Below are 288,358 nucleotides of genomic sequence, written 5' to 3' on the forward strand. Positions count from 1 at the left end.
GGGGCGGTGCAGGGAGAGAGAGAGAGGCTGGGACGAGGAGGGGGGGGCGGAGACCTGTCCTTTTATACTGTCTCTTGCAAGTGCACGATTGCAGAGCTGTGAAATAAAGGTGCAGGTCCAGAGTGACCTTGACTTCACTACATGCCTCGTGTGAATCTGTACTGAGGGGACAGGACTTTACACCCACACAGCCTCTTTTCCTTCTCTTCCCCCACCCCCCCACCCTCAGCCTCTAATCCTTCTCCCCCCATGCTCTCTCTTCCCCCCCGATGCTCTCTCTGGACCCCCACCCCCCCGCCGCCAGCCTCTCTCTTCTCTTCTCCCACAGCCTCTAACTTCCCCCCTCCACCAGCCTCTCTTTCCCCCCCTCCCCCTCCCCCTCCCCAGCACATCTCTCTCCCCGCCGTCCCAGCCTCTCTCTCTCGCCCCACCTGCCAGCCTCTCTCCCACCCCCACCCTCCTGCCTCACTCTCTCTTCCCCGCCAGCCTCTCTCTCTTCCCCCCCAGCCTCTCTCTCTTCCCCCCCAGCCTCTCTTCCCCCTCCCCCAGCAACTCTTTCTTCCACCCCCCCTCCCCCGTCAGCCTCTCTCTCTCCCCACCAGCCTCTCTCTCTCACCCCCCTGCCTCACTCTCTCACCCCCCAGCCTCACTCTCTCACCCCCAGCCTCTATTTCCCCCCCTGCAACCTCTCTCCCCCTCCCCCCCCAGCTTCTGTCTCCCCCCAGCCTCTCTATCCCTCCACCCCCTAGCCTACCTCTCCCCCTCATTCCCTGTAACCACCCCACCAGCCTCCCTCTCCCCCTCAGCCTTCCTTTAAACCCACCCCCTCCCCAGCCTCCCTCTCCACCCGCCTCCCCCACCACCTCCCTCTCCGTCTCCTCCCCCCCAGCCTCTCTCTTTCTCCCTCTCCCCCACCCAGCCTCTCTCTCTCTCTCTCCCCACCCCGCCTCTCTCTCTCCCCCCCCCCATCCAGCCTTTCTCTCTTAATCCCAACCCTCCCCACACAGCCTCTTTTCCTTCTCTCCCGCCCCCCCCAGCCTCTATTCCTTCTCCCCCCACACACTCTCTTCCCCCCCCCCACACCCCAGCCTCTCTCTCCCCCCCCCCCACACCCCAGCCTCTCTCTTCCCCCCCCCCCCACACCCCAGCCTCTCTCTTCCCCCCCCCCCACACCCCAGCCTCTCTCTTCCCCCCCCCCACACCCCAGCCTCTCTCTTCCCCCCCCACACCCCAGCCTCTCTCTTCCCCCCCCCCCACACCCCAGCCTCTCTCTCCCCCCCCCCACACCCCAGCCCCCCCCCACACCCCAGCCTCTCTCTTCCCACCCCCAGCCTCTCACTTCCCCCGCCCAGCCTCTCTCTTCCCCTCCCAGTCTCTCTCTTCCCCCCCCATCTCTCTCTTCCCCCCCAGCCTCTCTCTTCCCCCCACCCTCTCTCTTCCCCCCAGCCTCTCTCTCCCCCCCCCCCCAGACTCTCTCTTCCCACCCCAGCCTCTCTCTTCCACCCCGCAGCCTCTCACTTTCTCACTTGCCCCCTCCACCAGCCTCTCTCCCGCATCTCCTGCCACCAGCCTCTCTCCCGCCCCCCACCCCCCCAGCACATCTCTCTCCCCCGCCCCAGCACATCTCTCTCCCCCAGCCAGCACATCTCCCTCCCTCCGCCAGCACATCTCTCCGCCCCCGTACCAGCCTCTCTCTCTCTCTCCGCCCCCCCAAGCCTCTCTCTCCCCGCACCCCCCAAGCCTCTCTCTCTCTCCCCCCGAGTCTCTCTCTCTCCCCCCAGCCTCTATTCCCTCCCCCAGCCTCTCTCTTCCCCCCCACCCCCCAGTCTCTCCCTTCCCCCCCCCCAGCCTCTCCCTTCACCCCCCCAGCGCTCTCTCTTCACCCCCCCAGCCTCTCTCTTCACCCCCCCAGCCTCTCTCTGCCCCCCCACCCCCAGCCTCTCTCTCTCCCCCACCTTCCAGCCCCTCACTTTCTCACTTGCCCTCTCCAGCAGCCTCACCCCCACCCCCCGTCCCAGCCTCTCTCTCTCCCTGCACCCCCCCCCCCAGCCTCTCTCTCTCCCCCCCCAGCCTCTGTCTCTCCCCCCCAGCCACTCTCTTCCCCCCCAGCCTCTCTCTGCCCCCCCACCCCCAGCCTCTCTCTGCCCCCCCACCCCCAGCCTCTCTCTCTCCCCCACCTCCCAGCCCCTCACTTTCTCACTTGCCCTCTCCAGCAGCCTCACCCCCACCCCCCCACCCAGCCTCTCTCTTCACCCCCCCACCAGCCTCTCTCTTCACCCCCCCAGCCTCTCTCTTCCCCCCCCCAGCCTCTCTCTTCCCCCCCAGCCTCTCTCTTCCCCTCGCCCCAGCCTCTCTCTTCACCCCCCCACTCAGCCTCTCTCTTCACCCCCCCACCAGCCTCTCTCTTCACCCCCCCAGCCTCTCTCTTGCCCCCCCAGCCTCTCTCTTCCCCCCCAGCCTCTCCCCCCCCAGCCTCTCTCTTCTCCTCGCCCCAGCCTCTCTCTTCCCCTCGCCCCAGCCTCTCCCCCACCCCCAGCCTCTCTCTCTCCCCCACCTCCCAGCCTCTCACTTTCTCACTTGCCCCCTCCACCAACCTCTCTCCCCCCAGCCCCCAGCACATCTCTCTTCCCCCCCCCCCCCCGCCAGCACATCTTGTAATGTATCTTACATTATTATATATAACTGTATCCTAACATGCTATACATGACTGTAATAAGATATGACCTGTAACCACCAGCATACCTTACCACCAGGGGTGCACTTGCAAGAGACAGGTATATAAGGACAGGTCTCAGGCAAATGCAGCATTCCAGAGCTGTGAAATAAAGGTGCATGTCCAGAGTGACCTTGACTTCACTACATGCCTCGTGTGAATCTGTACTGAGGGGACAGGACTTTACAGTGGCGACGAGTTACGGGATTACAGAATCCACAGAATGGCGAACAACGGATCCGATGAAAAGTACAATGCGGGAGACAATTGTGAGGACTTAAAAGAAAGGCTCCAGCAAAGCTTTGTAACCAAAGACTGGTTAGGCGACGATAAGGCAGACAAGAGAAGAGCCCATCTCTTGACCAGCTGTGGCTCGAAAACATACGCTTTAATGAAGGATCTGTTGGCACCCGAGAAACCAGCAAGCAAGTCGTTTGAAGAATTGAGCACACCGGTAAGAGACCACCTGAAGCCAGTGAGCAGCCTACACATGGCCAGACACAGGTTCTACAACTACAGACACTGTGTGGGCCAGAGCATACCTGACTTCGTGGCGGAACTTCGGAGGTTGGCTAGTTTATGTGAGTTCTCCGATGAACTGAGGAGAGAAATGCTGAGAGACTTTTTCATTGAAGGAATAGGCCATGCAGGCATATTCTGAAAGCTCATAGAGACCAAGAACCTGACCTTAGAGGCAGCAGCACTGGTTGCACAGACATATTTGGTAGGGGAAGAAGAAACGAGGTTGATTTACAATGTAGGTACGACAACTAACGAAATATCGGAACAAGGAGTTCACAGCACTAAACAAGCTGCTACCCCACATACAGACAAAACCGGGAGAACAGGCTCTCAACAGCAGGCAGAAGCCATCAAGCTGCTACCCCCACACACAGACAAAACCGGGAGAACAGACTCTTGACAGCAGGCAGAAGCCATCAAGGGCCACAGGAACGGCCGTTCACACCTCATCAACCCACAATGCGAGCAATCAACTACAAACTGAGAGAAGCTCAAGAGAAATCAGCCAGATGCAGCTCATTCTTTGGGAACACTTTGAACAATGGAACAGGTCTGTGTTGGAGGTGTAGGGGTGGGCACTCGTCAAGGGGATGTCGATTTCAGCAGGCTGTTTGCAGAAATTGTGAATATAAGGGCATTTGGCCCGCACATGCAAAAAAACGGCAGCTCGGCCTGTATACGAATCGGATGGGTCAGAAAGCGGACCAGAAGACGGTGGGGACAGTACCCGGGACACCGAGGTACAGCGGTCAACACGATCAATAGCCGCTGCTCCTGCAACAGGAGGCCTCCTGTAATGATGAGGGTCCTACTCAACGGGATATCTGTCAACATGGAGCTGGATACGGGAGCGAGTCAATCTCTCAGGGCGCTCAACAATTTGAACAACTGTGGCCGCATAAAAGAGACTGATCAAAACTCACAAGGGTCGACACCACACTAAGGACCTATACCAAAGAAATCGTACCAGTGCTCAGCAGCGCCATGCTCTCTGTCACACACAAAGGGACAGTGAACCGACTTCCCTTGTGGATTGTCCCTGGAGACCCCCCAGCACTGCTGTGGAGAAGCTGGCTGGCAAAACTAAACTGGAAATGGGATGATGTCCATGCCATGTCATTAGAGGAACGGACCTCCTGCTCAACAGTTATAAAGCGATTTGAACATCTCTTTCAGCCCGGTGTGGATACTTTCAAAGGGGCCAAAGTCAAAATCTACATCACACAAGATGCTAGACCAGTCCATCACAAGGCCAGAGCTGTACCCTATGGGATGAGGGAAAAGATTGAACACGAGCTAGACAGGCTTCTGCGGGAAGGCATTATATCACCTGTGGAATTTAGTGACTGGGCAAGTCCCATCATCCCAGTCATGAAGCCTGATGGATCCGTACGAATCTGTGGGGACTACAAATCTACCATAAGCAGAGTCTCCCTACAGGACCAGTACCCGCTGCCCAGAGTGGAGGACTTATTTGCCATATTGGGTGGAGGTAAACTTTTCTCAAAATTAGACCTCACATTTGCGTATATGATGCAAGAATTGACCGAGGAATCCAAACTACTCACCACCATCAACACACATCGAGGCCTTTTCATGTACAATCGATGCCCATTCGGCATCAGGTTGGCAGCTGCCATATTCCAGCGCAATATGGAGAGTCTGCTCAAGTCCATCCCGGGGACGGTTGTATTTCAAGATGACATACTTATCATGGGCAGGGACACCAACTCCCACCTCCGTAATTTGGAGGAAGTACTAAAGCGGTTGGATCAGGTAGGCCTCCGAGTCAAGAAATACAAGTGCCTGGTTCTCGCACCCGAGGTTGAATTTTTGGGCAGAAGGATTGCCGCTGATGGAATCCGCCCAACAGAGTCCAAAACAGAAGCAATTCGCCTGGCACCCAGGCCCCGGAATGTCTCAGAACTGCGCGCCTTTCTCGGGCTACTCAATTACTTTGGGAACTTTATGCAGAACTTAAGCACGCTGCTGGAGCCTCTCCATGTGCTACTCGGGAAGGGGTGCGATCGGTTTTAGGGAGACGCCCAGGAACACGCCTTCAATAAGGCATGCAACCTTCTGTGTTCCAACAGTGTTTTGACTTTCTTTGACCAAGGTAAAAAGCTAGTTCTCACATGCAATGCGTCAGTGTATGGGATCGGGTGCGTTTTGCAACATGTCAATAGTGCGGGCAAATTACAACCGATAGCTTATGCCTCCAGGTCACTTTCGCGGGCGGAGCGCGGGTACGGAATGGTAGAGAAGGAGGCGCTCGCGTGCGTGTACGGTGTCAAAAAGATGCACCAATACATTTTTGGGGCCAAGTTCGCATTAGAAACTGACCACAAGCCCCTCGCGTCCCTCCTATCCGAGAGCAAGGCAATAACTGCCAACGCCTCGGCGCGAATTCAACGGTGGGCACTCATGCTGGCATCCTACGACTACACAATAAGGCACAGACCAGGCACAGACAACTGTGCCGACGCGCTCAGCAGGCTACCCGTGGCGACCACGGAAGGCTCTGATGAACAGGACTGTGAGATAGTCATGGCAATCAATGCCTTTGAGTCCACAGGTTCGCCCATGACGGCTCGCCAAATCAGAGCCTGGACGGCCAGTGACCCCACGTTATCCTTAGTAAAAAGATGTGTCCTAACCGGTGACTGGGCAGAGGCTCGTGATGCCTGCCCCGAGGAATTAAAACCCTTTCACAGGGGCATGCATGAGCTATCACTACAAGCAGACTGCCTGATGTGGGGCAGCCGAGTAGTCATTCCTCTGCGAGGCAGAGAGGCATTTGTCCGGGAGCTCTACCGCGAGCACCCGGGGATCGTTCTCATGAAGGCCATAGCCAGATCCCACGTCTGGTGGCCTGGTATTGACGCGGACTTGGAGCTCTGCGTCCGAAGGTGCACCATTTGTGCCCAACTCAGCAATGCCCCCAGGGAGGCTCCACTGACCCCCTGGCCCTGGCCTACCAAACCGTGGTCGCGGGTGCACGTAGACTATGCAGGCCCATTCATGGGCAAAATGTTCCTCGTAATTGTAGATGCATTTTCAAAGTGGATCGAATGCACCATTTTAAACTCGAGCACAACCTCCACTACTGTGGAGAACCTCGCAACCATGTTTGCAACGCACGGAATCCCTGACATATTGGTCAGTGACAATGGTCCGTGCTTCACTAGTGCAGAATTCCAAGATTTTGTATTTGACCACGGCATAAATCACGTTAAGATGGCACTGTTCAAGCCGGCCTCCAACGGCCAGGCAGAGAGAGCAGTGCAAATCATTAAACAAGGCATACTTAAAATCCAAGGTCCCACGCTGCAGGGTCACTTGTCGCGACTGCTGCTGGCATACAGATCTCGTCCGCACTCATTGACTGGGATCCCCCCCCCCCCCCCCACCGCGCAACTGTTGATGAAAAGGACTTTAAAAACAAGGCTCTCATTAATCCTCCCAGACATGCATGAAATCGTTGAGGCAAAGCGCCGTAAGCTGACTGAGTACCATGTCAGAAATTCGAGGGGGAGATGGAATGAGTTAGGGGACAAAGTGTTTGTACTAAACTATGGCAAGGGTCCCAAATGGCTTGCAGTGACAGTAACGGGCAAGGAAGGAAACAGGCTACTGGTAGAACAAATGGACAATGGCAAAACCTGCCGGAGGCATGTAGACCAAGCCAAAAGCAGATTTACCAACAACACTGCGGAACCAGAGGCAGACTACAATGTGGAACTTGCACCACACCTGGTGGACAGACAGATGGAACAACCTGAGGAAAGGGCAATCCCAACAGACAGCCCAGGCGAGTCAACAACAATCACACCAATTGAAACAGACAGCCCAGGCGAGATACCAGCAACCACACCTAAAGAAAAACAGATACCAAGGCAAACAACTGAACCACAACTCAGACGCTCCACGCGAGAGCGTAGACCACCTGAGAGACTGAACCTATAAAGACAATAAGACCTTGGGGGAGGGTGATGTCATGTATCTTACATTATTATATATAACTGTATCATAACATGCTATACATGACTGTAATAAGATATGATCTGTAACCACCAGCATACCTTACCACCTGGGGTGCACTTACAAGAGACAGGTATATAAGGACAGGTCTCGGGCAAGTGCAGCATTCCATAGCTGTGAAATAAAGGTGCAGGTCCAGAGTGACCTTGACTTCACTACATGCCTCGTGTGAATCTGTACTGAGGGGACAGGACTTTACACATCTCTCTTCCCCCCCCCCCCGAGCCTCTCTCTCTCCCCCCCGAGCCTCTCTCTCTCCCCCCCCTGAGCCTCTCTCTCTCCCCCCCCAGCCTCTCCCTCCCCCCCAGCCTCTCTCTCTCACCCCCAGCCTCCATTCCCTCCCCCGCCCCCCTGCAGCCCCTCTCTCTACCCCCCAGCCTCTGTCTTCCCCTCCTCCTCGCCCCCCAGCCTATGTCCCCCTCCCGCAGCCTCTGTCCCCCTCGCCCCAGCCTCTCTATCTCCCCTCCCCCCAGCCTCTCTCTCCCTTCCCCCCCCCCTCCAGCCTCCCACTCCCTTTCCAGACTCCCTCTCCCCCTCCCCACCCTACCTCTACCACTCAGTCTCCCTCTAACCACCCCACCAGCCTCCCTCTCCCCCCTCAGCCTTCCTCTAACCCCACGCCTCCCAGCCTCCCTCTCCACTCGCCTTCCCCGCCACCTCCCTCTCCGCCTCCTCCCCCCCAGCCTCTCTCTCTCCCCGGCACCACCCAGCCTCTCTCTCTCTCCCCGCCCCCCAGGACATCTCTCTTCCCCACCATCCCACCCTCTCTCTCTCGCCCCCCCCACTACCAGCCTCTCTCCCACCCCATCCCCCAGCCTCACTCTCTCTCTTCCCCCCCCCAGCCCCTCTCTTTCCCCCCCTGCCTCTCTCTCTTCCCCCTCCCCTGTCAGCCACTCTCTCTTCCCCCCCGGTCAGCCTCTCTCTCTACCCCCGCCCCCACCCAGCCTCTCTCTCTTCCCCCCCACCCTCTCTCTCTTCCCTCCCTGTAAAATCCTGACCCTGCAGTACAGACTTACACAAGGCACATGCTGAAGTCAAGGTCACTCTGGACCTGCACCATTATTTCACAGCTCTCAAGTGCCACACTTGCCTGAGACCTGCCTTTATATACCTGTATGGAACAGGTATGCAGTGTCTCCTGCAAGTGCACACCTGGTGGTAAAGTATGCTTGTGGTTACAGGTCATATCTAGTTACAGTCATGTATAGCATGGTAAGATACAGTTATATACAGTAGTGTGAGATACATGACATCATCCTCCCCCAAGGTCTTATTGTCTTTATAGATTCAGTCTCTCGGGTGGTCTATGCTCTCGCGTGGAGCGTCTTAGTTGTGGTTCAGTTTGCCTTGGTGCTTGTTTTTCTTTTGGTGTGATTGCTGGTATCTCGCCTGGGCTGTCTATTTCGTTCAGTATGATTGCTGGTATCTCGCCTGGGCTGTCTGTTGAGACTGTTGTTTCCTCAGGTTGTTCCCTCTGTCTGTCCACCAGGTGTGGTGTGAGTTCCACATTGTAGTCTGCCTCTGCTCGCAGCCTTCCGCGAGAGGTGGGCACCGGAGGGACTGGAGTGCATTGTCACCCCCGGCAACCAAATTTTAATTTGATTTTACATGTTTTAAAGTTTAATTTGTTTTAATTGCCGGGTTTTTAGTGTCCCCCTCCCCTTTTATAGGGGGCACTTGTAATATATATATAATTTTAATGCCCCCCAAAAAAATTTTTTTTTAAAAACACAAAAACTCCCCAAAAATATGAAAAAAGAGGGCAATTAAATGTGTCTGGAATGTCCCCCAGATCGGGGGGCACTCGATCTAATGTTTATTTTGTACCCCCAAAAGAGTTGTAGTCTGCCTCTGATTCTGCAGTGTTGTTGGTGAATCTAATTTTTACTTGGTCTACATGCCTCTGGCAGGTTTGGGATTGTCCATTTGTACAACCAGTAGCCTGTTTCCTTCCTTGCCTGTTACTGTCCCTGCAAGTCATTTGGGACCCCTGCCATAGTTTAGCACAAACACTTTGTCCCCTATCTCATTCCACCTCCCCCTCAAATTTCGGTCATGGTACTCAGTTTCCGGCGCTTTGCCTCAACATTTTCATGCATGTCTGGGAGGATTAACGAGAGCCAAGTCTTTAAGGTCCGTTTCATCAATAGTTGCGCGTGGGGGAACCCCAGTCAATGAATGCGGATGAGATCTGTATGCCAGCAGCAGTCGCGACAGGCGGCTCTGCAGCGTGGGACCTTGGATTTTTAGCATGCTTTGTTTAACGATTTGCACTGCTCGCTCCGCCTGGCCATTGGAGGCCGGCTTGAACGGTGCTGTCTTAACGTGATTTATGCCGTGGTCAACTATAAAATCTTGAAATTCTGCGCTGGTGAAGCACGGACCATTATCACTGACCAATATGTCAGGAATTCCGTGCGTTGCAAACATGGTTTTAAGGCTCTCCACAGTGGTGGAGGTGGTGCTCGAGTTTAAAATAGTGCACTCGATCCACTTTGAAAATGCATCGACGACTACGAGGAACATTTTGCCCATGAATGGGCCCGCATAATCTACATGCACCGCGACCACGGTTTGGTGGGCAAGGGCCAGGGGCTTAGGGGGGCCTCCCTGGGGGCATTACTGAGTTGGGCACAAATGGTGCACCGCCGGATGCAGAGCTTCAAGTCCACGTCAATGCCAGGCCACCAGACATGGGATCTGGCTATGGCCTTTATAAGGACGATCCCCGTGTGCTCCCGGACAAACGCCTCTCTGCCTCGCAAGGGCATAACTATTCGACTGCCCCACATCAGGCACTCTGCCTGTAGTGATAGTTCATGCATGCGCCTATGGAAAGGTTTGATCTCCTCGGCGCAGGCATCGCGGCCTCTGCCCAGTCACCAGTTAAAACACATCTTTTGATTAAGGATAATGTGGGGTCGCTGGTCGTCCAGGCTCTGATTTGGCGAGCTGTCATGGGCGAACCTGTGGATTCAAAGGCATTGATTGCCATGACCATCTCACAGTCCTGTTCGTCAGACCCTTCCGTGGTCACCAGGGGTAGCCTGCTAAGCGCGTCGGCACAGTTGTCTGTGCCTGGTCTGTGCCTTATTGTGTAGTCGTAAGACACCAGCAAGAGTGCTCACCGCTGAATGTGCGCCGAGGTGTTGCCGTTTATTGCCTTGCACTCGGATAGCAGGGACGTGAGGGGTTTGTGGTCGGTTTCTAATGCGAACTTGGCCCCGAAAAGGTATTGGTGCATCTTTTTGACACCGTACACACATGCGAGTGCCTCCTTCTCAACCATACCGTACCCACGCTCCGCCCGCGAAAGTGACCTGGAGGCATAAGCAATGGGTTGTAATTTACCCGCATCATTGACATGCTGTAAAACGCATCCAACCCCGTACTCTGACGCATCACATGTAAGAACTAGCTTTTTACCTTGGTCAAAAAAGGCTAAAACACTTTTGGAACATAGAAGGTTGCGTGCCTTATTGAAGGCATGTTCTTGGGCATCCCCCCAAAACCAATCGCACTCTTTTCTGAGTAGCACGTGGAGAGGCTCCAGCAGTGTGCTCAAGTTCTGCATAAAGTTCCCAAAGTAATTGGGTAGCCCGAGAAAGGCGCGCAGTTCCGAGACATTCCGGGGCCTGGGTGCCAGACGAATTCTGTTGGGCGGATTCCATCAGTGGCAATCCTTCTGTCCAAAAATTCAACCTCGGGCGCGAGAAACAGACACTTGGATTTCTTAACTCTTAGGCCTACCCGATCCAATCGACTTGGTACTTCCTCCAAATTGCGGAGATGGGAGTCGGTGTCCCTGCCCGTGATGAGTATGTCATCTTGAAACACAACCGTCCCCGGGATGGACTTGAGTAGACTTTCCATGTTGCGCTGGAATATAGCAGCTGCCGACCTGATGCAGAATGGGCATCGATTGTACATAAAAAGGCCTCGATGTGTGTTGATGGCGGTGAGTAGCTTAGACTCTTCGGTCAGTCCTTGCATCATATACACAGATGTGAGATCTAGTTCTGAGAAAAGTTCTCCTCCAGCCAATGTGGCAAATAGGGCCTCCGCTCTGGGCAGTGGGTATTGGTCCTGTAGGGAGACTCTGTTTATGGTAGACTTGTAATCCCCACAGATTCGTACGGATCCATCAGGCTTCATGACTGGGACGATGGGACTTGCCCAGCCGCTAAATTCCATGGGTGAGATAATGCCTTCCCGTAGAAGCCGGTCCAGTTCGTGTTCAATCTTTTCCCTCATCACATAAGGCACAGCTCTAGTCTTGTGATGGACCGGTCTGGCATCCTGTGTGATGTAGATTTTGACTCTAGCCCCTTTGAAGGTGCCCACACCTGGCTGAAAGAGATGTTCAAAACGACTTAGAACTGTTGAGCAGGAGGTCCGTTCCTCTGACGACATGGCGTGAACATCATCCCATTTCCAGTTTAGTTTTGCCAGCCAGCTTCTCCCCAACAGTGCTGGGAGATCTCCGGGGACAATCCACATGGGAAGTCAGTTCACCGTCCCTTTGTGTGTGACTGAGAGCATGGCGCTGCCAAGGACTGGGACAATTTCTTTGGTCTCGGTCCTTAGTTTGGTGTCGATCCTTGTGAGTTTTGGTCTGTTGCTTTTGTGCGGCCACAGCTGTTCAAATTGTTGGACGCTCATGAGAGATTGACTAGCTTCCGTGTCCAGTTCCATGTTGACGGGTATCCCGTTGAGTAGGACCCTCATTGGAGGCGTCTAATTGTAATTGATCGTATTGACCCACTGTACCCCGGCGTCCCGGGCACTGTCCCTATCATCTTCTGGTCCGCTTTCCGATCCTTTCGATTCGTATACCAGCCGAGCTGCTGTTTTTCTGCACATGCGAGCCAGATGCCCTGTATAGTTGCAGTTTCTGCAAACAGCATGCTGAAATTGACACCCCCTTGTTGAGTGCCTTCCCCCACATCTCCAGCACAGACCGCTTCCATTGTTTCCGAAGGATGAGCTGCGTCTGGCTGATCTCTCTTGAGCTTCTCTCAGTCTGTAGTTGATTGCTCGCATTGTGGGTTGATGAGGTGTGAACGGCCGTTCATGTGGCCCTTGATGGCTTCTGGCGCCACTGCCTGCTGTTGAAGGCCTGCTCTCCTGCCTTTGTCTGTGTGTGGGGGTAGCGGCTCGTTTCACGCTGTGAACCCCTTGTTCCGATGTTTCGTTAGTTGTCATACCTGCAGTATAGATCAACCTCGTTTCTTCTTCTCCTGCCAAGAATATCTGTGCGACCAGTGCTGCTGCCTCTAGGGTCAAGTTCTTGGTCTCTATAAGCTTTCGGAATAAGCCTGCATGGCCTATTCCTTCAATAAAAAAGTCTCTCAGTACTTCTCTCCTTAGTTCATCGGAGAACTCACATAAACGAGCCAGCCTCCGAAGTTCCGCCACAAAGTCGGGTATGCTCTGGCCCACACAGCGTCTGTAGTTGTAGAACCTGTGTCTGGCCATGTGTAGGCTGCTCACTGGCTTCAGGTAGTCTCTCACCAGTGTGCTCAACTCCTCAAACGACTTGCTTGCTGGTTTCTCGGGTGCCAGCAGGTCCTTCATTAAGGTGTATGTTTTCGAGCAACAGCTGGTCAAGAGATGGGCTCTTCTCTTGTCTGCCTTATCGTCGCCCAACCAGTCTTTGGTTACAAAGCTTTGCTGGAGCCTTTCTATAAAGTCTTCCCAATTGTCTCCAGCATTGTATTTCTCATCTGAGCCGTTGGTAGCCATCCTGTGGATTCTGTGATCCCGTAACTCGTCGCCATTGTAAAGTCCTGACCCTGCAGTACAGACTTAAACGAGGCCACTCTGGTCCTGCACCTTTATTTCACAGCTTTCAAGTGCCACACTTGCCTGAGACCTGCCTTTATATACCTGTGTGGAACAGGTATGCAGTGTCTCCTGCAAGTGCACCCCTGATGGTTAAGTATGCTTGTGGTTACAGGTCATATCTAGTTACAGTCATGTATAGCAAGGTAAGATACAGTTATATACAGTAGTGTGATATACATGACACTCCCAGCCTCTCTCTTTCCCCCATCCCCCGCCCCCAGCCTCTCTTCCACCCACCCCCCCTTCGTCAGCCTCTCTCTCTTCAACCCCCCTTCCCCATTAGCCTCTCTCTCTTTCCCCCCACACCCGTCAGCCTCTCTTTCCCCCGCCCCCGCAACCTCTCTATCCCGCCTCCCCCCCAGCCTCTCTATCCCCCACCCTCCCTACCTCTCCCCCTCCCGCCCAGCCTACCTCTCTCCCTCTAGCCACCCCACCAGCCTCCCTCTCCCCACTCAGCCTCCCCCTCTCCATCTCCTCCTCCCCAGCCTCTCTCCCCAGCCTTTCTCTCTCTCCCCCCACCCCGCCTCTTTCTCTCCCCCCCATCCAGCCTCTCTCTCTCCCCCCCATCCAGCCTCTCTTTCCCCTCCCCATCCAGCCTCTCTCTTAACTCCCACAGCCTCTTTTCCTTCTCTCCCCCCCACCCACCCAGCCTCTATTCCTTCTCCCGCCGCGCTCTCTCTTCCCTCCCCCCAGCCTCTCTCTTCCCCCCCACCCCAGCCTCTCTCTTCCCCCCCCAGCCTCTCTCTTTCCCCCCCCGCCCGACTCTCTCTTCCTCCCCCAGCCTCTCTTCCCCTCCCGAGGCTCTCTCCAACCACCCCCCCAGCCTCTCTTCCCCCCCCCAGCCTCTCTCTTCCCCCCCCCAGTCTCTCTCTTTCCCCCCCCAGCCTCTCTCTTTCCCCCCCCAGCCTCTCTCTTCCCCCCCCAGCCTCTCTCTTTCCCCCCCAGCCTCTCTTCCCCTCCCCCCAGCCTCTCTCTTCCCCCCCCCCAGCTTCTCTCTTCCCCCCCCCAGTCTCTCTCTTTCCCCCCCCAGCCTCTCTCTTTCCCCCCCCCAGCCTCTCTCTTCCCCCCCCAGCCTCTCTCTTTCCCCCCCAGCCTCTCTTCCCCTCCCCCCAGCCTCACTCTTCCCCCTCCAGCCTCTCTCTCCCCCTCCCAGCCTCTCTCTCTCCCCCACCTCCCAGCCTCTCTCTCTCCCTCACCTCCCAGTCTCTCACTTTCCCACTTGCCCCCCCCCCCCAGCACATCACTCTCCCCCCGCCCCCAACACATCTCTTGCCCCCCATCTCAGCCTCTCTCTCTCGCCCCCCTACCAGCCGCTCTCCCTCTCCCCCTCAGCCTCCCTCTCCACTTGCCCCTCAAGCCTCTCTCTCTGCCTTCTCCCCTCCCCAGCCTTTGTCTCTCTTACCTCCCCCCCCCCCCCCAGCCTCTGGCTCTCTTACCCCCCCCCCCCCCGCAGCCTCTGTCTCTCTCCCCCCACCTCCCCTGTCTCTTACCCCCCCAGACTCTGTCTCTCTCCCCCCACCTCCCCTGTCTCTCTTACCCCCCCAGACTCTCTCTCTTACCTCCGCCCCCAGCCCCTCTCTCCCCCCCCCCAGCCTCTCTATCCCCCCTCTCCCTCGTCCCTCACTCCCCCTCCCCCCGCCAGCCTCCCACTCCCTTTGCCTACCCAGCCTCCCTCTCTCCCCCCCCCCCAGCTCCCTCTCACCCGAGCCTCCCTCTAACCACCCGACCAGTCTTCCTCTCCCCCGCCAGCCTTCCTTCCACCCGCCCACACCCCACCTCCCTCTCCTCTCACCCCCAGCCTCTCTCTCTCGTTCCTCCCCAGCCTCTCTTCCTCCGCACCACCCCCCTCTCTTCCCCCCCCCTGCAAACTCTCTCTCATCCCCTCCCCCCCCAGCCTCTCCCTTCCCCCCCCCGAGCCTCTCCCCTCCCCCCGAGCCTCTCCCTTCCCTCCCCCCTCAGCCTCTTTCTCTCTCCCCTGCCCCATCCAGCCTCTCTCTCTTCCCCCCCCCGCCCCGCCGCTCTTCCCTCCTCCCCAGCCCCTCACTCTCCACCACCCTCCCAGCCTCTCTCTTCTCGCCCCAGCCTCTCTCGCTCCCCCACCCCCCAGACTCTCTCTCCCCACACCCCCAGCCTCTGTTCCCCCCCCAGCCTCTGTGTCTCTTTCCCCCCCCCCCGCCAGCCTCTCTCTCTCACCCCCAGCCTCTCTTTCTCCCCCCCCCACAGCCCCTCTCTCTTCCCCTAAAGCCTCTTCCCCCCCCCAGTCTCTCTTCCCCCTCCCGCCCGAGCCTCTCTATTCCCCCTTCCGCCCGAGCCTCTCTCTCCCCCCTCCCGCCCGAGCCTCTCTCTCCCCCCTCCCGCCCGAGCCTCTCTCTCCCCCCTACCCCCCCAGTCTCTTTCTCTCGTGCCCCCCCTCACTCCCCCTCCCCCCCGCCAGCCTCCCACTCACCCCTCTCCCTGCCCCCAGCCCCTCTCTCTCCCTGCCCCCAGCCTTTCTCTCCCCGCCCTCTCCACCTGCACCCCCCCCCCCAGCCTCTCTCTCCGCCGGCTCCCCTCCCCAGCCTCTCTTCCCCCCCCCCCTCTCTTCCCCGCCTCCCCCTGCCTCTCTCCCCTCCCTCTCCCCCAGCCTCTCTTCCCCCCCCCCTCTCCCCCAGCCTCTCGCTCTTCCCCCCCCCTTTCCCAGCCTCTCTCTTCCCCCCCCCCGCCCCTCTCTCAGTACGGGCAGGGCGGGGGGTGGACAAATGACTCTCTGTTTAAAACAAAGTGCAGTACAAATAGTTACATTGCACATTTTATCCTACGTAAACTAGAGGTAATCCAAAACTCGGCTGCCAATGTTCGAACTCACCAAGTCCCCTGTGCTCGCTGGTTTGCAGTTATGCAACACCTCGATTTCAAAATTCTCATGCTTGTTTCAAATCCTTCCATGGCCTTGCCCCACCCTATCTCTGTAATCTCCTCTAGACCCACAACTCCCTGAGATATCTGCGCTCCTCTAATTCTGCCCTCTTGAGCATCCCTGATTATAATCGCTCAACCGTGCCTTCTGTTGCCTTGGCCCTAAGTTCTGGAATTCCCTGCCTGAACCTCTCCACCTCTCTTTCCTCCTTTGAGATGCTCCTTAAAACCGACCTCTTTGGCCAAGCTTTTGGTCATCTGCCCTAATTTCTTCTTGTCTAGCTCGGTGTCAAATGTTTTGTCTTACAATACTCCTGTGAAGCACCTTGGAACATTTGACTATGTTAAAGGTGCGACAAATACAAGTTGTTGTTGTTGTTGTTGTAAGGATATTAAGGAATATGGCGAAAAGGCTGGAAATTGAGATTAAAAAGGTAGATTGACCATAGCTTAAAAGAAAATTCTGCAGCTGCTTCAATGAGCTGAATGGATAATTTATGTTCTTGTATCTATGATAAAGGTGAGATATGTTCTCCTGTTTTGTGCAACTTTTAATAAATATTTATATGTTACAATTGCCATTTTTACAGAAATTCATCTTGGGTATTGGACAAAATAGAAAAGAAATTCAAGCGATAAATAATGGCCCAGAAATTGCAGTCGGAGGCTTCCGGTGGGCGGATGCCTCTGACTGCAAAATAAATGACGAAAGTACCTGGTGGTCCTGGAAGCACAGCCCAATGCAGAGGCCCACGTATCCCATCAGTGTAGGCGCGTCACTGGGCTCACCTGGGCTGGACAACCAATGAACGTGGAGTATTCTCATTGATAGTAATGCTGAGTTCCGTTTGTGTGGAGCTCCCATTACTACGAATGGGAATACCCCCAAAACACAAACACAATACATAAATTTTAAAAAGACCTAATTTAAAATTAATTGAACTTGTATTAAATGTTTTAGAAAAAATATAATTTTTGATTTTTTTTAAATATGTTTTAATAGGGTTAAAAATAAACTTGCCTCAATGAACAGGGTTTTTAATATAAAAATTAGTGATGACATTTAATTTTTCTATCTTTTAAAACTCTTATGTTGGTAAAAGCAGCCCTTACGCCTGCTTTTACCGTGTTCCAGCCTTGGGTGCAAGATCGCGTTTTGCGATTTCCATACTTGGTACTTGTCTGTGTATCTCCACCTCCCTATCCTCCTCTAAGGCCTTACTTAAAACCTATTTCTTTGACCAAGTTTTTGGTTACTGCTCCTAATATCTCCTTGTTTGGCATCTATTTTTCCTTATGACTCTCTGGAGTACCTTGAATCTTTATGTTCTTACATTAAAGATGCTATATGCAAGTTGTTTTTGTTGTTGGGTTGAATATTTCAATGGAATGAAAATTGGCTAGATTACTGCCCAAGCAATGAAGATGAAATTCTACTCTTCTAGATCTCACTGGTTTTAGGCAAGTACCAACCCTAAAAGGAATGGCCTTTTCTCATTCCATGTTTTCTTATGCTCTTTCCACCCCCGCCCCTTTCCTGTCTTCTTTGTTCATCATCTCTTCACACCCCTAGGGACTTACTTTATATTGACAATTACATACAATTTATAACAGAATCAGATCATTTGACCCAACAGGTCTCTACCAGTGTTTATACTCCACAAGCTGCCTTCCCCTCTAATTCCCCATCTGCCACATATCCCTCATATGTACAAGTCTTAAATACATCAATGCTATCTGGCAGTGAGTTCCACATTGTAACCACTCTCTATGTAAATAAATTCCTCCTAAATTCTTAAGTCTGTTGGTGGCTTTTTTTATATTTATGGCTCCTTGTTTTGGAACCACCCTCATGTGGAAACATTTTCACCACATCCACCCTACCTAGAGGATTGCCATATTCCTGGAGGCTTTATCAAGTGACACCTGATCACTGGGCATCTGATCATGAGACCACCCTCCCCTTCTCTCCTTGCCCCATGGGTCAATAATATTAGCCAGCTATTATATTTAATTGCAAACAAAAAACAGCTATCATTTCAAATGCATTTCTCTTTTTTTTTCTATCAATAGAAGGTGGGCTGGTTAACTGAACCTGATAGCTATTTTAAAGAGCTATCTCAAAGTGCTGAAGATATCGAATGTTCCCAGTATTAATGATTTCTGCTGAGTCTCAGCCTTACAGAAAATAATACTGAGATGATAAAATAACACTAAAAATCCATTAGCTATGCATCCTTTTTTTAGTTTAAAAGCATAACCTTGTGTTACTGCTTACTATTTCCTGTACTATATTGCACACAAAAATGTGTGCAATTCAACAATTTCATTGTGAAGCCATCCCTAAGTAAGAAAACTTGGGATTTTTTGAATATAAAAATGGGGTGGGCGGACAGTGAGAAGGAAGAAATTGTTGAGTTCACCTCACAAATCTAACTTAAATATTCTTTGGGAATGTGGCTATTCTGATCCTTACAAAAGCCTTTGCCACTGTTAACCGCGAGGGACTATCAATCTCTGATTTAAAATTAACAATTGATCTGGCATCAATTTCCGTTTGCAGGTCAGAGTTCCTGGTCAAATACCGCCCTAAGTAGAGGAAGAACATCCGGGACGGCGCTGAGCACCTCGAGTCTCGTCGCCGAAAGCATGCAGAAAACCCAGCGCAGGCAACGGAAGGAGCTTGTGGCAAACCAGACTCACCATACACCCTTTCTTCCAACGACTGTCTGTTCCACCTGTGATTCCCATATTGGACTTTTCAGTCACCTGAGAACTCACTTTTAGAGTGGAAGCAAGTCTTCCTCGATTTCGAGGGACTGCTTCTGATGCTGCATCTAGTGCTGGCAGCACCAGCCCTAACATTGTAGCAGGATAATAAAAGAAACGACGTGCAATCCAGGACTTGCCAAAGGAATTGCTTTTTGTAGCATTTGTTGAGGCAGAGCCAACATATGGTAATAAAACCATTGGTGTATGCGGTGGATGGGTGCAAGACTGTAACTGATACATAGGGAACATAGGAATAGGAGTAGGAGTAGGCCATTCAGCCCCTCGCGCCTGCTCCGTCATTCAGTGAGATCATGGCTGATCTGCAACCTAACTTTGGCCTTTGGCCCATATCCCTTAATACGTTTGATTAACAGAAAGCTACCAATCTCCGATTTAAAATTAAGAATTGATGTGGCATCAATTTCCGTTTGCAGGACAGAGTTCCAAACTTCTGCCATCCTTTGTGTGTAGAAGTGTTTCCTAATTTCACTCCTCAATGGTCTGGCTCTAATTTTTAGACTACGCCCCATAGTCCTGGACTCACTACCCAGCGGAAATAGTTTCTCTCTTATCTGCCCTATCTGTTCCCCTTAATATCTTGTACCGGCCACGAGGCTGTGTGGGCCCCAAAGTACTTTCCTCTCGGGTTGCCAGCAGCAGCAGCGCCCGGGAGATCTATCGTCAATTCCGGGACAAACCGAGAGGGTTGGCAAACCCATCACATCCCGCTCACTTTTCAAGATCTGTGTGTGTCAGGTCTTTAGTTTTACAGAGGAGGAAAAAGGCCCCAACCCGCTCAATCTAATGACATCCTCTCAATTTCGAGATCTTATTTCTGCACTTGTTCCAGTATCTTTTGTTTAAATGGAAGGTCGGCGATTAATCCGATTGTCATTGAGCCGCATATCCCGAGTGACCGATTTTTAAAATCCCGCACAATGATGGCCGACCGTTGCCGTACGACATGGTTTCTTTTTTGCCCCGCACAATGATGGCCGCCTGTGGCGGCGCGTCCATTTTCCTTTGTGCCCTGCACAATGATGGCGGTATTTCCGGTGTCGGGCGACGCGCCTCCGGTCCGTTGTGAGGGAGGTTAGTTTGGGGGTGGGGGGAGACTGTGATTAAATATGGCGGTGCGTAACGAGGAGAAACACGGTGGCTGCTGCCGCTGCCGCTGCCGCTTCCTGCTGGCTGTCCTGTTCACCGCTTTAAGGACCGCTTTGGCCACCACGCACTGGATTGTGACCGAGGACGGGAAGATTCAGCAGCAGGTATGGGGGTGGTGGGTTTGGGGTGTCCGGGATTGGGGAGGACGGCACGGGTTGGCCGCTCAAACTGTGATTTGTGGCCGGCTGTGCAGTGATGACAGAGTCGGTGTAAAAGTTTGCGGGCGGGCGGAGTGAGTGTCGCTAGGCCTGCGGTTGGGAGTTCTGACTGAGCTTCGGGCACGGGAGGGGAGCCATTCCGTAATGTAACCTGTGACGAGAGAGGCAGGGAGTTATCAGTCCTTTCTGTTTCCCAATGGGCGGCTTTCAGTTCCTGATCGATACGAGTGTACAGCGCCAGCATCCTTTTATTTTTGAACAATAACTTTCGAGTTTCAGCGATTGGATCGGTTTCTGCAGCGAGTAGCTTTCCCTTTGTCGTTCCCCCCCCGCCCCGTGTCAATTTTTTAAAATCTCATAATACTTCTGTGAAGCGCCTTGGGACGTTTCACTACGTTAAAGGCGAGAAATAAATGCAAGTTGTGGATGTCTTCAAGTTGTGACAGGAGGAGCGGAATCGCCGCTGTCCCCAATGTTCAGGTTCTGGACGGTTATTTGAGTTCAATGCTAAGACTGAGAAATGCCACCCGATTCTTCGTGTGCCTCTGTCGGGAAGTTTGGCCATACTTGAAAAATGTTTTATTTTTGTGTGATATGTATATATCGGTTTGTCAATAAGACTTTTGTGATTTATGTTTAGGCAAGTCTTAAAAGTGAGACAGTTGGTGAGGACCAACCTGTCTCGCTCGCCTGCCTAATCTTTCGGGTGCACACGCTCGCTCTTTGGGACAATTCTGAAACGAGCAATATCGTAGCTGACCAGTATAACTACTGAAATGAACAACGCCTTAATGCGTGTGTGTATGTCCAAATAACGTGTCATATTATAGCTAGAAATCTAATTGTTTGAAACTGTTCAATGATTCACATTAAAATAGACAATTCACGCTTGGGAACGTATACGGGACAGGCAAAAAGGACACTTATAGAAACATAGAAAATAGGTGCAGGAGTAAGCCATTCGGCCCTTCGAGCCTGCACTGCCATTCAATGAGTTCATGGCTGAACATACAACTTCAGTACCCATTCCTGCTTTCTCGCCATACCCCTTGATCCCCCTGGTAGTAAGGACTACATCTAACTCCTTTTTGAATATATTTAGTGAAATGGCCTCAACAACTTTCTGTGGTAGAGAATTCCACAGGTTCACCACTCTCTGGGTGAAGAAGTTTCTCCTCATCTCGGTCCTAAATGGCTTACCCCTTATCCTTAGACTGTGAACCCTGGTTCTGGACTTCTCCAACATTCATAAGAACATAAGAATTAGGAACAGGAGTAGGCCATCTAGCCCCTCGAGCCTGCTCCGCCACCCAACAAGATCACGGCTGATCTGGCCGTGGACTCAGCTCCACTTACCCGCCCGCTCCCCATAACCCTTAATTCCCTTATTGGTTAAAAATCTATCTATCTGTGATTTGAATATATTCAATGAGCTAGCCTCAACTGCTTCCTTGGGCAGAGAATTCCACAGATTCACAACCCTCTGGGAGAAGAAATTCCTTCTCAACTCGGTTTTAAATTGGCTCCCCTGTATTTTGAGGCTGTGCCCCCTAGTTCTAGTCTCCCCGACCAGTGGAAACAACCTCTCTGCCTCTATCTTGTCTATCGCTTTCATTATTTTAAATGTTTCTATAAGATCACCCCTCATCCTTCTGAACTCCAACGAGTAAAGACCCAGTCTACTCAATCTATCATCATCTCAGGAATCAGCCTAGTGAATCGTCTCTGTACCCCTTCCAAAGCTAGTATATCCTTCCTTAAGTAAGGTGACCAAAACTGCACGCAGTACTCCAGGTGCGGCCTTACCAATACCCTATACAGTTGCAGCAGGACCTCCCTGCTTTTGTACTCCATCCCTCTCGCAATGAAGGCCAACATTCCATTCGCCTTCCTGATTACCTGCTGCAACTGCAAACTAACTTTTTGGGATTCATGTTTTAAAGTTTAATTTGTTTTAATTGCCGGTGCTTTTAGTGTCCCCTTCCCTTTTATAGGGGGCACTGGAAAAATGTGATTTTAGCGCCCAAAAAAAAACCAAAAAAAAAATGAAAAACACAAAAAAAAAAACGAAAAAAGGAAAAAAGGGCCTTGTAAATGTCTGGTGTGTCACCCAGGTCGGGTGGCACGGTTTAATGTTTTATGTTTTTGCAGGTGAACTCCAAAAAGAGTTTCATGCACCAGGACCCCCAGGTCCCTCTGCACTGCAGCATGTTGTAGTTTCTCCCCATTCAAATAATATTCCCTTTTACTGTTTTTTTTTTTCCCAAGGTGGATGACCTCACATTTTCCGACATATTGTATTCCATCTGCCAAACCTTAGCTCATTCACTTAACCTATCTAAATCTCTTTGCAGCCTCTCTGTGTCCTCTACACAACCTGCTTTCCCACTAATCTTTGTGTCATCTGCAAATTTTGTTACATTACACTCTGTCCCCTCTTCCAGGTCATCTATGTATATTGTAAACAGTTGTGGTCACAGTACCGATCTCTGTGGCACACCACTAACCACCGATTTCCAACCCAAAAAGGACCCATTTATCCCAACTCTCTGCTTTCTGTTAGCCAGCCAATTCTCGATCCATGCTAATACATTTCCTCTGACTGCACGTACCTTTATCTTCTGCAGTAACCGTTTTTGTGTGGCACCTTATCGAAATTTTAATTAAAATTAAAAAAAAAACTTAATTTGGATTGGGTTGTCTTCCAGATGGTGACTGAATCTCGGGATTCTGCTGATCAAAAATCGCTCAAGTTTGAGCTTCTAGTTTCAGAAAGCCAGAATGAAATTATATTTCTCAACTGTCTCTATTCATATACTGCATAACACTCACCAACACCTCCAGAAAGCTGTTGTGTAACATTAAATGCTGCATTTATGTGTAGTTTGTTTAACAGGACAGATCAGATTATATATGCAAATATAAAATCCGGAAGGGAACTGCAATCATGCATTTATACAGCCGAGCCATGCATAATTTGTGGCAGTCACAAGAATATGCTCAATTAACGTTTCAAATATCTGCTTTGCACACAACACTGACTGACTCTCAAACTAAATTTCTATATTTATTCTTTAACTTAATTTTATTTCAATATTTAACTCTGTTCCACCTAGTATATTTTATGTACCTTACTTAAAATATTAAAGCAGTGTGGACTGACCTTAATCTGATCTACAATTGTATTGTTAAAAATTGAATTATTGAGTTGTCGCGTGTAAATGTTTTGCAAGTCATTTGACGTTTTAATACTGTGGAATTTGGGGTTTCTGTGACAAGCTGACCTCAATTAGAGTTGTAAATAGATATCTAACAGCAGAAAAATGCACTGGAGCATTTCAGTTTATTTCCTAGGTCCCGATGCATTTCCATAGAGAGCTGTTGTAGAACAAAGGAATGATTCAAATGTCCCACATCCATTACAAAAGTGGAATTTTTGATTTTGTATGAGGATATCTAGATTGGGAGAATGTTTTTGTACAGTACTGATCAAGAAATTAGTACTAGTGGTTTTCACTCCATCTTTTAAGACCAAATGGTAGTCTCATAAATTAAGTAAATCTCTTAAACGTTTAAAAAAAACCTGCTGAGTTGCACCAGACAAATAGTATATTTGGACAGGTACAGCTACTCAGATTTGATTGGTATGGAGTATTTTCAGGCATTGTCCCTGTTTTTATATTTTTATATATATATTATATATATAAAAATCTAGGTTTGGTGATAAAATCACAGATTTCAGCAGGCTGAAAATTGAAGCCTTTTTATTGTCGCGGTCTAGCCTCAACAAATAAAGTATAATGGTTTCTCCTGTTATTATAGTTGATGGTGTGAAAGGGAACACATTTTGGTTAGGGTCTCCTCTTCAGAATAATGTCTGCGACGGGTAACCTTGAAAATTTGATGAAAGTAGACTGCGCTTTGGTATAACTTAAACTCTATGGGGGAGAAATTGGCCAGCCTTGCGCACATTTTTTCGGCGATATTTTGTTTTTTTTGCCGGTAATAGGTATTCACCTAAATTGGCCAAAGTTACCGAATGGCGGTTTTGCAATATTGCCGAAAAGCTGATCGACCACATGCAACGCCAGAAAAAAATCGCACCGCTTAAAATTGGCCCTTCGGCGAACCCATACTTGAGGTGAAAAAAAAATGCCTGAAAAAAGCCTGCGTTGAAGTCTCAAACAGCGATAGGTATGAAGAAGACCTACTAAAAAGGTAAGTTGAAGTTTTTATTTTTTTAATTCTTTTTCAGCAATTCATTAGTTAAGTCTATAGTGAATGTTTTCTGATTTAAATTTTTTTTTTGTTTCGACCGTGAATCCTCGTGCAATGTCGATTTTTACTGTCTGGTGCAATTTTTGCCAATTTTACCCCCTTAAAAAAATGGTAAAGTTTTCAGTGGTATTTTTTCCGTAAACTAACGGAACAAAAACAATATCGCCAAAAACTGAATTTCTAGCCCATAGAGAGTAATTTTCACCTTCACCTTCATCTACGCGTTGTAGAATCCACCTGCTTTTCATTCCACAATGGGATGAAAATCAAGCTGATTCTACAATTGGGGAGCTGTCTGTTTTGTCAGATTACCACCCAGGCTGTGAAGGGAAAAATTACCCTCTGTGCCTATCCTTTCTAGCCCTTATTCACAACTGCTCTGTATCTTAATTTTAAGAACTGTCTGAAGTTGGAAGAAATCAATAACATTTTGTCTACATCTTTGAGTAGTTGTGATGTACTGGTTGATTTTACAGTTAAAAGGATTAAAAAGACTCTCTTCCACATGCCAACTCATTTTACATGATCAGCAAATGATTAGATCAATTTTATTTGTACTTTTACGTCTGATCTTTTCTTGCAGCCTTCACTCAGTGTAAAATTTCTACTTTAACAGAATTATCCATAACTTCAGTTTTTCAACCAGTTTTTCAACCAGTATCACTTAATGCTGAATTCTGATTACTTTCACGAAATGTGCACTCCATATTTATAGTGCATGTCCAGCTAAGTTTAACTGTAAGACTTGTTTAAGATCACATTGTCGGGAATTCTCGATTTTTAAAAATTTCGGTATTGCACAGCACCGTTGTGACGAGCAGATATTTATATTAATCTAATGTTAGCTCAGAATTAAATTTTATAAACGCATATCCTTAAAAAGTTAGTCAGAAAAAGTATCGTAAATAATAAATGGGATTCAAATACAGAGCTTCATGTGCCTCAAATGAGTATTCACAAAAGTCATGCAAATGCTATAGATTCTGATAGCACCTGCAGTCTCCAGATCACCAACCTATTTGCTAGGTTTCTCTGGAACCCTGACTTGATTTCAACATAGTTGCTGCTGATTTTTAAATTCACTATCCAATCTGGTGATAAATATGATTTAAGTACATGAATGTGGCTGAAATGTTCATAACTTAAAATCACATTTTATCATTAACTATCATTTAAGGAAGAAATAGCGGTACATCTAGATAGGAATAGTGCAATCAAGCAGACGCAGCATGGATTCATGAAGGGGAAATCATGATTAACTAATTTACTGGAATTCTTTGAGGATATAACGAGCATGGTGGATAGAGGTGTACCGATGGATGTGGTGTATTTAGATTTTCAAAAGGCATTCGATAAGGTGCCACACAAAAGGTTACTGCAGAAGATAAAGGTACACGGAGTCAGAGGAAATGTATTAGCATGGATCGAGAATTGGCTGGCTAACAGAAAGCAGAGAGTCGGGATAAATGAGTCCTTTTCGGGTTGGAAATCGGTGGTTAGTGGTGTGCCACAGGGATCGGTGCTGGGACCACAACTGTTTACAATATACATAGATGACCTGGAAGAGGGGACAGAGTGTAGTGTAACAAAATTTGCAGATGACACAAAGATTACTGGGAAAGCGGGTTGTGTAGAGGACACAGAGAGGTTGCAAAGAGATTTAGATAGGTTAAGCGAATGGGCTAAGGTTTGGCAGATGGAATACAATTTCGGAAAGTGTGACGTCATCCACCTTGGAGGAAAAAAAACAGTAAAAGGGAATATTATTTGAATGGGGAGAAATTACAACATGCTGCAGTGCAGAGGGACCTGGGGGTCCTTGTACATGAATCCCAAAAAGTTAGTTTGCAGGTGCAGCAGGTAATCAGGAAGGTGAATGGAATGTTGGTCTTCATTGTGAGAGGGATGGAGTACAAAAGCAGGGAGGTCCTTCTGCAACTGTATAGGGTATTGGTGAGGCCGCACCTGGAGTACTGCGTGCAATTTTGGTCACCTTACTTAAGGAAGGATATACTAGCTTTGGAGGGGGTACAGAGATGATTCACTAGGCTGATTCCCGAGATGAGGGGGTTACCTTATGATAGATTGAGTAGACTGGGTCTTTACTCGTTGGAGTTCAGAAGGATGAGGGGTGATCTTATAGAAACATTTAAAATAATGAAAGCGATAGACAAGATGGAGGCAGAGAGGTTGTTTCCACTAGTCGGGGAGACTAGAACTAGGGGGCACAGCCTCAAAATACGGGGGAGCCAATTTAAAACCGAGTTGAGAAGGAATTTCTTCTCCCAGAGGGTTGTGAATCTGTGGAATTATCTGCCCAAGGAAGCAGTTGAGGCTAGCTCATTGAATATATTCAAATCACAGATCGATAGATTTTTAACCAATAAGGGAATTAAGGGCTACGGGGAGTGGGCGGGTAAGTGGAGCTGAGTCCACGGCCAGATCAGCCATGATCTTGTTGAATGGCGGAGCAGGCTCGAGCGGCTAGATGGCCTACTCCTGTTCCTAATTCTTATGTTCTTATCTGCAAGATCAGGGGCATGAATTTTTTTTTAACAGTAGCTTCTCGTTTCAGATGATGACTTGAGTTTCCAGCTGTGTCTGTATACACATCTTAATTAAGAAAAAACAGTTCATCATGAAATGAATGTTTTAGTCTATCTAACTGAACTACCTAGATTTGTTTTGCATAACAGGATAACTATTCACTTCTTAACCTGCCAAATAATTAAAGTAAGAGTGTTATCATGATGCTAAATTAAAGCCATGTAACTTCTCTGTGTATCCGAGCTGTTTTAAAAACTTAATTTTGTATTTTGCATTCTGAAAACTAGCATTTTGATGAGAGAGAGAGAGAACAGAAACAGTGGCACGTTCAATGCTATCAGTTGCTTTTGGAGGCCATTGTGGAATCTGATGATCAGGAACAGTGCACGCTGGTATGGCGAAAAATCATGATTTAATTAAAAAAATTAAAGTATAGTGAGACCAAAGATGTATTATTTTGTGTTTTCCAGTGCTACCTGTTCAAAATCTCTTGAAGACCAGGGGCCTGAAATTCATCATATTACTGCCCACTTACCGCCCAAAAATGCGAATTTGATCAAAAAAATCAATCACTGCCTACTTACCGCCCACATTCCCGCTGGTGGGAAATTTATCAGATATTTACTGCCGGCGGTAGTCCATGCTGCCCGTCCATCGCGAAGGCCCAAAAATGCAGATTTGATCACTAAGATCCATTTAATGCTCGCCCTAAATACCGTCCTAAGTAAGGTCTTGCCTAATATCTTGGCCGATCTTAAGCGGATGGTAGTAGTGTGCCATGGCAGCAGCGCCCTCCCCCGACACCAGCTTTGTCTGCCCACTGTATGGAACCCACATGACTGTTGCCCTTCATTTTCTAAAAGTACAAGAGTGGTCAAATTCAATAAAAAGATTTATATAAAATTGTGAAACATTCAATACACTTAAAACTTGGGAAAACTTTCAAAAATGTCTTCATCCCTTACGATTGTCCCCACTGTGGGCAAGGCCTCCTCAGTTTCCTTCCAGATCTGCTGGTACTAGACCAGGGGTGGCTTTCCATGATAAAGCCCCGATACCTTGCCTCCACCGCAGAAACAGTGCGTCCAGTTCCTTGTTCGTAACCCATGGTGCCCTCAGCCTCTGCCCATCTTTGACTTTTTTCAGGGTGGTCTTCTCACTCATGATTTTATTTAAGATCGTTAATAAATCTTGCTCAGTTATTTTTTTTTTCCACACTCTTCCCACCTATCTATCTATAAACTGACATTTCCTGCTTTGTCCTTTGTCTTTGGTACTTTCTGTTTCTCCCTCTCCCTCTCCCTCTCTTCTGTCTTCTGTCTTTCGAAGTCGCTGTCCCTCCCAAGCTGTTCCGCGCATGTGCGGGCAACCCCCAATCACGTCAAAAACGACATCGACATAAAAGAAAAATCGCGCATGCGCAGAACTTGGCCTCCGATTTTTGCCAAGTCTAATGGCCTGCACCAACATCCGATATTCCCTGCTCCCGCTGCCGCCCGCTACATTACCATGAAATTTGTGCTGGAGAATCTCCGCGGCAGCGGGCTGTAAAAACAATGAAGGGCCACCCGAATACCGTCAAGAAACGGGTGGCAGTGGGACATCATCAATTTCAGGTCCCAGAAAAATATTTCTGTGTAATATACCAGTCATTAAGATTAAAGCACAATACTTGATTACATTTTTACATTTGCTCGAATGCTGTTATAAGAGCAACAGCTTACATTTATTCAGCGCCGCTAATATAGAAATAAAACCAGAAACACAATGTTTTTATAAAAAACAAATGGATGCCTAGCTAAAAAAGGAGATATTGGGGCTGACCAAAAGCCTAGAAGTTTATTGAAGAATGCAAGGGGGGTGCAGGGCATTCGAGATGGAATTCTAGGCGGCTGATAGCACAACCACCAAAAGTAGGGCTAAGGGGTGAGGTTGGGGTGGATGCACAAGAGGCCACAGTTACAGGAAAGTAGGATTCAACGAGTTGCAGGGCTGTAAGAGGCTACAGAGTTAGGGGTGGGTGAGACCATGAAGAGATTTAAAGGCAAGGGCGAGTTTCTTGTGTACGTCAAGGGTGAGTGGGACTTGGGTAGTGAAACAGTTTTGCATGAGCTTGGACGGAGGCTAATGTAGTCCCTATTTTTTTTAAAAAGTGACAAGTCAAACCCAGGTAACTATAGGCCCTTCAGTTTAACCTGTAACAGGCAAGATGCTTGAAAGAATCATAAGAGATGCTTGGATAGGAAGGAACATATTGAGGACCCCCAACATGGCTTCATAAAACAAAGAGGTCATGTCTCTCAAATCTAATTGTACTTTTTGAAGAAGTTACAAAGTTGGTGGATGAGGGAAGCCCAGTAGACATTGTCTACTTAGATCTCCAAAAAGCTTTTGACAAGGTACCGCACAAGAGGCTTCTCTATAAGATTGGAACCTCTGGTATTAGTGGAAATATATTGAGCTGGATACAGAACTGGCTGGCAGGATGCACGCAAAGAGTAGTTGTAGATGGATTTGGATCTGTTTGGAGAGCGGTCACCAGTGGTGTCACACGGATCAGTGTTGGAACCATTGCTTTTTACACTTTTTATTAATGATCTGGATTCAGGGGTTGGCGGCACAATTTACAAATGATACCAAGATCTGTGCGAGTTCTAGAACTGTAGAAGAGGCTCGTCTGATTCAGGCAGATCTTTAATGTTTTGGAAGGCTGGGTTTATGATTGGAAACTGATGTATAACTTAGATAAGTTTAGTGTTATGCATGCGGGCAGGGCAAATGCTCACCTTTCCCTGGAGGGTGTATGAATGTTATTAAAGATGGTGGAGTTAGAAAAAGATTTGGGCATTCTAGTGCATACATCCTTAAAAGGTACATGAGCAATGCCGTGCAGCAATAGTTAGAGCACATATGATATTGGGGTTTATCCATAGGACAATTGAGTATAAGATGAGGTGTACTGTTTTGTCCGTGTACAAGACCTTAGTCAGGCTGCACTTGGAATACTGTGTCCAGTTTTGGTGGTCTCACATGGTGGGTGATATTGAGGCTCTGGAAAGGATGCAGAAGAGGGCCACTAGATTAATTTCAAGCCGAAAGCATCTTAGTTATCAAGATAGATTAGAACAGTTGGGACTCTTTTACCTTAGCGCAGTGTAGACTTATGGGGGATATGATTGAGGTTTAGAAGATAATGAAGGGAATAAACAGTGTTCCAACTGACCGTTTATTTCAATTGAATAGGTTAAGCAGGATCAGGGGGCACTCATTTAAGTTGTATATGAGGTTAGATGTCAGGAAGTTGGTTCTTTTCACAGAATAGTAGACCTCTGGAACAAGCTGCCCCTTCATGTTGTGGATGCAGACTCACTGAATTCCTTCAAGCAAAAGCTGGATTTGTTTCTGGCTGCGGTGGAGATTAACTGTTACAGAAGGTAGGTACTGCAGGGAATTTAATGGCCAGAGTGATCTCCTGGACTAGTTTTGACCACCTAGATGGCTTGGAGAGGAATATCCCAGATTTTTTTCTCCCAAATTGGCCTGGGTTTTTTAAATCTTTTTTTTTGCCTCTCCCAGGAGATCACATGGTTTCGGGTGGGGTGGAGTGTATATGTTGTGATACACAAGGTATTGCAATTGTGTGGGACAGGCTTGATGGACCAGATGGTCTTTACCTGTCTGTCATTTTTCGTATGTTTCTGTGAGCAGGAATTTAGGGAGGGGAGAGGAGGACAGTTAGGAGAATAGTGGCATGTTTGACTCTGGAGATAATAGAGGCATGGGCGAGGGTCTCAGCAGCAGCTGGATTAAGGTGTAATGGAGAGGGTCTGTGATCAGAAGCTCAGTGCGGGGCCCAGACTGCAATCATTCTGGTTCGACCTGAAACCATGGCCAGGGAGGAGTATGGAATCGGTGGAAAGGATAGGCACTCTGGTGGAGGCTGAAGACAATGGTGTCAATCTTCCAACAAAGTGACAGCTGCCAACGAACCAGAAGCTGCGCAGAAGCGTTCTGACTAAAATCTGTGGTGGTTTAAGTATGAATGTATAATATCATATCGCATGTCTCAATCTATGGAGCTGTGGGTTGTTTTAATAATGTATAATACATTTAAGTATTAGTGCAACAGGGGAGGATTGTGGAGATTTATTTGCGCAGTGTGCAAGCTCCGTGTGCAGGAAAAGGAGAAGAAAATTAATAAAAATGGACATTTACTGTATTTTGCTGGCGCAGCTTTTCTTTTTTCCTGATGCAGCTTTGTTCAACAGTAGCAATCTCTTCATGACCCCTTGACCTCTTTTCTCTCTGGAAGTGATTTCTTTGTAATGGCAACAATATTTTCTTTTCAGTTAGATAACAACCAAAAAAACACAAACTGCGCATGCGCAATACTTCGACTTTGTTGGCAGCTGTTGCGTCCATCTTCCAATATATAACTGGAGGAAATAGTGGTTCATCCAAAACTGGATGTTGGACAAAATGACTCTCAAAAGCATTTTGATTATGATGAGGTTAAGTTCATTTTTTTTTTTACTTAAAAAAAAAATTGAATTATTAGCAGTCCTTTTAAAATGTAACAAATAATGGCATATAGTGTTTAGTAATACTGAATATTTACATCAGTCAATTTTATTGGCAAATGCGTGTTACTCTCCTATTCTCAGTGAACTGTTGAACATGAATCTGTTACACTCTTCAATTTGGAATAACAGTTCATTAGAAGAAAGAGTTGCATCCCAATTCTGAAAAATTAGTTTGTGTGTACGTTTAGGATGTTTAAAGGTTAGATTTGATAAAACATTGATTAGGATTTGTAATGGAAAAGATATCAACTAGCACTGAATTTAATTTTTAAGCAAGATTTGATCTTAATGGAATGTCTTGGGAATTTTGTTACCATGCAAGTTTTAAAAAGTTGATGCGGCACCTTCATACCACCAACAGAGGAACCAAACAGAAAAATCCACGAATCATTAGATCTTGTTTGAGCAAATCAAGTCCTACACACAACAGATGTTATGTTGGTGTTCCTGCACTGCTTTTAGTGGAAGCCAAATTGAGATGATTCTAATACTGGGAGCCCTATAGCAGTGACGTGAAGCAATGTGATACCAAAAAATTAGTTTATGATACTCCTTGAAGCAGGTAGTATGATGAGGGGTAACAGCCTGGATTTTATGGTCAGAAGCGAAGGGACGGCTCTCACCGCTGACCTCAAAAAGCTACCCATAAAGATTTATTGGGCTCGAGTGTAGATTTTCTCTTTTCTGACCCGTTTCGTTTGGAACCTACAGGGGATCTGCAGCAGGCAGGCTGATCAGCCAATCAGATTGAAGCATTCTCACACAGCAAAGCAGGAAGTAAAAAGCAGGGAATACTAATCATATTTAAATCATTGTACAGAAAGTCAAATAAAGATTGGGACACACACATGGGGGTTAAGGGAAAAATGTAAATATCAGAACAAAAACTTAAACATTTTAAAAATCTGCAATTTTTAAATGTTCTGATGGAATGAGATTCCACACTTTATAAAATTAGTTTTTCAGGTTCAGCAGTAGTTATGACTCAGTATGTCATTAAAAACTGAGTTACGCCTGATTGAACAAGGCTTAACACTTTCATTGGTTTTTACATCGGGAAGTGTGTAAATAATTGACGTTCACAACAAATCAGTGATTTCTAATGATTCCGTCTGCAAAAACCGCAACAGTGTACCCTGTGAAGGAGCAGGATATCATTGACAGCAACTTCTGGATTTCCACGTTTAACCATGCATATGCAGATACCAGAAGTTTCTGTCCATTTCACAGCATAATAACAAGCGCTGAGAGCTTTGCTGTTATTACTACCACAAATTCCGGGTCTTCATATGCTGTTAAAATCCTCCTATTTCTGTTGAGATTATTCTGTTTGTTTTCCTTTTTTAAAAAAAAATGGCCACATGGGCCTTCTGTACTGAAATTCTCAATTTTGGAAGAATAAAAATGAATGCTGGAAGATTTCAGTATAAGAAATATATTTTTAAATATGGATATCTTTGGCTTAGTATCTTCATATGTGGGTCACAATTATTTGAGAGAATTTGTTCCCTATTGGGTCTCTGATTGGCCCAATGTACTGTTGCCTATGAGAGCAATTCCACTTGCTCCTGGGATTCTGTCTGTGTTAGTTGAGGTAGCTGCTTGTCTTTTGAGTATATATTGAGGTGACTTGCCTTATGAATGTTACTCCCAAACCTGTAGAGAAGTAACTGGCCTCTAGTTATGAATTCCCTCTGACTGCATAGCTGAGATTGCTATGTCATAGTTGACAAAGCGTACGCTTAAGCAAATGTTCTACCACGCTCTGGACAGTGCATGAATATGTAAACCAGCACTCTTAACATTGCAAAATAATTATTCTACCTTGTATCCTAAAATGTAATAGGCTGAGAGTTTTTTTTCTTGTGTTCTTTTCCTACACTCGCGCCCCTTTCCCCCCCCCACCGCCACCCTTCAATATTTATCCCTCCATCAATATAACTAAAACAGATTCTCTGGTCATCATCACATTGCTATTTGTGGGAACTTGCTGTGTGCAAATTGGCTGCCGCGTTTCCTACCATGCAACAGTGACTATACTTGAAAAATACTTAATTGGCTGTAAAGCACTTTGGGACGTCCTGAGGTTGTGAAGGGTGCTGTATAAATGCAAGTATTTTATTGTTCTATTATCAGATACTACTGTTACCGGAAGACTGATAACATTGAGAGACTGATTACCTCACCTAAGTATTCATTGGAATTACATAACTATTATTTATCTAAGAGTCTATATGATAAAATGCCAATGCTTGAAAACAAACTTGTATGACATTAGCAATCACAGTTTTGCTTTGATAATTACAAACAAAGTTTTAAATTGGACCCTGCGGGTTTCTTGTTCAAGGTTAGAGTGCTCAAAACTATTCAGCACCAAAGTGCTTAAAACTATTTTTTATAATTAGCTCATTACTGCAGGTAATTAACAGATAAAGGATCTGTTTTTATGCAGCGATTGTTCTTGGGTTGAAGGTACAATTTTATTTTACAAGCATTTGTAAATTAGTAACCTGTGCCAGTCACATGCACGTGTTCTGTCTTGCCAAATTGACAGTGGGCGTGATAACTTAAGAGTGAAATGTCTCTGATGATTTTCATCTAATTGAACAAAGTGTATAACCCAAAGCTATGCAGATAGGCTCCTGATATGCAGGGTTCGTTTAGGATCGAGGGAGTGTTCAATGCATTCTCATAATTTAAAAACAAAAACAAGTAGTTGATCAAGAGCAGTTTTTCTCTTGTATAATAAAAACAGAAAATGCTGAAATTCTCAGCAGGTCAGGCAGCATCTGTGGAGAGAAACCAAGTTAACGTTTCGGGTCTGTGACTCTTCGTCAGAACTGGAAAAGTTCGAGATGTAACCGATTTCTTGAAGTGCTGGAGCGTTGAAAGGGGAGGGAAGGAAAGAACAAAAGGGTAGTTCTGTGACAGGGTGGAAGACGGGAGTGATTTAAGAGAGAAAAGGGATGATGGGCAAAAATGAGATGGTAATGTCACAAGTTCGGAAACAAAAGATGAGTCTAGATGGGGTGTGAATGGCAGAATGATCACCAGCTGCCATGGGAAAGATTTAAAAAAAAGAAGGGGTGGAGGTGTGTTCGTTTCATTTTAAAAAGAAAAGGGGGAATAAATATGGGTAGAGGTTATGGTCTGAAGTTGTTGAATTCGATGTTGAGTCCAGAAAGCTGTAAAGTGCCTAAACGAAAGATGATTAGGTGCTGTTCCTCGAGCTTGTGTTGAGCTTCATTGTGAACGGTGTAGGAGGCCAAGGATGGAGAGGTCAGAGTGGAGTGGAGAATTAGTGACGGATGACCGGAAGCTCGGGGTCATGTGTATGGACTGAACGAAGGTGTTCTGTAAAGTGGTTACCCAATTTGCGTTTGGTCTGCCTATTGTAGAGGAGACCACATTATGAGTAGTGAATACAGCATACTAAATTGAAAGAAGTACATGGAAATCGCTGCTTCACCTGGAAGGAGTGTTTGGGGCCCTGGACAGTGGGACGGGAGGAGATAAAAGGACAGGTGTTGCATCTCCTGCGCTTGCACGGGAAGGTGCCGTGGGAGGGGGATGGTGATGGGGGGTGATTGCGGAGTGGACCAGGGTGTCGCGGACGGAGCAATTCTTCGGAATGCTGGGAGGTGAGGGGATCACGCTGGAGGTGGCGGAAATGGCGGAGGATGATCCGTTGAACGTGGAGGCTGATGGGATGAAAGGTGAGGACAAGGGGAACCCTGTCGTGGTTCTGGGAGGGAGGGGAAGGGGTGAGAGCAGAAATGCAGGAAATAGAACGGACACGATGGAGTGGAATCCTCAGTTGAGGAAAAAGAAAGCTATATCAGAGGCAGTTGTGCAAAAGGTGATGTTGGAGCCGATGCTGCAGAGACTGAGAAACTGGGAGAATGGAATGGAGTCCTTCCAGAATGCGGGGTGGGAGGAAGTGTAGTCCAGGTAGCTGTGGGAGTCAGTGGGCTTATAGTGAATGTTAGTCAATAGATTATCCCCAGAAATAGAGACGGAGAAGTCGAGGAAGGGAAGAGTCGACAGTGGACCATGTGGAGGTGAGGGAAGGGTGGAAATTGGATGCAAAGTGAATGAAATTTTCTAGTTCAGGCCGAGAACAGGAAACTGCTCTGATGGTCATCAATGTACTGAAAAAAGAGATGAGGGAGGTGTTATATATGTGGACTTGTATTTATTCTGTACAGCCACCAGAGGGCTAGTTCCCCGGAATCCCAAGGGATCGCATAATCCCCTGGGAGCACAGGTATTTAAGGAGGCTTCACAGGTTGGAGAGGCAATCTGGAGACCTGCAATAAAAGACTAAGGTCACACTTTACTTTGAGCTCTCCGTGTTCAGTCTGACTCTTTCTCCATACACAACAACTGGTGATGAGATACAGATAGCGAACCCAAAGATGCAGAGAACAGTGGGCATCCTGGAGAAATTTTTGGAGGGAGATGATTGGGAAACTTTTGTGGAGCGACTCGATCAATACTTCGTGGCCAACGAGCTAGATGGGGAAGAGAGCGCTGTCAAACATAGAGCGATCCTCCTCACCGTCTGTGGGGCACCAACGTGTGGCCTCATGAAGAATCTGCTCACTCCAGCGAAACCCACGGAGAAAGCGTACGACGATTTGTGCACACTGGTCCGAGAGCATTTGAACCCGAAGGAAAGCGTTCTGATGGCGAGGTACCGCTTCTACACCGACAAAAGGTCTGAAGGCCAGGAAGTGGCGAGTTATGTCGTCGAGCTGAGACGCCTTGCAGGACATTGCGAATTTGGAGCACATGCTCAGAGACTTTGTAATACTTGGCATTGGCCACGAAACCATACTTCGCAAGTTTTGACTGGAGACCCCAACCTTGAGTAAGGCCATAGCGATAGCCTAGGCGTTCATTGTCACCAGCGACCATACTAAGCAAATCTCTCAGCACACAAGTGCTGCTACAAGTACCGTGAAGAAAGTAATGTTGTTTTCGAATGGTAACATACAGGGCAGGTCTCACACACCTGCAGCTAGACATCCGCAGATGTCTGAGTCCACCATCAAGGGTGATGAATGCAAGGCCATTAACACCTTGTTGGCGCTGCGGGGGTGGTCATTGTTTTCATTCATGCCGATTCAAAGGATACGTTTGCAAGGGCTGTGGAACAATGGGACACTTCCAACGAGAGTGCAGGCGAGCTGCTAAGCCTCTTAAACTTGCAAACCACCACGTTGCAGAGGAGGACAGGTCCACGGAGGATCACTACGTACCCGAGCCTCAGATGAGGCAGAGGTACATGGGGTGCACACATTCACCACAAATTCTTCCCCAATAATGCTGAATATTGAACTAAATGGACTCCCGGTGTCAATGGAGTTGGACACCGGGGCGAGCTAGTCCATCATGGTCAAAAAGACTTTCGAAAGGTTGTGGTGCAACAAGGCCTCAAGGCCAGTCTTCACTCCAGTTCGCAAGAGACTAAGAACTTACACTAAAGAACTGATTCTTGTAATTGGCAGTGCTACCGTAAAGGTCTCCTACGATGGAGCGGTGCACAAGCTACCTCTCTGGATGGTACCGGGCGATGGTCCCACGCTGCTCGGCAGGACCTGCCTGGAAAAGATACGCTGGAACTGGGACGACGTCCGAGCGCTATAGCCCACTGACGGCACTTCGTGTGCCCAGGTCTTAAACAAATTTCCTTCGCTGTTCGAACTAGGCATCGGGAAATTCCAATGAGCAAAAGTGCAGATCCACCTAATTCCGGGGGCGCTACCCATCTATCACAAGGCGAGAGCAGTACCGTACATGATGAGAGGGTAGAGATCGAGCTAGACTGGTTGCAATGAGAGGGCATCATTTCACTGATCAAGTTCAGTCCTATTGTCCCAGTCCTCAAGGAAGACTGCACCGTTAGAATCTGTGGCGATTCCAAAGTAGCTATCAATCGTTTCTCCCTGCAGGACCAATACCTACTACCAAAAGCCGACGACCTCTTTGCAACGCTGGCGGGAGGAAAGACGTTCACGAAGCTGGATCTGACTTCAGCCTACATGACGCAGGAACTGGAGGAATCATCGAACGCCCTCACCTGCATCAACATGCACCAAGGTCTTTTTGTTTATAACAGATGCCTGTTTGGAATCCGATCAGCGGCGGCGATATTCCAGAGAAACATGGACAGTTTACTGAAGTCGGTCCCGCACACCGTGATCTTCCAGGACGACATCTTGGTCACAGGTCGGAACACAGTTGAGCACCTGCAGAACCTGGAGGAGGTTCTTAGCCGACTCAACCACGTGGGGCTCAGGTTAAAACGCTTGAAGTGCGTTTTCCTGGTGCCTGAAGTGGAGTTCCTGGGAAGGAGGATTACGGTGGACGGCATCAGGCCCACCAACGCGAAGACTGAGTCAATCGAGAACGCACCGAGGCCACAGAACGTGACTGAGCTGCGGTTGTTTCTGGGACTCTTGAACTACTTTGGTAACTTCTTACCAGGTCTCAGCACCCTGCTAGAACCACTACATGTCTTACTACGAAAAGGGGGCAAATGGGTTTGGGGCAAAAGCCTAGAAAATGCCTTTGTAAAAGCGAGAAAATTGTTATGCTCAAACAAATTGCTTGTGTTGTGTGATCCATGTAAGCGTTTGATACGAGCATTTGATGCGTCGTCATATGGCGTTGAGTGTGTATTGCAACAAGCTAATGATTTTGGGAAACTGCATCTGGTTGCTTATGCATCCAGGAGTCTGTCTAAGGCTGAGAGAGCCTACAGCATGATTGGAAAAAGAAGCGTTAGCGTGTGTCTATGGGGTAAAGGAAATGCATCAATACCTGTTTGGGCTAAAATTCGAATTGGAAACTGACCATAAGCCACTTATATCCACTCATCGGCTCGGATCCAGAGATGGGCGCTCACGTTGTCCGTATACAACTACGCCACCCGCCACAGGCCAGGCACAGAAAACTGCGTCGATGCTCTCAGTAGGCTGCCATTGCCCACCACGGGCTGGAAATGGCGCAGCCAGCAGATCTAGCCATAGTTATGGAACATTTGAGAGTGAGCAATCACTCGTCACTGCCTGGCAGATCAAAACCTATACAAGCCAGGACCCCTTATTATCTCTAGTCAAATGCTGTGTGCTTCGCGGGAGCTGGTTCAGTGTCCCAGTGGAAATGCAGGAAGAGATAAAGCCGTTCCAGCGGCACAAAGATGAAATGTCTATACAGGCAGACTGCCTTCTGTGGGGCAATCAAGTAATGGTCCCCAAGAAGGGCAGAGACACCTTCATCAGTGACCTCCACAGTACCCACCCAGGCATCGTAATGATGAAAGCGATAGTCAACGTGTGGTGGCCCGGCATGGATGTGGACTTAGAATCCTGCGTTCACAGATGTAATACATGCTTGCAGTTAAACAATGTACCCAGGGAGGCGCCGCTAAGTTTATGGTCTTGGCCCTCCAAAGTGTAGTCTCGGGTACACGTCGACTATGCAGGCCCATTCTTAAGTAAAATGTTCCTTGTGGTTGTAGATGCATACTCCAAGTGGATTGAATGTGAGATAATGTCGGCTAGCACGTCCGCTGCCACCACTGAAAGCCTGTGGGCCATGTTTGCCTCACACGGCTTACCCGATGCAACAACGGGCCATGTTTTACCAGTGCTGAATTCAAAGAATTCATGACCCGTAATGGGATCAAACATGTCACATCTGCTCCGTTTAAACCAGCGTCCAATGGTTAGGCAGTTAGAGCAGTGCAAACCATCAAGCAAGGCTTGAAGAGGGTAACTGAAGGCTCACTGCAGACTTGCCTATCCCGCGTCCTGCTTAGCTACTGCACGAGACCACACTCACTCACTGGGATCCCACCTGCTGAACTGCTCATGAAAAGAACACTTAAGACAAGGCTCTCGTTAGTTCACCCTGATCTACATGAACAGGTAGAGAGCAGGCGGCTTCAACAAAGTGCATACCATGATAGCGCAAATGTGTCACGTGAGATTGAAGTCAATGATCCTGTAGTTGTATTAAATTATGGACAAGGTCCAAAGTGGCTTCCTGGCACTGTTGTGGCCAAAGAGGGGAGCAGGGTGTTTCGGGTCAAACTTTCAAATGGACTCATTCACCGGAAACACTTGAACTAAATCAAACTCAGATTCACGGACTATCCTGAGCAACCCACCTTGGACCCTTACCTTTTTGATCCCCCAACACACACACACCAGTGGCAACCGACACCACGGTTGACCACGAAGTAGAACCCATCATCCACAGCAACCCTGCAGGGCCCAACACACCAGGCAGCCCAGCCTGGTCAGCAGCCCAGCGAGGGCCCAACAAATGATTCAACAACACCAGCTTTCACACAGACGATCAACCAAGAGCCCCAGATCGACTCACGTAAATAGTTACACTATTGACTTTGGGGGTGAATATTGTTGTATATGTGGACTTGTATTTACTCTGTACAGCCACCAGAGGGCTCATTCCCTGGAGTCCCAAGGGATCCCATAATCCCTTGGGAGCACAGGTATTAAAGAAGGCTTCACAGGTTGGAGAGGCATTCTGGAGACCTGCAATAAAAGACTACGGTCACACTTTACTTTGAGCTCAGTGTTCAGTCTGACTCTTTCTCCTTACACAACAGGAGGGGACCCAATTAGGATTAGAATAAAGAATCTTCCTCCTATCGCGCAAAAAGGCAGGCATAGCTGGAACAGAAGTGGGTTCCCATAGTAACGGCTTTAATTTGGAGGAAGTGACTGGAAGTTCAACCAGGCGGAGGAAGGTGGTGGTGGATAGGGACTAGTTGGGCCTCTGCTCAAGAAAGAAGCGGAGCGCCCAAAGGCCATCCTGCTGGGAGATGTAAATGTAGAGGGATTGGACATCCGTAGTGAAAAGGAGACAGTTGGGACCTGGAAACTGTTAAAGTGGCGGAGGGCATCGGAAGAGTTGCGGATGTAGGTGGGAAGAGACTGGACGAGGGGAGAAAAAATATAGAGTCGAGATAGGAAGAAATAAGTTCTTTGGGGTAAGAACAGGCTGAAACGATGGGTCTACCAGGGCAGTCCTGTATCTGGATCTTGGGAAGAAGGTAGAAGCGGGCTGAGTGGGGTTGGGGACCTATGAGGTTGGTGGCTGTGGAGGGAAGATCTCCAGAAGAGATGAGGTCAGTGACGGTCTGGGAAATGATGGCTTGATGTTCGGTAATGGGGTCATGGGGAGGTAGGTCCGGGGAAGGTAGTTGGAGGTGTCAGAGTTGGCGATCAGCCTCTGCAACGTAGAGGTCAGTTTGCCAAACAACAGCGCCACCCTTGTCAGCAGGTTTAATAATGGGGTTGGATCTGAGAGAGCGGAGTGCTGCAAGATCAGAGGGAGGCAAGTTAGAGTGAGTGAGGGGAGCAGAGAAATTGAGACGGCCCATGTCCTGTTGGCAGTTAGCGATGAAGCGATCTAGAGAGGGTGAGAGGCAGGGGTCCAAGTAGAGCGAGAGTTCTGAAAAAGTGAGAAGGAGTCGGCTGTACAAGAGGGGAGGGGGGCGAAGGGAAGACTCCTGGCTGAAGAAGTGGGCATGGAGGCGAAGGTGGTGGAAAAAGAGATCAACATCGTGCCGAGCTCAAAAATCATTGAGGTGGGGGCATAAGGGCATGAAGCTCAGGCCTTTGCTGATTGTTTGAGATCTAAAAGGGGAAGGTCAGAGGGGATAGTGAAAACACAGCAGGGGCTGGAAGAAGGGATGGAATCATAGGGAAGACGGTTCCGGAGGGGAGTTGGTGTCCAAGAGTTGTTGAAGCTTACGATCCTTGACACCTGAAAGGAAGGAAACATTTTTTCTGTTCTTCTTTTTGATTTTAAATTCTTTCAATCTTACAGAAGTGACCAGGGCAGCATAATGGAAACATTTTGGGTAGTACTGTGCATCAGAGACTCTTATCTGTTTTCAGACCATGATTAGGACATGCTCCAAAATCCTGCAGCAGACTTATTTATTTAACATAAAATTTGGTTTAAATTTCTCTTGGACTTTTGTAGTTATATTTTAAAATATTATACATTAGTGGCGAACAGAGATCTGATGTTTGCTTTTGTTCCATGTTTAGTAAATGGGGAGCAGTATCACAAGGCAAAATTGAAGTGGAGAAGTTGCCTGCGGTTAGTGCATATATGTAATATTCTCATTTAATTTATGTATATGCTCTTGTAGAATTTATAAAAATGTTTTGATAACCAGTGAGCTAGAAAATTAAGGAAGCCTAGAAAATAAGTGAAAGCTATTTTAATTACTTAAAATAATGAGTATTAAAATAACCATATAGTGTCAGTTATCTCACTCCTGTCTCTGAGTCAGAAGATCATGGGTTCGTGCCCCGCTCCAGAGACTTGAGCACATCATCTCAGCTGGTTCGTCAGCGCAGTACTGAGTTAATGCTGCACTGTCACATGCTACTTCTCGAAGGGGAGTTCTCTCAGTATACTGCCAACTCTTATCTCTCAACTAGTAACACCAAAAGCAGATTGGCCCAGATTTTGCATTGGTAATGATGGCTAACTGTCAGTGTTCGCTGTCATTACCCCTCTGAAACTGACTGTAACTTCAGGATTTAGCGCTTGCGTAGATAAACGCGGAAATCCTGAAGTTGCGGTCAGTCACTCACTGCCCTGACACGGGCTGTGCTGTGGAAGCTTTTACGATATAATTACGTTGTTAAACACCCCATTAAAAGTTAACTCTTGTTTGAATAGGTGCAAGCATATTGATTGCTGAACAACCATTCTGGCCATAAAAAATGAAATTTTTGTGGGAAAATTATTTGAAAAAATATACATCTTTTTAAGGTTTGTTATTTCAGTTTCTACCTTTTTAATCCAATGTGTATGTGCCAATCTTTATTTTGCTCTCTGTAAAATTTTTAAAAATTGGATTGTATCCGTGATTTTTATTTCCTTGTGGTTGCTTAATTACATAATTGCTGCTCTACGCTAAGAATTCCCTTTTGACAGCGCTGCAATCAATTTAACATTGCAAAATCTGAAGTTTTCGCGATCTCGGTGGGCAGCTTTTTTCGAGGTCAGCGGCGATTGTTGTCGTTTCACAACTGACTGCAGATTCCAGGCCACTATTTGGTCATTTATCAAATTGCTATTTTTGGGACCATGCTGTACACGAATTGGCTGTTGTGTTTCCCTACATTACAACAGTGGCTGCACTCCAAAAGTAATTGACTCTGAAGTGCTTTGGGTCATCCTGAGGTCGTGAAAGACACTATATAAATGCAAGTTCTTTCTTACAATTCCATTTAAAATGAAGTGAAAATTCTAACTTTTGCTCAAACATTTTAATACTATTAGTATAAACCAAATACAGTCCATGTTGACGAGGGTGCCAATTTTGTGTAGTGTGTTATTCAAGAACTATTTTCAGGCATTCCAACATCCTGCACTCTGCCCATTTCCTCATAAGGTGAGCTGCTCATTTCAGATTTGCTGCTCTGTGCAGCTGCCAACTAGAGATCTGCACATCTCAATGGTTGGTTCAGTGATAATGGTTACACACAGTTTATAGCAGCTAAATACAGCAACGTAAGGAAAGTTGGGACAAGAAAAGGAGATTTGACTGACCTATTGAATCTTATTATGTTAATACTGTAGCTCTCTGAAAAAAGAAAGACTTGCATTTATATTGCAAATGCAATTCCATTCATTGTATATTTGTCTGCAGCTTTAACACTTTATGGGCCAAACTTTCGTCATATATCCGCCCATTTAACTGCTGAGATTGAGTTTATTGCCCATATTTGATTATAAATTGAAACTAATGCCCAATTATCGCCCATTTATGGCGGGCGTAACTTTCGGCATACAATTATTGCTGGGAATTAGCTGAACCACCCGCCCATATTTTTTTAATAAAATCTGACGTGATCTCTTGTACACCGCCCAGAAGACTGTTTATAATGGAAACTAACGTCCAGATTATCACCGAGCGCTACTTTCGGCATCTCGCCCATATACCTCCCAAATGATCGCTCGCCCAAAAAGATGCTCAAGAAAAACTGCACTCACCTGACCGTAACCCAGTAGTATGGATGCCATCTTGTAATTTGGAGGACTTTTATTAAAAGACTGCTTCAAATCGATGGAAGCAATGAAGTAGTTTGTGAGTAATTTTAAGGTCATTTTAAAATCTTGACAACCATCTAATCACATTGTGGTCAATTTTGAGTTTCTGTTGCGTTTGTAGAGGACAATTTAATAATTTTAAGGACATAATAGGGCACTTATAGTAATTTCTCAGCTAGTATTGATGACTATTCACATGCTCCAGAATAGAGATGGGAGAAGGTTTATTGGGCACATAATGCTCTTCAATCAAAGAGGTGGAAAACTGCTGAGGAGCAAGAGACCTTACACCTAACTCATTTACAGGGATAAGCGATCATAGCTGGACTTGTCCGATAACACGTGCCTTAGGAGACTGCGCTTCTGAAAGGAGGTCATCAATGAGATATGCCAGCTAATTAAGGTAGATCTGCAGCCTATCAGGACCGCACTGCCCGTTGAGGTTAAGGTTACTGAGGCACTTTCCTTCTATGCATTGGGCTCCTTTCAGACTTTGGCTAGCGACATTTGCGGTATCTCTCAGCAAGCCACACATTGCTGGATTCGACAGGTGACTGAAGTCCTTTACGCTCGCAGGATGGACTTTATAAACTTCCCTATGACCAGAGAGGCACCGAGTGAGAGGGCTTTGGGTTTCTCGAGAATAGCAAACTTCTCCAAGGTGCAGGGAGCAATAGACTGTACGCACATCACCTTGTGAGCACCGTTCCAGGATGCAGAGGTGTTTCGGAACCGAAAGGGATTCCACTCCCTGAATGTGCAACTCGTTGTCGACCACAAGCAAATAATCATGGCAGTAAATGCAAATTTTCCAGGGAGCATCCATGATGTGCACATCTTGCTTGAGAGCACTGTCTCTGACCTGTAACAGTCACGGTTGGATGCTGGGGGATAAAGGATATGGCCTTGCCAGCTGGCTCATAACCTCCCTGCGTAAGCCCCAGACGGAAACCGAGAAGCGCTTTAACAAAAGCCTACAGCCACACGCAATATCGTCAAAGACAATTGGAGTGCTTAAGCAGCACTTCAGATGCCTGGACCACTCAGGAGGCAATTTACAATACCACCCTGAGCAGGTCGCTGAGTTCATTGTGGTGTGCTGTGTGCTGCATGTTGCATAACTTAGCTATCAGAAGGGGACAAGAATTGCCAGATGGGATTGCCGGTCCACCTCAGGAGACAGGGGAGGCAAAAGAGGAGAAGGAGCAGGAGGAGGATGAGATCCTCGGGGAGGACAATCAGGTTCGCGTTGAAGCCATACCCCACCCCACTCGACCGCAGGAAAAGCCCCATGGTAGTTACGCAGCTGCAAGACTGTTGTGTCAGCAGCTCCTAAATGAACACTTTGTGTGAAGTTACGCTTACGCTGGTGACAGTTATAGTTGCGTTATGGAGCGGCAGTTCAAGCAGCGCGAATCCGGGGTGCGTGGTGAGGCCTATAAAGGCCCAGCTTGTGCAGCTCCAGCCAGGAGAAAAAGCAAAAAAGAAGTAGGAAGAAATCAAAAGGTGACGTCACAGCCAAAGGGGTAAGTGATTGGCTGGTGATTGGTGAGTAGATTTTCTTTTTTATATCAGTAAATAACCTGTTAACAGTGTTATCACCAATTTAAGTTAATCTAAGGATTAAGTCATGGCAGGAGAGCTCGGTCACGTGATATGCTCCTCCTGTACCATGTGGGAACTCGGACACTTCCTGTGCGGGAAGTGTATCCGCCTCCAGCTCCTGACGGACCGTGTTGCGGATTTGGAGCTGAGGGTGCATTCACTCTGGAGCATCCACGATGCTGAGAATGACGTGAGTAGCACGTGTAGCGAGTTGGTCTTGGCGCAGGTGAAGGGTCCACAGCCAGCTAGGGAATGGAAGACCAGCAGGAAGGTAGTGCAGGGGACCCCTGCGGTCATCCCCCTGCAAAACAGATACACCGCTTTGAGGACTGTTGAGGGGGATGACTCATCAGGGGACGGCAGCAGCAGCCAAGTTTATGGCACCGTGGCTGGCTCTGTTGCACAGGAGGGCAGGAAAAAGAGTGGGAGAGTGATGGGGGATTCAATTGTAAGGGGAATTGATAGGCGTTTCTGCGGCCGCAACCGAGACTCCAGGATGGTATGTTGCCTCCCTGGTGCAAGGGTCAAGGATGTCTCAGAGCGGGTGCAGGACATTCTGAAAAAGGAGGGAGAACAGCCAGTTGTCATGGTGTACATTGGTACCAACGACATAGGTTTTAAAAAAAAAAGGGATGAGGTCCGACGAGACGAATTTAAGGAGCTAGGAGCTAAATTTAAAAAGTAGGACCTCAAAAGTAGTAATCTCGGGATTGCTACCAGTGCCACGTGCTAGTCAGAGTAGGAATCGCAGGATAGTGCAGATGAATACGTGGCTTGAGCAGTGGTGCAGCAGGGAGGGATTCAAATTCCTTGGGCATTGGAACCTGTTCTGGGGGAGGTGGGACCAGTACACACCGGACGGTCTGCACCTGGGCAGGACCGGAACCAATGTCCTCTGGGGAGTGTTTGCTAGTGCTGTTGGGGGGGAGTTAAACTAATATGGCAGGGGATGGGAACCAATGCAGAGAGACAGAGGGAAACAAAATGGAGACCGAAGCAAAAGACAGAAAGGCGATGAGTAAAAGTGGAGGGCAGAGAAACCCAAGGCAAAAAACAAAAAGGGCCAATGTACAGCAAAATTCTAAAGGGTCAAAGTGTAATAAAAAGGCAAGCCTGAAAGCTCGGTGCCTCAATGCGAGGAGTATTCGGAACCCAGGAGATTGCTCTGAGCTAGTTAGAGTGGGTGAGAGCGCAGATGAATAGGACCCCAAGAAAGAATGCAAAAGGCAGGAGGTAACAGAGCAGAGTAGCACTGGGGTAAGTGTAAACCACAAGGTGATAGGAAGGGACAATATGTATGAATATAAAGGGGCTGCAGGAGGGGTCAAAACAACAAATCATGGTTTAAAAACTAGTATTAAAACACTATCTAAACACACGCAGCATTCGAAATAAAATAAATGAGTTGACGGCACAAATCATTACAAATGGGCATGATTTGGTGGCCATTACAGAAACGTGGTTGCAGGGTGGCCAAGACTGGGAATTAAACATACAGGGGTATCTGACAATTCGGAAGGATAAACAAGAAGGGAAAGAAGGTGGGGTAGCTCTGTTAATAAAGAATGATATCAGGGCAGTTGTGGGAGATGATATTGGCTCTAATGAACAAAATGTTGAATCATTGTGGGTGGAAATTAGAGATAGTAAGGGGAAAAAGTCACTGGTGGGCATAGTTTATAGGCCCCCAAATAATAACTTCACGGTGGGGCGGACAATAATCAAGGGAATAATGGAGGCATGTGAAAAAGGAATGGCAGTAATCATCGGGATTTTAACCTACATATCGATTTGATCAAATCGCATGGGGTAGCCTGGAGGAGGAATTCATAGAATGCATACGGGATTGTTTCTTAGAACAGTATGTTACAGAACCTACAAGGGAGCAAGCTATCTTAGATCTGGTCCTGTGTAATGAGACAGGAATAATAAACGATCTCCTAGTAAAAGATCCTCTCGGAATGAGTGATCACAGTATGGTTGAATTTGTAATACAGATTGAGGGTGAGGAAGTAGTGTCTCAAACGAGCGTACTATGCTTAAACAAAGGGGACTACAGTGGGATGTGGGCAGAATTAGCTAAAGTAGACTGGGAACACAGACTAAACGGTGGCACAATTGAGGAACATTGGAGGACTTTTCAGGAGCTCTTTCATAATGCGCAACAAAAATATATTCCAGTGAAAAAGAAGGGCGGTAAGAGAAGAGATAACCAGCCATGGCTAACTAAGGAAATAAAGGAGCGGATCAAATTAAAAACCAATGCGTATAAGGTGGCCAAGATTAGTGGGAAACTAGAAGATTGGGAAAATTTTAAACGACAGCAAAGAATGACTAAGAAAGCAATAAAGAAAGGAAAGATAGATTATGAAATTAAACTTGCACAAAACATAAAAACAGATAGTAAAAGCTTTTACCGATATATAAAATTGAAAAGAGTGACTAAAGTAAATGTTGGTCCCTTAGAAGATGAGAAGGGGGATTTAATAATGGGAAATGTGGAAATGGCTGAGACCTTAAACAATTATTTTGCTTTGGTCTTCACAGTGGAAGACACAAAAACCATGCCAAAAATTGCTGGTCACGGGAATGTGGGAAGGGAAGACCTTGAGACAATCACTATCACTAGGGGGGTAGTGCTGGACAGGCTAATGGGACTCAAGGTAGACAAGTCCCCTGGTCCTGATGAAATGCATCCCAGGGTATTAAAAGAGATGGCAGAAGTTATAGCAGATGCATTCGTTATAATCTACCAAAATTCTCTGGACTCTGGGGAGGTACCAGCGGATTGGAAAGCAGCAAATGTAACGCCTCTGTTTAAAAAAGGGGGCAGACAAAAGGCAGGTAACTTTCGGCTGGTTAATTTAACATCTGTAGTGGGGAAAATGCTTGAAGCTATCATTAAGGAAGAAATAGTGGAACATCTAGATAGGAATAGTGCAATCAAGCAGACGCAACATGGATTCATGAAGGGGAAATCATGTTTAACTAATTTACTGGAATTCTTTGAGGATATAACGAGCATGGTGGATAGAGTTGTACTGATGGATGTGGTGTATTTAGATTTCCAAAAGGCATTCGATAAGGTGCCACACAAAAGGTTACTGCAGAAGATAAAGGTACGTGGAGACAGAGGAAATGTATTAGCATGGATCGAGAATTGGCTGGCTAACAGAAAGTAGAGAGTCGGGATAAATGGGTCCTTTTCCGGTTGGAAATCGGTGGTTAGTGTTGTGCTACAGGGATCGGTGCTGGGACCACAACTGTTTACAATATACATAGATGACCTGGAAGAGGGGACAGAGTGTAGTGTAACAAAATTTGCAGATGACACAAAGATTAGTGGGAAAGCGGGTTGTGTAGAGGACACAGAGAGGCTGCAAAGAGATTGATAGGTTAAGCGAATGGGCTAAGGTTTGGCAGATGAAATACAAATGTCGGAAAGTGTGAGGTCATCCACCTTGGGGGGGGGGGGGGTGGGGGGAAACAGTAAAAGGGAATATTATTTGAATGGGGAGAAATTGCAACATGCTGCGGTGCAGAGGGACCTGGGGGTCCTTGTGCATGAATCCCAAAAAGTTAGTTTGCAGGTGCAGCAGGTAATCAGGAAGGCGAATGGAATGTTGGTCTTCATTGTGAGAGGGATGGAGTACAAAAGCAGGGAGGTTGTTCTGCAACTGTACAGGGTATTGGTGAGGTCACACCTGGAGTACTGCGTGCAGTTTTGGTCACCTTACTTAAGGAAGGATATACTAGCTTTGGAAGGGGTGCAGAGACGATTCACTAGGCTGATTCCCGAGATGAGGGGGTTACCTTATGATGATAGATTGAGTAGACTGGGTCTTTACTCGTTGGAGTTCAGAAGGATGAGGGGTGATCTTATCGAAACATTTAAAATAATGAAAGCGATAGACAAGATAGAGGCAGAGAGGTTGTTTCCACTGGTCGGGGAGACTAGAACTAGGGGGCACAGCCTCAAAATACGGGGGAGCCAATTTAAAACCGAGTTGAGAAGGAATTTCTTCTCCGAGGGTTGTGAATCTGTGGAATTCTCTGCCCAAGGAAGCAGTTGAGGCTAGCTCATTGAATGTATTCAAATCACAGATAGATAGATTTTTAACCAATAAGGGAATTAAGAGTTATGGGGAGCAGGTGGGTAAGTGGAGCTGAGTCCACGGCCAGATCAGCCATGCTCTTGTTGAATGGCGGAGCAGGCTCGAGGGGCTAGATGGCTTACTCCTGTTCCTAATTCTTATGTTATGTTACGTTTCATCCTTGCCTGGCCTCGACATTGTTTGCAATCCTTGTATTGATGTTTAACCTTTCTGTTATTGGAAGACACTGCACAATAATGTTAACTTAAATAAAAATATTTAATAATTAAAAAAATAAATTAAAAAACTAAAATGAAAAAAGAAACATACATGAGTATAAAAACCCATCTCTCTCTTTCTCCCCCCACCCCAACAATGAAATTTTTTTTCAACAACAATTATAATATAACATGACACAAACACCCACCCACCCACCCTCCCCCCTGAACAGTCAACAAATTTATAATAACAATACAAAAACAAGAATAATGTCCCCCCACCCCCCACCAGCAGCCATGCTTCTCTTTGCCTCTACCCCCCCCACCCGCATTCACACCAAGCCACCTTGCAACAGGGCACCTCGAGTGCTGCTGCTGTCTGGGGGCTGACAGTGGCTGAGTCGCAATGGAAGCTGGAGAAGACGTTTCCTTCCGAGTCAGGAGCAACTGCTTCCTCCTGACTCACATCTGTCGACATGGGTAGGACGGCACCTTGGGGTGCAGTGCCGTATCCCGAGACTGCCGCATGGCATCGACAGAATTGGTCATTCTCCACATTGCCGCAACCATCTGCACCTCGTCCTCCGAAATTTGCGCAGTCAGTGTGGCACTGTGACCGGTCAATCCACCCATTGCCTAGAGGAGCGTTCACCCCATGTTCAGGTTGCCATCTACCTGTTGAGCAATTCTACCTCACTAAACCAACCTCCGCACGGTAGGCTTCGGCGTTGGACCACTCGGGGTGCCCTGCTGCAAGGGGCTTGGTCCTGCTGCTTCCTCAGTGGAAGAAGACATGGCCGCAGGGGCATTGGAGAAGCCTGCTTGAGGCTCATCAGCTGCCACCCCGTTGGTGTCCTCGGTGGTCAGCCAGACCTGATGAAGCTCTTGGGGCCTCAACGTTTCCTGATTGTGCCTTAGGACCTAGAAAACATAAATGAGGTTGACAGAAGGGGAGGCCAGGGTGACATGAGAATGCTTACGCTACACAGGCATATGTACGAGGAGCAACACTACTGCTATAAATATCACTGCCAGGCGTCACATATAATTAACATCATGATAGTACAGAGTCTGCATGGCATTACAATGATATTTCATGATCCCATCATTAATTACATAACATTATATCAGTCATATTATACTGAAAAGCATTAAATTACTTTAAATCACCACTGGTTTATACATTACTCACGTGGCGCAACAATGGGTTCAGCACCACCACGGGTGGCCGAACGATTATGCACACCCACTAGTACCAAGGCCTGCTCCTCCAGGTCTGTCAGCTGGCACAGTTCTGCTGGTCCTCCTCTGGTCCGCCTCTACTCGGCTCTGTTCTTGGAAATCTTTCTCTGCAAAGGTGCCGAGCACGGCATAAGTTAATTGCCTAGGTACTATTACAGATATTAATAGATACTATTACTATTGCACAACACGCAGAAAACACACACAATCCACAATTAGTCATCGGCCATGCTATTCATCGTTAACCTTATATGCTAATACGCTTTGTATGCAATTGAATGCATGGTTATATCTACGGTCGGAGAATAAATTTAATAAGATCTTGGTTAGTAACTAACGCATGACACCAAGATTACCAGCTTAATTACAATCTGGCACATGTACATTTTAATGAATTAGTCATTGCATCATTACAATTATAAAGTTCTTTCCAGAAGCAACCAGGCCGTTCTAGCGCTTGCAGCACTGGTTTGGCTCACAGACATCGTGGGCCGCCGAAGAACTACCTCGGTGATCTCCGCCCATATCCTCTGGTACACACGGGGAGGGGAGGCTTTCCCACGATCACCCTGGGTTAATTGGACCCAACGAGTTTCCACCTCATGGACCAGGGCAGCATTCGCTTACTCAGAAAACCTCTTGGCTCTCCTTCTCCCATCCATCTCTGCCACATCACTTCTCTCACCGACCCTCCGCCACCTCACCAACATCACTCGCTCCCGACTCCACATAATCCATCTGAATTTTTATAATCTGTTTTTCCAATCAACTGCTCGCGCTCTCTCTCTCTCTCTCTCTCTCTCTCTCTCTCTCTCTCTCTCTCTCTCTCTCTCTCTCTCTCTCTCTCTCAAGTCTTCTGAGTATGCACAGGTGACCTCTGATCTCATGAATCACGGGAAAAGTTAATCACCTTTTTAAAAAAAAACACACATGCGCAGAACGGCCATTGCTATGGGCGCCGGCCTTGCACGACAGAATAAATCGCTATCACCTATTTCGCATCGCTACAGCTATCGCTCAAATTAAAAAAGCAAAACTAGCAGTTTTTAAAATGGGCGATATTCCGGCAATCCCGAAAAATAATAAAATCACTAACGCCGGAAAAATGGCCCATTTTTGGGTGCTATCAATGCAAATGGAAAGTCTAGCCCTAAATATATTAAATTTTATTTGCCATTTATCTGACTTTTTTGAGACAATCTACATCCATTTACAAAACTTTAATCTCCTATTTTAGTGCTGGCAGCAAATCTGACAAGCTTAGTTGTTTTTTTAGTATCCAGCTTATTTATGTAGATTAGAAATAACTGAAATCGAAGCACTTTCTGTATAGAAAATCGCTCAACACTTGTCCATTCATATGATCGATAAATTTGTGCTTACTTACATCGTACTGATGCTTATGAGAAGTACTTTTGACCACCTAAGGTATGGCAATCTAAATTAAAAGGAAAATTAAAAAATGTTAGTCACCAGAATTTCCTATTTCTGTAAGTTAAAGATAGCTGAAAAAATGTCAACTTGGATGCCCGTACTTGAAGAACTTGAGGTTTGCAGTCTTCATTTTGTGTCCCTCAACCGTGGAAACTCTTAATTATGTTATCATATATTTTGAATTATTTAGCACGTGGTGAATTTAAGAAAATCAAACTTGCTCAATTATCCTCTTTCCCCTGCCCCTTCCCAGCCTCTGGACCTGCTTCGAAACTATTACATCTCTAACTTTTTCCACTTCTGGCGAAAGGTCATCAACCTTTAACTCTGTTTTGCTCCACAGATGCTGCCTGACCTGCGTATTTCCAGCATTTTCTGTTTATATTTCAGTATTCCAGCATTCACAGTATATTGCATTTTTATGCTGAAGTATTTTCTGGCTCCAGTACACTAACCCATTCAAATGAATCCACGAGTTCATGAGGACAACGACAATTTGCCTTTAGATACTGCTTCACAACTAGGTGTAAGGAAATAGATGTGAGCCAAGGAGAGAGTGAGAGTGATTTGGAGAGGTGTTTGAAAGCTTGGTTAGAGAAATATGCTTTGAGTAGGTTTCTAAAGGTGGAGAGAGAGGTGACAGACAGATTTCAGGAGGGTGTTATGAATTTGGTCTGCCATAGATACCTTCTTGGGTTCAGTGGTGTCAGTTGCTCTTGTAAGCGATTGACAGACACTGTTCCATATCTTCTTTTCTTCTTAGGCAGTCCCTCGGAGTTGAGGATGACTTGCTTCCACACTAATAATGAGTTCTCAGGTTACTGAGGAGTCCAGTGTGGGACCTACAGTCTCTCTCAGGTGGGGCAGACGGTGGTTGGAGGGATGGGTGGGTGGGGTGCTTGGGTTGTCGTACACTGCTTCCGCATGCTTCCGGCGAAGAGACTCGAGGTGTTCGGCGCCTTCCCAGATGCTTCTCCTCCATTTTGAGTGGTCTTGGGCCAGGGAATCCCAGGTATCGGCAGGGATGTTGCACTTTTTCAAGGAGGCTTTGAGGGTGTCCTTGAAGCTTTTCCTCTGCCCACCTGGGTCACAATTGCCGTATCAGAACTCTGAATAGAGCGCTTGTTTTGGGAGTCTGGTATTGGGCATGCGGGTGATGTGGCCCGCCCATCTGAGCTGATCGAGTGTGATGCTGGGGATGTTGGCCTGAGCGAGAACACTGGTGTTGGTAGGATCCATTGGCAGGATCTTGCAGAAGCAGCGTTGGTGTACTTTTCCAGTGCTTTGAGGTGCCTGCTTTACATAGTCCATGTCTCTGCAGCATATAGGAGGGCGGGTATCACTACTGCTCTGTAGACTATGAACTTGGTGCCGGGTTTGAGGTCCTGGTCTTCAAACAGGCGACCGAAGGCTGCACTGGCACACTGAAGGCAGTGTTGGACTTAGTCATTGACGTCTGCCCTTGTTGACAGTAGGCTCATGAGGTATGAAAAATGCAGCACGTTGTCCAAGGCCTCGTCATGGATCTTGATGATCGGGGGGCAATACTGTGTGGCGGGGACAGTGTTAGAGAACCTTTGTCTTACGGATGTTTAGTGTAAGGCCCATATTCCTGTACGCTTCGGTGAAGGTGTTGACAATGGTTTGGAGTTCGACTTCTGAGTGTGCGCAAATGCAAGCGTCTTCTGCTTACTGTAATTCAACGAGAGGATGGGACGACCTTGGATCTGGTCTGGAGGCGACGGAGGTTGAACAATTTCCCATTTATTCTGTAGATTAGCTCCACTCCAGCGGGGAGCTTATTGAGGGTGAGATGGGGCATTACAGCAAAAAAGATCGAGAAGAGTATTGGTGCGATGATACAGTCTTGCTTGACCCCGGTCCACACGTGTATTGGGTCTGTGGTGGATCCGTTATTCAGAGTCATTGTGAAGCAGGCAGAGGATCGTGACGAACTTCTGAGTGCAGCCAAATTTGAGGAGGACACTCCATATTCCTCCCGGTTGACAGTGTTGATGGCTTTTGTGAGGTCAAAAAAGGCCATGTACAGAGGCTGGTGCTGCTCCCTGCATTTTTCTTGAATTTGATGAGCGGTGACGATCATGTCCATTGTGCCCCTTAGTGGGCGGAATCCGCATTGTGACTCTGGAAGGAGCTTTTCAACCACTGGGAAAAGGCAATTGAGGAGGATTAATGCGAAGACTTTCCCTGTGGCAGACAGTAGAGAAACTCCTCCTGTAATTGCTGCAATCTGATTTGTTGCCTTTCTTGAAGACTGTTAAGATCACAGCGTCCTGAGATTCCCTGGCATGCTCTCCTCCTTCCAAATAAGAGAAATTAGTTCATGGATTCACGCCAATAGTGCTTCTCCACCATGCTTTAGTGCTTTGGCAGGGATTCCATCTGCTCCTGAAGCCTTGTTCTTCAGTTGTCTGATGGCCTTTTCAACCTCATGTTGGGGTTGTGCTGAGGTGGTGGCGAGTCGCATGCAGCGGGATGGAGTTGAAGACACCCGCGTCAAAAAACGTCTCTGTTAAGGAGATCTTTGAAGTGCTCCTTCCAGCAGGCACTGACTGCCTCTCTGTCCTTGATGTGTACCTCTCCATTCTTGGCCCTTTGTGGGGTAGGACCTTGGGTGCTTGAGCCATGGGTGGTCTTTACTGTGCTAAAGAATCCACGCACGTCATGGTTGTCAGCTAGTTGCTGGATCTCTTGCGCTTTTTCCATGCACCATCTGTTCTTTAGGGCAGATGTCGATGACCACCTTCAGTGTGCCAGTATAGCCTTCGGTCGCCTGAGGAAGCGAGTGTTTGAAGACCAGGACCTCAAACCCGCCACCAAGCTCATGGTCCACAGAGCAGTAGTAATACCCGCCCTCCCATATGCTTCAGAGACGATGGGCTAGAAATTTGTTTTTTGGTCATAACGGTATGTTTTCACCAAAAATACCGCTCTGAGGCCTAAAATGCGGGCGTCTGTTCGTCCAGCGGTAAAAATCGGCATTACAAGAGGATTCATGGCGCCTTTTCTCCGAAGCCGATACCACTGCCAATTGGGCGGGGGGGTGGGGGGCAAAAAAAATTTTTTTAAAACCGCAACATTCACAAGACACTTAACTATCGAATCGCTGCAAAAGAATTAAAAAATAAAAACTTTAACTTACCTTTTTTGCAGGTCCTCATACCTACCGCTGTTCCAAGGGCTGCAACGCAGACTTTTCACGGGCGTTTTTTTTTCGCCCCACCTACGGGTGTGCTCAGACAAAATTTAGGCGAAAGTGCTATTTTGACGCTTGCATGCCGGCGGTCCTCACTCCAGCAGTACTTAAAAACCATCAGTGCAAGACTTCTCTGAATTTTCTGTTTGCCTTTTTCACCCAAAACGGCGAAATATCGCAGAAAAAACAGGGGCACAAGGTGGGCGAATATTTAGCCCATGGACTATAGAAACATAGAAAATAGGTGCAGGAGTAGGCCATTCGGCCCTTCTAGCCTGCACCGCCATTCAATGAGTTCATGGCTGAACATGCAACTTCAGTACCCCATTCCTGCTTTCTCGCCATACCCCTTGATCCCCCTAGTAGTAAGGACTTCGTCTAACTTCTTTTTTAATATATTTAGTGAATTGGCCTCAACAACTTTCTGTGGTAGAGAATTCCACAGGTTCACCACTCTCTGGGTGAAGAAGTTTCTCCTCATCTCGGTCCTAAATGGCTTACCCCTTATCCTTAGACTGTGACCTCTGGTTCTGGACTTCCCCAACATTGGGAACATTCTTCCTGCATCTAACCTGTCTAAACCCATCAGAATTTTAAACGTTTCTGAGGCCCCCCTCTCATTCATTCATCTGAACTCCAGTGAATACAAGCCCAGTTGATCCAGTCTTTCTTGATAGGTTAGTCCCGCCATTCCGGGAATCAGTCTGGTGGACCTTCGCTGCACTCCCTCAATAGCAAGAATGTCCTTCCTCAGGTTAGGAGTCCAAAACTGTACACAATACTCCAGGTGTGGCCTCACCAAGGCCCTGTACAACTGTAGCAACACTTACCTGCCCCTGTACTCAAATCCCCTCGCTATGAAGGCCAACATGCCATTTGCTTTCTTAACCGCCTGCTGTACCTGCATGCCAACCTTCAATGACTGATGTACCATGACACCCAGGTCTCGTTGCACCTTCCCTTTTCCTAATCTGTCACCATTCAGATAATAGTCTGTCTCTCTGTTTTTACCACCAAAGTGGATAACCTCACATTTATCCACATTATACTTCATCTACCATGCATATTTTCCCACTCACCTAACCTATCCAAGTCGCTCTGCAGCCTCATAGCATCCTCCTCGCAGCTCACACTGCCACCCAACTTGGTGTCATCCGCAAATTTGGAGATACTACATTTAATCCCCTTGTCTTAATCATTAATGTACAGTGTAAACAGCTGGAGCTCCAGCACAGAACCTTGCGGTACCCCACTAGTCACTGCCTGCCATTCTGAAAAGTCCCCATTTACTCCTACTCTTTGCTTCCTGTCTGACAACCAGTTCTCAATCCATGTCGGCACACTACCCCCAATCCCATGTGCTTTAACTTTGCACATTAATCTCTTGTGTGGGACCTTGTCGAAAGCCTTCTGAAAGTCCAAATATACCACATCAACTGGTTCTCCCTTGACCACTCTACTGGAAACATCCTCAAAAAATTCCAGAAGATTTGTCAAGCATGATTTCCCTTTCACAAATCCATGCTGACTTGGACCTATCATGTCACCTCTTTCCAAATGCGCTGCTATGACATCCTTAATAATTGATTCCATCATTTTACCCACTACCAATGTCAGACTGACCGGTCTATAATTCCCGGTTTTCTCTCCCTCCTTTTTTAAAAAGTGGGGTTACATTGGCTACCCTCCACTCGATGGGATCCAGAGTCAATGGAATGTTGGAAAATGACTGTCAAGGCATCTGCTATTTCCAAGGCCACCTCCTTAAGTACTCTGGGATGCAGCTCATCAGGCCCTGGGGATTTATCGGCCTTCAATCCCATCAATTTCCCCAACACAATTTCCCGACGAATAAGAATTTCCCTCAGTTCCTCCTCCTTACTCGACCCTCTGACCCCTTTTATATCCGGAAGGTTGTTTGTGTCCTCCTTAGTGAATACTGAACCAAAGTACTTGTTCAATTGGTCTGCCATTTCTTTGTTCCCCGTTATGACTTCCCCTGATTCTGACTGCAGGGGACCTACATTTGTCTTTACTAACCTTTTTCTCTTTACATATCTATAGAAACTTTTGCAATCCGTCTTAATGTTCCCTGCAAGCTTCTTCTCGTACTCCATTTTCCCTGCCCTAATCAAACTCTTTGTCCTCCTCTGCTGAGATCTAAATTTCTCCCAGTCTCTGGGTTCACTGCTATTTCTGGCCAATTTGTATGCCACTTCCTTGGCTTTAATACTATCCCTGATTTCCCTTGATAGCCATGATTGAGCCACCTTCCCTTTTTTATTTTTACGCCAGACAGGAATGTACAATTGTTGTCGTTCATCCATGCAGTCTCTAAATGTCTGCCATTGCCCATCCACAGTCAACCCCTTAAGTATCATTCGCCAATCTATCCTAGCCAATTCGCGCCTCATACCTTCAAAGTTACCCTTCTTTAAGTTCTGGACCATGGTCTCTGAATTAACTGTTTCATTCTTCATCCTAATGCAGAATTCCACCATATTATGGTCACTCTTCCCCAAGGGGCCTCGCACAATGCGATTGCTAATTAATCCCCTCTCATTACACAACACCCAGTCTAAGATGGCCTCCCCACTAGTTGGTTCCTCGACATATTGGTCTAGAAAACTATCCCTTATGCACTCCAGGAAATCCTCCTCCACTGTATTGCTTCCAGTTTGGTTAGCCCAATCTATGTGCATATTCAAGTCACCCATTATAACTGCTGCACCTTTATTGCATGCACCCCTAATTTCCTGTTTGATGCCCTCCCCAACATCACTACTACTGTTTGGAGGTCTGTACACAACTCCCACTAATGTTTTTTGCCCTTTGGTGTTCTGCAGCTCTACCCATATAGATTCCACATCATCCAAGCTAATGTCCTTCCTAACTATTGCATTAATCTCCTCCTTAACCAGCAATGCTACCCCACCTCCTTTTCCTTTTATTCTATCCTTCCTGAATGTTGAATATCCCTGGATGTTGAGTTCCTAGCCCTGATCATCCTGGAGCCACGTCTCTGTAATCCCAATCACATCATATTTGTTAACGTCTATTTGCACATCTAATTCATCCACCTTATTACGGATACTCCTTGCATTAAGACACAAAGCCTTCAGGCTTGTTTTTTTTAACACCCTTTGTCCTTTTAGAATTTTGCTGTACAGTGGCCCTTTTTGTTCTTTGCCTTGGGTTTCTCTGCCCTTCACTTTTCCTCATCTCTTTTCTGTCTTTTGCTTTTGTCTCCTTTTTGTTTCCCTCTGTCTCCCTGCATTGGTTCCCATCCCCCTGCCATATTAGTTTAACTCCTCCCCAACAGCACTAGCAAACACTCCCCCTAGGACATTGGTTCCGGTCCTGCCCAGGTGCAGACCGTCTGGTTTGTACTGGTCCCACCTCCCCCAGAACCGGTTCCAATGCCCCAGGAATTTGAATCCCTCCCTGCTGCACCACTGCTCAAGCCACGTATTCATCTGCGATTCCTACTCTGACTAGCACGTGGCACTGGTAGCAATCCCGAGATTACTACTTTTTGAGGTCCTACTTTTTAATTTAGCTATATACAGCAGGCACCTCAAAGTACTGGAGAAGTACCGCCAACGCTGCCTCCGCAAGTTCCTGCAAATCCAGTTGTACGGCAGCTTGAGCCGGGAATGTAACAATAGTACAGTATCGCTTTGTGATTTGAAATAGATATGTGTCTTTGCATTCTGGATATGAACTGAGCAGACACTTGGTGAGACAAGGCTTCATATGAATTGATCAGCTGCTTTATTTCACAGTAAAGTGAACATATAGAACAACAATTAATAAAGAACAATGCTTTTCTGCAAATCAGTAGGTCATTCTACTTGACTTAAACAGGATAATTTCTGACTGTTTTCTCCTGCCCACCAAACTTTTCGTAACTGTTGCTGCCTGACTACATGGCAGTATTCTGTTTCAACAAAACCTCTACTGACTACCTGTACCGTTTCTTTTTGTTTTGTCTTTTTTGTATTTTCCCTTGTGCTCACAGCCAAAAAAGGGACTGAAAACTTTTCAACACAAAATGGGCTCAATTTTCCCCAGTGATTGGCGCCGTTTTTTTGGCCTAAATTTAAAAAATCCAAATTTCCCCAATCTTTGTGCGCCAGCATAACTCCATTAGTTCCGATTTTTAAAGGTTTTTTTTTTGCGTCACGGGCGTAACCTGATATCTGCGCCAGTTTTTCACAATTACGGAAGTTTGGCCAATTTAAATTTATCCTTGGATGGTGTATATGACCACTCCCGAAAAACTTTCTGGGCACTTAAGAAAAACCAGCACACATTAAAAAATCGGCGCAGAAAGACGCCATTGTTTTTATGCAAAGTTTTGGAGGGAGTCAAGAATTCATAAATGTCCATAATCAAGCTTAAATTTTTAAAACTTAAAACGCAGTAAATGGAAGTTTAATGGAATTATTTATGTTTAAATTTTTTTACAAAACTGACATGCCACCACCGAACGTCTCCAAACCGTGCTCGAGGGTCGGAGCGTGGCCGGCAGAGTCTCTCCCTCGCCCGGACACTGGTTCGGGGCTCGGCTTGAAAAGAAGCCCGGGGAGGGTGTGTGGGGGGCTGTGAAAGGCAAACGGAAGGCATAAGAAGCCTACACTATGCATCAAATGAAGCCTGGGGTTGTGATCATTGTGCCTGCTCAGACCTGGGTGTGGTCCATACTAGGGTGTTGACCTTGGGGAGAGAGAACAAAGAACCTTGTCCTGCCTGCCATTTTGACCACCTTGCAAAGGGGATATTACTGACCATGCCACTCTTTGTGCAAGCCTTCTGCATGATGGTGCCGCATAGGAGACAATTGATTCGACATCATCCCATGAGGAGCTTCAGAGCATGTACGGTGATGGGCAGGAGGCCTTATACATGTTGGGTATATCGAGATAGGTGTTCGTACCAACACCTGAGTGATGCAAGCTGTGTCGAAAGACTGTGTTTCCGCAAAGAAGTTATAACTGAGATCTGTGAGTTAGTAAAAGCAGACCTGCAACTTAGAAGCGCCAGGAGGACTGCTTTGTCAGTTGAAGTGAAGGTTACAGCTGCACTTTCATTCTATGCATCTGGATCGTTCCAGGCTACAACTGGGGTTGTGTGTGCCATTTCGCAAAATGCAACACATATCTGCATTCAGCAGGTGACTGCTGCACTATATTCTTGGAGGAATGACTACATAAAGTTCCCCATGACTGCCCAGGCAATGCGTGAAAGGGCTGTGGGCTTCTCCAGGATTGTTGGCTTCCCAACGGTACAAGGCTGCATTGATTGTACCCACATCACCTTGCGAGCACCTTTGGAGGATTCCGAGATGTACAGGAACAGAAAAGGCTTCCACTCTATTAATGTGCAGCTCGTGTGTGACGACATGCATCACATCATGTCAGTTGATACGAGATACCCTGGAAGCACCCATGGTGCGTTCACCCTACGCGAGAGCGTTATATCTGCCATGTTTCAGCAGCAGCCAGAAGGGCAGAGCTGGCTGCTGGGAGACAAAGGGAAAGGCCTCGCCACCTAGCTCATGACACCCCGATGTGTAACCAGGAAGGAAGCTGACCGGGGATGCAACATGTCGCACATTGCGACAGCAACATAATAGAGGACCATTGGCGTCTTGAAACAGCTTTTCCGATGCTTAGACCATTCCGAAGGCAACTTGCAATACTCCCCTGAGAGTGTCGGTCAGTTCACTGTTGTGCTGCATGCTGCATAATTTAGCCATCATGAGGCAGCAGCAGCTGGTAGTGGAAGACCCACCTGAGGGGAGAATGGCTGATGATGACGAAGACGCAGATGATAAGGACGAGGATGAGGAAGCCATGCAACTACCTGAACCCGGAACACGGAGGGTGGGCCGTCATGCCCCTTTAACGATTGCTCGAGCCTTGCGCCAACAGCTCATCCGTGAATGCTTTGCTGCCTGAAGGCTCAGCGGCAACTATTCCAAATGGACCATGTTTACTGTTTAATCTGTTCCATAATGTGTTGTGTTAATGGAACAAATGACGGAAACAATTCTTGTTTACTTCAAAAAGTTGTTAATAATGGAACATATAATGTAAATGATTCAGTTATAATGTAAAATATGGTTTATTCAAAAGTTTAACAAACATTTGTTTGTACTTAACTTTAAAGTTTGATACAAGAATATTTTTATTAAAGTTTTCAGTTAAGATCGCAAATTTCTAAACTTGTAAATTTACAGAACTTACAAAAAACTTTTAATTTGAGAACAGTTACAACAATAACAACAATAATAATAACAGCAGCAGCAAAGAAAGGCTGCACCCATCTCTCCTCCACCTTATTCTAAGACTGCCCGCTGCGCTTGGTCTTGATGACTCCACCCCTGCTTGTAGGCAGTGGCACAGCGTTTCTCTGGTTGGTACCAAGCATTCTTTCGCACTTAGCTTCTTGATGGGAGGTGGGGGTGGTGGTTGGTGTGTGGCAGGCAGTAATGTGGAGGGCCCGGCATGGGCATCTCCAGAGGCTGGTGTGGGTATTGCAGTGAGAGTGGCAGTTGATTCTGTCAATGGGCGCAGGGTCTGGCCGTTTTCAATTATTGCAGCAGCTAACTCCAACATTCCCTCCCTCATGTGCCCTGACAGTGTGTCAACTACCTGCAACATTCCCTCCCTCATGTTCGACGACAGTGTCTCAGCTACCTGCGACATGCCCTCCCTCATGTTGAGCAACAGCGTATCAACTACCTGAAACATTCCCTCACTCATGTTCTCGGACAGTGTTCCTATTTCTTGTGAGCATGTTGTTACTTCTCCCGACAGTCCCGATACCTCATCACCCACCCCACTGATGGTGTCCAGGAATGATCGAGTAAGGTCAATGCTCTCCGCACTCATTGCCATCATCTGAACCGTATCTGTTAGATCCTGCACCTCAGAAGAATGCTGTCGAGCTCTCCTTCCCCTCCTCGCCCTGAGTGTGGCTCGCTGCATCCCACTGGAACCCATAGCTTGGGATGGTGGGGCCTTGGGTTGTTTTGCTGCATCCTACTGAGACCCGCAGCCTGGGATGGTGGGAAACCATGGAATGTCCCACCAACACTCATACCACTCGGGAAAGGGGCTGGCACCTCAATGGGTGGCACCGGCACCTGCACCTCTTCTAGAGTGAGTACAACAGTGGGGGATTCATCCATTCCCTCCCTCCCCCCCCACCCCCATGCTCTTGGTCTGGAAAGTGGGATGAGAAGATGTTCTCCTCATCAGGCTCGTCCACGTCTGAATCATCTGCATTGTCAGGGTTTTTCCTCAAGTTCTGCAAAATATAACCGAACAGACAAATGGTTAACAGCAGAGGAGGGGGCAGGGTAGGTGGCATGAATAGGCTCACACAGCGCAGGCTGATGTGAAGGACCACGATGAATGATAGCACATTGCATCAACCGAAGCGTAGCTGAGAGAGACATCCCCATGAACCGAAGCATGGCTAGCCTGCGCAGTACTTAACATTTAGTAAAGCCAGACTCTGGAATTTGCAGGACTTATCCTCTCCCTCGAGTGTGGGCCTCAGCTTGTGCAGTGGTGGTTGCTTTTCTCCAGACAGGACCCATCAAAGCAGCGACCCTCTCTTCCAAGGGTGTCAGTGGCTGCAGATTTGCCGGGCTTTCTCCTGTTCGAGTTCTTTCTTGTTTGTTGTGTGCCACTTTCCTCTGCAAAGATGAAAATATAACTTTTTAGAGAGGGTGTCTTTCTGCTGGGTGGGACATTTACAGCTGGTCACATTTACAAGTGCAATTCCATTGAATAAATGAAAATATTACTTACACCAACTATTTGACCAAGGTCCTGCCACTGTTTGCACTGGCCTCCAGACCTCTAATGGTCACCATTGCACAGTAATCTTCTGCAAGTTGGTTCCAGCGTTTCTTTTCTTTTGGTGGAACTTTTATGTGGCCTCTGCTGGTGTCCGGCTCGTGCTATCTGGCCTCAATTACAGTAACTAGTGCCTCCACTTTATCCTATAAGAAATTCTTGGTCCTTGCGCCGCGTTACATCTTGTATTCTGATTTTTCCAATGAGAATTAAAGTTCTCGCACACAACTGGCTCTTTAAAAATGGCCGAACGCAGACCGGGAGCTTTATTGGGCATGCGCGCCCATAGGAATCACGTCAAAAGTGTCTTTTTTTTTTGCGCATGTGCATTGTTTTTTTAGCGCAGACATTAGGCTCCACCCCCTGAGGCTACAGGACAGGCTGCGTGGCACCAATTTCAAAAAATAGATAGGGGAAACTTGCTACTTGTTTTTTGGAGTAGTTTGGGCCAAGAAAAATGGGCGTAACTCTGGCAACACGCCAAAAAACAGCATTGTGGAAAATTGAGCCCAATGAGTGTGACATTCAGTTGTTTAGAACTAACCAGGAACTAAGCAAGTCTAATGAATTGTTTATTATTCACACCGTGAGGAAACATCAATACTAGCTTATTAGTATCTTAACTGCCTACCATCTGAGTCCCTTTTTGACTTGTATGAATACATTTTGCTTCTAAAAGCCAACATTAAAAGTAACTTTAAAAAAATCCTTTCTGTGGGGGAAAAAAAATGGTCGAAAGATCCCAAAATGTGACAGAAGATGTTCCAATGAATAATACCTAGGTGACTGAAGGCGATGACACCAATGGTTGAAGGGAGAGGGGAAGCACAGGATGCCAAAGTCAAAGGACTGTAATGTTTAGAAGGGCATTTAGAACTAAAGATGATTGCAGAAATAAGGTGGGATAAGACTATGGTGGGATTTTTAAATGAGGATAAAGATGAAGAAAAGAACATAAGAAATAGGAGCAGGAGAAGGCCCTTTGCCCCTCGAGCCTGCTCCGCCATTCAATAAGATCATGGCTGATTTGATCATGGACTCAGCTCCACTTCCCTGCCCACTCCCCTTATCCCCCTATTGTTGAAGAAACTGTCTATTTCTGTCTTAAATTTATTTAATGTCCCAGCTTCCACAGCTCTCTGAGGCAGCGAATTCCACAGATTCACAACCCTCAGAAGAAATTTCTCGTCATCTCAGTTCTAAATGGGCGGCCCCTTATTCTAAGATCATGCCCTCTAGTTCTATTCTCCCCCTCCAGTGGAAACATCCTCACTGCATCCACCTTGTTAAGCCCCCTCATAATTTTATACGTTTCGATAAGATCACCTCTCATCCTTCTGAACTCCAATGAGTAGAGGCCCAACCTACTCAACCTTTCCTCATAAGTTAACCCCCTCATCCCTGGAATCAACCCAGTGAATCTTCTCTGAACTGCCTCCAAAGCAAGCATATCCTTTCGTAAATATGGAAACCAAAACTGCACGCAGTATTCCTTCCAGGTGTGGTTCACCGATACCTTATATAGCTGTAACAAGACTTCCCTGCTTTTATACTGCATCCCCTTTGCAATAAAGGCTAAGATTCCATTGGCCTTCCTGATCACTTGCTGTACCTGCATACTATCCTTTTGTGTTTCATGCACAAGTACCCCCAGGTCCCGCTGTACTGCAGCACTTTGCGATCTTTATTTAAATAATAACTTGCTGTTTGATTTTTTTTTTTCTGCCAAAGTGCATAACCTCACACTTTCCAACATTATACTCCATCTGCCAAATTTTTGCCCACTCACTTAGCCTGTCTATGTCCGTTTGCAGCTTTTTTATGTCCTCCTCACACACTGCTTTTCCTTCCATCTTTGTATCATCAGCAAACTTGGCTACATTAGTCAATCACTTCTTCCAAATTGTTAATATAGATTGTAAATAATTGGGGTCCCAGCACTGATCCCTGCGTCACCCCACTCGTTATTGATTGCCAACCAGAGAATGAACCATTTATCCCGACTCTGTTTTCTGTTTGTTAGCCAATCTTCTATCCTTGCTAATATATTACCCCCAACCCCGTGAACTTTTATCTTGTGCAGTAACCTTTTGTGTGGCACCTTGTCAAATGCATTTAAGAAGTCCAAATACACCACATCTACTGGTTTCCCTTTATGCATGGGGAGTCTTTATAGCTCAGTGAAGATAATGATGATAGACAAACACGACAGTGTGGGTTAGAATATGTTATGTATGTAAACTTTATAATTGTTTAAGACTTGCCACCAGAGGGCACACCTGTTGGAGACCCAAGGGTCACCTGCACACCTCGTGCAAACAAGTATAAAAGGTTGTCTGCCATGTAGCTTTGGCAATCTGGAGTTTTATTAAAGAGACTAAGGTCACATCAGTTTGAACTTACAGTATACAGTCTTGTGAAGTTATTATAAATATAGCAGAATATATATGGCAGAGTTTTAGACAAGTTTGAGTTGTAGAGAGAAGGAGATGGGAGACCAGGCGAGAAGTGACAAATATATATGGTTTCAGTGATGGACGGGTTGATGCGAGCAATGTTGCAGAGATAGAAGTAAGTGCTCTTGATGCTGGACAGAATGTGGTGTTTAAAACTTAGCACAAGGTCAAGCAAGACATCTATGCTGCGGATGGTCTGGTTCAGCACGAATGTAACCAGGGAGAAGAATGTAGTCGGGAGCAAGATCAGATACGTTAAATTAGTGATCCTCTGATATGAGGGAGCGAAGCTGGGGACTGTACTAGAGAGCAATAGGAATTATGGGAATTCTTCATTTGATTAGCATTAGCTGGGTTAGAGGGGGGGGGGGGAGAGGGGAAACGGTGTGGGGCAGAGCGAAGGAAAGGGACAATAGGTAATAACAATTTACAATAATAGTTCAGGGACCTATCACGTTGGGCTGACTTCCTGATGAGTATCTTTGCTTTCCAGTTAATGTGCTGATGGTTAATTTGTTTCAGGAATTTTGTACTGTCTAAGATACAGAATATTTTGTAGACATCCTTTATGACTGTGACAAAGGCACACTGTCCCGCTTAGTCTTTCAGGGATAGTATTAAAGCCAAGGAAGTGGCATACAAATTGGCCAGAAATAACAGTGAACCCGTGGACTGGGAGAAATTTAGAACTCAGCAGAGGAGGACAAAGGGTTTGATTAGGGCAGGGAAAATAGAGTACGAGAGGAAGCTTGCAGGGAATATTAAGACGGACTGCAAAAGCTTCTATAGATATGTAAAGAAAAAAAGGTTAGTAAAGACAAACGTAGGTCCCCTGCAGTTAGAATCAGAGGAAGTCATAACGAGGAACAAAGAAATGGCAGACCAATTGAACAAGTACTTTGGTTCGGTATTCACTAAGGAGGACACAAACAACCTTCCGGATATAAAAGGGGTCAGAGGGTCTAGTAAGAAGGAGGAACTGAGGGAAATCCTTATTAGTTGGGAAATTGTGTTGGGGAAATTGATGGGATTGAAGGCCGATAAATCCCCAGGGCCTGATGGTCTGCATCCCAGAGTACTTAAGGAGGTGGCCTTGGAAATAGCAGATGCATTGACAGTCATTTTCTAACATTCCATAGACTCTGGCTACCCTCCATTCCATAGGAACTGATCCAATGTAACCGCACTTTTTAAAAAAGGAGGGAGAGAGAAAACAGGGAATTATAGACCTGACATCGGTAGTGGGTAAAAATGATGGAATCAATTATTAAGGATGTCATAACAGCGCATTTGGAAAGAGGTGACATGATGGGTCCAAGTCAGCATGGATTTGTGAAAGGGAAATCATGCTTGACAAGTCGTCTGGAATTTTTTGAGGATGTTTCCTGTAGAGTGGACAAGGGAGAACCAGTTGATGTGGTGTATTTGGACTTTCAGAAGGCTTTCGACAAGGTCCCACACAAGAGATTAATGTGCAAAGTTAAAGCATATGGGATTGGGGGTAGTGTGCTGACGTGGATTGAGAACTGGTTGGCAGACAGGAAGCAAAGAGTAGGAGTAAATGGGTACTTCTCAGAGTGGCAGGCAGTGATTAGTGGGGTACCGCAAGGTTCTGTGCTGGGGCCCCAGTTGTTTTCATTGTACATTAATGATTTAGACGAGGGGATTAAATGTAGTATCTCCAAATTTGCGGATGACACTAAGTCGGGTGGCAGTGTGAGCTGCGAGGAGGATGCTATGAGGCTGCAGAGTGACTTGGATAGGTTAGGTGAGTGGGCAAATGCATGGCAGATGAAGTATAATGTGGATGTGAGGTTATCCACTTTGGTGGTTAAAAACAGAGACAGACTATTATCTGAATGGCGACAGATTAAGAAAAGGGGAGGTGCAATGAGACCTGGGTGTCATGGTACATCAGTCATTGAAGGTTGACATGCAGGTACAGCAGGCGGTTAAGAAAGAAAATGGCATGTTGGCCGCCTTAGCGAGGGGATTTGAATACAGGGACCGGGAGATGTTACTATAGTTGTACAGGGCCTTGGTGAGGCCACACCTGGAGTATTGTGTACAGTTTTGGTCTCCTAACTTGAAGGACATTCTTGCTATTGAGGAAGTGCAGTGAAGGTTCACCAGACTGATTCCCGGGATGGCGGGACTGACATATCAAGAAAGACTGGATCAACTGGGCTTGTATTCACTGGAGTTCAGAAGAATGAGAGGGGATCTCAGAAACATTTAAAATTCTGATGGGTTTAGACAGGCTAGATGCAGGAAGAATGTTCCCAATGTTGGGGAAGTCCAGAACCAGGGGTCACAGTCTAAGGATAAGGGGTAAGCCATTTAGGACCGAGATGAGGAGAAACTTCTTCACCCAGAGAGTGGTGAACCTGTGGAATTCTCCACCACAGAAAGTTGTTGAGGTCAATTCACTAAATATATTCAAAAAGGAGTTAGATGAAGTCCTTACTACCAGGGGGATCAAGGGGTATGGCGAGAAAGCAGGAATGGGGTACTGAAGTTGCATGTTCAGCCATGAACTTATTGAATGGCGGTGCAGGCTAGAAGGGCTGAATGGCCTCCTCCTGCTCCTATTTTCTATGTTTCTATGTTTCTTGACTTGTCTGCAGCCTTTGACACAGTTGACCACTCTATCCATCTCCAACACCTCTCCACCGTCGTTCAGGTACGTGGGACTGCATTGGCATGGTTCCATTCTTGTCTGTCTAATCGTAGCCAGAGAATCATCTGCAACAGCTTCTCTTCCCGCCCCCACATCGTTACCTGTGGTGTCCTCCAAGGATCTATCCTTGTCCCCTCCTATTGCTCATCTACATGCTGCCCCTTGGCGACATCATCTGAAAGCACAGCGTCACTTTCCACATATACGCTGATGACACCCAGCTCTACCTCACTCCCACTTCTCTCGACCCCTCCTCAGTCTCTAAATTGTCAGACTGCTTGTCCGACATCCAGTTCTGGGTGAGAAGAAATGTTCTACAATTAAATATTGGGAAGACCAAATCTATTGTTTTCAGTCCCTGCCCCAAACTTCACTCTAGCCACTGACTCCATCCCTCTCCAACGTCTGTCTGAGGCTGAACCACACTGTTCGCAACTCTGGTGTCATATTTGACCCTAAAATGAGCTTTCAACCACATATCCACTGCATAACTAAGACCACCTATTTCCATCGCTGCCCTTGCCTCAGCCTATCCGCTGCTGAAACCCTCATGTTTGTTACCTCTAGGCTTGACTATTCCAATGCACTCCTAGTTGGCCTCCCACATTCTATCCTACCTTAACTTGAGCTCATCCAAAACTCAGCAGCCTTTGTCCTAACTCGCACCAAGTCCTCTCACCCATCACCCCTGTGCACGCTGACCTACATTGGTTCCTGGTTAAGCAACGCCTTGATTTCAAAATTCTTATCCTTGTTTTCAAATCCCTTCATCTCCTCGCCCATTACTATCTCTGTAATCTCCTTCAGCCCCCCCCCCTCCCCCCCAACCAAAGATATCTGCGCTCTTCTAATTCTGCCCTCTTGAGCATCCCTGATTATAATCGCTCAACCAAGTAGGTGATTTCCTAATATTTGGGACAAAGGGATTAATGCTGCACCATGAAAGTCAGTATGCCTATCAATTCACTAAAAGTTGATTCCAAGTACGTTTTGCAGCCAACATTTTAACTAAGGTCTGAGATGTTAAGAATATGTGAAGAAGAAAGTGACATGATAAAATATGGTAGAAACAGCAGTATCAGTTAGTTCTGTGATGTTTACTAAGATTGTGTTTGATGTTGCAATGCTTGCATGTCAAATTCACATTTTCCTTGGAATGTAAATGAAGCATTCAGGATGAAAAGAAAATCGTTATACATACTGCTGTTCCTGATTTCTACTCTAGTCATCCTGCAAACTGTACCCTTAACAGTTTAATTAACCCACTGTAACCATCTTAGAATTCAAGCAAAATTTGTTGCATATTTAGATACAAATTAAATTTTTAATGAGATATAGCTTTCATTCAGTTTTATCAATTTAAGGCATGACCGAGGTAGGAGGAAGAGGAGGCTGTATTGATCAATATATAGCAATGTTAATACTTGCCTGTGGAATCAATATATGATGACTGCTTAGTATACTTCCCTATGAGGCTCCCAGCGTGGAATTCTAGTCCATTACTACCCACCTACAAGAGCCAATAGTTCTCCCTCCTATCTGTGAAGCTGCCATTTCAGACTCCATCAGCAGTCAGTTCTCGGCTGTATCAATTTAAAAACTGAAATGCTGGCTTCTTTGGGCATAATTGTGTGATGGCCATATGCCAGACTAGTACAATGACTGGCTCCAGTGGTTCTGGTGAAGAAGATTCTTCGCTCGGAAAACTCCCCTACTAGAAATCCACTTTGAGATCCGACCATGTGGGCTCTGATCTGAATATATCATAGGAGGTTTAAGGACCATTTCTGGATTGCTACATAGTCCCCCAGATCTCATTTGACTGCAAGTTCGCAAACCATTCACCTCTCTCAATTCTTCTCTCACCACTACTCACTACCTGTTTTAAACTGTGATATTTGGGGATTTTTTCTGCATTAAGGGTGCTATATATCAATGAAAATTATTATTACCTGAAAAGCTAACTTCACCTTTAAATATACCTCCTTTAAGTCTTTCTGGTGGGATCTGAGAGATTTGACCAAAAATATTGTGGCTCACAATTAGATTGGGACATTACAAGTAACATTTTGGAGGAAATGTTGAGAAAGCTGGAATATGTTAGTTTTGATAAGCCAATCATAATGCTGTTTTTATAGTTTCAGGCAAAAAATTTCTGGCATATCGCATTAAATGTTGGAAAGTATTTGGATGACTTTAAAGCTGTTCAGTGTTTTGCCCGAAGCAGTATCTGTTGAGTTACTTGATTGCATTTTGACCATTTGGTGCTATTGTTGAAAACTAACATTTGTTACTGAAGAAGAGTGGCAATATACACAACCATAAACTGATATTGGTTGATAAGAGTATTCAAACAGGCTCATTTAGACAGACTGAAAATTCACAGACCCCCAAGTCAAGGCTGCTACATGCAGCTCGGCATGTTGCATTAACTCATCAATCAACTTGACATTTTCGGACCTTGGGTAGCGAGCCAATTAAAACGTTAAAAGAATATTGATTGAGCCAATAAGGTCAAAGAAGGCGAGTTCTTTTCTGTAAATTGATCCAGGCATAAATACAGCCATTTTGACCATGTGTTTCAGTAAGACAAAGAAACTGGCAATCAGCCAGCAGTTTGTTGCTCTCTGCCAAGATTAAAAAGTTAAAACTACAATCGGAGTTCGTATTTCATTGGAAATTAAGAGATCTAACATTGGTGTACTTTAAGCAGCATCATTTTACATACAGACCTAGAGTTTCCACTTGGTTGCACTTTTTTTTCGGCCCAATTCACCTGAAAGCGGTGTAACCAGAATTTTAAATGCAACTCAGGTTTCCGTGATCTTTTGCGCTAGTTTAAAAAACATTGCACTAGAAGAAGATCCCGCCGACAAATCTGACCACGGCCCCAAGATGTTTTTTAAAAATTAATTTACAGGATGTAGGTGTCGCTGGCTAGGCCAGCATTTATTGCCCATCCCTAATTGCCCTTGAGAAGGTGAAGGTACACTCAATGCTGTTAAGTGAGGAATTAGAAGATTTTGACCCAGCATTGAAGAAGGAAAGACGATATATTTCCAAGTCAGGCTTCTGTGTGACTTGGAGGAAAACTTGCAGGTGGCATGTGCGGGAAGTGCATTCGCCTGCAACTCCTGATGGACCGCATTGCGGCACTGGAGCTGCAGGTGGACTTACTCTGGAGCATCCACGATGCTGAGAATGACGTGAATAGCACATTTAGTGAGATGGTCTTACCGCAGGTGAAGGGTACATAGCCAGATAGGGAATGAGTGACCAACAGGAAGAGCAGTGCAAGGAAGGTAGTGCAGGGGTCACCTGTGGTCATTCCCCTGCAAAACAGATACACCGCTTTGGGTACTGTTGAGGGGGATGACTCATCAGGGGAGAGCAGCAGCAGCAGCCAAGTTCATGGCACCGTGGGTGGCTCTGCTGCACAAGAGGGCAGGAAAAAGAGTGGGAGAGCTATAGTGGCAAGGGATTCTATTGTAAAGGGAATAGATAGACGTTTCTGCGGCCGCAACCGAGACTCCAGGATGGTATGTTGCCTCCCTGGTGCAAGGGTCAAGGATATCTCGGAGCGGATGCAGGACATTTTGAAAAGGGAAGATAAACAACCAGTTGTCATGGTGCATATAGGTACCAACGATATAGGTAAAAAAAACGGGATGCGGTCCTACGACATGAATTTCGGGAGCTAGGAGCTAAATTAAAAAGTACGACCTCAAAAGTAGTAATCTCAGGATTGTTACCAATGCCACATGCTAGTCAGAGTAGGAATCGCAGGATAGCTCAGATGAATAGGAGTGGTGCAGAAGGGAGGGATTCAAATTCCTGAGACATTAGAACCGGTTCTGGGGGAGGTGGGACCAGTACAAACCGGACGGCCTGCACCCATGCAGGACCCGAACCAATGTCCTAGGGGGAGTGTTTGCTAGTGCTGTTGGGGAGGAGTTAAACTAATATGGCAGGGGGATGGAAACCTATGCAAGGAGACAGAGGGAAGTAGAATGAGGGCAGAAGCAAAAGATAGAAAGAAGAAAAGTAAAAGTGGAGGGCAGAGAAACCTAAAAGCAAAAAGGGCCACATTGCAGCAAAATTCTAAAGGGGCAAAGTATGTTAGAAAGACAAGCCTGAAGGCTCTGTGCCTCAATGCGCGGAGTATTTGGAACAAGGTGGACGAATTAACTGCACAGATAGCAGTTAACGGTTACGATGTAATTGGCATCACGGAGACATGGCTCCAGGGTGACCAAGGCTGGGAACTCAACATCCAGGGGTATTCAACATTTAGGAAGGATAGACAGAAAGGAAAAGGAGGCGGGGTGGCATTGCTGGTTAAAAAGGAAATTAATGCAATAGTAAGGAAGGATATTAGCTTGGATGATGTGGAGTCGGTATGGATGGAGCTACGGAATACCAAGGGGCAGAAAACGCTAGTGGGAGTTGTGTATAGACCACCAAACAGTAGTAGTGAGGTTGGGGACAGCATCAAACAAGAAATAAGGGATGCGTGCAATAAGGGTACAGCAGTTATCAGATTATTGGGCTAACCAAACTGGTAGCAATGCGGTGGAGGAGGATTTCCTGGAGTGTATTAGGGATGGTTTTCTAGACCAATATGTCAAGGAACCAACTCGAAAGCTGGCCAACCTAGACTGGGTGATGTGTAATGAGAAAGGACTAATTAGCAATCTTGTTGTGCGAGGCCCCTTGGGGAAGAGTAACCATAATATGGTAGAATTCTTTATTTAAGATGGAGTGTGACGCACTTAATTCAGAAACGAGGGTCCTGAACTTAAGGAAAGGTAACTTTGATGGTATGAGGTGTGAATTGGCTAGAATTGACTGGCAAATTATACTTAAAGGGTTGACGGTGGATAGGCAATGGCAAACATTTAAAGATCACATGGATGAACTTCAACAATTGTACATCCCTGTCTGGTGTAAAAATAAAATGGGGAAGGTTGCTCAACCGTGGCTGACAAGGGAAATTAAGGATAGTGTTAAATCCAAGGAAGAGGCATATAAATTGGCCAGAAAAAGCAGCAGACCTAAGGACTGGGAGAAATTTAGAATTCAGCAGAGGAAGACAAAGGGTTTAATTAAGAGGGGAAAATAGAGTACGAAAGGAAGCTTACCGGGAACATAAAAACTGATTGCAAAAGCTTTTATTGATATGTGAAGAGAAAAAGATTAGTGAAGACAAACGTAGGTCCCTTGCAGTCGGATTCAGGTGAATTTATAATGGGGAACAAAGAAATGGCAGACCAATTGAACAAATACTTTGGTTCTGTCTTCACGAAGGAAGACGCAAATATCCTTCCGGAAGTACTAGGGGACCGAGGGTCTAGTGAAAAGGAGGAACTGGAGGATATCCTTATTAGGCGGGAAATTGATGGGATTGAAGGCTGATAAATCCCCGGGGCCTGATAGTCTGCATCCCAGAGTACTTAAGGAAGTGGCCCTAGAAATAGTGGATGCATTGGTGATCATTTTCCAACAGTCTATCGACTCTGGATCAGTTCCTATGGACTGGAGGGTAGCTAATGTAACACCACTTTTTAAAAAGAGAGGAAGAGAGAAAACAGGCAATTATAGACCAGTTAGCCTGACATTAGTAGTGGGGAAAATGTTGGAATCAATTATTACGAATGAAATAGCAGCGCATTTGGAAAGCAGTGACAGGATCAGTCCAAGTCAGCATGGATTTATGAAAGGGAAATTATGCTCGACAAATCTTCTGGAATTTTTTGGTGATGTAACTAGTAGAGTGGACAATGGAGAACCAGTGGATGTGATGTATTTGGACTTTCAAAAGACTTTTGACAAGGTCCCACACAAGAGATTGGTGTTCAAAATCAAAGCATATGGTATTGGGGATAATGTACTGACGTGCATAGAGAACTGGTTGGCAGACAGGAAGCAGAGAGTCAGGATAAACTGGTACTTTTCAGAATGGCAAACAGTGACTAGTGGAGTGCCGCAGGGCTCAGTGCTGGGACCCCAGCTCTTTACAATGTACATTAATGATTTAGATGAAGGAATTGAGTGTAATATCTCCAAGTTTGCAGATGACACTAAACTGCGTGGCGGTGTGAGCGGTGAGGAAGATGCTAAAAGGCTGCAGGGTGACTTGGACAGGTTAGGTGAGTGGACAAATTCATGACAGATGCAGTATAATGTGAATAAATGTGAGGTTATCCACTTTAGTAGCAAAAACACGAAGGCAGAATATTATCTGAATGGCGGCAGATTAGGAAAAGGGGAGCTGCAACGAGACCTGGGTGTCATGGTTCATCAGTCATTGAAAGTTGGCATGCAGGTACAGCAGGCGGTGAAGAAAGCAAATGGTATGTTGGCCTTCATAGCTAGGGGATTTGAGTATAGGAGCAGGGAGGTCTTACTGCAGTTGCACAGGGCCTTGGTGAGGCTTCACCTGGAATATTGTGTTCAGTTTTGGTCTCCTAATCTGAGGAAGGACGTTCTTGCTATTGAGGGAGGGCAGCGAAGGTTCACCAGACTGATTCCCGGGATGGCTGGACTGACATATGAGGAGAGACTGGATCGACTGGACCTGTATTCACTGGAGTTTAGAAGGATGAGAGGGGATCTCATAGAAACATATAAGATTCTGACGGGACTGGACAAGTTGGAAACATAGAAACATAGAAAATAGGTTCAGGAGTAGGCCATTCGGCCCTTTGAGCCTGCACCGCCATTCAATGAGTTCATGGCTGAACATGCAACTTCAGTACCCCATTCCTGCTTTCTCACCATACCCCTTGATCCCCCTAGTAGTAAGGACTACATCTAACTCCTTTTTTAATATATTTAGTGAATTGGCCTCAACTTTCTGTGGCAGAGAATTCCACATGTTCACCACTCTCTGGGTGAAGAAGTTTCTCCTCATTTTGGTCCTAAATTGCTTACCCCTTATCCTTAGACTGTGACCCCTGGTTCTGGACTTCCTCAACATTGGGAACATTCTTCCTGCATCTAACCTGTCTAAACCCGTCAGAATTTTAAACGTTTCTATGAGGTCCCCTCTCATTCTTCTTAACTGCAGTGAATGCAAGCCCAGTTGATCCAGTCTTTCTTGATAGGTCAGTCCCGCCATCCCGGGAATCAGTCTGGTGAACCTTCGCTGCACTCCCTCAATAGCAAGAATGTCCTTCCTCAAGTTAGGAGACCAAAACTGTACACAATACTCCAGGTGTGGCCTTATCAAGGCCCTGTACAACTGTAGCAACACCTCCCTGCCCCTGTACTCAAATCCCCTCGCTAAGGCGGCCAACATGCCATTTGCTTTCTTAACCGCCTGCTGTACCTGCATGCCAACCTTCAATGACTGATGTACCATGACACCCAGGTCTCGTTGCACCTCCCCTTTTCCTAATCTGTCACCATTCAGATAATAGTCTGTGTCTCTGTTTTTACCACCAAAGTGGATAACCTCACATTTATCCACATTATACTTCATCTGCCATGCATGTTAGATGCAGGAAGAATGTTCCCGATGTTGGGGAAGTCCAGAACCAGGGGACACAGTCTTAGGATAAGGGGTAAGCCATTTAGGACTGAGATGAGGAGAAACTTCTTCACTCAGAGTTGTTAACCTGTGGAATTCCCTGCTGCAGAGAGTTGTTGATGCCAGTTCATTGGATATATTCAAGAGAGAATTAGATATGGCCCTTGCGGCTAAAGGGATCAAGGGGTATGGAGAGAAAGCAGGAAAGGGGTACTGAGGGAATGATCTTATTGAATGGTGCAGGCTCGAAGGGCCGAATGGCCTACTCCTGCACCTATTTTCTATGTCTATGTCTCTAACCATTGGTGGCCATGCTTTCTGTTGCCTAGGCCCCAAGCTCTGGAATTCTCTGCCTAAACCTCTCTGCCTCTCTACTTTTTCCTCCTTAAAACCTACCTCTTTCACCAAGCTTTTGGTCACCTGCCTTAATTTCTCCTTGTGTGGCTCGGTCTCAAATTTATTGTCATAATACTTCTGAAGGCGCTATATAAATACAAGTTCTGCTGCTGTTAGCTTTTCTCACATTGAGATAAATAATGTTATCATATTATTTATTTTTGTTGTTTTTAAAAAAAAAAAAGTCATAGTACCCCAGATGCTCTGATATAAATTATGATTTTACGCAAAAGTGTTTTAATTATAGATAGGGGTAAAGAACCTGTTACCTAGCTGCCATATATTAATATATTTCAGTGGAGGTCAGTTTTAGGAACATCTTGTTTGTGTACATACTGTGCCGGGCATCGCATCACGCTTGGAATCTAACCATCAAACCAAAATCCACAGATACAGGACAGAGGTCAGCACCTGTGCACACAAAACATACATTTCTGAACGTGACCCCTACTGCATAAGCTTGAATCTTTGTCCTTATCAAAGTGAAAAATATTTGTTCTTGCATGTATGGCCAGATGCAGAGTAAAGCTTTCTGAACTTTGCTCCAACAGTGCCCCGGTCAATTATGTGGCCCATAAGATCTTTTAATCCAACCTGGGAAGCTCCTCCCCAGATCCTGTTCTTTCTGCTTTCAACAGCAATGGACTTAAGCCCTTTAAAGTTCCTAGGACTGGTAAAGACTGCTTCCTGATTGGTTGGTGTTTAGACTTCAGGGGAAGACTGGACAGCGTTGGAATTTTTGTATATAGCTAGTCTCACTGACTTCATTGGGCATCTGTCTTAATTCGTTGTCTGCCGAATGCTTCGAGATGTTTCCGAGACAAATGATAAAGCATTGTATGAAAAAATATACATAATTTGTGATAATGCAGCTGTTCAATTAAAATAGTATTTTGAAATGATTGGAAATGCTGTAATGTTCCTATTGTTTTTGGCAGGTGGATTCTCCTCTTAATTTGAAACACCCCCATGATTTGGTGGTGTTTATGAGACAGGAAGCTACAGTCGACTACCTCAAAGAGTTGGAAGTAGGTTGAGAATCCTTTTTTTGACGAAGATGCATGAAACTTGAGGGTAGAGGAATTTTTAAAAACAGCTGTAATGTTTAAGATGTTATGAAACCACTGTAAGCAAAGATTACAATACCTTTTTAAAATGTTGTATTGTATTATAGGCTAAAGAATAATAACTTGAAGGACATTGTCATCTGACTAGCAAGCTTGAATAGTTTTGCCTGTAAACTTCCCCATTTCAGTATTTTTTAAAGAATCTCTATCGAATGGCTTCTTCAAGTATTGTATGCTTGTCATTCATTTTTTGTTCTTTCCATTCAAAATTTGAATGGTTGAAAAGTTTCAATTTGATTAATGCAGTGGGCAAACGATTTATTATTGAGTGCTCAACCTTTAGATTTATTTGCTCTGCAGATTTGGATTTGAATAGATTGAATCCAAATCCAGACAGCTTCATGAGAATTCAGGGGGTAAGGGACATATAATCTCAACAAACCTGCTGTGGAGACCACATAAAAAGGAGGAAAATCTAGAGCTTTCAAATCCTTCCAGATAGCAGATTTGAGATCGTACTGCGAGACCTGAAGGTATGCAGACTTTTGGTATATTAACTGCCAAATGCATCAAGGTTGAAAGTGGGAGGACATGTTTAGTAAATAGAAGGAAAGGTCCATTTGAGCAGTCTTAGTTTGTGTGATACCTTTTTATTAGGCAGTCCCTCGGAGTCGAGAATGACTTGCTTCCACACTAATGAGTTCTCAGGTGACTGATGAGTCCAATGCGGGACCTACAGTCTCTGTCACAGGTGGGGCAGACAGTGGTTGGAGGGATGGGTGGGGTGCTTGGATTGTCGTGCGCTCCTTCTGCTGTTTGTGCTTGGCTTCCGCTTGCTCCCGGCAAAGAGACTGTGTTCGGTGTCTTCCCGGATGCTTCTCCTCCACTTTGAGCAGTCTTGGGACAGGGATACCCAGGTGTCGATGGGGATGTTGCACTTTTTCAAGGAAGCTTTGAGGGTGTTCTTGAAGCATTTCCTCTGCCCACCTGGGACTCGCTTGCCGTGTTGGAGCTCTGAGTAGAGCGCTTGTCTTTGGAGTCTAGTATCGGGCATGCGGGCGATGTGGCCTATGCATCTGCTGATTGAGCATGGTCAATGCTTCAATGCTGGGGATGTTGGTCTGAGCGAGAACACTTGACGTTGGTGTGTGATATACACGCCTCCCCAGTATACCAGTTTCAGTATATAAGTTGGGGGCAGAATGTCAGTTCATGTAGTCTTCCTATAATACTTGCTAAGGTGACCTATATGAACAGAGTATTTGGATGAGAATAAAGAGAAAGATTGCTACTAAATCAAAAGAAAAATAATGTGATGAGAGCTATCTTCTTTGATTTTGTTTAATTCATTGTTAACTGCTAGCTTCCGTTTTTGACATCAAGTTGGCAAAACAATCATTAAACGACTTGTGGCAAAAGCTGTTTGGGGAAAATGTGAGTGTTTCTCAGTCGTATACTTGATTAGCAAAAGAAAAATGTAGATTCTAGGAAAACCTAAACTCGGCTACTATTTTTTTAAAAAAGTTGCAACCAAAGATCTATTGCCAAGTCTCGGTGATTCCAGTTATGTGGTGTTTAAGATTTATGATACAAATTGCTCCAATCTTAAATCACACAGATTATTAAAAACTATGACATTTATTGAGGCCATGTGTCTTCATTGTGGAACAATTTACACTCGGTAATGTCATGTTCTGATGGAAAAAGTAAACTGTGTAAAGCCTTGTTTTTAACCATTAAAACTGATCATGCACCCTCTCTGTACACAGAAACATTTAGTAGCTCAGAAAATTCATATAGAAGAAAATGAAGATCGGGACACAGGTTTGGAACAGAGACATTACAAAGAGGATTCTGACTGCATTAAAGCCAAAGTGCCTCTTGGGGACCTCGATCTATATGATGGAACATACATTTCTCTGGAAAGCAAGGATATCAGGTTTTTAAAAAAAAAAAAAACTTTTTAAAGGTTTTTCTTTAGCTCCCCTGCATGTTGTGTGCAGTTTGCCAGCTGAAGTATGGAAAGGCAACCTGCTCACAAGCAGTTTAGAGAATACCTTGAATTGACTAGTGCCCGAGATCTGTCATTTCTGTCCTCTCATCACACCAGAGAGCCACTGCAGTAATGTCAATCATGAGTGAGTACAGGAGTGACTCCATAGGGAACTCTGGAAATCCAGGTCGTGCATGAATGATACTTGGGAGGCATCCGAGAAGGGAAAAGTTTGCTTATTGCCAGAACTATCCTTTTCTATCTCGGGTACCTCCTAATTAGCAACCGGTTTCATCCTTGGCTTTGATTTCTAGGATTTCTTATGGAAATGATCCCTATTGTGTTCATGACTGATGGCATTAGATTGGTAGCCTGATACCAAGGATCAGCTGAAAAGTTATGCCTTGCATCAGAGGTGAACTGGTAATGAAAATTACAGTAAGTCCCACCTTTTTTTGCAGATGGCATTTTGTTCTTCTTTAACCACAGGTAAATGTAAATCAAAGCCAGAATCTCTACAATTGGTAACCAATCAACTTGATTATCCAAAAGATGGTACACTTGAAGTGGTGAATAAAAAGTAATGTCAATTATCCCCATTTTGAAATGAAACCCCACTACTTTGAAATTGTAAATGCATATGCCAAGAGTTGAATGAATTCTTTCTAACACTGAATGATAGATACTGCATTGGTCAGACCTAGAACTTAAACCTGCAGACACTGAATTGTGGAATCAGTGCTCCTATTGCAATACTTGACCATTTCTTGTGACTAATTTGTGCGAGGACTCTATATTCTTTCTGTGGATATTAATTTATAAGCTTGCAACTTTATTTTTGAATGAGTATTTTGTAATTTTTTAATATATATTGCAGGTGTGTATATTTTCAAACCAGTTTGCCTTCCAGTAGTTTGGTTTTTTACATAGCTACAGTTTCTTGTAAAATGCAGAGGTTGACATTGTTTTTTTCTTGCAGCCCTGAAGAGTACATTGATGCAAAGACCCCATTACCTCCAGACCTAGAAACACCAGACTGTACAAAAATGATGGAGCTTCCATTTAGTATTCATGCCTTTCAGCACTTAAGGGTAAATGCTTTTCTGCAGACTCATTTGATCAGAAAGAGAATTGAACTTGAACTTAAAATAACACTCTTAAACACTTGGTTAAAATCTTAACTTCCGATAGGATATTTTGGAGAGGGTGGTAATTTTTTTTTTTTATTCCTCATGCTTCCAAAGTTTTAAAGAAAAGGCAATAATAATTTGAATTTATATGTAAAAGGACATCTAAGTACATCGCACATGGAAAATAGCAGAGACTGAGCAGGCAGTACGGCATTTATTGAGAGAACGAAGGTAACAGTTGAAGATAGGCTTTTTTGTAAGTATGGAAAGATGTAATGGGACAAAGTGATAATTTGAATCGAAGCCTAGAACTGTACTAGGTATCCAAGTTCTGCAGAACTATAGGTATCTCAAAACTCCATCTTGCACGTTATATTTTATTGTATGTACACCACCAGCTTTGGAGTTCCTAAGAAAGGCAAGCTCAATTTTTCCCCAGTGATTTATGCTGTTTTTTTTGGAGCAGGCTGCTCTTTTTGGCATAAGTTGAAAAACCACAGTTTCCCCAATCAATTTGAACCAGTGTAACTCAGTTACGATTTTTTTAGGCCAGTTTTTTTTTTCAGCCAAAGGGGGCGTAAACAGCCACCTATGCCATTTCGGGAAGTTTAGCCAGCTGAGAGTTACTCCAGTTCTTCTTAGGCCAGCATAAGTGGCCTCTGCAGAAGAACCTTCCCTAGAGTTAAGGAAATCGGCGCAGGTAAGGAAATCAGAGCAGCAGATGCCCGGACACGCTAAAAGAATTGAAAAACACATAGCAGCAACTTGCCTCCAGCCCCGCCCAAAGGCTGTCCGGTCCCCATTCTCCCGGTCCGATCCCATTCTCGGTCCACGGTTCACACACACAGCTCAGAGAGAGAGAGAGAAAAAATATCAGGAGACCGAGAATGCGACCGAACCGCCAAGCCCTTCGGGCGGGGTTGGAGGTAAGTTGCTGCTATGTGTTTTTCAAATCTTTTAATGTGTTGGGAGCTGCTGTATGCTTCACTTTGCAGCCTCAGCTCGCATTGTGTCCCTGGTTACCATGGCGCAGATCAAGGCTCCACCCTCAAAACTAAAGGCCGGGTTACGCTACGCCAAAATGAAGAAATCCAACAGGGAAACTTAGAATACTTTTTTTTGGCGTACTTAGGTCCCCAAAAATCGGGCGTAACTCTTCAAATACGCCAAAAAAATGCTTTGGGGAAAATTGAGCCCGAAGTGTGTACCTCTTACTGGTAATGCCAATAAATGTGAAATAGCAGTATGGATGCCATTTAACTCAGAAGATTTCTAAACCTCTGACTCTCATCAAAAACCTGTGTGAAAGAATGCTGCGTACAGCATCCTTTGGACTTGAGTTCAAATCCAGCCCCATCTGAGGAGCTGAAAAGCTACCCTGTATTGCTTGCAAGGGTCCAAAATAAATTCAGTTTAATCAGTCCCATGTTTATAGTGAATGTGTTTGTCGCAATCTCACTCTGAGGCAGTAAGGAAAATATAAATTCACTCTGTTCTTTGTTTAGCAATCTGCATCTTACATGGGAGTTCTCGATGCTAGCAATCAAACGAAGAGTGAAAAGATGTTTCATTTTAATCTAATTCACAAAGTAATCAATGTTATGTAGCAGGGTTAATTGTCCATCTGTTCCAAAAGCTAGATTTGCAGCAAATGTTATCATTATAAGAGTGTTATACACTGCATGAAGGGCAAGAAGTCATCAACGTCGTATAGGTTTACTGCATGTGGTATAAACCAATTTAACCTTGGTTTTAGTAAAGAACACAAACAATTTATACTTCCAAGTTTTGGGATTTGAAAATTAAAATGATTAGTAATAAATAAAACTTTTGTTTCTAGGGTATCCAAGAGCGAATTAATCTTACAGCACCAGTATTATCAAAAGAGGATCCTATCTTCATCAGCTTATCAAGAAGATTAGGTAGAAGCATTGAAGAAATAGGGCATAGAATTAATGCAGCCTTGCTGAAGGTACAACTTACATTTTTTTCCTTATTTAACCATTTGTTTTTATTGGCTGTGAAGAGTGTGAATGCAGTTAGTGTAAGCTGTCCCTGCATTCCTTGCAATGTGCCTATGGTATCATAGAATGATACAGGAATTCGGTCCAACATGCTAGCTCTTTGAAAGAGCTATCCAATTAGTCCTACTCCCCTGCCCTTTCCCCATAGCCCTGCAAATTCCCTTTTGGAAGTTATTATTAAATCTGCTTCCACCAACCCTTCAAACCCTTCCAGATCATCATAAATAAAATAAAAAATTTAAAATTCTCCTCGCCTCTGGTTCTTTTGCCTATCACCTTATATCTGTGTCCTCTGGTTACCAACCTTTTTGCTGGAGACAGTTTCTTATTATTTACTCTATCAAAACCCTTCATGATTTTGAACACTTCTACTACATCTCCCCATAACCTTCTAAGGAAAAAAAAAACCAAGCTTCTCTAGTCACGCCGCGCAAGTGCTGCATCCCTGGTATTATTCCAGTAAATCTCCTCTGCACCCTCTCTAAGGTCTTGATATCCTTCCCAAAGTGTGGTGCCCAGAATTATGCACAATACCACAGGTGGCGCCGAACCAGTAATTTCTGAAGGTTTAGCATAGATTTATAGAAGTTTACAGCATGGAAGGAGGCCATTTTGGCCCATTGTGTCCATGCCGGCCAACAAGAGGCTATCCAGCCTAATCCCACTTTCCAGCTCTAAGTCTGTAACCCTGCAGGTTACGGCACTCCAGGTGCACATCCAAGTACTTTGTAAATGTGTATAGTGTTTCTCCCTCTACCACCCTTTCAGACAGTGAGTTTCAGACCCCCACAACCCCCTGCATGAAGAAATTTCCCCTCAAATCCCCATTAGATCTTCTATCAATTATTTCAAATTTATATCCCCTGGTTGTTGACCTCTCTGCTAAGAGAATTAGGCCCTTTCTGTCCACTATATCTAGGCCCCTCATAATTTTATGCACCTCAATGAGGACTCCCCTGAGCCCCCTCTGTTCCAACGAAAACAAATCCAGCCTATCTAATCTGTCCTCATAGCTTAGATTCTCCATTCCCGGCAACATCCTCGTAAATCTCCTCTGTACCCTCTCCAGTGCAATCACGTCCTTCCTGTAATGCGGTGACCAGAACTGCACGCAGTACTCCACTGTGGCCTAACCAATGTTTTAGATAGTTCAAGCATAACCCCCCCCCCACCTTGCTTCTGCTAATAAAGGCAAGCATTCCGTATGCCTTCTTAACCATCTTATCTACCTGGCCTGCTACTTTCAGGGATCTGCGGGCATGCACTCCAAGGTCCCTTTGTTCCTCTACACTTCTCAGTATCCAACCATTTAATGTGTATTCCCTTTCCTTGTTAGCCCTCCCCAAATGCATTACCTCACACTTCTGGATTAAATATAATTTGCCACTGTTCTGCCCACCTGACCAGTTGATTGATATCTTCCTGCAGTCTGTAGCTTTCTTCTTCATTATCAACCACACAACCAATTTTAGTATCATCTGCAAGCTTCTTAATTGTACATAAGAACTTAAGAAATAGGAGCAGGAGTATGCCATATAACCCCTCGAGCCTGCTCCGCCATTTAATATGATCATGGCTAATCTGATCATGGCCTAAGGTCCACTTCCCTGCCCACTCCACAACCCCTTATTCCCATTTCGTTTAAGAAACTCATTATTTCTGTCTTAAATTTACAGCTCTCTGAGGCATCGAATTCCACAGATCTACCCTCAGAGGAAATTTCTCCTCATCTCAATTTTAATTGGGCGTCCCCTTATTCTAAGATTATGGCCTCTAGTTCTAGTCTCCCCCATCAGTGGAAACATCCTCTCTGCATCCACCTTGTCAAGCCCCCTCATAATCTTATACGTTTCGATAAGATCACCTCTCATTCTTCTGAATTCCAATGAGTAGAGGCCCAACCTACTCAATCTTTCCTCCTAAGTCAACCTCCTCATCTCTGGAATCAACCTTGTGAACCTTCTCTGAACTGGCCAGTATATCCTTTCATAATATGGAAACCAGAACTGCACATAGTATTCCAGGTGTGGCCTCACCAATACGCTGTACAACTGTAGCAAGACTTCCCTGCTTTTATACTCCATCCCCTTTGCACTAAAGGCCAAGATTCCATTGGGCTTCCTGATCACTTGCTGTACCTGCATACTAACCTTTTGTGTTTCATGCACAAGTACCCTCAGGTCCTGCTGTACTGCAGCACTTTGCAATCTTTCTCCATTTAAATAATAACTTGCTCTTTAATTTTTTTTCTGCCAGCCAAAATGCATGACCTCACACTTTCCATTATACTCCATCTGCCAAATTTTTGCCCACTCACTAAGCCTGTCTATGTCCTTTTGCAGATTTTTTCTGTTCTCCTCACACATTGCTTTTCCTCCCATCTTTGTATCGTCGGCAAACTTGGCTACGTTACACTCTGTCCCTTCCTCCATGTCGTTAATATAGATTGTAAATAGTTGGGGTCCCAGCACTGATCCCTGCGGCATCCCACTGGTTACTGATTGCCAACCCGAGAATGAACCATTTATCCCTACTCTGTTTTCTGTTTGTTAGCCAATCCTCTATCCATGCTAATATATTACCCCCAACCCTGTGAACTTTTATCTTGTGCAGTAACCTTTTATGTGGTACCTTGTCAAATGCCTTCTGGAAGTCCAAATGCACCACATTCACTGGTTCCCCTTTATCCACCCTGTTCGTTACATCCTTAAAGAATTCTAGCTAATTTGTCAAACATGACTTCCCCTTCATAAATCCAAGCTGACTCTGCCTGACCGCATTTTGCTTTTCCAAATGACCTGCTTCTGCTTCTTTAATAATGGACTCCAACATCTTCCCAACCACAGCTGTTAGGTTAACTGGTCTATAGTTTCCTGCTTTTTGTCTGCCTCCTTTTTTAAATAGGGGCATTACATTTGCAGTTTTCCATTCTTCTAGGACCTCCCCAGAATCCAGGGAAATTTGGTAAATTACAACCAATGCATCCACTATCTCTGCCACTACTTCTCTTAAGACTGTAGGATGCAAGCCTTGTATACCTTTTTCCTTTTTATATACCTATAGAAACTCTTGATATCTGTTTTTATATTTCGTGCTAGTTTACTTTCATTGTCTATCTTCCCTTTCTTAATCATTTTTTTAGTCATCCTTTGTTAGGCTTTAAAAGCTTCCCAATCTTCTGTCCTCCCACTAGTTTTGGCCACATTGTATGCCCTTGTTTTTAATTGGATACCTTTCTTTAGTTAGCCATGGATGGCTATCTTTTCTCTTACGCCTTTCCTCCTCACTGGAATATATTTTTCTTGAGAGTTGTGAAATATCTCCTTAAATGTACACCACTATTCATCAACCGTCCTACACTTTAATCTATTTTCCCAGTCCACTTTAGCCAACTCTGCCCTCATACCTTCATAGTCTCCTTTATTTAAGCTTAGTACGCTGGGTAGAGATCCAACTTTCTCATCCTCCATCTGAATTTGAAATTCAATCATGCTATGATCACTCATTCCAAGGGGATCCTTTACTAGAAGATTGTTTATTAATCCTGTCTCAATGCACAGGACAAAATCTAAGATAGCCTGTCCTCTGGTTGGTTCCGTTACATACTGCTCAAGGAACCTCGCCATCCCTTATGCATTCTATGAACTCTTCCTCAAGGCTACCCTAACCAATTCGATTTGTCCAATCAATATGGAGGTTAAAATCACCCGTGTTTATTGCTGTTCCCTTTTTACAAGCCCCCACTATTTCCTGGTTTACTCTATATTCAAGTCTCATCATCATCATCATCATAGGCAGTCTCTCGGAATCAAAGAAGACTGGCTTCCACTCTTAGCATGAGTTCTTAGGTGGCTGAACAGTCCAATACGAGAACCATAGTCTCTGTCACAGGTGGGACAGACGGTGGTTGAAGGAAAAGGTGGGCGGGGAGTCTGGTTTGCCGCACGCTCCTTCCGCTGCCTGCACTTGATTTCTGCACGCTCTCGGCGACGAGACTCGAGGGGCTCGGCGCCCTCCTGTATGCACTTCCTCCACTTAGGGCGGTCTTTGGCCAGGGACTCCCAGGTGTCAGTGGGGTTGTCGCACTTTATCACGGAAGCTTTGAGGGTGTCCTTGTAAAGTTTCCGCTGCCCACCTTTGGCTCGTTTGCTGTGGACGAGTTCTGAGTAGAACGCTTGCTTTGGGAGTCTCGTGTCTGGCATGCGAACTATGTGGCCTGCCCAGCGGAACTGATCAAGTGTGTTCAGTGCTTCAATGCTGGGGATGTTGGCCTGGACGAGGACGCTAAGCTATATCATAAAAAGCAAGGGACCTAATACTGAGCCCTGCCAGTCGCAAAAATACCCATCAACCATTGCCCTTTGCTTCCTGCCTCTGAGCCAATTTTGGCTTCAACTTGCCACTTTGCCCTGGATCCCATGGGCTTTTACTTTTGCGTCCAGTCTGCTATGTGGGATCTTATCAAAAGCTTTGCTAAAATCCATATACACTACATCATACGCTTTGCCTTCATCGACCCTCCTGGTTACCTCCTTGAAAAATTCAATCAAGTTAGTTCTTACTTTTGTATGCTATGCCTCTATTTATAAAGCCAAGGATCCCTTATTGTTTTTTTAATGGCCTTTCAAACTTGTCCTGCCAACTTCAAAGATTTGTGTATAATTTGTCTCTCTCTCTTTGCATTTTATTAAAATTGTATTTAGTTCATATTGCCTCTGCTCATTCTTCCTACCAAAATGCATCACTTCACACTTTGAATTGAATTCGATCTGCCATATGGATAGTCTATTACTATCTTTCTCAGTGTTTCTTGTGTCATCTGCAAACTTTAAAGTTATGCAATGTATACCCAGATCCAGGCCATTAATATATACCGGAAAGAGCAGTGGTCCTAATACTGATCCCTGGGTGACACCATTGTGTATATATACTTCTCTCCCGTCTGAAAAACAATTGTTCACCACCGGCCTCTACTTTCGGATCTTTCGCCAATTTTGTATTTATTCAGCCGCTGACCCTTTAATCCCATGGGCTTAAATTTTGCTGTTAAGTGTATTATGTGATATGTTATGAAGGCCCTTTTAAAAGTCCATGTACACATCAACCGCACTACCTTCAGCAACCCCCTCGGTTACTTCATCAAAGAACTCAATTAAATTAGTCAAACATGATTTGCCTTTAATAAATCTGTGCTGGCTGCCACATTAACCCATATTTTCCAAGTGACCATTAACAAGGTACCTTCTTGGTACCTTCTAAAATTAATACATCTGCACATTGCACCGTCTTGTGGCAGAATGCGTGATTATTTTTCTACCGTATTGTACCCCGGCCAGATGTCTATTGTGTATAATGTGGCAAAGTCATTGCTATGTATCATAAGTAGTTACGATTATCTTGTATCAATTTGTTACTAACCATTTATGAATTGGAGAGGCAGTAAAGTACCTTGTATGTCCAAAATGTTCATTGGAGCGGGATCCAGTTGTGAATTTGGGGTCACATACACATCTGCAGTCACCTCTGATCATATTACTTTATACCTAATTGTGTGTTAAGTTATCCCTCCATTCATCTGTTGGTCCTAAGGGGAAGAGTTGGATTAGCTTTAGTTTCTGCAACTTTCAGCACTAATTATTTTCAGCAGCTAGACTCAAAGCGAAGGTAATGATGTTTGTCAGCTCAATCAAAAATGGTGGTTGAAGCAGGATAATTAATTTGATATGTTTGATGCCATTCTCCAAGGAAAAGTCCCAATATATATTTGTGACTTTAAAATTAGTTTCCTGAATTTTAATGGAGTTTTCCAAACCCATTTTCACAGTAAGCAAGTGTATGTCGAATATGAATTTATTCAGCACAATTTCTCTTCAGTCACTATGTTGTGCAAAATTATATTGAAAAGAAAATTTGAGCTTCATGGAAAAAGATGATAAATTCGGTTTTTTTTGTACGTATGTGGAAATCGTACTGAATTGAATATGACTTTGTGCCTTCGAACCATTTTGAAATCTATCGTATGAATACATTACCAAATTGTCACATCAGTTCTAAGTATTCTATCCAAATGTCAAAAAGCTACACTGCTTCAACAATTTTTACTTGGGTTTTGTGGACTGTAAAACATTTAGAAATATTATTGATCTAATAGAATTTGCTCTATTATTTTTAAATTTATATAGTCCTCAAACTGTATGAATAACAACTAAATGCATTTAAGTTGTTCAGTAAGACCAATTAATGCAAGTTTCACATGTCAGTAGGTTTTTTAATGCCTGACTCTGAAGATTTCAGTAAGAATAATGTCACATAAGGGGTTAAAATGCCAGATTTCAAGTGTCCATGTTTACATAAAACAACGGCCTGGATTTTCAGGGGCCTATGTGTGTACACGGTCATAAGTGCTGGGTTTCCTCATGATTCTGCTCGACATATCGTACCTAACTGCAAGAAATGGACAGTTGCTATCGCAGAGTTGGGCTAGTTGCCAATCAAATGGCCACAAAACTCTTACACCTGGTAAAAGCCCTTTACCAGCGTAAGGGTTTAAATAAATAATAAAGTACAATTTTACAAATGATTTAAACATTCAAAAACCTTTAAAATTAGTTTTGGTTATTTTTAGTCCCTTTAAAAATGTTTACATTTATTTTTCATAAAATTACATTTTTGTTTTAAATGTTTAATTAAATTGTATTTTAATTAATTTTGAACAATTGGTGATTTATTTTTATTTAAGTGCTGTGAGTGTTTTTAGGGGATTCCTATCAAACTTATGGCGATTCCATTTATAAATGAAATCCCCATAAGCATAATGGGAATCCCCTTTGTGATTTGTTGGGCTGGACCATGTGATCATAGGGACACTTGCGAACTGCATGCGCCCCTGGGATACGTGGGCCTGTACGCAGGTGTATGCCTGCAGGCCCATGAGTGCAATTCTTCAAAGGCCTGACGCAATTGTGTAGTGTGGAATTTTCTTGCGGTTCGGAGGCATTCGCCCGCGGCAAGCCTCTGACCGCAATTTCCACCTCAATATTTCTATCAATTGCTGTTAATCTAATGCTTTTATTATTACAATATTTTCATTATTATTTTAGAATACATCTTCATGGGTGCTATATAACATGGCTTCCTTTTACTGGAGGATGAAGAATGAGCCATACCAGGTGGTAGAATGCGTCATTCGGGCACTACACTTTTCTCCACGGTAAGTTTCCAGAAACCAAGTGAGAAAACAATTGTGAAATGAAAAACTTAGCACTTAATAATGTTTCTCCTGGTATCCTGGCCAACATTCCTCCCACAACCAAACAACATCAAAAATAGAATGATGGTCATTTGTCTCATTTGCTTTGTGTAAAATGGCTGCCAGGAAATAATTGGATGTAAAGTGCTTTGGGGCAACTTGAGCAATGTGATGAGATTCTGTGTGCATACAAGTTATTTCATTCATGGTAATAGAGGGTAGATAGGCTGATTGAAGATCTTTACTGTCAATTTTAAACTTCAACATTCTGTCTTTTATTCTTCAGTACAGCAAAGATGGCATCAGTTATGTACCGTCTGATCTTGTACTCAAACTTTGGAACAAATATTTTCTTTTGTTAATGGTTGTTCTAGTAATGGCAATCCTAGGAGAGAGGTGCATTCTGTGCTACAGGACAAGAGTCTGGGGTATGTCTCTCTTATCCGAAGGGAACACACCATGTGATGTTGCTGTTTCATAGGATAATTGTCTAGATATGGAATTGTATCATAGAATTCTATCACTTTCTGTCTGCTAGAGGGGCTAAAGTGTTAAATTTGAGCACAACAGTCAACCAGCCATGTCTAGCTCTGCCTTCTCAACAGTGTGGTGTCCAGGTCTGCCCTATGATGGCATCTTCAAAAGCATAAACGCAGTAGAATCGCAATACTGTACTCTCCTAGATATGGTTGTGTTCTATGCACTTGTTGAAAGGTCCGACTGTGAACCTGTACATCAAAATATTATGTTTGCAGGTGATACAAATACACACAGAATAATCCAGGACTTTACATTTAGAAAGATTTGCATTTGAGGAGTTTTGGAAGCAGCAGCTGAGTTGTTTAGTTCGTATCCCTTCACACGTTGTATAATAAGTTGTTGACGGTTCAGGAAAGCACATAAATGTGGTCCAATTCTATCCAATAATTTAAGTTACTGTTTATTACTGATGGTATAAACTTGTTAAATGAGCTAAAGAACTTGTGAATTTCTTACAAAAATTAAGTTTGCTACACTGTGTATATATTTTTAACAGGCAACATAAAGATATAGCATTGATGAATTTGGCCAATGTCTTGCATCGAGCCCATTTCTCAGCAGATGCAGCCATATTGATTCATGCAGCACTGGATGTATCCACTGACTTTCTTACAAGCCATTACACTCTTGGAAACATTTATGCTGTAAGTATGCTGAATCTTTTCTCTGATTAATTGTGTTTCCATTCTTGGTGTACTTGAAATGTTTTTAAAGTTTAGTGCAACAAATGTCGTCTTTATATTATTGTCTAGCATTTCTGTACATGCAAACAAGTCATATTAGAGCTTGGAGGGAAACTATTACTGCTGTGGTATAGATTTGTTACTTACATTTTGAATGGATTGTGTGCATGTATTTTGGAGGTTTATTGTTTTGAATGCACAAATCAAAAATCTGATAATCATATGTAACTTGAATTTTTATCATTATTTGTAGAGTTGTCACAAGAATTTCTGTGCTTTGTTTTGTTCGCTATATCAATAGAAATGCTAATAGTTTTTTGGTGTTAGTGCAGTCATCATACAAGCCTTGCTATTTTTCAGCTGCAGTAACAATTTGGGACATGTCAAATAGTGATTAACTTAACCATGTTAAATGTTGTGTATACCTTCAAGGGGTATACCTTCTCTTTTGCAAGTAACAAGGATAAAAATTGAAGGATGATTGATGAAAGTGTCATGTTTGTAACCTTCACATAACTGTAACCAATATGTAACAACACTGTACACTGTATACAACTGTGAAATACACACCTTGACCACAGGGGGTGAACTTGTGGGAGACACTCCTCACCTGGTCAGCCAGGTACTTAAAGGGAGGTTCCACGCAGGCTCAGGATTCCTTGGTCCTGGGAATAAAGGTGCAGGTCATGAGTGACTTTGTCTGCAGTATGCTTCGTGTGACTTTATAATACAGTGCAGAGACACTACAGAAAGGAAAGTGTATTAAAAGAAAGGGGTTGTATTTGTTGATATTGATCTATTTGTGGAGAACTGACTGTTCGTTTGGATGTGCATTGTAATAATGCAACTCAAGCCAATAGTCAATGAGGCAAACAAATGGAGATGAAGAAAAATGTTGTATTCTGATCTAACCAGGATTAGGTGTTCTTTTTCAGTTTTCCCGAGTGCTAGTACAGGTAATAATGGACCCCATTAAATGTAAGGATAGTACAAACTTCAAGTACAATATAACCATTTTTATGACATCTGATGTTGCACCCCACATCTTCCTTTTTAGACATCCAAGAATAGGAATTTAACCGTGAGGGGGGAGACCTTTATCCCACTGCATCTGTGCCATGAGTACCTTCACTTTTTTGAATGATACTTTTGGTTTCTTTGACTAAACATTTAAAAATGTTTGTCACTTTTCTTTATCTCTGCTCCCCTACCCCACCCTACTCCAAACTAAATTTCACATTTCGGTCATCTCGTTGAATCCAATGCTGCCAGATCAACTTTTGTTGCTTTTTACATATAGACTGTGTGAAAATGTTGTTGCATTTAAGTCTTTTAAGGTGCTTTATTTGTTGTGAAACCAGAGATGTAATTGATGTGTTCTGTTATGACAGTTAGAATATAGAAAGAACAAGAAACCAAATATTCTGTAATATTTTACAAAATCTGACTATGTACAATAATGGAATAATTGTCAGGCAGCAGGTATATTTCTGAATACTTTGTATTCTGTATCAATGTAATTCAAAGCCTTGTGTCTTGTGAATGTCTTTCATATTCCGTGTTGCACTCCATCACACATCACACTTGTAAAATATCTGTCACACATGGAAAGTGGCCATGGGCCAAACATCCTGATTTGGAATAAAACCACAAAACAGTGTTATTTGAACAATGTTGATTGTCTTTAATATGACTGTATAGGCAGCAAATCTACCAATGAAGAACCAGTAGATGATATAAGCAAAGAAACTTTTTTTTTAAATATAAAAAATCCAAATGATTTCAGCAGCCATCATACTCATTATAGAGTAGGAAAATCAGTGTCCAGAAGTGGAGAACCTTTCTGCTTTCTGGTACCATTAGCAGCGCCTGGACAAGTTTGCATATAGTATAGGATGGTGTCCAGGATTAAGCAGTTTCTTAATTTTGGATGTAATTTTGATGTAATTTGTATTTTTCTTTTCCAGATGTTGGGGGAGTATAACCATTCAGTACTATGCTATGATCAGGCACTGCTTATAAGGCCTGGTTTTGAACATGCAGTGAAAAGAAAGCATGCCGTCCTGTGCCAGCAGAAACTGGAGCAAAAACTGGAGGCACAGCACAGGTATGGTGAGATGGAGGAGAAACACTGCTACTAATTTGTTTTTATCATGGAATCATACAACACAGATGCAGGCCATTCGGCCCATCAACCCTGTGTCAGCTCTCTCTCGAAGAACAATTCAGTTAGTCCCACTCCCCTGGTCTTTCCCCATAACCGTGCATTTTTTCTCCTTCAAATAGTTATACAATTCCCTTTTGAAGGCTACTGTTGAATCTGTTTAAACGCACAGACTTCAATATGTTTTTTCAGTCCTTAGCTCTCTGCAATCACTATAAAGAGACACTGCTGGAATTCTATTCTTCTGTTTTATCATTCGTGCAACTAACTCCAGTTGAATAATAATCCCCCTTTTATATTTTTCTAACAAATGTATCCCAAGGACACTTATGTGAAAATTGTAGTACAGGAACATTATCAGTGAGTCATTTCAGATCGTACTAAAACAGTCTTGTAAAAAGATATTTTACAGATGCAACTCCACAAAATGTTGATTTGCAGTGGAAGTAAATTTACATGTTTGCGTCATGACTTCATCCCATTTACAGTTATTTTTTGTCCTTGCGTATTGGAGCCTATTATGTTGTTTCATATATTTAGATCTCTGCAGCGGACGTTAAATGAACTGAAGGAGTACCAGAAGCAGCATGATAATTACCTGAGACAGCAGGAATTGCTAGAGAAGCACAAAGTTATGCAAGATGAGCAGCTGCTGAGAAATATAATCCATGAAACTCAAATGGCTAAAGAGACTCAGCTTGGTAAATTCACTGTCTTTTGGTGCAAGTTGTAAAACAGCATTGTTGTAAATTTCATTGTACTCAGCTGATCATGTTAAATACTGCCTGTAGTTATAGTTATTTTGCAGGTAAACGTGTAGGTATCAGATTTAAACAAAGCAAAAATATTGTACAATATTTTGACTTAAAAGTATTGAAGATTTTTGAATTCTTGGATTGTCTTTTGGAATAATTTCAAACTATAATGCCACTTTTGTTTGAGGTAATTGATGATAAAGATGATGGTTGTTTAATGAAGTACAGTAATAAGTATAGGAGTCAACATATTTCATATTTAATTTTTAAATCCTTATTGAAAACCGTTTTGTATCTAATTGTCTTATTTCTTTGTCATATTGGGCAATAAATTATCCAGGAGCCAAATTATTAAAAAGTGGCTTAGAAGTCATAGCACCCTCTTCCAGAAAAAAAATCAGATGATCAGTGTAGGTCACAAAATGTGTAAAACCATCTTTGACCTGTGACGCTCCAAAATGTGGGATCAGTAAGGAGTTAGTCAATAGTACAAAAAACATTATTTAGGTCAGATCTGTACTTTTATTCTCCAGGAAACCACCAGATTTGTCGTTGGATTAACAAACATCAAATGTTGCACTGCCAGTGGGATCGTCCTGTGCGCTATACCAGAGGAGACCTATTTGACACAGTAGAACATGTACAGGTATAAAATGAAGAACTAGCAATTTAAACAATTCATGGTTGATGCAAGATAAAAGCTATTTGGGCACAGCTTAGAATGCTGATGTACCTGTTCATTTTCAGTTCACTTCCACTGTATTCAGCTCCTTAACTGGGAAATTTCAGGTTCCCTGGCCTGACTCTTTTTTAGAAGAATATTAATGGTATACCATGTACCGTGATCTTCAAAAATAACTTTATTTTTATAACAATGAAGTTATTTAATATCACCAGCATGTTGCAAAAGAGGAAAGTACCGGGTTGGAAAAGACTTTGCAATCATCTGTCCGGTCCCAAAAATGACCCGCCCCCCCCCCCCCACCCCACAATTGACCCTTAAATATCTATTGATTCTTTTAAAATTCTCTGCACTGCTCATTCCACATGTCCACCACCCTATACACAAAGTAGTTAACTAAACTGTTTTTGCATTTTCTTGGTTTGAAACCAATGTTTGTAGAGTTTGTGATAATTTCAAACGTTATTAGGATCAACTTTTTTTTCCCTCAATGATCTCAAGTTGAATAATGTCTACCCTGAGCCATCTCTTCAGAATAAACAGCATAGGCTCTTCAACCTCTCATAGCTTAAGCTAAGTGTCAGTTTGGTTGCTCTTTCCAACACTGCCTCATGCCTGGATACCCTATCTGTAGTACTAGAATTGTGAACACAGGACGTCAAGTGTAACTTGTACAGACTCATTATTGCCTCTTGGGATCTGTGCTCTCTCACACTGACTACATTTTAAGATCCAGTTAGTCTTCCTCACAGCTTACTTCCTTACATTAAGTGCCATGTGCTACTCATCACCCCAGCTTCTTAAACTATCTTGATCCCTCTGTCCCCTATTATTTAATCGCCCCCGCCATTTGCTGTCGTCTGTAAAGCTTTATTTCTGTTCCTGTTGTTATAAATCATTTATATACGCTCAAAACAGTAGTGTCACCAGCGCTGATCCATTTGGCAACCTGCTAGTGACCCCTTGCCATGTCTCTTTATCCCCCACCACTTTTTACTTTCTCTAGTTGAACCGATTTTCAGCCTTGGATATACCTGTATTATTACAAATATATCTGAGACCATTATCTTTCAGCATCCGATGCGCAGTATTTTTTTGAGTTAACAATGTGTATTTCTTCAGTAAATCTGCAGTATTACAGCAATAGGTGAAATATTATTGCTTTTAAGTTGCAGCAGGACTGTGGTAAATGTCAGAAAGGCCAGTCCAGACCCTGGACTACCTCTGGGCAATGCCACAGGAGATCTGCGAATTAGTAGTAATGATCTTTGAGTTTGTAAAAAAAGGTCATACCTCCTGAGATACTTACTCCCTGAGATTGTGACGACATTTGTGATTGAGATTTGGTTCATTGAAAAACTACACCAATATTGGGCCATAGAAGTACCACTTTAATTACACTTGTCAGGTTGTTTTTTTTTTAAATGTTTACGTGGATTGAAATAATGTTTGCTTGACATGCTAGTGTTTGACAACTATTGTGGTGGAACTAAGTAAATATAAAAGTTGCCTTTCCAGAATGCAGAGGTACTGCTCGATTGCAATTTGAAGGTTGTGTAATTTTTTTTAAATACGAATTGTTTTTTTGATATTTGACCTTTTTTTAAAAATTCAGTTTCTGTTTTATGGATGTTAATAACAATGAAGGTTTGTCCATACTTTAAAAAAAAAACATTGAAAAAAACTGTTGTGGTTCAGCTTTATTTTTTCAGATCTCTCTCATTTCATACAGAACGACCAACACTTGTTGCTGGCCATATTTGTAGAATAGCCTAGTCATTTTTTGAAAGAATTTGTAAGTTATTTCCTCCTGCCTTTGCCTCACTCGTAGTATGCATTCTTCTCGAGTCAAGGCACAGATAGGTAACTCATTCCCATCGTCTTCCTTTTTTTGGTCCTGCTTCAGATTGCCATGAGTTGAATCTCCACTAAGCATTCTCATTCTTTTAGTTCTGGAAATCTGCAAGCCTCCGCTTGGTACTTTCTCTAAAAGGCTTAACTGAGTTTGGGTAATTACAAAGGGAGCGTCATTGGACCACTCTGTGGCTGTGTACTTCATATGTCTAACATTATTGGAACATTGCATAGACAACATTTTTATGATTATTTAAAAAGGGAACAGTGAAAGATATGCAAGTATACATTTCCTCTTTCAGTTTGGCGAGGACAGTTCTACTTCCAGTATGATGCCCGTTGAGATGAGGTTTGGGATGAATATGACCTGGAGCGACACAAGGCAGCAATTCCCATCATCACCAGCAGGTCGATCAGTGTTGAATGTATGGGGAAAGGATTTCTCAAGTTACAATGTAAGTAATGGGGAAGGAGAAAGAGGGGTGTCTACATTGGGGTCTTGTTTTACTTATTTCTCTCCCCCACCACCCCATCCAGCCCCACTTCAGGTATTTGTTTTGATGGGGAATGTATTATATTCTGAATTGCTGCAGGAACTATATTCTCGAATCAAGACATTATTCCTTCAAACCAACACAATATAATATATATATCCAAGGTTTCCCATTCATATAGCATTCCTATTTTTACTTTTCATTATTTACTAATGACGTCTTAATTGATTTTTTTTTCTGATCTGATTTAATTTTTACTTTCCATTGTTTGAATAACAGTTGTTGAAGCTGTCCTCTGACAATGAAAGACTCATATAAAGTTGTTTTATCAATTGCTTCAGCTCCGTGTTTGTGTAGGATCAACATACACTAGTAGTAAGTCTGTCTGACTTTTTTTTATAAATGCTGTGCTAAAAGACTTTGTGGGGTGCTTTATCCTTTGGTATTCTAGACTATAATATTCTAGACTAATGACATATTGCAGGGTTTTTATGAATTCCGAGGCAGAGCACTGGCATTCAAGTACAATGCTGCACAGAGTGATGAAACACTGTCTGCATCTCTGATTAGCCAGTTGTGAAGAAGTTTATGCTTTTTCAATTCCCCTAGCCCCATACAGGGAAATAGGAAAGACAAATTAAGAGGGTCACCCAAGTGTACCTCAGTGTAGCCAGTTGCAAAGTGGAGACGTCAGAAAATTGCCTACCCACCCTTGTTGGCTGAGAATGGGGAGTGGTGAAGAAATATTTATTTTGTATAAGGTAATTAGGATTTTATTTTGTTCAGAAATTGCAAAAATGCATACTTCCATGAGTTCAGAAGTGTCTTCTACTTTATGAAACATCTTAGAAACTTACCGGAAATAAATTGGTAGGTGTTCAAGAAAAATATATTTAGATGAAATTACAAAACAAATACAGTACTAAAATATGTAATATTTATTCATGTGCTGTTTATGTTGGCAGGATATATTATGGCCTAAAAGGTTGGACTGTATACAGACCTATCCTACTGTTCCGACTGCAGCTGATCTTCCAACATACTTTCTACCTCCAGAATATAAAGGTTTTGGGTAAGAATTTGGATAATGTTGTTTGAAAATTGAGGTATTTTGTAAGATACTGGGATTATATGTCATCAACCAAACACAACTAAGTGCTTTTCTAAGCTGTAGTAACACCATAGCCACAAAACAATAATGCAGTACAGATTTATTTTCTAGAATTAAAACTTTTAATGCTGTTTCAGTAGATGTGTCTGGCTTGAAATATGGTATAAAACTGGCAGCGCAAGGGGTCAGATGAAAAAAATAACGAGTGAAACTTGAGTAGTTATCAGTTATTTCGATTCTGAGATGTGTTTGAAAGCATTTCCAAGAATGTACTTGAAAAGAAATACATGCTATTCAAGAAAATATGTTTTCAGTGTCCAAAATGAAACCATGTAATAAAATAGTGATGACACTTTGCCACCTTGTGTCATATATAATCGTTTATATTTAAACAACCTAGGGATATAATGTAGCTTAAACACGCATTAATTAGATACTGCATACTAATCGTATATCATCAATATATAAGCTGCATGATAGGCATTCAATGCTTTCTATTTCTGGTAAATTTGACCTTTAGAGCAGAAAAGGTTAAGCGGAGATTTGATTAAGGTGTTCAAAATCAAGAGGGTCTAGACACAGTAGATAGAAACTGTTCCCTTGGTGGAAGGGTCGAGGACCAGAGAATACAGATTTAAGGTGATTGGCAGAAGAACTAAAGATGACATAAGGAATATCTTTTTTATGCAGCGAGTGATTATGATCTGGAATGCACTGCCTGAAAGAATGGTGGAGGCAGATTCAATTGTGGCTTTCAAAAGGTAATTGGATAAGTATCTGAAAGAAAACAAATTTGCAGGGCTACGGGGAAAGCGTGGGGGAGTGGGACTAGCTGAAGTGCGCTTGCAGAGAACTGGCACATACTTGACTCTCCGAATGGCAACCTCCTGAGCTTAGAAACATAGAAAATAGGTGCAGGAGTAGGCCATTTGGCCCTTCGAGCCTGCACCACCATTCAATAAGATCATGGCTGATCATTCAGCTCAGTACCCCTTTCCTGCTTTCTCTCCATACCCCTTGATCCCTTTAGCCGTAAGGGCCATATCTAACTCCCTCTTGAATATATCCTATGAACTGGCATCTACAACTCTCTGCAGTAGAGAATTCCACAGGTTAATAACTCTCTGGGTGAAGAAGTTTCTCCTCATCTCAGTCCTAAATGGCTTACCCCTTATCCTTCGACTATGTCCCCTGGTTCTGGACTTCCCCAACATCGGGAACATTCTTCCTGCATCTAACCTGTCCAGTCCCGTCAGAATTTTATATGTTTCTATGAGATGCCCTCTCATCCTTCTAAACTCCAGTGAATACAGGCCCAGTCGATCCAATCTCTCCTCATGTCAGTCTAGCCATCCCGGGAATCAGTCTGGTGAACCTTTTGCTGCACTCCCTCAATAGCAAGAACGTCCTTCCTCAGATTAGGAGACCAAAACTGAACACAATATTCCAGGTGAGGCCTCACTAAGGCCCTGTACAACTGCAGTAAGACCTCCCTGTTCCTATACTCAAATCCCCTAGCTATGAAGGCCAACATATCATTTGCCTACGTCACCGTCTGCCGAACCTGCATACCAACTTTCAAGGACTGATGTACCATAACACCCAGGTCTCGCTGCACCTCCCCTTTTCCTAATCTGCTGCCATTCAGATAATCTGTCTTTGTGTTTTTACCACCAAAATGGATAACCTCACATTTATCCACATTATACTGCATCTGACACGCATTTGCCCACTCACCTAACCTGTCCAAGTCATCCTGCAGTCTTTTAGTGGCGTCCTCACAGCTCGCACTGCCACCCAGCTTAGTGTCATCTGCAAACTTGGAGATATTACACTCAATTCCCTCATCCAAATCATTAATGTATATTATAAAGAGCTGGGGTCCCAGCACTGAGCCCTGCAGCACCCCACTAGTCACTGCCTGCCATTCTGAAAAGGACCCGTTTATCCCGACTCTCTGCTTCCTGTCTGCCAACCAGTTCTCTATCCACGTCAGTATATTACCCCCAATACCATGTGCTTGAATTTTGCACACCAATCTCTTGTGTGGGACCTTGTAACCATTCTATGATTCTATTAATCTTGTGAACGAGTAAATTATTGAGAATAATTCTTTTCTTCTTGCCAGTGTCCGATCACTTCTGACACCTTCAGGAAACCAAGATAGCGATGTGACTGGCCATCTTCCCGACTGTTCTTCCATGTTAGATTTCCGTAATAATGAAAAACTCTACCAACTGGTGAAAGAACTGGAAAACAGGCCAGATTTGAAATCTGGAATACCAGACTACCATGCCAAGCAGGTAATCATTTTCCTTAACTAAATGTCACATTATACGGGTCTTGTTGAATCCTGAGTCACATGTAATGCAATATCTAGGCGATGTTACCGCATGTTTCAGTGAAAGAAACTGGCACCAGAGCCTGCAAGGAAGCAAAGAGCACACGGATTAGGAGTGAGTGCCAACCAAAACTCTCTGTTAAATTCTCTTTATTTGAATTGCAGGCTAATAGATGTAACTTGAGGGTATTTCAGTAGCTTCATGTTTTAACATCACTTCGAGAAAAATTATCACTGCTAAGGCATCCAATTATGTCAGGAAAACGTGTTACGATATCCTATTATAATATCCCCTGATCATTTTAATCTCTTGGTCACAGATAAGTTTTAACTTTTAACAATTGACTTTCACATCTAGAATTTAATGAGGATTCAAAGTGTAGCTGAAAGGAACAAAGGCAGTCACTGTTGGTGAAATGAGTTGCACCTTGATGCTGGGATGGACATTTGTCATCAGCTAAGAGATCTGAGGCTGGAAGGGGAGAGATGTGTAACCCAAGGCCCAAGTGAGGAGGTCGTAGGGTTTCAGGCGGGAGTAGGGAGGCAACAAAGCCCAGGCGGTGCACTTGAGGCACATCTACAACTGAAGAGGCAGAGTTGAATGATGTCTTGCATGGCTGGGAGCAGAGGCACCCTGGCGTGATGAGAACAGTGCAGAATTGAGTGCCGATTCCCTAAAGCGAGACTTGTGGTAGTCCAAGCATTTCTATGCCAGTGTGATGTAAATGGAGTTGATATTTGGGTCGATACTCTGTCATTTAAATTCCTATGAATTTATGATCCACTCAACCTAGCATTTATAACATTTAAAGCAACACATCTAAAACTTTCCTTTCAGTCAGGGATGTGGAGTGTTATGCTATCTGTATCATGGGTGTGGGATATTTTGGTACAATGTGACTGGGAAGTATTTTTGATGCAGTATGATGTGAAGAAAATTGAAAAAGTCTTAGCAAAATTGTTTATTTTCTATTTTCAGTCACAATTTGAAAAGGAGACTTAGCCAGTCAGGATGAAGCAAGTTTAATGGCGCAATGGTCATGGTGTAAACAGCAGACATGACATACATGACAGAAGTGTAATTAAACTTTTATGATGGAAAGTTGCTCGTGTTGTTTTGACAATACTGGCACAGCCACTTCAGAAGCAGACCCCAAACCAAACGAGATCACTCCAAAAAAAAAACCCAGTGCATTTACAAAAAAATCCTTGTGATTTCACAGCAGTTGTCTAATCTTTCTTCAGACAGCTACAAACTGCTGGAGATTGTTCTCTTAGTTTATAACCTTATCTGAACCACTGGACTAGAATACCTCAGCCTGCAATCACTCGCTTTGTGAATTGCCTTGAGACATTTCTCTATATAATCATCATAGGCAGTCCCTCGGAATCGAGGAAGACCGGCTTCCACTCTTAAAAACGAGTTCTTAGGTGACTAAACAGTCCAATACGAGAACCGCAGTCCCTGTCACAGGTGGGACAGACAATCGTTGAGGGAAAGGGTGGGTGGGACTGGTTTGCCGCACGCTCTTTCCGCTGCCTGCGCTTGGTTTCTGCATGCTCTCAGCGATGAGACTCGAGGTGCTCAGCGCTCACCCGGATGCACATCCTCCACTTAGGGCGGTCTTTGGGCCAGGGACTCCCAGGTGTCGGTGGGAATGCTGCACTTTATCAAGGAGGCTTTGAGGGTGTTCTTAAAACGTTTCCTCTGCACACCTTTGGCTCGTTTGCCGTGAAGGAGTTCCGAGTAGAGCGCTTGCTTTGGGAGTCTCGTGTCAGGCATGCGAACAATGTGGCCTGCCCAGCGGAGCTGATCGAGTGTGGTCAGTACTTCAATGCTGGGGATGTTGGCCTGGTCGAGAATGCTAACGTTGGTGCGTCTGTCCTCCCAGGGGATTTGCAGGATCTTGCAAAGACATCGTTGGTAGTATTTCTCCGGCGACTTGAGGTGTCTGCTATACATGGTCCATGTCTCTAAGCCATACAGGAGGGCAGGTATTACTACAGCCCTGTAGACCATGAGCTTGATGGCAGATTTGAGGGCCTCGTCTTCGAACACTCTTCCTCAGGTGGCCGAAGTCTGCACTGACGCACTAGAGGCAGTGTTGAATCTCGTTGTCAATGTTTGCCCTTGTTGATAAGAGGCTCCCGAGATATGGGAAATGGTCCACCTTGTCCAGAGCCGCGCCGTGGAACTTGATGACTGGGGGGGCAGTGCTGTGCGGCGGGGACAGGTTGATGCAAGATTTTTAGTGTAAGGCCCATGCTTTCGTACACCTCAGTGAACATGTTGACTATTACTTGGAGTTCAGCCTCTGTATGTGCGCAGGCGTCGTCCACGTATTGTAGCTCGACGACAGAGGTTGGGGTGGTCTTGGATCTGACCTGGAACAGGTTCCCACTGGTTCTATAGTTTAGTTCCACTCCAGCAGGGGGGAGCATGTTGAGTGTGAGGTGCAGCATGGCAGCGAAGAAGATTGAGAAGAGGGTTGGCGCGATGACGCAGCCCTGTTTGACCCCGGTCCGGACATGGATTGGGTCTGTAATGGATCTGTTAGTAAGGATATAAATTGTTGTTGTTCAATATCTTAATGCAAGAAGTAATTTTTTTATTGCTTAAATTTTAATTGATTTGCCATTGAGCCACCTTGGGCAAGGTCTGGTAGCCTAGTGGTTATGTTACTGGATGAGCAACCTAGAGGTCATGAGTTCAGATCTCATTATTGCACATTATGAAATTGAGTTCAATAAATCTGAATTTGTCAGACAGCACCATTTTTATTTAAAAAAAAAACTACTAGTTTACGAATATACTTCATGAATGGGAAGCTCCAGCTCTTGCCTGTTCTGGCCCACATATGACTTCCTGTTCTGGCCCACATGACTTCAATCCCACACGATGTGGTTGACTTTCAGTGCCCTCAAGGCATATAGGGATGTGCAGTAAATTCTGCCTTGCCACGTCGCCCATATCCCAGGAATAAATAAAGGCTTTAGGCAATTTTTTAAAATTAAAAAAATAAATAAACATGCATAAATAAATAAACATGCACAATCACATTGTAGTAAAACATTATTTTTCATCTGTAGTCCTCATAAAACTCCCCACCACTGATTGAAAGGAAAGCTTTTGATAGTGTTGCTTTAAATATTATGATCCTGATGGTTTCCATTTGTTCTATAGAAAACTGCTTACATTATGATCTCATAACTATTTTGCACTTTTTAAAAAAAAACTAGGAGAGAAAATGTTACATTTGAAGGCACTAGAATACATTTGCAGTGCACCAGCAGATTAGTTTGCAATATACTAAATGTACATTTAAATGTCCTTAATGGTTTATTTGAATAGTTTATGCAGAACAACACCGAAGCCCTCAAATTGTATAACCACTGCCTACTTCAATTCAATACTTGTATTTATTTTGAAGCTACCTCTGCCGTAACATTTCAAGTCATTGTTTCTTCACTGACCACATTCACAGCTTTCTATTCTTTGATTCTACCTTGTCATCTGTTGTAAACAAGGCTTCATGGTTGCATTGCGCCACAGTCATGAAGCTTCAGAGTTGAAAGTGTTTGTTTATTACACCACCTAGTTGATATCTGTTTTGGTGAGCTACAGCTCAGTGATTTTCAGCCACCAGATCAATAATAACATCCTGGCTTGATCCACAGATAAAACATTAGAGGTGCTTTTCTGTTTTTTGTCCCTCCAAAATGGAGAAATGAACCTCCTGTTGTGATAAATTGGCCCCACTCAGCCTGAGTTAAGGATGGAAAAGTTTGGTTAATATATCTAAGAATTATATAAAAACAGAAAATGATGGAAATCTCAGGAGTCAGGCAGCATCTGTGGAAGAGAGGATCAGAGTTAACATTTCGAGTCACTGACGCTTCGACAGAACTGACGAATGTTCGAAATGAGCAGATTCTTAAGGAGCACTGAAAGGGACGGTGGGGGGGGGAGGAAAGAACAAAAGGGAATCTGTGATAGCGTGGAAGACTTGAGATGGTAATAGCAGAAGTTAGAAAAATATTATTTTAGATAGGGTGTGAATGTCGGAATAATTTTACCAGCTGCCATGGGAAACCGAGAGAATTTTCCTTTTTACATAAGATTGGGGGGGCGGGGGGGGAGGGGGGGTTTAAAAAAAAAGAAGGAAAGGGAACCAAAGATGGCCAGAGGTAATGTTCTGAAATTGTTAAACTCAATGTTGAGTCCGGAAGGCTGTAAAGTGCCTAAACGAAAGATGAGGTGCTGTTTCTCGAGCTTGCGTTGAGCTTTATTGGAACAGTTTCGGAGGCTGAGGACGGAAATGTGGAAGTGGGAGTGGAGTGGAGAATTAAAGTGGCAGGCGACCAGAAGCTCAGGCTCACGCTTATGGACTGAACGGAGGTCACCCAATCTGCTTTTGGTTCTCCCCAATGTAGAGGAGACCACATCGTGAATAGCGAATACAGTATACTAAATTGCAAGAAGTACAAATAAATCGCTGTATCACTTGGAAGGAGTATTTGGGAACTTCCGTTCAGTCCAGGCATAAGAGCTTGAAGGACATTTGTTGGGCAAATAGCCCAAATCTCCGCCAGCGAAGGTCCTTCTCCTGGCGAAGCGCCTGAGACCGATCAGAAGTGCCGGGTTTAGGCGCATGCACTTCGCATGCCTAAACCCGGAGCTTTTAGGGCACTTGCGCACATCGTACGCACCCGGAGAGGCCGCAATTTACGGCCCATTGACTCCTGCTATCAACATAATTGAGTATTAAGTATTCTCTTTCATTTTTGTTTCATCCCCATTGGCATAATTTATGACTCTCCTCATGCCTGATGGTGCTCTTGTTGTCCTATTAAATGTCATAATTTCCTACTGCTCCAAGATTTCCTAGTTCAGGCGTTTGTACTGGAGTAAAGGTTTTCTTCCTCTTTTGCCATTGGTGCCTGACTTGCTAAAAACTGGATCCAGTATTTCTTCCTAAATTGGTAACTTAATGCTAGTTTGTTGAATATCATCCCTTTTGTTGTCAGTCTTGTATCGGACATGTCACCACCCTGGTTTTCCCCCATCCAGTTTAAACATTTTTATAATTGCTGCCCTGCACATCTTGTGATTCCAGACACATGGTGCAGCCCCACTTTTCCATATTGTTCCCTTTTAACAGTCCAGTTACTTAGGAACATTCCAGCATTGTTGTTTCACCAGTTGGCCAACCACTTGTTTACATCCTCTTTTCCTAATTAATGGCCCTGAACACGCGCCCGTAGGGTCTCCACAAGTTCCGGGTTTAGGCATGCAAATCCTCTTGACAGATCACACACATCGGGAAATAAAGGGCCTCCGCGGGCGAAGAGTTGGGCTCTATGCCCAAGTTTCTGCCCAGCAAATGCCCTTGAAATTCTTACAACTGATGAGCGCAAAACTTTTAAAGGACAGAAATTTTTTCAATAATTTAAACGTTTAAAATCCTGTTTAAATAAGGTAACTTTATTTTTAGACCCTTTAAAATATGTAATTTTATTTTTCAAAAAATGTAATTTTTGTTTTAAATAATTAATTAAAATCCATTTGGATTAATTTAAAATATGTGGGGCCACAAATTGCGGTTGGAGGCTTCTGACCGCAATAATTTCTACGCAAGTACCTGGAGGCCCCAGAGGTTTGACGACTTGTGGTTCTGGAGCTCTACGTGAAGGCCAGCGTAGGGGCCCACATATCCCAGGATTGTACAGGTTTTGTACGGATGTCTGGGATCATGTTGGGCGGCCCAACCTTTCAGTGAAGGGGGGGTTCCCATTCATACGAATGTGAGTTCCATAATTCTTTCTTTCTAAAAACACAGTACATGGTTAAAATTAATTAAAATGCAATTTAATTAAATATTTTATACAAAAATGTATTTTCTGAAATTTTTACATTTGTTTTAACAGGGCTAAAAATCAACTTATCTTAATGGACAGGGTTTTTAATATCTAAATGAGTGATAACATTTTATTTTCTATTTTTTATAACTCTTACGCTGGTAAAAGCAGCAGCAGCAGCATCATCATCATCATCATCATCATAGGCGGTCCCTCGAATGAGGCTGATTTGCTTCCACATGAATTCACAGATGTTTCAATGACGGACCCGATGTTCCAGTCCTGAACTCCAATTGAGGGGGTGAAAGATGCCTGTGCATGGATTTTTTAATGTGTGGTGACCGTTACACACCAGCCACCACACGGGCTTGACAAAGCTAGGCCTTTATCCAGTGGCAAGAGTTAACCAGGCCGACTGGAGACCTGCTCTGCTGCACCGATGTAGTGCGCACACATATCGCAGTGTAGGCTGGCCCGTGATGCCCCTGGGCTCTTCTGGGCCCCATACCCTCATTCACCGCACTTCCACCACGATCACTCGCCGCTCCTCCACCACAAACATTCGCCGCTCCTCCACCACGATCCCTCACCGCTCCTCCGCCACAAAAATACTCGCCGCAGCTCCGCCACAATCTCCCTCCGCACCAAACATTCGCCGAACCTCTATCACGATTACCCACCAAATCTCAGCCACGATCCCTCATCACTCCGCCGCCCCGATCACTCGTCGCAAGTACGCCACGACCTTCCCGCTCCTCTGCTGTACCAGGGCTCCGCCAATGCTCCTGCCCACGCTTCAAACAGCAACCTGGGTCCTGATGACGTCACCCAATCACCCACCTCAAAGCCGTCGTACATTTGTGTCAACTCGCGCTGGAAGCAGGCCTGCTTTTACCAGCGCAAGAATGTCAAGGACATTCACTGGGCGGGATTGAGCAAATAGCCCAATTCTCCGCCCGCGAAGGCCCCTTTCCTTCGCTTGTGTGCGATCTGTGAAAAGATTTTTTGACGGATCGCAAATGCCAGGTTTAGATGCATGAACAGTGCATGTCTGAACCCGGAACTTGTGCGGCCCCTACGGGTGAGGGCAGGCGCATCTCGTGCACACCCGTAGGGGCTGCAATTTACAGCCTGTGATGTTTTTTAAAATTTAAGTGTTTGTGTGTTTCTGGGAGTATTCCCATTCATACTTGGATTGGTTGGGCCAGTCCATGTGATCCCAGGGACATGTATGGAACGCTTGTGTCCCTGGAATATATAGGCTTCTACGCAGGCCTTTGTGGAGAGGCCCAGAACTGCAAGACTCCGGACCTCCTGGACCACCAGGTAGATTCGTAGAAATTTTTCAGGTCAGAGGCATTCACCCATAGGAAGCCTCTAACTGCAATTTCTGGTCCAATAAATTGCCCTTGCCAAACACCGTATGTATGCTTGAGAACAGTGCCATTTTCTATTTGTACAGCATAATGACTAGAAACTGATTTACAAATGTGGTGAAAGTACCACAAATGGTATTTGTGATTTCAATTAAAACAAGAATGCAAAGGATAGTACAGGGCACACCAGATTAATTCAATACATTTCAAGTAATTTTGCAACTTACTGACTGGATAAAAAGTACTGATATAGTGGAAAATGCGTAACAGTTATAAACTATTTCAGATTTCCCCTTTTATTAAATTTAAAACAAATAGTTTCACATTGATCAAATGTGCTTCCGTTTATTGAAATAAAGACTTCAATTTTTATATCTGTCTCCAGTATTTCAAAGCAGCTCAAATAAACTGAACTACTCAAGTGTGGTGACTGTTTTGCCTGTGCATTGGAGATGGTTACAGTTTATTTTTGCTTGGATGCTACTAAGAGACCTACAGTGCACAGAGAATGTACAATACATCATGTAGGACGCAGTTTGTATCTTAGAATTAAAATTGTAATTTATTTGTCTTTGAATAGGCTCTGTTTTCCCACTTGAGTATTATCGAGGAACAAGTTGGAGACATCATCTCTCAAGCTATTGAAAAGGTGAGCAAATAATTTTTGTCAGATTAGATATGAGTGTAAAGTCTGCAGCACTTTCGACCTCTTCCATATGACTGGTATTTTTTTAATGCTTTGAATGTGGTCTTTTGTGGACTGTACCAGCTTACTTCTACCAAGGGGAAAATGTTTTCAAAAACTGCTTGTTGCTTCACAAAAATAAATTTGCAAACATCGGAATACGCATTTAACATTGTCCTATATTCTTCAATACCTTACCAGTGATGATTGTACAGTAAATAGTTTGCATCTCCCATGAACGTATTTTATGTTTCTTGAACAAATATTGTAAGATACATTCTTAATGTTCTTTTATGTTCCTTATTACTGAATTTAAAGGGGAAGGAAAGATATACTCCTCTTCCCCCTGCCCACCTTTTTTTTTCCCCTTTTTCCTTTTTAAATTTAGTTTATCTGTAATGACTCCTAGTCCTGAGGAAAGCTTCACATATCGGCATGGGCTGAATGGCCTCCTTCTGTGCTGTAACCATTCTATGAAACGTTGGCTGACTTCTGTATTTCCACTGATGCTGTCTGACCTGTTGAGTATTTCCATGATGCAATCATACTCCTGTTGCTTAATTGTTGAGTCAATTATATTCCTGACTAATTCTGAGTTACTAAACATTGAAACTTTGTCTTGGTTCCAGATGTTTGTTTCACCATCTCATTCTGTCTCTCCTGCACTTGAGTAACTGATTTGCACTGTGTGGCTGATGACATTTTTAACACTTATGAAATAAAGCCTCTTACCAAATGTAGTGTCCTGTATTTCATATTAATGTGTAACAATTCTGCTCCCTGCCCACAAACCGAAGATCAGAAATTTCCGTTTAATGTACCGATGCAAAATCTCCGATTATTCAGTACTGTAGCTGTTTAATGTCACCTCACTTGAAAGGAGCCAATTGGGATTAAAATGTTAATCTCTTTTTTTGCCACTTATCCTGTTAAAATGTTACTAGTAACCCTTGGGCTCCTAATCATCGAAATATCATCATCATCCATCATCATAGGCAGTCCCTCGGAATCGAGGAAGACTTGCTTTCACTCCTGAAGTGAGTTCTTTAGTGGCTGAACAGTCCAATACGAGAGCCACAGAGTCTGTTACAGGTGGGACAGATAGCCAATGAGGGAAGGGATGGGTGAGATTGGTTTGCCGCACTCTCTTTCTGCTGCCTGCGCCTGATTGCTGCAGGCTCTCGGTGTTGAGACTCGAGCTGCTCAGCGCCCTCTTGGATGCACTTCTTCCACTTAAGGTGGTCTTGGGCCAGGGACTCCCAGTTGTCAGTGGGGATGTTGCACTTTATCAGGGAGGCTTTGAGGGTGTCCTTGCAGCGTTTCCACTGCCCACCTTTGGCTCGTTTGCCGTGAAGGAGCTCTGAGTAGAGCACTTGCTTTGGGAGTCTTGTGTCTGGCATCCGATCTGTGACTTGCCCAGCAGAGCTAATCGAGTGTAGTCAGTGCTTCAATGCTGGGGATGTTAGCCTGGATGAGGATGTTGATGTTGATGCGCCTGTCCTCCCAGGGGATTTGTAGGATCTTGCGGAGACATCGTTGGTGATATTTCTCCAGCAACTTGAGATGTCTGCTGTACATGGTCCATGCCTCTGAACCATACAGGGGGAGGAGGGCAGGTATTACTACAGCCCTGTAGACCATGAGCTTGGTGGCAGTTTTGAGGGCCTGGTCTTCAAACACTCTTTTCCTCAGGTGCCTGAAGGCTGCACTGGCGCACTGGAGGCGATGTTGGATCTCGTTGATAGGAGGCTCCCGAGATATGGGAAGTGGTCCACGTTGTCCAGGGCCGCGCCGTGGATCTTGATGACTGGGGGACAGTGCTGTGCGGTGAGGACAGGCTGGTGGAGGACCTTTGTCTTACGGATGTTTAGCGTAAGGCCCATGCTTTCGTAAGCCTCAGTAAATACGTCAACTATGTCCTGGAGTTCAGCCTCTGTGCGCAGACACAGGCGTCGTCTGTGTACTGTAGCTCGATGAGAGAGGTTGGGGTGGTCTTGGATCTGGCCTGGAGACGGCGAAGGTTGAACAGGTTCCCACTGATTCTGTGGTTTAGTTCCACTCCAGCGGGGAGCTTGTTGACTGTGAGGTGGAGCATGGCAGCGAGAAAGATTGAGAAAAGGATTGGGGCGATGACGCAGCCCTGTTTGACCGCGGTCCGGATGTGGATTGGGTCTGTGATGGATCCGTTGGTAAGGATCACTGCCTGCATGTCATCGTAGAGCAGGTGGAGGACAGTGACATGGTCCATGGCACAGAAGGAGACTGTTTGGCCCATTGTGTCTGTGCTGGCTCTTTGGTAGAGCTATCCAATTAGTCCCACACCCCTGCTCTTTCCCATAGCTCTGTAATTTTTTTCTCAATTACATGTTACTATTGAATCTGCTTCCACCACCCTTTCAGGCAGTGCATTCCAGATCGCTGTGTTTATAAAAAAAAAAGTTTCCTCATGTCGCCTCTGCTGCTTCTGCCAATCACCTTAAATCTGTGTCCTTTGGTTACTGACCCTGGAAACAGTTTCTATCAAAACCATTCATGATTTTAGACACCTCTATCAAATCTCCTCTTAACCTTCTTAGTTCTAAGCCCAGCTTCTCAAGTCTCTCCACATAACTGAAGTCCCTCATCCATGGTACCATTCTAGTAAATCTCTTCTGCACCCCCTCCGGGCTTTGACAACCTTCCTAAAGTTTGGTGCCAGAATTAAACATACTACTCCAGCTGTAGCCTAACCAGTGATTTATAAAGGCTTAGCATAACTTTCTTACTTTTGTCCTCTATTCTTCTATAAATAAAGCCAAGGATCCATATGCTTTTTTAAACAACTTTCTCAACTTGCCCTGCCCCCTTCAAAGATTTGTGTTCATACACCCTCAAGTTTCTCTGTTCCTGCACCCCCTTAAAATTATACCATTTTGTTTGGATTGCCTCTCCCAAGCCATTATTCACTGGTTAACCTGAAGCTTAACTACACAATGTAGGATCAAGTTCATTTGTTTATTATAACAGTCATGGAGCAATTGCGAAAGAGATTTGCCATCGTAATGTGTGTGCAATAATGTTTTAAACTGTTGTGAAATGTGTCCTGTTATCGTCAAGCTTCATTGTGCATTCGGCATACAAGATAGAACAAGTTATTTTCACTCATTGTACTTTTACAAGACAGAACAAGCCATTCTCACTATACCTATCTATAATAGTTAGATTAGAATATTGTAATTACTGGATAGAAACATTTTGAATTCATATAACATAACTGTGCCTTATTTAATGAACATTATTATTTCTTGATTGATGTACTCATTGATTTTGATGGCAAAGTGCACTGTTTTATTTGCAAATCAGAAAATCTGTTTTTCTTCCAGAAAACTGCTCCAATGTGGTTACTGTTGAATGAAGCAGGTCTGTACTGGCGAGCAGTTGGGAACACAACCTCTGCTCTTGCCTGTTTGAGACAAGCATTGAATTTGGTTCCAGAAGATTATATGGACATTCCACTAGTAAACTTGGCTAACCTACTAATTCACATTGAGCTACATCAGGACGCTACTGCTCTTTTGAAAAAAGCACTTGCTATTAACAGCACAGAGGTAAGTTAACCAGGCAATAAATTATTCACATTGCATTGAACCAATAAATAGTCAAAAGTGAAATGCATTTTATTATTGCAAGGGACCTTCATAAAAGCGATCATGAAATGGTTGGTCTATAAAAGCTTAACCTTAAAGTACATAATCTAACCTGCATTGTACATTATTACAGTACAGGGTAACTGCACATTACATCCAAAGTAACTTAAATGATATTATGGCAGTTGGCATTTTGTTTTTGTTTCACACTTTATAATCATTGAATTATACTTTATAAACAATTGCAGTGACGCCAGGTGGCTACTGGTGGTGCCATTGAGCCTGTAGATAAAAAGGCTAAGTTTCAGTGAGAGCCTGAAACATCTGGATGTCGAGATGTAATGTACAACAAGCTTAAAGCAATGACCCAGATTTTGCTGGACCGGGTCATCTTGCAACATACGCCATTAGTTAGACTTTTTCTTGCACCTTTTTAGCTCAATATTTTTGTGGCATAATTTGCTGGAAGTGCGAGCTTATAACAGGGCATCTGGGACCTTGGTGAACAGCGCAACCAACCGTGTATCTCCTTAACTAAGAAAGAAACCGGGACGACTAAGAAGGAGGGTGCTTTAGAGTGGGTGAATTCAGATCAAGTCAGAAAGAGAAATAGAGGATAGAAAGATTGGAGTAATAGAGAGGAAAAAAGAGACCGAAAGGAAAAGTAAGAAAACATTTTAAAATTTGACATTTTTAAAATCTCAACAGTTTATTATCTGCAGGAATGAGTTTGAACAGTTTAAATTGGTCCCTTTCTGGGCCAGAGCAGTTGATTGGCATTGCTTTAACATTTATCACTCTATTTAAAAGGGTACTTGTACTGTTAAGTTCTGCCCTAACTTTCTGCAACGAGTTTAACTGGCAATTAATGTGCAAATCCACCAAGTCCTTAAAAATAACGGGGAGACGGAGGGCGAGATGCTGGTTGTGGGAAACAAATGGCGGTGCAGCGTAAATCGACCAGCAAGTTCTGGAAATTCGCAATTCGTGCCGTATCTCTTAATCCCCTGAATTTGCTGGCTGATTAGCACATTAATAATGGCATGCATCATTATCATGCAGTTATTTTTCCAGCAAGATTCGGCCCAATATCTTTTGTACTTCATGGATTATGTTAAGCAAAATATTAAATGATTTTAACCTCTCCATTTGCTGTGTTTTGCTTTCTTTTTCAGTTTTCTTCCCTTTTTTTTTCTCTTTCCTAAACGACTGATTCTTAATACCGACAGATAATTAAACTGTAGGGGGATGACATGATTCTGTTTCTGCTCTCCTGTTGTCTACACACACCGTTTTCAGTTGGGGTCACTGAATAACGATCAATAGTGACAAACCTTGGTAATATTCTCCTTTTGTCACTATCTTCAGCCAGAAGTGCCAAGTAGATGGTCCTTCCTAGCCTCTTCTTGAGGTCTCCACTATCATGGATAACCGTCTTCAACCAATTTATTGAATTACTATTGAATGAATCTGTATCCACCACCCTATCCGGCAGTGCATCCCAAATACTAACTACTTATTGCGTTAAAAAAAGTTTTTCCTCATGTTGCCTCTGGTTCTTTTGCCAATCACCTTAAAACTGTACCCTCTCATTATCGACACTTCAGCTATTGGAAACCATTTCTCTTTATTTATTCTAACTAAACCAATCATGATTTTAACCACCTCTATCAAATCTCCTCTTGGCCTTCTCTGCTCAAAGAAGAACAACGCCATCTTCTCCAGTCTATCCACGTAACTATAATCCTTCATCCCTGGAACCACTCTAATAAATCTCTTCTGCACCTTTACCAAAGCCTTCATGTCCTTTCTAAAATGTAGTGCCTATAATGGGACACAATACTCCAGCTGGGGCCAACTAGTGTTTATGTAGGCTTAGAACAACCTGCACATCGATGCTCGGTTTGGGTTCTGCCAGGACCACTTGGCTCCAGACCTCATTACAGCCTTGGTCCAAATATGGACACAAGATCTGAATTCCAGAGGTGAGGTAGGAGTGACTGCCCTTGATATCAAGGCAGCATTTGAGTGAGTGTGGTACAAAGAAGCCCTAGTAAAACTGAAGTCAATGGTGATCAGGGGAACATTCTCCAGTGGCTGGAGTCATACTGGGTACAAAGGAAGATAGTTGTGGTTATTGGAGGCCACTCAGCTCAGCCCCAGGACATCCCTGCAGGAGTTCCTCGGAGCAGTGTCCAAGGCCCATCTGTCTTCAGCTGCTTTATCAATGACCTTCCCTTCATCATAAGATCAGAAGTGGGACATTTTGTCGATGATTTCACACTGTTCAGCTGAATTTGCTATTCTCCAAATAATGAAGTAGTCCATGCCCACATGCAGCAAGACATGGACAACATGCAGGATGATGATTGGCAAGTAATAGTCACAACATGAGTGGCAGGCAATGACCATCTTCAACAAGTGAGAACCTAACAACCTCAGTTTGATGTTCAAAGGCTTTACCATTGCCAAGTACCCTATCACCCATTAAGCAAAAACGCAACTGGACCAGTCACACACATGACACGGCTACTGGAGCAGGTCAGAGACTGGACTCTAGGCACATCCCTTCGCTGGAGTGCCTAGAACTGGGGGCATAGTCTCAGGATAAGGGATAGGCCATTTAAGACCAAGATGAGGATGAATTTCTTCTCTCGGAGGGTTGTGAATGTTTGGATTTCTCTGCCGCAGAGGGCTGTGGATGCTGAATATTTGACTATATTCAAGGCTAAGATAGATAGATTTTTGGATTATGGGAATCAAGGGAAATGGAGATCGAGCAGGAAAGTGGAGTTGAGGTCGATGATCAGCCATGATCTTATTGAATGGCAGAGCAGGTCCGAGGTGCCGTATGGCCTACTGCTCCTATTTCTTACGTTCTTATATTCTACAGTGAGTGGCTCACCTCCTGATTCACCAAAGCCTCCACCACTTACAAGGCACAAGTTAGGAGTGTGATGGAATCGCTCCACCTGCCTGAATGGGTGCTGCTGCAATAACACTGGACAAGCCTGACACCATCTCGGACAAGGCAGTCCATTTGATCAGCACTTCATTCACTCGCTTAAACAACCACTCCCTCCACCAACGGCGGACTGTGGCTGCAGTGTGTCCTATCTACAAGATGCATTGCAGCAACTCTCCAAGTATTCTTTGACAGTACCTCCCAAACCCACAACCTCCACCACCTAGAAGGATAAGGGCAGGGAATGCGTGGGAACATAAACACCTCCAAGTCACAAACAATCCTGACTTAAACATGTATCACCATTTCTTCATTGTCACTGGGCCAAATTCCTGGAACTCCTTGCCTAACATCACTAGATGGACAGCAGCAGTTTAAGAAGGCGGCCTGCCTTCTCGGGGCAACTAAGGATGGGCGACATATACCAACCTTGCCAGCAATACCCATATCCTGAAAAAAAAAATTTTAATCCCTCCTTTCCTTCCCCACACCATCACCTAACAAAGTACTGATGCATAGTTTTACTTTCGAAACTGCAATTTTGACGAAGATCAATTGACTCAACACATACTAAAAATCAAAACCAAGTCCTGGTCTGTTTGATTTTGAGCTACACCACAGAATCATTGAAATTTGTGGCACAGAAAAAGGCCATTCGGCCCATCATGTCAGTGCCAGCTGAAAAAGAGCTATCCAGCCGAATAATTTCCAACCCTTGCTCCATAGCCTTGTATGTTATAGCACTACAAGGGCATATTGAAGTACTTATTAAATGTGATGAGGATCTCTGCCTCTACCAACCTTTCAGGCAATGAATTCCATAATCTCTGGGCGATGACATTATCTTAAAATCCTGCAGTGAGATATAATCACACTCGGGACCTAGAGATAATGAGTCTGTAAATGCAAATTCTGTATTCGAACAAATTAGAAAATATTGCCTTTTTTTTTCATTGGTTACACTTCGGTCACTGTCATTCATATTTATCTCCTCAGTTCTATACAATATAATGCCACAACTGTAAAGTGCCTGAAAATGGCAGTAGACAAAAAGCTGTAGTTGCAATGTCATTGCACTTGATGTTAATTTCATCACATTGCACTATGATGGTTTATCTCTCAATTTATCTCTGCAAGTTACAAAAATACTCAAATCTATATGGATATTTCCATCTGGGGTGGGCACATATCACAAAATGTTCCTGTTTGCTAGTTTTGAATATTTAAAGGGCTGGATTTTCGGGTGCTTTGCACTCCATGGCGAGAAATGGACCAGCAAGGTCTTCTGCATCCGTTCGGGAGCATCAGGTCGGGTTTTGCGACGGTGCTTCGAAGCATCACCGGGAAGAACCGCGCCGGGTGTGCAACACCTCTCGTAGTGATACCGGAGCGAGTTTTGACTCGCACCTGACCCGTACGCCCCGAAGCGCGCCCCGCTGTAACCGCTAAAACAGCGGTCCAGCCAGGCCGGCGGTGGTGAGGTAGATAAATTGCAGAAAAGGTAAGTTCGAGTGTTCTTTTATTTTTTGTTGTAGCGATTTGTGGTGATGTGGGCAATGTTTATGGAATGTTCTTATGGGTTTTTTTTAACGTGATTTCCCCTCCTCCCCCTAAAGCCCCTTTCGGAGCGATTCCAGCCCTGCAATTTAGATGGCAAGGTTCCCATTTGTGCGCTGCGAAAGTTGTACAATGACTCCCTTCACGCTGCGTCCCTGGTGCAGATGGCAAAAATTTCTCCCCAGAGCGCAGACATTCCCCGGGCAGTATCTTTCCCGGCCCGCCTCCATTTTAGCCCTGAAAACGGCAAAACCAAAAATCCAGCCCATAAAATGCAAACTTAGTGTGGGCAAAAGATGGCAATAAACATCCCAACTGTTGAATGTTGTGTTCTGCGTTATTTTCAAACTGCAATAACTGACAAAATGTGCACCTTTTTTAATTTGTGGCAGCATTGAATTAACTGCAAAGTATTTTTTTCTCTTCCAGCCATTAACTTTTCTAAGCTTAGGAAATGCCTACCTGGCTCTGAGGAATGTTAGCGCCGCTCTTCAAGCCTTCAGAACAGCACTGGACAGAACAACCAGATGCCCTGAATGTGACAGCAACCTGAAATTAATCCGCTGTCTGCAGTTCTACCCTTTTTTATACAACCTTACATCTTCCAAGTGTCCAGGTAAGCAAGGGTATGGGTCTCTGAGGATATAAAAAGAAACTGCAAAACCATACCAAGTTTTAATGGATTTTTATTTTTAAAAAGGTATTGGTCATGCACACTCACATTCATAAGGTGTCCTAACTAAATCTCTGCTAAATAAGAAATGCATCTGATCATATAGCTTCACCTATATGGAAATGAAAAATTCTAAACTTTATAGTATTGCATGGAGACTTAATTTCCATCAATAATTATGCGTGGTTTCAATCTATAGACACTGCACTTAAGGAAAATTGTGTCTTAATTCTGGTAGGAAAGATTGGTGAGTATAAGGTGGTATATATCTTAAATTCAAAGGCACCTCTGTGCATTAGATTTAAAACAGCAATTGCTTTTCATACATATGCTGTTGGGTGAATTCTTTTGATGTGATTGAATTCAGGGAGGAAAAATATCACAAAAGGCCAATGCGTCTTTAAGATCGTTTGATGTCTGGTTATTGTATTTGTGTCTCTTGCGTGGTATAAATATAATACTATGTGCGAGAGTCATAAATGCAATAACTTGAATAATATGAAATCTTGCAACGATAGCCATTCTTTTCTTTCCCTTGTCGATATCATAACATTCTTTCAATCACGTTGAAAAAAAATATGTGAAAGGGCTTGATTTAACTGCTGCATTAAATGTACCTATGCATTAACCAGCAGCATTCTCTGAAGAACTTCCTGAAGCCTTCCTCTTGGGGTTTAATTATCACATGGTACAGTTTACAGCTCTGCTCACATCATAGTTTTTTTTCAGAATACCCTACGAAAAAACATAACAAGAATTTGCATTTACCTAGCATCTACATAACCTCAGGAGGTCCCACAGTACATCACAACCAATGAAGTACTTTTGAAGTGTAGTCACTGTTGTAATATAGGTAAAGTCTGTTTTTAAAAAAAAAAAAATCTGTTATAAATGTGTGGTTACAGCATTTTGATGGTGGTACTGTCATTGTAACGTTATGTGACTCGTTAACTGAGATAGCACACTTCTTAGCATTATGTGACCATTCAAGCCATTCTCGACTCTGAGGGACTGCCTAAGAAGAGTATGTGACCATCAACTGATTGTAAACCACTTCTGTGAAACCTTAGTGCATTTCCCAACTATGAACACTGGGTAGCACTGCAGCAATCCTGTCCTTGGAGAATGTCAGACCTGTTGAAAAGATTAGAAAAGATGAGTGCACTCAACTCCATGAGGCAAAAAAAAGATATTCAAATGTCAAACTACAAGGACCCCAAAAAGTACCATATTTTAACCTGAGGACTCTAGAAATAATGCATTCAGATTCAGTAGACTGCCTGCTTCGTATGGTCTGTACTGCTGGGGTGGTTGCAGAAGCCATCGCAACTTTATGAAAATAATGGAAGTGTGCTTTGAAAGGCCATGGGGTAAATATACTAATTAGGACTTAAATACACAACCAATCTGAACAATTTGGAAGGAACTTGGCACAGTGAGATGTAGTCCGGCCAAAGCACTGTATGGTTTGAATCTTATTTCCTATAACTTGTATTCTATTTTCTGAAATACATAGTTGAATGTTCGATTAATTGAGCTCTGCATTAATTAGACGTGCTGAGTGTCAAATCTACTAAAGCCTCTTTAAACTTCTTCCTTGGCTAGTTCACTATAAATGAAGTGTGCATGTTGCCCATTTTCTGCTCCTTGTGTGCAATAGTTTAATATTTGTCAGCATTAAATTTCATCCGCCATTGTTATGCAAACATACATCTATTTCGTCCAACACATTATGAGCTGCCTCATTTGATTCCACTGTCCTTCCTAGATTAGCATTATCTGCAAATTTTATAGATTTGTACTAAGTTTCTGAATGTAGGCCATTAATAGTTGAATAAGAAATTGTTGAGAAATGTTTGTAATATTCGATCAAGTGTGTGTAAAATGATAAATGAAAAGTCTCTACTACTGGGGTTAAGTTGCATTAGCTCATTTTTTTTTAAATTCTATTTTGGAAGTATACATCAACAATTTATTTACAGTGTGACTTGTACAATAATTTGCAAAGACCTGCTTGCATATTGGGTTCAATCATTCGCACTGTTGTGAATACTTAAATTACTTTACACAATTCTATGTTGTTAGCGCGAATGTTTTCCCGGAAGAATCACTCGACACTCTGGGTCGGTTCCAACATCAAAACGGCCTTTATTACGCCGGCGGGGAGAGAGCCTCTAGTTCAACTCCAGGCACTCCACTCCACCGAACAAAGAAATTCATCGATATTTATATGTTTTACAATAGTTCATTACAGTTACTCAGCCCATGTTGGCTGGACACAATTCAATCATAACGATTACAAATCGATTCCACTGGGCCAATGGAATTGGCCCCCAGGCACCAGGGGACTGCGTGATCATCTCGTGTTTTTGCTGGGGCTTATTCATGGCCTCGTGATATTCTCCAGACCCCCTTATCTCTACTGTCCTTGGGTTCTGCTTGCATCCAACAACCTCATCCTTACACAGTCACAGGAATTTCTTTGTTCAGTATTCTGCTAGGACATCTTGTCTGTGGTTTGTTGATTAAGGACGTTCTGCTGAGCTTACCCTTTCCAGTGTTCCTGTACACGGAACTGCAGTGTCATCAGCTACCCAAAAATGTAATCAAGCTAACTGTTAGCTGAATTCCCCTAGTGCTTTGCGGAATCCCTGGCAGCCATTTTATATCTGGCTACCATTTTACACAAACATACATACGTGCATACATATATTCAGCAGGTGCCTTTGCCATTGAAAGTGCCCTACAACATATGTTATTGGGAGTTACACTGCTGATGGGTAAGGTAGAACTGTAGCTATTGAAGTAGTCATGAGGAGAGAGTTGCTAGAACCACTTTTCTAGTTCTGTTGAAATGGTTCTGCGGGCAGATAACTTGGAGACTTTTACTGACTAGTGTGCTTGCCATATGTGCCCAGCCTAACCAAGGTGAGAATATTGTGGCGATTTAGCTTGGGGAGTTATTGGCTGCTTCAGAGATCTATCCTGCTCATCATAAAACCAATTTTTAAAAACTGATGACCAATGCCTCAGCAGTTTTATTCAGTGAGTAAATGAGTCACAGTGATCAGGAAGTTTGCAGATTCTGTCTTTGGTCTGTAATTTAAGTGATTACAGCTAAGGCAGCAAGTTAAGCAGGGGACAAATCAGGCCAGGTTCCTATTAATGATTAGAGACTCTTGTGGGACGTGTGCATTGTGGAAGTTGGCTGGCAGCAGGATTTTCTTTTTTTCCCTCCTTAACCTTCCCAACAAAAGTTGAAAACCCTGCTGACCCTCACTGTTGAAATCCGCACATGAATAATGGCCACTTGGTGGCACCCTTGGAATTGTTCGTGCAGGGAGGGGAGGGAGGAATATTAACTAGGAGTTTAACCGGGAACTTATTTCCACCACCAGATTTATTCAAATGCAGCTGTTTAACTTCCCATTGAAATAGTAGTAAATCTAAACATCAGGAATACAGTTTTACTATGGAAGTTCCGCCAGGGCTGTAATCACAAACTTATTCCACATTGCTAATAGCTGTCATAAGAATCTTAATTTTATTTTGCAAAAGAACAATTATTTTAGATTTTCTAGTACTTTTTTCCTAACTAGTTAATCAGAATTATTTATTTTTCCAGAAGTATGGTTTTTGATAATTGTTCCACAAGGTATGGGGTAATCCTAAGAGTTATAATACACCAGAACACTACTTATGAAATTTTCCTTCTACAAATACTAATTCAATCGCTGTTACTGGATTTCTGCTGTATGAAACGGTGACTTAAAATACTTTTTTTTTGCTTGTTTCCAAATGCACAGATGTCCTTTTATGTAGCTTATTTCCAATGTAAGACACAACATGGTACAATTATGCCAAGCCTTTGACTCCATGATGGAAAAAACAGTTTTGAGGCTGTAATTGAGATTCAGACTCTAGCTTTCACCCTATTGATCTATAATTAGCAACAGTCTGCATGAGAGGCAGTGAAAACTTTATCTAGTCTATTTTATCTCCTGACAGGGAAAGTTGATTTTAGATGTCTTACCCTTTTACAGCCGTAAGAGTTGCATGGCAATTGCTGTGCAGTTAAGCAAATAGCCCAACTCTGCCAGCAATACTCACTTTTCAGGCGACTCAGATACGCCTCGACAGTTTGCATGCGAAAATCCAGAACTTGGGCCTTTCAAAGAAAGAAAGAAAGACATGCATTTATATAGCACCTTTCACGACAAGGAATGTAGGAAACGCGACAGCTAATTTGCACAAAACAAGCTTTCACAAAGAGCAATGTGATAATGACCAGATAATCTCTCTCAGTGATGTTGATTGAGCCCTGCTCCTCTTCAAAATAGTGCCATTGGGATCTTTTACGTCCATCTAAGAGGGCAGACAGGGCTTCGGCTTAACGTCTCATCTGAAAGACGGCACCTCCGACAGTGCAGCGCTCCCTCAGCACTGCACTGGAGTGTCAACCTGGATTTTTGTGCTCCAGACTCTGGAGTGGGACTTCTGGAGGATGTTACCAACTGAGCCACTGACTGACACTTTCAAAGGCAATATGACACCGTAATTTCAGGGCAATTATATAAATGTAAGTTGTAGAATCTTGCCCGTGGACAGGATTTTCACCCCCAAGCTTTTCTGTATTTTGATTTTATATTTCTGTATTCTACTTTAATGACATTTTTGGGTTTTTTTTGCATTTGGACTGTGATTGATAAATTTAGACAATGTGTATAAAAATAGATGTTTTTTTAATTATTAGAATTTTGCGTAACATTAAGATCCAGTAGAAAGTTAATTCAAATCACTATCTGCTTTTCAAATGTACTTTTTTTTTTCTACATGAACATGTCAACAAGACTCTTTCAATACAAATTGGAAACCAAATATACACTTGCATTTGCCATGGAAATTGGATTTTTTTTGTAGTGATTCTGAGTGATAAAAGATAGCTGACTAGTTGAATTATAACAGGATGGACTTGACACAGTTTTCAAGTTGCAGTGCTGCAAATGTCCCTGGGCTGAACCGATCTGTTTTTGTGCATCTTTTATCTAAGAACATTGTGCTCTTCTTCTACCTTCCAAAAAACCACCTTGGAGCTATAATTAAAATTCGGGCACTGGTTCTGCTCACTCAGTGAGCTATACTTAGTCTCAGTCTGCATCACAAATGCAGCACCATTACCCAGTCTGTTTAATCTGTTGCTGGTGTGAGTTAATTATTATTCATGTTTCCCTTCGCCAGTTGTTTCCCCCCACTCCCTGCTTTTTCGTGTGCCAAGATTCACTGTTCACGTCACTGAAAACAAAGTGCCAGCATCAACCATACATTATTCAAACCCTTGGGGATTTAGCTGAAATGTAATGAAGATTCCTAGAATGCAAGTGCTTTCATCACAAACTGAGGAGTACCTCATTTGTCTTTTGGGGAGAGAGTATTGTGAGAAACTTATAAATTAAATCTGATTTCTCTCTCTTGCTTTGTCTTTCCCTATTACATATTATAACCAGATTTTTAACGTTAATTTGAGATTTTTTTTAAACTCGGGAAACTAGGTCTTCAGCTTGACTTCAATATTAGCTAAGATGCTGGCAGATATCATTACAGATGCTCTAAAGAGAAAGCCTCTAAGGGGTACCCAACGCGGCTTCTGGAAAAAAAGTTGTGCCTTGAAGAAGTAACGAGGATAGTGGATGAGGGTAACCCAGTAAACATTGTCTACCTGGACTTTCAGGAAGCTTTTGATATATTACCACGCAAGAAACTTCTCTACACCAACAACTTGTATTTATCTAGCACCTTTTAATGTAGTAAAACGACCCAAGGTTCTACAGGATGGAACCTTGTGCAGTTAGTGGTAATCTGCTGCAGTAAATTGAGATTTGACTGAATGACCATAGGCAGACAACTTTGTTACTGGATTTGGAGATCGTTTACCAGTGGTGTCCCACAAGGATCAGTGTTAGGTACTTTGCTATTAATGACCAGATGTAGGTGTTGCAGTGATCTGTTTGTGGACGACACCAAGATGTGCGTGAGATGCTTCACAAAGGCGTAATGTTAGAACTATAGAGGATGCTTCATCACTCCAAGCAGATCTCAATGTATTGGATGAATAGGCCTGTGTTTGGCAAATGATGCATAACACCACACTTTTCCAAGTTAAACATGTGGGCAGGTCTAATGCAAAATATACATACACCTGATTGGGAACAGAACTGAAACGAGTGCTGAAAGAGGGAGTCTGGGTCACGACAATGCATCACTTTATAAAGATTTATGATCATTGTGAGGTTATAGCTAAGGCAAATGGGGTTCTACAATTTGCTACAAAAAAGCATTCTACTTTGTCCTTGTACAAGATCTTGGTTGTGCCTCAGTTAGAATACTGTGTCCAGTTTTGGTCTCCTCGCATGCTGGGGGATATTGAGGGCTTTGGAACATAAGAACATTTCGCCCCTCGAGCCTGCTCCACCATTTAATAAGATCATGGCTAATCTGATTCTGACCTCAACTCCACTTGCCTGCCCGCTCCTCATAACCCTTTGACTCCCTTATCATTCAAAAATCTGTATCTCCATCTTAAATATATTCAAAGACCCAGCCTCCATAGATCTCTGGGGTAGAGAATTCCAAAGATTCATGAGCCTCAGAGAAGAAATTCCTCCTCATTTCTGTTTTAAATGGGCGACCCCTTATTCTGAAACTCTGCCTTCTAGTTCTAGAATCCCCCATGAGGGGAAACATCCTCTCTGCATCTACCTTGTCGAGCCCCCTCATTATCTTATGTTTCAATAAGATCACCTCTCATTCTTCTAAACTCCAATGAGTATAGGCTCAACCTGATCAACCTTTCTTCATATGACAACCCTCAGGAAACAACCTCGTGAACCTTCTCTGAACTGCCTCCAATGCAAGTATATCCCTCCTTAAATAAGGAGACCAAAACGGTACGCAGTACTCCAGGTGTGGTCTTACCAACGCCCAGTACAGTAGGAGCAGAACTTCCAAACTTTTATACTCCATCCCCCTTGCAATAAAGGCCAACATTCCATTTGCCTTCCTGATTACTTGCTGTACCTGCATGCTAACATTTTGCATTTCATGTACAAGAACCCCCATATCCCTCTGTACTGCAGCATTTTTGTAATCGCTTCCCATTTAAATAATTTGCTTTTTTATTTTTCCTACCAAAATGGATAAACTCACATTTTCCCACATTCTAGTCCATCTGCCAAATTTTTGCCCACTCACTGAGCCTATCTATATCCGTTTATAGATTCTTTGTGTCCTCCTCACAACTTGCTTACCACCCATCTTTGTATCATCCGCAAACTTACCTACATTACACTCGGTCCCTTCATCCAAGTCATCAATATAAATTGTAAATAGTTGAGGCCTCAGCAATGATCCTTGTGGCACCCCACTAGTTACAGTTTGCCAACCTGATAATGACCCATTTATCCTGACTCTCTGTTTTCTGTTAAGTTAGCCAATTCTCTATCCACGCTTAAAATATCACCTCCAACCCTGTGAGCTCTTACCTTGTGCAGTAACCTTTTATGTGGCACCTTATCGAATGCTTTCTGGAAATCCACTGGTTCTCCTTTATCCACTCTGCTCGTTACATCCTCAAAGAACTCCAGCAAATTTGTCAAACATGATTTCCCTTTCATAAAACCATGCTGACTCAGCTTGACTGCATTATGATTTTCTAAGTGTCCTGCTTCTACTTCCTTAATGATGGACTCCAGCATTTTCCCAATGGCAGCTGTTAGGCTAACTGGTCTATAGTTTCCTGCTTTCTGTCTCCTTTCTTAAATAGGGGTGTTGCATTTGCGGTTTACAACCAATGCATCCACTATCTCTGCAGCCATTTCTTTTAAGACCCTAGGATGCAGGCCATCAGGTCCAGGGGATTTGTCCACCTTTAGTCCCATTAGTTTGCCTAGTACTTTATCTCTAGTGATTGTTTTAAGCCCCCCCCCCCCCCCCCCCCATAGCTCCTTAATTATCAATTATTGGGATGTTTTTATTGTCTTCTCCGGTGAAGACCGATACAAAATATTTGTTCGAAGTCTCTGCCATTTCCTTGTTTCCCATTATTAATTCCCCAGTCTTATCCTCTGAGGGACCAATGTTTACTTCAGCTGCTCACTTCCTTTTTATATACCTGTAGAAGCTCTTACCGTCTTTTTATATTTCTTGCTAGTTTACTCTCGTATGCTATCTTCTGTCTTTATCATTGTTTTAGTCGTTTTTGCTGGTTTCTAAAAATTTCCCAATCCTCTTGCCGTCCACTGTTCTTTGCAACATTGTATGCTTTTGTTTTCAATTTGATACCATTCTTTACTTCCTTAGTTAGCCAGGGATGGTTCATCCTTCTCAGTCTTTTTTTCTCATTTTATCTTTGCTGAGAATTATGAAATATCTCCTTAAATGTTTGACACTGCTTTTTTACAGTCTTGCCCTTTAATATATTTTCCCAGTCCACTTTAACCAACTGTGCCTTCACACCTTTGTAATTACCTTTATTTAAGTTAAGGACACTAGTTTGAGACCTAGCTTTCTCGCCCTCAAAACTGAATTTGAAATTCTACCATGCTATGATCACTCTTCCCAAGAGGATCCTTCGCTGCAAGATTATTAATTAATCCAGGCTTGTTGCACATTACCAGATCTAAAATAGTCTGCTCCTTAATTGGTTCCACAACGTATTTTTCCAAGAAACCATCCCACATACACTCTTGAATTCTTCCTCAAGGCTACCTTTACCAATTTGATTTGTCCAATCAATATGAAGATTAAAATCGCCCATGATTATTGCTCTAGCTTTTTTACAAGCCTCCATTATTTCTTGATTTATACTCTGTGCTGCAGTGTGGCTACTGTTTGGGGGCCTGTAGACCACTCCCACCAGTGACTTCTTTCCCTTATTATTTCTTATCTCATCCAAACTGATTCTACATCATGATCTTCTGAGCCAATATCATTTCTCACTACTGCACTTATCTCATCCTTTATTAATAGTGCAGAAGAGAGCCACAAAATTAATTTCCAGTCTACAACATATTAGTTACTCAGATAGGCTCAAAGACCTGGGTCTGTATACTTTTTTTTTAAGTATAGACTCCGGGATGATTTGATTGAGGTTTATAAAATAATGAAGGGACTTGATTGTGTTTATGTAGACCAATTATTTCAACTGCATAGGTTAGGGAAGATCATGGATTTCTGCTTACAAGTTATGTTGGGTGTTAGATGGTTCTGCTTTTCCCAGAGACTAGTGGACCTGTGGAACACGTTACTGGCTTGTGCCATGAATGTTGATTCAGTGTGTTCCTTCAATAGAAAGCTGGACCTGTTTCTGGCTGGGGCGGAGATCAGCTTGAACAAAAGGTAGGCACCCCATAATATTAAACAGGATAAATGTGGTGATCTGGACTAGTTTTGATCACCTAAAGGAGTCGTAGAGGAATTTCCCTTCATTAGCCTGGGTTTTAATCTTTTTTCCGCCACTCCCAGAAGATTACATGGCTCTAGCTGCATGGGGAGTGTCTATATCATGAAACGTAGGGCATCACAACTTTATGGGACAGGTTAGATGGATTAGTGGAACTTTTCTTCTGTTGTTTTTATATGTTTGTAAATGTGTTGATTTATGAATTATTAATGTTGCCAGGTACTGAAAGTACTTTGGAGGCAAAAACATTTTTCAAATTTAAAAGCAATCAAATATATTTTTCAAATAACCATTGAATAATACTATAGGTAGGAGGGAGTTAGAAGGCAGTGTTACAGATTAAGGGTTCAGGTAATTCCATAAAATGTGAGAACTATTTGAATGTATTTATGCTATTAACTAAATCTGAGATTATATTGTGCTTTTAACTATTGTTGCACTTGTTGCACCAATACGCAGTTTTATTTTAATTAAAGTTGCAACATGATTTATCTTCTACAACTTAGAGCTCCATGACAGCTGCATGTTCTGGGGCATATCATTGTTTTAAATATTTGTGTGGTAGGTCCTCAAGGTATCAATGTGCAAATTATTTATACTTCAGTTTAGCCACTGTCAAAATTATTTTTAAAAATTGCAAAATTGGTCTGATTGCAACAGGTTATTGATTTGAAAGATGATATTGGGCCCTTTTTATTAGTGACTTATATAACTCATCTTCATAGTTATAGTTATTCTGTTCCATGTACAAAATAACGTGTGTGTGTGTATACATATACATACATCGGTGCAGCTTTTCTCCACACCACAGCACCAACTGCACTTCAAAGCTCTTAATTGAATGTGACATTGTGGAAGATGCTATATAAATGCAAGTTTTTTTTTAATGTAGGTTATTCACATAGGTTACTCAGCCTGAACAACAGAAATGATTTCTCAAAGAAAAAGTTTGAGATAGTCTGTCACAGGATTGGCTTGATCTAAATGTTTATGCCCTTGGGGCATCCGAAGTGTCCCTGTACTTCGAAGGTGTAGTTTTTTCATGCCCCTTGCAATTCCAACCACAGATACCACCATCTAACTTTGGCTGCACCCTTAGCATTTCATACATAGCTATTCTTTGCCCTGCTGATCTCAGTTCAAATGGAACCCCCACATCTTCTCCATTGTGTTAACTGCCTCCAAAAAGTTCAGAATTGTTGTGGAGTATTTAAATAACACTCAACACAAGTCTGTATGTGGAGAAAAGAGTGGTTTATTTTGCTCGATTGGTCAAGGGAGACCCGGCTTCTACACGAGTTCAGTAACTCGGTGACCCAAACCAGCCATTCTCGCTGAGCAGCTTTGGGGCTGTTATTTTTATACAATCAAAATACATACAAAATCATGAAGTTCCGCGCGGAAGTTTTCCATTTGCTGTTTCCCTGCCGCGTCACAAAGTTTCGCCTAACTACTATGATTACAAATATTTGGTTAATACAATTATATTGAGAGCAAGCTTCGTTACTGCCCCTGTGCGCATTTTTCTGATCAGTTACGTGCTACATCATTACTTTTATAAGTTTAAGCAATTCCTGTGAAAGTACTTCTTCCCAGATCTATTTGTCCTTTACTAAATCTTTTGTTAATAGACAGACAAAGCTGGAGTGTTTATCGTTATCTCGTGTAATTCTGTCTATGCTAGGACATCTGCCAAATACTCCCTTCTCGAGAGTTATATGTTATGGTCCCATGCTCAATTTAAGCTTAGCCACAAACTTTTTAGAAATACTAATGATTTTTAACCCCTTCAATCCTCCCTTTAGTTAATCTAACCCAACATGATCAATTATTCACTTGTCTGATTCACGTGTACTCCACCCTGGTCTCGGTGATCAGGCGATAGGTTGGAAGCACCCACAAATCATATCAGGTATTTATTCTGCAACAATTTGACCTGATCCCTAGCTTGTAGCTTTGCTCGGGTATACCTCTTCTGTCTTTTGCACTTGTTACATAACATCACCAACCAACTCGAGGCTTATTACTATCTGTACTGCCACTAGGGTATGTGAAAGGATCCTTAGCCACAGATGTATTTCAACGTTCATTCCCCAATTCCATAATCTCAGGTACCAAGGCGGGTTTTTCAGGTTATCCTTTATTTCACTGTCCAGTTCTTTGCCTTTAACCTTTAGCTCATAATATCTTTTAATGTTATTTCTTAATGGTCCTTTGAGCTTAGTTAAATCTTCAAGTAACAGGGGAATTGGTGGTGCTTGCTCTTCCATGTAATCATCAATATTTTGCTTAATCTCATCGCTTATATTTAATATTGTCTTCCTGCTGCGTCATGCGTGCTCTTCCCACTGCCACCGACACTCTGGGAGTAAAGCAAAAGTTAGGCATTGTAATGTTACAAGTCAAGCCTCCGTAATCGTAAGTTCCCAGGCTAGTTACCACACAATATTCTCCTCGTCCTTGATGGGTGTAATGTGTGGGTTCGGGCAGGGCAGGGCTTATTCCAATGACACATCCTTCCGTAGTATTATCAAACTCGCAGCTATCCTTGCTCCCATCTCCCACTGGGTGAGGGCATATAGTTAGGCTTCCTTCTCTCTGGCACCCGGATAAAGATATTCTCCTTATCTTTCCATTCTTTGATCGTATACTGGTCCATCGGTTAATGGCGGATGTACTCTTCTCCTCTTTTTATCCCTATGTTTTCAACTTCATATTGACGATATGGGTATGAGCCTTGGTTTATTACGGGGATCACTAGTATTGTCCCTACCATAGAGGTTTGTTTCCCCTTGCATCCTCCTGCAACCGCATACACCCTCGTCATTCCTTTTCAGGGTGTAGGCGTCTAATGGCCCAGTGTGCTGTGCCATTTCTTTCAACTCGGTGCTATTTATCCAATCTGGAACTTGCCCGGTTTGTATCTGATCCATATTGTGTCTCACCTGACCGATCATCCATCGTCCTTGTGTTCCTGCTTATTTAGCTCGTTAATTATTCGTGTATGGCCTTTCAATACGGATACCCTCTAGCAGTATTTTGGATGTTTTAGAATCTAACTCTGAAGATTCTATCTCTATCCTGGCCTGTTTCCTCATTAGTACCTCCGTCGTTTCCCTCAAACTATCTACTCCTGTTTGGATCGCCTGTATATCTAGTGCATCTACTAGAGAGATCCCTGTACTTACTCCAGTTAATACGTCTTTTCCTAGAGATCTCTGTCTTCCTCCTTTTGTGTCTCAGCTGCTTGTGATACTACCTTGCTCCTGATGCATCGCTAGCTTTTCTCAGGATTGTGTCCAGCAACCGTGTGTACAATGCTTTAGTCTTGGGACTAAACCTTTCTGGCAGGTATAGGTCTGTTAAATTTATGATCACAAGTAACATTTCATGCTGCACATTGTTAGATAACAACATTCCCTCCGATCTCGTCACCAACCCGCCGGGCGGATCTTCAGTAAGGAGGAGGCAAGTAATTGGTAGTGTTGTTGGTCCTGGGGCCGTGACTATAGGTTTTTGCCAATAAATCACCACTGCTGATCCTGAACATTTTCTCTCTCCCTGACATATGACCCGTTCTATCGCTTTTAACGAGGACGGCTCTGAGACCATTTCCCTCTCTGCGTCCAGACAATGTACTATTACTTCTGTTCCAGGTTTAACTACCACGCGCTATCCGAGGTTAATTCCCCTGGTTTACAATATTCAGCTAACATTTTATTACCCACTTATGGCTTCAAGATAAATGCTCCTGACATTTGGATGTCACTGCCTAGGGGCTGCTTTGCGTAGTTGTTGTACCCTCCGGTGTGGGTATATGCTTCTGGACCCCTAGGGGGCAGCCTTGTACTTGTCCTTGTAGAATCATAAGGGCGGTGGTGATCATGTTTATATACATTCTGTTGATAAAACACATCTTGGATATTCCAGTTTTTTAGTTAGATCTTACCATTTCTACTTCTACCGGATCATTTGCACTGTTTCTCCGGACATGTGACCTTTCCCAGCTCTCTTTCATTATGGCAAGTACCCCTAGTATTGAAAATATTAATCCTAGTCTCCCGAAAAGTCCATCAATGCATCCCTCCACTCCTTGTACTCTAAGGCGTATTTTAAGGAGTAGATTACCGAGAGTATCTGAGGTTCCGGCATCAGCCGTACCCTTATATTCTTTCAGCTGGGACCAATATTTCCATCGGCTCCCACCTTTCATATTTTCACAAGCGCATGTGTCACCACTGATTAATACTTCATATGGTCCGCTCCATCGTGGGGCGAATCCAGGTTTTGCTGGCAATTCTCTAACCATTACCTTCGCTCCAACCTCCTGCACTACCGCCGGGGGTTTTTGTCCCTTGATCTATCTTTTACTTCCTGCCACAGGCTGCTTACTCAATTCCATCACATACTTCCTGATTCTATCTCGTAATGGTCCTAATTCTGCCCCTCCTATAACTCATCCAGTCATTAGTTCATAGGGGGTTAATCCTGTTGTTCGACTTGGTGTGGCGCGTAACCTCATTCGTATCGTGGGTAGTAACTGGCCAGGATTGTCTGGTTTCCTGTATTTCAAAAACAAGTGATAGTTTATAAACTATCTTAACATCGCAATTCAAGTTCTCGCAGATCATTTCCAAGGCTACTTCCATATCTTATCTCATCTTCCCCCAAACGGCATTTCTGTCTTTCATCAGAGAAAATGGCATTTTTAGATTGTTTCCAAACTTTAGTTTTTTTTTTTGAGATCAGATTTTACAAATTTGCATACACTTGAACTGTAGGTTGGCATCATTGGTTAGTACCCACATTTAACATTTTATTTAGCGAGTCTTTTTGATGAAAAACATTCTTTCAATAGATCTCTCCGATCAACACAAAAAACAATCTCAAACACCAAAATAGTTCTAAAGAGGCTCAATTTTAAATGTATCTCAGTATTTTGTTGTGCCTTTTCTTAACCAGTGGTACTTGAAATCTTTACAACAACATTAACTCTTTACTGTTCCCATCCTAATTGCTCCCCTTTTGTAGTATTTGTATTTATTTTTGAATTAAAAATGTCAAATATGGTAATACTGTTTTTTAAATATTAGAATTCTCATTTATGCTTATAGTTTAAACTTAATGGGCCCAAATTTCCCCAACCACTTTTTCCAGCGCACGAACCCGAGATGCGCCGACTTTGTGCGCTCAAAACGGCGCCAAAAAACTTACTCACGATTCTGGCCACTCTGCTGTGTGTCTCGGGTTCTGGCGTGGCGTGTAGTGGGGGGGGGGGGGGGGAGAGGGGGCGGCGCCACAGCCTTGCACCGAAAACAGTGGCGGAAGCTGTCCGCATGCGTGGTGGAATCTGCGCACATGCGCAGTAGCTCCTCGCCTTCTCAGCGCGTCATGCAGGCTGTGAGCGGGACCCAGTGCTCACCACCCCTTATCCCTGGCCGAAGGGACACCCCGATGTTCGCCGCCCCATCTCTGGCCGAGTGGCCTGCCACATTGGCCGGCCGCTGCCTTCCCCGGAGGGAAGTGCAGTCCCCCCGGAGGGCCGAGTTAGGAAGGTAGGACTAAAATTTTATTTTTTATTTATTATTGATTGTTTTTATGCTTCTTGAATGTTGTTGTGAAGGTGTTTAGTGCTTTGCAAGGTCCTCTCCGCTTCCCTTTATCCCCACCCCCCCCCCCCCCCCCCCCCACCCTATCTCTGGCTACCTACGTTGATTTCTTTCAAGGGTTTTCAGTGCGGCCACAAATGGCCACATAAGCTGGCCAAAGTTATTTTGGAGCAACTATCAGCTGTCCAAACTGGCTTAAATGGCCAAAATGGCTGGTAACACCCCCTTTTGGGGAAAAAAAACTAAACTTAAAAAAAATCCTAACTAACTCACTTAGACTGGCGCAAATTAAATGTGCAGAATGGGAATTTTTAAGATACTCCAGAAAAATCAAGTTGTTCCAAAAAAAACTGAGCAACTCCTGGGCAAATTTGGGCACATTATGTCTAAGTGATTCACAGTTCACAGAATTCAATGTACTTGTTTTATAATTATGTGCCTAACTTCTGTTTTAGAAGCAACATTAAAAAAAAACTCCAACCCAAGTGGGAATAGCATAAGTAGAAAAAGCTTTTGCTCTGTAACTTCAAGATATATTTTGTGATACAGTACCTCAGAAATTACATCTTTTTAAGCTTCAGCTTCTGACGTCATAGTTGAGGTAAAGTTACACAGATGTGTACTTTAATTATTGTTCATTAAAAAGATTTTCAAACCCAAGATTTTCCAATACAACCAAATGTTTATCAAGGAGAATCACCTGAAATATCTCAATCCCAATTCAAGTACTGTAGTGCCAATCTTTTATTTAAAACTCTTACTGAGCTAGAAGCTTTCACGTCATTTAACGTAAGATTTTACACAAAGGAAAACGGGGGCATAGCTTCCCCCAGCCCGTAGCCTTGAGAAACCCACGCAGGTTTTTTTTAAGGCATTATACTCTCCTTTCTTTCTCATTCCTAGACACAATTTATTGTCTTTCAACCCAATGTAATCAATGATTGTGTTTTCTTTTGACAAGCAAGTGAACGTGTCGGAATTTTTTTTTAAAAAACGAGACCGCGCATTTTTTTTTACTGTAATCCAATTCGAATGTCCAAATTTCTCGGCACAAGAGCTGAAGCTTCTGTGTCAGTTCTGTTTTCTCTCTTTTTTTAAAAACATTTTTTTTAGCAAGGCTGAAGGTTTTATATTTTGTTAAACAAACCCATCCTTTGTGTATTTCATCGCTCCATAAATCATAAAATAAATCCGCACCTGTGTTTTTAACTTAATGTAATTCAATTCTAGGTTCACGGTTTCTTAAAACTTCCCACATCTAGGACAACACTACAAAGGGTTAAAAACTTTCAACACTGTCTGAAAAAGTGGGTGGAGCTAAACCGCAGTCAAGAAAACTTCCACACAAGCACTTTCATTTGAAGACAGACATTCACACCAATTTTTCATTCAACAAAGCTTATTTTCTTTCTTTTTCCTGGTTCCCTTATTTTTCTTTGTCAGTCTCTGTCCCAACCGTCCGCTGGGCGTCATTCTCAAACTACTCACTTCTACCCTTAACCTCCATAATTGTAGGCACTGACTTATAACCATTAATCCTGCTTTGGCTGTTTTCTTATTTTTCTGTTTCTCCCACCATAATTTCTGTTTGGGCAGCTCTATTTTAAGATCCCACCCGTCACTTAACATAGTCATTATTAATCAGTCTCGCTATCAGTTATCACCCGTCCCTCTGCTTGGTTTCCCTTAAACCCAGAGTCTACGGCCCCACCAATATTTTCCTATCGACTTAAACTGTAGTCTTAGATACTGATTGTCGCTCCCTAGAGTCTACAATACCATCGATACCTTATAATCTCACGTTTGGGCACGTCTACCCCTTCACCGGATTCTGTGAACTGTCTCCTAGCCCTTGGACACCTCCTAACATCCGGCTGGACTAACAATACTGATTGCCTCACTGATCTGGTTCCTTAAACCTAGAGTTTGCAACCGCTACCAGTCTCTCACTTTGACTTATATAGTGATGGATATACAACACATTTAAATTACCCCCAAGTCTTTTGCACCATTATAGACTTTTCACAGATTCAGGTATCCCGGCAACTGACAAGTTTCGTAACAGCTTACATCGGATTATGAGTGGTAGTTTAAAATATATTCTGTAAACGCCCGTCTGTCTGTTCCCCTAATACTAATGATTTTTAACCCCTTCAAAAATCGTCTTTCATCTCAAGCAAATAAAAATCCTCAATATATCAAGTATCTATAAAACTCATCTACGTCCATAATCTGACACTGTCCTTCTAACACAGGCTCCCTGCCTACCCTTCCCTTCAACCACTGTCTGTCCCACCTGTGACAGAGATTATAGTTCTCTTATTGGACTGTATAGCCACCTAAGAACTCATGAAAAGCAAGTCTTCTTTGATTCCGAGGGACTACCTATGATGATGATGAACACATCTCTCACTCCTAGAGAAGGATGCATGACACACAACTTGTCTGTCGGGTGGTGATTCTCTTGCCTCCAACATCTACTTGTCGTGGATTTTCTCGTCTTTCTTTAATCAATATTACTAAGCCATTGCTGCTCCAAGGTTCTCCACCCCCCCCCCCCTCCTTGTTCTTCATATCGTGCAAATAAAACATCCTGCATGTTGTTCCTTGTCCCAATATTCTCATTATGTTGAAATCTCCTACTTGTCATTCTACCCTTGAACTTTTAAAACTGTTGAATCTCTTGCTTCTCTCAGATTTCCCTCCACCTCCAATTATTGGGTGTTGAAAACCAAAATGTGACATAATGGCCCCAAGTTTCCACATGATTTGCTCCTGATTTTTAGGAGCAACTGGTGGAGAACGGAGTATCTTAGAAATCGCAATTCTCCGCATTTAAGTTTTCTGCAGTTCTAGTCATGTAGAACAGTTTCACTTTTGAACAGAATTTTTTTTTCAAAAGGAGGCGTGTCCGGCCACTGACGCCTGATTTGAACGTTTCCACAGTGAAAACATACTCCAAACTAACTTAGAATGGAGCAAGTGAAGATTTTTGTAGGCCTGAAAAAACCTTGTCTACACATTAAAAAATCAGGCGCAGGTTACAAATTAGGCGTCCGGAACGAGGTGGGGGAGGGGGAGAGGGAGGGAAGTCATTACATTCTACAATAAATCCTTAGTTATACTTATACAAATATTATACAAATAATTCCAACCTGAATAAAAGTTTATAAGCAAAGAAAAGATTAAATAAACCATGTTCCTACCTGTGTGAAAGTGCTGCAGGAAGCCTCACAAGTTGAGGCAGCCGTTCCCGACGGCAGGGGGAGGGGGGGGAGGCAGTGAGGGCCCGACCGACGGTAGCGGGGGGGAGGCAGGGAGGAGGCAGCCATTCCCGACGGCAAGAGGGGGGGAGGAGGCAGTGAGGGCCCGACCGATGGCAGCAGGGGGGAGGCAGTGAGAAGGCTGCAGGAAGCCTCAGAAGTTGAGGCAGCCATTCCCGACGGCGGGGGGGGAGGCCCCTCTGCCGTCGGTCGGGCCTGTCGGGAAACGGCTGCCTCGACTTCTGAGGCTTCCTGCAGCCTTCACTGCTGCAAGAAGCCTCAGTGCTGATCATGGAAGGGCAATGTGGTTTTATTAAAAAATTAAAAAAATTGAACGGCTACAAAGAACTACAAAAATGGCCGAGTGCCAATGTTTCCTTCACACTGCGCATGCGTGAACGCTCCAACGCGCACGAGCAGGGTTGCCGGCACTAAAAAAACTCATTTAAATGGTACCCGCCCCCTCCTACTTACAAAATCGGCGTGAGTGGTAGGCGCCGCGCCAAGCTGACATCGAGCTGCAAAGCGCGTTTTTTTTTTCAGGCGCCGTTTTCGGCGTGAAAAACGGGCGCCCAGCTCAGAGGGGCGCCTGTTTTGTCGCGTGTGGAAACTTGGGGCCTATGTAACCACTATTTCATGATGCATGTTATCCACTGAACTGAGAGGGTATTGGAGGCTGTGTGCATTGAGGATGTAAGGCCTGAAGGAAGTGAGTGAATGTAGAATGGAATGAGTTACGATTGGAGTAGGTCTTTAATGTGAGAAGGAATAGAATGGGAAAGACAATAGAGCCTTAAGAATCCCCTGAGTTGATTGAAACCAAGTCAGAAGACAAGCAGTCAACAACACAGCCAGTCGTAGTGGTTAAATATATTATACAAGTCATATCACAACAAAGAATTTGATTGGTAAAGTAAACTCTTCAGACCCAATGACACACAAATAAGTCAGCATGAATCAATCGCCGGCAGATAACCATATTAAGTTAAATGAGTTGGAACTGTATAAAGTAATGGTGAGCCAAATGATTGTTTAGAATTTCACACAATTGAGCATTATTACTGAGAGGTACTGTAAGGCTGTACTTTAATTGTGTTTTCTGCTGGATCCAGGGATAGCTTGAAAATCTGCTGAAGCCTAAATTGTCATCTTGGATGAATGCAAAATAAGTTACCTGATGGGAATTACAAGGCATTAGATGGGTTCAGATAATGGTTTAAATTCTTTATTCAGATATGTGCTTTTGGATGTTTACCATGTCTACATTTCTTATGGAATGTCTTAACCACTCTGTCTGGTTTCAGTTTCTTCATTTTGTGCAGTATGAAGTGAAACGACAACTGAAAAAATAGAAAGATGATTTGAAATGTTTCAGTAATCTTTAATAAATAATCCCTAGTGTTATTTTCAGTAAATTATTGCTGTTCTTGACAAAAAATGAAATGTTTGGGGTAAGTCTTTTTTTTTAATGGGAAACATTTTATGTTCCAGTCAGTGCTTGCTGAAGGACTTGGAATCTCACTTACATAGGATCTAGGTCACAACTATTTTATCCTGCAACACATTTATTACTACAACAATAACAACTTATTTATATAGAGCCTTTAACATAGTAACATGTCTCAAGGTACTTCACAGGAATGTTATCAAAGAATATTTTACACCAAACCACAATAAGGAGATATTGGGGCAGGTTTTAAGGAGCATCTTCAAGGAGAAAAGAGAGGCTGAGGGCCTTGGCAGCTGAATGACAGTGATGGAGCAATTACTGAACAATAAAGTGTATTTTCTTGTAATGTAATTTAGTACCCGTCATGATGAATAATTAACTTATATTTAAGACTTTTGTACCTCGAGTGATATATTTATCTCAACTTGGTGCTGCTTTAGAATCTGTGCGTCAAACTCTCAGAATCCAAAGGGAGCCCAAGCAAGAGGTGGGCTGTTTTATTCCTGCCAAGGGAGAAGAAGTTGAAATTGGCGCTAATTCCTGAGAAGGACAAAGTTCTTGCTTTTCATGTTGGAATGCTCCCCACATGTTTCTTGGCATGACTTCTCATTCTAACTGAGGTGATCGTATATCAATCAATATTTCGCAACCTTGAACAACCTAAAAATAATTTAAATGAATGACGTCAACATGAGATTTTTAAAACCAGAAACTCCAATGAAAAATAAATACTTGTAAGAAATTCTGCAGGTGTAATTGTGAATTCATCATTGAATGATATCATTAGTCAAGTAAATCATTTGTGATATCAAGGCTAATTTCTGTGCTGCACTATCATACAGGCTATATCCGCCGTAAGTCCTAAATCCAATAGAGAATATCAAAAGTTAAGGTAATAGCAACTGCCATTGCACACACAAGTTGATTAATCTACTGGCTGCAAACTGGGCTCAATATTTGTATGCCCAACACACAATTCAGCTCCCATAAACATACACTCATGCTTCCTGTGATCTGACAGGTGATGTAGTGTGTAGTGTGCAGTGTGTACTCTCTGAACAATAGACCCATTTATTGGGCCCAAATTTGCCAAGGAGTTGCCCCGTTTTTTTTTTTTGGAGCTACACTTTTTTTTTCTGGAGTATCTTAAAAATTCCCATTCTGCACATTTAATTTGCATCAGTGTAAGTAAGTTAGTTAGGATTTTTTTTACTTTATTTTTTTTTCCAACCACCTTACGCCCATTTTGTCCATTTAAGCCAGTTTGGACAGCTAATAGTTGCTCCAAACTAACTTAGGCTAACTTATGTGGCCACTTGTGCCCGCACAGAAAACCCTGCGGAGAGTTAAGAAATCAGCGCAGGTAGCCAGAGATGGTGGGGGGGAGAAAGCGGAGAGGACCTTCACACCTTCACAACAACATTCAAGAAGCATAAAAACCATCAGTAATAAATAAAAAAATAAAAATTAAGTCCTACCTTCCTAACTCGGCCCGGGAAGTCAGCGGGCTGACTCCGATTCTTCTCCGACTCTCTCTCTGACTCCGAGGGACTGCTGGACGACTTCTCCGAGGGACTGCTGGACGACTTCTCCGAGGGACTGCTGGACGACTTCTCCGAGGGACTACTGGGCGACTTCTCTGAGGGACCTCCGGATGGGGACAGGAGCTACTGCGCATGCGCGAAACCTCCAGTGCGCATGCGTTGAGCTGCCGGCACTGTTTTTCACGCAGGGCCCTAACTCCGCCCCTAATGGATAAACCATGCCGCACCAAGCCATGGGAGAAGCCACAGAGCAGCCAGAATCCAGGGAGATCTTTTCACCGCTGTTTTCCCCTAGGAAGTGCGCCGATAAAATGAGTGGGCCAAATTTGGGCCCATTGTGTCCACATTTATGCTTAGAATTTCCAATATGCAGCCACGTCATTTCTAAAGGGTATTTAATATAGATCACACCAGACACTTTGGACAATTACCCAGATAAGTTTGTTCAGTCTTTTACAATTGCCTGTCATTTTACTGCTACTGTAAAAATCAGTTCCAATATCGCAATAGTTTTTGAACAAATTAATTGAAGAATTTAACAATCAAACCAGTTGGTTGAGCTTTTCTAATACAAATTTCTTGCAAACTTTTCAGGTTAATTGACTCTTCTCTAGCTTAGTTGTCCCTAATTCCTAGGAGTTGTAGTTGTATTTGGAAATCCTACACATTGAGTTTTGCCTCCGAATTATTAACTACTCAGTCAAAATTGTAACTTAAAATATCAAATGTCCAAAACTTCTACTTCTTACATTAAAATCTTTGCTGTTGAAAAGCTACTCTGCAAGACTAAGGCAATTACTAGTACAGTGGATGGCTAGCATCTTGAACACATATAGGGAAAGGGACTATTAGTACTGCACAATTTTTGACAGTCTGTCCCGCCCTGCCCGTACTGCACTTTTTTAACCGACAGGCGACAAGCCCCACCCCATCAAGCTCCGTTTACTATAAATTATAATATGAAACCAGAGTGTTATTTAAAACTAAGAACAAATGACTTTAAAATGGAGAATGAGTTATGTCTGCATGCCTTGGTCAAATGATCTCGTATCCTCTAACCTTGCTTCACCTGAAGACTGCACTTGGCCTTGACTCCCTGTGTGCAACACCACAGGGGATTGTGTGTGTTTATGTAGGTTCGCCATTTTGAACCTGTGTTTCAGTTATATTTTGGCCAACATCCCCAGCATTGAAGCACTGACCACACTTGATCAACTCGGCTGGGCAGGCCACATCGTTCGCATGCCAGACACAAGGCTCCCAAAGCAAGCGTTCTACTCGGAACTCCTTCACGGCAAGCGAGCCAAAGGTGGGCAGAGGAAACGTAACGAGGACACCCTCAAAGCCTTGCTGATAAAGTGCAACATCCCCACCGACACCTGCAATTCCCAGGCCAAAGACCGCCCTAAGTGGAGGAAGTGTGTCCGGGAGGGCGATGAGCACCTCGAGGCTCATCACTGAGAGCACGCAGAAATCAAGCGCAGGCAGCGGAATGAGCATGCGGCAAACCTGTCTCTCCCACCCTTACCCTCAACGATTATCTGTCCCACATGTGACGGGGACTGTGGTTCTCGTATGGGACTGTTCAGCCACCTAAGGACTCATATTTTTAGAGTGGAAACATGTCTTCCTAGATTCCGAGGGACTGCCTATGATGATGATGATGATGATTTTTTTTTTAACTGGGATTTGAGGGAGTAGATGAGTAGGTGAATGCAAAATCTGCTGTTTGGAGGTGGCAAAGGGAATGATTTATATGGAAATGGGTTATTAACCAGTGGAGGAAACTACTGTTTTCTGGTCCAAATAGAAACACATGCTCCTTCCTCATTCATTTGAAACACACAATGTTGGTACTAAGGGCTGGAATTTCGTCTCATATTGCTACCACCGTTTTTTCGTCGTTATTCCGGTGGTAATTGCACGTCACATTTTTTTTTCACTGCCAAAATACCACTATGGCTGAAGGCCGCTAGTTTGGTCAAAAGTTGACCGGTGGTAGTGGTATTTTCAGTCGTGCAAGACTTGGTTTTTTGGCGCCAAAACCGAACAGACCTGTGCATGCATGATTTTTTTTCCATCTCTTTTTTTTTTTCCCCCTGCGCCCCCCCCCACCCAGTGATTTCTGGTCAGGGATCGTCCGCACATGCACAGAAAAGAGAGAGGGATAAAATCAGAGTGCTACAGCGAGCTTGCAAAAGGAGATAGGATACATATAATAGCAGATTGAGAGAGATAAAAGCACATAAAAGCGGATAATAGGATAAAATAATCTAACAAAAAGGATAAAAATGCAGCAACCAGAGTTGGCGAGACAGAGGACACGTAAATTCAGCCTGGATGCCCAAGAGGCACTGGTTGCAGAAGTGGAGGCTAGATTGGGACAATTGTCCAGCGGTGGGCGTGCAAACTCCTTCCGCCCCCCCCACCCAGCTATCTGCAAGATAATCTGGAACGCAATATCTGAGGGGGTGTCCTCAGTCGATCACATACAGCGGGGGGCCCAGTAGTGCAGGAAAAGGTGGAATGACCTAGTGCGTCTGCGAGAGTAAATAATATATTCATGCACTCCTTGATTACAAAACCCACAACAACCCTCTCATTCTGTGCCTCATTGGGAAGTTTATAAAGTCCATCCTGCCTGTGTACAGTGCATCAGTTACCTGGCAACTGCAACGACGTGCAGAGAGATGCAGCATATGTCCCCAATTGATGCCTGAAAGGAGCTGGAGGCACAGAAGGGAATGCCGCAGTCACCTCCACCTCGATGGGCAGTGCAGTCCTGTTGGTGCTGGTGGGCTGCAGGTCTGCCTTTATGAGCTGGCATATCTCGGTGACCACCTCTTTTCGAAAGCACAGCCTTCTTAACACACTGTACCTCAGACAGGTGCAGGTATGAGTGCTTTCTCCCTGAAAAGTCGTTGAGGGTAGGGCCTCCTCCTCATAAGTCTGCGACCTCTTTGATTAGGCTCATAATGCTCTGCAATAAACCTTCTTCCAGCTCTATTCTGCATAGCATAAGTAGCCAGCATTATTGGCAGATATTATAGGACCCATTCTTTTAATTGTCCTCAAGTATCCTCAAATGTCCTTAAATTTACTCCAATGTGCTCATAGTGTAAAATAGCCTCAAATAACCTTAAAATCTAAATCTGACCCAACATAAAGCTCTCATTAAGCTCACTGTGTAAAAATCAGCCTTCTGTCAAAATCCTTTCATGCAATGAACTTCGGCTCCGTTTTTCAAAATGGCGTCGTTACCACTGGGCCTGAGCAGGTAAGACTGCAGTTTTCACAGTATTACTTTAGTCTGGTGGGAAAAATGGTGGTCTTTAATGAATTTACTACCGGTGGTATTTATCGGCGGTATTTCGACGTTGCACACTGATGTCATAATAGCTGGACGTTTTTTTTTACCACCGGTGGTAAATCACTGATGAATTTACCGCCGGTGGTATTTGGGTGGTAATTTCTGATTTTGGCAATATTTCAGTGCTAACTTATTTTCCAGCGGTAAACGGGCAGTAAAATGGCTGGAAAGCTAATGAATTTCCAGCCCGTAAGATTTTACAACATAATTGCATTTAACTTGTTAGCCTAACGGGGCTATTTGTAGTAAAAACAGAGGATGTGCCTGCAGCGAAGCCCTCTGCTGTTTCCAATCCAGATAGCCCTGGCCCAGATTAGTACAAGGAGTTCATCACAGATGCTGATGCAAAAATATTGCACCATTCTGGGAAAATGTCCTTTTTGTGTGAAATTCTATATATGTCTGAAGCAATTGGACAAAAAGTGAGTTTACAGTACTCCATTTAAAAAAGTGTTTTTTCTTTAGAGTTTTTTTTGAGGAAGGCATAAATTAATATATATTTTCATTTTCCACTGCACTTTTCTTTAACTGTAAAATTCTATTATAGCCCATTCCGACTTTGCACAACTCTCAAAAGTTGGAGGCAAAATAGTGTGACATGGTGCACTTAGCAGTGAAAGAGCTAAATTGACCATTAAGTTCAAACTACAGTGATGCATTCTGATCAGTGATGGGGAGCACTAGAATTTAAAAATGTAACTATTGAATTTGATATTATATCTGAACATACAATTCTGGATGAGCAGAAATGTTTTCCAATTGAATATTGTGAAGAGCGAAGCCAACGTTTTCGGTCCCCAGCACAAACTCTGTTCGCTAGCCACTGACTCCATCCCTCTCTCCAACTTCTGTCTGAAGCTGAACCACACTGTTCGCAACCTTGGTGACATATTTGACACTGAAATGAGCTTTCGATCACGTATTCACAGCTTAACTGAGACTGCCTATTTCCACCTCCGTAACATCATCCGTCTCTACCCTTGACTCAGCTCATCCGCTGCTAAAGCTGCTCATCCATGCCTATGTTACCTCTAGACTTGACTATTTCAACGTACTCCTGTCTGGCCTCCCACATTCTACCCTACGTAAACCCGAGGTGATCCAAAACTCGGCAGACCGTGTCCTAATTCGCACCACCCCGCTCACCCATCACCCCTGTATTCGCTGACCTACATTGGCTCCCTGTTAAGCAACGCCTCGATTTCAAAATTCTCATCCTTGTTTTCAAATCCCTCCATGACCTCCCCTTCACCCCTCCCTATCTCTGTAATCTCCTCCAGCCCCACAACCTCCCGAAATATCTGCGCTTCTCTAATTCTGCCCCCTTGAGCATCCTGATTATAATTGCTCAACCATTGGTAGCCGTGCCTTCTGTTGCCGAGGCCCTAAGCCTGGAAACAAAAGGCCCAAGTTTCCACACGATAAAAAACGGGCGCCCCTACGAGCTGGGCGCGCGTTTTTCGTGCCTAAAATGGCGCCTAAAAAAAAACTCGCGATTCTGGAGCGTTCGGCAGCTCCTTGTCTGCCTGGCGTGGCGCCCAGGGGGGCGGAGCCTACACTCGCGCCGATTTTGTAAGTGGGAGGGGGCGGGTACTATTTAAATTAGTTTTTTTTCCTGCCGGCAACGCTGCGCATGCGCGTTGGAGCATTCGTGCATGCTCAGTGTGAAAAAAACATTGGCACTCGGCCATTTTTGTAGTTCTTTGTAGCTGTTTAATTTTTGAAAATTTTTTCAATAAAAGCACATTGCCATCAGCACATCTCATTGCAGCCTTCTCACTGTCTCCTTCCCCCCCCCCACCCCAGCGGGAAGAACGGGCGCCTCCTCTCCCCCCCGCGGGAAAGAATGGGCGCCTCCTCTCCCCTCCCCGTGGGAAGAACGGGCGCCTCCTCCCCTCCCCCCACCCCCCCACGGGAAGAATGGGCGCCTCCTCCTCCCCCCCCCCCAGGAAGAACAGGCACCTCCTTCCCCCCCCCCCCCCCCCGCGGGAAGAACAGGCACCTCCTACCACCCTCCCCCCCCCCCCCCCGGGGAAAGAACGGGCGCCTCCTCCCCCCTCTTTCTCCCCCCCCCCCCCCCCCCCAGGTCTCAAACATGGAGTTTGAGACCTGGAATATTAGGTCCTTCATTGAAACACCTGTGAACTCATCCCTTTTTGGTGTGGAAGCAAGTCATCCTCGATATGGGGGACCGCTTATGATGGCGAGTAAATTCATTCACCATGTAACAACTAGTGCATTTATAATTTCACTACAAATAATGAAAACACAGGAATCTTCCATGCATGTGACCAGTAATGTTGTTTAGATTTTCACACACAATGCAAATACTGAAATGACAATTACAACTCGCATTTAAATATGGCTGGCAAAATGAAAATGAAGTTTTTCGCTTTGAGTAAAATTGTGGTTTATTTGTTTTTAAAATAAATTGTGGTGAGCTGTTTACTGTTCTTTACTCCTTTAACATCATCATAGGCAGTCCCTCGAAATGATGATGACTTGCTTCCACGCCAAAAAGGGATGAGTTCACAGGTGTTTCAATGAAAGACCTAATATTGCAGGTCCCGAACTACATATTGAAGGGTGGAAGATGCCTGTGCTTGGATTTTTTTAATGTGTGGTGGCCGTTGCACACCAGCCACCACACGGGCTTGATAGAGCTAGGTCTTGGTCCAGTGGTAAGGATTAACCAAGACGACTGGAGACCAGCTCTGCTGCACGAACCTAGCGTGCACACACATTGCAGTGTGGGCTGGCCAGTGTTTCCCCTGGGCCCCGAACTACGCCTCTCCTGGGCCATTAGAGGGAGCAACGTGCGGCGGCCTGGCCTGGAAATTGGCACAGTCCCAGCCTGCAAGACCATTGGCAGGCCGGGGTCATTGGCGGGAACAGCGTGCGACGGTATGCCACTGCAGGGAGCAGCGTGTGCTACTGTAGGAGGGCGACGGCTGTGAAGAGGACTGGATTTGACGTCGCCCAAATGCAGGTCGCTGATTGCAGAGCGGGCAGGTAAATCAGGAGCTGCAAGGTAGGGGCGGAGGAGTGGCAAGAGTTCGTAGAGGGACTCCTATATACCTGTATATTATACAAGTTTTGAAAATCCAGTATAATACAAAATATGTATGTCATTCCTTGTTTTTATTCCTAGAAGACCATTGTTACAGCATTCAGAAGGATGTATTAACTCAGGAGCATCGGAAGTATTTTGCTGATCCAGAGAGGATAATTGAGTCCTCAGAGGAAAGAATCATAGGAGAACCTTCTCAACCATCCAAAGTCTCAACAGGGGATTCTTTGCCATCTGATGTTAAAAGTGAGTCCCTTTATTCGTACATCCAGTCTTGTGGTGGATATGATAAAATTATTCATATTTAAATTGAAGTCTTTTGCATACTTGTGTAGGCTTACTGATCCCAAAAGACATATTTATGTATTAATTAAAATTGTAATGCAGACTGGCATAATTTGGCTGAAAACAACCATTTTACAATGTTATCCAGATCAGGAGTGGAAATAATTACAACAATAAAATTACAATAACATTTTACAGATTAGGAGAAAACATTGCAGTGAAAGATATAGAAATGACAGTTTATGCCAATAAACTGATTTTGACTTCACACCTGTTGGCTCTACCAAGTCTCCTTCAGTTAGACTTGGCAAGAGTCAAATGCAACGTAGATTTTATTGTAGATTAAGGTACAGGTACAGGTTCCATGAACATAAATGCACTAATCTTGGCAACAGAATTGGCATGCACCAGCAAGAAGGATGATACTGAAGATGCTTGTTGCTCCCATTTTCAACTGTGTCCTCTTTTTAATTTTCATTGAACTCAAGGCTATAATATGCTTTGTAAGTTGGAACACCCCAATGCAGTTCTTTGAGGTTTAGGCAGACCTAAAATAAGTTTCTAAATGAAATTGCATCCAATTCGTCTCCTCCAAGTTAAAATCTCTTAATATGACTGGACTCCCTGGAGTCTTGCAGCTAGCCTTAACTGAACAGGAACTCGCTGGGAATAGCATAGAAGTACAATGTAAATTTCCATTTGAGCAGAATAAGTAAAACCCACATTCTCTCCTACCCTGATCGTTCTGCCAATGCAGCCCCCATCTTCGCTCTCAAGTTCAAGGGACGCAGATTTTGAACCCGTTTATGGCGGACAACTGGTTGAGCCATTCATCGCCAGATCTGGCTGGACCACATTAAGCATTATCGGGTCTCTGCCAAAACTGCTCACTACTCCAGGATCATCCTAGAATGCAAAGATACCGCCCCACCCTCCCCCAGCTTCTTTTCTTTACTAGCAACCGTCCTCTTAAACCCCTTTTCCTGGCCACTCCACCCTCACTACCAACAATGTGCGAGGAGCTCATGGACTTCTTTGTTACTAAGATTGAGAGCAGCTGCTGCTGCTGCATCTCTCCCTTCCTCTAGCCTGCTAAAAACAAACTTACCCCAAGGTTCATCCATGCTCCAGCCCTGAAATCGCATATTTTTCTAGTTTCTCTGCCTATTGCCGTCATCAGCTCATCTTGTCCATGATACCCACCTCCTGCTCTCTCACCTAATATACTGCTGACCACCCAATTTCCCTTCCTGGCCCCCATTCTAACTGATATTGTAAATGGTTTCCTCTTCCCCCCCCCCCCCCCCTTTACAATTTGCTGTCAACCCCCCCCCCCATCCTAAAAAACTCCACCTTGACCCCTCTGTCTTTGCAAACTAGCGTTCCATCTCCAATCTCCATTTCCTCTCCAAATCCGTGCCCATCTTTCCAGCAACTCCCATTCTTGAACCCCTCGAATCGGGTTTCCCCCAACTCCAGCCATGGCATTGAAACTGCCCTCATCAAAGTCACAAATTACATCCGATGTGACTGTGGTGCACTATCCTCATCTTTCTCTACTTGTCTGCAGCTTGTGACACAATTGACCACACCATCCTCCTCCAATGCCTCTCTGTTGTCCAGCTGTATGGACTGCCTTTGCCTGCTTTTATAGGCAAACACCCAATTTGAACATAGCAAGATCCCATGGACAACAATGAAGTAATCTGTTTTTCGAGATGCTGATTGAGGGATAAATATTGGCCAGAACATCAGGAGAACACCCCTGCTCTTAAAATAGTGCCACCTGAACAGGCAGACAATGCCTCAGTTTAACATTTGCAGCACTCCCTCAGCATTATACCAATGCATAGTCCTAGATTATGTGTTCAAGTCCTTGGGCTGGGGCTTGAACACACCACCATCTGACTCGGCGATAAGAGTGCTAACACTTAGGCAAGATGACCTTGCAGAAGTAACATTTTTATCTGTGCTCCTATTTAGACAACTGGCTAGTTGGGTTCTACTGGATAGGTGATTGATTCTTTCCAGAGATTAGACTTCACAAACAATCACAAAAGTCTGACTTGGATCCCATGGAGAGCCCTCTATTTCTGGGGATGCCATTTTGCACAGTCCAGAAGTGAGTTCAGCACACTATTTCTGATAGACGCAAGAAAACAACATCGTACAAGATCCTACTTCTCCGCTGCCTTTCCCACAGTTGAAGGTTGTAATGGTTGCATTCCTACCAAATTGAAGAACACATCTCTAGGACAAGTGAGCATACCAGTAAAGTGGACTATGGACCAGTCCACATAACATGTCAATCATTTGGAATCGAGGTCAATTGGGCTCTTGCTGCAGCAATGCCACTATTGGTACAAGCCAAGCGCACATTTGGATTGACAATATTATGGTAGTCCATATGTGACCAAACAAGGCACTAACTCAGTTTCATGTATGTCAGAACATGATGGAACTAACAGTCTGATGTCCAGCTCATATAATGTATTTCAGCTCAGTATATCAATACAACAGCAAAATACGCTCTGTCTTCTCACAGTTCTGTACAATGCAAGATCTGCGCTTTGTAGTTAGAACATAACATAAGAAATAGGAGCAGGAGTAGGCCATACGGCCCTTCGAGCCTGCTCCGCCATTCAATAAGATCATGGCTGATCTGATCATGGACTCGGCTCCACATCCCTGCCCACTCCCCATAATCCCGTAACCCTTTATCGTTTAAGAAACTGTCTATTTCTGTCTTAAATTTATTTAATGTCCCAGTTTCCACAGCTCACTGAGGCAGCGAATTCCACAGATTCACAACCCTCAGAGAAGAAATTTCTCCTCATCTCAGTTCTAAATGGGTGACCCCTTATTCTAAGATCATGCCCTAGCTCTATTCTCCCCCACCAGTAGAAACATCCTCTCTGCATACACCTTGTCAAGCCCCTCATAATCTTATACGTTTTGATAAGATCACCTCTCATTCTTCTGAATTCCAATGAGTAGAGGCCAACCTACTCAACCTTTCCTCATAAGTCAACCCCCTCATCCCCAGAATCAACCTAGTGAACCTTCTCTGAACTGCCTCCAAAGCAAGCACACCCCTTCGTAAATATGGAAACCAAAACTACACGTAGTATTCCAAGTGTGGCCTCACCAATACCCTGTACAACTGTAACAAGACTTCCCTGCTTTTATACTCCATCCTCTTTGCAATAAAAGCCAAGATTCCATTGGCCTTCCTGATCACTTGCTGTACCTGCATACTATCCTTCTGTGTTTCATGCACAAGTACCTCCAGGTCCCGCTGCACTGCAGCACTTTGCAATCTTTCTCCATTTAAATAATAACTTGCTCTTTGATTTTTTTTCTGCCAAAGTGCATGACCTCACACTTTCCAACATTATACTCCATCTGCCAAATTTTTGCCCACTCACTAAGCCTGTCTATGTCCGTTTGCAGCTTTTTTATGTCCTCCTCACACATTGCTTTTCCTCCCACCTTTGTATCTTCAGCAAACTTGGCTACGTTACACTCAGTCCCTTCTTCCACGTCGTTAATATAGATTGTAAATAGTTGGAATCCCAGCACTGATTCCTGCGGCACCCCAGCTTAGTTCTTGAGTTCTTCAAGGTATGAAGTTGCTTTTTAGCCTTGCCAAGCAGCCATTAACTCACTTGTTTCTGCTCCTTTGTATTGTTAATGTTTGCTTACTGTTTGTTTATAGCTGTAATTGTGGCAGAAAGCAACAGCACTGATGAAAGGGAACTTTCCAAAAATTTGGAGACTGATGAAAATCCTTCTGCTCCAGCAGAAGTTTTTGAAAATACTTGGCCCTCAGAAAAAGACCTTCTGGGAGCATTTGAAGGTGCATTTGAGGTTAAAGGTCATCGAGTAGATCTACAGGGTATTCGGGTTTTAAAGAAAGGTGTCCAGGATGGAGTGCCTGGATCCTGTTTTGGAGATTGTGAAGATGATGATGATGATGAGGCCGAATGGGTAAGTGATAGTTCAGTAGAAGGGGAATTGTTTTTGCCATAATGCTGTTTTTTCAGTTAATGTGGTTAGTTTAGTAGGATAAACAGAGAAGATCTGTTGATGTCACTTGGTCATATTTTCCATAGCTATGGGGTATTTTGTTATGATGTGTAGATCAATCGATCCAATATACAGTCCATTGGCCAACTAGCTTTTTTAGGATTCTTTTACCAATAGTAGATCTGTTGACTGCATTTTAAAAGTATTTGATTGACTGTAAAGTACTTTGGGACATCCTGAAATCATGAAAGGCACTATATAAATGAAAGTCTTTTTTAAAATCCTATCTATATGCTTGAAAAGAAAACTTAAGATTGCAATTTAAATGGAGCTATTTTTTTTTTAAATGCAGTGTTTCTTTTCTTGTATTTCTAATCAGCAGCAGGAATTAACTATTTCTCTATGAAGTTTCAAACTGACTCTCAGATTTGAACATTTACAGCTCTTTAAATATCCCTGAAAACAATTACCGAGACTTCCTGGGTTTGAAGAACTGTCGAGGACATTTGAAAATAACTGTCATACATATGTGAATAAATCCCACTATCTCTGTTTGTTCAAAAGCAGCTGATTCCTCCCTCAAACTTTGCAGACGACTAACTAAACTTGAAATATTGAGTTAAGCTTGGAACAAGACTCTGGTGATAGGTCCCTCCCCAAAACTTTCCCCAAATGAGGGCACTGAGGCTCTTTGCTGCCCTGGTGAGATGAAGTAACTCAACACAATGGTGGGGAATCAAGCATGGAACCTTGCTGGGTTTTGGCTCTGCTAAAATCTGGATACATTCACAGCCATTAAGAGACCCCAATTTTTTTGTAACTTACTTGCAATAAGTTATATTTAAACAAATCCTCAAGATGAAGGGGCACACCATTGTGCATTAACTCAAGTTGATGCACAGATTGCAAGCTGCGAAATTGCAAACTGTGTATGTTCAGAGTGCACATATGTGGTTCAAGCTCTATTCAACAGTTGTAAGGTACAAATATCCTGTTGCAGTCCAGGCTATTGAGGTAGGCTGAAACCTTGAAGTAATGAAGGTGTTAAAAGACACACAGGATATTTCATTGAGTACATTGTCATGTTATTGTGGAATAAGTAATATTTTGAATTTTTGATTTTGTTTAAAACTTTATTTTGGACATTAGAAATTACAGCTGAAGAGCAAAACATCAAACCATGGCTGTGAAGTGTTTACATACATTTTCCCCAGAAAGTAACACTTATAGACCAGAGGTGCAGTCATATGCATGATATATATATTGGGCCCAAGTTTCCACATGATTCGCGCCTGATTTTTAGGAGCAACTGGTGGAGAACGGACTATTTTAGAAATCGCAATTCTCCACATTTTTTTTTCTGCAGTTCTAGTCAGGTAGAACCGTTCTAGTTTAGAACAGAATTTTTTCTTCAAAAGGGGGCGTGTCCGGCCACTAACTCCTGATTTGAAAGTTTCCACAGTGAAAATGTACTCCAAACTAAAGTAGAATGGAGCCAGTGAAGATTTTTGTAGAACTGAAAAAACCTGTTCTACACATTAAAAAAATCAGGCGCAGGTTACAAATTAGGCGTCCAGAACGAGGTGGGGGGGGGAAGGGAACTCATTAAATTCGACAATAAATCCTTATTTATACTTCTACAAATATACAAATAAATCCAACCTGAATAAACATTTATAAGCCAAGAAAAGATTAAATAAACCATCTTCCTACCTGTGTGAAAGTGCTTCAGCCAGGGAGGGGGAGAGGGGGAGAGGGAACAGGAGCGGGGGGGGGGGCGCGCGGGTGTCGGGGGGGAGTGGGTCTCCGGGGGGGGGGGGGGGGGGTGGAAGAGAGCGGGTCCCCGGGGGGGGGGGGGGGGGGGGGGAGAGAGAGCGGGTCTCCGGTGGGGGGGGGGGGGGAGTCGGGTCGGGTCTGGTCGGCGGGGGGGGGGAGCAGGAGCTGGCCGTGGGAGGAGCCTTCTTCACGCAGCCCCAGTGAGGCCATTCAGCCAGGGCTAGGGGCTGCGTGCTTCGGGCCCCTCCCACACAGTTCGGCGCCTGGAGCTACTGCACTTGCGTGCCGACTAGCGCGCATGTGCAGAGGTCTCGGCACTGTTTTCAGCGCAGGGACCTGGCTCCGCTCCCCCCCCCACAGCTCGTTCTGGCTGCGCCGAGGGCCAGAGGACCTGTAAGTAGGTGCAGAATACCGAGGATTTTTTTAGGCGCCGTTTTAGGTGCGAAAAACGGGCGCCCAGCTCGGAGGAGCGCCCGTTTTTTTTCTTGTGAAAACTTGGGCCCGATGATTCTAATAAACTGCATTTGTTATTGCAACAAAAATTACTTTTATATGCTTCGTGTTTATTGTTGAGTAAAGTTTTTAAATCCTGCAACTCTTCACCTTTTTTTGAAAAAGATAACTGTTCAAGTTAAACGTATTAAGAAGTCAAAAACAGACAATGCAGATACTCAGGACTACAGTAGTCGAAGTGGTGAGAAGAGTGACCATTATCTGGTAAATGAGGAAGATGATGGTCATTACCGGTCTGCGTTTGAAATAAGTGGGCCTAAAGTACCCTCTCCAGGACCACAAGGTAAATTGTTACATAATGTAGGTTTGGAATTGGGTGCTAACTTGTTCTGTACATGCATCTATTTTTTTTCTTTGGATCAGTCTGTGTTCTTCACATGGGTGTAATTCGAATGGAGATCTGGCAGTAATTTTTCTGAATTGTAAAATAGTGGCCGCTGATTGTAGCTGCTATTCTTTTTGTATTCAAAACTAACATTTGTTGCATTCTAAAATAATGCAAGAGAAAGAGAATGTTTTGTGATTATTGCATATTTAAAAACAGGCCTTCAAATTACCTTTAATGCATTCACATTAAATTCCTTTGCTGTTTTAATGGCAGCATATGGGAGTTTATTTAAAACAGGTTAGTATTGCCGGTTAAAATAACATGAAGCAGTTTCATAGGGTTAAGTTTAAAATATTCCCACAGCATAATTTCAACGCCAATTTATTTTAATTTTTTTGTGAGTAACATACAATGCAGTAGTACTCAAAGCTTTGTACCTCCATTAATTTGCATGATCATAACTCACTGAAAACTACTACTGTTCCAACACTTGCTGTTGGGAGTATTAATTATGGAGGGTTTCACTTAAGACCGCTTTCTCTGATGTCCTAATTTTTATGAATCGACCCTCATTTATTTTTAGTACTTCTGTGTAACATAGAATCAAAATTGCCTTTAGTATGAACTTTCACGTTTGCTAACTCAACTCTTTTAGGCCTCATCTTTACAAAACTGCTTGTAAGTTTCTGCCAGTGGCATTTTGTAACTAGTCACTAGAGGAGCTTCGATTCCAGAAATTCAGTTCCTGAGGTGAAACACTTCACTATTGAGAGTGCTTCACCTAGCAGCCAATGAAGCAGTGCTGAAACTCCTTTCAGTTGCAGGAAACAGATTGGCCATCTGGTTGGGAAGGTAGTACTGTTGTATGGCCCTATTTCTTGTTAGTTTATGAATGCACTGTGAGCAGATGTTAACCCTGTGTTATGGATACTGAAATTTTTTTTAAATGGTACATTACAAAGAGCCAGGAAGTTTATAATATGTAAAAGAAAAATACTGCGGATGCTGAAAATCTGAAATAAAAACAGAAAATGCTGGAAATACTCAGCAGGTCAGACAGTATCTGTGGAGGGAGATATAGAATGAACGTTAATTCTGTTTCTCTCTCTACAGATGCTGCCTTTTCCAGCAATTTCTGTTTTTATTTTAGTTTATAATATATATTGGGGGGGATGACTCATCAGGGGAAGGCAGCAGCAGCCAAGTTCATGGCACCGTGGCTGGCTCTGCTGCACAGGAGGGCAGGAAAAAGAGTGGGAGCGCGATAGTGATAGGGGATTCAATGGTGAGGGGAATAGATAGGCGTTTCTGCGGCCGCAACCGAGACTCCAGGATGGCATGTTCCCTCCCTGGTGCAAGGGTCAAGGATGTCTCGGAGCGGGTGCAGGACATTCTGAAATGGGAGGGAGAACAGCCAGTTGTCGTGGTGCACATTGGTACCAACGACACAGGTAAAAAAAAGGGATGAGGTCCTATGAAAAGAATTTAAGGAGCTAGGAGCTAAATTTAAAAAGTAGGACCTCAAAAGTAGCAATCTTGGGATTGCTACCAGTGCCACGTGCTAGTCAGAGTAGGAATCGCAGGATAGCGCAGTGGTGCAGCAGGGAGGGATTCAAATTCCTGGGGCATTGGAACCGGTTCTGGGGGAGGTGGGACCAGTACAAACCGGACGGTCTGCACCTGGGCAGGACCGGAACCAATGTCCTAGGGGGAGTGTTTGCTAGTGCTGTTGGGGAGGAGTTAAACTAATATGGCAGGGGGATGGGAACCAATGCAGGGAGACAGAGGGAGACAAAAAGGAGGCAAAAGCAAAAGACAGAAAGGAGATGAGGAAAAGTGGAGGGCAGAGAAACCCAAGGCAAAGAACAAAAAGGGCCACTGTACAGCAAAATTCTAAAAGGACAAAGGGTGTTAAAAAAACAAGCCTGAAGGCTTTGTGTCTTAATGCAAGGAGTATCCGCAATAAAGTGGATGAATTAACTGTGCAAATAGATGTTAACAAATATGATGTGATTGGGATTACTGAGACGTGGCTCCAGGATGATCAGGGCTGGGAACTCAACATCCAGGGGTATTCAACATTCAGGAAGGATGGAATAAAAGGAAAAGGAGGTGGGGTAGCATTGCTGGTTAAAGAGGAGATTAATGCAATAGTTAGGAAAGACATTAGCTTGGATGATGTGGAATCTATATGGGTAGAGCTGCAGAACACCAAAGGGCAAAAAACGTTAGTGGGAGTTGTGTACAGACCTCCAAATAGTAGTAGTGATGTTGGGGAGGGCATCAAACAGGAAATTAGGGGTGCATGCAATAAAGGTGCAGCAGTTATAATGGGTGACTTTAATATGCACATAGATTGGGCTAACCAAACTGGAAGCAATACGGTGGAGGAGGATTTCCTGGAGTGCATAAGAGATAGTTTTCTAGACCAATATGTCGAGGAACCAACTAGGGGGGAGGCCATCCTAGACTGGGTGTTGTGTAATGAGAGAGGATTAATTAGCAATCTCATTGTGCGAGGCCCCTTGGAGAAGAGTGACCATAATATGGTGGAATTCTGCATTAGGATGGAGAATGAAACAGTTAATTCAGAGACCATGGTCCAGAACTTAAAGAAGGGTAACTTTGAAAGTATGAGGCATGAATTGGCTAGGATAGATTGGCGAATGATACTTAAGGGGTTGACTGTGGATGGGCAATGGCAGACATTTAGAGACCGCATGGATGAATTACAACAATTGTACATTCCTGTCTGGCGTAAAAATAAAAAAGGGAAGGTGGCTCAACCGTGGCTATCGAGGGAAATCAGGGATAGTATTAAAGCCAAGGAAGTGGCATACAAATTGGCCAGAAATAGCAGCGAACCTGGGGACTGGGAGAAATTTAGAACTCAGCAGAGGAGGACAAAGGGTTTGATTAGGGCAGGGAAAATGGAGTACGAGAAGAAGCTTGCAGGGAACATTAAGGCGGATTGCAAAAGTTTCTATAGGTATGTAAAGAGAAAAAGGTTAGTAAAGACAAACGTAGGTCCCCTGCAGTCAGAATCAGGGGAAGTCATAACTGGGAACAAAGAAATGGCAGACCAATTGAACAAGTACTTTGGTTCAGTATTCACTAAGGAGGACACAAACAACCTTCCGGATATAAAAGTGGTCAGAGGGTCTAGTAAGGAGGAGGAACTGAGGGAAATCTTTATTAGTCGGGAAATTGTGTTGGGGAAATTGATGGGATTGAAGGCCGATAAATCCCCAGGGCCTGATGGACTGCATCCCAGAGTACTTAAGGAGGTGGCCTTGGAAATAGCGGATGCATTGACAGTCATTTTCCAACATTCCATTGACTCTGGATCAGTTCCTATCTAGTGGAGGGTAGCCAATGTAACCCCACTTTTTAAAAAAGGAGGGAGAGAGAAAGCAGGGAATTATAGACCGGTCAGCCTGACCTCAGTAGTGGGTAAAATGATGGAATCAATTATTAAGGATGTCATAGCAGCGCATTTGGAAAATGGTGACATGATAGGTCCAAGTCAACATGGATTTGTGAAGGGGAAATCATGCTTGACAAATCTTCTGGAATTTTTTGAGGATGTTTCCAATAAAGTGGACAAAGGAGAACCAGTTGATGTGGTATATTTGGATTTTCAGAAGGCTTTTGACAAGGTCCCACACAAGAGATTAATGTGCAAAGTTAAAGCACATGGGATTGGGGTAGTGTGCTGATGTGGATTGAGAACTGATTGTCAGACAGGAAGCAAAGAGTAGGAGTAAATGGGTACTTTTCAGAATGGCAGGCAGTGACTAGTGGGGTACCGCAAGGTTCTGTGCTGGGGCCCCAGCTGTTTACATTGTACATTAATAATTTAGACGAGGGGATTAAATGTAGTATCTCCAAATTTGCGGATGACACTAAGTTGGGTGGCAGTGTGAGCTGCGAGGAGGATGCTATGAGGCTGCAGAGTGACTTGGATAGGTTAGGTGAGTGGGCAAATGCATGGCAGATGAAGTATAATGTGGATAAATGTGAGGTTATCCACTTTGGTGGTTAAAAACAGAGAGACAGACTATTATCTGAATGGTGACAGATTAGGAAAAGGGAAGGTGCAACGAGACCTGGGTGTCATGGTACATCAGTCATTGAAGGTTGGCATGCAGGTACAGCAGGCGGTTAAGAAAGCAAATGGCATGTTGGCCTTCATAGCGAAGGGATTTGAGTACAGGGGCAGGGAGATGTTGCTACAGTTGTACAGCGCCTTGGTGAGGCCACACCTGGAGTATTGTGTACAGTTTTGGTCTCCTAACTTGAGGAAGGACATTCTTGCTATTGAGGGAGTGCAGTGAAGATTCACCAGACTGATTCCCGGGATGGCAGGACTGACCTATCAAGAAAGACTGGATCAACTGGGCTTGTATTCACTGGAGTTCAGAAGAGTGAGAGGGGACCTCATCGAAACGTTTAAAATTCTGACGGGTTTGGACAGGTTGGATGCAGTAAGAATGTTCCCAATGTTGGGGAAGTCCAGAACCAGGGGTCACAGTCTAAGGATAAGGGGTAAGCCATTTAGGACCGAGATGAGGAGAAACTTCTTCACCCAGAGAGTGGTGAACCTGTGGAATTCTCTACCACAGAAAGTAGTTGAGGCCAATTCACTAAATATATTCAAAAGGGAGTTAGATGAAGTCCTTACTACTCGGGGGATCAAGGGGTATGGCGAGAAAGCAGGAAGGGGGTACTAAAGTTTCATGTTCAGCCATGAACTCATTGAATGGCGGTGCAGGCTAGAAGGGCTGAATGGCCTGCTCCTGCACCTATTTTCTATGTTTCTATGTTTACTGCTGCTGTTTTAGTTGGTTTAATATTTCTCTATCTTTCAGGAAAGAAGCGAGATTATGTTAGCCTCGGATGGCCTAGCCCTGATGAATGTCTGAAAATCCGAAGAGTGGAGCTCACAACTGTTGCAAGCACATGGCTAGCAGTTTCAGCCAAAAATATAGAGTAAGCCAGATACCTTTTCTTCCTTAATAATCCAGACCTAAAATATTGCATTTGTAAGAGATTATGTACCCTTAAATAGTCACATTGGTGTAAAGGTTAGTTGCCTATCTTTCTGTAAATTGTATCCACAGGTCCTCAGAACAAAATCTGATGAATGTTTTGGTATTCTGCACTGGAATTTTACCAGTCAGAGAGGATAATAGTGTGCATGCTGAAATAAAATAATTTACGTTGATGTTAGACTAATGTTTCCCTAAGGTGCTTGGCCGCGCACCAATCGGGAGGTCCTGCGCAGGCTGGGAACGATACCTCGCATGCGTGGTCAAGCAGCAAATATAAAGGGACCGCACATCAAAATAAAATGAGGAAACATTGTGTTGGACATGCTGAAAGTACCCCATTATGCATGTGCTTCAATTCAACAACTTGTGTAAAGCCCACCCAGACTGTAACTGTGTTCCTGTTTGAACTATGTTCTTCAAAAAAGACTTTAATTTCAATGAAAATGATCACACTCTATTTTGAAAGAGGAGTTTAAAAAAAATGTAATTTAAAAGCATGTATAATTTCAAGGGTGGGTCTTCAGTTGCTACTAATTGATGTTACCTTATCCAAAATTTAAATGTTTAATTTTTAACAGTGACTTGATAAAGTACAAGAATAACATCTGTGATGATTTGTGTTTTATTTTAGCCCATATGATTATATATTATATATGTATTATCTATAACTTTTTAAGGAGAATATTGCTCTGTACAACTGCCAGACAGTCATTTTCATTTTTAACCTCGTCTTGTTTTGAGACCTGTAGTTACTATATACAGGCAACTCTCGATTATCCGTACACGGATCTAACGGAGAACCTGCTGCAACGACACTTTAAAAACTGTGATTCTGTCCCGTGTACAGCTGCACACGACCATCAAACCCACCCCACACACAGTCCTGCGCTGATGCACAGCATTATCACTACACACAGAGGAAAGGCTTTATTTTATAATAAAGTTTAATGCTGTCTCGACCTTAAAGGAATCCTTGTAGAGCAGTCATATTAACTTGGACCTGGACTGTCTGTCCGCTCATACTGCGACCCATCCTCACGTTATCAGATCGAAGGCATTGCTCCCAACCCCGCTCTTTTAGGGCACTGTGCAGATCATCACGCTGGAAGCAAGTTGAGAGGGGCAAAAGATTTATCCAACTCTTCCTCCCTTCCCTGCCGTCTTTCCGTTTTCTGATCTTGGTGAATGTGCTCTTGTGCAGTCTGGAGAATCACTGGGGGTGCCGCCTCAGGGGTAAGTAAAGCCGAGTCTCATTCAACCTCCAGCGGTTGAAGCCTTTAGACTGGCCATTTTAAGAAAAAGTAGACACAGTATAACATGGGTCTCTTCACTTTATATTAAAATGAATAGGTGGACAATCCCATCCTGGAGTGCACAGAAGCAGAAAAGCATCAAAGTACTGTATAAATTTGGGACCCAAACTTTCTTGGCAAGTACGTGCACTCGCCCTAGCAGCAAAATTGTTTAACCGGAATAGCCTGATCCCCGAGGGCCCCGGATAATAGAGAGTTGCCTGTCGATCAATGAATCTGAATTGGACAATTCAGGTATAAATAACAAGCACCCAAAATAATCTGTCTTTTTCATTGCAGAAAAAACTGATAGAAGTTATTTTTGGGAGTAGAGGGATTGAAGACTTTGGTCCCAGATATGAAATTTGCTTCACCCACCTGTACCATTCAGATCCTGATCATGTCATTTTGATTTGAGAATTTAAAAAAAAATTACTGCTGGTTTCTTGATGCTTAAAAGATTTTTGAAGTAACGTCTGCATTGCGTACTCTCAATGCTGACTTGACCGTCTTCTAAAATTATGAACATAGAATTCAGTAATATTGGAAGTTATCCATCTCATTCTTTGTCTTACAGCTTTAATTTTGCTATTAAACCACATTTTTTAACTTGAAATAAAGTTATCTAACTTTCCTTATTTTCCACAATTATTTGATGTGCTCTGTAGCCAGTGCCAAAAGAGGACTGAGGTGTAGTCTTGTGGAACTGAAGGCAGCTTTTCTTTTACCCCCACCCACACACACTCCCATCTGCAGCGCACCACACCTTTGGGTGATACTGCTCTCAACAACTTGACTGATACCAGCAACTTGCCACCTAGGAAAGCCCAAGTGCTGCAGTTATGTAAATCTAAATCTGTAGCACAGCACACGAAAGCGTTGCACAACTGGATAACTTGTATAATGAAAGTGCTGACATTTTGTTAGTTGTAATGCACAAACTGTATATTGCATCCCCCTTATTGGTTAGGCTGCACTTAGAATATTGCATCCAATTTTGGGCACCGTGCTTTAGGAAGGATGTTAAGGCCATGGAGAGGATACAGAAGAGATTCACTAAGATAACTGGGATAAGAGGCTTTATCTATAAAGAGAGACTGGTAACCCCGGGTTCTTTTCATTAGAGTGGAGGAGGTTAAGAAATCTGATGGAGATGTTCAGAATTATGAAGGGTTTTGTCGAGGTAAATAGGCAGCAACTATTTTCACTGGTTGGTGAGTTGGTAACTAAAGGCGACGAATTTAAGTTGATTAAAAAAATGGAAGCAAGTGTTTGGAATATTGTGTTTGACCAACTTGATTGAGTTTTTTGATGAGACAACAGAGAGGGTGGATGAGGGTAGTGCGGTTGATGTGTATATAGACTTCCAAAAGGCATTTGATAAAGTACCAAATATTAGGCTTGTCAAAATTGAAGCCCTTGGGATAAAAGAGGCAGTATCAGCATGGATACAACATTGGCTACAGGATAGAAAACAGAGTTGTGGTGAATGACTGACTGACTGTTTTTCGGACTGGACCGAGGTGTACAGTGGAGTTCGCTAAGTTTGAGAATGAGGATCATTGCTGTTTCTGATATACATTAATGCCCTGGACTTGGGGGTACAGGGCAAATATTTGAAATTTGCAGATGACAGGAAACGTGGAAGTGTAGTAAACAGTGAGGAAGATAGTAATAGACTTCAGGAGGACATAGGCTGGTGAAATGGGCAAACACATGGTAGATGGAATTTAATGTAGAAAAGTGTGAGGTGTTACATTTTGGTAGGAAGAATGAGGAGGGACAATATATGCTAAATGGTACAATTTAAAGGGGGTGCAAGCAGAGAGACCTGGGGAGGTGGGGGGGAGGGCCTTTTGCACAAATCTTTGAAGGTGGCAGAGAATGCTGGAAATCTCAGCGGGTCGGGCAGCATCTGTGGAGAGAAGATCAGAGTTGATGTTTCAGGTCGATGACCCTTCGTCAGAACCTTCAGGTTGTCAACCTGTAACTTTAACTTTTTTTCTCTCCACAGGTGTGCCTGACCCGCTGAGATTTCCAGCATTTTCTGTTTTTATTTCTGAATCCAGCATCTGCAGTATTTTGTTTTTGTATTTGTTTGAAGGTGGCAGGACAGGTTAACAAAGCAGTTAATAAAGAATATGGGATCCTGAGCTTATAAATAGAGGCATAGAGCACAAAAGCCAGGAGGTTATGCCAAACTTATATAAAACACTAGGTCGGATCCAGCTGGAGTATTGTGTCCAGTTCTGAGCACCGCACTTTAGGAAGGATGTGAAGGTTTTGGAGAGGGTACAGAAGAGATTTACTAGAATGGTTCCAGGGATGAGGGATTACACTTATTAGGATTGACTGGAGAAGTTGAGGTTCTCCTCAGAGTTGAGAAGGCCATGATGAGATTTGATCGAGGTATTTAAAATAGTGAAGGGTTTAGATAGAGTAAATAAAAGGAAACTGTTTCTAGTAGCTGAACGGTCAATAACCAGAGGGCACAGATTTAAGGTGATTAGCAAAAGAACCAGAAACGACATGAAGAAAAACATTTTTACACAACGCCTGCTTAAGATTTGGAATGCACTGCCTGATCGGATGGTGGATACAGATTCAATAGTAACTTTCAAAAGAAAATTGGATAAATACTTGAAGGAGAGAAAATTACAGGGATATGGGAAAATAGTGGGACTAATAGAATTGCTCTTCGAAAGAGCCAGCACAGACTCAATGGGCCAAATGGCCGTCTCCTGTTGCTGCACTATTCTGTGCGAAGTTAGGAGAGATGATTTTTATTTTTTATTATTCTCAGTGTTTTTAGGACATGGAATGCCCTACCAGAAACAGTGATCAAAATGGAATCCATAATAGCTTTTAAAAGGGAAGTGGATAAATAATTGAAAGAAGATAAATTAAATGGGTATTGTGGAAATGGAACTGTTAAAAGCTCTTTCAGAGAGCCAGCAGAGAGACAGTGGGCCAAAAAGCAGCCACCTGTGCTGTAAATTATGATATTCATCTCCTGTCTTTACACAAAATAAACTGACTTGGCTGTTTGCAGCAGGAACCATTGAAAAAAATATATAAATACAATAAATCCCAACATTTAAACAGTAGTAACAAAAGAATTAATCAAAATGTATAAGGATACAAGTTTAATATGTCAAAGGTACCTCACAATTGACAGAATTTCATCCCATCACTATTGAGGAAGCCTTTCTCCATGTCTTTACAATCACTGAACATAAATTCCAATGATCCTCTACTTTTCACAAGCCTATCATGATGTATTTTGTATTTTCTTTCTAGTATTACAGAACATATTGACTTTGCCACATCCCTGCAAGAACCAGCAGTAGAACCTGTTTGTAATGCCAACCTCCCTGCCAGTATGCACACCTTAGACCATTTATGTGGTGTGGCAAGTCGATTCAGTATACATTATACTGGAGAAAGCCAATTGAAGGAGGTAAGTTAAACTGCAGGAAGAGATAATCTCTATCTTGAAACTCTCAATGTTCTTTCTTACTACTTTAATAAATGTAATGTATTAAAATCTGTGCATAGATGTATTAAACATTCATAGTTTTGGTACATTAGGAAGGGAATAGAGAGAAGGTAATAATGAGATAACAAACATGTATAATGTCATTTCATAGAAATTTACAGCGCAGAAGGAGACTTTTTTGGCCCATCGTGTCCACGCCAGCTGACAAAGAACCACACAGCCCTTGATCCCTGAAGGTTGCATATAAACCTAAGAACAATGAATAATGGCGGACAGGCAAAGAGCATCCAGCCCAACTAGTCCGTCCCACACAACTGCGACACCCCATGCACCGCAACATTTTACACTCCACCCTACCCGGAGCCATGCAATCTCCTGGGAGAGACAAAAAAACAGAGAAAACCCCAGGCCAATTGGGGGGGAAAATCTGGGAAAATTCCTCTCCGAACCATCCAGGTGATCGAAACTAGTCTAGGAGATCACTTTGGCCGTATTAGATTCCATGATGTACTTACCATCGTGTCTGTGCTAGCCAACAAGAGGTTATCCAGTTTAATCCCACTTACCAGCTCTAGGTCCGTAACCCTACAGGTTATAGCACTTTTAAGTGCCCATCCAAGCACCTTTTAAATGTAGAGGGTTTCTGCCTCCACCACTCTTCCTAGCAGCGATTTCCAGATACCCACAACACTCTGCATGAAGAAGTTTCCCCTCAAATCCCTCTAAACCTTCCACCAACCACCTTAATTAAACCTATGCCCCCTCGTAATTGACCCCTCCACCAAGGGAAATAGGCCTTTGCTATCCACTCAAAATTTTATACACCTCAATGAGGGCTCCCCGCAGCCTCCTCTGTTCCAAGGAGAACAAACCCAGCCTATCCAATCTGTCCTCAAAGCTAAGATTCTCCATTCCAGGCAGCATCCTCATAAATCTCCTCTGCATCCTCCAATGCAATCACGTCCTTCCTATAATACGGCGACCAGAACTGCACGCAGTATTCCAGCTGTGGCCTAACCAGTGTATTATACAATTTAAGCAATTTAATCTAGAACTGTATGTGGCAGTTAAACAGGGCACTTTGAGGTAGTCATTTGACAGTTAATTGTGTCCATTATTTGAAATGAAATTAGAAAATTTGATCTAAACTTTAAACACTGAATTTGATGATGTGTTTTTGATCACTATCTCCCCTTCAGGCCCAACATGCTAAATTTGCAAATGAATGTGTATCTTTGTTCTTGTGATTGTCTGGTTACAACTTCAGTTATGTGGAGAAGCTGGAATTGTTCTCGTTGGAGCAGAGAAAGTTAAGGGAAGATTTAACAGAGCTGTTCAAAATTATGAAGGGTTTTGATAGAGTAAATAAGGAGAAGCTGTTGCCACTGACAAGGAGGATCGGTGATCAGAGGACACAAATTTAAGATAATTGGCAAAAAAGCTAGAGGGGAGATGAGAAGTGGTAAGATACAGTGACATCTTACACTAATTTAAATTGCGTTGATACGCTCTGTTTTCCAATAGGTTTTACAAAATCTGGGCAAAGAGAAGTATCCACCTCAGTCTTTTGAGCAGGTTGGAACACGAATAGCCAAAGTGTTAGAAAAAGTAAGTTACTTAATGTAATTTAATTTGAATTGCAGTGCTAACACTCAAAGTATGGCATTCAAGGTTCAGTTGTCATTTATCCATTGCGTGTCTAGTACATTTATAGACCCAATTTAAGATCCGTGTCAATTATGAATAAAATCTAAATTACATGAAATGCAGAATGTATCCCTGCAGCTTATCACAGAGATTAAAAGATCCGTTCTTGTTGGCTTTTATTCTCTTGATCCCATTGCAACAGTTCACTACTGGAATACAAAGCATTCTGTTGCCAAAAAGAAAAGATGTCTTTTGATTGGACACTTAAACCATTGGATACAAGGTAGTAGAATGATTCAACATGTTGGTGTACATGTATTGCTATAGACTGAGGAAGAGTGTGTTTGAAGACCAGGACCTCAAATCTGGCACCAAGCTTGTGGTCTACAGGGCAGTAGTGGTACCCACCTTTCTATATGGCTCAGAGACGTGGACCATATACCTCAAAGCACTGGAGAAGTCCCACCAGCACAGCCTCCGCCATATCCTGCAAATCCACTGGGAAGATAGATGCACCAATGTCAGTGTTCTCGATCAGGCCAACATCCCCAGCATCGAAGCACTGACCACACTCAAACAGCTCCGTTGGGCGGGCCACATTGCCCGCTTGCCTGACACGAGATTCCCAAAGCTACTCAGAACTCCTACACGGCAAGCAAGCCCCAGGTGGGCAGAGGAAATGTTTCGAGGACATCCTCAAAGCCTCCTTGATAAAGTGCAATATCCTCACTGGCACCTGGGAATCCCTGGTCCAAGACTGCCCAAAGTAGAGGAAGAGCATCCGGGTTGAGCACCTCGAGTCTCGTTGCTGAGAGCATGCAGAAAACAAGCGCAGACAGCAGAAGGAGCGTTGGCAAACTAGACTCCCCACCCACCCTTTCCTTCAACCACTGTCTGTCCCATCTCTGACAGAGACTGTAATTCCCGCATTGGACTGTACAGCCACCTGAGAACTCACTTTTAGAGTGGAAGCAAGCCTCGATTTCGAGGGACTGCCAAAGATGATGATGATGATGGTGAATGCTACAGAATAATATAGGATGTGGGTTTGAATCTACAGTTTTTCCACATGGTAGTTCCTGATCTGTACTGGGAGATCAGAACATTGTACCAGTTGAAAACTATGTGCTTTCCAACAGTTAGGGTAGACACGTAAAGCAAGTCATACTGGCCAATTCCTGCATACCTCCTTGTGGCTCATTACTGAGCAGCAGTAGCTCACTCATGATTAGAGTATTTTTTAATGGCTTCAAATATTTATTTTCATATTTCTTTACAGAAAGTAGTAGCTTGCACTTTTATCTGAATACAACACAGCCCTGCTGGTGCAAATTCATCAGTATTGGAATAATTATTTATCGGAACAAAATGTACTAAAGTTGAATTTGGAACTATAGAGTTAAAAACCAAGGCTTTCGATAAACATTTATCCTATCTGAACCTTAAACTTTTCAAAATGTTTGTCATCAATTAATTTTTATGATTCTTATTTCAACAGAATCAAACATCCTGGGTGATTTCAAGTATGGCTGCATTGTATTGGAGGGTTAGAGGTCAAGGAAAGAAAGCTATTGACTGTCTACGTCAAGCAATGCACTACGCACCTCACCACATGAAGGTGAGAACTGGCATCTGCCACGTGTCATGATTTAATGAAACATTGTCAAGCCACCTTTAGTTTGAGATTAACATTACCTTGGAGTAGATAATCCATCTCGTGTTCTTTTGGTGAACCTGTTATTCAACCATTCAATATGTGTAGGACTTCTAAGCCAGTCCTTTTTTTATTAAAAAACCGGTAATACTAGAAAAATATATGGTCTGTACCATTCCTTGGTAGGTAGGTGTGAAGAAGTACATCTCTTTTGTTGTACTTTATGCTATCTGGGTACGGTGTAGTGTTGCCGATGTGGTCCGTGTCTCTAAGGATAGAGACACGGACCACATCTTATTCTGCTCCTTTCATATTGATACGAATTACTTTTGGCTGCTCAAGGAGAGAAGGGTAACTAGGGACTTGGACCCTGAATGCACTGAAGCCGAGGTAAATGAGACCAAGTTTAGAAGCATAGAATAGTGCAGCACTGAAGGAGGCCATTCGGCCCATTGAGTCTGCACCGACTCTTTCGAAGAGCAATCCAGTTAGTCCCACTCCCCCACTCTTTCCACATATCTCTGCAATGTTTTTCTCCAATTATTTATATAATTCCCTTTTGAAGGCTATCATTGAATCTGTATCTGCCACCCTATCAGGCAGTGCATTCCAAATCCCAACCTCTCGCTGCGTAAAAAGGTTTTTTCTCGTCGCAGCGTAAAAAAGTTTTTCCTCATGTCCCCTCTAGTTGTTTCCTGGTTATCGACCCTTCAGCCATTGGAAACCGTTTCTCTTTAGTTTAGCAAGTAGTTTCATGGCACATGGACTTTGAACCAGATGCAGTGCAACTTCAGCCTGTTGCAAAATCACATTTTTGGTCTATCACTCTTCCTTGCAATCTATTGCAGTTATTGATCATAAGAAAATCGGAACAGGAGTAGGCCAATTAGCCCCTCAAGCCTGTTCTGCCATTCAATGAGATCATGGCTGATCTGGGACCTCATATAGCTGCCTTTGCCTCATATCCCTTAATACTTTTGGTCGTATTATGCGTGAACAGTTTTATCCAGAATATAGTCACACCCCAGAGGAAAGCACAGGTCCAGGAAAGGAAGGATGTGACTGTTAGGGAGCCGGGTAACGGGGATGTAGGAGAGGTTGAGAAGGAGGTCCTGCAGACATTGGTCCTGTTCAGCGGGTACGATGTACTTGCTACCTGTGAGGACAAGGAGAAAGACTGCAGGGAGGACAGCCACAATGCAGACCAAGGCTTATTGTGGCTCAGAAGGCTGTCCAGGAGAAAGAGCAGATTAGAAATTTGGTAGTGTTAGGGGACTCTATAATTAGGGGGATGGATAGCGTCCTCTGCATCAAGAACGAGAATCCCGAAGGATGGGTTGTCTGGGTAAAGGATATCTCATGGCTGGAGAAGAACGTGGAAGGGGACGGGTTAAGTCCAGTTGTCGTGGTCCATGTTGGAACAAACAACATTGGTACGAACAGGGAGGAGGTCCTGCTGAAAGAGTATCAGGAGTTAGACTCTAAATTAAAAAGCAGGACCTTGAGGGTCTCTGGATTATTGTCCGAGCCACATGCAAATTGGCATAGAAGCAGACAGATCAGGAGAATTAACATGTGGCTAAAGGGCTGGTGTGGGAAAAAGTGGTTACTTTTCATGGGACTCGGGACAAGAAGGAGCTGTATCGCTGGGACGGGCTCCACCTGAACCGGGATGGAACCCGTGTCCCCTTAATGGAAAGAAAGTCTTGCATTTATACAGCGCCTTTCACAACCAATGGACGTCTCAAAGCGCTTTACAGCTAATGAAGTACTTTTGCAGTGTAGTCACTGTTGTAATGTGGGAAACGCGGCAATCAACTTGCACACAGCAAACTCTCACAAACAACAATGTGATAATGACCAGATAATCTGCTTTTGTTATGTTGATTGAGGGATAAATATTGGCCAGGACACCGGGGATAACTCCCTTGTTCTTCTTTGAAATAGTGGCGTTTGAAATAATTAATGAATACTTTGCATCTGTTTTCACAAGAGAGGGGCGATGTAGACTTTACAATGAGGGAGGAGGAGTGTGAGATATTAGACAAGATAAACATAGTAAGAGAGGAAGTATTCAGAGGCTTCGCCGCTTTGAAAGTGGATAAATCCCCAGACCCAGATGAAATGTATCCCAGGCTGTTAAGAGAAGCAAAAGAGGAAATAGCAAAGCCTCTGACCATAATTTTCCAATCCTCTCTGGCTACAGGTTTGGTGCCAGAGGACCAGAGAACCAGAGGACTGCTTATGTTGTACCTTTGTTTAAAAGGGTTGAAAGGGATAGACCGAGTAATTATAGGCCAGTCAGCCTAACTTCGGTGGTGGGAAAATTATTGGAAAAAATCCTCGGACAGGATAAATCTTCATTTGGAAAGACATGGATTAATCAAGGTCAGTCAGCATAGATTGAAGGGAAGGTCGTGTCTGACTAACTTGATTGAATTTTTCGAGGAGGTAACCAGGAGGGTCGATGAGGGCAGTGCGTATGATGTGTATATGGATTTTAGCAAAGCTTTTGATAAGGTCCCACATGGCAGATGGGTCACGAAAGTAAAAGCCCATGGGATCCAGGGCAAAGTGGCAAGTTGGATCCAAAATTGGCTCAGAGGCAGGAAGCAAAGAGTAATGGTTGATGGGTGTTTTTGTGACTGGAAGGCTATATCCAGTATATCTGCAGGGCTCAGTGCTGGGCCCCTTGCTTTTTATGGTATATATCAATGACTTGGACTTAAATGTTGGGGGTATGATTAAGAAGTTTGCAGATGACACTAAAATAGGCTGTGTGGTTGATAATGAAGAAGAAAGCTGCGGATTGCAGGAAGATATCCATGTATTGTCAGGTGGGCAGAACAGTGGCAAATGGAATTTAATCCAGATAAATATGAGGTAATGCATTTGGGGAGGTCTGAAAAGGCAAGGGAATACATATTAATTGGCACGACACTGAAAAGTGTAGTGGAACAAAGGGACCTTGGAGTGCAGGTCCACAGATCCCTGAAGGTAGCAGGCCAGGTAGATAAGTTGGTTAAGAAGGCATATGGAATACTTGTCTTTATAAGTCGAGGCATGGAATATAAGAGCAAGGAGGCTATGCTTGAATTGTATAAAACACTGGTTAGGCCGCAGCTGGAGTACTGTGTGCAGTTCTAGTCATCACATTACAGGAAAGATGTGATTGTACTGGAAAGGATGCAGAGTAGATTTACAAGAATGTTGCCTGGACTGGAGAATTTTGGCCATGAGGAAAGATTGGAGATCATCTTTCCAATGCTGTGTCTGTTTTCTTTGGAACAGAGGAGGCTAAGGGGAAAAGTGATTGAGGTGTATAAAATTATGAGGGGCCTGGATAGAGTGGATAGGAAGGACTTTTTTCCCTTGGCAGAGGGGTCAACAACCAGGGGGCATAGACTTAAAGTAACTAGTAAGAGGTTTAGAGGTGATTTGAGAGGAAATTTCTTGATGGGGGTCTGGAACTTACTGCCTGAAAGGGTGGTATAGGCAGAAACCCTCACCACGTTTGAAAGATACTTGGATGTGCACTTAAAATGCTGTAACCTATGGACCAAGAGCTGGAAAGTGGGATTAGGCTGGATAGCTCTTGTCGGCCGGCACGGACACGATGGGCCGAAATGGCTTCATTCCGTGTTGTAAATTTCTATGATTCTAACAGGAGTCTAAAAAGATGGTTAAAAATAAAGTAAGAGGAAATCCAATGAAAATGAGTTAAACTGTCTGTACAGCAATGCACACAGTGTCCGTAATAAAACGGGATCGGGAGACAATCTTGTGTTGCGAGGAATCAGACATAGAGATTACTGAATCAAGACTGGGAATTAAACAGTGCAGTGTATAACATATATAGAAAAGACAGAGAGGGGGGAAAAAGGGGAGGTGGAGTAGTTGTACTTATTAGGGATAACATAATGGCAACAGAAAGAAGTAATGCAGTTATCACCGAGACAAAAATAGAGATAAAAGATAAAGGATCATTCTCACTAATAAAAGAAAGACAGACATGCATTTGTATAGCGCGTTTCACAACCACCTGACGTCTCAAAGCGCATTACAGCCAATGAAGTGTTTTTGGCGTGTAGTCACTGTTGTAATGTGGCAGCTAATTTGCGCACAGCAAGCTCCCACAAACAGCAATGTGATAATTTGTTTTTGTTATGTTGATTGAGGAGGAAATATTGACCAGGACACCAGGGATAACTCCCCTGCTATACTTCGAAATAGTGCCATGGGAGTTTTTACGTCCACCCGAGAGAGAAACAGACGGGGCCTCGGTTTAACGTCTTATCCGAAAGACGGCACCTCCAACAGTGCAGTGCTCCCTCAGCACTGCACTGGAATGTCAGCCTAGATTTCTGTGCCCAAAACCCTGGAGTGGGACTTGAACCCGCAACCTTCTGACTCTGAGGCGAATGTGCTACCCACTAAGTCTCGGCTGACGCTGACACTAATAGGTGCAGTCTAATAGTGGAAGGGAGGTGGAGGAAGAAATATGCAGACAAATTAGGGAAGTTAGTAAAAAACATAGAATAATAATCATGGGAGATTTCAACTACCCCGATATCAATTGGACAGAAGGGGGATAAGGAAATGGAGTTCCTACAGTGTGAACAGGATTGCTTTCTAACCCAATATGTAAAAAACCCAACAAGGGAGGATTCACTATTGGATTTAGTAATGGGGAATGAACCAAAGCAGATAAGAGAAGTAAAAGTAGGGGAACATCTAGGCAATAGTGACCATAATATAATACACTTTAAGATTATAATTGAGAAGTACATAACTGATGAAAACCAGGGTATTAGATTGGAGAAAAGCTGATTTTGAGGGGCTGAGAATAGAACTTGGGAAAATAAAATGGGCAACAATATTGGCAAAAAACATTGTAGAGCAGCAATGGGAAACATTTAAAACGGTGTTCAAGAGAGTGCAGGAATAATATATTCCGCGAAAAGGAAAGAACAAACTAAACACTGATGAAACTCCATGGATGAATAAAGCCATAAGGGAACAATTGCGGATAAGGAAAGAGGCATACATTAAGTACGTAGACAGCAAGAGAGTGCATGATGAGGGAGAATATGAAAAAATTAGAAGTCACGGCGTGCAGCTTAGCAGGAATATTGGTCATGATTGTGTGGGGATAGCTTGATTGATCAGCTGGTCTTTTAATGTCCATCATTTTTGTATGTTAGCCAGTTTGCTTTGTTCATTATCACCTCACGCTTTAGATATGATGAACAAGTAAACTAAACACACCTCGGTATCTCAGTCTCCCTTTTATGCCTTCTATTCTTGATTCCACTGTCCAGTTAATATTCATTCTCCACTGATCAGCCCAGGTGCAAAACCTAGGAGTTCCCCAAGAACGTGCCTCACTTTCCCCTCTCTTAGGCAGTCCCTTGGAGTCACAGGTGGAGCAGATGGTGGATGAAGGAACGGGTGGGTGGGGTGCTTGGGTTGCCGTGCGCTCCTTCTGCTGTTTACGCTTGGCTCTAGCATGCTCCCATTGAAGAGACTCAAGGTGCTCGGTGCCTTCCCGGATGCTTTTCCTCTTTGAGCGGTCTTGAGCCAAGAATTCCTAGGTGTCGGTGAGGAATGTTGCACTTTTTCAAGGAGGTTCTGAGGGTGCCTTGAAGCGTTTCCTCTGCCCACCTGGGGCTCGCTTGGCGTGTCGGAAGCTCCAAGTAGAGCGCTTGTTTTGGGAGTCTCGTATTGGGTATGCAGACGATGTGGCCCCTCCAACGGAGCTGATTGAGCGTGGTCAATGCTTCGATGCTGGGGATGTTGGCCTGAGTGAGAACACTGACATTGGTGCACCTATCCTGCCAATGGATTTGCAGGATCTTGCGGACGCAGCGTTGCTGGTACTTCTCCAGTTCTTTTGAGGTGTCTGCTGTATATAGTCCATGTCTCTGATGCATATAGGAGGGCGGGTATCATTACTGCTCTGTAGACCATGAGCTTGGTGCCTGGTTTGAGGTCCTGGTCTTCAAACGCACTCTTCCTCAGGCGACCAAAGGCTGCACTGGCACATTGAAGGCGGTGTTGGACTTCGTCATCGACATCTGCCCTTGTTGACAGTAGGCCCCCGAGGTGTGGAAAATGGTCCACGTTGTCCTAGATCTTGTTGTGGATTTTGCTAATCGGGGAGCCATGCTGTGTGGCGGGGGCAGGTTGGTAGAGGACCTTTGTCTTAGGGATGTTTTGTGTAAGGCCCATGCTCTCATACGCTTCGGTGAAGGTGTTGACGATGGCTTGGAGTTCAGCCTCCCAATGTGCGCAGACACAAGCATCGTCTGCGTACTGACCTTGGATCTGACCTGGTGGCGGCGGAGGTTGAACAGTTTCCTGTTTGTTCTGGAGATTAGCTCCATTCCAGCGGGGAGCTTACTAAGGGTGAGATGAATCATTGCAGCAAGGAAGAACGAGAAGAGCGTTGGTGCGATGACACAGCCTTGCTTGACCCAGGTCCCAGTGTGAATTGGGTCTGTGGTGGATCCGTTGATCAGGATCTCGGCTTGCATGTCATCGTGGAGCAGGTGAAGGATGGTGACAAACTTTTGAGGGGAGCCGAATTTGAGGAGGACGATCCATAATCCCTCGCGGTTGACAGTGTCGAAGGCTTTTGAGAGGTCAAAGAAGGCCATGTACCCTGCATTTCTCTTGGATTTGCCGCGCAGTGAAGATAATGTACATTGTGCCTCTTAGTGGGCGGAATCTGCATTGCGACTCTGGGCAGAGCTCTTCAGCCATAGGGAGAAGACGATTGAGGAGGATTCTTGCGATGACTTTCCTTGCGGCAGACAGGGAAATTCCTCTGTAATTACCGCAATCGGACTTGTCGCCTTTCTTGAAGATGGTCACGATTACAGCGTTTCTTGAGATCCCCTGGCATGGTCTCCTCTTTCCAGATAAGAGAAATGAGAACATGCATTCGCGCCAATAGTGCTTCTCCGCTATGTTTTAGCGCTTCGGTGGGGATTCCATCTGCTTCTGAGGCCTTGTTGTTCTTCAGTTGTCGGATGGCCTTTTCTACCTCATGCTGGGCTGGGGTTATGCTGAGATGGTGGCGTGTAGCATGCTGCGGGATGGAGTTGAGGACACTCGCGTCGAAGACAGAATCTCGGTTAAGGAGATCTTCGAAGTGTTCCTCCCAGCAGGCATTGTCTGCCTCTATGGTCTTGATGAGTACCTCTCCGTTCTTGGCCAGCAGTTTGGTAGGGCCTTGGGTGCTTGGGCCTCGGTGTTCTGTGTCCACAATCACCTTAGACTGGTGTCTTCTTAACCTGTGCTTGGGAATACAGTGCATAATTTCAAAGTTTGCCAATGACAGGAAACTCGAATGTAAAACAATGGAGATAGTAACAGACTTCAGGAGGACAGAGACAGACTGGTGAAATGGGCAGACATATGGCAGATGAAATATAACAGAGAAGTGTGAAGTGATGCATTTTTGGTAGGAAAAATGAGAGGCTATATAAACTAAATGGTGCAATTTAGGGTGGAGGAACAGAGAGACCTGAGGGAATACATAGAAAAATCTTTAAAGGTGGAAGGACAAGTTGAGAAGTGTGTTTAAAAAAGCATGCGGGATCCTTGGCTTTACAAACTGATGCATAGAGTACAAAAGTAATGCTATACATCACTGATTAGGCCCGAGCTTGGAGTATTGTGTCCAGATTCTGGGCACCACACTTTAGGAAGGATGTCACTGCCTTCGAGAGGGTCTGGAAGAGATTTACTAGAATGGTACCAGGGATACATGACTTCAGTTATGTGGCGAGATTAGAGAAGCTGGGATTGTTTTCCTGAGAGCAGAGAAGGTGACGGGTAGATATAATAGAGGTTTTCCAAATTATGATGGGTTTTGATAGGAGAAACTGTTTCCAATGCCAGATGGGTTGGTAAGCAGAGGGCACAGATTGAAGGTAATTGGCAAAAGAACTGGAGGCAGCATGAGGAACAGTATTTTTATGCAGCGATTTATTATTAGCTTGAATACACTGCCTGAAAGGGTGGCGGAAGCATATTCAATAATAACTTTCAAAAAGGAGTTGGATAAATACTTGAAGGGATAAGATTTGCAGGGTTCTCGGGAAAGGACAGGAAGTGGGACTAATTGGATAACTCTTCCAAAGAGCCAGCATGGGCATGATGATCCTAATGGCCTCCTTTTGTGTTGTATCATTCTATGATTCTGCAAACGTAACTACTTTGTATTAAAACTGAAATTGTTTTTGTGTATCAATAATGGGAGCAGTCCCAGGATGAACCCCAATTCAATGCTACTCCATTATGACACAGCTCCTTTGAAAACTATTCTATGGTTTCTTCCATTTAGGCATTTTGCTAATCTTGTTTGGTATCTTCTCAAAGACCTTTTGAAGGTCGACCGACGTACACTTTCAACTTGAAACATCTGTTCCTCAAAAGAAGCCCTTCATTGATTAGACACTCGGGGCCTGAAATTCATTGACATACCACCCACTACCGCCGTAAAATACAAGTTTCGTCAAAAAACAGGTACATACCGCTCGGCAGAAGATTCATGAGTGACATAACGCCGAGTGGTCTGCACACCGCCCGCCCATGTAGAACCGCCCAAAAGTCCAAGTTTCATGACATACCACCGACATACCACCGGAACTGCATACCATCCTGGAGAAGATGCTTTTAAGTGGATCTTAAGTGGGCACAGAGCTGACTGGTATAATTGTTTCACAGAAGTGTGGCATGTTTGATATGACACAGATATTTATTGTTCTCCACAGTTTGATGTATTTTTAAATGGATTGGTTTTCTAGTGTTGGCCAATAATGCAGTTTGAATAGCAATATAACCACTGAGTCTGGAAATTGAGTGTGTGTTCACTAGAGTGATCTGGGCCCAGAAATCCCGTTTTTTTCTTCCCGCAGGCGTTCAAATAGATTTTAGAAAAAAGATCCCACCTACCTGAAGCTGCTGCGGCCACACGAGATCACGGTCTGGAGGCCTTTCCTGATTGCGTGCCGCAGCGCGTGCACGTCAGGACATGCACAAGCCTGGAGCTGGAGTCACATGGCTCTGGGCAGCCAATCAGGTGCAGTATATTCTCATTCATAATGATAGGAGTTTCGTAAGTCTGAAACTCCCATTACTTTGAATGAGAAACACCCCCAAATCACTAATAAAAAATAGAAAAAAATGCACAACTTTTTATTTTAAATGAGTTATACATTTTTTTTAAATACATTAATATATATTTTCCCGATTTAAAAAAATTTTTTTTTTTTAATTATGTTTTAAAATAAACTTACTGTAGTGGGGAGGGTTTTTTAACAAAATGTGTTTTTATAGCTTTATTTTAAAATGTTTTTGTGTATTTTAAAACTCTTAGGCCTGTAAAAGTAGGCTATGCACCTACTTTTATCAGGTGCAAGAGTTTTGAGGACATTTGCTGGGCAAGATATGCGTACATCCCACAATCTTGACCTTGTAAATGTCCTCACTCCCGATCTGCGGATGATCTATCAAGCCAGAAACTTGACAGATCAGAAAAGCCGGTTTTAAGCGCATACACATTGTGCGCTGAAAACTGGCTTTTCCGATGCCTTCCCGGGTCCATAAAAACTCCGTACGGACCCGGGGAGGCTGCGATTTCTGGGCCCTTATTTTTTTTAAAAAGAACAAGAAATAGGAGCAGAAGTAGGCCATACGGCCCCTCGAGCCTGCTCCACCATTCATGGCTGATCTGATCGTGGACTCCGGTCCACTTCCCTGCCCGCTCCCCATAACCCCTTAATCCCTTAAATGGTCTAATAAAGCCTTATTTACTCCTTTATTAATGAACTATAATAAAAATATTATTACACTCTCAACCCCCCAGTCTCTCTTTTTCTCTCTTTCCCCGCCCGCTCCCCCCCCCCCCCCAACAGCGATCTCTCTCTCTCTCTCTCTCTCTCTCTCTCTCTCTCTCTCTCTCTCTCTCTCTCTTCCCCCAGTCTCTCTCTCTCTCTCTCTCTCTCTCTCTCTCTCTCTCTCTCTCTCTCTCTCTCTCTCTCTCTCCCAGAGTCTCTCTCTCTCTCTCTCTCTCTCTCTCTCTCTTTTTCTTTCTCTTTCTCTCTCTCCACCCCCAGTCTCTCTCTCTCTCTCTCTCTCTCTCTCCAACTTTACCCCCGTGTGTGTCTCCAAATCTTTTTTTTTCTCTCTCTCTCTTGCCCCAGTCTCTCGCGCTCTCTCTCGCTCGCCCTTGCCCCCACTGCGATCTCGGGTCGGCAGTCTCTGACCTCTCATCGGAGCTTGACAGTCACGCGCATGCGCACAACTCTGGAGCCGATGATTCTCTAATCGGAAGGCCTCCACCACCCGCTGCACTTCACTCCTGTCGAGAAAAGTGGGATGAATCTCCCGCCCACTCAGCCTCAGCCGTACCGGCCGATGATAAAGCAAGAGCTGCCAAAAAACGAGCAGAACTTAACTTTCAGCAACTTCGGCCCCTCAATAGGTTCATGAATTTATAAGGTTTCCAACCTTGTTTTCATTTCTAAAATTGTTGAAATGGCCTTATCTGAACTTAAAATGTAACCTTTCATTTCCACTAGACACTTTAGCTGCCATTCTCACTTGCCATTCAATGAATCGTTATTACAGAAAAATAACATCAAAGATTGCCAGCAATACAGAAAGAATATTCTTTGTAGGATTTGCCCAATAATTGTTAGCTAGGCTTCATGTAACCATGACTTAGTTTGTCAGAACAACACATGGTTATGTAACAGTATCAATAATGTCTCTATATGCTTTTTTATAAATGTTGAGAGAAATTGAGTAAAATACAAAAGAAATGTTGGGTGAAAACTACTTTAATTCTAACCATAAGTGGACCTATCTCAACGTAATTACGATGTTCCTTTCCCTAATGCCCAATATTTTCTTGACTTGATATGATTCAATTCCATTAGCCCAATATAGGACAGGTACATTAATTGAGTTACTGCTGAAATAATTTTTAATTGCAACGACTTTTCATTCTATCAGGTTTTTTACACAAAGTTGTTGGGGTGCAGAATACAGGAAAAATGCTAATATGCATTTCCATTTAGTACATATTTATTCCACATTTCTTTTCAGTCAGAGGGATTAACACCTCGCTATATTTTGATGGTACATAGTTTAAGACACAGATATACAAGACACCCAGGAGGCCAAGTGCTACCCGCAAGCTTCTTTGATCCAATCTGGAAAACTCCTGTCAGCTCACTTCTCCTTTGCAAAACCAACTTTAGCATCTTCAAACTGGGCCTGGAGGGCTGGAATAGACTGTTCCTTGGCTAGTGGTTTTTGACCAATTGGAAGGCAACTTTTACTAGTCCTCCAGAATGAGCAAATTTTAAATGAAGAATACTCTCTCTCTCTTCGTGCTGCTTTAGTGGCCCAATTAGATTATTGCTGCCGCCCGCGTTCATTGAAGATGTGTCTTTTATAACTGAGGTTGTATTCCTGAAGACAATAGAATAGATAGAGATATATATATATATATATGTGTTTTAAACTGCTGTGACCTAAAAGGAGGACAGAGAAACAAGGGAATGAGAGATAGAGAGGCCGTAGGAGAAGGAGTTTAAAAAAAAAAACAGAAGTGGGGTGGAAACAGACCAAAAGACGATTACAAAGATAAAGAAAGTGCAGAGCGAAAGAACCAAGATTTGAGATGGGGGAACAATGGGGGCCAAAGAGAAGAGAATGAATGGGGGAAAAGGGTGGGAACAAAGGGAAAGAACAATGGGTGCTTAACATGGTTTCACTTTTTGAAGATCTTGCTATTTTGTGTATGGTGGGGGTGGGGAGCTTGTATTATTACATATTCATAGGTGGCCAACTCACTGGTTTTGACAAATGTATTGAGCTCCAAAAGCCTGGACATTTTTGATTTAAGAATCGAACTATGTTTCATCATCAGCCGAACAGCAAAGTTGCTGCTCCAACCACCATGCCAAGCATCATTGCTTTTTCAGATTCTATAAACCCCAAAGTTTCTCTAACCTGGTTGTCTGTGCACGGTTTTGGTGGCTATCATCATAAGATGTTAAGCTTTTTAAGAATTGTGAAAAATTAAATTAAAAAGACAAATTAAGCCTGAAACTTGAAAATATGGAAACTATAAAATTGTATTAAACTCAGTAGGAGCACATAATATTATGAAAAATGAAAATATTAAGTCCTGTCAATATTCATGGTTCTACACTTAGTAAAATGGTGTCATTAATTTTTGATCAGTATCACTCATTTTTGGCAAGTCCCTTATTTTTGTAGCCTGTGTCTTTGATATTCAAGTTCCAGGTTGATCAGTAATGCCACACCTCCAGTAGATAATCTAACATACTGAGAAACAGGAAGTTGGACTGAAACTTCCCATTAAATCCTTCTCTAATTTGTTTTTTTTTCAACAGGATGTGCCTCTCATCAGCTTGGCAAATATTTTTCACAATGCTAAACTATGGGATGATGCAATCGTCGTCGCCACTATGGCAGTGGAAATCGCTCCACACTTTGTTGTCAATCACTTTACCCTGGCTAATGTCTATGTAGCAATGGTAAGTGACCCGAATTGATTACAACACCTTTCATGGTCAATTGGTATGGCTGAATTTCTGTTCATATTGGTTTCAACTGGATGCCAGTTAGATTGGGCCCAAGTTTCCACATGATTTGCGCCTGATTTTTAGGAGCAACTGGTGGAGAACGGACTATCTTAGAAATCGCAATTCTCCACTTTTTTTTCTGCAGTTCTAGTCAGGTAGAACAGTTCTACTTTGGAACAGAATTTTTTCTTCAAAAGGGGGCGTGTCCGGCCACTGACGCCTGATTTCAAAGTTTCCACAGTGAAAACGTACTCCAAACTAAAGTAGAATGGCGCCAGTGAAGATTTTTGTAGAACTGAAAAGACCTGTTCTACACATTAAAAAATCAGGCGCAGGTTACAAATTAGGCGTCCAGAACGAGGTGGGGGGGGGAAGGGAACTCATTAAATTCTACAATAAATCCTTATTTATAATTCTACAAATATTATACAAATAAATCCAACCTGAATAAACATAAGCAAAGAAAAGATTAAATAAACCATCTTCCTACCTGTGTGAAAGTGCTTCAGGCACAGAGAATTCTGCAGTCAGCCTGAGGCGCCCGTTCTTCCCGCGGGGGGAGTGGGGGGGGGGGGAGGTGCCCGTTCTGCCCGCCGGGGGAGGGGAGAGGAGGCGCCCGTTCTTTCCCGCGGGGGGGGGGGGGGGGGGGGGAGGCGCCCGTTCTGCACGCGGGGGGGGGGGAGGGGAGGCGCCTGTTCTTTCCCGGGGAGGGAGGGGAAGGAGACAGCGGTTTGCCGCCGCGGAGGGGAGGGAGGGGAAGGAAACAGCGGTTTGTTGCCGTGGAGGGTGGAGAGGGGAAGGAGACAGTGAGAAGGCTGCAAGTGCTGATGGCAATGTGCTTTTATTAAAAAAATGTTCAAAAATTAAACAGCTACAAAGAACTTCAAAAATGGCCGAGTGCCAATGTTATTTTCACACTGAGCATGCACCAACGCGCACGCGCAGCATTGCCGGCAGGAAAAAAACTAATTTAAATTGTACCCGCTCCCTCCCACTTACAAAATCGGAGCGAGTGTAGGCTCGGCCCCCCCTGGGCGCCGCGCCAAACAGACAAGGAGCTGCAAAGCGCTCGAGAATAGCGCGTTTATTTTTCTGGCGCCGTTTTAGGCGCGAAAAATGGGTGCCCAGCTCGGGGGGGGGGGGGGGGGGGGCGCCCGTTTTTTATCCTGTGGAAACTTGGGCCCATTGTGTTATGTTGAAATAGAATCTCTGTTTCAGTGCATGCAAATTTTTGAAGAACTGGCATGTGGAGGAATTTTTTAGTATGTAATTGATTTATCCCAGTTTTAAATTTTGCAGTGGGAAACCTGGAGAATATTTTATAATAGGCCCATTACGCTGCAATTTCTGCTTTGATGTAACATGGTTTTCACATTGCATCTTGGTGAAAACCACACTATGGGTTCAAGTTTCCACATGATTCGCGCCTGATTTTTAGGAGCAACTGGTGGAGAACGGACTATTTTAGAAATCGCAATTCTCCACATTTTTTTTTGCAGTTCTAGTCAGGTAGAACAGTTCTAGTTTAGAACAAAATTTTTTCTTCAAAAGGGGGCGTGTCTGGCCACTGACGCCTGATTTGAAAGTTTCCACAGTGAAAATGTACTCCAAACTAAAGTAGAATGGAGCCAGTGAAGATTTTTGTAGAACTGAAAAAACCTGTTCTACACATTAAAAAATCAGGCGCAGGTTACAAATTAGGCGTCCAGAACGTGGTGGGGGGGAAGGGAACTCATTACATTCGACAATAAATCCTTATTTATACTTCTACAAATATTATACAAATAAATCCAACCTGAATAAACATTTATAAGCCAAGAAAAGATTAAATAAACCATCTTCCTACCTGTGAAAGTGCTTCAGCCAGGGAGAATTCTGCAGCTGTTCGTGCCGCTGAGCGAGAGAGGGAGGGAAAAAGAGAGAGGAGGGGAGAGAGGGGGAGGGGGAAGGGGGGAGGGGGAAGGGGAGAGGGGGGGGGGAGAGGGTAGGGGGGAGGAGAAGAAGGGGGGGAAGGGGGGGTAAGAGAGAGGGAGGGAGAAGGGGGAAGAGAGAGGGAGGGAGAAGGGGGGAAGAGAGAGGGAGGGAGAAGGGGGGAAGAGAGAGGGAGGGAGAAGTGGGGGAAGAGAGAGGGAGGGAGAAAGGGGGGAAGAGAGAGGGGGGGAAGGGGGAGGGAGCGGGTGTCGGGGTGGGGGGGGGTGGGTGTCGGGTCGGGGGGGTGGGGGGAGCGAGTGTCGGGTCTTGTCGGGGGCGGGGAGCAGGAGCTGGCCGTGGGAGGAGCCTCATTCACGCAGCCCCAGTGAGGCCATTGGGCCAGGGCTAGGGGCTGCGTGCTTCGGGCCCCTCCCCCACAGTTCGGCGCCTGGAGCTACTGCACTTGCGTGCCGACTGTAGCGCGCATGTGCAGAGGTCCCGGCACTGTTTTCAGCGCCGGGACCTGGCTCCGCCCCCCCCACAGCTCGTGCTGGCTGCGCCGAGTGCCACAGGACCTGTAAGTCGGTGGAGAATACCGAGGATTTTTTTAGGCGCGATAAACGGGCGCCCAGCTCGGAGGGGCGCCCGTTTTTTTTCTTGTGGAAACTTGGGCCCTATATTGGGGAATTTTAAATTTTGGACCCAGTGGGGGAGGGGGGCGCCCAATAGCACACGTGGCTTTTTAAATCCTGATTGACAGGCTCAGCTTCCAGTCGGGCAGGGAACAGTGGGGAAGAAGCTGCAGAAGCAGGTAGTTCCGATCCCGCGGTAGGGCTCCGATTCCCAATCCTGGCGGGGGGGCGGGGGGGGAGCGGGGTGGTCCATTCCTTGACTGGGATAGGTGGAGAGAGGAGAGAGGAGAGAGGAGGGCGGAGGGCGGAGGGTGGGGGTCCCGGTGGGGGAAACACAGCTGCTCTTCACGACCCACAAGAAGTGCTCCCCGAGGCTGTCCTTGCTGCTGGGGTCCCAAGGCCCGGGGACCCCTGCCGGCCACAGTTAAATCTGTAAAGCAGGTTAAATCCGAGACTTCCAGTCTCATAGGAACATAATAAATAGGAGCAGGAGTATGCCATTCGGCCCTTTGAGCCTGCTCTACCATTCAACAATATCATTGCTGATCTACTTCAACTCCACCTTCTCGCTCTATCCCTATATCACTTGGTTCCTTTAGTATTCAAAAATCTATTGATCTCTGTCTTGAATATACTCAATGATGGGGCATCCACAGCACTCTGGGGTAGAGAATTCCAAAGATTCACTACCTTTTGAGTGAAGAAATTTCTCCTCGTCTCCGGTCCTTTTATTTTGAGACTGTGTTCCCAAGTTCTAGACTTCCTGGCCATTGGAAACATCCTCCCAGCATCTATCCTGTCAAGACCTGTAAGAATTCTATATATTTCAGTAAGATTACCTTTCATAGAAACATAGAAAATAGGTGCAGGAGTAGGCTATTCGGCCCTTCTAGCCTGCACCGCCATTCAATGAGTTCATGGCTGAACATGCAACTTCAGTACCCCATTCCTGCTTTCTCTCCATACCCCTTGATCCCCCTAGTAGTAAGGACTTCATCTAACTCCTTTTTGAATATATTTAGTGAATTGGCCTCAACAACTTTCTGGGGTAGAGAATTCCACAGGTTCACCACTCTCTGGGTGAAGAAGTTTCTCCTCATCTCGGTCCTAAATGGCTTACCCCTTATCCTTAAACTGTGACCCCTGGTTCTGGACTTCCCCAACATTGGGAACATTCTTCCTGCATCTAACCTGTCTAAACCCGTCAGAATTTTAAACGTTTCTATGAGGTCCCCTTTCATTCTTCTGAACTCCAGTGAATACAAGCCCAGTTGATCCAGTCTTTCTTGATAGGTCAGTCCCGCCATCCCGGGAATCAGTCTGGTGAACCTTTGCTGCACTCCCTCAATAGCAAGAATGTCCTTCCTCAGGTTAGGAGACCAAAACTGTACACAATACTCCAGGTGTGGCCTCACCAAGGCCCTGTACAACTGTAGCAACACCTCCCTGCCCCTGTACTCAAATCCCCTCGCTATGAAGGCCAACATGCCATTTGCTTTCTTAATCGCCTGCTGTACCTGCATGCCAACCTTAAACGACTGATGTACCATGACACCCAGGTCTCGTTGCACCTCCCCTTTTCCTAATCTGTCACCATTCAGATAATAGTCTGTCTCTCTGTTTTTACCACCAAAGTGGATAACCTCACATTTATCCACATTATACTTCATCTGCCATGCATTTTCCCACTCACCTAACCTATCCAAGTCGCTCTGCAGCCTCATAGCATCCTCTTCGCAGCTCACACTGCCACCCAACTTAGTATCATCCGCAAATTTGGAGATACTACATTTAATCCCCTCGTCTAAATCATTAATGTACAGTGTAAACAGCTGGGGCCCCAGCACAGAACCTTGCGGTACCCCACTAGTCACTGCCTGCCATTCTGAAAAGTCCCCATTTACTCCTACTCTTTGCTTCCTGTCTGACAACCAGTTCTCAATCCATGTCAGCACACTACCCCCAATCCCATGTGCTTTAACTTTACACATTAATCTCTTGTGTGGGACCTTGTCGAAAGCCTTCTGAAAGTCCAAATATACCACATCAACTGGTTCTCCCTTGTCCACTCTACTGGAAACATCCTCAAAAAATTCCAGAAGATTTGTCGAGCATGATTTCCCTTTCACAAATCCATGCTGACTTGGACCAATCATGTCATCTCTTTCCAAATGCGCTGCTATGACATCCTTAATAATTGATTCCATCATTTTACCCACTACCGATGTCAGGCTGACCGGTCCATAATTCCCTGTTTTCTCTCTCCCTCCTTTTTTTAAAAAGTGGGGTTACATTGGCTACCCTCCACTCTATAGGAACTGATCCAGAGTCAATGAAATGTTGGAAAATGACTGTCAATGCATCCGCTATTTCCAAGGCCACCTCCTTAAGTACTCTGGGATGCAGTCCATCAGGCCCTGGGGATTTATCGGCCTTCAATCCCATCAATTTCCCCAACACAATTTCCCGACTAAAAGGATTTCCCTCAGTTCCTCCTCCTTACTAGACCCTCTGACCCCTTTCATTCTTCTAAACTCTAGGGAATACAGGCCTAGTCTACTCAATCTGTCCTCATTGGACAATCCCAACCCCCATCCCAGGAATCAGTCTAATAAACCTTTGTCACGCTCCTCCGAAGGCAAGTATATCCTTTGAGTAAGGATACCAAAATCGTACACCGTACTCTAGGTGTGGTCTTTACTCTTGTACTCCAGTCCTTTTTGTAATAAAGGCTAACAGACCATTTGCTTTCCTAATTGCTTGCTGTACCTGCATGTTCACTTTCTGTAATTCGTGTACAAGGGCACTCGGGTCACTCAGAATACCAACCATTGCCCAATCTCTTAGAATTGAAAAATAGTCTGCTTTTCTACTTTTCCTACCAAAGTGTACGTCATATTTTTCCACATTATATTCCATCTGCCATGTTCTTGCCCACTTAACTGATTCGTGTCAGCTGTGGCTCAGTGGTTAGCACACTCGCCTCTGAGTTGGAAAATTGTGGGTTCAAGTCCTAAACCAGGAACTTGAGCACATAAATCTAGACTGACACTCCAGTTCAGTGCTGAGGGAGTGCTGCACTGTTGGAGGTGCTGTCTTTCGGATGAGGCGTTAAACCGAGGCTCTGTCCGCTCTCTCAGGTGGGTATAAAAGATCCCATGGCACTATTTCGAAGAAGAGCTGGGGAGTTTTCCCTGGTGTCCTGGCCAATATTTATCCCTCAATCAACATAACAAAAACAGATTATCTGGTCATTATCACATTGTTGTTTGTGGGAGTTTGCTATGCGCAAGTTGACTGCTGCGTTTCCCACATTACAACAGTGACTGAACTTCAAAAGTACTTAATTAGCTGTAAAGCGCTTTGAGACGTCTGGTGGTCGTTAAAGGAGCTATATAAATGCAAGTCTTTTTTTAACCTGTCTATATCTCTTTGTGTCCTCCTCATAACTTATTCTCCCACCTAGTTTTGTATCGTCAGCAAACATGGATAGAGTACACTTAGTCCCCTCATCAATGTCATTGATATAGATTGTAAATAGCTGAGGCCCAAACATTGATCCTTGCGGTACCCCACAAGTTACAACCTGCCAACCTGAAAATGGCCCTTTTATTCCTACTCCCTGTTTTCTGTCCGTTAACCAATCCTCTATCCATGCTAATATATTACCCCCAATCCCACGAGCCCTAGTTTTATATATTACCTCTTGTGTGGCACCTTAACAAAAGTTTTCAAAAATCCAAATACACTACACCCATTGGTTCCCCCTTATGTCCTCTGCTCGACACAACATCTGAAAAATTCCAGTAGATTTGTCAAACGTGATTTCCCTTTCATAAATCCGTGTTGACTCTGCCCAATCCTATTATTATTTTCTAAGTGCCCAGTTACCATATCCTTAATAGATTCTAGCATTTTCCCAACTATTGATATCTGGCTAACTGATAATTCCCTGTTTTCTCTCTCTCGCCTTTCTTGACTAGCGGTGTTACATTTACTACCTTCCAATCAGTGGGGACCGTTGTGGAAACTAGGGAATTCTGGAAGATCAAAACCAATGCATCCCCTGTCACTCTTTTAAAACCCTAGGATGTAGGCCAACAGGTCCAGAGGATTTGTTGGCTTTTAATCCTTTAATAATACTTGTTCTTTATAATAATTTCTTTAAGTTCCTCGTTCTCACTAGAACCTTGGTTCCCCACTATTTCTGGAATGTTTTCTGTGTCTTCTGTGAAGGCAGATCTAAAGTATTTGTTTCATGTTTCTGCCATTTCATTATTCCCCATTATAATTTCTCCTGTCTGCCTGTAAGGGACCCACGTTTACTTTTGCTAATCTGTTATGTCCCTTGCTAGTTAACTCTCATATTCTCTTTTCTCTCTATCGATTGTTCATCCTTTGCTGCATTCTAAAAATGACTTTTTTTGGCAACATTATAAACCTCTTCCTTTATTCTAATACTATCTTTAATTTCTCTTGTTAGTCACAGTTGGACCAATTTTCCCATGGGGTTTTCCATAAGGGAATGTATATTTGTTTTGAATTAAGAATTGTTTATTTAAATGTTTGCTATTGCTTATGTACCGTTATATCTTTTAATCCAGTTCCCAATATACATTAGTCAACTCCCTCATAACTACGTAGTTTGCTTTGTTTAGATTTAAGACCCTAGTTTCAAAATTAACGAAATCACTTTCAAATTAAATATAAAATTCGATCATATTATGATCACTCTTCCTCAGAGGCTCCTTTACTATAAGGTTATTAATTTACCCTGTCTCATTTTACAATATTAGATCTAAAATAGCCTGCTCCCTAGTTGGTTCCTTGGCATACTGATCTAGAAAACTATGTTGAATGCATTTCATGAACTCGTCCTCCGCACCATTACTGCAAATTTGGTTTGCCCAGTCAGTCTATATGAAAATTGAATACCCCATGTTATTGTATTACCCTTGTTACATTCTAAAAGTCAAGTATCCTGGAATATTTAGTTCCCAACCTTGGTCACTCAGCAAGCATGTCTCCATAATAGCTATTAGATCAAACCCATTTATTTCTATCTGTGCTATTAATTCATCTATTTTGTCGCGAATGCTTTGCGCATTTTGATATAGTGCCTTAGTAACTTTAACTTTTCTATTTTTCCATGAAGTCATCTTACTGACTAATGCCCTATTACCTTTGTTAATCTCTCTCTCCCTTCCTGACCCACTGCTTATTTTTACCCAAATCGCTGCTCTGTTCTACAGCCTTGGGAGCAGAAATTGCCCACACTCCCACCCCGTTATAATTCTTGAGTGACATTTTTCTCTCCGATCTGGAACTCGATCATAATGGGGGCAGTGCTACACCTGAGGGACGGATACGCGGCGGTGACAGCAACTGAGGGGCAGAAGTCGTGTGCGGAGCGGAGTGACCGTTGCGATAACGTTATCACGGCGCCAGGTCACCACGGCTCTCCCTTTCATTTAAAGGAGAGAGCTTCCGCGATTATAAAACTTCGGGCGGGCCACTGGGCCACGAGGAAGGATTTTGGCCGGGCCAGCAGCCTGGCACCCAAGAGGGGGTGCCAGGCTTCATGTTGGGAGCCCGGTTGAACTCTGCGGCATATTTGTCAGGCCAACATGGCAGTCGGCCGACAAAAAAAAACATTCCAGCAGAGACAGTGCATCCTCCCTTTTAAGGGAAACCACACCGCCGCTGCAGAAGGCCACAGCGTCACTGAACCACCGGGAAAAAGCTTGTTTTAGAACCGCCAGGCGGGCTGAAGATATTCTGAGGGGAATGTTGCCATGGGGGCGGTTTAGATCGACGGTGCACATGGTGATGGCGCGTTTAAGACGGATCAGCAGCGGTAGCGGGGGAAACGGGGCACCGTCGGGAAAACGCGGAAGGGCAATTGGGGTATCAGCAGCCATTCCACCAAAAGTCGGCGGCCATTCCACTCCGCAGCGTAACAGGCCTTCAGGAGAGGGTCAATTTCGCGGCCCCTTGACCTTTCTCTTACTGCTTTTGAATTTACCCTTTCCTGAATCCTCCCACCCCCTCCTCCTTCATTAGTTTAAAGCCCTGCCTGCCGCTCTTGTTATTGGATTCTCCTGGACACTGGTCCCAAACTGGTTTAAGTGGAGCCCGTCCCAATGGAACAGTACCCTCTTTCGTCAGCACTCGAGCCAGTGGCCTGTGAAGCAAAACCCCTGTCTTCAACATCACTCTTTCAGCCATGCATTTAACCTTAGAATCTGTTTGTCTCTATGCAAATTTACATGTGGCTCAGGTAACAATCCAGAGATTATTACCTGTGAGGTTCTGCGTTTTCATATCAATCCAACTCCTCAAATTCTCAGCAGAACCACATTCCCATGTCATTGGTTTCTATGTGGACTTTGACAATTGGATCTCTTTCTCGCCGCCCCCCCACCCCCCCCCCTCCAAGTTCTTCTCCAGCACAAGGAGCTGTCCTTAACTCTGAGACCAGGCTGGCAAAGCAGCCTTCGGAACTCCCGGTTGTAATTGCCACTACAACTACAACATTCCTTTTCATTCCCCCTACTTAAATGGCCCCCTGTACCACGGTGCCATAGTCAGTTTTCTCATCCACCCTGCAGAGACTTTGCCCTCATCCACGCAGGCAGCAAGAACCTCATATCTGTTGGATAAAGGAAAAGGCCGAGGTCCTCCAGCACTGCACCTGGGATTCCCTTACCTGCCTGACTCGCAGTCACACCCTCCCTGACCACTAACCAGACCTGGAACACAGTCTAACCTAAAGGGTGTGACTGCCTCCTGGATCAAAGTGTCCAGGTAACACTCCCCTTCCCAGCTGCTCCGCAATGTCCGCACCTCTGGACTCCAGTTCAACAACTCTGAGCTAAAGTGCCAACCCACCTCCCTGGGAGCAGGTTGGCTGCCCGCCCCAGTCTCTACTCCATTAAAACCGGAAATGGGCGGGTCGGGATTCAGATTTTTAACACTTTAACTTCCCACCCAACCCAATTTCGCCCATTTTTGGGGGTTGAAATTCCCCTATAACTCTAGTTTAAGGTCACCAAGTAATATGGAACAACCTTGGAGAAGGAGTCTTGATATTTGGCTTCCATACAGGCTGCAGTTTAAAATGTTAAACCAATTCCCCTGCTGCTGGAAACTGACAGGCTTACCCCACATTTTGAACAACTCCTGGGGTGAAGTAAATGGAAGATACAGCGAATGTCTGAAATTATTAGTTATTTTTGAAACCAGGGTGCCCAAGATAGGATTCTGTTCCTTGACCTTGCATTGAGCCTGATTGGATAATGTAGGGGGACTGGGATTGAGAGTTGGTATAATTTGGTCATTAATATAGATTGCAAATAGCTGAGGCCCAAGCACTGATCCTGCGGTACCCCTGCTAGTTATCGCCTGCCAACCTGAAAAAGTCTCATTTATTCATATTCTGTTTTCTGTCCATTAACCAATCCTCAATCCATGCTAATATATTACCCCTAATATCATGAGTCCTAATTTTGCGTAATAACCTCTTGTGTGTGGTACCTTATCAAATTCTTTTTGAAAATCCAAATACACTACACCCACTGGTTCCCCCTTATCCATCTTACTAGTTACATCTTTGGAAAAAATCCACAGATTTATCAAACACGATTTCCCTTTCATAAAACCATATTGACTCTGCCTAATCATATGACTTTCTAAGTGCTCTGTTACTAGATCCCTAATAATGGATTCTTAGCATTTTGCCTACTACTGATGTTAGGCTAACTGGCCTATAGTTCCCCATTTTTTCTCCCTCCTTTCTTAAATAGCAGGGTTATGTTTACTACCTTCCAACCCTGGGATTTGTTCCAAAATGCCTTAGATTCTAGAAGAATAATACCAGTGCATCCTGCAGCTACCTCTTCTAAAGCCCTAGAATGCAGGTCGTCGGGTCCAGGGGATTTGTCGTCACTTAGTCCCATTGATTTCTTCAAGTTCTTCATTCTCTCTAGACCCTTGATTCCCATTATTTCCAGAATGTTTTAATGCTATCTTTAACTTCTTGTATTAGCCATGGCTGGACCACTTTTCCTGTGGGTTTTGTGCCTTGAAGGAATGTATATTTGTTGTAAATGATGTATTCATTCTTTAAATGCTAGCCATTGCTTATCTACCATCATACCTTTTAATGTAGTTTCCCAATCTACCTTAGCCAACTCTCCCCTCATACCTATGTAATTTGCTTTGTTTAGATTTAAGACCCTAGTTTTGGGTTTAACTAAATCACTTTCAAACTCAATATAAAATTCTTATCAGATTATGGTCACTCTTCTCTAAAGGTCCCTTTACTACAAGGTTATTAATTAACCCTTTCTCATTGCCCAATACTAGATCTAAAATAGCCAGTGCTCTAATTGGTTCTTAACATACTGATCGAGAAAACTATCTTGATATTCACAAAGCAGTCACTAATCTGTTTCCCCAGTATAGAGGAGACCACACTTTGAGTAGCAAATGCACTATCCTGGATCAGACACAAAATATTTGCAGGCCTGGTCTGTGTGGGAGAAGGTAAATGAACAAGTGTGGTTGTACATGAAAGCACCAGGAGAAGGATCAGGGACGGGGACCCGATAAAATTAACGTAAGCGAAATAGCAGTAATGAAGAAAATAATGGCACTAAAGTGTGTCAGATCCCCAGGACTAGATGGTTTCCATCCCATGGTTTTAAAGAAAGTAAGTGAGCATCTCGATGCAGGAACCGTCCATTTAGATTGTAAAATTGTGCAAGTATATTTGTTGTAAATTATGTATTAATTCTTTAAATGTTAGCCATTGCTTGTCTACCATCATACCTTCAAATGTAGTTTCCCAATCTACCTTAGCCAACTCGCCCCTCATACCTACACAGCCAGATCTTTCAGGAATGAAATTAGGAAACACTTTTATACACACACAGGGTGATAGAAATTGGAACTCTCTTCCGCCAGCAGCAGTTGATGCTCAATCAATTCTTAATTTTAATTCCGAGATTGATAGTTTTTGTTAACTAGCAGTATTAAAAGATATGGGCCAGAGGCAAATGGAGTTAGGTCGCAGATCAGCTATGATCTCATTGAATGGCGGAAAAGACTCGAGGGGCTGAACGGCCTATTCCTATTCCTGCTCCTATGTTCCTATGATAGATGGAAGTGTGGATGGTGGAAGAGTGGTTAAGGGTACTGCCGAGGGAATGATGCCTCCAGAAAGTGGGATGTGGCGATGCAGATGATTTGAAGAATGCAGCAGCTGGTGGGCTAGTAGGTGAGGGCAAGGAAAAGTCTTGCAAGACAGTAAGAGAAAAGGCGCAGGAAACAAATGACCTCTGTGGAGGGAAACTTCAGCTGCTGGGCGGAAAAAAGGAATTTCTGAAGCTCTGATATAGAAAGTGGAGTCATCAGAGCAAATGCGATGGGGATACTGGGAGAAAAGAAGGGACTTCTTGCAGGAAATGGGATAGAGAGAAGCATAATACAAGTGATTGTGGGATGTTCGGAAAGCATTTCATCAGAAATTAAGGAAGACCCATCCAGGAAGGGAATAGTCAGAGAGGGACCATGTAAAGGTGAGGGATGAATTAAAACTAGAAGCAGAGTATGGTAAATTAAGTTCCCCAGGTTGACGTGAAAGAGGGAACGAGGACCAAAATAATAAACAATGTAATAACAGAAGTAAACAATATCATAACAAAATGGTGATGATTGGACGCTTAATATTCATGGATAAAAGGGTGATCAGAAAAGATAGGGAAGGAAAAAAGGGAGTTGGGGTGGCTGTACTGATTAGGGAAGACATTGTCGTGTTGGAAAGAGAGGATGTCCTTGAGCGGGCAAGGACAGAATCCATTTAGGTAGAGTTGAAAAACAAAAAGGGTATAATCATGCTATTGGGGGTATTCTATAGGCCTCCAAATGGTGAAAAAAAAGATAGAGGAGCAAATCTGCAGGGAAATCACAGAGATGTGCAAGAACTATAGAGTTGTGATATTGGGGGACTTTAATTACCCAAATATCAATTGGGATAATGTTAGAGTGAAGGGAAAGGACTGGAAGAATTTCGGAAATGTGTTCGGGAGAACTTCCTTGACCAGTATGTTCTTGGCCCAACTAGGAAGGAAGTATTGTTGGATCTGGTGCTGGGGCATGAGGTGGGCCAAGTATCTGTGGGAGAACACTTGGGTAAGAGTGATCATTAGAAACATAGAAAATAGGTGCAGAAGTAGGGCATTCAGCTCTTTGAGCCTGCACAACCATTCAATATGATCATGGCTGATCATGCAACTTCAGTACCCCATTCCTGCTTTCTCTCCATTCCCCTTGATCCCTTTAGCCGTAAGGGCCACATCTAACTCCCTTTTGAATATATCTAACGAACTGGCCTCAACAACTTTCTGTGGTAGAGAATTCCACAGATTCACAACTTTCTGAGTGAAGAAGTTTCTCCTCATCTCGGTCCTAAATGGCTTACCCCTTATCCTTAGACTGTGACCCCTGGTCCTGGACTTCCCCAACATCGGGAACATTCTTCCTGCATCTAACCTGTCCAATCCCGTCAGAATTTTATATGTTTCTATGAGATCCCCCCCTCATTCATCTAAATTCCAGTGAGTATAAGCCTAGTCGATCCAGTCTGTCTTCATATGTCAGTCCTGCCATCCCGGGAATCAGTCTGGGTGTTTAGATTAGTAATGGAGAAGAGCAAGGAACTATCTAAAGTAGAACTTCTAAATTGGAAGAGGGCTAACTTCACTGGGATGAGAGGGGATCTAACCAGGGTAAAATGGAACCAAAGATTGACAGGAAAAACTAACCGAACAATGGGTGATCTTTAAGGAGGAGATGTTTCAGGTGCAGGCTAGGTACATTCCAACAAGTGGGAAAGGTAGGGGAACCAAAGCCAGTGTTCCTTGGAAGACGAGGGAGATAGAGAATATAATGAAATTTTTAAAAAAGGGTGTATGATGCATGTCAAGTGAATTCTTAGTGAGAACCAGGCCAAATACAATAAGTTAAGAGAGGGGAAGTGAAAAAGAAAATAAGACTGGCAAAGAGAGAATATGAGAATAGAATGGCAGTTAACATAAAAAGGAACCCAAAACTCTTCAGTGGGTAGTAAGAGGGCGGGGTGGGGCCTATTAGGGACAAAGAATATGTGCTTAGAGGTGCAGGGCAAGGCTAGAATACTTAATGAGTACTTTGTATCGGTGTTTACCAAGGAAGAGGATGCTGACAAAATATCGGTAGAAGCGGAGATGGAAGAGGTAATGGATGGGTGAAAATTGATGGGCAGGATGTACTGGAAAGGCTGGCTATGCTGAGAGTGAATATGTCACTGGGTCCGAATGGTTTGCATTCCAGGTTGCTAAGGGAAGTAGAAGTAGAGGTGGAGATAGCGGAAGGGCTTGCCATAATCTTCCAATCTTCCTTAAATGCGAGGGAAGTGCCAGAGGATTGGAAAGTGGCAAATGTGACATCCTTGTTCAAGAAAGGATGCAAGGACCATCCTAGGTACTACAGGCCGGTCTGTTTAACATCAGTGGTAGGTAAGGTTTTAAAAACTATAATCAGGGAAAAGATTAACAGGCACTTGGAGAGGTTTAAGTTAATTGAGGAGAGGCAGCATGGATTTGTAAAAGGCAGATTGTGTTTGACTAATCTAATTGAATTTTTTGATGAAGTAACTGAGAAGGTTAGATAGAAACATAGAAAATAGGTGCAGGAGTAGGCCCTTCTAGCCTGCACCGCCACTCAATGAGTTCATGGCTGAACATGCAACTTCATACCCCATTCCTGCTTTCTCGCCATACCCCTTGAACCCCCTAGTAGTAAGGACTACATCTAACTCCTTTTTGAATATATTTAGTGAATTGGCCTCAACAACTTTCTGTGCTAGAGAATTCCACAGGTTCACCACTCTCTGGGTGAAGATGTTTCTCCTCATCTCGGTCCTAAATGGCTTACCCCTGATCCTTAGATTGTGACCCCTGGTTCTGGACTTCCCCAACATTAATAAGAACATAAGAATTAGGAACAGGAGTAGGCCATCCAGCCCCTCGAGCCTGCTCTGCCACCCAACACGATCACGGCTGATCTGGCCGTGGACTCAGCTCCACTTACCCGCCCGCTCCCCATAACCCTTAATTCCCTTATTGGTTAAAAATCTACCTATCTGTGATTTGAATATATTCAATGAGCTAGCCTCAACTGCTTCCTTGGGCAGAGAATTCCACAGATTCACAACCCTCTGGGAGAAGAAATTCCTTCTCAACTCGGTTTTAAATTGGCTCCCCTGTATATTGAGGCTGTGCCCCCTAGTTCTAGTCTCCCCGACCAGTGGAAACAACCTCTCTGTCTCTATCCTGTCTATCCCCTTCATTATTTTAAATGTTTCTATACGATCACCCCTCATCCTTCTGAACTCCAACGAGTAAAGACCCAGTCTACGCAATCTATCATCATAAGGTAAACCCTCATCTCCGGAATCAGCCTAGTGAATCGTCTCTGTACCCCTTCCAAAGCTAGTATATCCTTCCTTAAGTAAGGTCACCAAAATTGCACGCAGTACTCCAGGTGCGGCCTCACCAATACCCTGTACAGTTGCAGCAGGACCTCCCTGCTTTTGTACTCCATCCCTCTCGCAATGAAGGCCAACATTCTATTCGCCTTCCTGATTACCTGCTGCACCTGCAAACTAACTTTTTGGGATTCATGCACATGCACAAGGACCCCCAGGTCCCTCTGCACTGCAGCATGTTGTAATTTCTCCCTATTCAAATAATATTCCCTTTTACTGTTTTTTTTTTCCCAAGGTGGATGACCTCACATTTTCCGACATTGTATTCCATCTGCCAAACCTTAGCCCATTCGCTTAACCTATCTAAATCTCTGCAGTCTCTCTGTGTCCTCTACACAACCCGCTTTCCCACTAATCTTTGTGTCATCTGCAAATTTTGTGACACTACACTCTGTCCCCTCTTCCAGGTCATCTATGTATATTGTAAACAGTTGTGGTCCCAGCACCGATCCCTGTAGCATACCACTAACCACCGATTTCCAACCCGAAAAGGATGCATTTATCCTGACTCTGCTTTCTGTTAGCCAACCAATTCTCGATCCATGCTAATACATTTCCTCTGACTCTGCGTACCTTTATCTTCTGCAGTAACCTTTTGTGTGGCACCTTATCGAATGCCTTTTGGAAATCTAAATGCACCTCTATCCACCATGCTTGTTATATCCTTAAAGAATTCCAGTAAATTAGTTAAACATGATTTCCCCTTCATGAATCCATGTTGCGTCTGCTTGATTGCACTATTCCTATCTAGATGTCCTGCTATTTCTTCCTTAATGATAGCTTCAAGCATTTTCCCCACTACAGATGTTAAACTAACCGGCCTATAGTTACCTGCCTTTTGTCTTCCCCCTTTTTTAAACAGAGGCATTACATTAGCTGCTTTCCAATCCGATGGCACCTCCCCAGAGTCCAGAGAATTTTGGTAGATTATAACGAATGCATCTGCTATAACTTCTTTTAATACCCTGGGATGCATTTCATCAAGACCAGGGGACTTGTCTACCTTGAGTCCCATTAGCCTGTCCAGCACTACCCCCCTGGTGATAGTGATTGTCTCAAGGTCTTCCCTTCCCACATTCCCGTGACCAGCAATTTTTGGCATGGTTTTTGTGTCTTCTGCTGTGAAGACCGATGCAAAATAATTGTTTAAGGTCTCAGCCATTTCCACATTTCCCATTATTAAATCCCCTCTCTCATCTTCTAAGGGACCAACATTTACTTTAGTCACTCTTTTCCGTTTTATATTTCGGTAAAAGCTTTTACTATCTTGTTTTTATGTTTTGTGCAAGTTTACATTCGTAATCTATCTTCCCCTTCTTTATTGCTTTCTTAGTCATTCTTTGCTGTCGTTTAAAATTTTCCCAATCTTCTAGTTTCCCACTAGCCTTGGCCACCTTATACGCTTTAATTTGATACTCTCCTTTATTTCCTTGGTTATCCACGGCTGGTTATCCCTTCTCTTACCGCCCTTCTTTTTCACTGGAATATATTTTTGTTGAGCACTATGAAAGAGCTCCTTAAAAGTCCTCCACTGTTCCTCAATTGTGCCACCGTTTAGTCTGTGTTCCCAGTCTACTTTAGCCAACTCTGCCCTCATCCCACTGTAGTCCCTTTTGTTTAAGCATAGTACGCTCCTTTGAGACACTACTTCCTCACCCTCAATCTGTATTACAAATTCAACCATACTGTGATCACTCATTTCAAGAGGATCTTTTACTAGGAGATCGTTTATTATTCCTGTCTCATTACACAGGACCAGATCTAAGATAGCTTACTCCCTTGTCGGTTTTGTAACATACTGTTCTAAGAAACAATCCCATATGTATTCTATGAATTCCTCCTCAAGGCTACCCCGTGCGATTTGATTTGACCAATCGATATGTAGGTTAAAATCCCCCATGATTACTGCCGTTCCTTTTTCATATGCCTCCATTATTCCCTTGATTATTGTCCGCCCAACGTGAAGTTATTTTTTGGGGGCCTATAAACTACGCCCACCAGTGACTTTTTCCCCTTACTATCTCTAATCTCCACCCACAATGATTCAACATTTTGTTCATTAGAGCCAATATCGTTTCTCACAACTGCCCTGATATCATCCTTTATTAACAGAGCTACCCCACCTCCTTTCCCTTCTTGTCTATCTTTCCGAATTGTCAGATACCCCTGTATGTTTAATTCCCAGTCTTGGCCATCCTGCAACCACGTTTCTGTAATGGCCACCAAATCATACCCATTTGTAATGATTTGTGCCGTCAACTCATTTACTTTATTTCGAATGCTGTGTGCGTTTAGGTAGTCTTTTAATACTAGTTTTTAAACCATGATTTTTAGTTTTGACCCCTCCTGCAGCCCCTTTATATTCATACATATTTTCCCTTGTGGTTTACACTTACCCCAGTGCTACTCTGCTCTGTTGCCTCCTGCCTTTTGCATTCCTTCTTAGGGTTCTGTTGATCTGAGCTCTCACCCACTCTAACTAGCTCAGAGCCCTCTCCTGGGTTCCCATCCACCTGCCAAGCTAGTTTAAAGCCCTCCCAACCATACTATCAAAACCACCTGCGAGAACATTGGTCCCGTCTCTGTTGAGGTGTAACCTGTCCGACTTGTACAGGTCCCACCTTCCCCAGAAGCGGTCCCAATTGTTCAGGAAACTAAAGCCCTCCCTCCTACACCAACGGGAGAGTGGAGAGCACCAGTTCCAACTGTCACAGGACGGGAGAGTGGAGAGCACCAGTTCCAACTGTCACAGGACAGGAGAGTGGAGAGCACCAGTTCCAACTGTCACAGGACGGGAGAGTGGAGAGCACCAGCTCCAACTGTCGCAGGAGAGAGAGTTGATGAAAAGAATGCAGTGGATGTTGTCTATATGGATTTTAAGAAAGTGATAAAGTACCACATAAAAGGCTGGTTAACAAAATTGAGGCCCAATGAATAGGAGGGTCAGTGTGAGCTTGGATAAGAAATTAGTTGAGGACAGAAAACAGCAAGTCATGGTAAATGGTTGTTTTCAGACTAGAGGATGGTGGAGAATGGTGTTCCCCAAGGGTCAGTGCGAGGACCACTGCTTTTTTGATGGGTATAAATGACTTGGATATTGAAATAGAGTAAAATTTCAAAATTTGCTGAAGATACCAAACTTGGAGGTGTGGCAAACAGTGAGGATGATACCAATCGACTGCAACAGAACATAAATAGGCTAGCAGAATGGACAGATGTAATTTAATACAGAGACATGTGAGGTGATGCATTTTGGTAGAAGGGACAGGCAGAGACAATATCATAGAAACATAGAAAATAGGTGCAGGAGTAGGCCATTTGGCCCTTCGAGCCTGCACCATCATTCAATGAGTTCATGGCTGAACATGCAACTTTAGTACCCCATTCCTGCTTTCTCGCCATACCCCTTGATCCCCCTCGTAGTAAGGACTACATCTAATTCCTTTTTGAATATGTAATGGCACAGTTCTAAAGAGTGTGCAGGGACAGAGGGATCTGGAGGTTCATGGGCATAGATCTTTGAAGGTGGCAGGACATATTGAGAGAGCAGTTAGCAAAGCATATGAGATCTTGGGCTTCATAAATAGAGATATTGGGCCGGATTTTCTTTGTAAATCGCCCTCGCTGATCCTTAGCGGTGTGCCGGCGGTTGCGTCTTTTTCAACCGCCGGAATGCCATTGGTGCACGCTCCCACGGTTTTTGGATGCTCCATGTCGGCGGCGGCAAAGCGGTGCGGGAGCGAAGTGCAGCGGGCGGTATGTAACAGAGGAGACCTATCGACTCGGAAATCTCGGGCTCCCAAGCTGTGCGCATGTGCGCGCGGCTGTCGAGCTCCACCCCCCCCCACCCCAAGAGGCACCGACAAGAGGCTAGACTGCCGGCTTGAAATCGCTGGGGGAGAGATCGCTGTGGGGGAGGGGTGGAGAGTGAGATTGCTGTTGGTGGGGTGGGGGGGAACGAGTGAAATTGCTGTGTGGTCGGCGGGGGGTGGGGAAAGTGAGTGAGATCGCTGTGGGGGGGTGGAGAAAGTGAGTGAGATAGCTGTGTTGGGGGGAGAAAGAGTGAGATTGCTGTTTGGAGTGGCGGGGGAAGAGAGTGAGATTGCTGGGGGTGGGGCGGGGCGGGGGGGGGCGGGGAAGAGTGAGATTGCTGGGGGGTGGGTGGAGAAAAGAGATCGCTATGGGGGGAGAAGATCATTGTAGAAGGTGAGAGAGACTGGGGGAGGGGGGAGGAGAAACTGGGGGGTGAGTGAGACTAATGTGAGTGTGATTAGTGAGAGGCTACAGGAGTAAATAAAGCTTTACTAGACCATTTATATTACTGCCTAACACTAGAAAATACTACAATCCATTTAAAAATACATCAAACTGTGGAGAACTATAAAGATCTGTGTAATATCAAACAAACCTGTCAGATCTGTGTCCATACCGCCCGCTTAAGATCCAGTAAGGCCTGCTTTTTCAGGGTGGTATTAAGGTCCGGTGGTCAATGGATCTTAAATGCTGAAACTTCCATTTTGGGCGGTAATATATGGGCGGACAGTATCAAATTAGCATGCCGGTAATGACTGAAATTTACTGCCGGGTGGTAAATGGGTGGTTTGAGAGGAAACTTGCATTTCTGGGCAGTAAGCGGGCGGTTTGAGAGGAAACTCTAGCCCATTAAGTACAAAAGCAGGGAAGTTATGCTGAACCTTTATAAAGCTCTGGTTGGGCCACAACTAGAGTATTGCGTCCAATTATGGTCACCACACTTTAAGAAGCATGTGAAGGTCCTTGAGAGGGTACTGAGGAGATTTACCAGAGTGGTTCCAGGGATGAGGGAATTTAGCTACAAGGTTAGGTTGGAGAAGCTGGGCTTGGACTCCTTGGAGCAAAGGAGGTTGAGGGGAGATTTGATAGAGGTGTACAAGATTATGACTGCTTTGGATAAGGTAGACAGAGAAAGGCTGTTCCCATTAGCTGATGGTACAAGGACGAGGGGTCACAAATTTAAGGTTTTGGGAAAGAGATACAGAGGGGATGTGAGACAGAGCTTTTTTACGCAACGAGTGGTAATGACCTGGAACTCGCTGCCGACGAGGGTGGTAGAAGCGGAGACAATCAATGATTTGTAAAGGAATAGGCACTTGAGGGAAATAAACTTGCAGGGCTACGGGGATAGAGCAAAGGAATGGGACTGACTGGATTGCTCCACAAAGAGCCGGAATAGTCTTGATAGGCTGAATGGGCTCCTTCTGTGCCGTTATGACTCTACGACTCAAAGTATTTTTAATAATGTGAAATGATGATTCAGTGTTCTGGTGTTAAAAAGGTGTTAAAAATTGTCTGTTATTCACAGGAAGAGTATGAAAAAGCAATGCGATGGTACGAGTCTACTTTGAAACTACAACCAGAGTTTGCACCAGCAAAAGATCGTCTTCGCACAATCCAGTGCCACTTGTTAATGAAAAAGGAGAGACGCTCTCCATAAGGGTAAAACCCTAAACATTAGACAAAATTATCCAATTCCTGCTTCAGACCATTAAAAATAGCACACATCTAGTTTAATTGAGGGGGGTTCATTTGTGAGAATTTAGTAGATGGAAAATGAAATGAGCTATGGAACAAAGCTTAAAAAGAGTATTGTAACTATCACACCTTTAATATAATTACTGGAAAGAAAAATAAATTGCATTAAAAACAAATTACAGTGGTATTGATTTTGTATTTCAAATGATAATGTACAAAACTTAAGTGGTTCGCAGAATGTTTTGTGTATGCGGGATCAAGTCAGGAGACTGCAGTTCTAAATCCTTGTGGGAAATAATGGGGACCTGTGTGAAGGTGGAACAATAAACCATTTCTTAATGACTGAAGTTTTTATTTATTTGGCATTCTTTTGTACATCTGTTATGTAATACTTGTAAAATCCAGTAGGTGCTGCTCATGACACAAAACAAAAACCTGGTTCATATTTTTAATGGACATGTATCCCATTCAGTAGGGAAAAAGTCTCTGAATTATACCATTCACTTCAAAATACATTTAAAATTCAGAAACACAACTTACAGATTCACTACAAGTAATTTTACCAACACTTGAGTTTTCACAATGATTTGGAACATACAAAATGCAGAGTATACTAATAATGCAAATTTGAAATCTGGATTGTTTTCTGCTTAAATTTTTGGTGTTTGGCATGAAACATAAATATATTTATATACATATAATTCACTGATTAAAAGTGATATGCCATGATTGCTTTTGAAATCATAGTGTAATCTGCTCAAAAATATACAATTTACACAAGGAAAGGTACAGAACTAAAAATGTGTTCTCAAGTTCTTAATTATTCTGTATTTGTGAACGTTTTATTATTATTTAGTGACTCAGGAGCTGTAAAAACTTAACACGTTTGTTTTGGTAAAAACTACGTGCATAGATATTTCACTAAAACCAATCTAACCAGAAGGTATGATTGCATGGGCATGAGGTGCTTCCAATATATTTACGAGTTACCTGCAATAATACGCTTTGAATAGCATTTCTAATTTACAATTCTTTTTTTCTTCCTGTGGGTACCTGAAGAGTAAATTCTTTTGGGTTGAGTTAACAAACATTACTTGCTGACGACGCTGTTAATTGACAATACAGTGTTTTATTTTTCCTTGTTAACTTCTCTTTAAATTGTTTGTCCCGCAGGTGGTGCTCTTAATTTACAATTAAAGTTTGCACAGTATTCTAAAGAAGGATTATTTAGAAATTAGTTGTTTTCTTTTATATGCACTTTAATTTTACCATAAAGCATCTGATTGTGATTTCTTCATTTTTAAAATATGTCGCGCTAGCATTAAATCAGTTTTTCTTTATCATGGGTGTAGGAAGGAATTCATGCAAATATTTTCTATATTTCATGGTTGTGATGTTCTCAACTGCAGGTGGTGGGAACTGGTTGAGAACACAATACCCAGAGCAAGAAGGGCTATTCAGGTCATCAAATTTGGTCCATCTAGAGTCTGTGGATGATTATTCCATTGTTGACTCCGCACTCCTCCAATATACATCATCACCTGTAGATTCCTTAGTTTAAGGAATACTAAATTCCTTCCCAGAAAAGGGGGGGGGGGGGAAATCAATCAAAATTATTAACCTATCTGAGGTACCCTTGGGTATTGATACCTTAATGCAAGTAATGAGCAGCTGTTGCCTCTTCTTCCACAGATGCAAACTAACTCGTATGTAGCTATCTTTTGCACAGAGAATTGGAATTAGAAGTAAAAAAAATAAACTTTTAATTCCACTTTCCGGACAATTAATGATCCTCCTCACTTTGTAAATGGTCAGCTAATTACTAAGATTCTAGATAAGTCAATTATATCTAGATTTTTAAAACCATAATGGCGAGCTTAATGCACATGCCATTAATAGTCTATGAATAACCCAGCACTTTGTGGCAAAGAAGAGGTAAGCCATGAGTTGCGAATATCCACAAGTTGCTGGACGATTTGCGCCGCACCGCCGTTAGTCAATTTCATACGTGTTTGAAAAAATTGTTGCATTTGCGCTGTTGATGCAAATTAAATTCACCGCAGAAAGTTAGGGTTGGTACTTAATGACGTAATGACACTCTTAATTACTAGATCAATGTTCCTGCAAAGCCACTTAACCTTTCCGACTCAGAGAACAATTGATACTGTGGAGTCTTATTCCTGCAGGTAGTAAATTGTTCTTTGAGGATTTTTGTTTTAAACTATCTTTTCCTTTTATCTCTTTTTTTTCTCTCTCTCTCTCTCTCAATCCAGTCTTTCTTTCCCTTACCTGAAGAGGAAAATAAACTAATTAGCAGGGCACACCATAAGATGCCCTGCTCCAGCAAATTCTCAGCCAATAATTCTCCACGTGCCAACCAATGTTCCCCTAAGCCAGCTAGGCCAGTATATGTAATGAAACTGGGAATCACATTAAAAATAAGGATTAAACATAGGATAGACTTTATGATTTAGAAAACTGAGTAGAGATCCATTCTGCTGGAGTGTCATTCCACTTCCTCATGCCTCCGCATCCGATCCCCCCCCCCCCCCCCCCCCCGGATACACACACGTTTTCTAGGCACTGAGTTTTATACAGCAGTAGGTTTAATGAACTTAATAGATTATCGGATAAAGTGACGGGGCATTTATTAACTGTTTTTCTTCCTCATTTAATTGTTCAGGAGCCTTTGTTGCAATTGGTATAGTGTAGTTTCTTCCCACCCCCCCCCCCCCCACCAACAGCTCCAATAGTATCACAATGGGTTTCTTTATGGGAATCCCACTATATTTTTGCTTTTTAAATGAAGTGAAAGACTAAAGGAAGTATAGAAAAGGGATCAGAGTGCAGCAGAAGTGCTTGACGCTCCCATATCAGAATCTTCAAACAGTAGCGCACATACCTCCATTTAAGAACATAAGAAATAGGAGCAAGAGTATGCCATTCGGCCCCTTGAGTCTCTTCTGCCATTCAATAAGATCATGGCTGATCTACCTCGACTCCACTTTCCTGCACTATCCCCATATCACTTGATTCCCTTAATATCTATCAATCTCTATCTTGAATATACTCAACGACTGAGCCTCCAAATCCTCTACCAGTGGTAGAGAATTCCAAAGACTCACCACCCTCTGAGTGAATAAATTTCTCCTCATCTCAGTCTTAAATGGCCGGCCCCTTATTCTGAGACTGTGACCCCTGCTTCTAGACTCCCCAGCCAGGGGAAACATCCTCCCGGCATCTACCCTGTCAAGTCCTGTAAGAATTCTGTATGTTTCAATGAGATCACCTCATTCTTTTAAACTCTAAAGATATAGGCCTACTCTACTCAATCTCTCCTCATAGGATAATCCTCCCTCCCCCTCCCCAATCCCAGAAATCCATCTGGTGAACCTTCATTGCACTCCCTCAATGGCAAATATATCCTTCCTTGAGTAAGGAGACCAAAACTGTACACAATATGCCAGGGCCCTATATAATTGCAGTAAGACATCTTTACTCTTGTACTCAAATCGTCTTGTAATAAAGGCCAATATACCATTTGCTTACTTAATTGCTTGCTATACCTGCATGTTAACTTTCAATGATTTGTGTATAAGGACACCCAGGTCCCTCTGAACACCAACATTTCCCAGTCCCTCACAATTAAAAAAAAAAAAAAAAAATACTCTGCTTTTCTATTTTTCCTAGCTTTGTATCATCAGCAAACTTGGATATACCTGTATCACATTTGGCCCACTCATCCAAATCATTGATATAGTGAATAGCTGAGGCCCAAGCACCGATCCTTGCGGCACTCCACTAGTTACTGTCTGCCAACCTGAAAATTACCCGTTTATTCCTGCACTCTGTTTTCTGTCCGTTAACCAATCCTCAATCCATTCTAGTATATTGCCCCCAATCCCATAAGCCCTAATTTTGTTTAATAACCTCGTGTGACATCTCGAATGCCTTCTGAAAATCCAAATACACCACATGCACTGGTTCCCCATTCTGCGAGTTACAATCTCAAAAAAACAAACAAATTTGTCAAATCTGATTTCCCTTTCATAAATCTGTGTTGACTGCCCAATTCTATTATTATTTTCTAAGTGCCCTGGTCTGTAGTTCCCCGTTTTCTCCCTCCTTTCTTAAATAGTGGGGTTACGTTTGCTACTTTCCAATCTGCAGGAACCATTCTAGAATCTATGGAATTTTGGAAGATGACTCATCCACTATCTCGAGAGCCACCTCTTTCAAAACCTTAGGATGTAGGCTATCGGGTCCAGGGGATTTATCGGCTCAGTCCCATTAATTTCTCCAGTATTTTTTTAACAATTTCTTTCAGCTCATTCTCGCTGGACCCTTGGTTCCCCACTATTTCCAGGAATTTTTTTGTGTCTTCCGTGAAGACAAACACAAAGTATTTGTTTAATTTCTCTGCCATTTCCTTATTCCCCAATATAATTTCTCCTGTCTCAGCCTGTAAGGGACCCATATTTACTTCCACTAATCATTTCCTTTTTACATATGCATGGAAGCTTTTACAGTCTTTTATGACTCTTGCTAATTTATTCTCATTCTATTCTATTGTTCAAGGAATGGTACTTGTGACGTTTTGGTAAAGGATGCCATGGCAGAATTGTACCACATACTCAGTTAACTTGTAACCAAACTCCACCAGAGGTATAGCTGTCACGGTCACAACCACTTGTGTTTTGGGATCATGCCAGGCTGCCATTGGATATATCACATAGCCAATCTGGAGAGGCGCACACCATTCCAAGCATTCTGCTGCTTCTCGCCCAACTCATCCTGGCTAAATATCTAATACAAAAGCAAAATGCTGTGGGTGCTGGAAATCTGAAACTAAAAACTGGAAATACTCAGCAGGTCAGGCAGCATCTGTGAAGAGAGAAACAGTTAACGTTTCACGTCGATGACCTTTCGTCAGAACTGGAAAAAGCTAGAGATATAACAGGTTTTTAAGCAAGTGGCAGGGAAAGGGGGGGGGGGAGGGGAGGAAGGAACAAAAGGGAAGGTCTGTGATTGGGTGGAATACAGGAGAGAAGAGACAAAAGGGATGATGGTGCAAGGCAAAAGGAGAAGTTAATGGGACAAGTTAAGAAACTAAAAATGAGTCGAGATGGGGTGTAAATGGAAATTGCAGAATCATCATCAGCGGCCATGGGAAAGAGACAAACAGGAAAAAAAAATAAGGGCTGGGGTTACAGTCTGAAATTGTTGAACTCTATGTTGAGTTCAGAAGGCTGTAAACTGCCTAAATGAAAGATGAGCTGCTGTTCCTCGAGCTTGCATTGAACTTCATTGGAACAATGTAGGAGGCCGAGGACACAGCGATCCAAGTGGGAGTGAAGCAGCAAACTAAAGTGACGGCGACCGGAAGCTCGGGGTCATGCGTATGGACTGAACGGAGGTGTTCTGCAAAGCAGCCATCCAATCTATGTTTGGTCTCCCCAATGTAGAGGAGACCACATCGTGAGTAGCGAATACAATATACAAAATTGAAAGAAATACAAGTAAATCACTGTTTCAGCTAGGGCCCTGGATGGTGGGAATGAAGGAGGTAAAAGGGCAGGTGTTGCATTTCTTCCACTTGCACAGGAAGATGCCGTGGGAAGGGGAGAGGATGATTGAGGAGTGTACCAGGATGTTGCGGAGGGAGCAGTCCCTTCGGAAAGCTGAAAGGGAAAGGAGGGGAAGATGTGTTTGGTGGTGCGATCACGCTGGAGGTGGTGGAAATAGCGGAGAATGATCCATTGAACGTGGAGGCTGGTGGGGTGAAAGGTGAGGACTAGGGGAACCCTATCGTGCTTCTGGGAGGGAGAGGGAGGGGTGAGAGCAGAAGTGCGGAAATAGAACAGACACGGGCGAGGACCATGTCAACCACAGTAGAGGGGAATCCTCGGTTGAGGAAAAAGGAAGATATCGGAGGCAAACATCTGCTTGACGGTAGACCTGATGCAACACAACCTAGCCTTTCAGACAAGTTCCTCCTTGTCCTGTTGTCAGCAGCACAGTTTCTCACTCGTCCATTCCTTTAGCTCAGTCTCTAAATCTTCCTGGATGGATGTATCTCAACTGGTCTTTTGGAGGGAGTAAGAGTGTGTGCTGTAAAGTGTTGGTAAATTTGGAAGTACTGGGGCTTGACTCGGCATTGCCTGCCTGGAATACCTAGAAAAAGAGAAGAGAAAGATAGATTAGAGTGGTGTCCTGAAGAGCCGCCTACAAATATGATTTTCATTAGCAGGTGTGCTTTGGAGTATGCTTTGCTGACGATTATTAATGGAGGGAGTAGAATGGGAACTAAGAGCTGCAGAAGTTGGTAACAAATGCTAAGCTTGTGGCTGTCTTGACACCTTATCTCTGACATCCTCTATTGTCTCCCTTGTAAGGATTTTGAGGACCTCTTTCCCATGTGGAGTTAGTGCCCTTTGGTTAGGGAAATCTGCCTCCTGTTGATCTTTCGCAGTTAAAGGCTGTCTACTCTTTCAAGAAGAATGAAATAAATGACACATGGGATTATTAAGGTGACATGTAGTAAGACTCAAGTACCAGCAAGCAGCACATAGTGGGTGTGATAACATGTACATTCAACACCAGCTGCATTGGAATTGTTTTGGGCTGAATGTTTGTAAGGATGTGAATGAAACAACATTTCCAGTTCAAGGTTGGGAGTGTAAAGGGTATGCCATTGCTTCATGGGCATTCATGCTAACATTTGAAAGTACTTTAACTTTCTGGAAGAGGAAGGTAATTGGAAATGTCATAAGTATGTTGCACAATATTACTGTAAGGCCATGGTATGTTCCCCTACCTTTGCTTCCTGATATAGTCATTGAATCATTTCTAACACTCCTTCCATGTGCATGGTGTTGTGATGGTAGCAGTAAAACTAGTTGAGATCTCCTCCATTTACCCTTGGGCTACAGTTCTTAGAAAGGGCCCAGCCAAAGAGCGATCCCACTTAGTGCCTCACTTCCTCCCAGAGATTCCCTGTGGCCCCAACAGAGAACTGAGCTATCACGTGGCCTGCTCTTGCTCTTTGCAGATATTTGATTTGCTTCATTTTCATTTTTTCAACAATTATAATGCCTATATCTTCTGCCCCCCCCCCCCCCCCCCCAAAAAAAAAGGTCTCAATCAGAAGGAGTTCAATACCTGCAGCTCTCAATGATGTATTTATTTGGGGCATTCAGCCCTTTACTCTAAACAAACCTCCTCCTACTCTAATTACCTATTTTTTCCTACCCTGCACCCAAATTCCTCTTTTCCTTTCTCCCTCAGGTATGCTTCAAGCTTCCCCTAAAATGTATTAATGCTAACTGCTTCAACCACTCCATGTGGCAACACGTTCCATATGCAGAAATTCCTCCCACACTCTCGATTTGATCTGTTAGTGGCTAGTCTTATATTAATTCCCCTTTGGTATGGATTCGCCCACAAATGAAAAACGTTACATAGAATAGAATTTTACAGGATAGAACCAGGCCATTCAGCCCATCAGGTTGATGCTCCACACGAGCCTCTTCCTACCTTGCTCCAGCTCACCCTATCAATATATCCTTCTATTCCTTTCTCATGGACTTATCTAGCTTTCCTTAAATGCATCTATGCTAACCATCTCAACCACTCCATGCGACAAGGCCAGCATTTATTGCCCATCACTAAATGCCCTTGAGACGGTGGTAGTCCACCCACTCTGCAAGCCTATGGAAAATGTTATCTGATCTTTTGTGGGTACCCAAGATGCACTCCCAACAGGCGAGGCCATCGACCTGAAGCAAACATTAGGAAAATCAGTCATTGGGTGCCCAAGATGGGAAACTCTTCTTCCAAGCACTCAACTTGATGAACATAAAAATTCCCCACAAAATACAGATTTAAGGATGCAGATGGTCTCTGACTGCTAGAAGAGCATATGGGGACCGTGATCTCAGAGACATTTTGTAACAGGAGGAAAGAAATCCAGGTAGGATTCTACATTCAGTTGTCTAATACAGGTTGAACCTTTCTTATCCGGGAATCCCTTATCAGGCACCACCTCTTGTCCGGAACCATTCTCGGCTGACGGATGGCACGTGCAGAACGCGGCCGGTCAAAATCCTACTCGCCAATATAATCTTTCTCCTTGATCGGCTGCCTCCTCCTCGTCGCCCTGCTGGAACTCCTGCAGCCACAGGCCTCGGGCCGGCCGCTCTTCCCCACAACGCTCCCTCCAGGGGGTCAGGCCGACTCTTCGGAACCTGCTGGCCCATTGACTCTTAGCCCCCTGCACACTGAATGACTGATTGGCTGGAATGACTGTCAATCGGCACACACACACACACACTGACTGCAGCAGCGCTTAAAAGCGCAGTCCATCCAAATACGTGACCTCCCCTCATCCAGCAAAATTCCTCATTCGGAACAGGCCAGGTCCCGAGGCTGCCGGATAAGGGAGGTTCAACCTGTACTTAATTTTAAGTCTCCACCATAAACTGCTACTTAATGTACTTAAAGCTGTAATGCTTCATAAATAAAAAAAATGCATTAACCTAATATCTCTTGTACCACTAATACTTAAAGAAGCACTGTGCTTTTATTAACAATAAACAATATTAATATACTGCAAGCTCCAAGTCCAGATCACGAGGCCTTGGGTGGTTAGCCTCCTATTTGTGCACAGACGTACAGATTAGAAGCAGCATTGCTGATTAAGGTCCCCAGCCTGAAATCACGGGTTCTGAAATGAACCTCATTCCTCAATTTTAAAAAAATTAGTGGTTTTGACAAAAGGTTAGGTTAGCAGACCCTCAAATTAACAGTTCACACTTAACCTACATTTTGTCACTGGCTAAGATGCAGTAAACATGAGTCTAGCCCTATTGTAACTGGAATCCTGTTTGAGTTACAATATTAGGAACATAGGAAAAGTGCAGGACCTGAAAAGCCTATGCAGTCCATCTGGCTGGTCTCCAAAACTAATTTCTATCAGTCGTCCATACCTTAATTCTCCCTTAAATTTTCCTACATCATTTGCCTCCACTGCCTCCCTGGATAGTTCATTCCACACAATCACACCCCCACCCTGGGTATAAAGTAGTTAGCCTAGATATTCTAGTAAACAGTCGTCACTGGAAGTGCAGCGGGGCAGAATTTCCCCTTTCCAGTTTCATACAATCATGATTCCGTCTCAATTCCTCAGGAAGGATCATTTAACTAATAATAGTATGTGCCCACTCTGGAGGCAGCATGATCTCAGTGTAGCACCCTGTTGTTCCAAGAGGGGGAGCCAGAAGCCAGTCGGGCCAAGAAATGAAAAGCAGATTTGTATTTTAAATAAAAGCTCTCCTGTAATTTAAGGTGACTTTGCTTTAACTTTGGTACCAGAATGGAATCCAAGTCTCCATGTTTACTCTGTCGATGTAGGTTGTGCTGAGCAATCTGATCTGGCAGGATTCCTGGGTGGGTTTAAATTCACCTCATCAGCAATCATTCCTGATGTTGTGAAATTTCTACCCTCTTAAATGTAAACTGTCTGTGCACCTATCTTCTTGTAAGCTTGAGCTTATGTCCCTGGACCTAGAGTTCATGCCTGTTTCAAATTTCTAATTTGCCAAAAGTATTCTCTCGGATTCAGTGGCACTCGTTACTTCTGTAAGCAGACCCCATGTGTCGTGTTTGGAGTTAACTCACACTGCCCAATAATTACATGTACAACAACATAACCCGAGAGATCTTCCAATATGTCCCCTTGCCGCACAAACTGAATACTGTGCATTTTGCATGCGCTCTTGCATGCATTGCTCCAATCTTCTAGTGGACAAAACAAATAATCATTCTGGAGAGACAGACTTCATATAAAATCAAGAAGCATGTTTATTTTACAAGCACACGTGACTGAACAGAGTATTATTTCCAGACTTGTTGAACTTATTCTATAATGCTTCCCGTGACATATAAACAAACAGTCCTGTAGCAGTCTGGAAGTTTCCATCTGAATTTTAATTTCTTACCGGTCAGCCGCTAGGTGTGGAAATGATCAGCTGTAAATTAATTTTCAGTCCAGGACATGGACTGGTTCTCACAGCCTTTGTGGAGTTTGTTTTGTATAGAAGAACTCCACGAGGCTGAGTACTGTGAGCTAAATTTAGTGTGACCTTAGTCTTTATTACAACTCCAGAGTGCCTAAACAACATGGCAGCCAACCTTTTATACTTACCGTGCATCTATGTGCAGGTGACCATTAGGACTCCAACAGTTGCGCCCTCTGGGGGCCAAATATTACATAGTTACATACATAACATCACTCTTCTCCCCCCCCCCCCCCCCCCCTGCCCCGCAAAGTCTTCGGAAGTTGAGGCGATCCGGATCCCTTCACTCTCTGGTTGATCGCTTAAGTGAGCTAGCCGGACCATTGCTACGCTGCACCGCGGCTGGTCTGACCGGACTGTCAGGAACGGTGGGTTCATCCTTGTAATTGACAGTGAGGTCGATTGCTGGTTGGGTGTGTGTTGGTGGATCGTCGATGATGATGTCCTCTTCAAGTCATTTCTGGTTGTCAGTAAATCGCAATTTGGTCGGATCTAAATGCTTTCTGCACTTTTGGCCATTTAATAGTTTGATTATAAACACCCTATTCCCTTCCTTGGCCAAAACAGTGCCAGCAGCTTACTTGGGACCATGACTGTAATTCAGGACAAACACAGGGTCGTTACCATCAATGTCACATGAAACAGCTGCACGATCGTGGTACATGTTCTGCTGGTGTCGCCGGGTTTCCACGTGATCATTAAGATCCGGTTGGACTAGGGAGAGCCTGGTTTTGAGGGCTCTCTTCAATAACAATCCTGCCGGGGGAACCCCGGTGAGCGAGTGGGATCTAGTACGGTAACTGAGCAGAATGCGAGTCAAGCGGGTCTGCAGGGAGCCGTCCGTCATGCGTTTCATGCTCTGTTTGATTTTTTGGACTGCCCAGTCCGCTTGACCATTAGACTCGGGCTTAAACTGAGCAGACCTGACATGCTTAATGCCATTGCGGGCTATAAACTCATTGAATTCCGAGCTGGTGAAAAACAGTCCATTGTCGCTGACGAGGACGTCGGACAAGCCATGGGTGGCGAACATGGCCTGGAGGTTTTCAACGGTGGCTGTGGATGTGCTGGATGACATGATTACGCATTCAATCCATTTGGAGTAAGCGTCCACAACTACTAAAAACATCTTTCATAGAAAGGGGCCAGCAAAATACGTGGATCCTGGACCACAGATTCAGTGGAGCCTCCCTTGGTGCATTGCTCAATTGCGAGCAAGTGTTGCACTGATGCACGCATGATTCCAAGTCCGAGTCAATGCCGGGCCACCAAACAAGCGACTTGGCAATTGCCTTCATCATGACAATGCCTGGTTGGGTATTGTGTAGGTCGCGTATAAACGTTTCCCTGCCTTTTTTTGGCAAAACCATGTGATTCCCCTTAAGAGACAATCCGACTGGATGGATGTTTCACCTTTGCATCACTGAAACAACTTAATTTCATCTTGCATTTCCCCAGGAACGGCCGACCAGTTCCCATTTAGGACGCAACTCTTTACTAATGATAGCACACGATCCTGGCTGGTCCAGGTCCTGATCTGGCGAGCTGTGACAGGTGACCCCCCTCGCTCTCAAAAGCATCCGTGACCAATAGCAAGCCTGCGGGCTGCGCCATTTCAACCCCAGTGGTTGGTAATGGTAGCCGGCTGAGAGAATCGGCGCAGTTTTCAGTGCCTGGTCTGTGGCGGATAACATAGTCATAAGCGGATAGTCTTAGTGCCCATCTTTGGATGCGGGACGAAGCATTGGTGTTAATACCTTTGTTCTCTGAAAATAGTGAAATGAGCGGCTTGTGGTCAGTTTCAAGCTCAAACCGAAGTCCAAATAGGTATAGGTGCATTTTCTTAACCATATATACACATACTAACGCCTCTTTCTCGACCTTAGACAGACCTCAGCCTTAGACAGACTTCTAGACGCGTATGCAACCGGTTGGAGGTTGCCCGATACACTGGCTTGCTGCAACACACAGCCGACCCCGTACGATGAGGCATCACAAGCTAGCACTAAACGTTTACATGGGTCATAGTGCACAAGTAACTTATTTGAATATAGCAGGTTCCTGTCCTTCTCAAAGACTGTGTCTTGAGATTTTCTCCAAACCCAGTCGCCATCCTTACATAACAACATGTACAAAGGCTCTAACAACGTGCTCAACCCAGGTAGAAAGTTACCGAAATAGTGGAGTCCCAGGAACGAACACAGCTCGGTCACATTCTGTGGTCTGGGTGCATTCTTGATGGCCTCTGTCTTTGAGTCTGTGGGCCTGATGCCACCTGCTGCAATCTTTCTCCCCAAAAATTCAACCTGGCGCCAGGAAAACACACTTGGAGCGTTTCAGCCTGAGTCCCACTCTGTGTAGGCGACTTAGGACTTCTTCCAGGTTGTGTAGGTGTTCAATGGTGTCACAACCAGTGATCAGGATGTCGTCTTGAAACACGCGGAACAGATTTCAGCAAACTCTCCATGTTTCTCTGGAAAATGGCTGCAGCCGAATGAATCCTGAAAGGGCACATGTGGTATAAGAACATAAGAATATAAGAACATAAGAATTAGGAACAGGAGTAGGCCATCTATCCCCTCGAGCCTGCTCCGCCATTCAACAAGATCATGGCTGATCTGGCCATGGACTCAGCTTCACTTACCCGCCCGCTCCCCATAACCCTTAATTCCCTTATTGGTTAAAAATCTATCTATCTGTGATTTGAATACATTCAATGAGCTAGCCTCAACTGCTTCCCTGGGCAGAGAATTCCACAGATTCACAACCCTCTGGGAGAAGAAATTCCTTCTCAGTTTTAAATTGGCTCCCCCGTATTTTGAGGCTGTGCCCCCTAGTTCTAGTCTCCCCGAAACAACCTCTCTGCCTCTATCTTGTCTATCGCTTTCATTATTTTAAATGTTTCTATAAGATCACCCCTCATCCTTCTGAACTCCAACGAGTAAAGACCCAGTCTACTCAATCTATCATCATAAGGTAACCCCCTCATCTCCGGAATCAGCCTAGTGAATCGTCTCTGTACCCCCTCCAAAGCTAGTATATACTTCCTTAAGTAAGGTGACCAAAACTGCACGCAGTACTCCAGGTGCGGCCTCACCAATAGCCTGTACAGTTGCAGCAGGACCTCCCTGCTTTTGTACACCATCCCTCTCACGATGAAGGCCAACATCCCATTCGCCTTCCTGATTACCTGCTACACCTGCAAACTAACCTTTTAGGATTCATGCAAAAGGACCCTCAGGTCCCTCTGCACCGCAGCATGTTGTAATTTCTCCCCATTCAAATAATATTCCCTTTTTTTCCCCAAGGTGGATGACCTCACATTTTCCACATTGTATTCCATCTGCCAAACCTTACCCCATTCACTTAACCTATCTAATTCTCTTTGCAACCTCTCTGTGTCCTCTACACAACCCGCTTTCCCACTAATCTTTGTGTCATCTGTAAATTTTGTGACACTACACTCTGTCCCCTCTTCCAGGTCATCTATGTACATTGTAAACAGTTGTGGTCCCAGCACCGATCCCTGTGGTACACCACTAACCACCGATTTCCAACCCGAAATGGACCCATTTATTCCGACTCTTTGCTTTCTGTTAGCCAGCCAATTCTCGATCCATACTAATACATTTCCTCTGACTCCACGTACATTTATCTTCTGCAGTAACCTGTTGTGTGGCACCTTATCGAATGCCTTTTGAAAATCGAAATACACCACATCCATCGGTACACCTCTATCCACCATGCTCTTTATATCCTCAAAGAATTCCAGTAAATTAGTTAATCATGATTTCCCCTTCATGAATCGATGTTGCGTCTGCTTGATTGCACTATTCCTATCTAGATGTCCCGCTATTTCTTCCTTAATGATAGCTTCAAACATTTTCCCCACTACAGATGTTAAACTAACCGGCTTATAGTTACCTGCCTTTTGCCTGCCCCCTTTTTTAAACAGAGGCGTTACATTATCTGCTTTCCAATCCAATGGCACCTCCCCAGAGTCCAGAGAATTTTGGTAGATTATAACGAATGCATCTGCTATAACTTCTGCCATCTCTTTTAATACCCTGGGATGCATTTCATCAGGACCAGGGGACTTGTCTACCTTGAGTCCCATTAGCCTTTCTAGCACTACCCCCCTAGTGATAGTGATTGTCTCAAGGTCCTCCCTTCCCACATTCCCGTGAGCAGCAATTTTTGGCATGGTTTTTGTGTCTTCCACTGTGAAGACCGAAGCAAAATAATTGTTTAAGGTCTCAGCCATTTCCACATTTCCCATTATTAAATCCCCTTTCTCATCTTCGAAGGAACCAACATTTACTTTAGTCACTCTTTTCCGTTTTATATATCGGTAAAAGCTTTTACTATCTGTTTTTATGTTTTGCGCAAGTTTACTTTCGTAATTTATCTTTCCTTTCTTTATTGCTTTCTTAGTCATTCTTTGCTGTCGTTTAAAATGTTCCCAATCCTCTAGTTTCCCACTAACCTTGGCCACCTTATGCGCATTGGTATATAAACAGCCCTGATGCATGTCAGATTTTTCGAAGATTAAGCCAGCTCCTGGGTCATGTAGGCGGAGGTTAGGTCTGACTTGGTGAACGACTTCCCCCCCCCCCCCCCCCCACCCTTCGCTAACGTTGCAAACAGGTCATCCACCTTGGGCAGCGGGTACTGGTCCTGTAGTGAGACTCGGTTAATCGTTACCTTGTAATCTCCGCAGATTCTGACCGTGCCATCGCTGTTCAACACCAGAATAATTGGACTGGCCCACGTATTCAACACGACTGGCGATATTATTCCTTTGCGTTGGAGTCTATCCAGTTCGATCTCGACTTTCTCCCTCATCATGTACAGAACTGCCCGAACCTTGTGATGGACAGGCCATGCATCGGGGCCTAGATGGATCTGTACCTTGGCGCCTGTGAAGTTGCCGATGCTTGGTTCGAATAATGAGGGAAACTTGCTCAGCCCTTGAGTACACGAGGCGTCATCCAGTGAAGATAGTACTTTGATGTCATTGCAATTCCATCTAATCTTTTCTAGCCAGCCTCTGCCGAACAGCATTGGTCTATTGCCTGGAACAATCCACAATGATAGGTCATGCACAGCTCCATCATACGATACCTTCACTGCCGCACTTCCAATGACTGGGATGAGCTCGTTGGTGTAGGTACGCTGTTTTCATTAATCGGGCTCAGTTTGGGCCTTTGTGCTTTATTGCCCTACAGTTGCTCGAAAGTCTTCTGGCTCATTATTGACTGACTCACACCCGTGTCCAACTCCATGGATACTGGGACTCCATTTAATTTGACTTTCAGCATTATAGGAGGGCTCTTGGTGGTGAAGGTATGTACCCCATACACTTCTTCCTCGAGTTGAGTTGCCTGTGCTGCGTGATCCGTGCCGGATCGATCATCCTCTGCCATGTGGTATGTCGCAGCACATTTGCACATTCACTGGAGGTGCCCCATCGTTGCGCAGCCTTTGCACGCGTAGTGTTTGAATCGACATTGATGGGCCCGATGATTACCCCCGCAATGCCAACATGGTGCCAATGGATTCACATTCACCCCCGATGGTGGACTCTGAGTCATCACAGATCTTGCAGCCGCAGACGTATAGACCCTGCCATATGCAATTCGATCTGCTAGCGACGCAATTTTATGCACAAATACTTACCGGTAAGCTTCGATGTTGAGAAGATAGCTGTTTGGTGTTATCGTCGGTGGCTATGCATGCCTGGACGATCACGATGGCCCTGCTCAGGTCTAGGGTTTCGGCAGCCAGCAGCTTTCGAAGAATGACTTCGTGGCTGATGCCGAGCACAAAAAAGTCCCGCAGCATTTGCCCCAACGAAGCTCCAAAATTGCAAGGTCCCGCGAGGCGTCTCAGGTCAGCGACATAATCCACCACGTCCTGGCCCCCGGAGCGATGGTGTATGTAAAAACGATATCTGACCATGAGGATACTCTCCTTTGGCTTGAAGTGGTCCCGAACCAGGGTGCACAACTCTGTATATTCCTTCTCCATTGGTTTTGTCGGTGTGAGCAGATTCTTGATGAGGCCATATATTTTAGGCCCACAGACGGTGAGGAGAACCGCCCTGTGCTTAGCCATGTTAGTATCTCCTTCCAGCTCATTGGCCACGAAATACTGGTCGAGACGCTCGACAAAGGCTTCCCAATCATCACCCTCTACGAATCTCTCTAATATTCCAATGGCAACATGGTTGCATGAAGGTTCGTATTCTGTTACTCGTCGCCAATTGTTGTGTATAGAAGAACTCCTGAGTACTGTGAGCTAAACTTAATGTGACCTTAGTCTTTATTACAACGCTAGAGTGCCTAAACAACATGGCAGGCAACCTTTTATACTGGCCCTGCATGTGTGTGCAGGTGACCATTAGGACTCCAACAGTCGCACCCTCTGGTGGCAAGTATTACATAGTTACATACATAACAGAGTTAAACCAAGTTTGCCATCTTAAATAGACTCAAAAACTATCATGATACTGTTCAAAGAAGAGCAGGGGAGTTCTCCCCAGTGTCCTGGCCAATATTTATCCCTCAGCCAACATCTCTGAAACTGATAATGTGGTCATTTATCTCCTTGCTGTTAGTGGGAGCTGGCTGTGTGAGCTTGGTGACCACCCTTCCTACATTCCAACAGTGACACTTCAAAAAGTACTTCATTGGCTGGAAAGCACTTTGGGATATCCTGAGATTGTGAAAAGCACTATATAAATTCAAAGTCTTTATCTCACATGTTCCTTTGTTGATTTTTGCCCTGTGTTCAAAGGAAATAGGGGCAGGGCTGCCAGAAAATAAAATACATTTTGTAGGATTTTCTAGTTAACCCTGTGAGGCTCGGCTTAAACAATTTATTGAGTAGAGTGAGAAAAGCAGCAACATCATCATATCATCATCATAGGCAGTCCCTCGACAGCGAGGAAGACTTGCTTCCACACTAAAAGTGAGTTCTTAGGTGACTGAACAGTCCAATATGGGAATTACAGTCTCTGTCACAGGTGGGACAGACAGTCATTGAATGAAAGGTTGGGTGGGGAGTCTGGTTTGCCGCACGCTCCTTCCACTGCCTGCGCTTGATTTCTGCTTTCTCTCGGCGATGAGACTCGAGGTGCTCAGCACCCTCCCGGATGCACTTCCTTCAGTTAGGGCGGTCTTGGGCCAGGGACTCTCAGCTGTCGGTGGGGTTGTTGCATTTTATCAAGGAGGCTTTGAGGGCATCCTTGAAACGTTTCCTCTGCCCACCTTGGGCTCACTTGCCATGTAGGAGTTCTGAGTAAAGCACTTGCTTTGGGAGTCGTGTCAAGCATGCGAATGATGTGGCCCGCCCAACGGAGCTGGTCGAGTGTGGTCAGTACTTCGATGCTGGGGCTGTTGGCCTGATCGAGTACGCTAATGATGGTGCATCTGTCCTCCTAGGGGATTTGCAGGATCTTGCAGAGACAGCGTTGGTGGTATATATCCAGCGATTTGAGGTGTCTACTGTATATGGTCCATGTCTCTGAGCCATACAAGAAGGCGGGTATCACTACAGCCCTGTAGACCATGAGCTTGGTGGCAGATTTGAGGGCCTGATCTTCGGTGTGCAGTGGCCACCCCATGTTAAAAGAACTCAAGCACAAGCATCTTCAACCCCCCACCCCCCACCCCCCACCCCCCCCCCCCCCAGCAACAGACACAAGTTAACAAAACTTAGGACTTAAACTTACGATAACATTCAGTAGACAAATAATACCTTTGGACTGTTTTGCGCTCAGAATCAAGAAGCGATCAGCTCCTTTGATATTCTGGCCGTTCCCCCATGCATACCTGTGCTTGTCTTCCTCAGAGATGGGTTCTTCATCTCAACCGTTGGTTAACAACTTGGGTAGGACTAAAGTTCTCCTTGTATTCACCCACTTTGTCACTGCTTGTTTCTTGGTTTCCCTGCGTTGTTGTTTGAATCTGCCAGTCCCATCCTGTCTACGGGTATGGGTTCTCTTGTCATTGGTGACACAGCCTCAGCCAGTGGTGATTCAGAGGTCTTATGATCTCAATCTATTGTTCACATTTAACATGGTTTAGGTCTGTTCCTTGGTTCAATACATTTTTCATTATCCATCTATCCTGCTCTTTGATGATTTTCTCACACTTTTGCCACATTTATTGTCCTTAACAGTCACAGTTAACGGCTAGTGTGCTGAAGACGTGCTCCAGACGTAGCCGCACATCTAGCCAAGCTGTCCTAGTACAGCTACAACAGTGGCATCTACCCAACAATGTGGAAAACTGCCCAGGTATATCCCATCCACAAAAAACAGGACAAATCCAATCCAGCCAATTACCACCCCATCAGTCTACTCTAATTCATCAGCAAAGTGATGGAAGATGTTGTCGGCAGTACTTACCAATAAGCAACTCACCGATGCCCAGTTTGGGTTCCGCCAGAACCACTCGGCTCCAGCCTTGGTCCAAACATGGACAAAAGAGCTGAATTCTAGAGGTGAGGTGAGAGTGACTGCCCTTGACATCAAGGCAGCATTTGACCAAGTGTGGCATCAAGGAGCCCTAGTAAAATTGAAGTCAATGGGAATCAGGGAGAGAACTCTCCACTGGCTGGAGTCATACCCAGCACAAAGAAAGATGGTTGTACTTGTTGGAGGCCAATCATCCCCGACACAGGACATCACTGCAGGAGTTCCTCAGGGCAATGTCCTAAGCCCAACCATCTTCAGCTGCTTCATCAATGACCTTGCCTCCATCATAAGGTCAGAAATGGGGATGTTTGCTGATGATTGCACAATGCTCAGTTCCATTCACAACTCCTCAGATAATGGAGCAGTCCATGCCAGCATGCAGCAAGATCTGGACGACATTCAGGCTTGAACTGATAAGTGACAAGTAACCCGGGCACAACAAAAGTGCCAGGCAATGACTATCTCCAACAAGCGAGAGTAACCACCGCCCCTTGACATTCAATGGCATTTCCATTGCCAAATCCCCCACTATCAATATCCTGGAGGTCACCATTGACCAGAAACTTAACTGGACAAGCCACATAAATACTGTGGCTACGAGAGCAGGTCAGAGGTTGGGTATTCTGCAGCCAGTGTCTCTCCTTAATCCCCAAAACCTTTCCATCGTTTACAAGGCACAAGTCAGGAGTGTGATGGAATACTCTGCACTTGCCTGCAGCTCCAACAACACTCAAGAAGCTTGATTGGCACTCTATCCACCACCTTAACCATTCACTCCATGCACCACCAGCATCTACAAGACGCACTGCAACAACTGGCCAAGGCTTATTCAGCAGCACCTCCCAAACCCACAATCTCTACCACCTAGAAGGACAAGGGCAGCAGGCGCATGGGAACACCATCATCTGCAAGTTCCGCGCCAAGTTACACACCATCCTGACTTGGAAATATACCGCCGTTCCTTCATCGTCGCTGGGTAAAAATCCTAGAACTCCCTCCCTAACAGCACTGTGGGAGTACCTTCACCACACAGACTGCAGTGGTTCAAGAAGGCAGCTTAGGAATGGGCAATAATGCTGACCTTGCCAGCGACACCCACATCCCAATAAAGAAAAAGAAAACATCCTTTGATCATTTGCTCTTCTGCCTCGTATGAAGTTTCCACAGGATAGATCGAAGACACGGTTACTGTTGAATTTACAAATGGTGATATATCCCATGATGCACCAGTATACTAACATTCAATGTTTCCCTTCAGTCATTTTATGCAACCTGTTGTATATGTAGACTATGGATGTATTCTCTGTGTAGTCACGGTGTGGTTGCATAAGATGGAGACTTGTTTACCATCAATAAGGTTTACACTGTGTATATACATGCTGGCACCACTAGAGGGTGCAACTGGTGGAGACGGGGGCTTCCTGCCCTGGTGGCAGGGCCCAGTATAAAAGTCTGCACACCATGCTTGTGCCTCACTCTGGAGTTTGGAATAAAAGACCAAAGTCACTACAGTTTGAGTACAACACATTGCCTCGTGGAGTCATTCACAAGTACATTACAGGCATAATAACTGGCGACGAAAATAAGGACTTTCATGCAATATTATTGCTACCTTTGGCACACTAAAAGACTTCGCAGAGGGTGATGATTGGGATGCTTTCACAGAAAGGCTCGAGCAATATTTCATGGCAAATGACCTGGCAGGGGAGACGGACACATTGGCGGAGAAGCGCAAGGCTATATTGCTGACCAGTTGTGGGCCCGAGGTCGACTGCCTTGTCAGGGACTTGCTGGCACCCACGAAGGACAAGGATAAGACATACGACGAGCTGACTGAACTAATTTGCGATCAACTTAAACTAAAAGAGAGCATCCTCACAACCAGGCACAGATTCTACACTCACCACAGACCTGAGGGCCAGGAGATTGCAAAATATGTTGCCGACCTCAGGAGACTTGCGGCACCATGTGATTTTGGCATGCGCCTCAACGAAGCATTGCAAGACATCTTCGTTATAGGAATTGGCCATGAGGGCCTCCTTCACAATCTATTTCTGCCAACACCACAGTCAACCTTAAGAAGGCCATCAGCATCAATCAGGCATTCATGACCTCGACCTGCAGCACTAAGCAAATTATTCATCCTGTGGACTCAAACAAAGCAAGTACTGTACACAGAATGGTGCCTTTCACAGGCAAGACTGTAGAACGTGGTTCTGCCCAGGGCAGAGAGCACAAACCTCAGGATTCCTGTTGTGTATTGCTCTGGTACATTAAATGTATGATAAGTACAATGGTGCACCACAGAGGGCGCTGTGGTGGGAGACCTGAAAGTACCTGTACGAGGCAGTATAAAAGGCTGCCCACCACACCTGTGGAGCACTCTGGAGCTGTTCAATAAAGGACTAAGGTCACGGCAGTTAGACCAACACCAGACCGTGTGGAGTCAGTGATTTGTGTGCTACATAGATCACATTGGCGACAAGGAAGCGGATGAATTCCACGCAACCATGGCTACTCTGGGCTCGCTAAAGGATTTTACAGTGAGCAATGATTGGGAGGCCTTTACGGAAAGGCTCGAGTACTACTTCACAGCAAACGATCTGACGGAGGACACGAACGCACTGAGAGAGAAGCGTAAGGCGATATTGCTTTCCAGTTGTGGAGATGAGGTTCACTGTCTCATCAGGGATTTGCTGGCACCCGGGAGCTGGTTGAACTCACTCATGACCAGTTGAAACCGAAGGAGAGCATCCTCACGGCCAGATACAAATTTTACCATCACTGCAGACCTGAGGGCCAGGATGTCACCAAATATGCTGCGGACCTCAGGAGACTCGCGGCGTCGTGTGATTTAGGGGCACACCTTGACGAGGCTTTGCAGGACGTTTTCGTCATGGGGATCGGCCATGAGGGCCTCCTTCACAAGCTGCTAGCCACAGAACCCACAGTCACCCTGACAAAGGTCATCACCATCAGCCGGGCATATATGACCTCGACGTGCAGCACCAAGCAAATAATCCATACAGTCTCGAACCCGGCAGGCACTGTCCACAGGATAGCGGCCACCACGGACAGAACTGCAGAACGTGGCTCTGCCCGGGACAGAGAGCACGGACCTTGGGGTCCTGGAACTCAGAGTCTGCTGAGGGGGGCCAATCAAGCAGCACCATGCTGGCACTGCGGAGGAAGCCATGGGGCTCACCGGTGCAGGTTTGCGGAGTACACATGTAATACTTGCCACCTGAAAGGCCACCTTCAGCGCATGTGTAAAAGAAATCGGACTCACCATGTGGCTGAGGAGATGGGGGATGGTCCACTGTTCAGTGAGGAGCAGGCAGAAGAAGATGAGGTGTTGGGACTGTATACGTGCACCGACGATTTGCCCCCAGTGATAATGGAAGTAAAAATTGACGGATTCCCAGTGAGTTTGGCAGAGGATACGGGGTCGAGTCCGTCGTTGATGAGTCAGAGAACTTTTGATAAAATGTGGGGTAACCCGGCTGCACGACCTAAGCTGGTCCCGGTCACGGCAAAGCTGCGTACTTACACCAAGGAACTGATACCTGTTCTCGGCAGAGCGGATGTACAGGTATCTCACGGGGGGGGGGGGGGGGCGAGACGCACGGTTTACCTTTATGGGTCATTGCAGGCGATAGGCCGACGCTCCTTGGCAGAAGATGGATGGGAAAGGTCCTTGGGAGCTGGGAAGACTTCTTCACTCCTCCACAGACTGCTGCTCCCCGGGTTTCCAAAGGGCAGTGGCAACCGAGCTGGAACTGCAGCAGCAGCAGCCCAGAACCCCTGGCCCCAAGCAATCCTGCAGCTTCAGCCTCCACTCAAGGCTACAAGTGCGGGCTCATTGCTGGGGTGCGGGACGGCGGGGCGCTGCAGTCCATCGGTGGCCGGGGGAACCACGCAGCGGAACAAGCGGGCGGCGGCCACGATGGTGGCGGCCACGGAGGCAGCAGGAGAGGTGGCCACGGAGGGAGCTGTAACGAAACGCCGCGCCGGGTTTGATAGCGCCAGCATTGAGCAAGTCCAGCATCAGTGCCAGAGGAAGAGGATCGTGGACAAATGACTGAACCCTTTCCCCAATTCCCTCCCCCCACCTTCTGTGTTTCCCTTTCCCTCCTTCCGTGTTTCTTCTTCTTTCTAGGCCAGCTGAACACCTAAGATAGCGTCGCCCAACGGAAGCCTCGTGGGAGCCACAATATGGCGTCTTAAAAGGGAGATGCTCCCGGGCATCTTAAAAGGGCCTCACACCACTGCGGTCCCCACATAAAGACTTTTGGACTTTTGTAAGGCTAGAGCAAGCCTAAGTGTGCCATGTGACTGTAGGATGATGGATTTATGACAAGAAATAATATTTTAATGCTGGGTGGTCACTGTGTTTAAAATAATGGACATGAATTGCGAATTACGACAAGAGTTAATATTTCAATGCTAAACGGTCACTGTGTTTAAATTCAGGGACGTGGATCCGTGACCAACATTACCAATGGGCTAATGCGTTTTTTGATTTAGGGGATTCTAGCAACGGCTTTTTGAACTGGGGGGGGCGCAGTGATGTTGTGTATTGCTCTGGTACATTAAATGTATGATAAGTACAATGGTGCACCACAGAGGGCGCTGTGATGGGAGACCTGAAAGTACCTGCATGAGGCAGTATGAAAGGCTGCCCACCACACCTGTGGAGCACTCGAGCTGTTCAATAAAGGACTAAGGTCACAGCAGTTAGACCAACACCAGACCGTGTGGAGTCAGTGATTTGTGTGCTACATACATCACAATTCCAGAACTCAGAGTCCGCCAAGGGGTGCTAATCGAGTAGCACCACGCTGACGTTGCACAGGAAACCATAGGGTCACCAGTGTCGGTTTGCTGAGTACGTATGCAAAGCCTGTAACACGAAGGGCCACCTCTAGCGCATGTGCAAAAGAAATACGATTCACCGTCTAGCACAGGAGTCGGTAGATGACTTTGAATCCAGCAGGGAGTATGATGATTTGGCCAGAGAGGCAGCTCAGCCCCAAGAAGAAGTGTCTGGAGTGTATACCTGCACCATCGATTGTCCTCCAGTGAAGATGGAAGTCGAGATAAACAGCGTTCCAGTCTTCATGGAAGTGGACACGGGAGCGAGCCAGTCAGTGATGAGCCAGGATGCCTTCGAGAGGCTATGGAATGAAAAACAACCTGACCAGTACAGGAAAAGTTGCATACCGACACCAAGGAACTGATCCCAGTTCTTGGTAGTGCGGATGTAAGTGTAATCTATAATGGCGTGGTGCACAAGTTATTGTTGCAGGTGATGGTCCAACACTACTTCGAAGAAGGTGGATGGGGAAGATCCAGTGGAAATGGGAAGACCTCTTCACTTCAGCAATTGATGTCCCCCATGCTCAGAGGCAGAGCAAAATCTGACTTTTGCTTAGGCCAGGCACCAGAGAACAGACCAGAGCAGCACCTGACACACAGGTCATCCATCACGACTGTGTGGCAATGATCCGACCGAAACGACCTGAAAGTACCTTCCCGGCTCCAGTGGTAGGACTCCTGGGGAGGAAGATCGAATTCACAGACACTTTTCCAGCTTTTGTGGCAGAATCGTGGGAGAGAAGGATCAAGGCAGTCGACATCGAGGACAGAGGCAAGATGGCATCCCTGCTGCAGTGAGGGGCAGCATGGCTGAAAAAAAAATGGCCGTGGCCATATCATGAGGTAAAACGCTGAGGGATCAACACGTGGTGTCCAACAAAGGATCTGATTGGGGTAAAGCCAGCAGGGTTCTCTTAAAGGAGACCTGGAACCAACTGAACTTAAAGAGACATTGTATGCATGGCAATCAATGTAACGAACCGATTAAGATTGTGAACAAAATGTTGGTGCGAATTGTTGGTACTATTCCTAAGGTAAAGAACAAAATGTTGTTGCAAGATGTCGGGAATAGAGTGTCCCCAAAAGTAGCAAGCGAGCGACCTCAGGAGGGTGAAGGCACTGGTCCTGATATCATGCCCCAGGTATAGCCCACCTGATGGCACTATTCGCCACGGACCCGGAAATGAAAACAGCGCCAATACCCGCAGTCGGCCGCCGTTGCCCACCACCCAGGTGGAGATGGCGCAGCCCCCAGACCCAGTCGCTACCTCGGCCATGTCCGAGAGTGAAAGGTCAGAACCAACGAGTTCCCCAAACGGGACCTGGAACAGCCAGGTTCCCAACACCATTAGAGAGCAGGCAGAAGACTCTGCAGTCCTCAAAGGAGGACAGGGAGGCCACACACATCTGTGGCTCTGCCCACAACTAGGCAATGGTAAAGGCCCTGAGTCCTGGCTAGGTGAGCGAACCAAGCCCACCCCGCTAGCAGGGGGTGCAGCGACTCCATCAGATGACTAGGACCTCGTCTGGTTGCTCTGGAACTAGCGTTCTCGCATAACTGTACTGTTACTTCAGTACTGACCATGACTGAACCATGAATGCAATCTACCCAATCCTGGCGCACGACTGTAAAACGTAACAAATGTAAGTCGCTGAACCAAGGTGTCACGATACAAACTGTAACTTCCTTTCTTTGTACTTGCACTGTGTCTGATCCTGTATGTTAATGTAACGGGCCTGCTGCATGATCTCTCTGGTGGGGGGAGGGGGGGAAATGGATGTATGTAGCCATGGACACACACATGGATCACACCCAGAACCCACTGGAACCTCCACTGCATCATCAAACCATCCAATCTGGTAACCACGACCCAAAGTTGTGGCAAAAGGACTTGGGGGTTAACAGGGAGATAGCCAAGCCAAAGCACAGCCAAGGTCTAAGGCTATTGGCACTTAAGTCTGGGGAGAGCTAAGCCAGAGCACATACTGCAAAGGTAATTGGCACAGAGGACTTGGGAGAGTGATGTTATATATGCAGACTATGGACTATGGACTCTCTGTGTAGTCACTGTGTGGTTGCATAAGATGGAGACTTGTTTACCTGATGTACCATCAATAAGATTTACACTGTGTATATACATGCTGGCATCACTCGAGGGTGCAACTGGTGGAGACCGGGGTTTCCTGCCCTGGTGGCAGGGCCCAGTATAAAAGGCTGCACACTATGCTTGTGCCTCACTCTGGAATTTGGAATCAAGGACCAAGGTCATTACAGTTTGAGTATAACACATTGCCTCGTGGAGTCATTCATAAGTACATTACAGACATAATACAACCAATCTCTACATTCCCTCAACAATTTGATGAAATTTGTTGATATTCACTTTTAATGAATGACCTGATCATTGCTGATTGTTTGGACTGTGCAAGCACTCAACAAACATACACCAACTTGTGCAGTAACTAACAGAAAATGTAGACAAAGACTGAGTATTCGTGGAAGCCATATCGCCATGCCTTTTGCATATGTTGCAAACCTAATACCATTTGTCTATGACTGTGTAAGGTAGATTTAAAGAAATAAAGGACGGTATCCAATTAAAAACAAGGGCATACAAAGTGGCCAAAACGAGTGGGAGGACAGAAGATTAGGAAGCTTTTAAAAGCCAGCAAAGAATAACTAAAAAAATGATTAAGAAAGGGAAGATAGACTATGAAAGTAAACTAGCACGAAATATAAAAACAGATAGCAAGAGTTTCTACAGGTATATAAAAAGGAAGTGCCGAAAGTAAATGTTGGTCCCTTAGAGAACGAGACCGGGGAATTAGTGATGGGGAACATGGAGATGGCAGAAACTCTGAACAAATATTTTGTATCAGTCTTTACGGTAGAGGACACTAAAAATATCCCAACAGTGGATATTTAAGGGGCTATAGGGAAGGAGGAACTTACCACAGTCACAATCACTAAGGAGGTGGTACTCAGAAAGATAATGGGACTAAAGGTGAATAAATCCCCTGGACCCGATGGCTTGCATCCTAGGGTCTTAAGAGAAGTAGCGGCAGGGATAGTGGATGCATTGGTTGTAATTTACCAAAATTCCCTGGATTCTGGGGAGGTCGCAGCAGATTGGAAAACTGCAAATGTAACGCCCCTATTTAAAAAAGGAGGCAGACAAAAAGCAGGAAACTATAGACCAGTTAGTCTAACATCTGTGGTTAGGAAAATGTTGGAGTCCATTATTAAAGAAGCAGTAGCAAGACATTTGGATAAGCATAATTCGGTCAGACAAGTCAACATGTATTTATGAAGGGGAAGTCATGTTTGACAAATTTTCTGGAATTCTTTGAGGATGTAATGAACAGGTTGGATAAAGGGGAAGCTGTGAATGTGGTGTATTTGGACTTCCAGAAGGCATTTGACAAGGTGCACATAAAAGGTTACTGCACAAGATAAAAGTTCACGGGATTGGGGGTAATATATTAGCATGGATAGAGGATTGGCTAATGAACAGAAAACAGAGGGTCGGGATAAACGGTTCATTCTCGGGTTGGCAACCAGTAACTAGTGGGGTGTCGCAGGGATCAGTGCTGGATACCAACTATTTACAATCTATATTAATGACTTGGAAGAAGGGACTGAGTGTAACGTAGCCAAGTTTGCTGACGATACAAAGATGGGAGGAAAAGCAATGTGTGAGGACAGCTCAACAAATCTGTAAAAGGACATAGACAGGCCAAGTGAGTGGGCAAAAATTTGGCAGATGGAGTATAATGTTGGAAAGTGTGAGGTAATGCACTTTGGCAGAAAAAAAATCAAAGAGCAAATTATTATCTAAATGGAGAAAAATTCAAATGGAGGGTGCGAAAGTTGAATCTCTAACCAGCGTACTAAGCTTAAATAAAGGAGGTATGAGGGCAGAGTTGGATAAAGTGGACTGGGAAAATAGATTAAAGTGTAGGACGGTTGATGAACAGTGGTGTACATTTAAGGAGATATTTCACAACTCTCAAGAAAAATATATTCCAGTGAAGAGGAAAGGGTGTAAGAGAAAAGATAGCCATCCTGACTAACTAAAGAAATAAAGGATGGTATCCAATTAAAAACAAGGGCATACAAAGTGGCCAAAACTAGTGGGAGGACAGAAGACTGGGAAGATTTAAAAACCAGCAAAGAACGACAAAAAAAAACTCATTAAGAAAGGGAAGATAGACTATGAAAGTAAACTAGCACAAAATATAAAAACAGATAACAAGAGTTTCGATAGGTATATAAAAAGAAAGAGTGGCTAAAGTAAATGTTGGTCCCTTAGAGGATGAGATCGGAGAATTAGTGATGGGGAACTTGGAGATGGCAGAAGCTCTGAACAAATATTTTGTATCAATCTTTACGGTAGAGGACACTAAAAATATTCCAACAGTGGATAGTCAAGGGGTTTATAGGGAGGGAGGAACATAACACAATCACAATCACTAAGGAAGTGGTACTCAGTAAGATAATGGGACTAAAGGCAGATAAATCCCCTGGACCTGATGGCTTGCAACCTAGGGTCTTAAGAGAAGTAGCGGCAGGGATTGTGGATGCATTGGTTGTAATTTACCAAAATTTCCTGCATCTGGGGAAGTCCCAGCAGATTGGAAAACTGCAAATGTAACGCCCCTATTTAAAAAAGGAGGCAGACAAAAAGCAGGAAACTATAGACCAGTTAGCCTAACATCTGTGGTTGGGAAAAAGTTGGAGTCCATTATTAAAGAAACAGTAGCAGGACATTTAGATAAGCAAAATTCGCTCAGGCGGAGTCAGCGTTGATTTATGAAGGGGAAGTCATGTTTGACAAATTTGCTGGAGTTCTTTGAGGATGTAACAAACAGGGTGGATAAAGGGGAACCAGTGGATGTGGTGTATTTGGACTTCCAGAAGGCATTTGACAAGGTGCCACATAAAAGGTTACTGCACAAGATAAAAGTTCACGGGGTTGGGGGTAATATATTAGCATGGATAGAGGATTGGCTAACTAACAGAAAACAGAGAGTTGGGATAAATGGTTCATTCTCTAGTTTGCAACCAGTAACTAGTGGGGTGCCGCAGGGATCAGTGCTGGGATCCCAACTATTTACAATCTACATTAACGACTTGGAAGAAGGGATTGAGTGTAACGTAGCCAAGTTTGCTGACGATACAAAGATAGGAGGAAAAGCAATGTGTGAGGAGGACACAAAAAATCTGCAAAAAGATATAGACAGGCTAAGTGAGTGGGCAAAAATTTGACAGATGGAGTATAATGTTGGAAAGTGTGGGGTCATGCACTTTGGCAGAAAAAAAAAATCAAAGACCAAGTTATTATTTAAATGGAGAAAGATTGCAAAAGTACCGCAGTACAGTGGACCTGGAGGTACTTGTGCATGAAACACAAAAGGATAGTATGCAGGTACAGCAAGTGATCAGGAAGGCCAATGGTATCTTGGCCTTTATTGCAAAGGGGATGGAGTATAAAAGCAGGGAAGTCTTGCTATAGCTATACAAGGTATTGGTGAGGCCACACCTGGAATACTGCATGCAGTTTTGGTATCCATATTTACGAAAGGATATACTTGCTTTGGAGGCAGTTCAGAGAAGATTCACTAGGTTGATTCCGGGGATGAGGGGGTTGACTTATGAGGAAAGGTTGAATAGGTTGGGCCTCTACTCATTGGAGTTCAGAAGAATGAGAGGTGATCTTATCGAAACGTATAATATTATGAGGGGACTTGACAAGGTGGATGCAGAGAGGATGTTTCCACTGATGGGGGAGACTAGAACTAGAGGGCATGATTTTAGAATAAGGAGTCATCCATTTAAAACAGAGATGGGGAGGAATTTCTTCTCTCAGAGAGTTGTAAGTCTGTGGAATTTGCTGCCTCGGAGAGCTGTGGAAGCTGGGACATTGAATAAATTTAAGACGGAAATAGACAGTTTCTTGAGCCATAAGGGAATAAGGGGTTATGGGGAGCGGGCAGGGAAGTGGACCTGAGTCCATTATCGGATCAGCCATGATCGTATTAAATGGCGGATCAGGCTCGAGGGGCTGTATGGTCTACCCTGCTCCTATTTCTTATGTTCTTATTAAGGTATATTTAAAAATACAACGGCTTGAATTTTTCAGTCAGCGGAGAATGAATGGCGCTCGGTGTTTGTTGTACTTACATTTACCCACAGACTTTGGGCTTTTACACTATGATTTGCAGTAATTAGAGAGCCAAAACTTCTACAGGGGATCTGGCACTTGTGCAACCCGGGCAAGCAATGGTGTGTCTCCTCAACCAATCAGATTGGAAAATCATTACTTGCCGTGTCTAAATCAGAAAGTGTAAGTTCGAATATTTAATTCAATGTAAAATCATGCACAGAAAGCAAAATAATGAGAGGGAATGAAAATGGGATTAAGAAAGGAAGCTAAAAGAGACAGAAAGATAAAGTTAAAAAAATGTTTTTTTAATATTTTCAAATCTCCAACAATAATTAAAATCTGAAGGAATGAGACTCCAAACTTGTAAAAGTAAATTTTCAGTGCCAGAGAGGTTGTTTGGCAGTAATTAAGACTTACTACTCCATTACGAAATTCACTTATACTTGAATGGACAAGCCCTAACTTTTACTGGCTTGTTTAGTGGATATCTAGTGGGTATGTAGCCCAACTTCAAGCTGTTGCATGTGTGTGAATGAGGAGTTGTCGGTGAGATCCTGTTACAGCAAAGCGACTGGAAGAGCAGGGTAAGTTGGACCACAACTTCTTGATTTCCACATTTAGCTGCGCATGTGTGGACACCGGAAGATGGTTGCTAATTTATTCCTTAATAATGGTGAGCGCTGATGGCCTCACCATTATTCTTAGCGCAAAATCAGGGCCATAGTGTAGCAATCATTAGTACAATCTAAATTATCGCACACAATATAGATGTAATCTAAGTCACGGATCTTGTTCAACATTATAAGCAATCTTCCATTACTTATGATTTGTCGTCAGAAGTCGTCTGGCTTTCGACAATTGTGGATATACTTGTAAGCGTTGATAGCTTCATGTTGAACAGCCAATACAGGTGGCTTGGTCTTTAACAACATACACATAAGAAGAAAGAGAAGAAAAATTTATATTAACATCTGTTCTTTGCTGATATGTGGTTCTCCCTCTCTTTCCCTTTGGAACCTTATAAGGGTGTCTCCAGGATCTCTTCACCTTTTATGACATTCTGAGAGAGAGAGAGATAATTGTCTCTGTCTCAATGGATGTCTACCCCTTCTCTCTGGTGAGGATGCTGGGCCCCAGGGGAGGTTGTCATCACCACAACATAGGGCCAACATCCCCAACATCGAATCACTGACCACACTCGAACAGGTCTGCTGGGTGGGCCACATTGTTCGCATGCCTGACACAAGACTCCCAAAGTTTATGGTCTTGGCCCTCCAAACCATGGTCTAGGGTACACGTCGACTATGCAGGCCCGTTCTTGGGTAAAATGTTCCTTGTGGTTGTAGACGCGTATTCCAATTGGACTGAATGTTAGATAATATCCGCTAGCACGTCCGCTGCCAATACTGAAAGCCTGCGGGCCATGTTTGCCACACATGGCTTACCGGATGTCCTGGTGAGTGACAACAGGCCATGTTTTACTAGTGCTGAATTCAAAGAATTCATGACCCGTAACAGGATCAAACATGTCACATCTGCCCTGTTTAAACCATCGTCCAATGGTCAGGCAGAGAGAGCAGTGCAAACCATCAAGCAAGGCTTGAAGAGGGTAACTGAAGGCTCACTGCAGACTCACCTATCCCGAGTCCTGCTTAGCTACCGCACGAGACCACACTCACTCACTGGGATCCCACCTGCTGAACTGCTCATGAAAAGAGCACTTACGACAAGGCCCTTGTTAGTTCACCCTGATTTACATGAACAGTGCATACCATGATAGCGCAAATGTGTCACGCAAGACTGAAGTCAATAATCCTGTATTTGTATTAAATTATGGACGAGGTCCCAAGTGGCTTTCCGGCACTGTCGTGGCCAAAGAGGGGAGCAGGGTGTTTCGGGTCAAACTTTCAAATGGACTCATTCACCGGAAACACTTGGACCAAATCAAACTCAGATTCACGGACTACCCTGAACAACCCACCTTGGACCCTACCTTTTTTGATCCCCCAACACATATACCAGTGGCAACCGACACCACGGTTGACCACGAAGCAGAACCCATCATCCACAGCAGCCCTGCAAGGCCCAACACACCAGGCAGCCCAGCAAGGCCAGCTGCACAGCAGCCCAGCAAGGGCCCAACAAATGATTCAACAACACCAGCTTTCACACCGAGACGATCAACCAAGGAAAGAAGGACCCCAGATCGACTCACATTGTAAATAGTTACACTATTGACTTTGGGGTGGGAATGTTGTTATATATGTGGACTTGTATTTACTCTGTACAGCCACCAGAGGGCTCACCAGAGGGATTCCATAATCCCTTGGGAGCACAGGTTGGAGAGGCATTCTGGAGACCTGCAATAAAAGACTAAGGTCACACTTTACTTTGAGTTCACAGTGTTCAGTCTGACTTTCTCCATACACAACATAAACCATCCTTAACGGTTAATCCCTTTTCCCTTTCATATGGCCTCGGAGGGGATATTCCCTCCTCATATGTCTTCATCACTCACTTACATAGAAATATAGAAAAGAGGTGCAGGAGTAGGCCATTTGGCTCTTCGTGCATGCACCGCCATTCAATAAGATCATGGCTGATCATTCCCTCAGTACCCCTTTCCTGCTTTCTCTCCATAACCCTTGATCCCCTTAGCCCCATAAGAGCCATATCTAACTCCCTCTTGAATATATCCAATGAACTGGCATCAACAACTTACTGTGGTAGGGAATTCCACAGGTAAACAACTCTCTGAGTGAAGAAGTTTCTCCTCATGTCGGTCCTAAATGGCTTACCCCTTATCCTTAGACTATGGCCCCTGGTTCTGAACTTTCCCAACATTGGGAACATTCTTCCTGCATCTAACCTGTCCAGTCCCCTCGGAATTTTATATGTTTCTATGAGATCCCCTCTCATCCTTCTAAACTCCAGTGAATATAGGCCCAGTCGATCCAGTCTCTCCTCATATGTCAGTCCTGCCATCCCGGGAATCAGTCTGGTGAACCTTCGCTGCACTCTCTCAATAGCAAGAACGTCCTTCCTCAGATTAGGAGACCAAAACTGAACACAATATTCCAGGTGAGGCCTCACTAAGGCCCTGTACAATTGCAGTAAGACCTCCTTGCTCCTATATTCAAAATCCCCTAGCTATGAAGGCCAACATACCATTTGCCTTCTTCACCGCCTGCTGTACCTGCATGCCAACTTTCAATGACTGATGTACCATGACACCCAGGTCTTGTTGCCCCTCCCCTTTTCCTAATCTGCCGCTATTCAGATAATATTCTGCATTCGTGTTTTTGCCACCAAAGTGGATAACCTCACATTTATCCAAATTATACTGCATCTGCCATGCGTTTGCCCACTCACCTAACATGTCCAAGTCACTCTGCAGCCTCTTAGCATCCACCCTCACAGCTCACACCGCCACCCAGCTTAGTGTCATCTGCAAACTTGGAGATATTACACTCAATTCCTTCATCTAAATCATTAATGTATATTGTAAATAGCTGGGGTCCCAGCACTGAGCCCTGCGACACCCCACTAGTCACTGCCTGCCATTCTGAAAAGGACCCGTTTATCCCGACTCTCTGCTTCCTGTCTGCCAACCAGTTCTCTATCCACGTCAGTACATTATCCCCAATACCATGTGCTCTAATTTTGCACACCAATCTCTTGTGTGGGATCTTGTCAAAAGCCTTTTGAAAGTCCAAATCCACCACATCCACTGGTTCTCCCTTGTCCACTCTGCCAGTTACATCCTCAAAAAATTCTAGAAGATTTGTCAAGCGTGATTTCCCTTTCATAAATCCATGCTGACTTGGACCGATCCTGTCACTGCTTTCCAAATGCGCTACTATTTCATCTTTAATAATTGATTCCAACATTTTCCCCACTACTGATGTCAGGCTAACCGGTCTATAATTAACTATTTTCTCTCTTCCTCCTTTCTTAAAAAGTGGTGTTACATTAGCTACCCTTGAGTCCATAGGAACTGATCCAGAGTCGATAGACTGTTGGAAAATGATCACCAATGCTTTCTAGGGCCACTTCCTTAAGTACTCTGGGATGCAGACTATCAGGCCCCAGGGAATTATCAGCCTTCAATCCCATCAATTTCCCGTACACAATTTCCCGCCTAATAAGGATTTCCTTCAGTTCCTCCTTCTCACAGACCCTCGCTCCCCTAATATTTCCGGAAGGTTATTTATGTCTTCCTTCGTGAAGACAGAACCAAATTATTTGTTTAACGGGTCCGCCATTTCTTTGTTCCCCATTATAAATTCACCTGACTTCAGACTCAACCTACTCAACCTTTCCTCATAAGTCAACCCACTCATCCCCAGAATCAACCTACTGAACCTTCTCTGAACTGCCTCCAAAGCAAGTATATCCTTTCGTAAATATGGAAACCAAAACTGCACGCAGTATTCCAGGTGTGCCTCACCAATACCTTATATAGCTGTAGTAAGACTTCCCTGCTTTTATACTCCATCCCCTTTTTAATAAAAGCTAAGATACCATTGGCCTTCCTGATCACTTGCTGTACCTGCATACTATCCTTTTGTGTTTCATGCACAAGTACCACAAGGTCCCGCTGTACTGCGGCACTTTGCAATCTTTCTCTATTTAAATAATAACTTGCTCTTTGAGTTTTTTTGCCGAAGTGCATGACCTCACACTTTCCAACATTATACTCCATCTGCCAAATTTTTGCCCACTCACTTAGCCTGTCTATGTCCTTTTGCAGATTTTTTGTGTCCTCCTCACACATTGCTTTTCCTCCCATCTTTGTATCATCAGCAAACTTGGCTATTTTACACTCAGTCCCTTCTTCCATGTCGTTAATATAGATTGTAAATAGTTGGGATCCCAGCACTGAACCCCGCGGCACCCCATTAATTACTGGTTGCCAACCAGAAAATGAACCATTTATACCAACTCTCTGTTCTCTGTTAGTTAGCCAATCCTCTATCCATGCTAATATATTACCACCAACGCCGTGAACTTTTTATCTAAGAATTGCCAGAAGGCATGAATGCTCCACCTCAGGAGAGAGATGAAGAGGTGGACGAGGAGCTGGACGCTGACCTAAGGCTAGACAATCAGGCTGGCTATGCAACCAATGCACACAACCCCCTCCAGACCGCAGGAAAGGGCCCATGGTGGCTACATAGCTGCAAGACTCTTACGTCAGGAGCTCATAACTGAACAATTTGCATGAAAGAATGTTGCCGTGAGTGAAAACGCTGACACAATGCTGTGTGTGTGCAGCTCAGACATCAATGTTGCCCATCAACTTGGTTCCAGTTAAAGTTTACGTTGATTGAAGTTAAGTTGCATTTAATCCTTTCATGTTAAGGAATCACCAGTTGTCTGAGACCATGCACAGCAAGGTTATGTTCAATAAAAAAAATGTTATACCAACATTGGTGTCACAGGCATAACACCCAACCGCCGCCCACAACCCACTTTTTCCACCATTGACATCAATCAGATGGTCAACATGTCCTGCAACACAGAATATAAAGACAAAACAGGAGGGTTTGCCCCCATACATTACAACAAATTGCATACACCCAGATGGAGATATAACACAGCCATCACCTGCGGTCATGCACCTCACTTTCCATCACCCTCCCCTTCTTCTCTCGGCCTCTACCCCTTTCCCTCCTCGCTCCATGGCGCCTAGCTGAGGAGCTCCTCATGCGGTGCCTCATTGGGGGGGGGATGATGGCAAATGCGGTGGTTGCACGGATACGGGAGTGGGGGGGGTCCCTAGGGGGCAACATTCTCTGATGCAGAAGCAGGATCTTGGTCCTTGGTCTCATCTATCGTTCGCACTGGTGGTGCAGAACCTAGGGGTGGAGTGCCGCGTTCTGGGACCACTGGGAGGCCTGAGCCAGCAGTGTTCCTCGCTATCGCGTCCAGGGCCTCTGCCATCCGCGGAATGTACTCAGTCATGGTGGCCAGCTGTCGGGATATGCCCCCCAATGCTTCAATGAGCTGGTCACCAATGTCTATATAATCCTCCTGGACAACTGTATCATCTCTCCACTCTCATGTGGCACTCGTGGAACAGACCTGCCGCGTCCACGAGGCCTCCGCGGGGTCGGCGCCATCCTGGGGACAAATGGGGTGCCCTGTGGCGAGGTGCTTGGGGCCGGTATCTCCTGAGTGGAGGCAGGAATGACCACAGGACCACTAGATAGCCTTGGGGTGGAAAGGCTTCTGGAGCGTGGCGATGCAGGTTCCTTGAAGTCCGCGCTCTCATCCATGGAGAACAGACCCAACGGATTGTCAGGCGAGAATCAGAGCTCCTCAGCACCAGATGTAGGATTGTCCGGAGAGTCGGGCCCCATGCCCCCACCTTCTGGCCTCTGTGGCCTTGCCTGGGGCCACGCTGCTGGCTGAGCTGCAAAACACAAATGAGGTATTAGAGGAGAAGGGGGTGCTAGGGTCACAAGGTGAGTCCAGTGCTACACACAGCATATGCACGACAAAAGCACTACTGCAATCAAAATCATCACAGACATCACATTTCATGACCATCAATAAATTGTGCATTGCAATGATTTTCATTAGGCCAGCATTATTTCTATGACAATTTTAGAAATCACCTATCATATATGATTGTTCGGATATGAGTGGGTGTGGCATCTATTGACTTTACATTATACAATGGTGTAAGCTTTACTCACCTGGCATCACTTCAGGGTCTGCAGATGCGTCCGTGGCTGTCCGGGGGTGCCTTCCCACGAGTGCGAGCACCCGCTCCTCCATCTCGGTGATGTCGCTGGGGACTGGTGGCCCCCCCACCCGTTCACCTCTGCACTGACCTCATCATCGATAGCTTCTTCTGTAAAAGGTAACAGGACAACATGGCCTGAGATCATTGCATGATATCATTGCTAGGTACTGTCACAGACACTGATACAACACATAACACATGATTATTATGAAAATTATAATTCTTTTTCGAAAGATGTGCACCGTGACCGCAGGCTTTGAGTAAAACATTCCCGGTAAAAGTGAAAGACCTCACATCTTCTGATAGTATTTCATGACTGTTACAAATCAAATTATATGAATACATAAGTACATGTAAATCAATGTAATACTTACTCTTGCTGATCCCGCAAGGTCGTTCCATCGTTTGCGCCATTGGTTGCCCTCACGAACCTTGTTGGTCGCCGACGAGACCACCTCTGCTATCTCGGTCCATATCTTCTGGTAGGCCTTTGGAGTGGGCTTCCCACACCCTCCCGGTGTCAAATCACCCCACCGTAACTCGACCTCCTGCAGGAGAGAGGCATTTGCCTCGTCCGAGAACCTCCTGGCTCTTTTGCGGCCTCCAATGTGCTCCTCTCCCACCTCACTGCTCTCTCCAGCGTCAGTCTCCACAGCGTGCTGTGATGCCTCCTCCTCTCTCTCCATTTTCGGCCAAATTCGGGCAAATATGTGGCTGGTAACAGCTAATTTTTTTTTCCTTACTTGCTGTGAAGCTCTAAAGTCTCCCTCTTTCCTCCCAAAGCAGCCACACCACACCCAGACACGCCTTCAGTCCCCTGAGCTCCCTCTCTCTCTGTCTCCTCTTCTGCGCATGTCATGATGACCCTTGACCTCCTGAATCGCGGGAATTGAGCATTGCTAAGGACGGCGACACTTTATGACAGAAAGTCAGCGAGAGTTAATGCTACCGCCCATTTCATATCGCTCACGGTAATGCCCATTTTAAAAAATGGAGACTAAGTGCTTTGAGAATGGGCGAGAAGCCGACGATCTGAAAACCCTTTTTTACTGCCCACGCTGGAAATAATGCCCATTTTTGGACGACTATCACAAAAGTGGAAAATCTAGCCCCAAGCCTCTTTGGACCTCCACTGTTTTTAGCTTTCATTATTTAGAAAATACTCTGTTCTATCTGTTTTAGGTCCAAAGTGGATGACCTCACATTTGTCTACATTGAAATCCATTTGCTGAAGTTTTGCCCATTAAAATCTCTTTGTAATTTTATGTTCCATCTACACTGCTTACAGTGTCATAAGCAGATTTGGATATGTGGCTTTCTATCACATTATCTAAGCTATTAATAAACACTGTGAATAGTTGAGGCCCCAACACAGATCCCTGTGGGACACCACGAGTCACATCCTGCCAATTAGAGTATCTGCCCATTATCCTTTCTCTCTGTCTCCTATCGCTCAGCCAATTTCCTAACCTAGTCAATAATTTGTCTTCAATTCCATGCTTCAACTTTAACCAACAGTCTCTTAATAGGGCTTTTACCAAATGCCTTCTGGAAGATCATATAATAATAATTATTATTTTTATTTATATAGCACCTTTAATGGAATAAAACATCCCAAGACACTTCACAGCAGTGTTACAAGACAAAACAGATAAATTTGACACCGAGCCACAAAAGAAAAAAATTAAGGCAGATGACCAAAAGCTTGTTTAAAGAGATAGGTTTTAAGGAGCATCTTAAAGGAGGCAAACAAGGTAGAGAGGCGGAGAGGATTAGGGAGGGAATTCCAGAGCTTTGGGCCCAAACAGCTGAAGGCACGGCCACCGATGGTTGAGCCGTCATAATGAGGGATGTTCAAGAGGCCAGAATTTGAGGAGCGCAGACATCTTGTAGCGTTGTGAGGCTGAAAAACATTACAGAAGTAGGGAGGAGCAAGGCCATGGAGTGATTTATAAACAAGGATGAGAATTTTGAAATCGAGGTGTTGTTTAACCGGGAGGCAGTGTAGGTCAGAAAGCAGAGGGGTGATGGGTGATCGTGACTTGGTGCGAGTTCTTCGACCTTACAAAGGCCTTTGACACTATCAACCGCGAGGGTCTATGGAGCGTCCTCCTCCATTTCGGATGTCCCAAAAAGTTCGTCACCATCCTTCACCTGCTCCACGATGACTTGCAGGCCATGATCCTTATCAACGGATCCATTACAGACCCCATCCACGTCCGGACTGGGGTCATACAGGGCTGCGTCATCACCCAAACCCTCTTCTCAATCTTCCTCGCTGCCATGCTCCATCTCACAGTCAACAAGCTCCCCGCTGGAGTGGAACTAAACGATAGAACCAATGGGAACCTTTCAAACTTCATCGTCTCCAGGCCAAATCCAAGACCACCCCAACTTCTGAGATCGAGCTACAGTACGTGGACGACGCCTGCATCTGTGCGCATACAGAGGCTAAACTCCAAGTCATAGTCAACGTATTTACTGAGGCGTACAAAAGCATAGGCCTTACGCTAAACATCCGTAAGACAAAGATCCTCCACCAGCCTGTCCTCACAGCACAGCACTGCCCCCCAGTCATCAAGATCCACGGTGCAGCCTTGGACAATGTGGACCATTTCCCATACCTCGGGAGCCTCTTATCAACAAGAGCAGACATTGACGACGAGATTCAACACCACTCCTTCAGCCGTCTGAGGAAAAGAGTGTTTGAAGACCAGGCCCTCAAATCTACCACCAAGCTCATAGTCTACAGGTACTGCAGTAATACCCGCCCTCCTGTATGGTTCAGAGACATGGACCATGTACAGTAGACACCTCAAGTCGCTGGAGAAATACCACCAACGATGTCTCCACAAGATCCTGCAAATCCCCTGGGAGGACAGACGCACCAACATTAGCGTACCAACATCCCCAGCATTGAAGCACTGACCACACTTGATCAGCTCCGCAGGCCACATTGTTCGCTTGCCAGACATGAGACTCCCAAAGCAAGTGCTCTACTCAGAACTCCTTGATGGCAAACAAGCAAAAGGTGGGCAGAGGAAACATCAAAAGGACACCCTCAAAGCCTCCCTGGTAAAGTGCAACATCCCCACTGACACCTGGGAGTCCCTGGCCAAAGACTGACCTAAGTGGAGGAAGTGCATCCAGGAGGGCGCTGAGCTCCTCGAGTCTCATCGCCGAGAGCATGCAGAAATCAAGCGCAGGCAGCGGAAAGAGCGTGCGACAAACCAGTCCCACCCACCCTTTCCTTCAACGACTATCTGTCCCACCTGTGACAGGGACTGTGGTTCTCGCATTGGACTGTTCAGCCACCTAAGAACTCATTTTTAGAGTGGAAGCAAGTCTTCCTCGTTTCCGAGGACTGCCTATGATGACGAGTACACGGGTTGCTGGGTTGTGGATGACTTCAAGTTTACGTAGTGTAGAATGTGGGAGGCCGGCCAGGAGTGAGTTGGAGTAGTCAAGTCTAGAGTTAACAAAGGCATGAATGAAGGTTTCAGCAGCAGAAGAACTGAGGCAGGGGCAGAGGCGGGAAATATTACAGAGGTGGAAAAAGGTGGTTTTAGTTATGCCACTGATATGTGGATGGAAACTCATTTCAGGGTCAAATATGACACCTAGGTTGTGAACAGTCTTGTTCACCCTCAGATTGATGCTAGGGAGTGGGATGGAGTCAGTGGCTAGGGAACACAGTTTGTGGCGGGGACCAAAGATAATGGCTTCGGTCTTCCCAATATTTAATTGGAGAAAATTTCTGCTCATCCAGTACTGGATGTCGGACAAGCAACCTGACAATTTAGATACCAAGCAGATGTCGAGAGCAGTGGTGGAAAGGTAGAGCTGGGTGTCATCAGCGTACATGTGGAAACTGACTCCGTGTTTTCAGATGATATCTGCAAGGGGCAGCATATAGATAAGAAATAAGAGGGGGCCAAGGGCAGACCCTTGGGGGACACCAGATGTAACGATGCAGGAGTGGGAAGAGAAGCAATTACAAGAGATTTTCTGGCTGTGATTAGATAGGTAAGAATGGAACCAGGCGAGTGCAGTCCCACCAAGCTGGACGTTGGTGGAGAGCCGTTGGAGGAGGATGGAGTGGTCAACTGTGTCAAAAGCTGCAGACAGGTCCAAAAGGATGAGGAGGGATAGTTTACCTCCCATTAATTAACATCCATAAACATTGCCTACCCAGTAATTTAGTCACCTCTTCAAAAAATTCAATTAGGTTCATCAGGCATGACCTAACCTTTAGAAATTCATGCTGGCTCTCTCTGATCAGCTGAACATTTTCACTCACTCTATCCTTAATCATAGATTCTAGACAACAGAAATTAGGCTAACTGGTCTATAATTGCCTGGTTTCCCTCTCTCATGTTTCTTAAATAGCGGAGTGGCATATGCAATTTTCCAATCTAACGGAACAGTTCCCAAATTGAGAGAACTCTGGAAGTTTATAGTTAGAGTATCTGCAATGTTCTCACTTACTTCCTTTAAACCCTGGGATGGAAGCCATCTTGTTCTGGGGATTTGTCACTCTTAGTGGCATTATTTTCTTCATTACTGTTATTTTGCTTACGTTGATTTTGGTGAATCCCCGTCCCTGATTCAATATTAGTTTCCTCTACTGTAAATACTGACATAAAATAATTATTCACCATGTCCACCATTTCCTTATTTCCATTGACAATGTCACCGTTATTAGTTTTCAAGGGGCCAACATTGCTCCTGACCACCATCATTTTATTCTAATATACAGGGTAATTGTAAGAAAAATGATGTTAATTTTGATATCTCTTTTCATAATCCATTTTGTAGCTCTTACAGTAGCATCTGTTTTGTTGCTCTTTGTATCTCTCCTAGTTTCCAGGATCTGTGCTAGTTTTTGCATTTTTGTAAGCTTTTGCTTTAAGCATTCATGGCTTTTTGGGGGAGCAAGTCGAGCTCTTGCCCCTCAGGGGTATAAACTGGTTCTGTAGCACCTTAAATTATTTTTTGAACATCTCCTACTGACAACCTGTCATTTTACCCAGTTTACTGTGGACAATCTCTGTCTCGTCCTGTTGAAATCGGCCTTACCTAAATCTAGAATCAAGTAACTATTTCACTTCCCTTCATTTCCTCACTATGTTGAACTCGATTATATTATGATTGCTATTAGATACATGTTGACGCACCGTTAGGCTGTTAACTAAATCTGGCTCATTACTTATTACTAAATCTAATATGGCCTGCCACCCATGTTGGTTGTCGGCCATATTGTTGCAAGAAACCATCCTGAAAACACTCAAGGAATTCACTACCGAGCTAGTCAGCTTATCCCAATCTATATAAAAGTTAAAATTCCCCATTAAAACCACTCTGTTGTTGCTACATGCTTGTCTAATTTCTGCATTTATACATTCTACCACTTATCAGCTGCTATCAGCGAGCTTATACACAACTCCCACTACAGTCTTAAATCCCTTTCTATTTCCTGTAAGACTGGAGCTGTCCATCGAAAGAAAGAGACTTTTCCCCTCTTGGCGATTTGGGAATTTTGGAGATTTACTTTCAACCCCTCGTCTCTGGGCAAACTCAGTAACTCATTCAGTAGACACTGAGGTATGGAGCAATCAATCAACAACATAGTGAATTAATGCCCCGGATTGGCTAAACCTCAGATGGCTTTTACCATCCGCTGATGAAAAATAGAAAGAGAATTGTGGAACCCTTGGAGCAGACATGTCTAAGTATACTGCTGGACCTTGAATGTGAACACAACATATGCTGGTGGTCCAAGTGTCGGGGGACCAACCAAAAGCCATTGAAGACCTCTAACACAGAGAATACATTTGATGTCGAGGCTAATTACATGAGTACCTCGGAGTTCAATGCGACTGTGCATGGCGGAATGACCTTGTTTAGTTGCCGATAATCAATGGTTAATCTCCATGATCCATCATGTTTCTTAACTAGCCATATATGGGAGTTTGCTTCTGTTGCAATAGTTCTTAACACTCCCTGTTGTACTCTGGATCTGATAACTACTTGGATGTGTTCAGTAGCTTCCCGGGTGAAATAATATTGCTTTAAGGGGCAGGGCAAATCAAGGCCGTGTATTTCCACCACACCTTTCATTCATCTACAGCCATGTTTATACCGTGCGGACGTCTGCACGTTTCTAAGAAATGTCCTCTGGTGTGGACGCAAATAGTTTCTCGAGGTTGTAATTTTTTATGAAACACGCTTCCCCTTCTCATTCTGGATTAATGATCGGGGCATTCCTCGTTCCCCCTTCAGCTACCCAGAGAGACTTTGTTAACCAGGTCAATAACGAGAGACAGAGCAGCCATTGCGTCCACTCCCAGTATCTTTTTTCCATCTCTTTGTGTCATCAGAACACAAGACCAATCAAATGTGTGGAATCCTAACACTATGGGGACAGGTTCTGATTCAAACCCTAATTGGCTGTTCCCAGGAAAAATGCTCAATTGCGTCAGGACTCCCAGTGAAAACGACGAGTTCCAAGGATCGCATTCACTACGATGTTACGGTGGCCTCTCGCTGTAGCTCAGACACATGGACAACTGTGTTCATCAAGCAGCAGCAGTCACAATTAACTTGAAGAGGCCAGACTCCATCATTGTGATGAGACAGAGACCTCTTTGTCTCCCTCCATCAGTAATACTGGTGCTGGTAGGACACTCTGAATCACCCAATGGAATTTAGCAAGCTCTTTCGCAAATTCTGTCAAGTCAGGGTATAAGCATGTCCTACGCTTTCCTTACTATCCGTATCTTCCTTTGAATCCTGCTTACAGTGTCCGGTCTTCCCATAGCTGTAACATTTCATGCCGCTGCTTCCTGTCGCCCTGCTGCTTGTATTTATGGGTTTTCCTGCTGGTTGATTTCTTATCCTGACCTAGCTTATGAGTCACTGACCCCTCATTTCTCCAAGTCGTGGCCATACCTGCTGTGGGTGTACCACCCCTTTTTGGGTTTTCCTACGTTACAGTCATTCTCCGAAGGACCCACGCCTAAGTCTGGTTGGTGTCCTACGGGTCGAATCCGACAAGGGCAGACTGCAAATTCGATTGGGTGTGACTGATCTGGGTTCTAAGCCAGCGTGTCACGGTGGGTGCTGTCCTAAGTCCCCATGATTCACTTCTGGACCATACACCCGATTGTAGTGTTGCCATAATCGATTGGCGTACACATCCGAATGTTCAGTGGGTTCCTAATGGCATTTTGTGAGACCTTCAGTGGGTTCCCCTCTATTAACCACTATCCCTGTTAGTGCGACTTCCTGTGTTTGTTGCCAAGTCCCGCAACCGTTTTTACGGTTCATCGGCAGTGCTCTAAACACAGTCGGACCCAGGGTCCACAGTAATAATTTAACCTCCCCCCGCCCCCATGCCGCTGAGATCAGCGGTTTGATCGACTTCTGCAAAATGTCTCATAACATCTCCTATCCCGCCAAATTTGGGGACCTGCTGGTCAAGTTCTTGAAGGAGCTGATGATTATACGGTACGACATATTTACTCACTACCGCTCCTGGGACTCAGCTTGCGACCTCTCTCTTTACCTGAATCACTGGTTTTCTAAATGGCGGGGGCTCACTTAGTCCGGGATCATAGTATGATACTGTGCTGCCTTCCTTGCCAAATCTTCCCAGCCTTCCCTATTCGTTGAAACATATATGTATCGTTGAAACATATAAAATTCTTAAGGGGCTTGACAGGAAAGATGCAGGGAGGATGTTTCCCCTGGCTGGGGAGTCTAGAACCAGGAGTCACAGCCTCAGAATACTGGTTCGGCAATTTAGGACTGAGATGAGGAGAAATTTCTTCACTCAGAGGGTGGTGAATCCTTAGGATTCGCTACCCCAGAGGGCTGTGGAGACTCAGTCTTTGAGTATAATGTGGATAAATGTGAGGTTATCCACTTTGGGAGCAAAAATGCGAAGACAGAATATTATCTGAATGGCAGCAGATTAGGAAAAGGGGAGATGCAATGAGACCTGGGTGTCATGGTTCATCAGTCATTGAAAGTTGGCATACAGGTACAGCAGGCGGTGAAGAAGGCAAATGGTATTTTGGCCTTCATAGCTAGGGGATTTGAATACTGCAGTTGTACAGGGCCTTGGTGAGGCCTCACCTGAAATATTGTGTTCAGTTTTGGTCTCCTAATCTGAGGAAGGACATTCTTGCTATTGAGGGAGTGCAGCGAAGGTTCACCAGTCTGATTCGCGGGATGGCTGGACTGACATATGAGAAGAGACTGGATCAACTGGGTCTTTATACATTGGAGTTTAGAAGGATAAGAGGGGATCGCATAGAAACATATAAGATTCTGACGGGACGGGACAGGTTAGATGCGGGTAGAATATTCCTGATGTTGGGGAAGTCCAGAACTAGGGGACACAGTCTTAGGATAGGGGGTAAGCCATTTAGGACTGAGATGAGGAGAAACTTCTTCACTCAGCGATTTGTTAAGCTGTGGAATTCCCTACCGCAGTGAGTTGTTGATGCCAGTTCATTGGATACATTCAAAAGAGACTTAGATATGGCCCTTACAGCTGAGGGGATCAAGCGGTATGGAGAGAAAGCAGAAAAGGGGTACTGAGGGAATGATCAGCCATGATCTTATTGAATGGTGGTGCAGGCTCGAAGGGCCAAATGGCCTACTCCTGTACCTATTGTCTATGTTTCTATATTCAAGACAGAGATCGCTAGAGTTTTGGATACTGAGGGAATCAAGGGGATATGGGGAACAGGCGGGAAAGTGGAGTTGAGGCGGGAAAGTGGAGTTGAGGCAGAAGATCAGCCATGATCTTATTGAATGGCGGAGCAGGCTTGCTGGGTCATATGACTGACTCCTGCTCCGATAGCTTATGTTCTTATGTTCAACTTGCTTTCTTCTCCCTCTTCACTAGGTGGCACCATCGCGCACACTAAAACCCTTTTTACTTTCAACACCACCTGCGACTTTTGTATCTCTCTCTGGCAGTGAGTATGACAAACTTATTTTCCGCCCCAACCTATTTTGCCAGTTCTCACTGTTGCTCGTAACTCATCACGTTGTCTTCGCAATTTCGAATACAAGAGTTCCCCTCCGAGAAAATCGATGAAGCCCAAAAGCAGGCGGGGCCACCGCGGCCCAAGGTTAACGCCCTCCTGCAAACAGAGCGCAGGCAGCGCTGTTATTTTGGTGCTGCTGCTGATTTAAGTGAGTGCAGCACAGGACCTCCCGTGCAGCGCAGGACCTCCCGTGCAGCGCAGGACCTCCCGTGCAGCACACTCCTTCTGGTGGTAAGATCAGCAGGAGGCCGAAGGTCGGGTCTAAAGGATCTGTGGGGCATTCTCAGGAAATCACGATTTATTAAAGCGAACTGCAATGTTTCCGGTTTTGTTCCCCGGTTGACAGAGAGGGTATGCAAGATAAATTAAAGCTGAAAAATAGACTAATCTATCATATTTTAAAGAATGCAACCAATGTTTACAATTTTACTCCCCACAATACAAATAAAAGCAACTTTTTTTTATATACACATACATAGTGAATAAACTTTGTTATTACAGAGGGTTTCACTGTAAGGCTCTTTAGGAGTATCTAACTCTAGAAAGTACCCAGATAAGCATTTTCAAAGGGCAATGGTGTACTGGACTTGGGAGATTTGTTTGCAATGCTGGATGTCAGAGCCGCCATAGGTGATCCATGGTTCCTCCCTGAATAGACCAAGAGATGTGAAACGTTGACTGCAGATCCTGAATACCTGAATATCGATACGAGTAAATGCAGATGTACAAATTCCTTCAGAAACAGGAAAAAGTCATTAGCTCTACTTTAATTGAAAGTGATAATAAGCGCACACCTGGTACTTCAGAGGAACAGGATGCATATTCAATACAGATGTTTGTACAAAATAACAGTAAACATTTACAAAGCCCAAATATGATTTTATTTCCAGTTTACTGACACTGCGTGTGCTTATTAGTAAGTTTTGAAAATCTGGTGAAGTGTACGTCTTGCGTTACACAGCTGACCGACAGTAATGGATCAGGCCTTTAGATGCAGTACAAGTCCCCCAGACTGTTTGTAACCATTTGCTGTTCTGGACACATTACGTGTCAGAACTCACTGACCTGCCCGTTGACTGCTGGCATGTAATGTCTATAGAACAGGCATTCAATCTGCTGATGTGTTTCTGCAGCAATCACCATGAACCATCTCACTGGACTGGACATATTCTGCAGAGTAATTGAAGACTTTGGTGGAGATCTATAGATCTTTCGAGAGATTGTTCTCATCGCTCCAGTTTCTCTTTATTCTCCCCCTCTTTTTCAAAACCCTCAGTATTTTCCTGCAAAGTCCTTGTTTTTCAACTCTCATTTTAAAGCCTCTACCTTCTCCTACAGCTCCTTCCTTGTATTGGTCTGCTTGCACATTGCTAAGAACCATATGGCTTTTGCTTGTTTCTTTTTAAGATTCTTTTCCTAAATTAATTAATTAAATCTCTCCTGACACGCCGCCTTCAGTCTGCCTGACATTCTATGCCTGAAACTGTTCCTCCCACTTAGGAAGTTTCTCAGCCAAATAGGTGGATATTTATTCTTCCATATCTGCCATAATAGCACTTCTTCTCTTCTTTGGCAGTCCTCGAGGATGGCTTGCTTCCACACTAATATGAGTTCTCAGGTGACTGAAGAGACCAATGCAGGACCTACAGACTCTGTCACAGGTGGGGCAGATGGTGGTTGAAGGAACAAGTGGATGGGGTGCCTGGGTTGTCGTGCTCTCCATCCGTTGTTTGCACTTGGCTTCCACGTGCTCCCGGTGAAGAGACTCGAGGTGTTCGGCGCCTTCCCAAATGCTTCTCCTCCACTTTGAGCTGTCTTGGGCCAGGGATTCCCAGGTGTCGGTGGGGATGTTGCACTTCTTCAAGGAGGCTTTGAGGGTGTCCTTGAAGTGTCTCCTCTGCCCACCTGGGACTCGCTTGCCGTGTCGGAGCTCTGAGTAGAGCGTTTGTTTTGGGAGTCTAGTATCGGGCATACGGACAATGTGGCCCATTCATTGGAGCTGATCGAGCGTGGTCAATGCTTCGATGCTGGGGATGTTGGCCTGAGTGAGAACACTGACGTTAGTGCGCCAATCCTACCAATGGATTTGCAGGATCTTGCGGAGGCAGCGTTGGTGGCACTTCTCCAGTGCTTTGAGGTGCCTTCTGTACATAGTCCATGGGCTAGAATTTCCAGTGCTTCACTGTCCGGTTTCTCGGCGATATTGGCCGTTTTGACCGATAAACAGGTCGGTGAGAAATTCCTTACCTGAGTTACGCAGGCGGTTTCGAAGTACCGTTGGGGAGCAGACCGCCGGCGTGCACCGTCCACAGATCGCCATGGCGTGATATTTGGCTCAGCAGTGACCCGTAGGTAAGTATTAAAAAAAAGGCCCACAAAAATCTGCGGAGTTGGGTGGTAGGTGAGTAGCTCTGCAAGAAAAAGGTAATTGGTTTTTTACTAATTATTTTAAAATTCTGTTGTGGTGATTTAAGTTAAAAGGATCCTGCGAATGTTTTTATGTTATGTTTTTTGAAAAAATATTTTTTGTGTTTTTCTCTTCGTAGGCCCAACCCGCAGCCTCAGGTTAAATTTTTAGTAAATGTATTAATTACCACCCATTTTCTTTAAGAACCGCCCAATCGACCCAAAATTCTCCTTTTTTGCCGAGAATCAGGGTGCAACGCCCATTTTTTTAACTGGGCGGATTTCTTTCTTTTTTGGGGGGGAAGTTTTCGCCGGCAATAATCTTGGGAATCTTAGCGGTTGTTAGGAAATTCTAGCCCCACATCTCTGAGCCATATAGGAGGGCGGGTATCACTACTGCAGGCACGACATGTACAGGGGTTGATGCTGCTCACTGCATTTTTCTTGAAGTTCGTGTCCATTGTGCCCCTTAGTGGACGTAATTTGCATTGCCACTCTGGGAGGAACTCTTCAGCCACTGGGAGAAGACGATTGAGGAGGATTCTTGCGATGACTTTCTCTGAGGCAGACAGCAAGGAAACTTTTCTGTAATTATCGCAATCAGACTTGTCACCTTTCTTGAAGATGGTTACGGTTACAGCATCTCTGAGATCCCCTGGCATGTTCTCCTCCTTCCAAATAAGAGAAATGAGATCATGTATTCACGCCAATAATACTTCTCCGCCATGCTTTAGTGCTTTGGCGGGGATTCCATCTGCTCTTGAGGCCTTGTTGTTCAGTTGCTGGATGGCCTTTTCAAACTCATGCCAGGCTGGGGAAGTGCTGAGGTGGTGGAATGCAGCTTGCTGCGAGATGTAGTCGAAGACATTCACGTCGAAGACAGAGTCTCGGAAAAGGAGAATTTCAAAATGCTCCTCCCAGCCGGCACTGACTGCCTCTCTGTCCTTGATGAGTACCTCTCCATTCTTGGCCTTCAATGGTGTAGGACCTTGGGTGCTTGGGTCATAGGTGGTCTTGACTGCGCTAAAGAATCCATGCACACGTGATTGTCGGCTAGTTGCTGGATATCCTGTGCTTTTTCCACCCACCATCTGTTCTTTAGGTCGCTAGTTTTTTGTTGGACCTCGGCCTTCAGCTGTCTGTAGAGCTGCTTTCTTGCTCTCGAGTTGTGTTGCTGTTTCCAATTCAAGAATGCCTTGCACTTGTGGCTTATTAGCTCCTGGATCTCCTGATTGTTCTCGTCAAACCAGTCTGGATGTTTCCTGGTGGAATATGGCCAGTATCCCATTTGCCTTCCTAATTACTTGATGCACCTGCATGCTAACTCTCTGGGGCCGAAATTGACTTTCACCTCAGTTGGGGGCGGTAACCTTTCTGAGGCCGGAAATTCTGCGAATGGCACAGAAGTCCCGCTCTGGAAGCGAATTTGGGGTTACCGCCCCTCACAGGAAGTGGAGCACAATGTCGCACGCTCCACTTCCTCTCAGGGCAGGATCAGGGGCGCTACGTGGGAGCATCGCAGAGCGCTACGTGGCCTCTCCGTGTAGTACTGACATGTTTCAATGCCTCTCCCTTTCCGTTAAAGGGAGACCTGCAGGCCTTTTGATGGTCCTCCAACAGGGCCACCAGGGATGCGGGGTGCCGTGGCTGCAGCCCAGCGCCCAAACGGAGTGCCGGGCTGTACAATCATGGCCCAGACCCCACGACATCAAGGGACAACGTCCCGACCGGTGACTCGGGGAGGAAAACAATGGAGGTATATCTCCCCTTTATCTTTCTCCCTGCGATCGGTGTGCGGCGCAGTTCATGACCCGTGATGCTGGCGTTCACATCACCAGCAGCAGCCTCATGGGTGTTGCCCAATTTCCGCTGCGGGCCAGAAATGGGTCGCCATGGGGCAAAAATGCTTCACCGGCCCGGGGCACTACCGGCATGCCGCAATGCTACTGGAATCGCGCCTCCGCTAACTCCCGCGCAACTTCACGGGAGCCGGTCGTGCCCCCCAGGGCAAAGGCACATTCGTGCCCCATTAGCGCCCCCAGAAGTGCTAACATGAGGTGCGCAAAAGGGTATTTTGACCCCTCTGTGTTTCTTGTACTAGGACTCCTAAATCTCTCTGAACACCAACATTTAATAGTTTCTCACCCTTTAAAAATATTCTGCTTTTCTATTTTTCCTACATTTCCCTATATTGTACTCCATCTGCCACCTTATTGCCCACTCACTTATCCTGTCTATATCCCTTTGCAGGCACTTTGCATCCTCCTCACAGCTTACTTTCTCACCTAGCTTTGTATCATCAAAAAATGTGGGTACATTGCACTCGATCTCTTCATCTAAGTCATTAATATAGATTGCAAATAGTTGACCCCCAAGCACTGATCCTTGCGGCATTCCCATCGGCCTGCCAATCTGAAAATTACCCATTTATCCCTACTCTCTGGTTTCTGCCCATTAACCAATCCTCTATCCATGGGGGACGCAGGCAGGGAGTTAGGGTTGGGCTACATTGCCACACCAGTACCTGTCAGTGCAGAGGTGGGATTTACTGTTAAGCCACACCAGTCTTGATGAAGGTCAGTGCCTGTTTAATTGAACTGCACCGGTATGACAGATTGGCAAATTGTTCAGTAATGGACCAAGAACTTGCTGGAAATCTTCTCTTTTTAGTTTCAAAGTTCGACCCGAACAACTGTGTGTTTTACTCATAACCGTGTATTGAATCAATGGTTGTACCCGTTATGTATGTGAACCTGTAAATACCATGTCTAACCACCAGAGGGCTCATCCCCTGGAGTCCCAAGGGATCCCACCACAGGTTGCAGAGGCATTCTGAAATCTGTAATAAAGGTCACATCTTACTTTGAGCTTGCAGTATCTCGGCTAACTCTTTATTCAAGACATAACAACTGGCGACGAGATACAGATGACGAACCCCACCGCAACAATGCAGAGAACTGTGGGCATCCTGGTGAAATTGTCGGAGGGAGATGATTGGGAAACCTTTGTAGAACGACTCGACCAATACTTTGTGGTGAACGAGCTGGAAGGAGAAGTGAACGCTGCCAAACGAAGGGCGATCCTCCTCACTGTTTGCGGGGCACCAACGTATGGCCTCATGAAAAACCTTCTTGCTCTAGCGAAACCCACAGACAAGTCGTACACAAGTTGTGCACACTGGTCCGGGAGCATCTAAACCCGAAGGAAAGCGTTCTGATGGCGAGGTATCGGTTCTACACGTACAAGAGGTCTGAAGGCCAGGAAGTGGCGAGTTACGTCGCCGAGCTAAGGTGCCTTGCAGGACATTGCAAATTTGAAGGACACTTGGAGCACATGCTCAGGGACTGCTTTGTACTTGGCATTGGCCATGAAGTAATACCTCGCAAACTTTTGACTGTAGAGACCCCAACCTTGAGTAAAGCCATAGCGATAGGCCAGGCATTCATCACCACCAGTGATAATACCAAACAAATTTTTCAGCACACTAGTGCTGCTGCAAGTACTGTGAACAAAGTAACGTTTTCGAATCGAAATGTACAGGGCAGGACTTACCCGTCTGTAGCTGCACATCTGCAGATGACTCAGAGTCCACCATCAAGGGTGGTGAATACAAGGCCACTAACACCTTGTTGGCGCTGCAGGGGTGATCATCGTTTCCATTCATTTCACTTCAAAGGATACATTTGCAACAATGGGACACCTCCAATGCATGTACAGGTGAGCTGCAAACCCTGCTAATCCTGCAAACCACCATGTTGCAGAGGAGGACAGATCCACGGTGGATCATGACGAACCAGAGCCTCAGACTGAGGAGGCAGAGGTATATGGGGTACACACATTTACCACAAAGTGTCCCCCGATAATGCTGAAGGTTGAATTAAATGGACTCCCGGTGTCCATGGAGCTGCACACGGGTGCAAGCCAGTCCATAATGAGCAAAAAGAATTTCAATAAATTGTGGTGCAGCAAGGCTTCAAGGCCAATCCTGACTCCCATTCGTACTAAACTGAGAATGTACACAAGGGAACTGATTCCCGTAGTTGGCAGTGCTACCGTAAAGGTTTCCCACGATGGAGCGGTGCAAAAGTTACCACTCTGGATGGTACCGGGCGATGGCCCCATGCTGTTCGGCAGGAGCTGGCTGGAACTGGGACAACGACCAAGCGCTTTCATCCGTCGACGGCACCTCATGTGCCAACGTCCTAAGCAAGTTCCCCTCGTTGTTCAAACCAGGCATCGGGAAGTTCCAAGGAGCAAAAGTGCAGATCCATTTGATTCCTGGGGCACAATCCATCCATCACATGACGGTACCATACATGATGAGAGAGAGAGGGTGGAGATCGAGCTGGACAGGCTGCAACAAGAGGACATCATTTCGCCGATCAAATTCAATGAGTGGGCCAGTCCAATTGTTCCAGTCCTCAAGGGAGATGGCACCGTCAGAATATGTGGTGATTACAAAGTAACTATCAATCGTTTCTCACTGCAGGATCAATACCCGCTACCAAAGGCAGATGACCTATTTGCAACGCTGGCGGGAGGGAAAACGTTCACGAAGCTGGACTTGACCTCAGCCTACATGACGCAGGCGCTGGAAGAATCATCAAAAGGCCTCACCTGCATCAACACGCACAAAGGTCTCTTCATTTACAACAGATGCCGGTTTGGGATTCGATCGGCCTCGGCGATATTTCAGAGGAACATGGAAAGCTTGCTGAAGTCGGTCCCGCGCACCATGGTCTTCCAGGACGACATCTTGGTTACAGGTCGGGACACTGTCGAGCACCCGCAGAATTTGGAGGAGGTTCTTAGTCGGCTTAATCATGTGGGGCTCAGGCTAAAACGCTCGAAGTGCGTTTTCCTCGTGCCTGAAGTGGAGATCCTGGGGAAAAGAATCGCGCCAGATGTCATCAGGCCCACCGATTCGAAGATGGAGGCAATCAAAAACACACCGAGACCACAGAACGTGATGGAGCTGCGGTTGTTTCTAGGACTCCTGAACTATTTTGGTAACTTCTTACCGGGTCTTAGCACATTGTTAGAACCCCTGCACTCTTTACTGTGTAAAGGCGATGAATGGGTATGGGGTAAAAGCCAAGAAAATGCTTTTGAGAAAGCTAGGAAGCTGTTATGTTCAAACAAATTGCTTGTGTTGTACGATCCATGTAAGCATTTGGTACTAGCATGTGATGCGTCGTCGTACGGGGTCGGGTGTGTATTGCAATAAGCTAAGGAATTTGGGAAATGGCAACCGGTTGCTTATGCATCCAGAAGTCTGTCTAAGGCCGAGAGGGCTTACAGTATGATCGAAAAAGAAGCGTTAGCGTGTGTTTACGTGGTAAAGAAAATGCATCAATATCTGTTCGGGCTCAAATTTGAATTGGAAACCGACCATAAGCCGCTTATATCCCTCTTTTCTGAAAGTAAGGGGATAAATGCATCAGCCCGCATCCAGAGATGGGCGCTCACGTTGTCTGCATACAACTACATCATTTGCCACAGGCCAGGCACAGAAAACTGTGCCGATGCTCTCATTAGGCTGCCATTGCCCACCACAGGGGTGGAGATGGCACAGCCTGCAGATTTAGTTATGGTAATGGAAGCATTCGAGAGTGAGCAATCACCTGTTACCGTCCGACAGATTAGAACCTGGACAAGCCAGGACCCCTTACTATCCTTAGTAAAAATCTGTGAGCTCCACGGGAGTTGGTCTAGTGTCCCGTTAGAGATACAGGAAGAAATAAAGCCATAAGAATGGCGCAAAGATGAAATGTCTATGCAGGCAGACTGCCTATGGGGTAATCGGGTAGTTGTGCCAAAAAAGGGCAGGGACACTTTCATCGGTGATCTCCATAGCACCCACCCAGGCATCATAATGATGAAAGCAATAGCCAGATCCCACGTGTGGTGACCCGATATCGATGCAGACTTAGACTCCTGCGTGCACAAATGTAATACATGTTCCCAGTTAAGCAATGCACCCAGGAAGGCGCCACTAAGTTTATGGTCCTGGCCCTCAAAACCGTGGTCTAAGGTCCATGTCGAATATGCAGGCCCATTCTTGGGAAAACTGTTTTTAGTGATTGTAGATGCATACTCCAAATGGATTGAATGTGTGATAATGTCAGCAAGCACATCCACTGCCAACATTGAAAGCCTACGGGCCATGTTTGCCACACATGGCCTGCCTGATGTCCTTGTAAGTGACAATGGGCCGTGCTTTACCAGTGCCGAGTTCAAGGAGTTCATAACCTGCAATGGGATCAAACATTTCACGTCTGCCTCGTTTAAGCCAACGGTCAAGCAGAATAAGCAGTTCAAATAATCAGGCAGAGCTTGAAAAGGGTAACTGAAGGCTCACTGCAGACTCGCTTATCCCGAGTCCTGCTTAGTTACCGCACAAGACCCTACTTGCTCACTGGGGTTCCTCCCGCTGAGCTGCTCATGAAAAGGGCACTTAAGACAAGGCTCTCGTTGGTCCACCCTGATCTACATGAACAGGTAGAGAGCAGGCAGCTTCAACAGAATACATATCATGATTGCACAAATAAATGATCCTGTATTTGTGTTGAACTATGGACAATGTAGTGTCTCTGCACCTTGTTACAAACTCACACGAGGCATGGATATATCAGACACGGTCACTCTGTGACCTTCACTTTATTTCCAGGACTGAAGAGTCCTGATCCTGGGTGGGACCTCCCCTTTTATACCTGGAAGCCCAGGTGAGGAGCTCACTCCCTGTGGTCATAGTGTGCATTACAAGGATACAGGTACAGTATGCATGAGTTACAGTTACATACTTATAGTCATTGCAAGATGGTGAAATACATGACAGACAAGTTCCTAAGTGGCTTGCTGGCACTGTTTTGGCCAAAGAGGGGAGTAGGGTGTTTGTGGTCAAACTTTCAAATGGACTCACCTGCAGGAAACACTTGGACCAAACCAAACTCAGATGTATGGACTATCCAGAACAACCCACAATAGACTCTACCTTTTTCGACCCTCCAACACACACGTAAGTGGCAACTGACCCAGTGGTTGATCACGAAGCAGAACCCATCACCAGCAGCAGCCCAGCAAGACTCACCATCCCCAGCAGCCCAGCAAGGCCAGCTACGCAGCAGCCCAGCGAAGGCCCAACAAACGACTCACCAACACCAGCATTTGCACCGAGATGATCAACCAGGGAAAGGAAGGCCCCAGATCGACTCACATTGTAAATAGCTTCACTATTGACTTTGGTGGGGAAGTGTTGTTATGTATGTGAACCTGTAATTACCATGTCTAACCACCAGAAGGCTCATCCCCTGGAGTCCCAAGGGATCCCACAATCCCTTGGGAGCACCCGTATATAAGGAGGACTCACAGGCTGGAGAGGCACTCTGAGATCTGTAATAAAGGACTACAGTCACACCTTACTTTGAGCTTGCAGTATCTAGTCTGACTCTTTATTCAAGACATAACAGTACATATCTGAACTGTGTGCTGTGTGTTTAGTGGACACTGGACCTTCAGATCGATATATAATCTGACCCCTTGGACGCTGAACTCTAACTGAGTTAACTCTTGTCATCAGACATTGGCTGGATCAGCACGAACACCCAGTTTACAATTTGTTTTGAATTAAAAGATGAGAGGGGTGCTTTTCCAATCCATTCCAATGGTTGGCCACCATCGCCTGCTTCTGATTTGATCTGGAAGTAGTCACCAGTCATCTGCCAGCAGGAATGGGGTCAGTTGTAAAGAACAAGTTTGTTATGATAATATTATGTAGGACATGTAGATCGTGGAGCAACACGATCGGGACCCAGGAGAGGCATGCATTTCGGGCCAGAAGAGGCAAGGGCCCAGGGGCAGCACGGGCCAGCCCACACTGCGATATGTGTGCACACTAGGTCTGTGCAGCAGAGCTGGTTTCCAGTCGTCTTGGTTAATCCTTGCCACTGGACCAAGACCTAGCTCTGTCAAGCCTGTGTAGTGGCTGGTGTGCAATGGCCACCACATGTTAAAAAAATCCACGCACAGGCATCTTCCACCCTTCAGGATGTAGTTCGGGACCTGGAATATTAGGTCCTTCATTGAAACACCTGTGAACTCATCCACTTTTGGCGTGGAAGCAAGTCATCCTCAATACGAGCAACTGCCTATGCTGATGATGATCCATGCTATTACATTACCCCCAACCCCATGTGCCCATATCTTGTGTAACAACCTTTTATGTGGCACTTTATCGAATGCCTTTTGGAAATCTAAATATATTACACCCACTGGTTGCCCTTTATCTACCCTGCTAGTTACATCCTCAAAAAACGTTAATAAATTTGTCAAACACAATTTTCCTATCATAAAACCATCTTGACTCTGTCTAATCATATTATGATTTTCTAAGTTCCCGATTACCACTTTCTTAATAATGGATTCCAGCATTTTCCCGATGACCAATGTCAGGCTAACTGGGTTCTAGTTCCCTGTTTTCCCTTTCCCTCCTTTCTTGAATAGTGGGCTTACATTTGCTACCTTCCAATCTGCTGGGACCATTCCTGAATCTATGGAATTTTGGAAGATCACACCCAATGCATCCACTATCTCTGCAGCCACCTCTTTTAGAATCCTCGGATGCAGGCCATCAAGTCCAGGGGATTTTAGTTCCATTAGTTTCTCAAGTACTTTTTCTCTACTGATATTAATCACTTTAAGTTCCTCACTCTCATTAGTCCCCTGAGTTCCCCACTATTTTTAGTATACCTTTGTGTCTTCTACTGTGAAGACAGATATAAAATATTTGTCAAAGTCTCAGCCATTTCCTTGTTCCCCAATATAATTTCTCCTGTCTCAGGTTTGAAGGAATTCATACTTGCTTTGGCTCCTCTTTTCCTTTTTACATACTTGTAGAAACTCTTACAATCCGTTTTTATATTTTTTGCTAATTTACTCGAATATTCTATTTTCTTCCATGTTACCGTTTTTTTGGTCATCCTTTGCTGGTTTCTAGAGCTCTCCCAATCCTCAGGCTTACTGCTATTCTTTGCAACATTATAAGCCTCTTCTTTCAATCCAGTACTATCCTTAACTTCTTTATTAAGTCACTTTAGCTCACTTTTCCCTTGGGAGTTTTTATTTCCCAATGGAATGTATATTCATTGAGAATTTTGGAATATTTTGTTAAATGTTTGCCACTACTTACCAACCGTCATACCTTTTAATCCAATTTCCCAATCTACTTTAGTCAACTCATCTCTCATACCTAAATCTTTAAGTTTAAGATTCTAGTTTCAAACTTAAGAATATCACTCTCAAACTCAATTTGAAATTTATCATATTATGGTCACATTTCCCAAGAGGATTCTTTACTATAACATTACTAATTATCCCTGTCTCATTACACAAAACAAGATCTAAAATAGCCTGTTGCTGGTTGGTTCAATGACGTATTGATCTGGGAAACTGTCTCAAATGCATTTCATGAACTCATCCTCCAGACTACCTCTCCTAATTTGATTTTCCCAATCTATACGAAGATTAAAGCCCCCATAATTATTGCATTACCTTTGTTACAAGCACCTATTATGTCTTGATTAATACTCTGTCCAATAGTATAGCTACTGTTAGGGGACCTATAAATTACTCCCACCAGTGTTTTCTGCTGCTTGTTATTTCTTATCTTCACCCATACTGATTCTACTTCCTGATCTTCTAAGCCAAGATCCTTTCACACTACTGTCCTTATGTCATCCTTAATTATCAGGGCTATCCCCACTCCTGTTTCAGTCTGCCTGTCTTTTCGAAAAGTCAAATACCTTGGAATATTTAGTTCCCAACCCTGGTCACCTTGCAACCATGTGTCTGTAATGGCTATTAGATCATACCCATTTATCTCTATTTGTGCCATTACATTGCATCTCTTGTTACGGATGCGTTGTGCATTCAGGTAAAGAGCCTTTAGTTTTAACTTTTTACCATAATTCCCTGCATTTTTGTGTCAACTGTGGCTCAGTTGGTAGCACACTCACCTCTGAGTCAGAAGGTGATGGGTTCAAGTCACACTCCAGGGGCCTGAGCACATAAAACCTAGGCTGACACTCCAGTGCAGTGCTGAGGGACTGCTGCATTATCAGAGGTGCAATCTTTCAGATGAGATGTTAAAAGTCTGCTCTGTCAAGTGGACGTAAAAGATCCCATGGCACTATATCGAAGAGCAGGGGAGTTATCCCCCAGTGTCCCGGCCAATATTTATTCCTCAATCAACATAACAAAAACAGATTATCTGGTCATTATCACATTGCTGTTTGTGGGAGCTTGCTGTGTGCAAATTGTCTGCCACGTTTCTTACATTGCAACAGTGACTACACTCTAGAAAGCATTTTATTGGCTGTAAAGTGCTTTGAGATGTCCGGCGGTCATGAAAGGCACTATATAAATGTAAATCTTTCTTTTTCTTTCTTTTACTTTCACCTTATTCGCTGATGCACTATTACTTTTAACCTCTGCAGGCGAAATTGCCCCGCGCACCGATTGGAGGTGGTAACCTTCCGGACCAGGTGTGGAATTGGGCATACTGCCCCTCAAAGTGGAGCGCAATCTCCAGCATTCCACTTCCTGTGGGGGATGGTCCCGGGGCGCTACTGGGGCGAAATGTTCGAGGGCCGCTGCACACTCTGCAAGGCCTCTGATGGCCACCATTAGGCCACCAAGGCAGCGTGCGACTGGGCCAGCAGCTCAACACGCAAGATGGAGTGCCGGGCTGCACAGTGGTGGCCCGGACCACGCTAGGGTCGACATCATCGAGCCAAGCCGAGAGTTGCCCGACAAAAAAATATGGTGGCCCGGAGCGCTGCCGCCGTTCCCTCTAATCACTGCCCCAAGAGAGGATGTCGGCCAGCTTCGCGACCTGTGGGCAATTTCCCCTACCTAAGGGGTCGCCGCACACGGCGAGGATGTCATCGCCGGTTATGGGGTGGGCTGCGGCGGTGCTGCCAAGGCACAGCCTCCGCAACGTCCCGGGCAATTTCCCGGCAGGTGGTAGCATCCCCCTCCCCTGGTTGAAAACTGTCTTGCGCCCCATTATTTGCCCCCGGAGGTGCTAACGGGGCAATAAAAAGGGGCAATTTCACCCCGTGTCTCTTCTTGTCACACACTGCTTATATTTACCCAATTCACTACACTGCTCTATGCCTTGACTTATCTCTTTAGATTGCTAAATTTTCCCTCATCATCATCATCATAGGCAGTCCCTCAAAATCGAGGAAGTCTTGCTTCCACTCTAAAAGTGAGTTCTCAGGTGATTGAACAGTCCAATGCGGAATTACAGTCTCTGTCACAGGTGGGACAGACAGTCGTTGAAGGAAAGGGTGAGTGGGGAGTCTGGTTTGCCGCACGCTCCTTCCACTGCATGCTCTTGGCGACAAGACTCGAGGTGTTCAATACCCCCCCGGATGTTCTTCCTCCACTTAGGGCGGTCTTGGGCCAGGGATTCCCAGGTGTTGGTGGGGGTGTTGCACTTTATCAAGGAGGCTTTGAGGGTGTCCTTGAAACGTTTCCTCTGCCCACCTGGGGCTCGCTTGCCTTGTAGGAGTTCCGAGTAGAGCACTTGCTTTGGGAATGTCGTGTCGGGCATGCGGATGATGTGGTCCATCCAATGGAGCTGGTCGAGTGTGGTCAGTGCTTCAATGCTGAGGATGTTGGCCTGATCGAGAACACTGACGTTTGTGCATCTATCCTCCCAGTGGATTTGCAGGATCTTGCGGAAGCAACACTGGTGGTACTTCTTCAGCACTTTGAGGTATCTATTGTATATGGTCCACGTCTCTGAGCCATATAGGAGGGTGGGTATCACTACTGCCCTGTAGACCATAAGCTTGGTCCCAGATTTGAGATTCTGGTCTTCAAACACTCTTCGTCAGGTGACCAAAGGCTGCACTGACACACCGGAGGTGGTGTTGGACCTCGTCGTCGATGTCTGCCCTTACTGATAGTAGGCTCCCGAGATATGGAAAATGGTCCATGTTGTCCAAGGCCGCGCCATGGATTTTGATGACGGGGGGGCAATGCTGTGTGGCGGGGTCAAGTTGGTGGAGGACCTTTGTCTTATGGATGTTTAGTGTAAGGTCCATGCTCTCGTACGCCTCAGTGAAGATATTGATGATGGCTTGGAGTTCGGCCTCTGAGTTTGCACAGACGCAAGCGCTAGCCACGTTCCGTAGTTCGATGACAGAGGATGGGACGACCTTGGAACTAGCTTGGGGGCAACAAAGGTTGAACAGGTTCCCATTAGTTCTATAGTTTAGTTCCACTCCAGCGGGGAGCTTGTTGAGAGTGAGATGGAGCATTGCAGCAAGGAAGATCGAGAAGAGCATTAGCACGATGACGCAGCCCTGTTTGACCCCGGTCCAGACGTGGATTGGGTCTGTGGTAGATCCATTGGTCAGGATCATGGCTTGCATGTCATCGTGGAGCAGGAGGAGGATGGTGACAAACTTTTGGGGGCAGCCGAAACGGAGGAGGACGCTCCATAGTTCTTCACGGTTGACAGTGTCAAAGGCCTTTGTAAGGTCAAAGAAGGCATGTACAAGGTTTGGTGCTGTTACCTGCATTTCTCTTGTAGTTGTCGCACGGTGGAGATCATATCCATCGTAGTCCTTAGTGGAAGGAATTCACATTGTGACTCTGGGAGGAGCTCTTCAGCCACTGGGAGAAGACGGTTGAGGAGGAATCTAGCGATGACTTTCCCAGTGGCTGACCGCAGGGAGATTCCTCTTTAGTTGCCGTAGTCAGACTTGTCCCCTTTTTTGAAGATGGTCACGATTGCGGCATCTCTGAGATCTCCCAGCATGCTCTCCTCCTTCCAGATAAAAGAGATGGGGCTAGAACCTCCACTTTTGAGCTTATCGCCCAAAAATGGGCATTATTTCTGGCGTGGGCAGTAAAAAAGGGTTTTCAGATCGGCAGCTTCTCGCCCATTTTCAAAACACCTAGTTTACAATTTTGAAAATGGGCGTTACTGCGAGCAATATGAAATGGGCAGTAGCGTTAAGTATTTTTGACCTTCTGCCGTAAAGCGTGGCCGTCTTTAGCAATGGCATGGCAATGCTCGATTCCCGCGATTCTGGAGGTCAAAGGTCACCACGACATGTGCAGAAGAGGAGACAGAGAGAGAGGGAGCTCAGATGGACTGAAGGCGTGGCTGGGTGTGGTGTGGCTGCTTTGGGAGGAAGGAGGGAGACTTTAGAGCTTCACAGCAAGTAGGCAAACAAAAATTAGCTGTTACCATCCACATATTTGACCGAATTTGCCCTATAATGGAGAGAGAGGAGGAAGCATCACAGCACGCTGTGGAGACTGACGCTGGAGAGAGCAGTGAGGTGGAAGAGGAGCACATTGGAGGCCGCAAAAGAGCCAGGAGGTTCTCGGACGAGGCAAATACCTCCCTCCTGCAAGAAGTCAAGTTATGCTGGGGTGATTTGACACAAGGAGGGCGTGGGAAGCCCACCCCAAAGACCTACCAGAGGATATGGGCCGGGATAGCAGAGGTGGTCTCGTCGGCGACTAACAAGGTGCGTGAGGGCAACCAATGCCGCAAACGATGGAACGATCTTGTGGGATCCACAAGAGTAAGTATTACATTTATTTACATGTACTTATGTATTTATATAATTTGATTAGTAACAGTCATGAGTGACTATCAACAGATGTGGGGTCTTGCACTTTTACCGGAAATGTTTTACTCAAAGCCTGCGGTCACAGTATACATCTTTAGGAAAAGAATGATAATAATCATAATAATCATGATTACATCTGATGGTTATGTGTTGTATCAGTGTCTGTGACAGTACCTAGCAATGATATCATGCAATGATCTCATGCCATGTCGTCCTGTCATCTTTTACAGAAGAAACTATCGACAATGAGGTCCATGCAGAGGCGAACGGTTGGGGGGGCCATCAGTCCCCAGCGACATCACACAGATGGAGGAGCGAGTGCTCGCACTCATGGGGAAGCACACCCGGACAGTCACAGAAGCATCTGCAGATCCTGAAGTGATGCCACATGAGTAAAGCTTACACCATTGCGTGATGTAAAGTCAATAGATGCCACACCAACTCATATCCGAACAATCATATATGACAGATGATTTCTAAAAGTGTCATAGAAATAATACTGGCCTAATGAAAATCATTGCAATGCACAATGTGTTGATGGCCATGAAATGTGATGTCTGCGATGATTTTGAGAGCAGTGGTGCTTTTGTCGTTCATATGCGATGTGTAGCGCTGGACTCCCCTTGTGACCCTAGCATCCCCTTCTCCTCTAATAACCTCATTTGTGTCTTGCCACTCAGCCAGCAGCGTGATCCCAGGCAAGGCTACAGAGGCCAGAAGGTGGGGGCGTGGGGCAGGAGTCGGCGGACGATCCGACTACATCTGGTGCTGAGGAGCTCCAATTGTCACCCGTCAATCCGCTGGGTCTGTTCTCAACGGATGAGAGTGCAGACTTCGAAGAACCTGCATCGCCACGCTCCAGAAGCCATTCCACCCCAAGGCCATCTAGTGGTCCTCCAGTCATTCCCGCCTCCACTCTGGAGGTGCCGGCCCCAAGCACCTTGCCACAGGGCACCCATTTGTCCCCAGGATGGCGCTGACCCCACGGAGGCCTCGTGGACGTGGTAGGTTTGTTCCACGAGCACAACATGACAGCGGAGAGATGGTACAGTTGTCCAGGAGGACTGTAGACATTGGTAACTAGCTCATCGAAGCATTGGGGGGCATATACCAACAGCTGGCCACCATGACCAAGTGCATTCCATGCATGGCGGTGTCCCTGGATGCGATAGCCAGGAACACTGCTGCCACAGGTCTCCCAGTGGTCCCCGAGCGCGGCACTCAACCCCTAGGTTCTACACAACAATGCGAACGACAGATGAGAGCAAGGACCAAGATCCTGCTTCTGCATCAGAGAATGTTGCCCCTCGGCACCCCCTGCTCCAGTACCCATGCAGCCACCGCATCTGCCTTCAACCCCCTTGTCATGTATGTAACCAGCATACTACTATAATCCTTATACAATTGTAACCCTCAGGTAACCACTACATACTGTACATACGTACTAGAAATGCACACCTTGACCACAAGGGGTGTACTTGTGGGAGACAATCCTTACCTGGAGATTTAGGTATATAAGGGGAGGTCCCTCGCAGGGCCAGCACTCCTTGGTGTAGGTAATAAAGGTGAAGGTCACAGAGTGACTGTGTCTGCAGTACGTGCCTCGTGTGATTATGTTTAAGAGTTAAGGACTCAACATCTGGCGACGGGAAACGGGAATCACTGAACCCAGAGGATGGCCACCGGTAGCTCAGAGGAATGTTACTGTGTGGGTGAAGACTGGGACGATTTCGTGGAGAGACTCCAGCAGACCTTTGTCACGAAGGACTGGCTGGGAGAGCATGCGGCTGACAAGCGGGGGGCGCATCTACTAACAAGTTGCGGGACAAAAACGTATGCGCTGTTGTAGGATCTGCTCGCACCCCACAAACCGGCTGACAAGTCTTTTGAAGAGCTCAGCCAGCTGATCAGCGAACACTTAAAACTGGTGAGCAGCATACACATGGCCCGGCACCGGTTCTACACACACCGACATCAGGAAGGGCAAAACATCTCGGACTTCGTGGTAGACTTGCAGCGCTTGGCCAGCCTCTGTAAGTTCTCAGACGCCTGCAGGGGGGAGATGTTAAGGGATTTTTTCATTGAGGGCATTAGCCATGCCGGGATCTTCAGGAAGCTCATAGAGACCAAGGACTTAACTCTAGAAGGGGCAGCATTGATAGATCAAACTTTCATAGCGGGCGAAGAAGAGACCAAGCTAATTTATGCGAGTAGTCCTGGGTCCAACGTGGCGACGGACCAAGAAATTAACGTGATAAACACGGCTCAAGATCTCGCAGTCAGGCAAAGGCATTTTGAAACTGCAGCAGTCAGACAAAGGCATTTTGTAACTGCCCAAGCTGAAACCGACTCTAAGGTGGGCCCCCGACAGGGACAATGAAGAGGAGAGCGGCAATTCACGCCATCAAGGGGACCATTAACACCCACCATCAGAGTGTTGAGAAACAACCAAGGGAACAATCAGAGAGGAATGCCTGCTAACAGTCCTTTTGTGAACAATGATCTCAGCCAATGCTGGAGATGCGGGGGCAGACATTATGCGAAAAGCTGCAAATTTCAGCAGTTCGTCTGTAGGAATTGTAATGCCAAAGGACATTTGGCTAGGGTTTGCAAACAGCCGGTAGCGAGGCTAATCTATGAAACAGAGGAATCAGGCTAGGGGCTTGCAGTGCAGGACAATGTCTGGGATAAAGCCATGGATGCTGAAGTTCAGCGGGTTCATGTGGCTGACGTCCACAGCTCATACACCAAAACGCCACCCATGATGATGAAAGTTTTATTGAATGGCATCCTGGTGCACATGGAGCTGGATATGGGAGCTAGCCAGTCCCTCATGAGTGCACAACAATTTGAGAAACTATGGCCACACAGAGCTAGCAGGCCCAAACTAGAACGAATTAATATGCAGCTACGGACGTACACCCAAGAGATCGTTCCAGTGCTAGGCAGTGCAAACTTGGTGGTAACACACAATGGGTCACAGAATCGGCTGCCACTCTGGATTGTTCCGGGAAATGGCCCCGCGCTTTTGGGAAGGAGCTGGCTAGCTGAGATGAACTGGAAATGGGGACCAAAGTAGTGATACGCATCACCCCGGACGCCAGACCAGTGCACCACAAAGCCAGAGCGGTGCCGTACGTGATGCGTGAGAAAATTGAAAGTGAACTGGACAGGCTGCTCAGAGAGGGCATAATTTCGCCCGTTGAATTTAGTGACTGGGAAAGTCCCATTGTTCCTATCCTTAAAGCAGATGACTCGGTTAGGATCTGCGGTGACTACAAAGCCACCATCAACCGGGTCCCTGCAGGGCCAATACCGAGGGCGGAGGACTTTATTGCCACGTTGGCAGGTGGCAAGCTGTTCACTAAATTGAACCTCACTTTGGCCTACATAACTCAGGAACTGGCTGAAGAATCCAAGCTTCTGACCACTATCGCGACGCACAAGGGTTTATTCATCTACAACAGGTGTCCTTTTGGCATCCGTTCGGCAGCCGCCATCTTTCAGAGAAACATGGAAAGCTTGCTGAAATCCATTCCCGGCACAATCGTATTCCAGGACGACATCCTAATAACGGGTCGAGACACCGAGGAACACCTCCACAACCTGGAGGAGGTGCTACGCCAACTGGACTGGGTAGGTCTGTGGCTGAAGAATGCCAAGTGTGTGTTTTTTGGCCCCAGAGGTCGAGTTTTTGGGCAGGAGGGTTGCCGCAGACGGGATCCGGCCTACCGAATCCAAAACGGAGGCGATCCATCGTGCGTCCCAGCCCGGCAACACATCGGAGTTGCGATCGTTCCTGGGACTTTTGAACTATTTCAGGAACTTCCTGCTGAACTTAAGCACATTGTTGGAGCCTTTACACATGCTCCTGCAATAAGGGTTGCGAATGGTTTTGGGGGTACTGTCAAGAACGGGCTTTCAACAGGGCGCGGAACCTTCTTTGTTCTAACTGTTAACGTTGTATGACCCTTGTAAAAAACTAGTCAGTCCCAAACCGAGTGCCACGATCGTAACTCAAAGGAGAGGTGTATAGAAATGGATGATCCGGTAATTGTACTTAACCATGCATTGGGACCCAAGTGGCTGGAGGGCACCGTAATTGGTAAAGAGGAAAACAGGGTCATAGTAGTCAGACTCAATAATGGGCAGATATGCCGCAAACACTTGGACCAAGTAAAGAAAAGGTTCAGCATAGACACCGATGAACATGAAGAAGAGCATGAGATGTCAACCACACCACTGCCAGTGGACGAGCAACAAGGACAATCATCAGCATGCACAGTCCCTGCGGCCAGCCCGGAATCACCTCAGGTGACAGAAACGCATGCCAAGGCTCAGCCACCAGAGCCTCAACTGAGGTGCTCCACGAGAGAGCGTTGACCACCTGATAAGACTTAACCTTTGAGTCAAAAAGACGTGAGGGTGGAGGTGATGTCATGTATGTAACCAGCATACTACTGTAACCCATATACAATTGTAACCCTCAGGTAACCACTACATACTGTACATACTTACTATAAATGCACACCTTGACCACAGGGGCTGTACTTGTGGGAGACACTCCTTACCTGGAGATTCAGGTATATAAGGGGAGGTCCCTCGCAGGGCCAGCACTCCTTGATGCAGGTAATAAAGGTGAAGGTCACAGAGTGACTGTCTGCAGTACGTGCCTCATGTGATTATGTTTAAGAGTTAAGAACTCAACACCCCTCAATGAGGCACCGCCTGAGCAGCTCCTCAGCCAGGCGCCATGGAAGGGGTAGAGGTGGGTAGAAAAAGGAGAGGGAGAAGGAAAGTGAGGTGCATGTGCGTAGGTGATGGCTGTGTTATATCTCCTTCTGGGTGTATGCAATTTGTTGCGATGTATTGGGGCTGGGGACCATGCTCCTGTTTTGCCTTTGTATTCTGTGTTGGTGGGCATGTTGAACATGTGATTTATGTCAATGGTGTAAATAGTGGGATGTGGGCAGGGTTGCGTGTTACTGGCTGTGATACTTATGATCTCAGACCAATGTTGGTATTAAACTTTTGTTATTGAACATAACCTTGTTGCGCATTGTCTCAGATAGCTGGACCATTACACACTAGTGATTCCTTACCATGAAAGTGTTAAATACAACTTAACATCAATCAAAGTAAACTTTAACTGGCACCAAGATGATGGGCACCATTGATGTCTGAGCTGCACACACACAGCAGTGTGTCAGCGTTGTTACTCACATCAGCGCACTTTCAGCCAAATCTTTCCGATATCAGCTCCTCACATAAGAGTGGGATTTAACAAATGACAGCCACACTGCTGGGGTTCGTTCCGGTTAAGTTCACTTTTTATGCACGGTTTTTTGAGCAAGCGATATTGTGGGCGATATGTGTGCGAGGTAGTGAAATTGATGAAGAGCGATCTCCATGGCCGCTAGTTTGGGTAAATATGCTCTTTACGACAAGAAACAGTGGGTGGGCATCACCCATAATATCGTCCAGCATGGAAAGTAATGCTGGGCGATATTATGGGTGTTGATTTTGCCCATTCTGATGATACCGCCCAAAAAAAGTGGGCGGGCGATAATATTTTTTCCCAGCGTTAAGCCCATTGGGAAAATAACGCTCGGTGATAAGTTTCCTAAAAAAGCCTGTCAGTTTCCATTTTGTGCCGAAATGGGCGATATATGTGCGTTATACGTCATTTCAGCAGTAAAATGGGTGTTAAGTGGGCGTTAAGCATGCAAAAAAAGTGGAGGTTCTAGCCCACGAGGTCATGCTAATAGTGCTTCTCCGCCATACTTTAGTGCCTTAGCAGGGATTCCATCTGCTCCTGATGCTTTGTTGTTCTTAATCTGGTGGATGGCCATTTCTACCTTGTGCAGAGCTGGGGTTTTGCTAAGATGGTGGCGGGTAGCATGCTGCGGGATGGAGTCGAGCACACTCGTGTCAAAGGCAAAGTCTTGATTAAGGAGATCTACGAAGTGCTCCTTCCAGCGGGCCCTGACTGCCTCGGTGTCCTTGATGAGTGTCTCCCCGTTCTTGGCCAGCAGTGGGGTGGGGCCTTGGGTATTGGACAGTAGGTGGACTTAACTGCGGTGAAGAATCCTTGCACGTCATGGTTGTCGGCCAGTCGCTTGATCTCCTGTGCTTTCTCCACCCACCATCTATTCTTTAGGTCGCGGGTTTTTTGTTGGACCTCGGCCTTCAGCTGCTCCTGAATTGGGTTGCTGCTTTAAGTTCAGAAATGCCTTGCACTTGGGGTTTATTAGCTCCTGGATCTCCTGGTCGTTCTCGTCAAACCAGTCTTAGTGTTTCCTGGTTGAATGACTGAGCGTCTCTTCACAGGCGCTGGTTATGGTGGCTTTGGGGACAGAACAGGCGCTGTGGGCACTCTGCATCTCATAGTCATCGAGGTTCGCCAGCTTGGCAGTGAGGAGCTGGCTGTATAGGGCTTTCTTAACTGGGTCTTTGAGTGCCCCGGCATTGATTTTTCTGCGGTACTGCTTCTGCTGCCTTTGTCGCTTTGGGGCTATATTAATGTTGATGATGGAACGGATTAGTCCGTCCAGCAGTCGTCGGCTCCTGTCATGGTGCAGGTGATGCGCACGTCCTTGCTGTCCCTCGCTCAAACGTTAACGTAGTCGAGCAGGTGCCAGTGCTTGGAGCGAGAGTGGTGCCACGATGTACTTGCACCCCTGGAGGAACAAGGTGTTGGTGATGACAAAGTCATGTTCTAGGCATTTTGTCAGGAGCAGGGTATCGCTAGAGTTGGTTTACCCAACCCCCTCTCTGCCAATCACATCTCCCGAGAGGTCTGTGTCCTTACCGACTCTAGCATTGAAGTCGCCGAGGAGGATTAGTTTGTCATCCGTAGGGACTCAGGACAGGGTTTGTTCGAGGCTGGAGTAGAATTCCTCTTTGGCCTCATCTGTTGCGTCGAGTGTTGGGGCACACACACTGATAACTGTGGCGCATTGGTTCCGGGATAGGGTGAGTTGGAGAGTCATGAGACGTTCGCTTATCCCGCAAGGGGAGTCTCTGAGGAGGCCTACCAGCTCGTTCTTGATGGCAAAGCCAACTCCATGGAGGCGCCATTCTTCTACTGGTTGGCCTTTTTAGAAGAATGTGTAACCACCACCTTGTTCTTTGATCTGGCCTTCCCTGCCCGCCGGGTCTTGCTTAGGGCAGCGATGTCGACATCGAAGTGTCTGGATTCCCGGGCAACGATGGTGGTGCAGTATTCCGGTCTGTCGCTGTTGGGGTTGTCCATGAGGGTCCTGATGTTCCAGGTCTCCTTACCCCCTTTTTAATAAAGTCCTCTCTACAGTCCTAGTTTATTTGATACGCCAGGACCCTGGTCCCAGTCCAGTTTAAGTAGAGGCCATCCCAACGGAACAGCTCTCTCTTTCCCCAGTACTGATGACAGTGCCCCATGAATCAAAATCTCTTCCTCCCACACCTTTAACTCTCTGATCTGCTTGTCCCTATGCCAATTTGTGGTTAGCTCAGGTAGTAATCCAGAGATTATTACCTTTGAGGATCTGCTGATTAATTTAGACCCTAGCTCCTCAAACTCCCTCAGCAGAATCTCCTTCTTAGTTCTACCTATGTCGTTGGTTCCAATGTGGACCATGACAACTGGATCCTCTCCCTCCCACTCCAAGTTCTTCTCCAGCTTTGAGGCGATGTCCTTAACCCTGGCACTGGGCAGGCAACAGCGCCTTCGGCACTCCCAGTTGCAGTTGCAGAGAACAATATCTATTCCAAATACAGTTGCAGAGAACAGTATCTATCCCAATCTACTTATATCCACCCACTTTGTCACTGCTTGTTTCTTGTTTACCCTGCATTGTTTGAATCTGCCAGTCCCATCCTGTCTCCGGGTTTGTGTTCTCTTGTTATTGGTGACACAGCCTCAGCCAGTGGTGCTTCGGGGGTTTTATGATCTCAATGCTTTGGTTACATTTAACCTGGTTTAAGTCTGTCCTTAAGTCTTTAAGTCCTTGGTTCAACATAGTTTTCCTTATCAGTCGATCCTGCTCCTTGATGATTTGAAGGCTGATCACACTTTGTGTTCTGGTCTGATACCTTTACAACATTTTATGGGCTCAATTTTCCCCAGTGATTTGCGCCATTTTTTGGGCACAGGCCGCTTTTTTTGGCCTAAGTTTAAAAAATACAAGTTGCCCCAATCAATTTGCACCAACGCCAATTCTGGCCAGTTAGGCAAGTTAGCCCAGCTCAGAATTACTCCAGTTCTTCTTAGGCCAGTGTATGTGGTCTCTGTAGAAAAACCTTCTGGTGAGTTAAGGAAATCAGCGCAGGTAAGGAAATCAGCGCAGCAGATGCCCGGACAGCAGCAGCAGAGGTAACAGAGGGCTCAAGTTTCGGCCTGAGTTGCTCCTATTTTTTTGGAGCAACTAGTTTAGAATGGAGCATCTTAGAAATTGCAATTCTCGGCATTTAGTTTGCTCCAGTTCTAGTGAGTTAGAATAGTTTCATTTTAGAACAGATTTTTTTTCAAAAGGGGGCGTGTCCAGCCACTTACACCTGTTTTGCAAGTTTAAGCAGCGAAAACTTACTCCAAACTAACTTAGAATGGAGTAAGTGTAGATTTTTGTACGCTCAGAAAAACATTGGCTACAATTATAAATCAGGCGTAGGGAACGAGAGATGGAGGGGGGGTGCGGGGGAGGAGTGGAGTTTACAAACATTAAACACTTCACTTTTACAAATAAAGAGCCATCATCAATAATAAATGATAAATAAATCAATAAATCAACCAATAAATCAAACAAAAAAAAAATAAATCAATCAATAAATAAAAAATTATGTTTCTATTCACCTACTGCAGCATCGGGAGCCCTCCAACAGCGTGCTGGGATGCCCCCACCCCCGTGTCTCTCTCTCTTTCTCTATCAGTGTCTGTCTCTCTGTGTTTCTGACAGCGAGGGGTGGGGGGGAGAGAAGGGGTGGGGGGGAGAGAAAGGGTGGGGGGGAGAGAAAGGGGAGGGGGAGGGGGAAGGGGGAAGGGGGAGGAGGGGGGAAAGGAGAGGGGAGGGAGGAGGAGGGAGGGGGAGCAGGAGGGAGGGTGGAGGGGCGAGGTAGGGGAGGGAGGGAGGGAGGAGATGAGGGGGGGAGGAAGGAGAGGAGGGGGAAGGGAGGGAGAGGGGAGATGAGGGGGGAGAGTAGGGGGGAGGGGAGGAGGTAGAGGAGGGGGAAGGGAAAACGGGAGGGGGGGCTGAACGGAAGGGAGGGAAAACGGGAGGGGGGGCTGAACGGAAGGGAGGGGGTGCTGAACGGGAGTGGGGAGAGAGAGGGAGGGAGGGAGGTGGGGAGGCTGAATGGGCCACGCCTCCGCCGACGCAGATGCCTGGCTGCCGCTGAGGACTTCGAGTGGGGCCCGCCTCAGCGAGATTCCGGGCGGGTGGGCCCCGCTGACAACGTGGAGAGAGGGAGTGGGGGGGGGGAGGAGGGGAAGGGCTGAACGGGAAGGAGGGGGCAGGAGGCTGAACGAGAGAGGGGGGAGCTGAACGGGAGGGAGGGAGTGGGGGGAGTTGAACGGGAGTGAGGAGTTGAATGGGGGGGGAGCTGGATGGGAGGGAGGCCTGAGTCCCGATCTTCACCCGGGGAGCCCATTCAGCCAAGGCTAGGGCCGGCGTGCTTCGGACCCCTCCCACGCAGCCTCGGGGGCGAGGAGCTACTGCACATGAGCGCACACTCTAGCGCTTAAGTGCAGAGGTCCCGGCACTGTTTTCAGCCACAGTAACTGAAAATTGTGGCCACGCCGAGCATGAAGACATCCTGAGGAGCTCGCAGAATCACAAGGTAAGTTTTTGGCACCCTTTTTATTCCAGAAAGTCGGCGCACCTTATGGAGGTGGGCTGTTTTTACAGAGGACGGGAACTTGGGCCCAGAGAGTGGGAGAGAGGATGGGAAGCCTTTTGGGTATAGTTAGGTGTGGGGACCGGGAGGGAGGAGGCTGTTCGGCTTGGGATAGGTGCGAGGATTGGAACCAGGAGGTAATTTGGCCTGGGATAGGTGCGGGGATCGGGACCGGCACTGGGAGGGGTGGGGGGCGGACTTTAATAATTTAATGGAGGTAAGTTGCTGCAATGTATTTTAAGGTGCTTGGGCAGGTTGCGAGCTGGCTGTGTGTTTCACTTTTCAGCCTCAGCCCGCATTGTTACTGGTTACTATGGCAACCCGATCTTTTTGGCGCAGATCAAGGCTTCACCCTCAAAACTAAACGACAGGCAAGGCAGTGCTGAAATGAAGAATTCAAACAGGAAAACTTGGAAGATTTTCTTTTGGTGTATTTGGGCCCCAAAAAAACAGGCGTAACTCTTCAAGTACACCAAAAAATAGCTTTGGAGAAAATTGAGCCCATTGTCCTTAACAGTCAGGTATTAATTATTGGGAGTGTGACTCAACTCCAGGAACTGAGGAATGTAGAATCTACTCATGGGTGTGACTGACACCACTGAACCCAAGAAGGTTATCTATGGCAGACCCAAATTTGCAACAATTACTTAATCAAAGGTTTATCTTGCAAAACATAGAACAGGTGCATGACTGCTCAAGCCTGGCCTGCTTTTGACGAGTCCATAAAGCAAGATTATTGTTATTTGAGTTGGTGCTGGCCTTCAGTCTTTTTGGGCAGTGAGTATTTACCTGTTATTGGATTCAAGTGGATTTAAATGTGCAGGCCTCAGTTTGCTAGTCAACACTTTCCTGCAGTCCTTGCAATTGCTGTTGTACAACAGCTTGCCACTGACGAAGAGGATGTTCACACTGTGAGGATCAATACATGTGGAGATAAATAAATGACACCTCTGCCAATATGTTCACTCCTGTCAATGCACAAATGTCCATCTACACCGACCATAGCACTTCTTACCAGGTTTGTCAACGACTTGTCTTTGCTGCCTCTGGTTCACTGCACAGGCAGTGACTTGAGCTATGTCATCTTCTGCAGGCTGATTTATAAACAACTTCAAAGACTGAGATGGCTCATCCCATAGCTGTGAAGGTCACATTAAGCTTCCATGCAAGAACATCCCTCCAGGCTACCACAAGAGATAACTGGCGGAAAAGCCAGTCTACAATACATTACTGTATACAGCAAGCAACTGTCCACCATGCTTTGTAGGGGAAATACCTTTATCACTTTCCCACTGGAAAGGAGATATAACCTGTAGAGGGCACAGAACTTTTATGGTCTGACGGCCATCCCCATAGTCCAGGGTATTATAGATAGAACCCATGTGATCATCAGGGTTTCACATGTCAACTCTACTGTACACATGAACAGGAAGGAATAACATAGCGTGTCCACCATTAGTTCCATCCCTCAGTTTCCTCCATTTAGGAGAACCAGTCCATTTTGAGCTGGCGACGTGCGACTCTTGGTCCGGCAGCATCTCCACGCTGCCTCCCCCGTGGATGCTGTGGCTATCCAATGGGGGCCTCGCCAGGTTCCTCTTCATCGTCCTCCTCCTCCTGAGGTGAGCCTGCAATCCCCTCTGGCAATACCTGGCCCCTCATGATGGCCAAGCTGTGCAACATGCAGCACACCACAATGAATAGCGAGACCTGTTGATGGGAGTATTGAAGGCTGCCTCCTAAGCGGTCCAGGCATTGGTCTGCCTGTAGGAGATGGCATATCTCTGTCAACACTTCCTTTTGGAAGCGCAGCCTTCTCACACACTGCTCCTCAGAGAGCTGGAGGTATGAGCGTTGGTGCCTATAAACCTGTGGGGGGTATGCCCTCCTCCCCAAACGTCTTAGGCCTTTTCTCATCCGTGGCCCGACATGGCCAAGGGCCCTTCTTATATCTTGACGCTGCCTAGCAATAGCATTGAGCATGATATGCTGGTGAACTAGTAATGCCCCCATTAAATCTCACTGATGTTGTAAGGACACTGTAATGGCAGATAAAACTACTGCTTTCAAGTCGGAGCTTCACACAGCGTGATGTGCGCAACCGTTGCAGTCAATGTGACCTGCGTTGTAGAATCCTCCTCCCTCCATTTAAATATGTCGCAATTACTGCCTGCTGCACCCTGGGAATGCCTGATTTCTCAGACGTCTCCTAGAGCGGGCGTTCAATGAGGCGTTAGAGCCGAAATTTGCATCTGGGGTGCTAGCGGAGTGTTGCACGACAATTGATTTCATGATCTCAGTGAAATTAGAGGGTGGGATGGTAAGTTTTTGCGCTGCCACAAACCATGAGCCGAATTTGCCGGACACCCACTGTAATGCCGAGAAACACCCTTTACCGCCTCTCTGGGGCGCTAACTGAGGCACAAGTGCGCTGAGAATGCAGCCCCATATATTTTCAGGTGGCTCCTTACTGCAGAAATGTGGTGATGCATGTTATGCAGAGAACACTAATTGTGTTATTCTGTGCAGCAGTCCACAGTGTCTGCATTTTTTGAAAGTCCTGCAAATGGATGTATTGCTGTTGGGAGATCACGGCTACCCTTTGCAGCCATGATTCATGATCTCAATAAGAAATTCCCTCACAACCACAGAGCACAAATACAATGATGTCTGTGCCATCAACCAACTTACTGTTGCACACACCAGAGGGATGCTTTGGTTGTTTGGACCACTCAACAGGATGCTGCTTTACAGTCGAGCCCAAGCCTCCAAATTCAGCAGTATTTCTTGAATGCCATACAATGAGGAGAGTGGACCTTTTTTTATTCATTCACGAGATGTGGGCATTGCTGGCAAGGCCAGCCTTTACTGGCCATCCCTAATTACCCTTGAGAAGGTGGTGGTGAGCTGCCTTCTGGAACCACTGCAGTCTGTGTGGTGAAGGTACTCTCACAGTGATGTTAGGGAGGGAGTTCCAGGATTTTGACTCAATAACGATGAAGGAACAGCGATATACTTCAAGGGCAGTCACTCTCACCTCATCTCAGGAATTCAGCTCTTTTGACCATGTTTGGAACAAGGCTGTAATGAGGTCTGGAGCTGAGTGATCGTGGCAGAACCCAAACTAAGCATTGGTGAGCAAGTGAGTAAGTGCTAATTGATAGCAATGTCGACGACACCTTCCATCACTTTGCTGATGATTGAGAATAAACTGATGAGGCGGTAATTGGCCAGATTGCATTTGTCCTGTTTTTTGTGGGCAGGACATATCTGGGCAGTTTTCCACATTTTCGGGTAGATGTCCGTGCTGTAGCAGTACTGAAACATCTTGGCTAGAGCTGCGGCTAGCTCTGGAACACAAGTCATCAGCACTAGAGCCGGGATATTGTCAGGGCCTACAGTTTGTATCCAGAATGCTCATCCATTGTGAAGTTGTGGAATTCTCTACCACAGAAAGTTGTTGAGGCCAGTTCATTAAATATATTCAAAAGGCATTAAATGTGGCCCTTACCGCTAAATGGATCAAGGGGTATAGAGAGAAAGTAGGAATGGGGTACTGAAGTTGCAGCATCAGCCATGATCATATTGAATGGTGGTGCAGGCTCGAAGGGCTAAATGGCCTACTCCAGCATCTATTTTCTAAGTTTCTATGTTTCTATGTTTCTTGATATTACGTGGATTGAATCGAATTGGCTGAATACTGGCTTCAGTGATGATGGGAACCTCAGGAAGAGCCTAATATGGATCATCCACTCAGCACTTCTAGATGGTTGCAAACGCTTCAGCCTTGTCATTGCACTCATGAGCAGGGCTCCGCCATCATTGAGGATGGGGATGTTCATGGTGCCTCCTCCTCCCATTTTTGTTTAATTGTCCACCACCATTTACGACTGGATGTGGCAGGACTGCCGAGCTTTGATCTGATCCGTTGATTGTGGAATCGCTTAGCTTTGTTGAAGCAGGCTGCTTCCACTGTTTAGCATGAATGTAATCCTATGGTGTAGCTTCACCAGGTTGGTTTCTCATTTTTAGGTAGGCCTGGTACTGCTCCTGGCAAGTCAGGGTTGGTCCCCTGGCTTGATGGTAATGGTAGAGTGAGGGATATGCCAGACCATGAGGTTACAGGTTGTGGTGGAATACAATTCTGCTGCTGCTGATGGTCTACAGCGCTTCATGGATGCCCAGTTTTGAGCTGCTGGATCTGTTCTAATCTATCCCAATTAGCACGGTGGAGTGTGTCCTCAGTGTGAAGATGGGACTTCTCTCCACAAGGACTGCTACCAGTACTGTCATGGACAGATGTATCTGTGAGGTAGATTGGTGAGGACGAGGTCAAGTAGGTTTTTCCCTTGTGCTGGTTCTCTCACCACCTGCCACAAGCCCAGTCTGGTAGCTATGTCGTCCAGCACCTGTCTTCACACTGAGGACACAGTCCATCATGTTGTGTGGCACTACCATTGTGCTAAATGGAATACATTCAGATCAGATCTACTGACCTCGGTCAGTAGTGGTGCTACCGAGCCACTCTTCATGATGAACATTGAAGTCCCCCACCCAGAGTACATTCTATGCCCTTGCTACCCTCAAGTTCTTCTTCCAAGTGGTGTTCAACATGGAGGAGTACTGATTCATCAGCTGAGGGAGGGCGGTAGGTGGTAATCAGCATAAGGTTTCCTTGCCTCAGTTTGACCTGATGCCATGTGATTTTATGGGGTCTGGGGTCAATGTTGAGTAGTCCCAGGGCCACTCCCTCCCAACTCACACCACTGTGCTGCAACCTCTGGTATGTCTTTCCTGCCAGTGGGAGGTTTGTAATGGAGGAGTCTGGGACATTGGCTGAAAGGTTTGGATTCTGTGAGTATGACTGTCAGGTTGTTGCTTGACTAATCTGTGTGACAGTTCTCCCAATTTTGGCACAAGACCCCAGATGTTAGTGAGGAGGACTTTGCAGGGTTGACTGGGCTGGGTGTGCCATTGCTGTGTCCGAATCCAGTGCTTAGGTAGATGCCAGGTGGTCCATCCGGTTTTATTCTTATTATTGTTTTTCGTAGCAGTTTGATACAACCGAGTGGCTTGCGAGGCCATTTCGAAAGACAGTTAAGAGTAAACCACATTGCTATGGGTCATATAGAGGCCAGACCTAGGTAAGGATGGCACATTTCCTCCCCTAAAGGACATTAATGAACCAGATGCCTTTTTACAACAATCCAGCAATTTCAGGCTCACCATAACTGATACCAGCTTTTTATTCCAGATTTATTTAATTAACTGAATTTAAAATCCCCAGCTGCTGTGGTGGGATTTGAATTCATGTCTCTGGACCATTAGTCCAGGGGGTAGAAATTCCCCTCCGCTGGAAACGGGTCACACCTACCGTTTTTCCTGTGTTTTCACTGCCACGTCTTGTGCGAAATTCAGCTTTGTCTTTTTTTCGAGCGCAAGTGGGGCAGAGAGCAGAAGGTCAGTCATAATGGGGGTGGAAGTGGGGGCGGGCGTAGTGTCCACCGCTGTCAGTTATCAGCGTAGCGCTGATGTCATCATCACACTGGTGCGTCACCACGTCTCCCAAGAGGGGGTGCCAGGTTGCCTGTTGGCGGCCCGGCCGAATCCTAGGGCATAATTGTCGGGCCAACCTGATAGTCGGCCGACAAAAAGAAGTAAGATGGCGGCTGCGGCAGTGCGCCCTCCCCTTTAATGACGGCCGCACCGCCATTTTGCATACACTGCAAGCACAGTGCACCGACAGAATAAACTGTCGGACGCACCGCACGGCGGCCACAAGATTTTGTTCGGTGAATTTTGTTTGCGGGGCGGGTGATTGGTGGTGCGCACTTCGATGATGCACTTAGGAGAGTTCGGCATCAGTGGGGCGGAAGTGGGGATCACCGGAAAAACCACCGAGGAGAATTGTGCGAGCTACGGCCATTCGACACCGCCACGTGGCCGCCACTTTCCGGCGGTAACAGGCCTTTTCGGGAGGCCTCTGGATTACTAGCCCAGCAACATTACCGCTAACCGTACCCATAGCTCAATGGCAAGGCTGCAGGCCAACAAAAACGGGAGAGAATGAGGAAGAGAAGAAGGATGGTATGGAGGGAGATGATGACAAGGCAGGGAGAATGACACAGAACTCTATGATCAAGAGCTGCATCTAGTAATGGACACATCCTGCCACTGACCAACTTTGGTGTTGTTTTGACAACCCACATATTTTTTTCCCGAAGAACACACTGTTATGTATGCATGCCTACAATGTTATGATGTAATGTTATGATGTACTGTAACACTGAATGTACCTTCACCCTGTACACACCTTACTTGTACATCAGAGGGTGCTGCTGCTGGACACATAAGGGTCACCTGCACACTGCAGGTAACTAAGTACAAAAGGGAGCTCACCTCTTGATGTCCTCACTCTCGGAGCTGCAAATAAAGGACTACAGTCTTCACAGTTTAAGTACGATACCCTGCCTCATGGAGTCATTAACAGAGTGCCTACATACACAATACACACTACATTGCCTTCTACCAAAGCTGAACTGCCACCTTGCAGCCCCCCCTAGCACTTGTTGGCCCTGAAATTCCGGCCTCCCCGGGTCTGTACGGAATTCCTACGGACCCGGGAAGGCATCGGAAATGCCAGTTTCCAGCGCGCAATGCACATGCGCTGGAAACCGGCATTTCCGATCTGTCAAGTTTCTGGCTTGACAGATGATCGCATCTCGGGAGCGAGGAAATTTCCAATATTTACGCTTACAAATGTCCTCAAATATCTTGTGCCTGAAAAAGCAAGTGCATAGCCTACTTTTACAGGCGCATGTGTTTTAAAAAACACAAAAACATATAAAAATAAAGTTATTAAAATATATTTTTATCATTAAAAACCCTCCCCACAACGGTAAGTTTATTTTAAAAAACTTTTTTAAAAATGGGAATTTTTTTTTAAGACATTAATAACTTTAATTTAAATTATTGTAGTGTAATTATTTTCTATTTTTTATTAGTGTTTTGGGTGTTTGGGACTGTGTTTTGGGTGTTTCAGGCTCTATCACAATCATAGTGGAACTCCTATTACTATGATACCTTACCTGATTGGCTGCCCAGAGCCATGTTGGTCCAGATCGAGGCCTGCGCACGCGTCGATGTGCACGCGCTGCGCATCGCAGTCAAAGGAGGCCACAGCATTAGGAAGTCCAACGTGGGCACCAGCTTAAGGTAGGTGCGCATTTTTTCTCTAAAATGCCCGCGGGAAGGCCAACCCGGAATTTCAAGGCCACTAGCTTTCCACATCCCAACATAACAAATGCTCTCCACGTTAAGGAAAAATAAAAAAAACATCAATATTTGTTTGTGCTATTTACATGAAAATGTGCTCTGAGCCCTCCTCTTTTCAAGGATCCTATAGCATGTGTTTGTCCTACATCATAAGCTAAGACTGTGTCTATGTCCTTCCTGAGTGGGAAAACCTTTCTGTGGTGGCAGTTGCTGCTGGGTTTTGCAACCTTGTGGCCTCAAACCTCTGGATCACAAGTTGCTCCTGCAACAGCTGGAGCTATGGTGGACACCACAGTGACTGCCAGCGCCTGACCACTCTCTGGCCTGCCATCAGTGGAGTGGGAGGATGTCTAAATGCCCTGAGAGGAAGCTGCCTCATTGGATCTCCTGCCACATTCCCATTGCTAGGCACCCCAGTTGGAAGAGCAATGATTTTCCTGCGAGCAGTCCACAGGTTAAGCCCTCCCTTGTTGTCCTTTCCAACTGATCATTCAGCCAGTTAAAACCGGCAGTGACAGATTCTTGGAACTTGGTTCTAAGATGTTATTGACGCCAGTTAAAGTATTCATGAAGGAAAGTTGTTCCATTCTTGTTCCCTCTGTGCTTTGAGCTACCCCACAAGTGATGGTGAAGATACCACTCAATCCATGGATACTCTGCATTTCCATAAATCCCTCACAGCAATCAGGTATCAGAGAAGTACTACTGCACATTCTCCACCATCTACTCTTGCATTAATTTCCATCTATTACCTATAAACTTGTGGGTTTGACACAAGAAAACATAGGATTTGTATTCTGTGGTATATGCAAGCACTCTAATAACAACTCCACAAGGTAAGGGTATGGTACTTGAACTGTAGTGACATTAGTCCTTTATTGCAGCTCCTGAAGTGAGGACACCAAGAGGTGAGTTCCCTTTTATACTTGGTTACCTGCAGTGTACAGGAGACCCTTAGGTCTCCAGCAATAGCATCCTTTGGTGGTACAGGTGTGGTGTATATAGGGTGAAGGTACATTGTGTGGTCTAGTGTTACAGTGCATATATTAACATACATACATAACAACACTGCCCCCAAGTCTTTCCCAAGTCCTTATTGCCATGACATGGGGAGGTGATCAGTAGTGGGAGGTTGTGGTGAGGGTTGTGTGGGTGCCAGGTGTGATCCATGTTGTTCATGGCTGCATACATCCATTTCCACTCCTCCCCTCCACCCCATACATAGACCATGTGGGTATGTCACTGTTGGAGGATTCTGCAGTGGTGGAACAAGTACATGTTGTTATGGATAAGGTATATACATTGTTGATTGGGTAGGTGAGGGAATTTAGTGGGGGGCAGAGCCATAGGATGGTGTGGCCTCCTTGTCCTCCATTGGGGGCTGTAGGGTCGCCCTGCTGTCCTTCATGGTGGTGGAAGTCTGGTCATCCCAGGTCCCGCCGGGAAAGCTGGAGGGTAATGGTCTCTTGCTCCCTGTGCTGGCCCTGGTGGCCAGGGGGATAGTACCGATCTGGGGCAGGTTGCCAGTGGTGGTGGCTGTGCTGTCCATTGACCGCTGCTCCCACTGGATGTGTGTGAACCCTCCCTGGGGCATCACATTGGTCCTGGAAGCGCAGGCTACATGATTGGGTAGCCCCCTGTACCTTGGTGTTTCCCACGGGGTGTTTCCTTTGGCATTGTCAGTATACATGTAGAACCCGGTATCATTTCTCATTCTATTATTAGCATAAATGATACATTGGCTACGACCGCAACAAGCCGACTCGACATTGTTATTTCTCTTTACTTTTTCACATTTGTCAGTTACAACGCTTTCTTATGTACTATCAGTATCTCTGTGCATGGTTACATTTGGATACCTGCCTTTGTTGGTTATATTTGTCTCGTTAGCATTACTGCAATCAGAATTCAACAGCACAAACTTGTCACTTACATCACTTTTTAGAGTATTAGTTACATTTTTCTCATTAGCATTACCGGCTTCACCGGTCAACAGTACATTTATATACCTACATTCATTAATTACACTTTTATCATTAGTGTCACCAGCATCGCTGTGCCAAGAGTGGAACTGTCCCTTTAATTGTTTTGGGTTGCCGGTCTCCTTTAAGAGGGCCTTGCAATCTTTACCCCAATCCGCTTCGCTGCTCGGCATCATGTGTTGCTCCCTCAATGCTGCCCCTCATGGTCTGGTTGCAGCTATCTTGATTTCAGGTGCTTCGCTCGTGGTGCTGGCGTCATCTTCTTTCTCTCCACGAGGTAAGCTGCTGTGATCCTTTTCTCCCCAGGTTCTGCCACGGAGGCTGGGAATCTACCTTCTGCGCCGATCGTCTTCCCTCGGAGTCCTGCCACTGGAGCCCGGAAGGTGAGGTCTGGTCATTCAGGTTGGATCACCTCGCCGCAGAGTTGTGCGGTCTGTGTCGTCGCCACGCAGTCAAGTCGGACGGTAGGATTTTCAGGTGCTGCGATGGATCCAAGTTTGGGGCCGCATAGGATGTCGATCACCAGGGCCCAGAGGCCTTCATCGCTCCAACAGATTTGGATTTGCTTCATCCATCTTCTTCCCAGCAGCGTTGGACCATCACTGGCAACGATCCACAAAGGAAGCTTGTGCATCGTCCCACCATGGGACACCTGGACCGCCACGCTGCCAACGACGGGGATGGTGCCTTTTGTGTAGGATTGGGGACATTTTGGGTCATTTGGCGGGGGTGTCTCCGAGTTTCTCAAAGGCCACCTGATTCATCAGCGATTGGCTCGTCCCTGTGTCGATCTCCATTAAGACTGGAACACCGTTGATTTCTACTTCCATTTTCCACGGGGAACTCTCGGCGGAGCAGGTATACGGAACTCCGTACACCTCTTCCAGGGGCTGAGCCATTTCGTCTTCATCAGCGCTGGAGCCCGGGTGATCGGCCAACTCTTCAGCGACTCAGTGAGTAAAACTTCTTCTACACATTCACTGAAGGTGACCTTTCGTGTTGCAGCCTTTGCAGGTATAGTCTTTGTATCGGCACTGGTGGGCCCTGTGGTTTCCTCCACAGCACCAGCACGGGGCTAGCCGGTTGGCCCCATGTGGCGGACTCAGGGTTGCGGGACTGGGGGCAGCAGTCTTGCCTCTGAAAGGCGCCATTCGGTTCACTGTACTCGAAGGGTTAGAGACCTGGGTGTGAGTTATCATCCTTTTGGAATCGCAGACCGAAATCATGAATGCCTGGCTCACTTTGATTGCCTTCTGCAGGGTGATGGAAATGTCCACAGAGAGCAGTTTATGGAGGAGGCCCTCATAGCTGATTCCAATAACGAAGATGTCCCTTAGTGCTTCGGTGAGGTAGTCACCAAAATCACATGGTGCAGCCGTGATCTGCAGCATATTTAGCAATTTCTTGGCCTTCGGGCCGCCGGTGGATGTAGAACCAGTGTCTGGCTGTGAGGATGCTCTCTTTAGGTTTGAGTTGTTCTTGTATTATAGTTATGAGCTCTGCATAAATCTTGGTTGTCGTCTTCGCTGGGGCTAGCAGTTCCCTGACGAGGCCGTGGACATTGGGCCCACAACTGCTGAGCAGGATGGCTCTGCGCTTGTCCGCCAGCGAGGTCAGTAAATCCCCAGCCAAGTCGTTCGCGATGAAAAAATGTTCTAGCCTTTCCACAAAGGCATCCCAATCTTCCTCATCAGCGAATCGTTGGAAGTTACTTAGATTAGACATATTGTGCGTGGAAATTCGTAACTTCGTCATCAGTTATGGTATATGCAAGCACCCTAACAACGATTCCACAAGGTAAGGATATAGTACTTGAACTGTAGTGACCTTAGTCCTTTATTGCAGCTCCTGGAGTGAGGTCACCAAGAGGTGAGCTCCCTTTTATACTTGATTACATGCAGTGTACAGGTATCCCTTAGGTCTCCAGCAGTAGCACCCTCTGGTGGTACAGGTGTGGTGTATACAGGGTGAAGGTACATTGTGTGGTCTAGTGTTACAGTACATACAGTAACATACATACATAACACATTCCATCTTATTTTTTTACCTTGTGCTGGAAAGTAGATTCCAAGAGACATCTTTTTGAGGTACTTTACTGAGCTGAAAGCACAACCCATCACAATTACATAACAAATGGATGTGTTTCTAACACTTCTCATTATATTTGTAATGCTCTACTGCATGGCTGTGAATGGATAACTATTTAGCTTGACAATGCAAGGATAGATGTTCTCTGAAAAATGTTATGGTCATTCAAGCTTCTTAGAATCTCAACCCCAGAATGATGTTTTGCAATAATTTGTATAGTTGCTGGGTCTATACTCCTGTGTAGTTTCCTGATACATTTGGCCATAGTTTGCCAAAATATATGGGGGCCGAATTTGGTCGCCGCCCATTTCTTGGCGGCCCCGGGCAGCACTTACTTTCTTGCCACCCGCTGCCACTGGGTCTGGCCTCTCCACTCGGGGATCTTCAGAGGGCCTCCAATGCGCATGCGTGAGACTTTGCGATTTTTTTTGGTACTTCCGACGTGTCGTCATTTCGGGGCCGTTTGAGGCTGATTGCTGTACTGCGCATGCGCGTAAAGGCACACCACTTTATTCCACCTGTGAGTGTGAGAGAGGAGAGGAGAGAGTTGGTATTTGAGAGGAGAGAGTTGGAGGTTGGAGAGGGGGCAGTGTGAGTTGGGGAGGAGACAGTGTGAGTTGGGGAGGAGACAGTGTGAGTTAGGGAGAGGGCAGTGTGAGTTGGGGAGGGGGCAATCTGTGTTGGGGAGGGGGCAGTGTGAGTTGGGGAGGGGGCAGTCTGTGTTGGGGAGGGGGCAGTCTGAGTTGGGAAGGGGGCAGTCTGAGTTGGGGAGGGGGCAGTGTGAGTTGGGGAGGGGGCAGTCTGTGTTGGGGAGTGGGCAGTCTGAGTTGGGGAGGAGGCAGTCGGAGAAATTGAGACCCACAAACTCTTGCGCAGCCAATTGTTTCATCATTGACGACGAGTGGCCAGAAATCTGCCATGAAGACTGGCAAAACCAGGCCCAGAGCTCCCTGGTTTAATGAAGAGGATTGGAGGAGCTAGTAACAGAGGTGGAGCGCAGGTACAAAGACCTCACATTGGATGGTCGTGGTAAGCCTCCACCACCCCAACACCGACGCATTTGGAAGGAGATCGGTGAGATCTATCCGCAATGGACAACATTGAGCGGGCTGGGGACCAATGCCGGAAACGTTGGAACGATTTGGTGGCGGCAGCAAGAGTGAGTAAAAATTTATTCGCCCCCTCCTGTCCCACGCCAAAAGGGTTGTGCGCCAGATGTGTGTGTGTGGTAGTGTGTGTGTGGGGGGGGGGGGGTATCAGCAAAGGGGCTAAAGGCTGCAATGTTTCTTTGTGCAGAAGAAAAATGCATCCAAGGCAGCAAGTCTGCGTGAGACAGGAGAGGGACCAGCAGAGGTGGTCGCATTGGGCAGGCTGGAGGGGCGAGCGTTGGTATTGGTGAGTGACCACCGCCGTGCAACCACACGGTTGGTGTAGATCCGGTACTACAGCACGGTAAGGTTCTACTAATCTGCGGTCTGAGCCACGCTCATGGCATGAAAGTTCCTGCAATGTTAATGCACTTGCGGTTTACCACACATTTTGTTGCCCAGTATTGGTATGCCCATGTAGAGATGGAACTCCTTGCTGGCAGAATGTGAGATGGCACGGCTCACATCTCAGCTTGACCATCACCCCCCCCCACACAGATTGAAATGTTGTCCTCTACTTGCAGATGATGACCCAGTCAGCACGGATCAACGCACACCATCGAACTCTGGCCTTCAGAGAAGCCATCGACCCTAACATTTCCCACCCCGACGTTGCCCCCAGCCCAAGATAGCAGCTCATTCCTCCACCCCCTCACCCTCCAGATCTCCCATTTCCACCACTCCCACCTCCACCACCCAGAGCCACAAAGAAGAGGAGAGAGAGGAGGGAGAAGGGCCCGCCATTGTGGCCCTTGAGCTCGGGGAGCTGGAACAGGATGACAGCAGCCTCCTGCCATGTGAGCCAACTGTCCGCAGAACCTCAGTGTCGGCCTCCAAGTTCCTGGGGTTTGGAACGGACTCCATACTGGAAAGCTCTACCAAGCATAGAGGCCGTGGCACGAAGATAAGCAAGGCGCCAGAACCCACCAGCAGCGTCCATGCACCTGAGGATGCAGCACCGCTCTCTGCAATTCTCTGCAAGGAGATTGTTCAGCTATCACAGACAAGCATGTAGATAGGTCGCGATATGCTGCAGACCATGGCTGGGATCGCTGGCAGCATCGCCACCTTCACTCAGCAGCATGATGACAGGATGGACCGGCTCATTACTGTGTTGGAGTGCACAACCGAGGCCGTTGAGGCAATGAGGCAAGAGATGGTTTCTGGATGCGTAGTGCAAGCCCCCGAGCCCACACCCTCAAGGCAGACAGATCCAGGGGAGCATGAGATCCCAGTGCCTTCGGTCACACCTCCTGCCTTCTCACCAAGACGTCTGCAGATATCCCGCTGCCCTCCTGCATAACCTTGTCAACCAGAGGCAGTGAATGGCAGGGGAGCGGCACGCCGTGATGTAGACGTGGCGAGGAAGAGGAGCTTGTGCATCACTTCAAGGGGGGGAAGCGAGGTGGCGGTCATCATCATGCCGGATAGAGGGGTGGGTGTTGGTGGTGTAAATGTAATAATGCTATGTCATCTTTGTTATTGTGCACTTGTAAATACACTCACATAGTTGACCCTCTCTTAGAGTGTCTGATTTTAACGTCATGTGTGGTGCCTTGTGAGAAACACACATCTGTCCCTCAGGTAATCTGCTTTATCACAAATATCTTCCCATTCACATATGACTGCAGTGTATAATGGGTAGGGTCATCAGGCCATCGCAACACAACAAGGAAGGGTCACCAATGCAGGAAGGCTGCCATTAAATTACTCACTTTACCTACTTGCAGGGCAGACCTTAAGGCTTGCGCTTCAACACTCTTTTTCCGAGGCCAAACATGGCGGAGTGCCACCCCTGAGTTGACATGGTCATCAGTTGCATTGCAGTATATTAAATGTCTTTTCCCCATGTTCCATACCTCATTTAATGCTCTTCTGACTATCAGTTGCAGCGATGTGCCATTTCTTTACATCTTGTACCTCTCGCTTATTCAGCCTGACATAATCCCATACCCTCTGCGCAGTCACAATATGTGCCTAAATATGTTCTGCATTAAATGCTCTCAAAACTCTTGGAGGGTATCTCCACTGAGCCTTTACCATCATTCACTACTTATTGCTGCTTCGTCCAACAAAGTTTCCCTTCAACGGAGTCATATGGAGAAACATATCTGAACTCTTTCTGTGCGGGTTAAGGTCCATCACATTACTCTTTATGTGCTGTGAGGGTTATTCGATCTGTCAGATTTATTGCATCTCTCAGAATAGACTTATGTCTATCACTACAACAAGGCACGCTGGGTACAGGTCTTTTGTGATGACTCAGAACTGATTTTATGAAGTAGTTTCTTTGCAGTACAAAGAAAAACACATTAACAAGGTGATAGTGACAGTCTAGTCATTGAAACCTTGACGGTAGGCCATTGAGTCACTGTGGCGCTTGTGTCTTGCTGTGTTCTATTGACCATAGTCCTCCTTAGTTTGCTCTATAATTGCGCTGCCCCTAAAGTCGAATAGCTGTAACTTTATACCCTTATCCTCCCATACAAATGTTGTCAGAGTCTGCAGCTGTCTCGGGCTTACAATAGATCATTCAAACCCTAACCCTCTCACCCGCTAAGTTATATGTAGTGCTTCCCTGAGAACTTCTTGAAAGACTGGGTCACAGAAGGAAATAATCAGCTTGGCTGCACAAAATGTGACATGCTGAAGACTTTTCAGTTATTCATAATTATTTGGCCTTCGCCATTGGGCTTTGTCATGTTTGTAACCTTCACATAACTGTAACCTTCATGTAACAACACTGTATACTGTATACACCTGAGAAATGCACACCTTGACCACAGGGGGTGAACTTGTGGGAGACACTCCTCACCTGGTCATCCAGGTATATAAAGGAGGTCCCACGCAGGGCCATCACTTCTTGGTCCTGTGAATAAAGGTTCAGGTCACAGAGTGACCTTGTCAACGGTATGTGCCTCGTGTTGATTTGCTGTAGTGTGCAAGGACACAACATTTGGCGATGAGAAACGGGAATCAACGACTCAAGAGAATGGCCACTGGTAGCACAGAGGAACGGTACTGTGTTGGTGAGAACTGGGACGATTTCATTGAGAGGCTCCAGCAGAGCTTTGTCATGAAGGACTGGCTGGGAGCGGCAGCGGCTGACAAGCGAAGGGCGCATCTACTGACCAGATGTGGACCTAAGACGTACGCGCTGATGAAAGACCTGTTCGCACCCGAGAAGCCGGCGGACAAGACCTTCGAGGAGCTCAGCAAACTGATCGGTGAGCACCTCAAACCGGCGAGTAGTATACACATGGCCCGACACCGATTCTATACGCACCGATGTCGGGAAGGACAGAGCATACCGGACTTCGTTGCGGACCTTCGGCACTTGATCAGCCTCTGTAAGTTCACAGACGCCTGCAGGAGGGAGATGTTACGGGATTTCTTGGTCATGCCGGGATTTTTAGGAAGCTAATTGAGACCAAGGACTTGACCTTGGAAGCAGCGGCGTTGATGGCTCAAACCTTCTTGGCGGGGAAGAAGGAAACCAAGATCATATTCGCGTGCAACTCTGCTCTGCGATGGAGCAGGGAGTTAACATGGTAAACGCGACTCCGAACCCCGCAGGCAGGCAAGGGCAATTTGACACCAACCAGGCAGTAACAGACTATAGGGTGGGTCCTCAACAGAGACAATGGCAGGTTGAACGGACATTTACACCATCACAGGGGACAATACGTCCCGGGATGGGACCATTGACACCCACAAACAGAGTGCTCAAGAGTAATCAAAGAGACAATCAGAAAGGAATGCCTGGTAACAGCTCTTTTGTTCACAACAATCTCAGCTCATGCTGGAGGTGTGGGGGCAAACATGCTGCGAAGACCTGCCGGTTTCAACAATTCATCTGCAGAAATTGTAACTTGAGTGGACATTTAGCCAGGATGTGCAGGAAGCCCGCAGCGAGGCTGGTTTACGAAGTGGATGAACCACAAGAGGGGTCTGCAAGGCAGGGGTATGCCTGGGACACAGCAATGGACGCTGAAGTTCAGCGGGTCCAGGTGGCAAACATCCACAGCTCATACACAAAAACACCGTCTCTGATGATGAGAGTACTGTTAAACGGCATCCTGGTATGCATGGAGCTGGACACAGGAGCCAGCCAGTCACTTATGAGTGTCCAACAATTCGAGAAACTGTGGCCACTCAGAGCTAGCAGACCCAAACTAGAACGCATTGACATGCAATTACGGACGTACACCAAAAAGATCATCCCAGTGCTAGGCAGTGCAATGTTGGTGGTCACACATAATGGATCCCAGAACCAGTTGCCACTCTGGATTGTCCCGGGAAATGGTCCCACGCTTTTGGGGAGGAGCTGGCTAGCCAAGATGAACTGGAAATGGGGGGATGTGCACGCCTTTTCATCTGTGGAGTGAAGTTCATGCTCACAGGTCCTACAAAAGTTTGAGTCATTATTTCAACCTGGCATCGGGACTTTCAAAGGCACCAAAGTAAGGATACGCATCACCCCAGACGCCACACCAGTGCTCCACAAAGCCAGAGCTGTGCCATATGTGATGCAGGAGAAAATTGAGAGTGAGTTGGACAGGTTGCTAAGAGAGGGCATAATTTCGCCCGTTGAATTCAGTGACTGGGCAAGCCCCATCGTCCCTGTTCTAAAAACGGATGGCTCGGTCAGGATCTGTGGCGACTACAAGGCCACCATCAACCGAGTGTCCATTCAGGACCAATACCCACTTCAGAGAGCGGAGGATCTTTTTGTCACGCTGGCAGGCGGCGAGCTGTTCACCAAGTTGGACCTCACTTCGGCCTACATGACCCAGGAACTGGCCGAAGAATCCAAGCTACTGACCACCATCACCACGCACAAAGGGCTGTTTGTGTACAACAGGTATCCATTTGGCATTCGTTCAGCAGCCGTTATCTTTCAGAGGGACATGGAAAGCCTGCTCAAATCCATCCCCGGAACAATCATATTTCAGGACGACATCCTTATCACGGGTCGAGATACCGAGGAACACCTCCACAAACTGGAGGAAGTGCTACGTCGACTGGACCGGGTAGGCCTGCGACTAAAGAAGTCCAAGTGTGTGTTTTTGGCCTCAGAGGTCGAGTTTTTGGGCAGGAGGGTTGCCGCAGACGGGATCCGGCCCACCAAATCCAAAACAGAGGCGATCCGTTGCGCGCCCAGGCCCGGCAACACATCAGAGTTACGTTCATTTCTGGGACTATTGAACTATTTCAGGAACTTTCTACCGAACTTAAGTACATTGCTGGAGCCACTATACGTGCTCCTGCGTAAGGGTTACGATTGGTTTTGGGGGGACTGTCAGGAACGGTCTTTCAATCGGGCGCGGAACCTGCTTTGTTCTAATAAGTTATTGACCCTGTACGACCCCTGTAAGAGATTGGTTTTGACATGTGATGCATCATCCTATGGGGTTGGGTGCGTGTTGCAGCTGAGTAATGATGAGGGCCAACTCCAACCGGTGGCTTATGCCTCCAGGTCGCTCTCCCAAGCAGAAAGTGGGTATGGGATGTTTGAAAAGGAAGCACTCGCATGTGTCTACGGGGTGAAAAAGATGCACCAGTACTTGTTTGGCAGAAGGTTCGAGTTAAAAACGGACCACAAGGGGTTAACGTCCCTGTTGTCAGACAGCAAAGCTGTCAATGCCAATGCGTCAGCTCGCATACAGCGATGGGCTCTCACGCTGGCTGCATATGACTACACCATGCAACACCGGCTAGGCACCGAAAATTGTGCTGACGCGATCAGCAGGCTTCCACTGGCAACCACTGAGGGGGCAACGGAGCAAAGCGCGGAGGTGGTCATGGCTGTCGATGCCTTTGACAGCGCAGGCTCTCCCATCACAGCCCACCAGATCAAAACCTGGACAAACAGAGATCCCCTCCTATCTATGATTAAGAAATGTGTCCTGACTATGGATTGGGCGCCTGCACACGAAGCATGCCCTGAAGAGGTCAGACCGTTTCACAGACGGATGGATGAGCTCTCCTTCCAAGCCGACTGCCTACTGTGGGGCAGCCGGGTAGTCATGCTCCAGAGGGGTAGGGAAGCATTCATCAGGGAACTCCACAGCGAGCACCCAGACATCGTGCTTATGAAGGCCATTGCCTTGTCACATGTATGGTGGCCAGGAATTGATGCAGACCTGGAACACTGTGTTCGCAGGTGCACGACGTGTGCC

General features: G+C 45.0%; 1 protein-coding gene across 3 annotated transcripts; it reads left to right on the forward strand.

The window, feature by feature from the left end:
* Window positions 1-19,903: 19,903 nt before the first annotated feature.
* Window positions 19,904-198,667, forward strand: ttc17 (tetratricopeptide repeat domain 17). 3 transcript variants are annotated; one of them, XM_070899666.1, is made up of 26 exons: window positions 19,904-20,061; window positions 27,228-27,332; window positions 77,326-77,415; window positions 79,224-79,393; window positions 80,427-80,538; window positions 82,418-82,549; window positions 89,702-89,811; window positions 90,887-91,034; window positions 93,041-93,180; window positions 93,778-93,938; window positions 94,526-94,638; window positions 96,831-96,983; window positions 97,988-98,094; window positions 100,262-100,436; window positions 108,290-108,358; window positions 111,757-111,981; window positions 116,972-117,158; window positions 145,060-145,224; window positions 148,982-149,253; window positions 151,687-151,864; window positions 156,781-156,901; window positions 161,556-161,715; window positions 163,279-163,362; window positions 164,900-165,019; window positions 177,496-177,639; window positions 198,161-198,667. In XM_070899666.1, exons 1-26 carry the CDS (start codon window positions 19,918-19,920, stop codon window positions 198,290-198,292), a joined length of 3,717 nt encoding a protein of 1,238 aa, XP_070755767.1. In that variant the 5' UTR covers window positions 19,904-19,917; the 3' UTR covers window positions 198,293-198,667. The 3 variants fall into 3 exon arrangements, with proteins under 3 accessions (XP_070755767.1, XP_070755768.1, XP_070755769.1); XM_070899668.1 differs by lacking the exon at window positions 27,228-27,332 and adding an exon at window positions 41,621-41,672 and having other exon boundaries at window positions 19,976-20,061; XM_070899667.1 differs by lacking the exon at window positions 27,228-27,332.
* Window positions 198,668-288,358: the final 89,691 nt, after the last annotated feature.

The sequence above is a fragment of the Pristiophorus japonicus genome, chromosome 14, assembly GCF_044704955.1.
Source record: "Pristiophorus japonicus isolate sPriJap1 chromosome 14, sPriJap1.hap1, whole genome shotgun sequence".
In the NCBI taxonomy this organism is placed as follows: domain Eukaryota; kingdom Metazoa; phylum Chordata; class Chondrichthyes; family Pristiophoridae; genus Pristiophorus; species Pristiophorus japonicus.

Bases quoted from the DNA above. Each gene is read 5' to 3' on its own strand.
- ttc17 (XM_070899666.1), top strand. From the start codon at position 19,918: ATGGCGGTGCGTAACGAGGAGAAACACGGTGGCTGCTGCCGCTGCCGC. The intron at 96,984-97,987 runs GTAAGTAATGGG...TTATGTTGGCAG, and splicing joins AGGATTTCTCAAGTTACAAT to GATATATTATGGCCTAAAAG. The intron at 161,716-163,278 runs GTAAGTTAAACT...GTTTTCCAATAG, and splicing joins GAGAAAGCCAATTGAAGGAG to GTTTTACAAAATCTGGGCAA.